The sequence below is a fragment of the Rhinoraja longicauda genome, chromosome 29 (genome assembly GCF_053455715.1).
Source record: "Rhinoraja longicauda isolate Sanriku21f chromosome 29, sRhiLon1.1, whole genome shotgun sequence".
NCBI lineage: Eukaryota > Metazoa > Chordata > Chondrichthyes > Rajiformes > Arhynchobatidae > Rhinoraja > Rhinoraja longicauda.
The window spans coordinates 28,545,843-28,825,531 of NC_135981.1; the positions used below are offsets into that span (position 1 = coordinate 28,545,843).

A 279,689-nucleotide genomic window follows, 5' to 3' on the forward strand; every position below is an offset into this window, starting at 1 on the left:
GATAGATCAGCCATGATTGAATGGCAGAGTAGACGTTGGGCCGAATGGCCTAATTCTACTCCTATCTCTTATGATCATAAGAACCTACAAACCTGCTTGTCTTTGGGATGTGGGAGGAAACCGGAGCACCTAGAGGAAACCCATGCAGTGGAAGTGTGAATTTGCAAACTCCACACAGACAGCAGTCGAGGGCAGGATCAAACCTGGGTCCCTGGTGCAGTGAGGTGATGGCTCTACCGACTGGGCTACTGTCCCATAAGTCATAGAGGCATACAATAAAGGAAATAGGCTCTTCTGACCAACTTGTTCCTGCTGGCCAAAATGCCCCATCAACACTAGTCCTATTTGCCAGCATTTACTCCATATCCCTCTCAACCGTTCTCATCCACGTGCTGGTCCAGATATCTTTGAAATGTTGTTATTATGCCCGCCCCAACTACCTCCTCTGGCAGATCATTCCATATACCCACCACCCTCTATGTGAATAGGTTTAAAGTGAGAGGGGAAAGATTAAATGGGAACCTGGGGGGTCACTTTACACAGTGGGTCATGGTATATGGAATGAGCTGCCAGAGGAAGTAGTTGAGGAAGGTACAAAAGCAACATTTGGACAGATACATGGATAGGAAAAGTTTAGGGGGATATGGGCCAAAATTTGTCAAATGGGACAAGCTTTGATGGGGCATCTTGATCAACATGGAAGATATGGGCCGATGAGCCTGTGTCCCCACTGTGTGACTGCATCCCCTTTTCCTTCACCTCTGAAATAGGCAGCCCACTTTGTTTGCCTTTCTTGATCAGCCTGTTTAACATCTCATAGGAGACTCTGCAAGGTTACTCCATCCCCATTCTACCGAGGGTGAATGGAGTTAAATATCAGAATATGGTTCCAACATGTGGACAGGGAAATCGAGATATTTAACCAACTATGGCTTGGAAGCCACAGTGATCGAATGTGGGCTTTTCCTATCATTTAAGACTAAGGTCTTGGGTAGTTAGCATGGAACCTCCATCCACCTAACTCCACCCACAAGCCAACCCTCATCAAAAATCCATTTTGGTTTTGAAATTTTCAATTAAACAGCTAAGACACAAGTAACTCCACCACTCATGGATTGGAGACCTGCAGTCTTACCATCCCTAGGTAGGAATAGCAGACTGCAGTAAACAGCCATTGGAAGGAGCAAGCTGAAAGAATAGGTCCTTCCTTAATGGTTCAATGATTTATCATCTTTGTGAAGAATCATCTGTGGCCATTCAATGGTCCATCTCTAATGTTAAGGCAATGAACCTTTTTTTTGATCTCCTCACCAGAAGAAATAATTGCGATCAACCTTAAATATTAGTTTAACTATTTTCAACACCTCAATATCTCCATTCATTTCTCAGGAATACAGTTTAGTCCATGAGGTGTTAAATCGTCATTTTAATGCTTTCAGAACCATTTTCTTTCTGGTGAATCTTTTCTGCCACGTGTTGAAGGCCAATATATCTCTCCAATGAGCAGTCCCAATGGGGCTTAACTGCACGGTTGTACAGCTGTACTATCATTTCCATTATGTTTGTATTCTGGTCTCTTGAGATAAAATGGGAATATTCCATTAGCCTTTCCAATTAATTAATAATGCTCTCCACGAGCTTTATATAATTTCAATATCTGGATCTCTGAGTGTAATGATGTCTGGACAAACCAGATTACCACAGACATCACTAAATAAAGTCATAACAAAAGCCCTTCTTTTAAATGGGTGGACAAACCAACAGTTATCAGAGTCATGTAGCAGAGGTCACTACGCCCATCGAATCAACATCACTCGTGTACAACAATCCTCCAATTATTAACAAAAACAATTCTGATCACAATCTCATCAATATTGTACCATTCAGCGGCGATATTTGTAGCAGCCGATTAATCTACCAAACTGTCCTTCTATGGGATGTGGGAGGATGTGGAGAACTTGGTGGATCTACGGTAGAGTTGTTGCCTTGCAGCGCTAGAGACCCAGGATTGATTCTGACTATGGGTGCTGTCTGTACGGAGTTTGTACGTTCTCCCCGTAGCCATGTGGGTTTTCTCAAGCTGCTCTGGATCCCTCCCACACTCCAAAGATGTACAGCTTTGTAGATTCATTGGCTTCAGTAAGTTGCAAAATTGTGCCTCGTGCCATGGGTCAATATAAGGGTGACCGCTGGTCGGCGCAGACTTGGTGGGCCAAAGCAACTATTTCCACACTGCAGGTCTAAAGTCTAAAGAAAGCAGAGCTGAGGAAACTAACGAGGTCAAGAATCAAGACGTTCAATTGTCATATGTACCCACAATGGAACAATTAAATTCATCCTTGCAGCAGCTCAGTAGGCCCATAAATGCAATATACACAGATAAATATAATAATCAAACGATTCAATAAATTAATCATTCAATATATTAATAATTCAATATATTCATAATATATTAATAATTCAATATATTAATGATATATTAATAGCGCAAAAAACTGTTCCCGAGTGCAACCAAATACACAGTCCATAGAATTTCATAGTTGCTGAGGTGAGGGTTGTATTGTGTTCAAGAGCCTGATGGAAACTGGGAAGAAGCTGTTTTTGAACCTGGAGGTCACGGTTTTCAGACTCCGGTACCTTCTTCCCCATGGAAATCAGAGCATGGCCAGAACGGTGTGGGTTTCTGATGATATTGGTTGACTTTTTGATGCCTCCTATCGATCCCTTCGAATGTGGGGAGGTCAGTCCGTGTGATGGACCGGGGCAGTGTCCACTCTCCATTCCTTCATTCTGGGGGTTTGAGTTGCCGAAGCAGACCGTATTGCAACCAACCACTCTGCTCTCTACAATACACTGCGAGACGTCCAATAGACTATTCATCCATGTACCAAATGTCCTCCATCTCCTCAGGAAGTAGATGCATTGATGAACTTTCTCATCTGTGATTGCACTCAGATCTTCAAAGATGTGCACGCCCAGGAACTTGAAGTTGTTGACTCTCTCCATCGCCATCCTGTCTATGAAGATGGTTCATTGATCATCGACTTTCCCCTCTGGAAGTCAACAATCAGCTCCCTGGTCTTGCTGGTGCAGAGAGCAAGATTATTGTTCTGGCACCATTCAGTCACATTTTCAATCACCTTCCTATACTCTGACTCATCATTACCCATTATTCGTCCAACATGGGTGGTATTATCAGTGAATTTAAAACTAACATTGGAGCGGTGTCTGGCGAAGCAATCATGGCTTTAGAGAGAGTAGAGCAGGGAACTGAGCACAGGGCCTTGATGTGCTCTTATATTGATGAACATACAAACTGCACACAGATGAGACCCAAAGTTAGGATTGAACCCGGGACTCTGGCACTGTGAGGTAGCAGTCCTTCTAGTTGTGCCATTCCTATCTATAAATAATTATACGGATTAAAGCAAGAAGGGACTCGACCCAAAATGTCATCTACTCCTTTTCTCCAGAGATGCTGCCTGCCCGCTGAGTTACTCCACTATTTTGTGTCTATCTTTGGTGTAACCAGCGCCTGTAGTTCCTTACTACACATTTAAGCTTAACCTTGTTTCGTTTGTCAGCACCATATTATAATGTTTTAAAGTTTAGTTTAGAGATACAGCGCGGAAACACGCCCGTGTCCGCACCGACCATCGATCCCCGCACATTAACACTACCCTGCACACACGAGGAACAATTTTTACCTTTATTCCCAGCCAATTAACCTACAACCCTGTACGTCTTTGGAGCGTGGGAGGAAACTGAAGATCTCAGAGAAAATCCACGTAGGTCACGGGGAGAACGTACAAACTCCGTGCAGACAGCACCTGTAGTCGGGATTGAATCCGGGTCTCTGGTACTGTGAGGCAGCAACTCTGCCGCTGTGCCACCATGCTGCTCTGGTACTCAGCAGTCACAGATTTGGAAGTTAAGGAACACAAGATCTTTCTGTTCACCCACAGTTTTCCAGGCATTTAGAGAATATTCTGATCAATCTTTCTTTGGGATTTTGTATCTCCCACCTAGTGTGTGTCGCACTATTCCTTATCGTCGGCAGCCCGTGACATTGTAAGTCAATCGGCTCCAGATGATACACCTGGCAAAGGAATAATGAAACAAAATACGATGTATTGCAGCACTCTCAATAATCCCATTACAGAAACCAACTGTCCCTTGATCACTGATTCGTGGGTCAGTGAGACTGCTTCATTCATTTGACTTGGAATTCTTCCATCCCAATGTACAATGGCTCATTAGCAAACTCTTTCCCCCCCTCCCACCTACAAAGGCCATGCATCAGTAGAGTTGCTGCAGCACAGAGCTCACAGCACCAGAAACCCTGGTTTGATCCACACTGCGAGTGCTTGTCTGTTTGGAGTCTATACGTTCTCCTTGTACGTGAACTGCGTGGGTTTTCTCTGTAAATTTTAGTTTCCCCCCACACATCAAAGACATGCAGGTTTGTGGGTTAATTGGCTTAGAGTAAATGTAAAATTGTCCGTTTTGTAAGATAGTGTTTATGTGCGGGGATTGCTGGTTGGTGCGGTCTCAGAGGGCCGAAGGGCCTGTTTCCGTGCTGTATCTCCAAACCAAACTAAACTAAACTGAACTAAACATCGCCCAAATCAATGAACCACAGGCTTCCTTGACTTTTAAAACAAAACTAGACGACCCATGGACCTGTTGGGTCCCCATTGTGGGGCTGGGGGCAGGTGAGGGGGGAGTGGAAAGGGGAGAGGGAGCCATTTACCCCGGCCCCGGGCGGCCATCGCAGTGGCCAGCAGCAGCAGAGCGGCCGCAAGGCGCTGCCCCATGTTCGTCCTCCTGGCGGCCATCTTCTTTGACCTTCTCTCTGCCGCCGCGCTGCACCATGGGAGGAAGGTCAGGCGTGGGGCCTCCCGACGCCGCTGCACAGGCAAGCCGCTTATTTTATGGGGGATGTGTCTGAAATAGAGCCAAAGCGGTACACGAGTGCTAAAATTTGAATGAAACGTGATACTGCACAACGCAGGCGAATGGTGAGTAAGGTGGGCCTAAAATTGTTGCGCTGTCGTGTGCCGTTTTGGCTGTATTTCGGGACCATACACACATACATGCAAGATGAGACTTGTAGTTCTATACGGATATTTACGCCTCAGCTGGTAAACTCCTCGATGTTGAGGTTATTGGTTGTGAACCATTTGTTGCCAATTAAAACTAACAGAAGATCAATGTTTGGAATATTAAACTGATGGATGCTAATGTACCTCTTGCATATAATGAGTCTCTGCTGGTTCTATTTTAGTCTGTAAATTTATCAGTTTATCAGAGCTGAGTCTTTAATATCTCATAATATTACGAGTTATGTTTTAGTTGGCTCAGAGTCAACAATTTCTTTAGGCGGTATTTTTTAAGCCACATGTTCACAGGAAGGTTGAGCTGATGGTGCCAAGGCTGTCAGAGATTTCACACCGGCAATAAATATCATCGCAAATGGCCCGTGAGAAGAAGGCAAACATTTCCTGGAGTCTTAAGGGGAAAAGTAGACAATAGACAATAGGTGCAGGAGGAGGCCATTCGGCCCTTCGAGCCAGCACCGCCATTCATTGTGATCATGGCTGATCATTCTCAATCAGTACCCCGTTCCTGCCTTCTCCCCATACCCCCTGACTCCGCTATCCTTAAGAGCTCTATCTAGCTCTCTCTTGAAAGCATCCAGAGAATTGGCCTCCACTGCCTTCTAAGGCAGAGAGTTCCACAGATTTACAACTCTCTGAGTTAAAGTGCAAATGTGCAAAATGCCTTGCCGTGGAACGAGCAATAAATAAGTTGCCTGCATTTAAAATATTTGTGCGCCTTTTAAGATGCTGCAAGTTTTGAAAAGGAATTCAATTAATAAGGTCGTTTAAGTTCATTAAAGGTTTGTGAAAGGTTGTGACGGGGAAGCAAATTCAATATCCGCAGTCAATTTTAGAGACACAGCACAGAGACGTGCCCTTCGGCCCACCGAGTCCACGTCCACCAGCGATCCCCACATATTAACACTATCCTACACATACTCGGGACAATTTACAATGATACAAAGCCAATTAGCTGACAACCCTGTATGTCTTTGGAGTGTGGGAAGAAACTGGAGCACCCGGAGAAAAACCATGCAGGTCACGGGGGAGAGCGTACAAACTCCGTATAGACAGCACCCGTAGTCAGGATTGAACCCATGTCTCTGGCGTTGTGAGGCAGCAACTCTACCGCTGCTCCTCCGTGCCTTCCTAAATTCATAGCAGATTCAAAATTCTATCGCCAAACCAGCCGTACACCACCATGGACATTGCCCCCCTCCCCGACCTCCCATTATCCATGAGGGGATTCAGGATCAGTTTTCCCTATAATGGGTCTACTATAATTTCCCTATAATTTGGATTCCAGATTCCAAATCTGGAATCCCACCTCCCCATTCATTCCAGACAACCACAGATGCTGCATGTTTTGGAGCAGATGTTCTGGGAGGGGTTCCAGCATATAGAGCAAACACAGATAAATGTAATCAAGATATGGAGCCTGGTTATAGACTAAGATCCTGGCCTATTTCAATGGTTCAGGCTGCAATGTTGAATATTCAGATCCTGGCGCACGGTGGCGCAGCGGTAGAGTTGCTGCCTTAGAGCAACAGGTTCGATCCTGACTACGGGTGCTGTCAGTACATTCCCATGTTCTTCCCATGACCTGAGTGGGTTTCCTCTGGGTGCTCCAGTTTCCTCTCACACCCCAAAGATGTACAGGTTTGTAGTCTAATGGGTTTGGTATAATTGTAACTTATCTCTAGTGCGTGTAGAATAGTGTTAATGTGCGGGGATCGCTGCTCGGCATGGACTCCGTGGGCTGAAGGGCCTGTTTCCACGCTGCATCTCTAAGGACCAAGTAAATTGCCACACTCTGAGATATGGGTAAAGGGTATTTTTTCAACGGGGTGAGACAGGATTAGCAAAGACACGCACCTTCTCCGACACAAGCAATAAGCACAGATCTGTGTAATCTCTATTTGCCCTTCCAAATAAGGTGAACTTTAATTTTCTGTGAGCACAGCAGTTGACAACAGTCTGAGAGAGCCCCAGTTTCCTGTCTCATCCCATAAATAGCACAGTGTTGGAGCATCGACCTGAATTTTAATCTCCAGGCCCTGCGGTGGTTTCAACCCTAGACCTTTCAAGTTGTAGAGAAATACAATGCAGGAACAGGTCCTCTAGCCCACCGAGTCCCCAGCAGCCACCAACCTCTCGCTCCAATGGTTCAATGGTTCTTTATTGTCATGTGTGCACTGCACAGTGACATTCTGTTTGCTTAGCTCACATATACTCAGTCACCATATTTTGGTGCCATTTACAGAAAGGAAAAGTGCAAGGTCCGAAGTCTGGTGCATGAGTTGGATGTACAGGTTAGCCCCAGCCACTGCTCCGAGCTGCATGTACTGGAGGGCCCTGATACAGGGTAGCCCCAGCCACTCCTCCATGGCCTCTGACCGGCTCGGCCCGCAAACCGACGCCCAACCACCTTTGTGAGCCTCCTGCAGCTGACTTTGAAGGCGCTGGAGGCAATGTTGCAGAGCCGGAGACCCGGGTTCGATCCCAACCACGGACGCTGTCTGTACGGAGTTTGCATGTTCTCCCCGTAACCGCGTGGGGTTTCTCCAAGATCTTTAGTTTCCTCCCACACTCCAAAACCGTACAGGTTTGTAGGTTAATTGGGTTGGTGTGTGTGCAAATCATCCCTAGTTGATATTAATGTGCGGGGATCACTGGTCGGTGTGGACCCGGTGGGCCGAAGGGCCTGGTTCCGCACTGTATCTCTAATCTAAACTCAACTAAATGCTGACAAAGTCTTGACCCGCTGAGTGCTTTCAGGGTTCATCCAGACTCAGAGAGTCTTACAGCAAGAAAACAAAGCTCTTTAGACCATCTCGGGCCGGCTATGCAGGATGATGCTGGGCGATGGCTGGCATGGACCTGGTGGGCCGAAGGGTCGGTTTTCATGCTGTATCTTTAAGGGCTAAGTAAATCGCCACACTCTCCGAGATATGCCTTAGCTGATCCCATGTGTTTTGGCCCATATCCCTCTAGATCTTGTGTAGAAATAATCTACAGACGCTGGTTTATAGCAACGATAGACACAGAGTGCTGGAGTAACAGCGGGTCAGGCAGCATCTCTGGAGGACAAGGATGGGTGACATTTCGGATCGGGACCTTCTTTCACCTAGCTATGTTGTCCAGAGATGCTGCCTGTCCCGCTGGGCTACTCCAGCATGTTGTGTGTCTCTCCCCACTGATCCCACACACACACACACACACCACACACACACACACACGCCCCACACACACACACACACCCCACACACACACACACCCACACACACACACCCCACACACACACACACCACACACACACACACCACACACACACACACCACACACACACACACACGCCCCACACACACACACACACACCACACACACACACACACACACACACACACCCCACACACACACACCCACACCCCACACACACCCACACACACACCCACCCCACACACACACACCCCACACACACACACACCCCACACACACACCCCACACACACACACCCACACCCCACACACACACACACCCCACACACACACACACACCCCACACACACACACACCACACACACACACACACCCCACACACACACACCCACACCCACACACACACACACACACCCCACACACACACACACACCCCACACACACACACCCCACACACACACACACCACACACACACCCACACACACACACACACCCCACACACACACACACCCCACACACACACACACCACACACACACACACACCCCACACACACACCACACACCACACACACACACCCCACACACACACACACACACACACCCCACACACACACACCCCACACACACACCCCAGCGGCGCCTCTGCCGAGAAACCGAGGTCGTGGAAAGAAAGGATCCGCGGCCGGGCATTTGTTTCCCATTTAAGGGAAGACACAAGGAATAGCGGCGATGCTGGGACACATCGCGGGATGGCGCTGGGCGCTGAGCGCCGGCTCTATCCCTCCCTCCCTCCATCTATCCCTCCCTCCCACCCTCTCTCCCTCCCTCTCTCCATCTATCCCTCCCTCCCTCCCTCTCTCCATCTATCCCTCCCTCCCTCCCTCCCACCAAGGCTGAGACACAAACCATTAGGCGAGAGCGAGGAGAGCGAGGAGGATTGAGGGGAGACCGGCTGCCTGGGGATACAGATGGCTGGCTGAGGCTGCAGGACACGGAGACTACCCGGGGTAGAGAGATCCCTGCCCGGGGTAGAGAGACCCCTGCCCGGGACACAGAGGCCGCTGCCCGGGGTAGAGAGACCCCTGCCCGGGACACAGAGGCCGCTGCCCGGGCGATGTCCCTGTGATGATGTCGCTCCTGGCGGCGCTGGCACTGTGTGTGCTGAGCCTGTGGGGCTGCGGGACACGGACAGCGCTGGGCAAAGCGCTCGGCGTTCACGGTGAGTGTCCACATACAATGAGAGATGGCATGGAATGTACCGCAGCGCCCCGGCCCGGCCCCGCACCACACTGCCCCGGCCCCGCACTGTCCGCACCTCCCTCCCCGGCCCCGCACCACACTGCCCCGGCCCCGCACTGTCCGCACCTCCCCGCACTGCACTCCCCGGCCCCGCACTGTCCGCACCTCCCTCCCCGGCCCCGCACTGTCCGCACCTCCTTCCCCGTCCCCGCACCTCCCCGGCCCCGGCCCCGCACTGTCCGCACCTCCCTCCCCGGCCCCGCACTGTCCGCACCTCCCCGCATCACACTGCACTCCCCGGCCCCGGCACCACACTGCGGACTTGCCCGCCCTGCCTGCCTGTCTCGCTGGGCGGCCGCTCTCTCTCCCCGCGCTGCCCGAGCCGAGGGCCAGAAGAAGCGACGCAATGTGCGGGGTATTGAACGCTCAATGCGGCTCCCCCCCTCCCCTCCCCTCCCCTCCCCTCCCCTCCCCTCCCCTCCCCCCCTCCCCCTCCCCTCTCCCCCCCTCCCCTCCCCTCCCCTCCTCCCCTCCCCTCCTCCCCTCCCCTCCCCTCCTCCCCTCCTCCCCTCCCCTCCTCCCCTCCCCTCCCCCCCTCCCCTCCCCCCCTCCCCTCCCCTCCTCCCCTCCCCTCCTCCCCTCCCCTCCCCTCCCCCCCTCCCCTCCTCCCCTCCCCTCCCCCCTCCCCTCCCCTCCCCTCCTCCCCTCCCCTCCCCTCCCCTCCCCTCCCCTCCCCTCCCCTCCCCTCCCCTCCCCTCCCCTCCCCTCCCCTCCCCCCCTCCCCTCCCCTCCCCTCCTCCGGCTGGAGAGGTGAACAATGACCGCAGGACAGGGACTGAGCACATCGGGTGGGGGAGAGGAGAGGGGAGAGGGGGAGGGGGGGGGGGGGAGAGAGAGGGAGAGGGGGGGGAGAGGGAGAGGGGGGGAGAGAGAGGGAGAGAGGGAGAGGGGGGGGGGAGAGGGAGAGGGGGGGAGAGGGAGGGGGGGGGGGAGAGGGAGAGGGGGGGGGGGAGAGGGAGAGGGGGAGGAGAGGGAGAGGGGGAGGAGAGGGAGAGGGGGAGGAGAGGGAGAGGGGGGGGGGAGAGGGAGAGAGGGGGGGAGAGGGAGAGGAGGCTTGTGATTTTGTTTTGGTTTTGAAGCTGTGTGTGTCTGGGGCAGGGCTGGAGGTGACGCTTTGGCGGTGTTTCACCAGCTGGGATGGGCAGGAATGTGTAAATCTCACCCAGAACCCCAACCCCCTTATTGGTATTGTCATCAGGGTGTGTCAGCAGGGTCTCTCTGCATCTGTGTGGTGGCTTCTGTGTTGGTGTGTGTGTCTCCGACGTAGCCAACTCCACATCTGAGCATTGGATCGAATTTTGTAAACAGCAACAGCTCTTCGTTGTACATTCTGGGGCTAGGAGTGTAGAGGTGGGCCGAACTGCAATGGGGACTCAGGGTAGCAAGTAGTCTCCTGCCTTCTCCCCATAACCCCCCACATCTGTACTAATCAGAACCTGTCCATTGAATACTGTAAACTAAGTTTCAGCATGATCATGGACACATCTGAAGAAGGGTCTCGACCTGAAACGTCACCCATTCCTTCTCTCCAGAGATGCTGCCTGTTCCGCTGAGTTACTCCAGCACTTTGGGTCTATCTTCGGTTTAAACGCGCATCTGCAGTTCCTTCCTTAGCATGGTCATGTCTGATTTGATGGTCAATGGTCATTTCATGGTCATGTCTGATTTGATGGTCAATGGTCATTTCATGGTCATGTCTGATTTGATGGTCAATGGTCATTTCAATCGTGATCTGATATCTTGCATTAAATTGACTTTGTGGCTCAGACTGCTGAACTGTGTTAGATACAACCCAAATAGTCAGTGGTCATCCCAGTCTTTAAAGAAATCATTTTGCGTACCTTCCAGATGGTGAAAAATAACTGGTCTCTAATCCATTCTGAATTGATTCCAAATATCTTGAGCTATGCCAAGATTAAAAATGGTGCCAGTGGCAGTCATGGTTTTACTTTGCTGATAAAATGCTATAATTAGTTCAGGAGCTGTGTTTGTGTTCATAAGTGATAGGAGCAGAATCAAGATCAAGTCTACTCCGCCATTCAATCATGGCTAATCTATCTTCCCCTCCTAACCCCATTCTCCTGCCTTCTCCCCATAACCCCTGACACCCGCACTAATGAAGAATCTGTCAATATATAGTAAACTAAGTTTCCGCATGATCATGTTGAGAAGGGGACAGTCAATTACAAATGATACTGTTTGATCAGCCATGATCTATTGACTAGCAGGACATGTTTGATGGGCAGAGTGGCCACCCCTCTGCTTCCATGCCGTAAGTTTGATTAAAAATCATTTTCCCCAAATCTTAATTTTTGTGAGCTGCCTTCCTCCACTGTGTTAGAAGGGTCCTGACCAGAAACCTTACTTGTCCATGTCCTTGAGATGCTGCCTGACCCACTGTGTTACACCAGTACTTTGTGTTCTACGAAAGGAACTATCTACAGTTCCTCCCTTCCCTCTGTCCCTCCCTTCCCCTCCTCCTTCCCAGATCTCCCTCTATCTTCCTGTCTCCACCTATATCTTTCCTTTGTCCCGCCCCCCTGACATCAGTCTGAAGAAGGGTCTCGACCCGAAACGTCACCCATTCCTTCTCTCCCGAGATGCAGCCTGACCTGCTGAGTCACTCCAGCATTTTGTGAATAAATCGATTTGTACCAGCATCTGCAGTTATTTTCTTATCTACAGTTCCAAAACTCTGTCTGTAGCCCTCCACTTCCTCTCTTTCCCTCCCAGGTTCCAAAACTCCTGTGTTCACCAATAACATGACAGTTGGTTCCTTGGCCCTAGGTCCTCTTAAATTAATATATTGTTGGAAATACAAGCAATAGGGTTTTGCAGTCCCTCCCTTTCCATCAAATCACCGTGATCTGATTTTGTGCATCAAATTTATTTTGTGACTCAAACCGCTGAACTGTCTTGTCTAGAAATGGGGTAGGATGGTCTGAGACACAAAATTGCTCAAGATTCCAGCATCTGCAGTTCCTTGTGTTTACAATTTGTAACGGACCGCAGGTAGACCCAAATGCAGCACACGGAACCAAGGAAGTAGTTTTAGAATGAGCTTTATTTCTACCTGCTCATGGTCGGGGACAGAAGACTGAGGTGTTCACCAGGGTTACGACGAGGCATGAAGGTCGGGAGCAGGCAGCGTCGGCAACGGGAAATCAGTCCGCGAGAGAATGCTGGAGAGTCTTACATGAGGGCTAAGAACAATCTGTCAAAGAGTGTGTGTGCAGGAAGGGTTTATATGCTGGCTTGATTGGTGATCTGGAGCAGGTGAGTGAACAGGACAGACTGTGACACAAGTATTTCCCTCCCCCATTAAGGAGAGGCAAACTGTTTGTGTTATTCCAGGTTGGGTCTTTGAGGAAGTAAATAGCAGGACAGACAAAGGAGAGTCAGTCATAAGGTCACCAGTGATTGGAGCAGAATTAGGCCATTCGGCTCTTCAAGTCTACTTTGCCATTCAATCATGGATGATCTATCTCTCCCTCCTAACCCCATTAGACTCATAGTGTCACATAGTGATACAGTGTGGAAACAGACCCTTCGGCCTAACTCGCCCACACAGGTCAACAATGTCTTAGGTGCACTAGTCCCACCTGCCTGCGCTTGATCCATATCCCTCCAAACCTGTCCTATCCATGTACCTGTCTAACTGTTTCTTAAAAGATGGGATAGTCACTGCCTCAACTACCCCCTCTGGCAGCTTGTTCCATACACCCACCACCCTTTGTGTGAAAAAGTTACCCCTTGGATTCCTATAAAACCTTTTACCCTTCATCTTGAACCTCTGGTCCTCGATTCCCCTACTCTGGGCAAAATACTCTGTGCATCTTCCCGATCTATTCCTCTCATGATTTTGTACACCTCTATAAGATCTCCCCTCATCTGCCTGCGCTCCATGAAATAGAGACCCAGCCTATTCAACCTCTCCCTATAGCTCACGCCCTCTAGTCCTGGCAACATCCTTGTAAATCTTTTCTGAATCCTTTCAAGCTTTCCTGTCACTCTACACTTCCATCCCCCACAAGGATGGTCTCGAAGTCCTCCGTTTCTTCCTCGACCATAGAACCAGCCAATCCCCATCGACAAACACTCTCCTCCGCCTAGCAGAGCTGGTTCTTACCCTCAACAACTTCTCCTTTGACTCCTCCCACTTCCTCCAAACCAGAGGCGTAGCTATGGGCACTCGCATGGGCCCTAGCTACGCCTGCCTCTTTGTCGGGTACGTCGAACAATCCCTGTTCCAGACGTACACTGGCCCCATCCCCGAATTCTACCTCCGCTACATCGACGACTGCATTGGTGCTACCTCTTGCACCCATGCAGAACTCACTGACTTCATACACTTCACCTCCAATTTCCATCCTGCCCTTAAATATACCTGGACTATCTCTGACATCTCCCTCCCGTTTCTGGACCTCACCATCTCCATCACAGGAGAAAAACTAGTGACGGACATTTTCTACAAGCCCACCGACTCGCACAGCTATCTGGACTACACTTCTTCCCACCCGGTCCCCTGCAAAAAGTATATCCCCTACTCCCAATTCCTCCGTCTACGCCGCATCTGCGCCCGGGATGAGGTGTTTCAGACTAGGGCTTCCGAGATGTCCTCGTTTTTCAGAAAACGGGGCTTCCCCTCCTCCATTATAGATGAGGCTCTCACTAGGGTCTCTTCTACATCCCGCAGCTCCGCTCTTGCTCCCCCTCCCCCCACTCGCAACAAGGACAGGATCCCCCTCGTTCTCACCTTCCACCCCACCAGCCAGCGGATCCAACATATCATCCACCAACATTTCCGTCACCTACAACAGGACCCCACCACTGGCCATATCTTCCCATCCCCTCCCCTCTCTGCGTTCCGCAGAGACCGTTCCCTCCGCAACTCCCTGGTCCACTCGTCCCTTCCTACCCAAACCACCCTAACCCCGGGCACTTTCCCTTGCAACCGCATGAGATGCAACACCTGTCCCTTTACCTCCCCCCTCAACTCCATCAAAGGACCCAAACAGTCTTTCCAGGTGAGACAGAGGTTCACCTGCACCTCCTCCAACCTCATCTATTGCATCCGCTGCTCTAGATGTCAACTTATTTATATCGGCGAAACCAAGCACAGGCTCGGCGATCGCTTCGCTGAACACCTGCGCTCGGTCCGCATTAACGCAACTGATCTCCCGGTGGCCCAGCACTTTAACTCCCCCTCCCATTCCCAGTCTGACCTCTCTGTCATGGGCCTCCTCCAGTGCCATAGTGAGGCCCGCCGGAAATTGGAGGAGCAGCACCTCATATTTCGCCTGGGCAGTTTGCGGCCCGGTGGTATGAACGTCGACTTCTCCAACTTCAGATAGCTCCTCTGTCCCTCCCTTCCCTTCCCCTCCTCCTTCCCAGATCTCCCTCTATCTTCCTGTCTCCACCTATATCCTTCCTTTGTCCCACCCCCGACATCAGTCTGAAGAAGGGTCTCGACCCGAAACGTCACCCATTCCTTCTCTCCCGAGATGCTGCTTGACCTGCTGAGTTACTCCAGCATTTTGTGAATAAATCTATTGACAATATCTTTCCTGGTGCCCAGGAACTGAACACAATATTCTAAATGCAGTCTCACCAATGTCTTATACAACTGCAACATGACCTCCCAACTTCTATACTCAATACTCTGACTGATGAAGGCCAAAGTGCCATTTGTCCTCCTGGTTGTTTACTTTATCTCTTGACTAACTGTCTTGTTTCTGGTACAAGGACAGGAGGTCCTCTCTGCTGAGGATGGAGTACTTTCTTTTCCTTCCCGCAGCAGAGACCATCCCCGTCTCTGCAGTCAATTTCTGGGCGACTGGATTCCCACTGGGCAACTCACCCTCTGCTGTATTCGCTCGGGAAGCGAACTGTATTTGTGCTGCTAACTTCAGATTGAAAGTGGCGGCAAGATAATATTGTGTGTTGTGTTCCTTTCACACAAGGGTAAATGGAAAAGCACAATGAGTATTTGAAGGCTTGGTTGTGCAGCAGTTGATTGGCTTCTGCCAGCATCTTTTCATTGCACCCGTTTCCACTTTCTGCTTTTGCTGGCAGCCAGTGACTGGGGCTTCCTGCACCACTGAGTCTCGTTGGAATGCTTTCATCTTTAAGCTGGTGTATTGTTGGGGGTCACACGTTATTTGTTTTTATAGCTTTGGGGGTCAGAGCAGCCTGTATTGTGCATTCCCCCCCAACAGCCATTAACAGCACAGTGGAATAATGATTTTGGTGGCAGATTGCTAATCAAGAGGACTTTAGAATTCAGATCAAGGCAGTTTGAGAACGACACAAAAAACTGGAGTAGCTCAGCGGGTCAGGCAGCGTCTCTGGAGAAAAGGAATATGGAGATTTTGGGTTGAGACCCTTCTTCAGACTATTCCTTTTCTCCAGAGATGCTGCTTGACCCGCTGAGTTACTCCAACATTATGTGTCTATTTTCAGTGTAAACCAGCATCTGCAGTTCCTTCCTACACAGTCTAAGAGTGAGTCTCATCAAAAAATTAAATTGGTATTATGAAATTGTTGGAAGAGGGTGAAAACATCCAGCTCCTTCATTAATCTCTTATCGAGGGGGTGGGGAAGTGAGTCTGGGCTGTGAGCTACATCAGGGCATGCCACCTTGGATGACCCTGAAACAGCTGTATCAACAGCTACACCATGGTGATATAGTGCAGACATGCATGCCCGCTTCAGAAACAGCAACCACAGCCTGGGATTCAGCATAAAGTATGCAGCTCTATGCAGGAATGCATCGAGGTGCAATCCTGAGCAGAAATAACCCCCGTGAACCCTCATTGTACCGAGCCTCCGTTATGCATCAGCTATTTGGAAGCTGAATCTGCAGCTTTTTAAAAATCGAACAGCTGAGTTCCAAAGGAAAAGCTTTTACTTTTAATCTCACATCCAGGATATTTATTTGGAGAAAAGTCCAGTCTGCTACTAAATAGGAAATTAGTTTTAGTTTAGAGATGCAGTGCAGAAACAGGCCCTTCAGCCCACCGAGTCTGCACCGACCAGCGATCCCCGCACGCAACACTAGAGCCAATTTTACATTTATACCAAGCCAATTAACCAACAAAACTGTACGTCTTTGGAGTGTGAGAGGAAACCGGTGATCTTGGCGAAAACCCATGCAGGTCACGGGGAGAAGGTACAAACTCCGTACAGACAGTACCCGGAGTCAGGATGGAACCCGGGTCTCTGGTGCTGTGAGGCAACGACTCTAACCACAGTGCATATCTAATATCTAACTTCCAGGGTTTTCATATGGAGAAAAGTCCAGTCAGCTAATAAGAGGAAATCTCAACATAAACAAAATCAAATTATTATATTGTAAAGTCATGTGGCACAGAAGCAGGCCCTTCAGCCCACCATGTCGGCACAGACCCTCAAGTACCTATCCATACTAAACCCACTTGCTGGCACTTGGTCTGTATCTCCTGTACTTTGGCAATCCGTCCTCGTTCAGATACTCTCAAATGCCAAATATGCACTTTTGCAGTAAAAGGTAAACTGACTTCCATTAGTCTTCAAAGCCCTTACCAAAATGAGAACTAGCTGGTGTGATTCTTATTATTTCCAGTCAGGGTCTGTTTAAAAAGGAGTTCACAGTTCAGCTAAAGTGCAGCAGGTAGAATCCCATGGATTATGCAAATAAAACCATCTGATATGCACGATTTACATTCAGCTGTGATACCAAGTGTGAACATTGGGCCACAAAGCCGCAGGACGTTTATCCTTGGATAAAGAAGCAGTTTGGTACTTTTGAAATGTAGTTTTTTAGTTTTAGCAATATGGCATGGGAACAGGCCCTTTGGCCCACCGAGTCCACGCTGACCATCGATCACCTGTTCACACTAGTTTTATATCATCCCACTTTCTCATCCAATCCCGACACATGAGGGGCAATTTTATTTTGAGGCCAATTTACCTAGAAGCCCGCACGTCTTTGAGATATGGGAGGAAACCCATGTGGTCACAGGGAGAACGTGCAAACTCTGCACAGACAGCACCTGAGATCAGGATGGAACTCTGGTGTTGCGAGGCAGCATCTCTGGCAGCTTGGTTGGAGGAGTCAACCTCATTTCTATTGATCTCACCATTTCAGTTTTATTGGAACCAGAAGACGATTGTTGAACCTATTTAATGAGAATCCAGCCAACCCCACCTTGTATTTGGAGCTGACACATGGGAACCATCGCTGGTACACAACTACTGACTCTGCCATTTTCCCCACTATTCAACAAGAACCGCAATGAAAACAATTTAATTGAACAGGGAACGTAACTGAAGCAAGGATTGCATTTTTAAAAAATTGGTCCATGTCCATCAAGTATTGATTGAAAGTTCCAGCAAGGAAACATGCCCTTCAGCCCACCGAGTCCACGCTGGCCATTGATCATCTGTTCACAATCGTTCTATGCTATTCCACTTTCACATCGACTTCCTACGCATTAGGAACAATTTACAGAGGGCAATTATCCCACAAACCTGCATGTCTTTGAGATGTGGGAGGAGACCGGAGCACCTGGAGGAAATCCATGTGGTCCCAGGGAGAACGTGCAAACTCCACACAAACAATACCCGAGATTGGGATTGAACCCGGGCCTCTGGTGCTATGAGTCAGCAACTCTACCAGGTGCACCAGTGTGCTGCCTATAGTTCTGGATGAATGCTGGATACTCTCCCATTCCTTCCGTTCTCGTGTTTCCCAGCTTTTCCTTCAATGCATCAAACCTATTTGCTTTAATTACAGTGTGGGGGGTTTGTTCCACAGAACCACAATATGGTTGAAGACATTTCTCTCAAGCTCCTACTAGACCCAATGGCTGACCACCTAACGTTTATGTCCTCCAGTAAGTTAGTTTAGTTTATTGTCACGTGTACTGAGGTACAGTGAAAAGCTTTATTATTGTGTGTTAACCAGTCAGCGGAAAGATTATACATGATTACAATTGATTCATCCACAGTGTACAGTGTAAAGGGAATAACGTATTGTGCAAGGTAAAGTCTGATCAATGATAGTCCGAGGGTCTCCAATGAGGTAGATGGTTGCTCAGGACTGTGCTCTAGTTGTTGATAGGATGGTTCAGTTTCCTGATGACAGCTGAGAAGACACTGTCCTTGAATCCTGAGATGTGCGTTTTCACACTTCTGTAGCTCCTGCCTGATGGGAGAGGGGAGGAGTGGCCAGGGTGAGTGAGACTGGTCATTGATTATGCCGGTGGCCTTGCCAAGGCAGCATGAAGTGTAGATGGAGTCAATGGAAGGGAGGTTGATTTGAGTGATGGTTTGCACTTCTGCACGTGGGACTACTATCTCCATGATCTAATTAAACCTTTCACGATCTTAAATATTTCTATCAAGTTCAACTCTGCCTGAAATTTGTTCCCTTGGTGGAGAATAATTCTGATCTCTGCAGAAGTTCCCAACAGCTGCATACTCTTGGCTTTGATAACTTGCTTGTGAATCTCCTTTGCACTTTTTCTCATGCCTCTGGTTCCTTTTCCCAAGATGAAGACTAGTTCTGTGGAAGGGTAGTCCAAGTGTTGTGGCGGCACAATTCATTGTCAACACTGTCTTTAGATTTAAACTGCATGCCTTTAGAAACGGGTAGCATTGCTTTCATGGCCTCCAGTTTACTCCCAAACCCTTTGCTCCTCGGTCTTCCGAACAATGGTTCAATGGATATTTATTGTCACATATGCAATTAAACATTACATAGAAAATAGGTGCAAGAGTTGGCCATTTGGCCCCTCGAGCCAGCACCGCCATTCAATATGATCATGGCTGATCATCTAAAATCAGTACCCCATTCCTGCTTTGTCCCCATATCCCTTGATCCGTTTAGCCCTAAGAGCTAAATCTAACTCTCCTGAAAACATCCAGTGAAATTAATTACACAGTGAGATTAAATTTGCATATAATGATACCAGGTGTGGCCTGTCATTCAGTTCAAAGTCCTGATTCCCGTGATTTTGTTCTCCCGGAGTGGCTCCCATCCCATCCATCGCCCGTGACCGGCTCGGTCCGTGAATCGGTGTCCCTCTCTTCTCCTCGTCGGCCATCTTGTATCCCGGGGCAACCCTCTTGCAGCCGACTTTAAAGGCGCTGGAGGCATTCCTCGGGTTCACCCTCCTCACAAGACTACATCATTCTCGTTATTGAAGTATTCAGTTGGTTCTTTTGTTCTTCTAACTTAAATACTCCCTTTCGCACAACCGTCTCGCACAGACCAATGTTGAGCATCGTTATTTTTGTCATTGTCTTTTCATTTGGTGCCTACTTACTTTTGGGGTCGGCTGCTTATTGAGAGCTTGTACTTTGATTCCAGCCTCTAAATTATGCAACTTGCAAACAACCATGATCCCAACACTTCTTCTACCTCCTTCCACTTTTTGCCAGTCTTTGTAGCTGCTTGCAATCCTCTTGGGTATGGAGGTTTTTATCTTGTCTAAATTTGATGTGTTTATCAATTATCTTTCCCCTTGCTCGTTAAATGCTGTACATGTTCTGCCATTTATTTTACGTAATATTATTTCCTTGGTAAGAAAATGTGCAAGGAAGCTATTTAATATTTCTGCAATTTTGCAGACTCCGTCTGTGAGTTTATCTAATGATTGTTTCTATCTAGATTTTGCGGCTTTTATTTGTGTTTTTAAACTCCTCTATTTAATCTATGATCTAATCTATAATCTATATTTCACAGATTTTTAGTTTACTTTTTTTCCTATCCATTCTGAATTATGGTTTGGCACCCACTCTCTTGGTGTCTCGGCTCTGGGTATATACATTTTGTAGGTTCATGAAGCAAGGAAACGGGGCCTTTGACCCACCAAGCATGCAACAATGCACCTATTTGTAATAATCCTATACTAATTTCATTTTATTCTCCTTGCATTTGTCCCAATATCTGCCTCAGATTATAACACTGACCTATAGACTAGTGGTCGATTAAGGGTGGCACGGTGGCGCAGCGGTAGAGTTGCTGCCTTGCAGCCCCAGAGACCCGGGTTCAATCCTAATTATGGGTGCATGACTGTATGGAGTTTGTACGTTCTCCCCGTGACCCGCATGGGTTTTCTGTGAGATCTTTGGTTTCCTCCCACATGCCAAGGACATACAGGTTTATAGGTTTTTAGCCAGCGGATCCAACATATCATCCACCAACATTTCCGTCACCTACAACGGGACCCCACCACTGGCCATATCTTCCCATCCCCTCCCCTTTCTGCGTTCCGCAGAGACCGTTCCCTCCGTAACTCCCTGGTCCACTCGTCCCTTCCTACCCAAACCACCCCAACCCCGGGCACTTTCCCTTGCAACCGCACGAGATGCAACACCTGTCCCTTTACCTCCCCCCTCAACTCCATCCAAGGACCCAAACAGTCTTTCCAGGTGAGACAAAGGTTCACCTGCACCTCCTCCAACCTCATCTATTGCATCCGCTGCTCTAGATGTCAACTTATTTACATCGGCGAAACCAAGCGCAGGCTCGGCGATCGCTTCGCTGAACACCTGCGCTCGGTCCGCATTAACCAAACTGATCTCCCGGTGGCCGAGCACTTCAACCCCCCCTCCCATTCCCAGTCTGACCTTTCTGTCATGGGCCGCCTCCAGTGCCATAGTGAGGCCCACCGGAAATTGGAGGAACAGCACCTCATATTTCGCCTGGGCAGTTTGCAGCCCAGTGGTATGAACGTCGACTTCTCCAACTTTAGATAGTTTCCCTGTCCCTCTCTTCCCCTCCTCCTTCCCAGATCTCCCTCTATCTTCCTGTCTCCACCTATATCCTTCCTTTGTCCTGCCCCCCTGACATCAGTCTGAGGAAAGGTCTCGACCCGAAACGTCACCCATTCCTTCTCTCCTGAGATGCTGCCTGACCTGCTGAGTTACTCCAGCATTTTGTGAATAAACAGGTTTATAGGTTAATTGGCTTGGTATAAATGTATAAATGTTTTTTAAAAATGTCCCTAGTGTGTGTGGGATAGTGTTAATGACTGGTCAGTGGGATTTAGTGGGCTCTAAACTAAACTAAGCTACCAATCTATAGTTTCATTTTTAATCCTTCAATCTTTCTTCATCCGTGGTAATTTATTATTGACTTGTTCTTGACCATTTCATAAAATATGCAATCATCCTGCAATCTAATGACCAGTTTCTCTTTTTTTAAAGGAGTATTCCTTATTGGTAGTTCCTTATCTAGTTCACCTTTCTTGCTTCCAATCTCATCCTCATTTTTGTTTACCAGTTAGTTACTTTGTGGACACCCTCCTTCCACTTCCAATGTGTTTCTGCCTTTGTATCTGTTTACTGCGAACAAGTGATAATGTGAGCCATAACAATATGACAGAGTTCTAGGAGACGTAAAAAACTGCAGATGTTGGTTTACAAAAAAGGACACAGAGTGTTAGAGTAACTCAACGGGTCAGGCAGCATCTCTGGAGAACGTAGATCGGTGATATTTTGGGTCAGGACCCCCTTGTCTGATTCAGATGGGTTAAATAGCATCTCCAGAGACTGGGGTACATGAACCATAATGTAGGCAGAAACCTCTCTAGTCAAGAGTGTTTAAATGTCATATGTCATAACAATACAGAACAATGACATTCTTACTGACAGCAGCACAACAGAATATGTAAACATAGTACTCTGTAAAAAATATAAAAAACAAAAACGTGGACATACACGTAAACTGATGTACACACTCATGAACACGCACACATTCACATGCGCACACACACACACACAAATACACGTACACAACCACAGACACACACACACACATATATATATATATATATATATATATATATATATATATATATATATATAAACATAGCACAAAAAGTAAGGAAATTTGTGTTTGGTAGATTATTTCTTTGTTGTAACAATGCTTCTTGGCAATAAATCTTATACCGTTGGAAAGCCTGTTTATTTCCCTTTTAAATGGTGCCACATTTGTAAGGAACATGCATTTGTGGGATGAGCAGCAGAGCTGAGTATATGGGTTGCGCCCATGAAAAATTTGCCAAATCTTCTCTGCCAATGCCAAACAGCTTATTCTGCTGTTGCTATTGACTCTTGTTTTGAGCTTCTGGTACCCCCAGGTGCTGACAATCAGGTGCCTGATTGGCAGCATCTGTGAGCATGGGCCCTGTTACAGTGGTCAGTAGGTGTCTGCTCCAAGAATCGGCATGCTACGTTTGACTGATCTGGATGGGGCCCGTGCGATAGGGCAACTTCAAGCTGGTGTTCCGCAAAACCAAGTTGCGGCATTATTTGGAGTGAGTGAAGGCCAAGTTCCATTTTACGGGGGATGTCAGAGACAGGCCGCGAAGTGGGCGTCCCAAGAAGACGACACCCGAAGAAGACCGTTTCCTCACCCTGTCAGCACTTAGGAACCGTAGGCTGTCTTCTACAGATTTGCAGTCAAGGTTTGCAGGACGATATGGCCGACGGCTCTCTGCCCAGACAATTCAGAACAGACTGCACGCAGCCGATCTCCGGTTTCATAGGGCTGCCAGGAGGCCTGCCATGACTGCCCTTCACCGTCAGGCCCGTTTGCGCTGGTGTCGGCAACACGTGCACTGGAACCTGAACATGTGGAGGAACGTTATGTTCAGCGATGAGTCCAGATTCTGCCTACGGCAGTTGGATCATAGGGTCAAAGTGTGGAGAAGACGCGGAGAACGCTATGCTGATTGCTGCACCGATAGAGTAACATCTTTTGGTGGAGGCAGTGTGATGGTGTGGGGCGGCATCTCCCTCACTGGAAAAACGAGGCTTGTCATCATTGGAGGCAATCTCAATGCAGAGAGATATCGAGATGAGATTCTGCAACCAGTGGCAATCCCATATCTCCACAGTCTGGGACCAAACTCTATCCTCCAAGATGACAATGCTCGCCCCCACAGAGCAGGGTTTCTCAGAGACTACCTCCAGAATTTGGGAGTGGAGAGGATGGAATGGCCTGCCAGCAGTCCTGACCTCAACCCCATTGAACACTTGTGGGATCAGCTTGGGCGTGCTGTTCGTGCCAGAGTGACCAACACAACCACGTTGGCTGACTTGCGACAAATGCTGGTTGAAGAATGGGATACCATCCCACAACAGTGTGTGACCAGGCTGGTGACCAGCATGAGGAGGAGGTGCCAGGCTGTTGTGGCTGTGTATGGTTCTTCCACACGCTACTGAGGCTCCTGTTTATTAAATGAATAAATTGTTAAATTGCCAATATGTCTTGTTTCTTCAGACTTCAATCATCCAATCCACCAAACAACACCGAACAAGAGTCAATGGCAGAATAAGCTGTTTGGCATTGGCAGAGAAGATTTGGCAGATTTTTCATGGGCGCAACCCACATACTCAGCTCTGCTGCTCATCCCACAAATGCATGTTTCTTACAAATGTGGCACCATTTAAAAGAGAAATAAACAGGCTTTCCAACGGTATAAGATTTATTGCCAAGAAGCATTGTTACAACAAAGAAATAATCTACCAAACACAAATTTCCTTACTTTTGTGCTATGTTTATAAACTAGACCAAGTGGACCCGTTGGGCCCATTCCCCGTAGAAGGGGGACAGGGAAGGGGAGAGGGTATCACTGACCTTGGCCCCATGGCGATTCCCTCACCCACTCCATGCCCCCTCCTCCCACTGACCCACTCCATCCCCCCCTCCTCCTCACCCACCCCCCTCCCCTGATGTTCTCGTCATCCCCTCACCCACTCCTTCCCCCCCTTCCCCACATCATCCCCTCCCCCCCACTCACTCATTCCATCCCCCCTCCCCCCACTCCACCTCCGCCCACTCCATCCCTCCTCCCCCACTCCATCCTCACCCACTCCACCCCCCCTCCATCCCCCCTACACCATGCCCCCTCCCACCCCCTCCAGTCAATCCTCCCCCTCCCTCACCCACTCTCCCCCCACTGAACCACTCCATTCCCCTCCCTCCCCATCCCCCTCACCCACACCACCCTCCTCCTCCCCCCCATCATCCCCCCTCACCCATTCTATCCCCCCCTCACCCAATCCACCCCCACACCTACCATCCTCCCTCCTCACCCAATCCATCCTCCTCACCCACCCCTCACCCTCTCCAGCCTCCCCCTCCTCATCCTCCCTCCCTCCCTCCCTCCCTCCTTCCCCCTGCTTCATCCTCCCTCCCCCATCCTCCCTCCCTCCCCCCTCCCTCCCCCATTCCCCACTGCCATTCCCCACCGCCCCCCATCCCCCCCCCCCTTCCTCCTTCCCCCCCCATCCTCCACCTCCCTCCCAATTTAAATAAAACTTGGTATATACAGTCACCAGGACAGTGGTGATTAAGGTGGTGCTAAAATTGTGGCGCTATCGTTTACCGTTTTGGCTGTAGGTCCACATGTCCACAACCAAATCTCAAAATCTCAAAAGTACATATATATATAATTAGGAGACCAAAATTGTACACAATACTCCAAATGTAGTCTCACCAGGGCCCTGTACAGCTGCAGAAGAACCTCTTTACTCGTATACTCAACTCCTCTCGCTATGAAGGCCAACATGCCATTAGCTTTCTTCACTGCCTGCTGTACCTGCACGCCAACTTTCAGTGACTGGTGTACAAGGACACCCAGGTCTCGTTGCACTTCCCCTTTACCTAATCTGACACCAGTGAGATAATAATCTGCCTCCTTGTTTTTACCGCCAAAGTGGATAACCTCACATTTATCTACATTATACTGAATCTGCCATGCATCTGCTCACTCACACAACCTGTCCAAGTTACCCTGCAATCTCCTAACATCCTCTTTGCAGTTCACACTGCCACCCTGCTTTGTGTCTTCTGCAAACTTTCTAGTGTAACTTCTAATTCCATCATCCAAATCATTGATACATATTGTAAACAGTTGCGGCCCCAGCACCGAGCCTTGCAGCACTCCACTCGCCACTGCCTGCAATTCTGAAAAGGACCCATTTATTCCTACTCTTTGCTTCCTGTCTGCCAACCAATCCTCTATCTATGTCAACACCCTACCCCCATTACCATGTGCTCTAATTTTGCTCACCAATCTCCTGTGTGGGACCTTATCAAAGGCTTTCTGAAAGTTTATCATATCATATCATATATATACAGCCGGAAACAGGCCTTTTCGGCCCTCCAAGTCCGTGCCGCCCAGTGATCCCCGTACATTAACACTATCCTACACCCACTAGGGACAATTTTTACATTTACCCAGCCAATTAACCTACATACCTGTACGTCTTTGGAGTGTGGGAGGAAACCGAAGATCTCGGAGAAAACCCACGCAGGTCACGGGGAGAACGTACAAACTCCTTACAGTGCAGCACCCGTAGTCAGGATCGAACCTGAGTCTCCGACGCTGCATTCGCTGTAAAGCAGCAACTCTACCGCTGCGCTACCGTGCCGCCCTACACTACATACACTAGATACACTACATCCACTGGCTCTCCTTCATCCATTTTACTTGTCACATCCTCAAAAAATTCCAGATGATTAGTCAAGCATGATTTCCCTTTCATAAATCCATGCTGACTTGGACCAATCCTTTTACTGCTATCCAAATGCGCTGTCATTACCTCTTTAATAATTGACTCCAGCATCTTCCCCACCACCGATGTCAGGCTAACTGGTCTGTAATTCCCCGTTTTCTCTCTCGCTCCTTTCTTGAAAAGTGGGATAACATTAGCTATCCTCCAATCCACAGGAACTGATCCTGAATCTATTGAACATTGGAAAATGATCACCAATGCGTCCACGATTTCTAGATCCACCTCCCTGAGTACCCTGGGATGCAGACCATCAGGCCCTGGGGATTTATCAGTCTTCAGTCCCACCAGTCTACCAAAATACTATTTCTCGCCTAATGCAAATTTCTTTCAGTTCCTCTGTCTCCCTAGATCCTCTGTCCACTAGTACATCTGGGAGATTGTTTGTGTGAAGACAGATCCGAAGTACCTGTTGGTGCGAATGACATAACTTCGATGATATATTAGTGTCATGTTGAAGGGGTTGTGAATCCTGAAACAAGTCCCATTTGTCCAACAGGGCATGTAAGAGATCTCTAGTGGCTTTGTTTCTGACCAATATCTTTTCCTCATCCTGCCAGAACAGGAACACTTGCCTCATTGTTTGTGGGACCTTGTTGTTAGCACGTTGGTCGGTGCCTTTCAGTACATGATACAGGGATCATTTTACAAAAATATGTGATTTGCTTTGAAGTGTGTTTGAATGTGCTTCAGTTGTGGAGGGTGTCAGGGGTGATGGGGAGTCGGCAGCAGAATGGGGTCAGGAGGGAAAGGTAGATCAGCCGTGATTAAATGGTGGAGTAGACTTGTTGGGCCGAATGGCCTCATTCTGCTCCTATCACTTATGAATTCACTACAAAATGCAAGATGTTTCTTTTGATGCACATGTAGTTTTGTGGCTGACCACTGGAGAACACTTGTTTTGATTCCTCTGTTTATCGATTGTAACTTTCATTGATGAGATGATATATTGAGCTCGGGAAAAGGGATTAATTGTGTAAATGATCCTCAAAAAATAAATCCTTGTTGTTCAGGATGAATGATGGGAAGCATTTAAAAGCCATTTGTAGGTATATGGATAGGAAAGGTTTAGTGGGACATGCAGGCATGTGAGACTAGTATAGATGGGGCATCTTGGCAGGTTGGGCCGAAGGGCCTGCTTCTGTGCTGTGTGTCTCCATAACATATGATGAGCGTTTGACAGCACTGGGCCTGTACTTGCTGGAGTTTAGAAGGATGAGGGGGGACCTCAATGAAACGTACAGAATAGTGAAAGGTCTGGATAGAGTGTGTGGAGAGGATGTTTCCACTGGTGGGAAAGTCTAGGACCAGAGGGCACAGCCTCACAATATAAGGACATATCTTTAAAAAGGAGATGAGGAGGAATTTCTTTAGTTAGCGGGTGGTGGATCTGTGGAATTAATTGCCACAGATGGATGAGGAGGCTAATTCATTGGGTATTTTTAAGGCAGAGTTTGAGAGATTCTTGATTAGTACGGGTGTCAGGGGTTAGGGTGAGAGTGCAGGAGAATGGGGTTGAGAGGGAAAGATAGACCAGCCATGATGGTATGGTGGAGTAAACTAATTGATGAATGGCATAATTCTGCTCCTATGACTTAGGACGCTCCAACATTTAAAATGAACAATAGTTGGTGTTATCAGAATTAAAAAAGTGAGTAAATCTCAGCAGATTCAGCGGCATCAGTTGAGAGAGAGGTTGGACTATAACTTTGCAGTGGTGATCTCTGTCAGAAGTAGTATCCCAGCCTTTCTCCACATCGTGCTTGACTTGGCAAAGTTTCCAACATGTCCTGTTGCATGTTATTTTTCATTTGCATCATCTGCAGTTCTCGTGCTTTTTGGTGGAATGGTTCTGGAAATACTCAAACAGTGAAAGGCTTGGATAGAGTGGATGTGAAGAGGATGTTTCCATGAGTGCGAGAGTCCAGGACTACAGGTCATAGCGTCAGAATTAAAGGACGTTCCTTCAGGAAGGAGATGAGGAGGAATTTCTTTAGTCAGAGGGTGGTGAATCTGGATTTTTTTGCCCCAAAAGGCTGTGGAGGCCAAGACAATAGATATTCTTACAGCAGAGGTTGATAGGTTCTTGATTAGTACGGGTGCCAAGGGTTATGGGGAGAAGGCAGGAGAATGGGGTTAGGAGGAGAGACAGATCAGCCATGATTAGAAACATAGAAAATAGGTGCAGGAATAGGCCATTCGGCCCTTCGAGCCAGCACTGCCATTCAATATGATCATGGGTGATCATCCAAAATCAGTAGCCGATTCCTGCTTTTCCCCCATATCCCTTGATTCCGTTAGCCCTAAGAGCTAAATCTAACTCTCTCTTGAAAACATCCAATGAATTGGTCTCCACTGCCTTCTGTGGCAGAGAATTCCACAGATTCACAACTCTGGGTGAAAAAGTTTTTCCTCATCTCAGTCCTAAATGGCCTACCCCTTATTCTTAAACTTTGACCCTTGGTAACTCAAATTTCACTGGTACTTATGACAATAAACTGACCTTAAAACCTTGGTTCTGGACTCCCCCAACATCGGGAACAATTTTCCTGCATCTAGCCTGTCCAATCCTCTTTGTATATGTTTCTATAAGATCCCCTCTCATCCTTCTAAATTCCAGTGAAAACAAGCCCAGTCGACCCATTCTTTCATCATACGTCAGTCCTGCCTAGGAGTGCCAACTATCTCACTCCCAAATACGGGACAAGGTGACATCACCGCCCCATGCCCCACGTGACCTCACCCAGCCAGCGGCCACCTGCTCCCGTTCCATCAATGGCGGCCGCCGGGCCGTGTGGCAGGTTGCTACACAATCTCCATTAGGCGGCGCCCGGGCCTCCGTACGTAGACTGTCTGGAGCTAAAATGTCGGAAACGTAGAGTGTCAGGACCTAAACTGTCGGGGCCTACAGTGTCGGGGCCTACAGCGTCCGGGCCTACAGCGCCCCCTTGGCCTAATACGGGACAAGGGTGGTCCCGTACAGGACAAACCAATTCAGCCCAAAATACAGGATGTCCGGCTAATACGGGACAGTTGGCAACCCTGGTCCCGCCATCCTGGGAATTAACCTGGTGAATCTAGGCTGCACTCCCCCTACACTTGAATGGCGGAGTAGACTTGATGGGCCAAATGGCCTAATTCTGCTCCTATCACGTGACCTTATGACCTTATAACTCAGCGGGTCAGGCAGCAACTCTGGAGAAAAGGAGTTGGTGACGTTTCGGGTCGAGACCGTTCTCATTAATGTGTGTCTCATGAAGTGTGTGGTTTGTGTGTAATGTGAAGGCCTTGTTCTGTGAAGTCTTTGGCCATGCCCTTGGACACCCAATGTCTTCTGACAGCCTGGTCTCTGGGAGTACTTTCAAGATTCTCTCAATGTCCTGACTATCAGAGACATTGTGAAATGAATGACAGGCAGTTAATTATAGCATTAAAAGAAATACAAGGCAACTTCATGCACTAAAGCACTAGGTTTATTGAAAGAAAGAATATCAAGTGAAGTAAAGAAACACACCCTTTGCTTTCCTTTTCAATGTAGGTTATTCACCCCATGAGAATGAATGATGCAGCAGCCATGGCTGGTGTAAAGCTGAAGGTAGACACAAAGTGCAGGATTAAATCAGCGGGGCAGGCAGCATCTCTGGAGAAAAGGAATAGGTGACGTTTTGGGTCAAGACACACAGTTCATATAGTGAGTTGGCTTAGCTCAGGAAAACCCAGAATTAGTTTAGAGATACAGCGTGGAAACAGGCCCTTTCGGCCCGCCGTGTCCGTGCCGACCAGCGATCCCCATACATTAATACTATTCCACATCCACTAGGGTCAATCTTTTCATTTACCAAGCCAATTAACCTACATACCTGTACGTCTTTGGAGTGTGGGAGGAAACCGAAGATCTCGGAGAAAACCCACGCAGGTCACGGGGAGAACGTACAAACTCCATACAGACAGCACCCGTAGTCAGGATTGAACCCGGGTCTCCGGCGCTGCATTCGTTGTAAGGCAGCAACTCTACCGCTGCACCACCGTGCCGCCCAATTTTCCCTGGACATGATAGTGAATCTCTTGGTGGAGTAAGCGTTCCCATGCAGCAGTGCCTGACCACTTGCACGCAGCATTGTGATGCAATGTGTAGGCGCAGAACGTCTACACTGACTGATGGGCACGTGGTGCAGCGGGAGAGTTGCTGCCTTACTGCACCAGACACCCGGGTTCGATCCTGACCAAGGGTGCTTGTGTGTACGGAGTTTGCACGTTCTCCCTGTGACCGCGTGGGTTTTCTCCGGGTGCTCCGGTTTCCTTCCACAGTCCAAAGACGTACAGGTTTGCAGGTTAATTGGCTTTGGTAAAGATTGTAAATTGTCCCGAGTGTGTGTAGGATAGTGCTAGTGTATGGGGTTCATTGGTGGGCAAGGACTCAGTGGGCCGAAGGGCCTGTTTCCTGTTTCTAGCAGATTTCTTTTACTAGGCCAAAAACTTGTAAATAAGCCAATCGATTGGTTTTAGCAGTATAAGGTTCAAATACTTACAGGCATTACAAACTGTATTTTTCTCCTTGATTTAGAAAGGTTAAATGTCTTTCAGCATTCCTTTATTCTGCATGTTGGTGTAAGATATCTTGTTCAATGAATGGACACTGTAGTTGTGTACATTGACCAGAGACCCAGTATGATGATCAACAAAATCGCTTTCCTGCATGTAAACTGCATATTGCCTTTCATCACCTTGAGCTCATTTTGGGTGCAGCAGGTCAATTAGTCCAGTTGAGATTGATTCAGAGGAACCTGCTGATCTCATGCCATTTGTATTTTGTACATTGTCCCTCCACTATCTCATCCAGAGTTTGGTGTGGTTGTTCATTGCTCCTTATGTGGAGAAATGGAATGCAATCCATAAGTTCATCGGTTCTAGGAGCAGATGGTTCTATTGCGGCACGGTAGCGCAGCGGTAGAGTTGCTGCTTTACAGCGAATGCAGCGCCGGAGACTCAGGTTCGATCCTGACTACGGGTGCTGCACTGTAAGGAGTTTGTACGTTCTCCCCGTGACCTGCGTGGGTTTTCTCCGAGATCTTCGGTTTCCTCCCACACTCCAAAGACGTACAGGTATGTAGGTTAATTGGCTGGGTAAATGTAAATATTGTCCCTAGTGGGTGTAGGATAGTGTTAATGTACGGGGATCGCTGGGCGGCACGGACTTGGAGGGCCGAAAAGGCCTGTTTCCGGCTGTATATATATGATGATGATGATGATGATGATGAATTAGGCCATTTGGCCCATCAAGTCTCTTCCACCATTCAATCGTGGCTAATCTATCTTTCCCTCTCAACCCCATTCTCCTGCCTTCTCCCCATTACCCCGGACCACCCATACTAATCAAGCGCCTATCAATCTCCACCTTAAAAACATCCGTTGACGGCTTCCACAGCCTCTGTGGCAAAGAATTCCACAGATTCACCACCCTCTGACTGAAGAAATTCCTCCCCATTTTTCTAAACGTACGTCCTTTAGTTCTGAGGTCTGAAGAAGGGTCTCGACCTGAAATGCCACCCATTCCTTCTCTCCCGAGATGCAGCCTGACACGCTGAGTTACTCCAGCATTTTGTGTCCACCTTGCATATCCTGTGTATCTTTTCACAAACTAACTAGTTCATTCGGTTATTTTCATGGTCTTGCTCATTTGTTGCGAATTAAATGTAAATGTAAATTCCTTTACTTTTTCCCCAGGTAAGTGCCTCTTGAAGCAATCACACCCTCACATTAATTACTTTGAATTCTATCTAAACCATTGCCTTAATGTCCCTTTTCATATGTGTTTGGTGTTACAAGTATGTTTGATATCTCTTGTTTTGGGGGGAGCTTCACTAGCTTCATATCCAAACCATTGATGATCAGAGATAGCTCCAGACCAGAATGTTTGCCAATCACTTACACTTATGCACTTTGAACTAATCAGGGATTATGCTTATGTGCAATAATACTTTGCTGATCTATATGCAAAAATAATTTTATTGTACCGCTTGTATTTGTGATAATAATCATTGAACCAATGCTAGGGGGTGGTGCAGCGGTAGAGTTGCTGCCTCACAGCGTCAGAGACCCGGGTTCCATCTTGACTACGGGTGCTGTCTGTACGGAGTCTGTACTTTCTCCCTGCACCATGTGGGTTTTCCCAGGTGCTCCAGTTTCTTCCCACATTCCAAAGATGTATGGGTTTGTCAGTTAATTGGCCAGTAACAATTGTAAATAGTCCCTGGTGTATGTCGTATAGTGCCAGTGTATGGTGATGCCGATCACTGCAGACTTGGTGGGCTGAAGGGCCTGGTTCTGCACTGCATCTCTAAATTAAACAACGAATAACAATTTCCTTTTAATTTCAATTCTGAATGCAATTTTTCACTTTCATAATTCTATACCCCTTTATACTACTTTATTTGTAGCAGTTTATTGAAAGTCCATGTACAGCACATCTGCACAAAGTGCTGGAGTAACTCAGCGGATCAGGCAACGTCTGTGGAGAACATGGACAGGTGATGTTTCGAGTCGGGACTGTTCTTCAGGCTGATTGTAGTGTGGGGGAGAAAGCTGGAAAAGAGGTGGGGGCAGGACGGTGCCGGGCTCGTTAACGGTGGTACAGGTGAGGTGGGGGCGGGCTCGTTATAGGTGGTACAGGTGAGGTGGGGGCAGGACAATGCCAGGCTCGTTATAGGTAGTACAGGTGAGGTGGGGGCGGGACGAAGACAGGGTCGTTATAGGTGGTACAAGTGAGGAGGGGGCGGGCTCGTTATAGGTGGTGCAGGTGAGGTGGGGGCAGGACGGTGCCAGGCTCGTTAACGGTGGTACAAGTGAGGAGGGGGCGGGCTCGTTAACAGTGGTACAGGTGAGGTGGGGGCGGGCTCATTATAGGTAATACAGGTGAGGTGGGGGCAGGACGGTGCCAGGCTCGTTATAGGTGGTACAGGTGAGGTGGGGGCGGGATGTTGCCAGGCTCATTATAGGTGGTACAGGTGAGGTGGTGGCGGGACGGTGCCAGGCTCGTTATAGGTGATACAGGTGAGGTGGGGGCAGGACGGTGCCAGGCTTGTTATAGGTGGTACAGGTGAGGTGGGGGCGGGCTTGTTAACGGTGGTACAGGTAAGGTGGGGGCATGACGATGCCAGGCTCGTTATTGGTGGTACAGGTGAGGTAGGGGCAGGACGGTGCCAGGCTCATTATCGCTGGTACATACAGGTGAGGTGGGTGTAATCAGCTGATGGGTGGAGTAAGTGACAGTGGAGGTTCCTTTCTATCTGCGACACCAATCAGGCGACCGTTTCACCGGACACTTGTGCCAAGGCCTGCTGGGTCTCCCGGTTACTCACCATTTTAACTCCCCTTCACATTCCCTTACTGACCTTTCTGTCCTGGGCCTCCTCCATTGCCAAAGTGAGGTCACATGCAAACTCCAAGAACACCATCTCGTATTCTGCATGGGTAGTTTACCATGGTATGAACATTGAACTTTCCAATTTTAAGCACCTTCTCCCTTCCCTATGCCCCGCCCTTCTTCATTTCCCCCTAAATCCCTCTGACTTTGCGTTTCACTCATCTTCTCTCCTGTCCCTATCTGACAACTATTTGTAGTCTGTGTGGGAAAGAACTGCAGATGATGGTTTAAATTGAAGGTAGACACAAAATGCTGGAGTAACTCAGCGGGTCAGCCAGCATCTCTGGAGAGAAGGAATGGGTGACGTTTCGGGTCGAGACCCTTCTTCAGACTGATGTCTGGGGAGGGGGTGGGACCTTCTCTGACCCGCTGAATTACTCCGACATTTTGTGTCTTCCACCCATTTCTGGTCTATTCAGCTCCAACCATTTACTCCCCCAATGTGCCAATCAACACCCCCCCCCCCACCCTGCGTCGTCCCAACATTTGCCGGTCTTTGTCCTGCCCCTCAATTAACCCACAAACCCGCACGTCTTTGAGATGTGGGAGGAAACAGGAGCACCCAGAGGAAACCCACGCGGTCACAGTGAGAGCCTGCAGACTACACACACCGACAGCACCCGAGGTCAGGATCGAACCTGGGTCCCAGGTGCTGTGAGGCAGTGGCTGTGGCAGTGTGGCCACTGTGCCATGAGTCACAGAGTAATGCAGCCTCACTTTGCAGACCTCCCAACCCTTCCGAATTTGGCGAAATGTTTCCGCATTCTTATTTCATTTCCGCCATTCTGATTTTGCCTCACATTTTTCTGCAAAACACATACCTCGCCGCACGGCTCGCCCCGCCCCTTGCCTCACCCCCGCCCCGCCGCTGGCCCGGCCTCGCCTTGTCGCTGGCCCGGCCTCACCTCACTTCTCGCCGCTGGCCTAGCCTCGCTGCAGAGCATGAGGCCCGTTGATGTTGAGAGGGGATTGGGGGGGCGGGAGGTTGAGGTGCAGGGGAGGGGGGGCAGTGGAGTGGATGGAGGGAGTTGGGGTCGGGGGGGTGGTGGAAAGGAGGAGGAAAGTGGGGGTGGGAGGGGAGTGGAGGAGGAGGGGTGGGGGAGTGGATTTGGGGGGAAAGGGGAAGAGGCGTGTAGGGGAGCGGTGGGGGGAGTAGGGGGGGTGGGGGGTGCGGAGACGGTGGGTGGGGGGGAGTAGGGGTGGGGGGGACATGGACCATTGTGATTTGCTGTTGAAGACCACTGGAGCAAGTATGTCTTCAATTAAATTAGGTATGTGCAGTTTTTTAAATGAAACTCTTTCTTCATAACTTAGTCATACATTTTATGACCATTGTTCTTTTATTCAACACCAAGAGAATTGGGATGTGTACGGAAAAAGCAAAATAGAAAAAACAAAACAAAACAATTTTTTCTTTGTGTTGTAAAAAGTATTTCTGTTGAATAACCTTTCTATAAATACCAGAATATACTCATGATAGGCCTGACGTTGTACATGTAGTCCAAGAACTACAGACTGTTGGAAATAATAGTAATTTTTCACCCGTGAATGTAGCACAATGCGTATGTGCATTTGGCATGCATACTTTTTTTTGCTGAAAAGTTGCATTACGTGCCATATTATTAATTTAATGTGAAATTCTGAATTTTGGACATCAAAATTCTGAATTTGTAAAATCAAATGTTGGGAGGTCTGACTTTGGCGATGGAGGAGGCCCAGGGCCTTCTGCCTGCAGATGTTTGGGATGCACGGACCATACTGGATCCACACAGGCAGCACCCGAGGTCTGGGTGGTTCCCAGGCCTCCTGCACAGAAAGGCATTTGAAATTTAATCGACTGACCCTTTGAAGTCCACTTTCTTTCATGCGATTTGGGGGAGAGGAGAACGTTTGGAAATGGAAGCACGACAACAAAAAAACCAAATGCCCCCACTTCTGAGCATCCGTGTTTTTCTGTGTGTGCTTCCATGTCTCTCGTGGTTTGAGCTGTGGGTCATTAATAACTGCTGGGCGATCACCATGACCTGGTGCCCGAGGCAATGGCAGTGCATTGTGTTATTGTTTATTGGATTGTTGCATGGTTTATTCTGTCTTCTAGGCTTATTAGTATTTAATAAATTTGGTTCAATGTTCATGATCCAATCTAATGAATAAACTTGCTGGACCTTTTAATTTAAGAGAAATTATTTTTCTTTGATGGATGGGACAGTTAAAGTCTATTATTGCCTTGTGGGATCTGCTGGAATTGCAATGCCTTGTTGCAACCTCATGCATGCCACATGCATGTTTGAGAGAACACATTGACTTCCATGTGTATCTGAATTGCAACCTCCTTCACCTTGATCTGAGCCTTCTCACTGTGCCCGTGTTATGGTTAGGGTTGCCAACTGTCCCGTATTAGCCGGGACATCCCGAATTTTGGGCTAAATTAGTTTGTCCCGTACGAGACCGCCCTTGTCCCGTACGGGACCGCCCTTGTCCCGTATTAGTAGGGTTACCAACTTCCTCACTCCCAAATACGGGACAAGGTGACGTGATCACCCCTCGCCCCAGCCAGCGGCCACGTGCTCCCGCTCCACCAATAGCAGCTGCCCGGGAGGTCGCCATTGGTGGAGCGGGAGCACGTGACCGCAGTAAACATAGAATTTGAGGATTTGAGTTTAGGAGCAGGGAGGTTCTGCTGCAGTTGTACAGGGCCTTGGTGAGACCGCACCTGGAGTATTGTGTGCAGTTTTGGTCTCCTAACCTGAGGAAAGACGTTCTTGCCTTAGAGGGAGTACAGAGAAGGTTCACCAGATTGATCCTTGGGATGGCGGGACTTTCATATGAGGAAAGACTGGATAGACTGGGCTTGTACTCGCTGGAATTTAGAAGACTGAGGGGGGATCTTATAGAAACATATAAAATTCTTAAGGGGTTGGAGAGACTAGATGCGGGAAGATTGTTCCCGATTTTGGGGGAGTCCAGAACCAGGGGTCACAGCTTAAGGATAAGGGGGAAGTCTTTTAGGACCGAGATGAGAAAATATTTCTTCACACAGAGAGTGGTGAGTCTGTGGAATTCTCTGCCACAGAAGGTAGTTGAGACCAGTTCATTGGCTATATTTAAAAGGGAGTTAGATGTGGCCCTTTTTGCTAAAGGGATCAGGGGGTATGGAGAGAAGGCAGGTACAGGCTACTGAGCTGGATGATCAGCCATGATCATATTGAATGGCGGTGCAGGCTCCAAGGACCGAATGGCCTACTCCTGCACCTATTTTCTATGATTCTAGAAACATAGAAACTCAGCGGGTCAGGCAGCATCTCTGGAGAAAAAAGAATTGGGGACCTTTCAGGTCGACTGTGAGTCAGGGAAGAGGGAAATAAGAGGTGTGAAAAGGTTCAGAACAAATCAGAGCTGGTACCGATGATCAAGGAAAAGTGGAGCCCACAATGGTCCATTGCTGGATGTGGAAGAGGCGATAAGGAAGGGATACTAACAGTCAATGAGTTGGGCTTATTGTCATTTGTACTGAGGTTCAGTGAAAAGCTTTTGTTGCGTGTTAACCAGTCTGCAGAAAGACAATACATGATTAGAATCGAGCCCTGTACAGTGCATAGGTACATCATAAGGGAATAACGTTTAGTGCAAGGTAAAGGCAGTAAAATCCGATCAAAGATCGCCCGAGGGTCTCCAATGAGGTAGATTGTAGTTCAGGAGACTGCTCTCTGGTTGTTGGCAGGATGATTCAGTTGTCTGATAACAGCTGGGAAGAAACTGTCGCTGAATCTGGAGGTGTGCATTTTCACACTTCAGTGAAAGTGAACAGTGACACTAGCAGGATGACTAGGGTGGGGGAGGGAGGGGGAGAGAGGGAATGCAAGGGGTACTTAAAGTTACATAGTCATATCCATACAACAAGGAAATAGGTCCATCAGCCCAACTTGTCCATGCTGCCCCAGATGCTCCATCTTGTGTCTACCTGTTCCATCTAAGCATTGCCAGTATTTGATTCATATCCCTCTGAACCTTTTTAATCCACATACCTGTCCAAGTGTCTTTTAAATATGTTACCACCAGATTAAGAGGTCTGAAGAAGGGTCCTGACCCAAAACGTCACCTATCCCTGTTCTCCAGAGACGCTGCCTGATCTGCTGAGTTACTCCAGCACTTTGTGTCTTGGCTTCTTAAAGCAATACCACTTGCACAAACGTTTAGATGGCTGCAGGAACAGAGGGGCGGCCCGGTGGCACAGTGGTAGAGTTGCGGCCTCACAGAGACCAGACTAGAGGTGCTGTCTGTATGGAGTCTGTACGTTCTCTCCATGGCCTGCGTGGGTTTCCCCCGGGTACTCCGGTTTCATCCCACACTCCAAAGGCGTACAGTTTTGTAGCTTAATTGGCTTCTGGAAATTGTAAATTGTCCCTAGTGCGTAGGAACGTGCTGGTGTACGGGGTGATCGATGGTTGGAGTGGACTCGGTGGGCTGTGGGCTGGTGGGCCTGTTTCCACACTGCATCTCTAAAGTCCAAAGTCTAAAGACTGAAGAGGATGATTCAGATTTGGTGAGCAGGTAAATGAACCAGTGGCGTTGAAGGGCCAGATGGGAACGTCTGGTTTGTTTAGGGGGAATGCTGGTTCATTGGTAAATGGGCATTGGTATCCAATAGCAACAGTAGAGCAGCTATTTCTTGGCCTTAAACATTTTCCTCGCGACCCCTTCCTCTTCTTTCCCAATCACACGTGATGCAAGTTTCAAAAGAACGAGTGTAGCAGTTGCCACGGAAGGCAGAGACGTGAAAGCCTCACAAGTGTGTTGTAGTGTGTTAGGCTTAAAGCACCCGCCCCAGAGACCTCCTCACTGGCTGACAGTCATAGAGTGATACCGTGTGGAAACAACTAGCCCACACCAGCTAACATCTCCCAGCTATACTAGTCCCACCTGCCCACGTTTGGTCCATATCCCTCCACACATAGAAACATCGAAAATAGGTGTAGGAGTAGGCCATTCGGTCTTTCCAGCCAGCACTGCCATTCAATATGATCATGGCTGTTCATCCAGAATCAGTACCCCGTTCCTGCTTTCTCCCCATATCCCTTGATTCCGTTAGTCCTAAGAGCTATATCCAACTATCTGTCTAACTGTTTCATAAACGTTGCGATAGTCCCAGCCTCAACTACCTCCTCTGGCAGCTTGTTCCATACACCCACCACTCTTTGTGTGAAAAAGTTACCCCTCAGATTGCTATGAAATCTTTTCCTCTTCACCTTAAACCTATGTCCTCTGGTCCTCGATTGACCCCTCAGATTGCTATGAAATCTTTTCCCCTTCACCTTAAACCTATGTCCTCTGGTCCTCGATTGACCCAGTCTGGGCAAGAAACTCTGTGCATCAGTGCATCTTCTGTTCTACTATTACTGAAAGGAAATGCCACCGGAGTTAAATATGATTTACTTTGACTTTCATGGGCCAGTGCACCACTGTGGCTCAACATGCATGCAATGTAAATACCACAATAATCAAACGATTAAGCTGCCTTCCCCTGCCTTCAAGTGCTGCCACCAGCTGTGCACTGAATATTCAAATAGTCTGTCACAAACAATAGAGGCCCTTTGTGGAGGTATTGTACATTCGGTCGACTGAAACACAAACGGAGGCTTAAAGTTTGTACAGGGACCAAGCAGTGGCACGGTGGCGCAGCGGTAGAGTTGCTGCCTCACAGCGCCAGAGACCCGGGTTGGATCCTGACTACGGGTGCTGTCTGTACGGAGTTTGTACGTTCTCCCTATGACCGCGTGGGTTTTCTCCCGGTGCTCCAGTTTCTTCCCACACCCCAAAGATGTACAGGTTTGTAGGTTAATTGGCATTGGTAAAATTGTAAATTGACCCTAGTGTGTGTAGGATCGTGTTAGTGTACGGGGATCGCTGGTCGGCGCGGACACGGTGGGCCGAAGGGCCTGTTTCCTCACTGTATCTCTAAACTAAACTAAAGCTAGAAAGACTTCAAACAAGGCAGTAGTATCATTGTTAAAAAACACAAAGTGTTGAGTAGCTCAGCAGGACAGGCAGCATCTCTGGAGGACATGGATGGGTGATATTGTGGATTGGAACCCATCTTCGGTGACCTGAAACGTCGCCTGTCCATGTCTTCCAGAGATCTTGCCTGACACGCTGGGTTACTCCAGCACTTTGTGTGTTTTTTTGTAAACCAGCATCTGCGGTTCCTTGTGTCCGGGGCATCAGTGTGGGTCTGCTCGAGTGCTATTTAGTGCAGAGAAGGTGCATTCCGTGAAGAGCACACATTTTCATTCCCTGTTATAGACAATAGACAATAGGTGCAGGAGTAGGCCATTCAGCCCTTCGAGCCAGCACCGCCATTCAATGCGATCATGGCTGATCACTCTCAATCAGTACCCCGTTCCTGCTTTCTCCCCATACCCCCTCACTCCGCTATCCTTAAGAGCTCTATCCAGCTCTCTCTTGAAAGCATCCAATGAACTGGCCTCCACTGCCTTCTGAGGCAGAGAATTCCACACCTTCACCACTCTCTGACTGAAAAAGTTCTTCCTCATCTCGTTCTAAATGGCCTACCCCTTATTCTTAAACTGTGGCCCCTTGTTCTGGACTCCCCCAACATTGGGAACATGTTTCCTGCCTCTAATGTGTCCAATCCCCTAATTATCTTATATGTTTCAATAAGATCCCCCCTCATCCTTCTATATTCCAGTGTATACAAGCCTAATTGCTCCAGCCTTTCAACATACGACAGTCCCGCCATTCCGGGAATTAACCTATAAGGTCGAGGGCCGCAGATAGTGAGGCAGTTTAACGGGGCTAGTGGTCTAGGTTTGATTCTGACCCTGGGTGCTATCTGACAGAGTTTATGGCCTCCCTGGGTCTTAGACATCGGCTTAATTAGCCACTGTAAATCACCCCGTGATTGGCTGGTGCCAGAATGCAGAAGGTGTTAATGGCCATACGTGAGAGAGCAGGTGGTGCAGCAGTAGAGTTGCAGCCTTACAGCGCCAGAGACCCGGGTTCAATCCTGACTACGGGTGCTGTCTGTACGGAGTTTGCACGTTCTCTGTGACCCGCGTGGGTTTTCTCCGGGTGCTCCGGTTTCCTTCCACACTCCAAAGACATGCAGGTTTGTAAGTTAATTGGCTTTGGTAAAAAACAAATTGTAAATTGCCCCAGGTGTGTCGGATAGTGCTAGTGTACAGAGTGGTCGTTGGTCGGCCCAAACTCGGTGGACTGAAGGGCCTCTTTCCGCGCTGTATCTCTAAACTCTAAAGTAAAGTCCAAAGCGGGGGAATTTGAATTTAGAGATATAGATTGCTCCAAGAGCTCTGATGTGAACACTCTTTCCTTGAGTGGAACTAACATATGATGAAAGAATGGATCGTCTGGGCTTATATTCACTGGAATTTAGAAGGATGAGAGGGGATCTTATAATACAAAACATAAAATTCTTACGGGATTGGACAGGCTAGATGCAGGAAAAATGTTCCTGATGTTCCTGAGGCAGTGGTGCTGGCTCGAAGGGCCAAATGGCCTCCTCCTACACCTATTTTCTATGTTTCTATGATGTTGGGGTGGTCCAGAACCAGGGGTCACAGCTTAAGAATAAGAGGTAGGCCATTTAGGACTGAGATGAGAAAAAACCTTTTAACCCAGAGAGTTGTGAATCTGTGGAATTTTCGATGATCAGCCATGATCATATTGAATGGTGGTGCTGGCTGGAAGGGCCGAATGGCCTACTCCTGGACCTATTTACTATGTTTCTATGTTCTCCCTGTGATCGTGGAGCAGAAATGACTTGTTGCCTCAGCGCAAAAGACCCAGGTTCAATCCTGACTGCGAGTACTGTCTGTGCGGAGGTTGCACGTTCTCCCCGTGACCAAGTGGGCTCTCACAGGTCCTCTGGTTCCCACCCACATCTCAAAAGCGTGCGATGTTGCAGGTTAATAAAACGGTAAATTTCCCCCAGTGTTTAACTAGTGGATGAGAAAGTAGGATAACAGATGGTCGGTATAGTCTCAGTGGGCCGAAGGGCATGTTTCCATGTTGTATCTTTCAAATCAATTCAATTTGCACTCAAGGGACCAGGTGTAACATTAATCTAGTGGCTTGCCTGCATGAAGGCACCTTTGACTGCAGTAATCCTTCAGAAACGATGTCCTGTTTAATGTATCGAATTAAACAGTATCCTGTTTAATGCATCGAAACATTTGCAGTTCTTGCCTTTGAGTTAGTTGTCTTGGAGGCCAGATGAATGGTTTTCTGGTGTAATAACTGCTGTAGATGTACGAAGACGATCAATCTGAGCCCTGTTTCCTTGGGCTGCAGGGAGATATGTTGGAGCATTAGAGTTGTTTACTCCACTGGGACCCCTCCACCAGCTTTGCAGCTGGACTATGAACAAACAACACTTTAGTATAGAGATACAGTGCGGAAACAGGCCCTTCGGCCCACCGAGACTGCACTGACCAGCGATCGCCTCGTACACTAGCACTATCCCACACGCCAGGGACAATTTACAATTTACAGAAGCCACTGAACCTACAAACCTGCACGTCTTTAGAGTGTGGGAGTAAACCGAAGCACCCGGAGAAAACCTATGTGGGCACAAGGAGGACATGCAGACTCAATGCAGACAGTATCAACGTTTGAGAGGTGGGTAAAAGCTGATCATCTTCCGTATCTACATATGAAAATTTACCCCCACACGAAGCACAAAGGGATTGATCTTTGTCAATGGCAAACACCAATAGTAAGTCCCATACTGAATGGATTACTGTAGACACAAACAGACTGCTCCCCTTCACCATCAGCGAATGCCAGAGGGAGCTAATTGCATTCACAGAACCCAGAATACGCCCGTCGGCCCAGGGTGTCTGTGCCCAACATGATTACAAATTAAACTAAAGCCTCAGCCGGGACATGATCCATTGCTGTTGATACTCTGTGTATTGTCACACTGACCTGGAAGCCTCTTAACCTCCACTGTTGTATCGGCTTCCACCGCCACGCCAAGTGACCACCACACCCTGTTTTAAAATAACATCTTGCCCTGCACTTTTCCTTTTAAACTTTCGCTCTTTCATCTTAAATACAAATAGTATTTGTCATTTCCATCCTGGGAGAAAGATTCTTTGACTGCCCACATTACCTCATAGTTTCATCTCATGTCCCCGCTCAGTCTCTGCCGCAGAGAGAACAATTCCAGTTTGTCCTTCTGGCCAATAGAAACATAGAAACATAAAAAATAGGTGCAGGAGTAGGCCATTCGGCCCTTCGAGCCTGCACCGCCATTCAATATGATCATGGCTGATCATCCAGCTCAGTAACCTGTACCTGCCTTCTCTCCATACCCCCTGATCCCTTTATCCACAAGGGCCACATCTAACTCCCTCTTAAATATAGCCAATGAACTGGCCTCAACTACCTTCTGTGGCAGAGAATTCCACAGACTCACCACTCTCTGTGTGAAGAAATGTTTTCTCATCTCGGTCCTAAAAGACTTCCCCCTTATCCTTACCCTCAAATCTAGGCAGCATTTTGGTTTAAAGCGACAAAAGAAACCACTGAAGGAACTTGGAGGATCAGACAGCATCTCTGGAGAAAAAGAAAAGCGGATGTTTTGGGTTGGAACCCTTCTGCAAACTGAGAGCAGGGACACAATTTACAATTTACAATGCACAGTCACACAGCAGTAGAATTGTTGCCTCACAGTGCCAGCAATCTGGGTTCAACCCTGATTATGGGTGCTGCTTGCACGGAGCTTGTACATTCTGCACGTGACCATGTGGGTTTCTCAGTGTGCACAGGTCTCCTCCAACATTATGGAGATGTGCAGGTTTGTGGTTTAATTGGCTTCTGTAAATTGTCTCTAATATGTAGGTTATAATAGTGTTCAGGTGATCATTGGTCGGCATGGACTTGGTGGGCTGAAGGGCCTGTTTCCACTGTCTGTCTCTAAACTAAAGTCAATGTGGATCCCACACATCCAGGACATTCAGCCCATTGTGAGGAGGCACCTTGTCCAATATAATGCCAATGTTTATATAACACTAGACCAAGTGGACCCGTTGGGCCCAAACCTCTCCTGCATTGGTGCGGCACCCTCTCCTCCTCTCCCCCCCTCTTCCCCCCTCTCCCACCTCTACCCCCCTCCCCCCACTCCATCCCCCTCAACTCCCCCTTATCCATCCATCCTCCCTCCCTCCCTCCCCCTCCTTTCCTCCGCCCCCAGTCTGAAGAAGGGTCTCGACCCGAAACGTCACCTATTCCTTTTCTCCTGAGATGCTGCCTGACCCGCTGAGTTACTCCAGCATTTTGTGTCTATCTTCGGTGTAAACTAGTTCAGAGATACAGCATGGAAACAAGCCCTTCAGCCCACAAGAGACCGCTCCGACCAGCGATCCCTGTATACTAGCACTATCCTACACACTAGGGACAATTTACAATTTTTTTACCGAAGCCAATAAACCTACAAACCTGCACATCATTGGTGTGTGGAACGAAACCGAAGCACCCGGAGAACACCCATGTGGTCACAGCGAGAGCATACAAACTCCATACAGACAGCACCCGTAGTCAGGCTCGATCCCGGGCCTCTGGCGCTGTGAGGCAGCAACACTACCGCCAAGCCCCCTCATCTTGAATAGCTTAAGCCAGCGCATCTGGAAATGGGTCCCATCGGCCCACATATACGCAACAACACATTCTTGGAGTGTGTACAAGGTTCACTGATGCAGGCAGCTGGACAATAATTGATGTTTCAGCTCCCGATCCTTCTTCAACCTGATACGTCAACTATTCCTCTTCTCCAGACATGCTGCCTGTCCCGCTGCGTTACTCTAGCCTCGTGTGTCTATCTTCGTTGTAAAGCAGCATCTGCAGTTCCTTCCTACACTTGCTGGATAATAATTGATTATGGACCTCTCCCTGATACCGCACCAGCTTCTCTATACTAAGCTCATTGAGTATTAATTGATATCAGCTTTGATATTGTGACTGCTCTTCCCCACAGTATGTGTCTCTGTGCACCGTGCGAAGCCTGCGTGTGATGTTCTTGGAGGTGAGGTGGCAGGATCCCAGCCCAGTAGTTCGCTGCAAAGGAAGAGTGAGGCAGGCTGGGAGAGGGCGGGCTGGGAGAGGGCGGGCTGGCAGTGAGGCAGGCTTGGAGAGTGCGGGCTGGGAGAGAGGCAGGCTGGGAGAGTGCGAGCTGGGAGAGTGCGGGCTGGCAGTGAGGCAGGCTTGGAGAGTGCGGGCTGGGAGAGAGCGGTCTGGCAGAGAGGCAGGCTGGGAGAGTGTGAGCTGGGAGAGCGCGGGCTGGCAGTGAGGCAGGCTGGGAGAGTGCGGGCTGGGAGAGAGCGGTCTGGCAGAGAGGCAGGCTGGGAGAGTGCGGGCTGGGAGAGAGCGGTCTGGCAGAGAGGCAGGCTGGGAGACGACCAGGCTGGGAGAGGGCAGGCTGGGAGAGTGCGGGCTTGCATGCGTGCAATCTTCATGTGTTCAAATAACCACATTTTCTTTATCTCAATGACTCTTTTTTTTTTAATGAGACACAGCGTATGCTGGTGATGGCCAGGGAACCCATGTTTTTCATTATTCTAGCCTTATTAGAAAGAACGCTGGATTCTGCAGCTGTGTGAGGAGGAGGAATGGGGACTGACGTGAAGGACTGGAATATATTATTCAGTCTCTTCCTCTGGTACACTGTCAACCTTAGCAACAGACTTGCTTCCACTCTGCTGCAGACGTTACAGAGCATTAATTACATTAATACCTCAAAATTCAGACTTTGTTTGTCCCTTCATTTTATTTGAAGTAATTTAGTTTAGTTTAGTATGTGTAGGAAGGAACTTCAGATGCTGGTTTATACCGAAGATGGACACAAAATGCTGGAGTAACCCTACAGGACAGGCAGCATCTCTGGAGAGAAGGAATGTGTGATGTTTCAGGTCGAAACCTCACTATTGATACTGCCTGTCCAGTTGAGGTACCCCAGCATTGTGTGTCCATCTTTAGTTTATTTTAGAGGCACAGCATGGAATGGAACAGGCCCTTCAGCCCACCGAGTCCGTGCCGACCAACAATCCCCCTGCACACTAGTGCAATCCTACACACACTAGGAACAATTTACAATTTTAGCAAAGCCAATTAACTTACAAACCTGTACGTGTTTGGACTGTGGGAGGAAACTGAAACACCCAGAGAAACCCCACACAGGTCACGGGGAGAAAGTACAAACTCCATACAAACAGCACCTGTAGTCAGGATCGAACCTGGGTCTCGGGCGCTGGGGGATATATAGGGGGGTCGCTGGTCGGCTCGGACTCGGTGGGCTGAAGGGCCTGTTTCCACGCTGTATCTCTAAAATTAGAACTCAAACTTGAAATTATTGTTTTATTCTCTATTCTATTAACTGATACTAATCTTGCCTGTAGGTAAAAAATTAACAGGTATTGTATGTCATGAATTATTGTATGTTAGGTAAAGGTGACTTGAAATTTGTCTTTGGACTAATGCTAAATGTCCTGGAGCAGTAGTAACATGATATGCTTTGCATCTGAAAGTGGCTTCGGAAAGGAATTCCAGAGGCAGAATGCAATGTATGTACAGTACCATAGATGTGGTTACTAACCTGGGTCTATTTCTAGGCAAGGGTGGTTAAAGGATCTCTTCCTGTCATGATTGAAGGGTGAAGTACACTTGATGGGCCGAATGGCCTAATTCGTCTCCTATAACTTATGACCTTATGAAGACCGTTCCTGCACTAAATTTTCCCTGTAATCAACTCTTCATATTTTTGTCAAGTCTCCCACCATTCTGCTAATCATTTACACGCTCAAGGCAATTTAGAGGCCAGTTAACCGACCAACCTGAAGGTCTTTGAAGTGCAGGGGGACATTTGAGGAGACGGGGCACCTGGAAGAAACCCATGCGGTCACGGACAATGTGCATACATTCAGTGTACTGTCAGTAGCAGAGGTGGGGATTGAACCTGGGGCACTGGAGCTGTGAGACTGCAGCTCTACCAGCTGTACCACTGCTCATGGAGGTGCTTATCACCTGAATTCAGCATTCCAAACTCCCAATCCATTCACCCTTTTCTCCCCCTCAGTGTGCTTAAAATTTAAACTGTTTTAAAACCAATAGTGGGGGAAATCGTCCCATATTTTAATGCTGTGAATTTTCTCTTTAGTTGCCTGTAAGAGTCGTGAGGAGATTAATCTTTCTTTCGTGGAGGAGTAACTCAGCGGGTCAGGCAGCATCTCGGGAGAGAAGGAATGGGCGACGTTTCGGGTCGAGACCCTTCTTCAGACTCAAGAAGGGTCTCGACCCGAAACGTCGCCCATTCCATCTCTCCTGAGATGCTGCCTGACCCGCTGAGTTACTCCAGCATTTTGTGAATAAATACCTTCGATTTGTACCAGCATCTGCAGTTATTTTCTTATACTTTCTTTCGTGGAGAGTCAGTTATGCTGTTGTGTGGTGTCACTGTGAGTGGAACATTCTCAACTAGGGCGGCACGGTGGCGCAGCGGTAGAGTTGCTGCCTCACAGCGCCAGAGACCAAGGTTCCATCCTGACTACGGGTGCTGTTTGTACGGAGTTTGCATGTTTTCCATGTGACTGCGTGGGGTTTCACCGAGTGCTGCGCTTTCCTCCCACACTCCAAAAGTGTACAAGTTTGTAGGTTGATTGGCTTCTGTAAGTTGTTGCTAGTATGCAGCATAGAACGAGTGTACTGATGGTCGGTGCGGACTCGATAGGCTGAAGGCCGTGTTTTCATGCTGTATCTCTAAACAAAACTAAAATTTGGAACTAATCTATTGATCAGACTACAACTTTCAGGGATCTTGTTGATAGCAGTATGATTCTTAATGGTAAAAAATCATTTTTCAGTCTACTTCTGTCTGGATAGAGTAATCCAATCATATTATATCATCTCTCCTGAGATGCTGCCTGACCCGCTGAGTTATCCAGCATTTTGTGTCTGCCTTCGATTTAAACCAGCATCTGCAGTTTTTTTCCTAGTCTTTCCGCTGACTGGATAGAATGCAACAAAAAGCTTTTCACTGCACCTCTGTAAAGTTAACTGTTTCCAACGTAATTAATCTCGGCAGCTGTTCTGCCTGACCGCAGTGGTCTGCAGCGTGTAGTGTGTGTTGCAAAGCCACTGGTATATGTGGCTGTCTCGCACAGTCTATCCTGTTTTGAAAGCTTCTGTTGTATAGTCGGGAAGAGCACACGGTTTGCTTTCTGCCGTTTTCGTGAGGGAGAGGGGATATAAAGCGAGCCATTGACCAGTAACCATTCCTAGAGCTGCTGCTGCACAGAATGCAACTCCATTGGGGAAACTCAGTGGATGGCCCAAAGCAAAAGTAGAATCATGTGAGTCCTTCTGCGAGTTAATTAATGATCTCCTTGCCTTTACAATGCCAAAAGAGATTGTGCAGACTGGGCCTAAGCACCGCGACAACTCAGTGGAGTGAAAGCTTCCTTGTTTTGGTGCTTTCATCAAAGGCAGATGAAGTCATCTAAATTTCAATTTATTGTTTGAGATTGCTCATCTTTAACCATGCTATCTATGGGCCCCTCATTTTCCAACAGACTGTTAGTAATCGCCTAGTATACAAACAAAAAAACTGCAGATGCTAGTTTATACCAAAGATGAACACAACATGCTGGAGTAACTCAGCGGGCCAGGCAGCATCTCTGGAGAAAAGGATGGGACTGAAGAATATTCCCGAAACATCACCCATCCTTTTTCTCCAGAGATGCTGCCCAATCTGCTGAGTTAATCTAGCATCTTGTGTCCATCTTCACTAATCACCTGTAAGTTTGAGGTTGGCTCTGCATTTTCCTCAACTCCTTTATGTGTAAAGTCCCACTCCATTTCTTTCTCGTCCTATATCTCCTCCTCTCCTTGAGCTGAATGTTCACCAGACCCAGGGACTGGTGCCACAATCCTGCTACCACCACTATCCACCTCACCTCTGTTCCTGGCCTTGCGGTTGCGATTGTTTTTGCTTTCCTCTGGCAATGAACCCTTTTCTTTCAAAACTGCTGTTGTTTTTCTCCACAGGAAAACCTCACTGTTGATCTGCAGAACAGGCAGCATCTCTGGAGAGAAGGAATGGGTGGTGCTTCGGGTCGAGACCCTTCGTCTCAACCTGAAATGTCACCCATTCCTTCTCTCCAGAGGTGCTGCAGTCCCGCTGAGCTACTCCAGCATTTTGTGTCTACCTTCGATTTAAACCAGCATCTGCAGTTCCTACCTACATGCAATGTTGATCGTTTTTGCCTTTGCAAGCTATCCATTGATATGCAGCCTTTCTTTTCAAGTCCTTTCTTCCTTTCTTTCTTTTCTTGAATGCCCTTTCATTTGCCAATTTCTTGCATCTCCAGTCCAGAACGTTGGCATCTGGGTGTCCTTTGTTGCAGCATTGTGAAAGACACCAGTACCAAGCAACATCTCATGAGCTTGGTGGACTATCTCCATCCAGGCTCTGTGGATAACTGAACCATCTGCTTTTGCTTGGGTCTACCTCTACCTATCAAGTTGTAGTAAGTCACAAACTATAGCTTTTTCATTTTGAACGTTGCTGTTCTGAACATATTTCTGGTCGGGTCTATTTAGACTTTAGAGATACAGGGTGGAAACAGGCCCTTCGGCCCACCTAGCCCATACCAACCAGTAATCCCACTACACATTAGCACCCTACGACACACTAGGGACAGTTTATTTACAATTTTACCAAAGCCAACTAAACTACAAACCTGTACGCCGTTGGAGCTTGGGAGGAAACCGAAGCATCCGGAGAAACCCATACAGTCACGGGGAGAATGTACAAACTCCGTACAGACAGCGCCCGTAGTCAGGACCCGGGTCTCTGGCGCTGTAAAGGCAGCAACTCTGCCGCTGTGCCACCATGCCGCACAAAGTTTTCTTTAATACGAGAAGCCTTGTCTTAATGGAATTAGGGTTTCTACGTCTCACTTCACCCAATTGGCCATTTATACTTGGGTTGTTGGGAGTAATCAGTAATACCAGCATAATCAAGGATAAGTCTCACCCCCGGTCTCTCTAATGCCTCCCCTCTCCCATCAGGCAAGAGGTACAGAATTGTGAAAACGCACACCTTCAGACTCAGGGACAGGTGTTATCAGGCAACTGGACCATCCCACCAACAACTCGAGAGCAGTCCTGAACTACTATCTACCTCATTGGTCACCCTCCGACTATGTTTAATCGGATTTTACTGGACTTTATCTTGCACGAGACGTTATTCCCCTTATTGTATCTTCATTGTGACTGGCTCAATTGTAATCATGTGTTGTCTTTCTGCTGACTGGTTAGCATGCAACAAAAGGTTTTCACTGTACCTCGGTACATGTGGCAATAAACTAAACTAAACTAATCTAATGGGCAGTGTGTAACTACCCTACTGTTCTTGCTAAACGCAAATGCAAGTTTGTTGGTAAATAGTGTGGGAGGTGAGATAAGTCCTTGGCACTCTTCCGCTGAATAATCTCAGAGAGTGCAGTACATCGTTTACCTGCAGAGCTCCAAGGCTTTTACAAATAAGCCGGCGAGGCAGATGCAGACGCCAGAATGTACCGCTGAGCCCACTGGAGATGTCGTGGGCCCAGTCAGCGAAACGTTGATGAAAGTAGGAGCCCACTTGATAACCCCCAATGACGTGTCTGCCCAGCCTTTCCCAACATCGGAGGAGCGTAGGTGAGTGCTTAAGCCTCCCATCACCATCGGGAGCAAGTTAAGAGGTGGCACGTTCGATTTTAACATCACGTCTAGTCTATTTGAAAACACAGCCTTCAGGAAAGTAATGCAGGAATGTCACTGGGAACACTCAAATTTGTGGAGCTTTGTTTGAAGCTAAGCTCAATCCCCCCCTCATTGTCCTGCTTTTGAGGCGTGTACGTGTTATTTTTCAATACTTTTTTACGGTTACAAGAAATGTGTGGATTTCCTGGGAGTCTGCACATTCTCACGATCTACATAAGACAATAATACATTTATTTATATAGCGCTTTTCATATACTCAAAGACGCTTTACAGAGATTTTGAGAACATAGGGGAAATGAATAAATAGATAAATAAGTAAATAAATAAATGAACAGAGAAGGGAGACAGAAGGTGAGATGACCTTCAGTGGTTGAAGGCAGTACTGAACAGGTGAGACTTCAGCGATGTTTTGAATGTGGTGAGTGTGGGGGAGTCTCTAACGGTTTGGGGTAGTGAGTTCCATAGGGTGGGAGCAGCGATGGAGAAAGCCCTGTCCCCCCAGGATCTGAGTTTAGTCCGGATGTGGGGGGATAGGAGATTGGCAGCGGCAGAGCGGAGGGTGCAGGTGGGAGTGTGCCTGTGGAGGAGGTCGGTCAGGTAGGATGGGGCCAGGTTATGGAGGGCTTTGTAGGTTATGAGGAGGATTTTGTACTGGATTCTCTGGGGGATGGGGAGCCAGTGGAGTTTATAAAGGACGGTTTATAAATGATTATTTCCCCTTCACTCCATGGTCTTGCCCTGTGGTGAAGCCAGGGTTACAGGGTCAAGCTACACTACTGACTTGCACCATTATTCCAGCTGATGTCCAGTCCCCACTGAGTGAGCCATTGTTGCAGGTGCTATTTGGGGAATTAAGTCCAGTCCCCGACTGCCTCTATGTGATGGTAGCCTGTGATGGAGCATTGTAAAGTATGTGTGACTGGGCCTAGACGATTTACAATCTATATCAGTAACTTAAACGAAGAGGCACGATACAATATTAGTTTAGTTTACGGTACGATACGATACGATATGATACCACAGAACCTTATTTATCCCTGGAGGTAAATTGGTCTGCCAACAGTCATAAAACACAACAAGGTACAGGAAACATGATGAGTGGAAGGTGCAGGATTAGGGATGTGCAAATATTGGGGAGAGGAGGGGGGGAGGGGGAAGGGGAGCCAGTCTACCCCACGACAGAAGGGGGAGGAGTTGTGCAGTTTGATAGCCACAGGGAAGAAGGATCTCCTGTGGCGTTCTGTGCTGCATCTTGGTGGAACCAGTCTGTTGCTGAAGGTGCTCCTCAGGTTGACCAGTGTGTCATGGAGGGGGTGAGTTGTATTGTCCAGGATGCTTGGACTCCACCACAACTGTCCCCACCACAATTTAGTTTTTTTTTAGTTTAGTGTATTGTCACGCGTAACCGAGGTACAGTGAAAAGCTTTTGTTGCGTGCTAACCAGTCAGCGGAAAGACAATACATGATTACGATTGAGCCATTTACAGTGTACAGATACATGATAAGGGAATAACGTTCAGTGCAAGGTAAAGCCAGTAAAGTCCGATCAAAGGAAGCCGAGGGTCACCAATGAGGTAGATAGTAGTTCAGGAGTTATTCCAGTATTTTGTGTCTCCAGAGATGCTGTCTGTCCCGCTGAGTTACTCCAGCATTTTGAAAAAATGTAATGTAACCAACTTTAATATAACCAAATTATTCGTCTGGTTTGGCTCAGATTCCGTACAAGCCACATCTTCCAGTTGCACAGATTGTGGGGTGTGAGGGCCAGACACAGTGGTGAGGTGGCCTTTGGAGACAGTGAGCCACAGCATCCTGGAGCCCTGGTGAAAGAGATTAGGTTTATTACTCTCATGTGCACCGAGGCACAGTGCAAAGCTTTAGTCTCTCTGCTTTACAATCAAATCAGACAATACTAAGTCAAACACAAGCACATCCCCAACCCTTTACACTCGTCACTCTAATTTCATCTTCCATGTATCTTGGCAGATCAATTTCCCTCCTGGGATAACTAACGTTCTATCGTATCGTATCACATCGTATCGGAATCTGGTTTCCTCCCACACTGAGGGAGTGGAACACTGGGGTTGAGTTGAACTCTCAATCCAGTGTTTGCTCTGTGACCTTTTCAACCCTTCACTGATGCTCTCAGCCATTTCCAATTCACAGCAAGACATCACCCATTGGCACAATTTCCATTGAACCAGATTATTACTTTGTTTACTAAGTGGTATTTTAAAATGGATCTGGGTCTTAATTGTTGTTTCCGTCACAAATCAGCTAAATGATGGTGTACGTGGACTGAATGAGGCGTTGGGAACACAGCAAGGAGTTTGGAAAATCAATGGGATTTCATGCTGAGCTGTGTAATAATGATTCAGCGTATTACAAGCAGGTCTGTGGGTCCCATTATCAGCGCTCCCGATTGCAGTTTGTTACAATATTGATGCTTTCTGTCAGGTGATTTGTACAGTCAGCATAAAAACTCCAGTTAAACGTGACATTGCAGAGAGAGAGAGAAGGACAAATGATGAGAGGGGGAGAAAGTGAGAGAGAGAGAGAGAGAGAGAGAGAGAGAGAGAGAGAGAGAGAAAGGGAAATCGAGAGAGAGAAAGCGAGAGGGAGAGAGAGAGAGCGAGGGCAGGGGGCGAGGGAGAGAGAGAGAATGGTGGGGGGAGAGAGGGGAGAGAGAAAGCGTGAGAGAGAAAGCGAGAGAGAGAGAGAGAGGGGGAGAGAGAGAAAGCGAGAGAGAGACAGGGACAGAGAGAGAGAGGAGAGGGGAGAGTGAGAGAGCGAAAGCATGAGAGAGAGAGAAAGCGAGAGAGAGAGAAAGCGCGGGAGAGAGAGAGAGAGAGAGAAAGAGAGAGAGAAAGAGAGAGAGAGAGAGAGAGAGAGAGAGGGAGAGAGGGAGAAAGAGAAAGTGAGAGTGTAACAGTCCTGGAAGATATTTTTCATGCTGTTGGAATGAAGGCAGGACAGTTGCTCGCATGTAAACACAAGTAGCCTCAAAGTTCTACCCTGGATGCAGCTTTTGGTAAATGTGATCATAGTGATCTACTCCTCCCTCCAGCTCCCCATTGTGTATTTGGATCCATAACAACCATGCCTAACGAAATTGGTCAGCTTCAGTTAATGGCTTCATTTGGCTAAGTCTCTGACCAACCCGATCACCCATCAATGAAGTCTTTCCTTTTTTCCATTTTATTTTCTGTTTTGCACCTGAGATGGGGAATTGTAATGTCCAGGTTCAGGAACAGCTGAGGGTGGGGGATGGGGATTGGTTTTGTCTTTTTGCACGTGTGTGTGTGTGTGTGTGTGTGTAGGGCCTATGTGTGTGTGCATAGGGCCTGTTGGTGTGTGTGTAGGGCCTATGTGTGTGTGTGCATAGGGCCTGTGGGTGTGTGTGTAGGGCCTATGTGTGTGTGTGCATAGGGCCTATGTGTGTGTGCATAGGGCCTATGTGCGTGTGTAGGGCCTGTGCGTGTGTGTCGGGTAGGGTTGCCAACTGTCACGTATTAGCCGGGACATCCCATATATTGAGCTAAATTGGTTTGTCCCGTATGGGACAACCCTTGTCCCATATTAGGCCTGGGGGTCGCTGTAGGCCCGGACACTGTAGGCCCGGACACTGTTGGCCCGGGGGCCGCTTAGGCCCGGACACTGTAGGCCCGGATACTGTTGGCCCAGGGGCCGCTGTAGATCTGGACAGCGTAGGCCCGGGGGCCCGGACACCGCCTAATGGAGGTTGTGTAGCAACCAGCCTCCCGGCCCGGGCGGCTGCCATTAGTGGAGCAGGAGCACGTGGCCGCTGGCTGGGGAAGGGCACGTGGGGTGCGGGCGGTGATGTCACCCTTTGTCCCATATTTGGGAGCAAGGAAGTTGGCAACCCTCGTGTAGGGCCTGGGCCTTTGTGTGTGTGCATGTGCATGTGTGGGTGTGCGCGCGTGTAGGGCCTTTGTGTGCCTGTGCATGCGTGTGTGTGTGTGTGTATAGGGCCTTTGTGTGCGCGTGCATGTGTATAGGGCCTTTGTGTGTGTGTATTGGGTCTTTGTATGTGTGTAAAGGGCCTTTATGTGTGTGTGTGTGTATAGGGCCTTTGTGTGTGTGCGTGTGTGTGTGTGTGCATGTGTGTGTGTGTGTGTGTGTGTGTGTATAGGGCCTTTGTGTGTGTGTGTATTGGGCCTTTGTGTGTGTGTGCTTGTGTGTGTGTGTATAGGGCCTTTGTGTGTGTACGTGTATGTGTACTGCAAGTAAGATTTCATTGTTCTGTCTGGGACAATAAAGCACTCTTGACTCCTTGCCCTACAGTCCTACAGCATGGAAACAAGCCCATTGGCCCAACCTGTCCATTCCGACCAAGATGCCCATTCTACGCTAGTCCCAACTGCCTGCGATTCTAGAGCTGTACAGCAGACCTACTGTGGAGGGTACATGTCATGGGTTGGAGTGTGCTGCAGCATGCCCACCATTGTCAGGGCCCTGTATTCTCCCTGTGAGTGAGATGCCCAACAGCAGGGGTTTGGGTGCTGTTTGGCAGGGACTTAAACCCATTCCACCCCAGATGTTTAACAGCTAGTCGGAGAGAGAAGGCTTCGTTTCATCCTGGCTCGATTCAGACCCGAGTCCCAGAGGTTTGTTAATGTGCTGCACATCGCAGACCCCGTATGACCTGAAGATTTGTATTTTCCACTTCCTCTGTAACTGCCTTCCAGTCTAGTGATCGGCAGAATCAGCAGTTGGAAAACATTTCTTTGGCAGATTGACGCATTCATCTGGAAAGATTGGCCACTGGCAACGTAGGTCTTATATACTAAGTGGCGTCGGCTCGGTGTCTGCTAAGGACATTTCATCCTTCTTTGTAAAGCCTTCAGTCACAAACCTGACACGTGTTATATCACTTTTGTACCAAATATTCCAGCTGTTGTTCGTGCATTTCATTTTATAAACTACACCTACATCCCTCTGAAAGAGACTGCTCCTTTTTTATTTAAACAGCCTACAATCATCAGTAGCTCAATAATTTGCACGGTGGCGCAGCGGTAGAGTTGCTGCCTTACAGCATTACAGACCCGGGTTCAATCCTGACTTCGGGTACTGTCTGTACGGAGTTTGTACGTTTTCCCTGTGACCTGCGTGCCTTTTCTCCGGGATCTCCGGTTTCTTCCCACACTCCAAATATGCACAGGTTTGTAGCTAATTGGCTTGGTGTGATTGTAAAACCTGTCCCTAGTGTGTGTAGGGTAGTGTAAGTGTGCAGGTATCGCTGGTCGGTGCAGACTCGGTGGGCCGAAGGGCCTGTTTCCAAGCTGTATCTCTAAACTAAACTAAGCTCAACTAAGATAAGTAACTCAGCGGGACAGGCAACATCTCTGGAGAGAAGGAATGGGTGATGTTTCGGGTTGAGACTCTTCATCTGACTCAAGTCTAAAGAAGGGTCTTGACCCAAAACGTCACCCATTCCTTCTTTCCAGAGATGCTGCCTGTCCCGCTGAGTTACTCCAGCATTCTGTGTCCATCTTCAGTGTAAACCAGCATCTGCAGTTCCTTCCTAAATTTAACTAAACTAAACTTGTTATTTAACGAAAAAACAACCCGCTGGAGGAACTCGTCGGATTAGGCAGCATTTGTGAAGGGAAATGAACGGATGATGTTTTAGGTCAGGACCCTTTCTTCTGAAGAAGGGTACCAAACCAATGAGTTGATTTTCCTCCACAGATGCTGCCTGATCCAAAGTTCCTCCAGCAGTTTGTTTTTTGCTCAAGAATGCAGCATATGCAGTCTCTTGTGCCTGCACCTTGCTGTTTAGGTAAGGTAGGGGAGTGACTGATGTGTTGAATGATGCAAAAGGTCGACACGAAAAGCTGGAGTAACTCAGCGGGACAGGCAGCATCTCTGGACAGAAGGAATGGGTGACATTTTGGGTCAAGACCTTTCTTTAGACTTGAGTCAGAAGAAGAGTCTCAACCCGAAACATCACCCATTCCTTCTCTCCAGAGATGTTGCTTGTCCCGCTGAGTTACTTATCTTAGTTGAGCTTAGTTTAGTTTAGAGATACAGCTTGGAAACAGGCCCTTCGGCCCACCGAGTCTGCACCGACCAGCGATACCCGCACACTTGCACTTATCTCCCCCCAGGCCTTCCATTGCTGGCATCTTGGTTGAATGCATCCACAGTATGTGCTCCATTAATATCATCCTCTGGGTTTAGAAGGTCTGAAAGTCGCAGTGACGGCTGCATAACTAATTGCAAACTTGGAGAGATTTGGTGAGGGGGGGCACGCCAAGAGTGAAGGGGGGCCCAGCAAGGGAGTGCCTGGCGAGAGGGGGGCGGCGAGGGGAGGGGGCAACGAGGGGGGCCCGGCGAGGTGGGGGGGGGCTGCCAAGAACAAAGGAGAGGGGACAGGACCCAGCAGGGGAAGGGAAGGTGGTGCGGGGGGGGCTGGTGCAGGGGGGGGGGTGGTGGTGCAGGGGGGGGGGGATGGTGCGGGGGGAGGGGTGGTAGGGGGGGGTGGGTTGCTAGGCAAGTGTGGGAAAGGCATTCGCTGTAGAACAAACAACTGGCTAAATGTTGCTGGCCAATGTGAATGTGACCAGTTGCCAAAGCAGGAAAGTGGGTTGTAATTCACTGTTTATTTATCCCATGTGATATGTTAAACTCACTCAATGGTTTTCCCATACCATGGCTTTAGTTTTTATTTAGTTTTAGAGATATAGCGCGGAAACAGACCCTTCGGCCCACCAAGTCCGCACCGAACAGCGATCCCCGCACATTAATACTATCCTACACTGGGCACAATGTTTACATTTATACCAAGCCAATTAACCTACAAACCAGTACGTATTTGGGGTGTGGGAGGAAACCAAAGTTCCCGGAGACAACCCACGCCGGTCACGGGGAGAACGTACAAACTCCGCATAGACAAGCTCGCGTAGCCGGGATCGAACCCGGGTTTCTGGCGCTGTAAGTGCTATATGCAGCAACTCTACCGCTGCGCCACCACATTCTTCCTCTGCATTCTTCCCCCAAGACGGCAGATCTAACTGCCTCTCGGAGGTCGGGACCAAAAGCCAGCAGTTACTTCAGCAGTCAGTGCAACTAATCATAACTGCTCCACTAAAGGGTGGAACTTTGAACTGAAAGGTGATCTCATTGCCACTGCCCCTCAGCCGGCTGCTCTTCATGTGGGCTCCCTCTGTGGAAATGGTGAAGGTGTTGAGCTCTGTGCTAAATGTCTCAAGTTGCAATCTGAGTCTTCTTAGGCCCCCTCGGTCATGGCTGACCATGGGTGATGCATCCTAGTTGGCTGCTTGCTCCTCGCCTCGGCTAGAGCAGCGTCGCTTGTGGCTGAAGAGACCAATGCGGGAGTGACAGTCTCTGTGGTAATGGTCACATTTGTGTGTGGTCTCTGGTCTGTTGAAGTTGCTGCGCTCCTTTCTGTGTGCCCGCTTGTCTGCCGCTGCATTCATCAGTGTCTCTTCCCTCATTTTGAGATGTTAGTTCAGGGTAGCTCTCCACCTTGTACGGTCAGCTGCAAGGTTCTCCCAGGACTCCACATCGATGTCGAGCACCTTCAAATCTCTCTTGCAGACATCCTTGTAACGTAGCTGGGGGCGGCCGATGGTTCTCCTCCCAGATGTCAGCTCTCCATAGATGATGTCTTCTGGTATACGGCCATCCTCCATGCGGTGGACATGGCCCAGCCACCGCAGCCTGAGCTGCCTGAGTAGAGTGTACATACTCGGAAGGCCAGCACGAGACAGAATCTCAGCATTGGACACTCTGTCTTGCCAGGATATACCCAGGATACGGTGGATGGAAGGTGTGATCAGCAGCCACTGCTGAACTTGCTGCACAGCAAGCATCTCTGATATTTTAAAGACAGAGGTAGATAGATTCTTGATTAGTACGGGTGTCAGGGATTATGAGAAGGCGGGAGAATGGGGTTGAGCGGGAAAGATAGATCAGCCATGATTGAATGGTAGAGTGGACTGGATGGGCCAAATGGCTTAATAATTTATGAACATGAATTTATGAACGTTTGTGTAGGAAGGAACTGCAGATGCTAGTTTAAACCGAAGATGGGACACAAAAAGCTGGAGTAACTCAGTGGGACAGGCAGCATCTCTGGAGAGAAGGAATAGGTTACGTTTCAGGTCGAGACCCTTCTATGAACTTAAGATCTCAAAGTGAACAGGGCAGGAACTTCAAACAAACGTTCCTCAACTGTCAAAGTTAATTATTTAGCATGATGCTGCAGGTCAGGGTGGACTGAGCCTTGCCCATCATGAGCCCATCACCATCAAACGCATCTACATTGAAGGTCTGCCTCAATTAGGGTTGCTAACTGTCCCGTATTAACCGGGACATTCCGTATTTTGGGCTAAATCGGTTTGTCCCGCACGGGACCGCCCTTATCCCGTATTAGGCCCATAGTAGGCACAGACACTGTAGGCCCGGAAGCTGAAGGGCCGGACAGTGTAGGCCCGGATTGCCAACTTCCTCACTCCTAAATAAGGGACAAAGGGTGACATCACGGCCCCGCGCCCCACGTGACCTCACCCAGCCTGCGGCCACGTGCTCTTGCTCCACCAATGGCGACCCAGGCCGCTGGCTGGGTGAGGTCACGTGGGGCGCGGGCAGTGACATCACCTTGTCCCGTATTTGGGAGTGAGGAAGTTGGCAACCCTAGCCTCAATGGTTCTCGTGTATCACATGGACCGAGGTACAGTGAAATTCTTCTCTTGCTTAGATTTAAATAAATTATTAGTATACACATGGACAATCATGGATCACGTACAAAATTGTATAGAAATAGTGCACTGAGACCACAGACAGAGTCGCCAGGTTTTGCCGTAATTTTCAAAGTCCAGGCTGTTTTAAGTGCAGGCCCTACACACCAACAAAGCCCCTACACACCCTCAGTCCATGGACTGCAGCCAGCCAAGTTCACACTCTGCCTGGTCACCACCACACTGAGCGTGTTTGTAAGGGACCCTCGCCTAGCTAGCAGTCTACAACGCCTGTGTCAACAGCACACTGCTGTACGGCAGTGAGACATGAACTACATATGCCAGACTGGAGAGAAGACTCAACACCTTCCACCTTGATCACATCAGTCTGAAGAAGGGTCTCGACCCGAAACGTCACCCATTCCCTCTCTCCAAGATGCTGCCCGACCTGCTGAGTTACTCCAGCATTTTGTGACACCTTCGATTTGTACCAGCATCTGCAGTTATTTTCCCACTCTGGAAAGGTGGATGGAGCCCACAATGGCTGTGGAAGAGGTGCTGGCTGATCTGCTGAGTTATTCCAGCGCATGCACGCACGCACACCCCCCCACCCCCCCCCCCCCCCCCCCCCCCCGCCCGGCCACCACGCTCAAAACACAAGGGCAGGCAAGTTACCAACTCCCAGCTAAGCTGAACCACTGCATGGAAATGCTCATTGTCTAGTCTAAGAGCCCAAATGTTTCATCTTAACAAAAGTGAGAGGAAGCGTGCTGTAATTGGGCCATTTTAAGAGATTTGTGCAATTGAAAGCAAATTTAAAAGCAAGTGGGTGAACTGTGAAACGGCTTTATTGTCAAATAGGCGTTTTCGTTGTAATGAATCACACAGCGGCCAATGCATCATTGACTTGCTGTGAAGGGCTGAGCGAAAGGGATATGTGTTCTATAAAGCTCAATGCAACAGTTCAAACCGTCAGAGTAATACAATCAGCCTGAGCTTTGTGGCAAAGTGAAACGCTGTGAAACAGTTTCCTTTCCCTTTGTGATGAAGACTGGAGGGAGTGCCAGCAGCGAGCAGTGTCACAGAGAGAGGATGTGCGTTTATGGGCACGCTCACGTCTGTCACTCTCCCTCTCCCCCTCCCTCTCTGTCTCTGTGTGCCTCTCACTCTGCCTCTGTGTGTGTCTCTCTCCCTCTGTGTGCCTCTGTGTCTCTCTCTCTCTGGCTCTGTCTCTCCCTCTCTCTCTGCCAGTCTCTCCCTCTGTCTCTCTGCCTGTGTCTCTCCCTCTGTCTCTCTGCCTGTCTCTCTCCCTCTGTCTCTGCCAGTCTCTCTCCCTCTGTCTCTCTGCCTGTCTCTCTCCCTCTGTGTGTGTCTCTCTCCCTCTGTGTGCCTCTGTGTCTCTCTCTCTCTGGCTCTGTCTCTCCCTCTCTCTCTGCCAGTCTCTCCCTCTGTCTCTCTGCCAGTCTCTCTCCCTCTGTCTCTCTGCCTGTCTCTCTCCCTCTGTGTGCCTCTCTGTCTCTGTCTCTCAACGTTGAGTCCTATTTAATTTACAGATGTCTTTACTGGGTTGTGAGGGGAATAGACACCGATGAGCTCTCTGTGATTTCTTGCCTCACTGATAGTATTTGTTTTGGTGGTGGAGGGGATAATGTTTCAGCTCGCCACCCTGTTTAATGTGGTGATCCGGTAACAATGCTTTGATTGGGGCATTGCATGAACTGAGCAGTTCATTCCATAAATCGCAATACAGGAAACTAGATGAAGTATGAGTTTCTCGCGTGGTAGAAAGTGGTTTGAAAGCTGGAAATTTATTTGGATTCATCAGAAGGGAAAAAAGCACCTCGGGCCAAACCACATTTTTCTTTTCTTTGTTTGCCCCAGGCAGCTTTGCATCTGGCTTTGGAGAGGTGCTGCTGTGTGAATTGATTTCCTTTCTCGGGGAACCTTTGTGGGATTGTGTGGCACAGTGTCCTTGGCCTGTGAATAGATGTGTGTGGGTTGCACATTAAGAGACCAGCCAAGTGCTGTTTGTGTAGTGGATTATATTTACATAGATTAGAAGCCCTGGTACTGATCGTTCAGGGAGTCAAGATGTGCAGGAAAATAACTGCAGTTGCTGGTTTAAATCGAAAGTAGACACAAAATGCTGGAGTAACTCAGCGGGTCAGGCAGCATCTCAGGAGAGAAGGAATGGGTGACGTTTCGGGTCGAGACCCTTCTTCAGACTTGAGGGAGTCAATGTTGTTTTTGGTCGATTAGTTTTAGTTTAGAGATACAGCGTGGAAACAGGCCCTTTCGGCCCACCGGGTCCGCGCCGACCAGCGATCCCCGCACACTAACACAATCCAATACCCATGAGGGACAATTTTTACATTTACCAACCTACAAACCTGGACGTCTTTGGAGTGTGGGAAGAAACCGAAGATCTCAGAGAAAACCCACGCAGGTCACGGGGAGAACGTACAAAGTCCGTACAGACAGCACCCGTAGTCGGGATGGAACCCGGGTCTCCGGCGCTGCATTCGCTGTAAGGCAGCAACTCTACCGCTGTGTCACCGTGCCACCAAATAGTTGAACTTGCTTTTGGTGAGGGTCCTCGTTTCAAATGCTTCTCACTCTCCCATAGTTCAGTTAAGGCATTAACTTTTATTTTAAGACAAATAGATTTCCAACAGATTTTGACCTCATGTGTCATGCATTAATAGACAATAGACAATAGACAATAGGTGCAGGAGTAGGCCATTCAGCCCTTCGAGCCAGCACCGCCATTCAATGCGATCATGGCTGATCACTCTCAATCAGTACCCCGTTCCTGCCTTCTCCCCATACCCCCTCACTCCGCTATCCTTAAGAGCTCTATCCAGCTCTCTCTTGAAAGCATCCAACGAACTGGCCTCCACTGCCTTCTGAGGCAGAGAATTCCACACCTTCACCACCCTCTGACTGAAAAAGTTCTTCCTCATCTCCGTTCTAAATGGCCTACCCCTTATTCTCAAACTGTGGCCCCTTGTTCTGGACTCCCCCAACATTGGGAACATGTTATCTGCCTCTAATGTGTCCAATCCCCTAATTATCTTATATGTTTCAATAAGATCACCCCTCATCCTTCTAAATTCCAGTGTATACAAGCCCAATCGCTCCAGCCTTTCAACATACGACAGTCCCGCCATTCCGGGAATTAACCTAGTGAACCTACGCTGCACGCCCTCCATAGCAAGAATATCCTTCCTCAAATTTGGAGACCAAAACTGCACACAGTACTCCAGGTGCGGTCTCACCAGGGCCCGGTACAACTGTAGAAGGACCTCTTTGCTCCTATACTCAACTCCTCTTGTTACGAAGGCCAACATTCCATTGGCTTTCTTCACTGCCTGCTGAACCTGCATGCTTCCTTTCATTGACTGATGCACTAGGACACCCAGATCTCGTTGAACTCCCCCTCCTCCTAACTTGACACCATTCAGATAATAATCTGCCTTTCTATTCTTACTTCCAAAGTGAATAACCTCACACTTACCTACATTAAACTGCATCTGCCATGTATCCGCCCACTCACACAACCTGTCCAAGTCACCCTGCAGCGTTATTGCATCTTCCTCACAATTCACACTACCCCCCAACTTAGTATCATCTGCAAATTTGCTAATGGTACTTTTAATCCCTTCGTCTAAGTCATTAATGTATATCGTAAATAGCTGGGGTCCCAGCACCGAACCTTGCGGTACCCCACTGGTCACTGCCTGCCATTCCGAAAGGGACCCATTTATCCCCACTCTTTGCTTTCTGTCTGTCAACCAATTTTCTATCCATGTCAGTACCCTACCCCCAATACCATGTGCCCTAATTTTGCCCACTAATCTCCTATGTGGGACCTTGTCGAAGGCTTTCTGAAAGTCGAGGTACACCACATCCACTGACTCTCCCTTGTCAATTTTCCTAGTTACATCCTCAAAAAATTCCAGTAGATTTGTCAAGCATGATTTCCCCTTCGTAAATCCATGCTGACTCGGAATGATCCCGTTACTGCTATCCAAATGCTCAGCAATTTCGTCTTTTATAATTGACTCCAGCATCTTCCCCACCACTGATGTCAGACTAACTGGTCTATAATTACCCGTTTTCTCTCTCCCTCCTTTCTTAAAAAGTGGGATAACATTTGCTATCCTCCAATCCACAGGAACTGATCCTGAATCTATAGAACATTGAAAAATGATCTCCAATGCTTCCACTATTTCTAGAGCCACCTCCTTAAGTACTCTGGGATGCAGACCATCAGGCCCTGGGGATTTATCAGCCTTCAGTCCCATCAGTCTACCCAAAACCATTTCCTGCCTAATGTGGATTTCCTTCAGTTCCTCCATCACCCTAGGTTCTCCGGCCCCTAGAACATTTGGGAGATTGTGTGTATCTTCCTCAGTGAAGACAGATCCAAAGTAACGGTTTAACTCGTCTGCCATTTCTTTGTTCCCCATAATAAATTCCCCTGCTTCTGTCTTCAAGGGACCCACATTTGCCTTGACTATTTTTTTCCTCTTCACGTACCTAAAAAAAACTTTTGCTATCCTCCTTTATATTATTGGCTAGTTTACCCTCGTACCTCATCTTTTCTCCCCGTATTGCCTTTTTAGTTAACTTTTGTTGCTCTTTAAAAGAGTCCCAATCCTCTGTCTTCCCACTCTTCTTTGCTATGTTATACTTCCTCTCCTTAATTTTTATGCTGTCCCTGACTTCCCTCGTCAGCCACAGGTGTCTCTTACTCCCCTTAGAGTCTTTCCACCTCTTTGGAATAAATTGATCCTGCAACCTCTGCATTATTCCCAGGAATACCTGCCATTGCTGTTCTACCGTCTTCCCTGCTAGGGCCTCCTTCCAATCAATTTTGGCCAGCTCCTGCCTCATGCCTCTGTAATCCCCTTTGCTATACTGTAATACCGACACTTCCGATTTTCCCTTCTGCCTTTCCATTTGCAGAGTAAAACTTATCATGTTGTGATCACTGCCTCCTAATGGCTCTTTTACCTCTAGTCCCCTTATCAGATCAGGATCATTACACAACACTAAATCCAGAATTGCCTTCTCCCTGGTAGGCTCTATGCCCAGCTATGCAACCTCCTGTTGGGTTATAACTGACCAAACTGAGTATATGCTTCAGACGAGTCCGGTCTTGACCCGAAACGTCACCCATGCCTTCTCTCCAGAGGTGCTGCCTGTTCTGCTGAGATACTCCAGCTTTTTGTGTCTATCTTTGGTTTAAACCAGCATCTGCAGTTCCTTCCTACACATATGCTTCTATCAAGTGTATGGAATATAGAACAGTGCAGCACAAGGCTCACAATGTCAGTGCCGAATCTGATGCCAAGATAAACTAATCCCGGCCCCCACATCCCTCCTTGCCCTGCAAGTCCTTGTTCCTATCTAAAAGCCTCTTAAAGGCAACCTGCTCCAGTTTAAAATAAACCTACCTGACTGTGCAGTCGGTATGGACTCCAAACAGCCAGATTTCAATGGTACTTGAGATAGATACAAAATGCTGGAGTAACTCAGCGACACAGACAGCATCTCTGGATAGAAGGAATCCTTCTCTCCACAGATGCTGCCTGGCCCGCTAAGTTACTCCAGCATTTATTGTCTATCTTCTGTGTAAACCAGCATCTGCAGTTCCTACCTGCACACTCTAATTGTGCTTTGCTGGTGACTTGACTGCAAACTGTGGATGGTTCAGACCAAGGTCCAACTTCAGTTCTCTACATTTGCCTTCAAACTGTCACCCCCCCCCCCCCCTCCTCACAGTAGATGGGCTCTGTCACCCCCCCCCCCCCTCCTCACAGTTATGGGCTCTGTCACCCCCTCCTCCACCCCGCCCCCTCCTCACAGTAGATGGGCTCTGTCACCCCCCCCCCCTCCTCACAGTAGATGGGGTCTCTGTCACCCCCCCCCTCCTCACAGTTATGGGCTCTGTCACCCCCTCCTCCACCCCGCCCCCTCCTCACAGTAGATGGGGTCTCTGTCACCCCACCCCCCCCTTCTTACAGTAGATGGGGGTCTTTGCACGGCCCCACCCTGTTTCCACTCGCTGTGATTGTCAACTTGTTTCAAATACAAAACCCTTCCTCGCCGACTTCAACAGTTTCCCCACCTCCTCTTCTCCCCACATCATGGCACCCGACCTCATCTGAAACTCCCAAGTCAGTCTGATCTTTCCCCATCCCCCCCCCCCCCCCCCCCCCCCCCCCCGGCACTGAGGGATGCCTTTGTGAGGGAGCACTGCCGATTGAGTGCAGGTAAATCATTCCTTAGAAAAGCCAGCACTGCAGTGATCCCACAAACTCGACCACAACATCAGGCTTCTTACAACTTTTATTTTCATGGGGATGTTTACTAAAGGGGACGGATATGTCAGCAGATGCAGCAAGTCTGACCTCGGGGAAAAGTTCACTCCCAATCTTTACACTCCCAATCCCTGAGAGAGGAACCCTGTGATAATCTGATCCTCAGGCAATCAAAGCTTCAATTATGTGTTAGTTGTACAATATGAACTACTTTCCCCTGATGTGGCATGTACACAAGTCTGGACCAGTGTAAGGGGCTGCTTTGTGTAGGAAGGAACTGCAGATGCTGGCTTAAACCGAAGATAGACACAAAATGCTGGAGTAACTCAGCGGGACAGGCAGCGTCTCTGGAGAGAAGGAATGGGTGACGTTTCGGGTCGAGACCTTTCTTCAGTCTGAAGAAACATCACCCATTCCTGCTCTCCAGAGATGCTGCTTTCCTGCTGAGTTAGTCCAGCATTTTGTGTCTATCTAAGGAACTACATTGTGTTGGTGAGAGTGTGACTGCTGAGAATGCAAGGTCCCTTGTTTAACGAAGACATGAGCTGTAGTTACGCCAGCAGTTTTAACACTTGGGTTAATGCTTGAGTTTCCCATACCTGGCCGATGGCTGAGATTCACCTAGTGCCACTGCTCCCTCTGTGAGGAACCATACCACGTATTATACGCCCTCCCCGGCCATCCGCTGACCGAGCCGACCGGCACTTACCCGGGCTCCGGTTCCCCGCGGGCCTCCCCCAGCGACCGTGCTGACCCGCGCCGCTCCACCGCCCAGCAGCAGGTCACAGCCGTCGCTGTACCCGGCCCCCGGGACCAACAACAGGCTGCAGCTCCGCCCGGCCCACACACACCGCGCTGGGCCCACAGCCCCCACCAGGCAGAGCCCCTCAGCACTGCTGGGTCCTACTGCCCACCCTCTACTACAGGTAACTGCAGCAGGGGTTCCACTGGCTCTCCCCCTTCCCCCTCCAGCCAGGCGACCCCCAGTACTCCCCACATCGGTTCTCATGCCCCCCTCTGCCCTGCTAACCCACCACCCCCCCACCATACATCCCCTCCACCTGCCCCCCTGCCTCCATCCGACCCCAACCCCCACCATTGCCGGGTGTTCACCATCCCCCCTGACCTCCCTCTTTCAGACACCGAACGGTCGGTCCTCAGCAGAGGCCTTACCTTTGTTCCCCTCCGCCCCCACATCAACGAGTTCCGCGTCCGCCATGACGTGGAGCTCTTCTTCCGCCGCCTCTGCCTCCGAGCTTTTTTCCACGGTTAGGAGTCCGGACCCCCCACTGATGACCCCTTCTCCCGTCTCCAACGGATCCCCTCCACTTTTACCCCCCCGTTTGGCCAACTACCCTCACTAGAACTTTTTATCTCAAACTACCGGCGTGACATCAACCGCCTCAAATTTTCCACTCCCCTGACTAACTCCAACCTCTCCCCTCCTGAACGTGCAGCCCTCCATTCACTCCACAACAACCCGGACTTAATCATCAAACCCGCTGACAAGGGAGGGGTTGTGGTAGTCTGGCGTGTTGACCTCTACCGGACCGAGGCCAGACAACAACTATCAGACACCTCTTCCTACCTATCCCTGTACCATGACCCCACCGATAAACACCAGACCTTTATCAGCAGCACCATCACTGACCTCATCATCTCCGGCGATCTACCCCCCAGTGCCTCCAATCTCATAGTTCCCCAGCCCCGCACGGCCTGATTCTACCTCCTACCCAAAATCCACAAACACAACTGCCCCGGCAGACCCATTGTCTCTGCCTGCTCATGCCCCACTGAACTTATCTCTACCTACCTCGACTCCATCCTAGCCCCCCTGGTTAAATCCCTCCCCACCTACGTCCAAGACACCTCACACGCTCTCTATCTCCTGGATAACTTCCGGTTCCCAGGCCCCCACTCCCTCATCTTTACCATGGATGTCTAGTCACTCTACACTTCCATCCCCCACAAGGATGGTCTCGAAGCCCTCCGTTTCTTCCTCGACCGTAGAACCAGCCAATCCCCATCGACCAACACTCTCCTCCGCCTAGCAGAGCTGGTTCTTACCCTCAACAACTTCTCCTTTGACTCCTCCCACTTCCTCCAAACCAGAGGCGTAGCTATGGGCACTCGCATGGGCCCTAGCTATGCCTGCCTCTTTGTCGGGTACGCCGAACAATCCTTGTTCCAGACGTACACTGGCCCCATCCCCGAACTCTACCTCCGCTACATCGACGACTGCATTGGTGCTACCTCTTGCACCCATGCAGAACTCACTGACTTCATACACTTCACCTCCAATTTCCATCCTGCCCTTAAATATACCTGGACTATCTCTGACATCTCCCTCCCGTTTCTGGACCTCACCATCTCCATCACAGGAGACAGACTAGTGACGGACATTTACTACAAACCCACTGACTCGCACAGCTATCTGGACTACACTTCTTCCCACCCTGTCTCCTGCAAAAAGTCTATCCCCTACTCGCAATTCCTCCGTCTACGCCGCATCTGCGCCCGGGATGAGATGTTTCACACTAGGGCTTCCGAGATGTCCTCGTTCTTCAGAAAACGGGGCTTCCCCTCCTCCATTATAGATGAGGCTCTCACTAGGGTCTCTTCTACATCCCGCAGTTCCGCTCTTGCTCCCCCTCCCCCCACTCGCAACAAGGACAGGATCCCCCTCGTTCTCACCTTCCACCCCACCAGCCAGCGGATCCAACATATCATCCACCAACATTTCCGTCACCTACAACGGGACCCCACCACTGGCCATATCTTCCCATCCCCTCCCCTCTCTGCGTTCCGCAGAGACCGTTCCCTCCGTAACTCCCTGGTCCACTCGTCCCTTCCTACCCAAACTACCCCATCCCCGGGCACTTTCCCCTGCAACCGCATGAGATGCAACACCTGTCCCTTTACCTCCCCCCTCAACTCCATCAAAGGACCCAAACAGTCTTTCCAGGTGAGACAGAGGTTCACCTGCACCTCCTCCAACCTCATCTATTGCATCCGCTGCTCTAGATGTCAACTTATTTATATCGGCGAAACCAAGCGCAGGCTCGGCGATCGCTTCGCTGAACACCTGCGCTCGGTCCGCATTAACAAAACTGATCTCCTGGTGGCCCAGCACTTTAACTCCCCCTCCCATTCCCAGTCTGACCTCTCTGTCATGGGCCTCCTCCAGTGCCATAGTGAGGCCCGCCGGAAATTGGAGGAGCAGCACCTCATATTTCGCCTGGGCAGTTTGCAGCCCAGTGGTATGAACGTCGACTTCTCCAACTTTAGATAGTCCCTCTGTCCCTCCCTTCCCCTCCTCCTTCCCAGATCTCCCTCTATCTTCCTGTCTCCACCTATATCCTTCCTTTGTCCCGCCCCCCTGACATCAGTCTGAAGAAGGGTCTCGACCCGAAACGTCACCCATTCCTTCTCTCCCGAGATGCAGCCTGACCTGCTGAGTTACTCCAGCATTTTGTGAATAAATCGATTTGTACCAGCATCTGCAGTTATTTTCTTATACCACGTATTATCATCATCATATGCTTTACACGTGACAATTAACTACATTCATCTCAAGGTCCCAAGTTAGTGATGTTCCTGATTGAAACTGGAATGACCGGGCAGAAGCACCTTGCTGTATGTAGCTCTGTCATTTTAGTTTTAGTTTTACAGATACAGCACGGAATCAGGCCCCTTCGGCCCACTTAGTTTGCATTGACCAGCGATCCCCGCACAATAATACTACCCCACACACACTAGGGACAATTTTACATTTATACCAAGCCATTTAACCTACAAACCTGTACATCTTTGGAGTGTGAGCGTAAACTGAAGATCTCGGAGAAAACCCACCCAGGTCACGGGGAGAACGTACAAACTCCACACAGACAGCACCCGTAGTCAGGATCGAACCTGGATCTCTGGTGCTGTAAGGCAGTAACTCTACTGCTGCACCACCTGAATGCATTATTTTCAAAAGAGTTTAAAATACAAAATCAACTCTTCACTTCAAGAGACAGCGAGAGATCGCTCCTGAACGAGTTCTCTGCACGGTTCAAAGGAAGAACACTGGTGTGGCTTCTCAGGCCCCCGTACCCCCCCGATAGCATCATAACCTCAGTCGCCAAGGCTGACGTCAGAGGATCCTTCAGGTGGTGAACCCTTGGAAAGTGTCTGGACCTTGGTACACCTGGTCGTGTTGGTACACCTGGCCGTGTTGGTACACCTGGTCGTGTTGGTACACCTGGTCGTGTTGGTACACCTGGTCGTGTTGGTACACCTGGCCGTGTTGGTACACCTGGTCGTGTTGGTACACCTGGCCGTGTTGGTAGACCTGGCCTGTTGGTACACCTGGCCTGTTGGTACACCTGGCCGTGTTGGTACACCTGGCCGTGTTGGTACACCTGGCCGTGTTGGTAGACCTGGCCTGTTGGTACACCTTGCCTGTTGGTACACCTTGCCTGTTGGTACACCTGGCCGTGTTGGTACACCTGGCCTGTTGGTACACCTGGCCGTGTTGGTACACCTTGCCTGTTGGTACACCTGGCCGTGTTGGTACACCTGGCCGTGTTGGTACACCTGGCCTGTTGGTACACCTGGCCTGTTGGTACACCTGGCCTGTTGGTACACCTGGCCGTGTTGTCAAAACCTGTGTGGACCAAGTGGCTGGAGTTTTTGCGGACATGTTCAACCTCTCATTACAGAGGTCTGAGGTTCCCGCCTGCTCTATAATGGGCCCAGGAAGAGTAAGGTGGCGTGCCTCAATGAATATCGACCAGTGGCACTAATGTCCGTGGTGATGAAGTGCTTTGGGAGGTTGGCGATGGTGCATATCAACTCCTGCCTCAACAAGATCCTCAACCCACTACAGTTTGCCTACCGCCACAACACGTCAACGGAGGATCGATCTCCACCCTGCACTGGGCCATTAGGACAATTAAAACACTGGCGTCAGGCTGTTGTTCACAGACTACAGCTTAGCGTTCAACACCATCATCCCCTTCAAACTGGTTGTCATGCTCAGGGAACTGGGTCTCTGTGCATTCATCTGCAACTGGATCCTCGACTTCTTTATGAACAAAACACCATTGGTACGAATTGACAACTAAGCCTCCTAGTCGATAACCATCAACTAACCATGTCATTTCAAGGCTATGTGAAGGGACATGTCGAGGCTGTGTGCTCAGTCCCCTGCTCTACTCACTCTATCCATGACTGTGAAACCAGACACAGTTCCTAATCCATCTGTAAATTTGCCAATAATACCGCCATTGTTGGGCAAATTACGGGTAATGACGAGTCAGAATCTTGGAAGGAGTTCAGTCATCTGACTGGTGCCAAAACGCCCACTTTGCTCTCAACGCAAGTAAAACCAAGGATCTGATTGTTGGCTTTGGAAGGGGAAGGCAGAGGATCCACAACCCTGTCTTCATCAACAGGTCGGTGGTGGAGAGAGACAACAACTTCAAGTTCCTGGGTGTGCATATCTCTGAAGATCTGTCATGGTCCCAGCACAATGATGAATCCTGAAGAAAGCCCATCCACGCCTCGACTTCCATCGAAGATCGAGGATACTTGGCAGGGAAAAAAACTGCAGATGCTGGTTTAAATCGAAATGCTGGAGTAACTCAGTGGGCCAGGCAGCATGACACAAAATGCTGGAGTAACTCAGCGGGAGTATTTTGGGCTAAATTGGTTTATCCCGTACGGGACCGTCCTTGTCCCGTATTAGTAGGGTTGCCAACTATCTCACTCCCAAATAAGGACAAGGTGACGTCACCGCCCCGCGCCCCATGTGACCTCACCCAGCCAGCGGCCACATGCTCCCACTCCACCAATGGTGGCCGCCCGGGCCGGGAGGCGGGTTGCTACGCAACCTCCGTTAGGCGGCGCCCGGGCCTCCAGACCTGCACAGCCTGGACCTACACTGTCTGGGCCTGCACTGTCCGGGCCTGCACTGTCCGGGCCTGCACTGTCCGGACCTGCACTGTCCGGACCGGCACTGTCCGGACCTGCACTGTCCAGGCCTACAGCGTCCAGGCCTACACTGTCCAGGCCTACAGCGTCCGTGCCTAAAAACGCCCCCCCCCCCGGGCCTAATATGGGATAAGGATGGTACCGTACGGGACAAACCAATTTAGCCCAAAATACGGGATGTCCCGGCTAATACGGGACAGTTGGCAACACTACCATTGGGATCTGTAAATAGATGGATGGTAGATTATTGGAGTTTTGCTGTGAAGGAGAGTGGCTATCCTGAGGAAAGAATGCAGGCGGTGGAATGCTGAGCCCACCATTGTGGTACTGTCTGAGAGCACTGAGGCAGGCTGGAGAGCAGTCACTGGAAGTGCAATGGTTTAGTTTAGTTTAGAGATACAGCATGGAAACAGGCCCTTCGGCCCACTGAGCCCATGCTGACCAGCGATCCCCACACACTAGCACTGTCCAACACACTAGGAACAGTTTACAATTTTACCAAAGCCAATTAGCCTACAAACCTATACATCCTTGGAGTGTGGGAGGAAACCGGAGCACCCGGAGAAAACCCACGCAGGTAACGGGGAGAACGTACTAACTCCGTACAGACTGAACCCGTAGTCATGATCACCCTGTGTTTAATGGAAAAGAGAAAATCTCCACACTGACGCTGTCATCAATATGGGCGGCACGGTGGCGCAGCAGTTGAGCTGCTGCTTTACAGTGCCAGAGACCTGGGTTTGATCCTCTACGGGTGCTGTCTGTTTGTACATTCTCCCTGTGACCTGCGTGGGCTTTCTCCAGCTGCTCTGGCTGTACGTTCCCCCTGGCTGTGAACTGCGTGGGTTTCTCCAGCTGCTCTGGCTTCCTCTCAGTGCTTTGGTCAATTTTTTTTCTCTAGTTTCAGTTTTGTTTAATGTCAGGGGTAGCAAGAGTTGCCAACTGTTCCGTATTAGCCAGGCATCCCGAATTTTGGGCTAAATTGGTTTTACCCATATGGGACCGCCCTTGTCCCGTATTAGGCCCAGGGGGGCGCTGTAGTCCTGGACACTGTACGCCTGGAAGTCCGGGGACCGCTGTAGGCCCCGACGCTGTAGGCCCCGACAGTTTAGGTCCCGACATTCTAGGGTTTCTGACATTTTAGCTCCGGACAGTCTAGGTCCGGAGGCCCGGGCGTCGCCTAACGGAGGTTGCGTAGCAACCCACCTCACGGCCCGGGTGGCAGCCATTGGTGGAGCGGGAGCACGTGGCTGCTGGCTGGGTGAGGTCAGGTGGGGTGCGAGGTGGTGATGTCACCTTTTGTCCCTTATTTGGGAGTGAGAAAGTTGGCAACCCTACTAGTGTGTAGGATAGTGTGTGGGGTGATCGCTGTTCAGCGCGGACTCGGTGGGCTGAAGGGCCTGTTTCCAGGCTGTATCTCTAAAGGCTAAATACATGGCAGCCCATCTCCATGTGATGTGTGCCAAGAACCTTTCCCTCCACTGGGATAATCCATTTATCCTCTCTCGGGAGAGTGGATTGTACAAATTTCATTTTCAGTTCTGTGTCAAAATTGGGTGTACAGCTGCTGTGTAAATAATACTGGTTCAGATGTTTGATCTCAGCAAATTGATTTGAAGCACCTTCTGATCCTTGCTGCCCCAGCTTTGCTACAGATGATATCAAACTCCGTGCAATCATACGGAGCCAAAACTGGCCAGATGTTGGAAAGCAAAGATCGACAGATGTGTAGGAAAAAACTGCAGATGCTGGTATAAATCGAAGGTAGACACAAAATACTGGAGTAACTCAGCGGGTCAGGCAGCATCTCTGGAGAGAAGGAATGGGTGACGTTTTGGGTCGAGACCCTTCCTCAGATTGATGTCAGGGGTCCCCTCAGATGCTGCCTGACCCGCCGAGTTACTCCAGCATTTAGTGTCCGCCAAAGATCGACAGATCCTGGAAATCCTAAATAAATGCCAGATATTGCTGGTCACGGGTGTGAATCAGTAGAAGTTCTTGCTCCCATGTATGCCGTGAGACCTGTGTAGTGTGCCCACCATTGACTGCTTTTCTTTCATGGGTTACTTAGATTGATCAATACAGCAATTCACATTGCACCCTGCCTTGGTCCTTGCCTCTTGTCAATAGTCAGTTGGATACCAGGACTTTATCCAAGGAGCTATGATGCTGGCCATAATAGTTTAGAGATACAGTGTGGAAACAGGCCCTTCGGCCCACCGAATCCGTGCCCATCGACGATCCCCACACACTAACACCATCCTACACATACTATTGGACAATTTTACATTTATACCAAGCCAATTAGCCGACAAACCTGTACATCTTTAGAGTGTGGGAGGAAACCGGAGATCTCACAGAAAACCCACGCAGGTCACGGGGAGAACGTAAAAAACAAGCGTCCGTAGTCAGGGCCGGAGCCGGGTCTCTGGCGCTGTAAGCGCTGTAAGGCAGCAACTCTACCGCTGCGCCACCTGTTGTAATGCAAAGATCTACAGTTGCTGGAAATCTTAAATGAATAGCTGAATTTGCTGGTCACGAGTCAATCGGTAGCCGGCCTTCTCCCCACAGAAGGTGTGTGATCGTTGACTGTGGCCACTATTGACTGACTTTATTTCATGGTTTACTAACATGGCACTGTGGAGCAATTTACAGTGGAGCACGCTGAATTGGTCTTGCATCTTGTCAATCGTGTGGTGTGCGGTTGCTGCCCTCCGAGAACGAAGACAGACCATTGGGACTACATTGAACTGTGTGACTTTGTCAGCGTCCTACACTCTTCTCATACCTTCGCCCAGCTAACAATGAACTATTCTACATTTTCCTTGATCTCCATTCCCTTTGCCCTGTTTTCACACCTTCAGACTTCCTTATTGATGTATCTCCCTCCCCCCTGACGTCAGTTGGCAGAAGGGTCTCGACCCGAAACGTCACCCATTCCTTCTCTCTACAGTTGCTGCCTGTCCCGCTGAGTTACTCCAACGTTTTGAGTCAATCTTCGGTTTAAACCAGCATCTGCATTTCCTTCCTACACTTTTCATACCTTGTATGGTGTGCAAAACAAAGAATTTCCCTGTGCTATGTCACATGTGATAATACAGAATCATTCATCGTTCATTCAGTTGGTCACCAGGACTTTATCCATGGAGCTATGATGGTGGCCACATAATCTGACTGTAACAGGCATCAGTGCCCAGCGTGATCTTGGCCTCATTGAGTGCCCAGTTCCTAGCATCATCAGTCTGAAGAAGGGTCTCGACCCGAAAAGTCACCCATTCCTTCTCTCCTGAGATGCTGCCTGACCTGCTGAGTTACTCCAGCATTTTGTGAATAAATTGATTTGTACCAGCATCTGCAGTTATTTTCTTATCCTAGCAAGCATGACTGGGCTGTAAACTTCCTCTTCCCTACAGACCCAGTCGTCTTAAACTCCCCCTCACCCCTCCCCACTCTTGCTGGTCAAGAGGTCCTAGCAAATTGGAAGGACAGAAATTCTTCTCAAGCTTCTAACCTGCACGGTGAAATCTCTGCAGTCAAAGATAGACAAAAACAACTGGAGTAACTCAGCGGGTAGGGCAGCATCTCTGGAGAAAAGAAATGGGTGATGTTTTGGGTGGAGACCCTTCTCCAGATACTGACACTGGCTCATTGTCACCTTCCCCTCAGCTAACAATGAACCATTCTACATTTCCTTGACCACCATCCCCTTTGATCTGTCATTTTCACACCTTAACCTTCCATATGTCTCATTCTCCTGACTCTCAGTCTGACGAAGGGTCTCGACCCGAAACGTCACCCATTCCTTGTATCCAGAGGTGCTGCCTGTCGGTCGCACTGAGTCACTCCAGCTTCTTGTATCTATCGACGTTGTCAACGTTGCTGACCCGGTGGCTTCACCACAACATCCTGGCATCCATGCTGTGAGTTGGGCGTCAGCCAGACCATCTGCTCCTTCAGCCCTTTCCTTCAACACATCAAAGTGCTCGCTTTTCCCTTGTTCTTCCAATCTACGGACCGCGTAAAGCCGAACCTCAGTAATAATCAATCGTAGTTCTCTCCACTTTACTCATTGTCAGCTCCGCTCCTGACTTCTGGCCTTGGCTTCCATCTCCTGGTCTTACTTTTTAAAAATATACTTGCTAACCGAAGAACTTAGTTCTCCTCCTTCGGGCCAACCACTGGGAAACATGTGGAGATTATCTGTGCAATTAGGGGAATTCCTTTAAAGGCTCGGAGCAGTAAGATTTGGCACATTTCTTTACTTAATGCTCAGAGCGTGTCTCCAATTCTAGTGCACAAGTGAAGTTGATAAATATCTATCCAGTCCAAGTGGTATTCCGAGCCAATTCGAAAATTCCAGTCTCCCACAATGATTCGCACTGATTAGAAGCCCTGATCCAAGCACAACATAGCATTGGAATCAGCATATGGATGACGTTTCAGGTCAAGACCCTTCTTCAGAAGAATCACCCATTCATTCTCTCCAGAGTTGCTGCCTGTCCCGCTGAGTCTCTCCAGCTTTTTGTGTCTATCTTCGGTTTAATCCAACATCTGCAGTTCCTACTCATGATGAGCTTTTGATGGCACTGGGCCTGTACTCGCTGGAGTTTAAAAGGATGAGGGGGGACCTCATTGAAACTTATCGAATAGTGTAAAGCCTGGATAGAGTGGATGTGGAGAGGATGTTTCCACTAGTGGGAGAGTCTAGGACCAGAGTCATAGCCTCAGAATTAAAGGATGTTCCTTTAGGAAGGAGATGAGGAGGAATTTTGTTTAGTCAGAGGGTGGTGAATCTGTGGAATCCTTTACCACAGAAGGCTGTGGAGGCCAAGACAACGGATATTGTTTAAGGCAGGGATGGATCGTATGGGGAAAAGGCAGGAGTATGGGCTGAGGAGGGAGAGATAGAACAGCCATGATTGAATGGCAGAGTAGACTTGATGAGCCAAATGGCCTAATTCTATTCCTATTCCTTATGACACGACAAATTAAAGATGCTCAAAACCAGAGCATAAAATACAAAGTGCTGGAGTAACTCAGCAGGTTTGGCAAAATCTCTGAAGAACATGGGAGGTGATGTTTCGGGTCTCAACAAGGGTCTGGACTATCCATGCACAAAATGGGGAGAAGGCAGGAGAATGGGGTTAGGATGGAGAGATAGGTCAGCCATGATTGAATGGCGGAGTAGACTTGATGGGCCGAATGGCCTAATTCTACTCCTATAAGCCTGAACATAATGGAAATATCCCTAATTTCTTAACTTCACGTGGCTGACTCAATAACTCACCCAAAGCACTGTTTATTATCTGGGCCATAAATGTCAAGAACTGTTTCATTTGGTGAAGAAGTTCTTATTAGTTCTATTGAGGTGGATAGGCCAGCTTAAATGACAAGGACAGTTCCATAGACCAAGCTTATGGGTAATATTAATGGTCAACTGGGTTATTTGATTTTAAATGAATATCTACTCTTCCAAATCCTTTCAAGTTGACCATAATGCAACACCTATCCCTCCCCCACCCAAGTCACACCAGCTTCTCCATCTCACCCAACAGCCTGTTTCATTTATCATCGTTACTTGTTTGCATATCTTCCATTCATTGTTCTTTATCTCTCTACATCATCGTCTATAACTCTCGTTCCCCTTTTTCCCTAACGAGTCTGAAGAAGGGTCTTGACCTGAAACGTCACCCATTCCTTCTCTCCAGAGATGCTGCCTGTCCCGCTGAGTTACTCCAGCATTTTGTGTCCATCTTCGGTTTAAACCAGCATCTGCAGATCCTTCCTACCACACCACATTATAAATGCCTTTAACTTAATAACCTGGGATGGCCAAGTCATTGAAAATAAATAACAATTGGTAATTTATGTGATTCTAAAATAATTGAGATGATTGTGGTTTATATCATAATGGCTCACCAATATTTCCCCCTGGTGTATAAGGAATGTGCGTTGCTATTGTTGGGGGGGAGGGGGGAGGATATGAAGCAGGAGGGTGGGCAGGAGGGTGGGCAGGAGGGTGGGCAGGAGGGTGAGCAGTGGAACAGGGGGGGAACGGATAGACACTCAGGGGGGGAACGGGAGTCATTCAGTGGGTCAGGCAGCATCTCTGGAATAAAAGTCCAGGTGACATTTCGGGTCTGGATCCTTCATCAACCCGGTCTTTATCTCCAGAGATGCTGCGTGACCCACTCCGACACTTTTTGACTATCTTTGGTATAGACCAGCATCTGCAATTCCTGGTTTCTACAGAAGGGAAAGGGAGCCTGGCATAGGGAGATGAAGAGATTGGAGCACAAAATAGAAGTGGTGTTTAGTTTAGTTTAGAAATACAGCACAGAAACCGGGCCCTTCAGCCCACTGAGTCGGCGCTGACCAGCGATCCCCGCACTCTTATACTATCCTACACCAACAAGGGACTATTTACAATTATACCAAGCCCATTAGCCTACACACCTGGCCATCTTTGGAGTGTGGGAAGGAAACCAGAGATCCCAGAGAAAACCCACGCTGTAACAGGGAGAACGTACAAACTGTACAGACAGCACCCGTAGTCAGGATTGAACCTGGGTCTCTGGCAGTGCAAGGCAGCAACTCTACCGCTGCGCCACCGTGCCATCCTGCTGGGTAAGATGCTGCCCCAATTTAGCTCTGGAAATCCCATGATAAATCAAACATAAAACCTGTTGGAGATCGAGTCCTCACTCTGAAATTTCTTGTGATTCAGGCACAATCTTAAGGACGTGTTCTGATTTTGCATTGTGACCGTCAGTGATTTTCAGGAGTGTCTCGAGATATGTGATGAAACAAACTGCTGGAGGAACTCAGCAGCCCAGACAGCACATGTGGAGGAAAGTGGACAGTTAACGTTTCGGGTCAGGACCCTCACCTTGACCTGAGATGTTGGCTGTCCATTCCTCTCCACTGAGTTCATCCAGCACTTCGTGCTTTGCTCCAGATTCCAGTATCTACAATCTGTGACCGGAAGGCTTGGGATAGCATGCACCAAATGGGCTGAGTGGCCTCCTGTGACATTGGGAAATATTCATGGGAAGCACGGGGCTGAAATCCCTTTGGCTCTTTTGTTTCTTTGCCGGAAAACACCTTGCTTAATGAGCAGTGGAATTCTGGAACTGATCCCAGCCGGGGGCCAGGAGAACATCGTGAGGCTGAGGTTGCTAGGGGTTTCAGCTGGGGGGTGCTGTGAAGGGATGGTGACTCAACAGCCTCCAGGCCATCTATTCAGCTTCACAACCACTTTGAAGGTCACGTTTGCACTGTTTGTCAAAGCTGCATTGAGAGCGAGACTTTCATTTGCAAGGCTCTCCGTGTCAAGTTATCCCTGTGTAAAACTGGACTAAAGATAGACACAAAATGCTGGAGTAACTCAGTGGGACAGGCAGCATCTCTGGACAGAAGGAATGGGTGATGTTGCGGGTCGAGACCCTTCTTCAGACTGAGAGTCAGGGGAGAGGGAGGGAGACATATAGGTTAAGGTGTGAAAATGACAGATCAAAGGGGATGTTGATCAAGGAAATGTCGTATGGTTCTTGTTGGCTGAGGAGAAGGTGACAACGAGGCATGCAATCAGTAACATTTAATGAGGAGGACTGTAAACTAATCGCAAAACTAGGATGGGGGAGGGACGGAGAGAGAGGGAAAGCAAGGGTTACTTGAAGTTAGAAAAATGGATATTCATCCCGCTGGGTTGTAAGCTGCTCAGCTGAACTGAATTGAATACGTTATTGTGAGATGTGACAAGTCCGTCAGATTCTTTGCTTGCACACCTTGCCAGTTGCCCCTTTATTCTTCCCCCCTCCCCCCTCCGTCACGGTGCCCCCCCCCCATACCGGGTGGCCAGTGTCCATTGTTCTTCCCCCCCTCCCTCTTGGCGGTCCCTCCACGCTGGGTCCCCATTGTTCACGGTCCCCCCACGCTGTGTCCCCATTGTTCACGGTCCCCCTATGCTGGGTCCCCATTGTTCACGGTCCCCCCACGCTGGGTCCCCATTGTTCACGGTCCCCCCACGCTGGGTCCCCATTGTTCACGGTTCCCCCACGCTGGGTCCCCATTATTCACGGTCCCCCCACGCTGGGTCCCCATTATTCACGGCGGTACCCCCTCACCGGATCCCCATTGTTCACAGCGGCCCCTCCATGCCGGGTCCCCATTATTCACGGTGGTCCCCCCCACACCGGGTCCCCTTTGTTCATGGCCCCTCCACGCTGGGTCCCCATTATTCACAGCGGCCCCCCCACACCGGGTCCCCTTTGTTCCTTCCCTCGGCAGTGACGTCCTCACTTCCACGTGTCTGTCCTCGTCTGTCGGTCGGCGCCATCATTGACCGTCGCAAACCGAAAATATCGTAAGTTGAAATGCATTGAACACACATGATCACGTGGCTGGAAGCGCGCGGCAGCTCGATATGGCTCACTGCCGTTTGTACCATTGCAATGTTGAAATATCGCAAGTCGAAGCATCGTAAGGCGATATTTCGACTGTTTCTATGTTTCTGCAGGATTAGAGCCAGGAGCTACTGGCAAGAGGTTGTCAGGCCCCAGCTGTTACGGGGAGAAGGCAGGAGAATGGGGTTGAGAGGGAAAGATAGATCAGCCATGATTGAATGGCGGAGTAGACTTGATGGGCCGAATGGCCTACTTCTGCTCCTATGTCTTATGAACTTATGACTGATGGTAAGGGCAAAAGTGCAACGTGTGTGGCTAAAGTGACAGAGCAAGCTGGAGACGAGGAACTGCAGATGCTGGTTTATAAAAAGATACAACATGCTGGAATAACAGCGGGTCAGGCAGTATCTGTGGTGGCAATGGACAGGTGATGTTTCAGCTTGGGACCCGACCCGAAACATCTGATGTCCATATTCTGCAGGGATGCTGCCTGACCCCCTGAGTTGCTCCAACAATTCATGTCTTTGATAGAATAAGCTTGCTGGTACAGATTTAACTCTTCATCTTCCTAGTTCCAACAGAGAGCAGACGTTTAATAAGCTGGACGAGAAAGTGAAAAGGTAATGAATCAAGTAGATGCCATGGTTACTGTACAGATCCAAAACCATGAGTGGGTTTGAGGAAGATTTATTTAGTTTTGTGATTACTGAATTTTTAATACCCACCTTTCCACCAATGCCCAGTTGATGTCTTGATATTGAATGAATGAATGAAGAAGTTTATTGGCCAAGTATGTGCACATACAAGGAATGTGCCTTGGTGCTCCGCTCACAAATGACAACACAAATATACAGTTAACAATTAAGAATAAAGCATAAACACATCAAAACAATAAGGATACAACATTACGGTCTAAACATGTGGGTGAAAATAAACCAGAGCAAAAAAGAGACTACAGACTTTAGTTATTGAGTAGAACTATCACTCGTGAAAAAAAGCTGTTTTTATGTCTGGCTGTGGCTGCTTCGACAGCCCGGAGTGACCTTCCAGAGGGAAGTGCTTTAAAGGGTGTGTGGCCAGGGTGAGAGGGGTCAGAGATGATCTTGCCCGCTCGCTTCCTGGCCCTTGCGGTGTACAGTTCATCAATGGGGGGAAGGTTGCAGCCAACAACCTTCTCAGCTGATCGAACGATCCGTTGCAGCCTCTGGATGTCGTGCTTGGTGGCTGAGCCAAACCAGACCATGATGGAGAAGGTGAGGACGGACTCAATGATAGCAGTATAGAATTGGACCATCATTGCCTGTGGCAGATTGTGTTTCCTCAGTTGCCGCAGGAAGTACATCCTCTGTTGGGCCTTTTTGACTGTGGAGTCGATGGTGGCCTCTCATTTAAGGTCCTTGGAGATGATGGTTCCAAATAACTTAAATGACTCCACAGATGTGACTGTGGTGTTGTTGATGGTGAGTGGGGGGAGGGGAGGGGATCTCTTCGAAAGTCTACAATTAGTTCCACTGTCTTGAGAGCATTGAGCTCCAGGTTGTTGCGATGGCACCAGGACGCCAGCTGTGTCACTTCCCGTCTGTAGGCAGATTCCTCCCCATCCTGGATCAGCCCAATTCTGCATATTTTTCATTTGTTTAGTTTAAAGATACAGCACAGAAACAGGCCATTTGGCACACAGAATCCGCGCTGACCAGCGATCCCCGAACACTAACACTATGCTACACACACTAGGGGCAATTTACAATTTTATCAAGCCAATTGGCCTACAAACCCGTACATTTTTGGAGTGTGGGAAGAAACCGTGAGGAACCCGGAGCACCCAGAGAAAACCCACGCAGGTCACAGGAGAAAGTACAAACTCCATACAGACAGCACCCGTAGTCAGGATGGACGCTGTGTGGCAGCAACTCTACCGCTGTACAGTGTAACAATAAAATGTTGGCTTTGTTCACATTGTTTTGATCTACATTTGTCAGAAATCCTCAGCCTATTGAGAGCAGTTGTTGGCAAACCAGCTGGAGGGGCTTCAGTCATGTGTGCGAGTCAGATGATGGGAAAGGGCACTCTCTGACCAAAGGTTTGCAGCGCGTGAGCTGATCATCTCCCCTCTGTCTGGGCCGTTCCTGGATGGTAATTCCTGTAGTAGAACTGCACCTTAGCCCTGGGGCTCAGTACGGGACAGTGATTGATGGTGACTCGGTTACTGAGTTCCCTGAAGGGGCATTCTATCGCAGTCTAGGATTGATATAGATCGACACTTGCCCTGACCAATTTGCAGATCAAGTGGTGATTCAAATGAAATCTAATCAGTAATAATTGATAAGTACATCTCTTGATGCTCCTGAACACATCAGCAGTGATGTAACCTGGGGTCATTGGGTGTTTCGGGTCTTTCAACATCAGACCCCCTCGCCCGGGCGACCCAGCCATGGGTGATCAGACCTCGTCTTGTGTTCAGGTGGCATTCGCTCCTCCCCTTGGACCTCCTCTCCTGATCCAGAGCCATCGCGAGGCTTTCTCTGCTGCCTCTGTGGTGTTCTTGATGACTCCACCTCTCCATTCCAGTGATGCCCAGTGCACTCAAGGCCTTGTAGAGCGATTGCCCTGCCAAATCTCTACAGCCAACCTCGATGGGCATGCACCTTGCCTTCCAGCCCTGCTTACAGCAGTCTTTGCCCAGCTCTCCAAGTACGTCTTCTTTCTCTTGTGGGCCTTCTCCAGGTGGTCCTCCCACAGCACTGTCAGTTCCAACAAGACAATGTTTTTGGTCGCCTCTGAGACAAAATAACAACAACAAAAATCTTTGGCAATATTGGCTTCCTGCTAGTTTTGGAGTTGGATTAGCAAAATTAAACATTTTTTCAGCAACATTTTTAATATTTAATTACTTTAGAATTTAGTGGCCAATACAGGATAAGATTTTGAACCTGAAACAGATTATTTTATACTAATTACCAGTCCTAAATAAGAACATTCGTGCCTGTTTTTATGAATGTGCTTAGATGTTGCCAATCTTTAGTTTCAAATCCTATCTTTGTCCTGAATTGGCCTTAACAGGCTGACCGTTAATTGATTAATTGAAAGATACAGCATGGAAACAGGCCTCTTGGTCCCCACCCTTCCCCCCCCCACCCCAAACTCCGTGCCAACCATTGACCACCCGCTCACACTCGTTCTATGTTCGCCTATTTTCTCATCCAGCCCCTTTGCACACAAGGGGCAATTTGCAGAGACCAGTTAACCGACAAACCCACACTTTTTTGGGATGTGGGAGGAAACCGGAGCATCCGGAGAAAACCAATACAGTCACAGAGAGACTGTGCGATCTGCACCCAAGGTCAGGACTGATCCTGGGCCTCTGGTGCGTGAGGCAGTGGCTCTACCAGTTGCACCACCGTGCCATCCTTGCCTTGATAAGGTGCTTCAACCTTTAGTCAAATGTATTTATTCAGAAGCTACCATTCTTTGTTTTCACAACCTCTCTTTGTACTGGAATTGGCCGTAACAGAGCAACCATTAAAGTAAGATTCCAAGAGGGGCGTTGTGTACAAGGCACTCCAGCACAGTCTAACATGGAGAAAGACTTCTCTCTGGGCAGGAGTACAAGGATGTAACCTGCCATGTAGTTGGGGGAGTAGGATTTTCTCCTCTGTGTACTTTGTATTCTAGGCGAGAGTGTGTAACCGTGTTGAAACACACCATCTCATGGTGTGATATGGTCAAGGAGAGGTTTGCTAATCAGGATAATTGGTCTCCATCACTCAGCCAACAACAAATCCAGATGAAACATGAGGAAAACTCCATTAGGGAAAATGTTGAGAGCAAAGGTCTAAGGTCTTGAACCTTTCCAAACGCGTTAAATCGGCCCTGGTTTGCTCATAAATTGTACGCCAGATCATTATATTCTGATTGCTTTAAGATGTATTGGAATTAATCAGTACTTGGTGCTTTTACCATCTCCCATGGGAGCTTCCTCCATAGATTGGCTACTCGTTCTCCAAAATATCGCTCATGTAGATTTACTCACCACAACGCAGGCCCTGCACTCTGCTTTCCTTGTTGTGCTCCAGTAATAAGTGCAAGATATTAGTCAGGAGTTGTTGAATGTAGATAGACACAAAGTGCTTGAGTAACTCAGCAGGTCAGGCAGCATCTCTGGAGAAAAAGGATGGGAGACTTTTTGTGTCGGGACCCTTCTTCAGACTGCTGCAGAGGGTCTCGAGCAGTGAGAGAGGGTCTCGTAGAAATCCTGTTGGAGAGAGGAGGAGAACATCTTCAAAGTGGGCGTACCTTGAGGAGAATTTGCAGTGGAGCAGATAAAATGTGTAGGAAGGAACCGCAGATGCAGTTTGGGACAGCTGTGTGTACGTGAAAGAAACTTCAGTCTTTTAAAACTGAAATAGAATCAGAGCCAACATCTTCCCATAAGGATGACGGGCAAACTTTTAGGGAGCACTGAACTTTTGAAGGATATGAAAGATTTTTTTTTTTTTTACAAAGCACATGATAGATAAAGGGAAGATAGATGATGGCGTAACTCACATTGGAGAGAGTAACTGGAGACAGGCAGCATGTCTGGAGAGAAGGAATGGGTGACGTTTCGGGTCGAGACCCGCTAAGTTTCTCCAGCATTTTGTGTCTACCTTTGATTTAAACCAGCATCCGCAGTTCTTTCCTGCACTGATAGATCGAGCCCAGCTCTCCCTCCTCCCAACCTCACTGCATCCATTTAAGCAACAGGGAGGGGAAAATTCTGAATTCCCTCGTGAAAATAGATTGGTGCTGCCCTTAATGCAGGGATTGAGACCATTAAACAGTATAACATCATAGAGAAAGAGTTAGCTTAATAAAGATAGCACACAGTGCCATCTACTTGGGCTGCTTTCTTCAGCAAACTTTGGAATGGTCGGGATCATGTGCATAAAACACTTAAATGTGCCTTTCCCTTGGTTACTTTCCCAGTTCTAGATCCTGTTGTGACATTAGACAATCTACTTCACTGTCCACCAGCCCACCAATCTTGACATCTGAAACTTACTAATCATGCCACTGATATTCTCATGCAAATCATTGATTGCTTGTGATAAACAACATCGCACCTAGTGCCAATCCCACACACACCACTGCTCACAGGTCTCTAGTCTGAAAGGTAATCCTTCACTACCACCCTCTGCCTACCACCATCAAGCTAATTTTATATCTAATTGATACCCAAGTGGTCTGACCTTTTGGACCAGAATGCAGGACCTAGTCAAAGACCAAGGTCAGAAGTGATAGGAGCAGAATTAGGCCATTCGGCCCATCAAGTCTACTCCACCATTCAATCATGGCTGATCTATCTCTCCATCCTAACCCCATTCGCCTGCCTTCTCCCCATAACCTCTGACACACGTACTAATCAAGAATCTATGCCTTAAAAATATCCACTGACTTGGCCTCCTCAGTCGTCTGTGGAAATGAATTCCACAGATTCACCACCCTCTGACAAATAAAATTCCTCCTCATCTCCTTTTTAAAGGTCCTTTTATTCTGATGCTATGGTCTAGTCCGAGACTTTCCAACCAGTGGAAACATCCTCTCCACATCCACTCTATCCAGGCCTTTCACTATTCAGTAAGTTTCAATGAGGTCCCCCCTCATCTTTCTCAACTCCAGTGAGTACAGGCCCAGTGCCGACAAACGATCATCATATGTTAAGTTAACCCAATCATCCCTGGGATCATTCTCGTAAACCTCCTCTGGGCCCTCTCCAATGCCAGCACATCCTCAGATATGGGGCCCAAAACGGCTCACAATATACCTCTCTATATCACCATTTATATCGCTCATTTCCCTTTCCTCTGACTCTCAATTTGAAGAAGGGTCTCGACCTATTCTCTTTTTCCAGAGATGCTGCTTGGCCCGCTGTTACTCCAGCTTTTTGTATCTATCTTCGGTGTAAACCAGCATCTGCAGTTCCTTTTTACACATTCCTCCAAATGTGGTCTGACCAGTGCCATATAAAGCCTCTGCATGACAAAGCAACGTAATCAATAGTCGTTTATTTGTTACATACACATAAATGTGTAGTAAAATGAAATCAATAGATCATCCCAACAGCACCAATGTGAGGTGGCCTCACCTCTGTCACGTGGCGTACTGGAAATAAGCTGCAATTCTTCTGATTAAAAGCTGTGTACCTGATTTTCTTTCTCCGACTCTGGGCACCAAGCCAATCTCAGTACCACAGGTGTTGTCCAGGCTTTGGAGGGGGGAAGCTAAGTGCAGAAAGGGCATCGTCCGCTGCCCCAGGACTTCATTTCCAGGTGGCACAACAGGAGGAGCTGGGAAACTGTAGGTCAATTATCAGCAGCTTTGGACCAGGGATAAAGCCAGCCACTGTGAGCCATCCTGAGAGATAAAGCCAGCCACTGAGTGCCATCCTGAGGGTTACCTATCAACCTACATGAGTAGAACAATCCTCCTTTCCTTGAGCACAAATATATAGAGCTGCTTCTTCATATGGACTGTAATGGGAAACAGCTGTGCTTTGATTTGTAACACAATATACTTAACAGTCACATTGACCCAGCTGCTTATCTGTAGCAGTTCTCTGATTAACACAGAGCTAAAGTCTCAATCTTGCACCGACCGGGTCAAAAAAAGACAAGGTTGTTTTCTTAGGTGGGTTATGAAAATGAAACAACAGTGAATAGGGTCCCAACTTCATGCATTAATTGCAACAAAACTGTATATTGGTACAATGAGCATATTTGGCCCATCAAATCTGCACTACCATTGTCTCTGTAACCAATTCCACGGCCTTGTGTGTCTTTAGACTTTAGAGATGTATAGTGTGGAAACAGGCCCTGTGGCCAAACAGGTCCGCGCCGATCAGCGTACACTCGTACTATCCTACACATTAGGGACAATTGGTACCATTTTTACCAAAGTCAATTAACCTACAAACCTGTGCGTCTTTGGAGTGTGGGATGAAACTGGAGAACCCGGGGAAAACCCACGCAGTAACAGAGGGAACATACAAACTCTGTACAGACAGCACTCATAGTCAGGATGGAACACGGGTCTCTGGCGCTGTACGGCAGCAACTCTACTGCTGTGTTCACATACATTTTAAACAACCATCTCACTCCTTTTAAAAAGTGCTTAAGGAACATTGTAGACACAAGGAATTGCAGATGCTGGAATTTTGAGTGGAATATAAAGTGCTGGAGTAACTGGGTGAGTCATACAGCATCTCTGGAGTTCATGGATAGGCAATGATTCAGGTCAGGGCCTTGCATCAGACTGGTGCTTGCTTCTATTGTTTTGATTTATGGACATTGCTTCTACTCTATTTGTTATGAAGCAGCATTCTACTTTCCTATCTTCCCCACAAAGACTCTTCAAAGGTCTATAAATTATGTCTGATAGATCTGAAATGTTGTGGCCTCCTTTGCAAACGTGCATCAGTGGAAGCAATCCGTCACCAGTTACCTTATTACAATTCTGCACAATCCGCTCCGAAACGTTACCTCTTCCCCTGTTGCTGGCTCATGTACAATGGGAAAGTTCACCTCTGAAAACATTAAACAACCCTAAGGGGAAAAAGATAGAGCACATTACACTTTAATATATATTAGGAAAGGAAATACTTGAGGAGATAGAGAGAAGGAATAACTAATGATGTGCCGATATTCAAAGAAGGGCTGAGAAAAGCATGGATCTAGGGCAGCACAGTGGTAGAGTTGCTGCCTTACAAAGACCTGGGTTCGATCTTGGGTGCTGTCTGTACGGAGTTTGTACTGAGTGGGTTTTCTCCGGGAGTTCCGGTTTCCTCCCACACTCCCAAAGATGTACAGGTTTGTAAATTGTCCCTAGTGTGTGTAGGATAGAATTAATGATCATTGGTCAGTGTGGATGAAGGGCCTGTTTCCACACTGTATCTTAAACTAAACTAAACTATTGGCCAGTGATGAGAAAGTTATTAAATGGTATTTGAGAGACAGGATTTAGTTGCATTTGGAAAAACAAGGACTGATTAGAGATGCCACTATATCTCCAAACTAAATTAAACCAAACAAATTCATTTGATCTTGGGATTGGGTAGCATTTAGTTTAGAACCACACGATTCAAAATGCACTTTGGGCAAAGTTATACAGCAGTGACCATTTCCAGATCCCTTGACATTTGACCAAACTATTTCAGGCAAGTTTAACATGATTATCAAATGCAGACTGGTGTGTTCTCCATCAGTGTGTCTTGTGAAGCTTTGCTGGGGAAACTAGTCCAGAGTGTTGTCATCGTTCACTCCCAGAGTGTAATGTTTTCACAGGGCATGGGTGTTTGAGGACTCCATCATTGTCCATCAGATATCCTGGAGTTCCCAAGTTTACTACCGAGCATTTGGGCATTGGAATTGTGTAGAGCCACTGGAGTTATGAAGACTGATGGAGACAGTGCTGGGCCCATATTGGACATCGTGTTTGCTACATTTATAACACTTATGTACTTTATTGGTCGTAAAGCACTAAAGTATCAGCTTGCTCTTTAATGAGATAATGAGACCATGGATTAAATCCCAGCCAAGTCTCCTGAATCATCTCCAACTGAAGGATAACATTATTATTCTGAACGGTGGTTCCCAATATTCTGTAATGCCTGGCACAAGAAAACATAGGTGCTGGAATATCAAACAAAACCCAAGGAGCTGGAGTAACTCAGCGGGTCAGGCAGCATCTGTGGCGGGGATGGACACACGATGTTTTGGGTCGGGTTGTCTGAACAAGGATCCCAATCCAAAACGTCGTCTGTCCATCCCCTCCACAGATGCTGCCCGACCCACTGTCCATCCATCCTCTCCACAGATGCTACCTGACCCACTGCCCATCTATCCTCTCCACAGATGCTGCCTGACCCACTGTCCATCCCCTCCACAGATGCTGCCCGACCCACTGTCCATCCCCTCCACAGATGCTGCCTGATCCAGTCCATCCCCTCCACAGATGCTACCTGACCCTCTGTCCATCCCCTCCACAGATGCTGCCCAACCCACTGTCCATCCTCTCCACAGATGCTGCCTGACCCACTGTCCATCCATCCTCTCCACAGATGCTGCCCGACCCACTGACCATCCCTTCCACAGATGCTGCCTGACCCACTGTCCATCCATCCTCTCCACAGATGCTGCCTGACCCACTGCCCATCCATCCTCTCCACAGATGCTGCCTGACCCACTGCCCATCTATCCTCTCCACAGATGCTGCCCGACCCACTTTGCTACACCGGGACTTTTAGTTTTTGTTTACTGCGAGCCCCATTCATCCACACTGGCAAAGTATTGCATGACTTCGACCCTCATAATGCCTGATGAAAGCCACTGGCTTGCCTGTAAGCAGCTGGGTAGTCCTGCACGTCGCTAGTAGTGGTAGCATTCCTGAAGTTTAGTTTAGTTTACTTGGTTTAGTTTGGTTGAGATATACAGCATGGAAACAGGCCCTTTGGCCCAATGAGTCCATGCTGACCATCTAACACCCATATACTGGTTTAATCTTACATACATAGGGACAATTTTACAGAAGCCACTTAACCTACAAATTTGCACGTCTTTGGGATATGGAAGGAAACCAGAGCACCTGGAGAAAACCCACGCAGATCCCAGGGAGAACGTACAAACTCCGTTCAGACAGCCCCTGTAGTCAGGATGGAACCCGGGTCTCTGATGCTGTGAGGCAGCAACTCTACCGCTGCGCCACCGTGCCGCCCCACAGTTGTTGTGATTACTGATTTTTATTTTCCCTTTGTCGGGTGAACTCTCCACCCACACGATATGATTGAAGCCTCGTGGAACCTGTGTGGTCTTTAGCCAGCCCCCTCCCCTGCAGGGGCCGATGGGTGACAGACACTCCCAGATCCTGAGCCACTGCTTTAGAATAGCTCAAATGAATGGGAAGAATGTGAAGCATCCTTGGCTTTGCAGCCACACTGGATGTGCTATTGAATAGAGAATTTTAGATACGTCAGGTTTTGTTTGCGGCCGGCAACTTTACCAAAGTTGGAGGCTCCACCTGACTTTCATTTACAGCCTTTGGTTGTTTCTTTAGAAAATATGTTATTAGTTAACGCAGCGGTTTGTGCCTCGTGTCCTGGCCGCCTGGAGACACTCTTATCTGCAGCTCACCACACCCTGCTTGTATCCCCTCACCAGACCCTGCTTGCATCCCCCTCACCAGACCTGCTTGTATCCCCCTCACCAGACCTGCTTGCACCCCCTCACCAGACCCTGCTTGTATCCCCCTCACCAGACCCTGCTTGTATCCCCCTCACCAGACCCTGCTTGTATCCCCCTCACCACACCCTGCTTGTATCCCCTCACCACACCCTGCTTGCACCCCCTCACCAGACCCTGCTTGTATCCCCCTCACCACACCCTGCTTGCACCCCCTCACCAGACCCTGCTTGCATCCCCTCACCAGACCCTGCTTGTATCCCCCTCACCAGACCCTGCTTGTACCCCCTCACCAGACCCTGCTAGTCTCACTGTCATCCTGCTGAGTTTCACTGTTCGTATCCACTCGTTATCATCCTCCCCACAGCCAACAATGGACCATTGTGAGCTCCACCATTACTTGATTATCATCGCTGCCTTTAATTTGTTCATTTGTATATCTTTCATCCATTTGTTCAATGCACCTTTTTATATCTCTAGTTTCCCTCTCCCCTGACTCTCAGTCTGAAGAAGGGTCTCGACCCGAAACGTCACCTATTCATTTTCTCCAGAGATGCTGCCTGACCCGCTGAGTTAATCCAGCTTTTTGTGTCCAGTTTCAGTGTAAACCAGCATCTGCAGTTCCTGGTAAGGCCACATTCAGAGGATCGTGTTCAGATCTGGGCACCATGTTACAGGAAAGATGTTGGCAAGCTGGAAAGGGTGCAGAAAAGATTTACAAGGATGTTGGCAGGGCTCAAGGGCATGAGCTGTAGGGAGAGGTTGAGCAGGCTAGGTCTCTATTCCTTGGAGCGCAGGGAGATGATGGGTGATCTTATAGAGGAGTATAAAATCATGAGAGGAACAGATGAAGTAAATGCACATAGTCTCCTGTCCAGAGAAGGGGAATCAAGAACCAGAGGACATAGTTTTAAGGGAGTGGGGGGGGGGGTTAGATTTAATAAGAACCTGAGGGGCAACTTTTTTACACTATGGGTGGTGGGTGTATGGAACAAGCTGCCAGAGGAGGTAGTTGAGGCAGGAACTATTGCAACGTTTAAGAAACATTTAGACAGGTGCATGGATAGGACAGGCTTAGATGGATATGGGCAGGTGGGACTAGTGTAGTTGGGACATGTTGGTTAGCATGGGCAAGTTGGGCTGAAGGGCCTGTTTCCACGCTGTATCACTCTATGGGCATTGCACTGGAGGGGGGAGGCAAGAACTGCCTAGTGCGTCGGTGATCTGATGGTGAAACCCAGCTTCTCCATATTACATTGAGTATTGCAGCTAGTTTGACTATGCGGCCCAACCCATCCACACCACTGCATGTGCTTCAGTCAAGTCTCCTCCCAAGGTAGACACAAAATGCTGGAGTAACTCAGCGGGACAGGCAGCACCTCTGGAGAGAAGGAATGTGTGACATTTTGGGTCGAGACCCTTCTTCAGATCTACACGTCCCCTCCCACCTCCTCTCAGCTCAATCCTTCAGCGACCTTTGTCCTCTCCTCCCTTATGTATTTCTCCAGTCTTCTCTTCAATACATCCATGCTTTTTGCCTTGACTGCAAGCTGCAGCAGCTCTGGAGGGATTGAGGGGCGGGGATAACATCTTTGTCTGAGGTAGAGTGGGAGGAAGTGTAGTCTAGATAACTGTGGGAGTTGGGTTTGTGGTGGACAGTCAGTCTGTCCCCTGTGATGGAGTCAGAGGGATTAAGGGGAGAGAGGTGGAGGAAGGAACTGCAGACGCTGCTTGAAACCGAAGATAGACACAAAATGCTGGAGTAACTCAGCGGGGTAAACAGCATCTCTGGAGAGAAGGAATGGGTGACGTTTCATGTCGAGACCCTTCTTCAGAAGAAAGGGAGAGAGGTGTCAGAAATAGTTCCGGTGAAAGTGAGGGCAGGGTGGAAGTTGGTGGTTAATGAAGCCGATGCCATGTGCACGGGGGCAGGGGGCAGCAGCCCCGAGACAGTCGTCAATGTAGTGGAGGCATAGATGGGGGGTGATGCCAGTGTACGCTTGGAACAAGAGGGCTTGACGTCACCATGAAGAAGGCAGGTATAGCTGGGCCCCATGCAAGTGCCCATGACCACACGCCTTCAATGTGGACAACGTGAGAGGAGTAGGACAAGTTCCGTCAGGCTGGGGAGATTGTTAGCAGAGGGAAACTGATTGGGTCTCTGTCCGAGGAAGAACTGGAGGGCCCTGAGACCTTCCTGTTGGGGGGTGGAGGTGTAGAGGGACTGGACCTCCATGGTGGAGGTGAGACAATGGGGGCCGAGGAATTGAAAGTTATTGAAGAGTGGGAGGGCGTGTGAGGTGTCCCGGATGTAGGTTGGAAGGGACTGCACAAGGGAGGATAGGATAGAGTCAAGCGGAGTGGAGATGAGTTGAGTGGGGCAGGAGCAGGCAGAGATGATGGCAAGGCAGCCCTGCTTGTGGACTTTGGGAAGGAGATAAAGGCTGTGGAACGATAAAGTTGGAGGCTGTGGTGATCTGATCGTCAGAGGTGATGGGGTGGGTAACAGTGTGGGAGATGATGGCCTGGTGCTTGTCCATGGGGTCATGGTCAAGGGGTAGGTGCGAGGAAGTATCTGAGAGCTGGTGCCCGGTACAGCATGGTCGTGATCCGGCCTCATCCCATGTTGCAGCATGTGAAAGGAAATGAGGTTCATCACTATCGTCTGGGGCCAATACTGAGGTGACCAGGTTTCATAAGTAATAGGAGCAGAATGATGCCATTCGGCCCATCAAGTCTACTCCGCCATTCAATCATGGTTGATCTACAGTATCTCTCCCTCCTAACCCCATTCTCCTGCCTTCTCCCCATAACCAGAGATAAGCGCGGGAAAATATTTGCAACGTTGCTGGGTCATTTGAGACTGCTGCGCTTGGTGTCAGCAGTGGGAACCTGTGACTCTCCAAACCTTCTGTTTTTTCTCTGTACAGTAAGCTACTTAATTATATCAGAAGTTTCAGAGAAATCTTGTCAGAGCACGACATTCTATTATTGGAACTGACATTTTTGCCTGAGATTCAGATATTTTTATTTTGCGTTTGTAACTCTTAGTCTTTTCCAGGAATGCAATTTCAGTTGGTGACACAAGGAACTGCAGGTGTTGGTTCACAATAGAAAGACACAAAGTACTGGAGTAACTCAGCAGTCAGACAGCATTTCTGGAACATTTGTTCCGGAGCATTTCTCTCAGTCTGAATGAAGGGTCTCGACCCGAAACGCCACCCATCCCTTCCATCCGGAGATGCTGCCTGCCTTGCTGACTTACTCCAACATTTTGTGTCTACCTGTATCTTCAGCATTTGTGGAGAACGAGGAGAGGTGACGTCTTGTGTTGGAGCTCTTATTTTAGACTGATATTAGTTACTTATTTGATGCTCTTTCCAGATTAAAGTATGTAACACATCACCTTCCTAATCAATAAGCCACCGAGAATGAAGGGGGACCCATCGAAAGTGGGTAGGGGAAGGGGGGAGGGAGGAGGGGGAGAGGGGGGAAGGGGGGAGACATGCGGCAGCAGACAGTAGATAGGACTGTTCAATAGACAATAGGTGCAGGAGGAGGCGATTCGGCCCTTCGAGCCAGCACCACCATTCAATGTGATCATGGCTGATCATTCTCAATCAGTACCCCGTTCCTGCCTTCTCCCCATACCCCCTGACTCCGCTATCCTTAAGAGCTCTATCCAGCTCTCTCTTGAATGCATTCAGAGAATTGGCTTCCACTGCCTTCTGAGGCAGTGAATTCCACAGATTTACAACTCTGACTGAAAAAGTTTTTCCTCATCTCTGTTCTAAATGGCCTACCCCTTATTCTTAAACTGTGGCCCCTGGTTCTGGACTCCCCCAACATTGGGAACATGTTTCCTGCCTCTAACGTGTCCAACCCCTTAATAATCTTATACGTTTCGATAAGATCCCCTCTCATCCTTCTAAATTCCAGTGTATACAAGCCTAGCCGCTCCAGTCTTTCAACATACGACAGTCCCGCCGTTCCGGGAATTAACCTAGTAAACCTACGCTGCACGCCCTCAATAGTTCGGTGAACTTTTGTAACGTTGTTGGTGCCAAAATGTGGCAACACATGTGTACTGCCTTGGTGAGGTCTGCTGTATGATCATCTTACCATGTTGGAAGCAAAACAGCATTTCACTGCTCCTAGGTACACGTGACACTAAAGTATCATTGAATCATTGAAATAGATCTATTGTAGGTTCCATTGGATCTGATTTCAAACAAAAACGTGCTTCTTATAACCGGTTGCAACTGCACAATAACTATGCAAACTGTGATGCGTTGCTTCTGATAAGATTTTGCAGGGAAGTGGAGGATTAGGTTTCCGATGGGATTTCTTACATCAGTAAATGCCATAAATTCCATTCACTAAAACTGGGAATTCCAGGAAAGAGAAAGTATGGGGGTGGATGGATGGGGGGAGGGGGTGAAGGGAGGAGAGGCGAAGGAGAGTATTAAGTTGAAGCCCTTTGTTTGTTGTCCTTTAGACAAGTCTACTTGATGGAATTATCTTTTACTTCCTGATGGCAAGCTGAAAGTTCAGACTGTCACAGGGGGCTGTGGGTGGAACAGTGTTTATCCCCACCAAACTGAACACTCCCCTTTCAAGAATCGGAGCCGTGCTTATTGTCAGCGGATTGTCGCCATGGCAACCACAGATCGGTTTTCACCTTGCGCTGTTCCCAAAGTCGGCCATGTTGCAGCTGAAACAAATTACTCACATTTCCAACAGCGTTAATTCCAGCTGGTGATTTTTTTCTCTAATCTCCAAAACACGGTGGTACAGCGGTAGAATTGCTGCCTCACAGCGCCAGAGACCCGGGTTCCATCCCGACTACGGGCGCTGTCTGTACGGAGTTTGTACGTTCTCCCCGTGACCTGCGTGGACTTTCTCCAGGTGCTACGGTTTCCTCCCACATCCCAAAGACATGCAGATTTGTAGGTTAAGTAGCTTCTGTAAAATTGTCCCTCTGAATGTAAGATTGAACCAATATATGGGTGTTAGTTGGTCAGCATGGACTCAGTGGGCCGAAGGGCCTGTTTCCATGCTGTATATCTCAACCAAATTAAACCAAATAAACTAAACTAAACTTCAGGAATGCTACCACTACTAGCGAGGCGCAGGACTACCCAGCAGCTTACAAGCAAGCCAGTGGCTTTCATCAGGCATTATGAGGGTCGAAGGCATGCAATACTTTGCCAGTGTGGATGAATGGGGCACGCAGTAAACAAAAACTAAAAGTACCGGGGCAGCAAAGTGGGTCGGGTAACATCTGTGGAGAGGATAGATGGACAGTGGGTCAGGCAGCATCTGTTAATTCCAGCTGGTGATTTTTTTCTCTAATCTCCAAAACACGGTGGTGCAGCGGTAGAATTGCTGCCTCACAGCGCCAGAGACCCGGGTTCCATCCCAACTACGGGCGCTGTCTGTACGGAGTTTGTACGTTCTCCCCGTGACCTGCGTGGACTTTCTATGAGATCTTCGGTTTCCTCCCACACTCCAAAGACGTGCAGGTTTGTAGGTTAATTGGGCTTTGTATAAATGTAAAATTGTCCCCAGTGTGTGAAAGATGGCGTTAATGTGCAAGGATCGCTGGTCGGTGCCAACTCAGTGGCATGAAGTGCCTGTTCTGTGCTGTATCGCTAAACTAAAATTATCCGAACCAATGGGCCACCTTCTGATTGTTCCGCAGTTTATTTCTGCCAAATGATACGGAGCTGGGAAGAGATGAGGGACAGGCTTTGTATTGGGGTTTGTGGACAGCTCATCCCACACCCTAACTATCCATTCCCATCATTGCAGAGGGCAAATGAGTGGCATGGTGGCACAGCGGTAGAGTTGCTGCCTCCCAGCACCAGAGACTCGGGTTCGATCCTGACTGCGGGTGCTGTCTGTACCTTCTCCCTGTGACCTACATGGGCTTTTTCCGTCAACTTCGGTTTACCCCCACACTCCAAAGACGCACAGGTTTGTAGATCAATTGTGATAGACACAAAATGCTGGAGTAACTCAGCAGGACAGGCAGCATCTCTGGAGAGAAGGAATGGGTGAGGTTTCGGGTCCAGACTTCAAACTAAACAGTGTGATTACAGTGTGTGGCAGCTACCAAATGGCGGCAGGTTCGTTGCACCAGCACCTCTCAAACCTGTGACCTTTCCTCATCAGTAGGGTTGCAACTGTCCCGTATTAGCCGGGACATCCCGTACTTTGGGCTAAATTGGTTTGTCCCGTACGGGACCGCCCTTGTCCCGTATTAGGCCCAGTGGGGGGGGGGGGGGGGGGGGGGGGGGGGGGGGGGGGGCGCTGGAGGCCTGGACTGTTTAGGCCCGGACCCTGATTCTGATTGAGAATGATCAGCCATGATCACATTAAATGGCGGTGCTGGCTCGAAGGGCTGAATGGCCTCCTCCTGCACCTCCTGTAAGTACGGGCACTGTAGGCCCGGACGCTGTAGGCCCGGACGCTGTAGGTCCGGACACTGTAGGTCCTGACAGTGTAGGTCCGGACGCTGGAGGCCCGGACGCTGTAGGTCTGGACGCTGTAGGCCCGGACGCTGTAGGCCCGGACGCTGTAGGCCCGGACGCTGTAGGCCCGAACGCTGTAGGTCCGGACGCTTTAGGCCCGGACAGTGTAGGCCTGGAGGCCCAGGCGCCGCATAACTGAGGTTGCGTAGCAACCCGCCTCCCGGCTCAGGCAGCCGCCATTGCTGGAGCAGGAGCATATGGCCGCAGGCTGGGTGAGGTCACTTGGGGCGCGGGGCGGTGACGTCACCTTGTCCCTTATTTGGGAGTGAGATAGTTGGCACCCCTTCTCATCACCAGGACAGAAGCAGCAGGTGCTTAGAAACACCACCACCTGTACTTCACATCATGTGGCATCCTGCGCAGCAATGTTTCATCGTTCCACTGTCGCCATTTGCTTCAAATCCAGGAGCTCCCTGCCCATCGTCACCTCCTGAACCCCTTCACAAGGACTGTGGCCATTCAGGCAGGTGCCTCGTGCTAACTTCTCCAGGAAAAGGGGGGAGGGGAATAACATGCAATAAATACATCACATTCACAAGTTATAGTAGTTGAATTGGGCCATTCGGCCCACCAAGTCTACTCCGCCATTCAATCATGGCTGATCTCTGCCTCCTAATCCCATTTTCCTGCCTCCTCCCCTTAACCCTTGACACCCATTCTAATCAACAATTTGTCTATCTCTGCCATAGAAATATCCACTGACGGCCTCCACAGCCCACTATGGCAATGATTCAGATTAGTCAGATTAACTACCCTCTGACTAAAGACGTTCCTCCTCACCTCCTTTCTAAAAGAGCGCCCTTTAAGTCTGAGGCTCTGACCTCTGGTCCAAGACTCCCCCACCACCAATACTGACCTGTGACCCCAAAGTGTGAACTAGACCAAGTGGACTCGTTGGGCCCAAACCACTCCTGCATTGGTGCAGCACCCTCTCCTCACCCCTCCCCCTCCCCAACCCTCGCCCCCCTTCCCACCTTTCCCCCCTCTCCACCCCTCCCTCCCCCTCCTTCCCTCCCTCCCCCTCTCCCCACTCCCTCCCTCCCCCTCCCCTTCTCCCTCCCTCCCCTCCCTTCCTCCCCCCTCCCCCCTCTCCACCCCTCCCTCCCCCTCCTTCCCTCCCTCCCCCTCTCCCCACTGCCCCCCCTCCTCCTCCCCCCTAGAGTTGCCTCTCCTACATTAATGCAGCACCCTCTCCTCCCCCACTGCCATTGTTGTTTATGATAAGACTCAGGGTTTCGAGTGTTAAAGATATGGCATAGAAACAGGTTCCTCGACCCACCGAGTCCACGCCGACCATCGATCACCAGTCACACTAGTTCTATGTTATCCCACTTTCTCAACTCCCTACACACGAGGGGCAATTTACAGAGGCTAATTAACCCTTGAACCTGGACATCTTTGGGGTGTGGGAGGAAACCAGAGCACTCAGAGGAGACCCACGCAGTCAGAGGGAGAACGTGCAAACTCCACACAGATAGTATCCGAGGTCAGGACTGGACCCGGGTCACTGGCGTTGTGAGGCGTTTAGACATGGACACAAGCACTACCCGAGACACACTAAGGGCAATTTACAATCTTACTGAAGTCAATTAACCTACAAAGCAGTACGTCTTTGGAGTGTGGGAGGAAACCAGAGATCCCAGAGAAAACCCACGCAGGTCACAGGGTACAAGCTCCGTACAGGCAGGACCCGTGGTCAGGATGGAACCCGGGTCTCCGGCGCTGTGAGGCAACAACTCTACCGCTGCGCCACCGTGCCGCCCTCTGTGCTCTGCCCCTCTGCCTGAGCCATCTCTTCAGCCTGACCTTAGTTAATGCAGCGAGGCGAGGCGGAGAGGGATTACTGCCCTTTTGTCAAGCCAGTAAATGCTGTGCTTTAAAGTGTGAATGTGTTGACCGTGGCAGGAGATTATCATTTCTTAAAATATTCGGTTCAGGTAACAGGTTTCAGAACAAACTTTTGTTTTACAGGGAAGGCTACAATAGTCGAGAGAATTTACATTTAGGTGTGGAAAAGGCACTTGAAGGATTTAAAAGCAACAGGCCTCTGGTCTGCCTGCCAACTGGGAGAAAACTTTGATCAAACACTCTGTGTGTCATAGGGCCCTTTCATTTTGTCCCCACCTCTTGTACAGGATCCAAAGTGAATTAACTGGTTTCAAAGCATCAAAAAAACAGATGTATTATTCTCCAGGTTTCTCACAGCCGTTTACCGTGGGCGTCAGTGTCTTCCATAGCAGTGAGCTGTGAGGGAGTTGTAGTCGGCAGTTGTATATGTGCTGATCAATATTCCCAGCAGCTGCTCAATCACAGTGTTTGCAACAGTCACCCACCCGACCCACAGTGTCTGCCTGGTGTTCAGGGGCCACCTCCACTGTCTCTCTGCGCAGGCACAGCTGCAATACAAATGCCACACTTTGAAAGAAGTGACACTATTTTGTCATGTTTAGAAAATTTAACGATCTGAAAGTTATCAGCCTCCCTCTGCACTTGCGTGGCCTCCCCCCCACCCCCTCCCCCCCACCCCCTCCCCCGCCCTCTGCTCCTTCCCCCCACCCCCTCCCCCGCCCTCTGCTCCTCCCCCCCACCCCCTCCCCCGCCCTCTGCTCCTCCCCCTCCCCCACCGAACTCTCTCCCCTCCTACTCTCCACTCTTCCTCTCCACCATCTGCTCTTCCACCTCCCCCCATCCTCTGCTCCATCCCCCCCCACCCTCCCAGGCTGCTGTTTTCCTAATTCCAGCACTGGGCGACTCTCTATCAAGTGCAGACTGGGATTAAATGCCGGATAGATAACCTTCCCACGCCGTGGGGCGGTGCAGCGGTAGAGTTGCTGCCTCACAGCGTCAGAGACCCAGGTTCCATCCTGACTACGGGTGCTGTCTGTACGGAGTTTGTACTTTCGCCCCGTGACCTGCTTGGGTTTCTCCGGGGGCTCCGGTTTCCCCCCAGACACCAAAGACGTACAGGTTTTCAGGTTAATTGGCTTTGGTGAAATTGTAAATTGTCCCTAGTGTGTGTAGGATAGAGTTAGTGTGCAGGGATCGCTGGTCGGCACGGACTTGGTGGGCCGAAGGGCATGTTTCCGTGTTGTATCTAAACTCTAAAGTCTAACGTACCCTATATACCTTATATATATATATAAGACAAATAACGTCCAAACTATCCTATATACATATAAAATTATAAAAGGACTGGACAAGCTAGATGCAGGAAAAATGTTCCCAATGTTGGGCGAGTCCAGAACCAGGGGCCACAGTCTTAGAATAAAGGGAAGGCCATTTAAAACTGAGGTGAGAAGGAACTTTTTCACCCAGAGAGTGATTGAATTTGTGAATTCTCTGCCACAGAGGGCAGTGGAGGCCAAATCACTGGGATGGATTTAAGAGAGAGTTAGATAGAGCTCTAGGGGTGAGTGGAATCAAGGGATATGGGGAGAAGGCAGGCACGGGTTATTGATTGTGGACGATCAGCCATGATCACAATGAATTGCGGTGTTGGCTCGAATGGCCTCCTCCTGCACCTATTTTCTATGTATAACAGGTATAACAGAGCTTTATTTGTCGTTCGGTACCGAAGTACCGAACGAAACTACATAGCAGTCATAGAAAAAAAAAAGAACACAAGACACATGACCCCAACACAAACGTCCATCACAGTGACTCCAAACACCCCCTCACTGTGATGGAGGCAACAAAACTTCCACTCTCTTCCCCACGCCCACGGACAGACAGCTCGTCCCCGACCGACCCGCACAGTCCCCGTAGTCGGGATTGAACCCGGGTCTCCGGCGCTGCATTCGCTGTAAGGCAGCAACTCTACCGCTGCACCACCGTGACCACCCTCATAGTGCAATGGTGCGTTATTGATCACATATGCAACTACGCAGTGAAATTCACTTTGCTTTTTTTACACATGCTGGCGCCGCCATTTTCAGCCCCGTTATTCAAAGTCCAAAGTCCGGTCGGCCCATGCGCACGATGTACTGGAGCAGTTCCCGTGAACCAGCGTCCCTCTCCTCCCCTTGCCCGGCCATCATTGTGTCCAGGGGCACCTCCTGCAGCCCACCTTGAAGGTGCTGGAGGCATTGCCATGGTTCACCCTCCCACTCCTAGCGCCCAACGTCTCCAGCTCCCTCTTGGTTACGCTGACCGACGAGCCTTTGGGCGGACCAAGATCTGGCACGGAAACAGGCCCTTCGGCCCACCGAGCCTGCACCGACCAACAATCCCTGTCGACTAGATCCATCCCACACACTGGGGACAGTATGCAATCTTTACCGAAGCCAATTAACCTGCAAACCTGCACATCATTGGAGTGTGGGAGGAACCCGGAGAAAACCCACGTGGTCACGGGGAGAACGTACAAACTCTGTACTGACAGCAACTGTAGTCAATATGGAACCCAGGCCTCTGGCGCTGTAAGGCAGCAACTCTACCACTGCGACTTTCCACCAATTTTAAACATTTAGTATTCAGGCGTGTAACTGGAGAGAATATACCAAAGTTTGTTTTTTGCTCTGGATTCCAGTCTGCAGTTTCTTGTGTCTCTAAAGTTAATCTCAATGTAACTGAGAGAGGCAGAGAAATATTATTCAGGTTGTTAATAGAGATTTCTTGACGTCTCACTTAAGCAACGTGATGGATTGAATGCAAGCGGGGGAGAGCGTGGAGCATGGTTTCTTCTCTAATTGAACAAATGATGAAAATGTTTGTGGTGTTGGGGAGGAGCAATGTTTCACAGTGTGTGAACTGATTTGGGATTGGCCTGATGTGAAATAAAACTGGCTCAGAATCAACTCCCTTCAACATTTATCCTGAAAAGCTGTTGGAAACTGTGCTCATAGGAGCGGGCAACAAACAGGAAGGGTTTTGACCTATTGTTGGCTTTCCCACTCCTTCACTTTTCTTTCATTTGCTGTCTCATTACTCACTCTCATTATCCACCATCCTCTCCCTCCCACCCCTCCTCTCAGTCTCTCTCCATCCCCCGCTCTCTCCTCCCTCCCTCTGGCCCCATCTCCCTCATTCTGACCATCCCCCACTTTTCTCTACCTCTGACCCTTACCCTCTCTCTCTCTCTCTCTCTCTCTCTCTCTCTCTCTCTCTCTCTCTCTCTCTCTCTCTCTCTCTCTCTCTCTCTCTCTCTCTCTCTCTCTCTCTCTCTCACCCCCCCCCCCCCCTTTCTCTCTCTCCCCCTTTCTCTCCCCCCCCCTCTCTCTCCCTCTCTTTCCTCCCCCCCCCCTCCCCCTCTGACTCTCTCTCGCCTCTCTCTCTGTTTCTCCACTGTCTCTCCCTCTTTCACTTACTCTCACCTCCTCCCCCTCTCTCCCCCCCCCCCCCCCCGGCCCCCTGCCCATGTGATGCTGGGTGAGGTTCCCCTGAGGGTGACCCGGGCAGGGGCAGTTCTGTGTCCACCATCTGCCACCAGTTTCCAGCAGCAGAAACCACTCACTGAAACAGAGTGCCTTGTAGGCCTTGCTAATGTTGGCTGATAATCACACTGTGCGTTTAGATCAGTTCAGACGTTATTTCTTTTGGGTGTTGGGAACATTTGGGTCCATTATCTTCATTAACCTTGGCAAGGCCACAGATGGTTTCCAACATGGGGCTGGAGGGTTGGTGGGATTTAGGGGTTTACCTTGAAACGACCTGTAACAGCAGATCTTTTTTAGTCTAAGCAAGTAGCTGTAAATGGAAAGGTTCAGGGTTGTGTGGCACGGTGGCACAGCGGTAGAGGTGCTGTCTTACTGCGCCAGAGACCCGGGTTCCATCCTGACTACCGGTGCTGTCTGTACAGAGTTTGTACGTTCTCCCTGTGACCTTGTGGGTTTTTCCCGTGTGCTCTTGTTTTCTCCCACACTCCAAAGACGTACAGGTTTGTAGGTCAATTGGCTTGATATAATTGTAAAAACTATCAGAGTGCGTGTAGAATAGTGTTAGTGGTCGGGGATCGCTGGTCGGCGCGGAACCGGTGGGCCGAAGGGCCTGTTTCTGCGCTGTATCTCTAAACTAAACTAAACTAAAGTGAGAAGCTGTACTGATTATTATAATACTAAATCCTGGCGATATGAATGCCCCTCAGCGCTCTAAGACCTCTCGCTGTGTTTTGGTCAAATATAATGTATTGTGGAGGGGGAGCTCTGTCCATGTCAGGTGAGATATTATTAAATATTGGCAGCCAAACAAAGACCACAAAGTGCTTTTCTGTAAATAGACAGCGTGATAAGTGGAAACGTCTGGGCTTCCACTAAGCATTCCTTCAGGAGTGGCCTCAGGTGTTTGTGATTTTTTGTTTAGTATAGTTTAGAGATGCACTGCGGCAACAGGCTCCTCGGCCTACCAAGTCCACGCTGACCAACGATCCCCACACAAACGTAACACTGTCCTTCACACACTAAGGACAATTTATAAATTTACCGCAGCAAATTAACCTACAAACTCGTACGTCATTGGAGATCCCGGAGAAAACCCACAGGGGTGAACGTACAAACTCCACACAGACAGCACCCGTAGTCAGGATCTAGTCATTCCTCCAATGCCAAGATCCTTTTTCATTTTTGAACTTAAACTTGTCTTACAAATAGCTTAACTGTAGTGGAGCAGTGGTAGAGACCAAGGTTCCACCCTGACTACGGAAACAGGCCCTTCGGCCCACCGAGTCCGCACTGACCAGTGATCCCCACACATTAACACTATCCTACATACACTAGGGACAATTTTACACCTACACTAAGCCAATTAACCTACATACCTGTAGTGTGTGAGGAAACTGAAGATCTCGGAGTGTGGAAGGAAACCGAAGATCTCGGAGAAAACCCATGCGGGCATGGGGAGAAGGTACAAACTCCGTACAGACAGCACCTGTAGTCAGGATGGAACCCGGGTCTCTGGCGCTGTAAGGCAGCAACTCTACCACTGCGCCACCGTGCCACTCTTGTATCACTTTGTTTAAAATGGTACAGTACTTTATTTCTCACATGTACTGGTGTACAGTGAAATTCATTATTGTACACAGTTCAGCACAAGTATCTCTGTACATAAACACTTAGACACATCATAGATAAGCATCTCGGATACAGTACAAACGTATAGCAGTAGTGCACTGAGACAGTGTACAGAGTAGTGCACTGAGACAGTGTACACAGTAGTGCACTGAGACAGTGTACACGGTAGTGCACTGAGACAGTGTACACGGTAGTGCACTGAGACAGTGTACACAGTAGTGCACTGAGACAGTGTACACAGTAGTGCACTGAGACAGTGTACACAGTAGTGCACTGAGACAGTGTACACCGTAGTGCACTGAGACAGTGTACACAGTAGTGCACTGAGACAGTGTACACAGTAGTGCACTGAGACAGTGTACACAGTAGTGCACTGAGACAGTGTACACAGTAGTGCACTGAGACAGTGTACACAGTAGTGCACTGAGACAGTGTACACAGTAGTGCACTGAGACAGTGTACACAGTAGTGCACTGAGACAGTGTACACAGTAGTGCACTGAGACAGTGTACACAGTAGTGCACTGAGACAGTGTACAGAGTAGTGCACTGAGACAGTGTACACAGTAGTGCACTGAGACAGTGTACACAGTAGTACACAGAGACAGTGTACAGAGTCGCCAGTTTGGCGCCATTTCCAAGTGCCAGTTGTAAGTGCAGGGATCTTGACCTAACCAACAAGGCCCATTGTCATGGCGACGTTGCAGGGTCGGCCTGGCCAGGCATAGCCATGATGTCCTCCACTGCTGCTCCACTGCTGTAGGCAGCGTGCGCTCAGCCTCTTGGAGCGGCGCCCGGTCCAGCCAAAAAATTCAATTGAGTGGCACGCAAGAGAAATGTATTGACTGTGATTGACCCGTACTGACGGGCTCTTGTGACAACCTGAACACGTATGTGTGAGATGCCAATCCCATTGACAGCCCCAACGTGAAGTTGATGACCGTGTGAAGTAGCCTGATGCCATTCCCTGCACAGCCTGAGCAATGGGGCAGCACGGTGTCACAGCGGGAGAGACCCAGCTCCATCCTGCCCCCGGGCGCTGACTGTGTGGAGTTCGCACATTCTCCCTGTGATCATGTGGGTTTCCTCTTGGTGCTCCGGTTCCCCCCCACATCCCAAAGACGTGCGGGTTTGTAGGCTAATTGTAGATTACATTTGTAAATTGTCCCGAGTGTGTAGGGAGTGGATGAGAAAGTAGGAAAACATAAAATTAATGTAAAGGGTGATTGATGGTCGGCGTGAACTTATTGGGCCTCAGGGCCTGTTTCTATGCTGTGTCCTGTGGGCGGCACGGTGGCGCAACGGTAGAGTTGCGGCCTTACAGCACCAGAGACCCGGGTTCAGTCCTGACTACGGGTGCTGTCTGTACGGAGTTGTATGTTCTCTCCGCCTCCCACACCAAAGACGTGCAGGTTTGTAAGGCTATTTGGCTTTGGTAAAATTTGTAAATAGTCCCTAGTGTGCAGGATAGTGTTAGTGTTCGGGGATTGCTGGTCGGCATGGACTCGGTGGACTGAAGAGCCTGCTTCTGCGCTGTATCTTTAAACTAATCTAAGCTAAACCAAACCAAAAAAACAATCAACAATATGTCAAAATGGTTGTGGCCAGCCAGCCAGCTGAAAACAAGCAAAGGGAGCAGGTGGTCTCCCTGTGGTATTTCTCAAACCTGGCAGAGAACAACTTCAACAACAAGCCGGCAGTCTTCCTGTGCTCATCTGGGCAGGGGGCGATATTCCAGCTGCCGTCAGATGCTCTAATTGTGACCAACTTCAAGAAAGCAGACGTAACCGATCGGTAACTACAGTTGCGGGAGAAGCAGGAGGACTGAGGAAACATTTTAAGGATGCGCTCAAAGTCTCAGCAACCCCACTGCTCCGGAGAAGATCCAGCCTTTGGCCACTGTATGGTCATAGCGTGATACAGTGTGGAAACAGGCCCTTCAACCCAACTTGCCCACACCGGCCAACATGTCCCAGCTACACTAGTCCCACCTGCCTACGCTTGACCCATATCCCTCCAAACCTGTCCTATCCATGTATCCATGAAGACTGTTTCTTAAACGTCGTGATAGTCCCTGCCACAACTACCTCCTCTGGCAGCTCGTTCCATACACACACTACTCTTTGTGGGAAAAAGTCACCCCTCAGGTTCCTATAAAACCTTTTCCCCTTCACTTTAAACCTGTGTGGAGCGTGGAGGGAAAATATTTGGGACGGGTTTTGGGAACAGATGCCAAATTTCTAATCATGGAAAAAAATTACAAGCATCTTAACATTGCAAGTGGAGCCGAAATGGCCCATGGCACTGCTGTGATCTTTTAATAGGCTACCCACAATTTTCTGGATTAGATCTTTGCCTTTTAATCTTTGTTTCGGACTGGTGCAGACCTTTTTATGCTTTCACCATGAGGTAACTTTTTATTGAATTGCATTTTCATTGCAAAATCCATTTCTAATCCAGCTTTCCTACCCATCCCTGGGCCAATGTTTCATCCATACACCTGACCACGGGTGCTGTCAGTATGGAGATTGTCCGTTCCCCCCATGACTGCGTGGGTTTCCTCCTGGTGCTCTGGTTTCCTCCCACTCTCCAAAGACGTGCAGGTTTGTAGATTAATTGGCTTCAATAAAAATTGTAAAATTGTCCCTCGTGTGTAGGCTAGGGCTAGTGTACGGGGGGTTATCGCGGTCGGTGCAGATTCAATGGGCCGAAGGGCCTGTTTCCGCGCTGTAACAAAAACTAATCCAGTCCCTGCTCTTGCCCCTTCTTGACAATTCCCAGCTTCTGTTACAAACAAGTGTGAAGGGTCTCGACACAAAATGTCACCCAATCCTTATCTCCAGAGATGCTGCCTGTCCCGCTGAGTTACAACAGCATCCTGTGTCTATCTCCCATCCTCTGCTGCCGAACCTGCTGTGTTCCCGATGTTGGGGAAGTCCAGAACAAGGGGTCACAGTTTAAGGATAAGGGGGAAGTCCTTTAGGATCGAGATGAGAAAGTTTTTTTTCACACAGAGAGTGGTGAATTTGTGGAATTCTCTGCCACAGAAGGTAGTTGAGGCCAGTTCATTGGCTATATTTAAGAGGGAGTTAGATGTGGCCCTTGTGGCTAAAGGGATCAGGGGGTATGGAGAGAAGGCAGGTACGGGATACTGAGTTGTATGATCAGCCATGATCATATTGAATGGCGGTGCAGGCTCGAAGGGCCGAATGGCCTACTCCTGCACCTATTTTCTATGTTTCTATGAGTAGCTCCAGCATTTTCTGTTCTTTATCTCCACCTTTGTATTGGTGCTATTTATTTTTCTGACTATACCTGGATTAATTCTGGATTTTACAACATTGGGGGGTTGATTATAAATGTACCATTTAGAACCTGGCCTCATATTGTCTTTATTTAGCAATGAAATATTTCTGTGCTATTCCAGATTTTGCTTTCTTTTCAAAACAGTTGCCTCTTATACTCTAGACTCTAGTGGCACAGTGCAGAAACAGGTCCTTCGGCCGACCAAGTCCATGCCGACCAGAGATCGGCCTGGTACACTAGCACTGTCCTGCACTTTCTGGACAACTTACAGAAGCCAATTAACCTCTAGACCTGTACGTGTTTGGAGTGTGGGAGGATACCAGAGCACCTAGAAAAACTTAATCCCAGATCAAATGTATGTTGAAGGGTCTTGAATGTGTTGTCATTTGTGATTGTAATGTTATGGTGGATATATGTATCCTCGCTTCTTGTCTCACATTTTTTGTCTTTGTTGATGTTGCAAGTGGAGCTGCTGAGATACAAGAAAACTTTTAGACTTGATCTGACAATAAAGTATTATCGTATCGTATCGTAAAACCCACATGGTCACAGGGAGAACGTTACAAACTCTGTACAGACAGCACCCTTAGTCAGGATTGAACCCGGGTCTCTGGCGCTGTCAATTTGAGGTAATAGCGCAGGAATTATTTTCGTTCCTAATCCTCGTTAGTTTTGTGAAGCAACTTTAGTAAGGTCTGTGGTCAATACATGTTTTCTTCTAACATTTCCTGTGTTGACATCCACTTTATCTCTCCCTGTCCATATCATATTTTGCTTGCACAGTTTACAAGTTGTTTTCATTTTCTGAAATGAATCGTACAAGTGATTTGCATGCAGATGGTGGCATCACTAATGAATGCCCATATTAGGACAGGCCGCATGGCTGCCTTCATTAATTCTCTGTTTCTTTTTACATCCCCTGAGATGAAATAGCATTTTTATGGGGCTTTGGTGAGCCATCTGGAAACCATGCAATGCTTCGTATTCTCCACAAACACTTGTTATGAATCCAGGATTAATTAACTGCCAATTGCTGTTAAATTCCATGCAATGAGGTGTCAGGAACAATTGGACCCGAGTTCATATCTGAACACAAAAAGAAAGAACTTGCATTAATTTTATAACTTTTCGCAACCTCTGTGCGTTCCAAAGTGTTTAATAGCCAATGAAATGTATTTGAAGTGTTGCCACCCCTGTTTAGTTTAGTTTAGTTTAGTTTAGAGATACAACGCAGACACAGGCCCTTCGGCCCACCGAGTCAACGCCAACCTGCGATCCCTGCAGACTAACACAATTTATCATTTTACCTCGACAATTAACCTCCTTTGCACGTCTTTGGAGGGTGGGAGGAAACCGGAGCACCCGGAGAAAACCCACGTGGTCACGGGGAGAACGTACAAAAGGTTGTTCTCAAACGTGACTACTGTAATAGTGGCATTTACCCTTTCCCCGGCTACTGTATGGTGAATGTTTCTGCACCTGTGGCAGGCAGCCCATGTGTAGAGTATTTGTTGGAGCATGCTGGTTTTTTTGATTTATTATTGGAGTTGTTTTATTACTGTCATGCATACCAAAATATAGGTTCACCACAGATTTCCCGGCAGCCTTGGTTCCAGAGCCTTTCTGGATTACCAGTTGTTTAGGTTCATTTCATGAGTACTGAGGTACAGTGAAAAGCTCTGTTCTACATGCTATCCAAACAGATCAGATACACCATACATAAATACAATCAGGTCAAACTCATGTACAATAGGCAGAGCAAAGGGGAAGATACAGAGTGCAGATATAGTTCTCAGCATTGCAGTGCATCAGTTGCGTAGATAAATCTCATGGATCTGGGCAGCTCCAGTACTTCCAGCATGGAAGTGGACCAGACTTTGGACTTTTCTTTGTAGACGGTGCCAAAATATGGTGACTGCATTAGTGGGATGTGCAAAAACAATGTCCCTCTGCTGTGCATGTGTGACAATGAAGAACCATTGAACCATTGTATTCCTGTTAATCGTGGGGCATGATTTGTCAAACAGTTGCCCACATCAGCGGTGACCACCTGAGTTGTGTAAGGCATTAGGCACCTGTCCTATGGAAGGGTCTCGACCTGAAACGTCACCCATTCCTTCTCTCCTAAGATGCTGCCTGACCCGCTGAGTTATTCCAGCATTTTGTGAACCTTCGATTTGTACCAGCATCTGCAGTTATTTTCCTACATGTTTTGTGGAAGGCATCCATAAAGTGCAAGAGCTTTTTAGCTTAATTTAGTTTAGTTTAGAGATACAGTGTGGAAACAGGCCCTTCGGCCCACCGGGTCCGCCCCGCTCAGCGATCCCCGCACACTAACACGATCCTATACCCACTAGGGACAATTTTTACATTTACCAAGCCAATTAACCTACAAACCTGTACGTCTTTGGAGTGTGGGAGGAAACCGAAGATCTCGGAGAAAACCCACGCAGGTCACGGGGAGAACGTACAAACTCCGTACAGACAGCACCCGTGGTCTAAATCGAACCCGGGTCTCCGGCGCTGCATTCGCTGTAAGGCAGCAACTCTACCGCTGCGCCACCGTGCCGCCCTAAAGAGGTCATTTGAGGGGGCACCTGGATTTGAACCAGGGACCTCTTGATCTGCAGTCAAATGCTCTACCACTGACCTGCACCCCCATACTTTTTTATGCCAATATTTTACCGTGGTTTAGAAAGTTTCACCTCATCAACGATATCTTTCTTTCATTTGTTCTGTATCTCTTGACTTCACCGTCTATATCTCTCGTTTCCCTTTCTCCTGACTCTCAGTCTGAAGAAGGGTCTCGACCCAAAATGTCACCTGTACCTTTTAAGTGTTTAGTTTTTAGTCTTAGAGATACAGTGTGAAAACAGGCCCTTCAGCCCACCGAGTCTGTACCAATCAGCGATCCCCGCACATTAACACTGTCCTACACACACTAGGGACAATTTAAATTTAAACCAAACTTTTCTCCAGAGATGCTGTTTGACCTGCAGAGTTACTCCAGCTTTTTGTGTCTATCTTCACCTAACATAACTGGTTTAACAAGATTCACAATGTGATCGCTACCAGCCGTCTTGTGAGTATCTAGTGCTTGTTCCCTTGGTGATAATTAGTAGCTGGTTGGCGTAATGTAGAACAGCAAGTCAATGTCTGAAAGTGAGGACTACATTTAGTGTCACTTAAAAAGAGATGGCTGCAGCGGGCTTTGCCTGTTACTTTCCTCCCTTCAGTGAAGAAGAATTCTCTTTGTATAAATATATTTGGGGTTTTAAATTGAGTTTAAGGCGGCACAGTGGTGTAGTGGTAGAGTTGCTGCCTCACAGCGCTAGAGACCCAGGTTTGATTCTCACCTCCGTTGCTGTCTGTATGGAGTTTGTACGTTCTCCCTGTGACCGCGTGGGCTTTCTCCGGGTGCTCCGGTCTCCTCCCACACTCCAACAATGTGCAGGTTTGTAGGTTAATTGGCTTCAGTAAAATTAGTAAATTGTCCTGAGTGTGTCGGACAGCACTAGAGTACGGGGATCGCTGGTCGGTGCGGACTCGATGGGCCGAAGGGCCTGTTTCCGTGTCGTATCCCTAAAGGGTAAAGTCTAAATATTTCCTTTTAAGTATGACCAAGAAGCAAATGATACATAATAAAACACACAATGCTGAAGTAACTCAAAGAGGATCAGGCAGCACCTGATGGGTGATGTTTCAGGTCGGGACCCTTCCTCAGACCCGAGACGCCACCTATCTACAGATACTGCCAGAACCGCTGAGTTCCTCCGGCGCTTTGTGTTTTACCAGTGTCTGCAGTTCCTTGTGCGTCGAGTGATTGAGGATGTAGCCGGTGCTACAGTATTTTGGGCTGTTAGTTTTGTCTCGTGTGTCTGTGAAGATATTGGGCAAAGTTTCGACTTGTTAAAAGTGATTTATGGGAATGCAAACTTGTAGTGTTGCGAAGAGTTTAACGTTGTGTTTCCACACCTGTATGAGGTCACTACTGTACACATCAATTAATGTGAGGTGTTTTCTTTAACCAAAACCAAATTTATTCAATTATTTACAGTACTAATATTTACAAAACAAAGAATAACATTGCCCCCACCACCATAATACAAAAGTGACCAAATATTCTTATTACTAAATGGGAGTGGCATGGTGGCACAGTGGTAGAGTTGCTGCCTCACAGCGCCAGAGACCCGTGTTGATCCCGACTACAGGTGCTGTCTGTACGGAGTTTGAACGCTCTCCCCGTGACTTGCATGGGTTTTCTTCAAGATCTTTGGTTTCCTCCCACATTCCAAAGGCGTACAGGGTTTGTTGGTTAATTGGCTTGGCATGAATGTAACATTGTCCCCAGAGTGTGTAGGATAGTGTTAATGTGCGGGGATCGCTGGTCGGTGCGGACCCAGTGGGCCGAATGGCCTATTTCCGTGCTGCATCTCTAAACTAAACTAAACTAAACTAAATTTCAAATAACGATGTGACAATCCTGGTCCGGGATACAGTGAACACCCCCAGCGGTCCCAGAACCCCTCCATGGTGCCTGTGGACACAGCGTGTGAATCCTCACGGCACTCCCGGGCACGGACATAACTCCGGAACAGGAGCGGGCAGTCGGCTCAGGCAGAGCCCACGTCTGCCTGGCAACATGCCATGCCAATGGCCAGCTTGGCCAGGCCCAGGAGCAACCCAACATGCTATGCCAATGGGCAGCTTGGCCAGGCCCAGGAGCAACCCAACATGCCATGCCACTGGGCAGCTTGGCCAGGCCCAGGAGCAACCCAACATGCCATGCCAATGGTCAGCTTGGCCAGGCCCAGGAACAACCCAACCAGGACATCCCCTGCTCAAGGAAAAAAACTGCAGATGCCGGTTTAAACCGAAGGTAGACACAAGATGCAAGAGTAACTCAGCGGGTCAGGCAGCATCTGTGGAGAGAAGGAATGGGTGCCTTTTTGGGCCGAGACCCTTCAGAGGAGGGTCCCCTGACATCAGTCTGGAGAGGAGTCTCGACCCGAAACGTCACCCATTCCTTCTCTCCCGACATGCTGCCTGACCCGCTGAGTTACTCCAGCGTTTTGTGTCCACCTTCCTCTGCTGTACCCCTCCCTTACACACAGGGTGACCAAAGACGAGGTTGGTGGGACTAAAGTGGAGCCAGAAAGCAAGGTGTTTTGGGGTCGTCCACGCCCAGATGTTTACAGCTGTTTGCCAAGTACAGTTTTCTGTAGGCAAATTATAAATGAACGCACTTTCCTTCACAGAGTCATCATCCCCAGGGTGTATTTTTCTTTGAGATGATGAGCTGCTGATTTCATCACTGGGGGGTAGTTAGGCCTGTGTTGCAGAGCCCAGTGCTGTGTGTGGGGGGGGGGGGGTTAGAGAAACAGGGCCTTTCAGCCCACGGTCTGTGCCGACCAGCGATCCCTGCACATTAATACTATCCTATACCCATCAGGGACAATGTTTTTTTAATTTACCAAGCCAATTAACCTGCAAACCTGGAGTGTGGGAGGAAACCGAAGATCTCAGAGAAAACCCACGCAGGTCACGGGGAGAACGTACAAACTCTGTACAGACAGCACCCGTAGTTGGGATGGAACCCAGGACTCCGGCGCTGCATTCGCTGTCAGGGAGGAACTCTACCGCTGAATGGTTTATTCAGCATGTGTAGATTAAGTGACAAGATCAGCAGATTAATGCGTGTTTCCCTCAGCTGTGACTGCAGCTCCCTCTTGTTGGGCCCTTACTTCTTCCCAGTCTGTCGTTGTGATATTCCCTGTACTCTGTGGCTTTCAACAAAAACTACCGGTTTGGGAAGGTGTAGATATGGTGGACAGTCAGAACCCTTTGGTAGGAAGGAACTGCAGATGCCGGTTCACACCGAAAATAGACACAAAATGCTGGAGTAACTCAACGTGACAGGCAGCATCTCTGGAGGGAAGGAATGAGTGACTGTTCAGGTCGAGACCCTTCTTCAGACTGAAGAAGGGTCTCGACCTGAAACATCACCATTCCTTCTCTCCTGAGATGCTGCCTGTCCCAGTCAGAACTCTGCTCCACCCACTCTCCTCCACACTGGGTGCTCTGTGTTGCCAGTGTGTTCATGCAACATGTCTAATGCTACCCTGAAGGCTGCTCCTTCGCTTTGTGTGGACATTGGCCAGAGATTCCCTGCAGTAAGTGTGGTGGTGCATTTCTTCACGGAGGCTTTGAGTATATCCGTAAATCTTTCACTGCCTGCCTGGCCGTTTCTGCCAGTAGCAGAGACTGGAACAGAGTTAATGCTTTGAGAGTCTGATGGCCGACATCCAAATGACGCAGTCAATAGAAATGACTGAGTGGGGCTGGTGAGACACTGACATTCTTCTTATTACTAGGAAAATAACTGCAGATGCTGGTACAAATCGAAGGTATCACAAAATGCTGGAATAACTCAGCGGGTCAGGCAGCATCTCAGGAGAGAAGGAATGGGTGACGTTTCAGGTCGAGACCCTTCTTCAGACTTATGTCAGGGGAGAGGGCGGGACAAAGATAGGATGTGGTGGGAGACAGTGGGAGATCTGGGAAGGGGGAGGGGATATAGAGGGACACAGGAACCATCTGACGTTGGAGAGGTCAATGTTCATACCGCTGGGGTGTAAACTGCCCAAGCGAAATATGAGGTGCTGTTCCTCCAATTTGCGCTGGGCCTCACTATGACAATGGAGGAGGCCCATGGCAGAAAGGTCAGACTGGGAGTGGGAGGGGGAATTGAAGTGCTGAGCCACCAGGAGATCAGGTGGACTGAGCGGAGGTGTTCAGCGAAACGATCGTCGAGCCTGCGTTTGGTTTCGCCGATGTAGAGAAGTTGACATCTGTAACAGCGGATACAATAGATGAGGTTGGAGGAGGTGCAGGTGAACCTCTGCCTCACCTGGAAAGACTGTTTGGGTCCTTGGATGGAGTTGAGGGGGGAGGTAAAGGGACAGGTGTTGCATCTCCTGCGGTTGCTGGGGAAAGTACCTGGGGAGGGGGTGGTTTGGGTAGGAAGGGACGAGTGGACCAGGGAGTTACAGAGGGAACGGTCTCTGCGGAAAGCAGAAAGGGGAGGGGATGGGAAGATGTGGCCAGTGGTGGGGTCCCGTTGTAGGTGACGGAAATGTTGGCGGATGATTTGTTGGATACGCTGGCTGATGGGGTGGAAGGTGAGGACAAGGAGAGGTCAGGGAGGACAGAAACCTTCCGTGGAGCAGAAGGACAAAAGCTCGCTTGATCTTGATTTTCAGTATGAATACGGACCATGAAAGCGGGGCCTCATGATCCTTCTGACCTTTTGGGTTTTAAGCAGGAGGTGTCAGGAACGTTACCACAGGGATAACTGGCTTGTGGCAGCCAAGCCTTCATAGCAAGGTCACTTTTTCATCCTTCGATGTTGGCTCTTCCTATCATTGTGAAGCAGAAAAGAAAAGTGGAATTCTCTGCCACAGAGGGCAGTGGAAGCCAAATCACTGGATGGATTTAAGAGAGAGTTAGATAGAGCTCCAGGGGCTAGCGGAATCAAGGGATATGGGGAGAAGGCAGGCATAGGGTATTAATTGGGGACGATCAACTATGATCACAATGAATGGCGGTGCTGGCTCAAAGGGCCGAATGGCCTCCTCCTGCACCTATTTTCTATGTTTCTATGACAAGGGGGACTCTATCCTTGTAACGAATGGGGAGAGGGGGAGCAAGAGCAGAGCTGTGGGATATAGAGGAGGCCGGCCCTAGTGAGAGCCTCATTATTCTTCTTATTACTGCTCTGTTCTCCCATCTGCAACATGGGAACTTTGGTGATGTAATGGTACAGGTAGACTTTCGAGACACAGCGCAGAAACAGGCTGTCAGTAGACCGAGTCCGTGCCAACCAGTGACCTACATACACCAGCACTATCCTAGTCACTAGCCACAATTTTGCTGAAGCTAATTAACCTACAAACCTGCAAGTCTTTGGAGTGTGGGAGGGAAACCGGACCACCCGAAGAAAACCCACGTGGTCACAGGGAGAATGTACAAACTCCGTACAGACAGCACCCATAGTCTGGATCAAACCTGGGTCTCTGGCGCTGTGAAGCAGCAACTCTATCGCTGCACCACCGTGCTGCCCGCTATAAGCTGTAGACAATTATTGAGATGCATGATTCGTATTAGTCGAGATGTTTAGGACATTGCTGTAAGTCAGTGTCTCATCAATTCAAGTTGAAGCCTGGGCTGGCTGCCTTATAGTTGAAACAGCAACTGTGGATGTCTCGATTGTAATCATGTATTGTCTTTCTGCTGATTGGTTAGCACCTCAGTGCTCGTGATATTAAACTAAACTAAACTGAAACCAATCTTGTTCTGTTAGTCGACAGCTGGTAAGCTGGTATGTTGTACAATTGGGCACTTCATCTTGAAGTGTATGGGCACATGGTGGAGTGTGGGCACATGGTGGAGTGTGGGCACATGGTGGAGTGTGGGCACATGGTGGAGTGTGGGCACATGGTGGAGTGTGGGCACATGGTGGAGTGTGGGCACATGGTGGAGTGTGGGCACATGGTGGAGTGTGGGCACATGGTGGAGTGTGGGCACATGGTGGAGTGTGGGCACATGGTGGAGTGTGGGCACATGGTGGAGTGTGGGCACATGGTGGAGTGTGGGCACATGGTGGAGTGTGGGCACATGGTGGAGTGTGGGCACATGGTGGAGTGTGGGCACATGGTGGAGTGTGGGCACATGGTGGAGTGTGGGCCATGTGTGCCTCTGGGCCTGGTCAAGCTGGCCATTCTTGTGTCATGGCGCCAGGCTGACCAAGGCTCTGGCTGAGCCGACTGACTGCCTGCCTGCCTGCCCCCTTCCCCAGGTTACACCCGTGCCTGTGTGGCCCCTGTGTGGCCCCTGTGTGGCCCCTGTGTGGCCCCTGTGTGGCCCCTGTGTGGCCCCTGTGAGGCCCCTGTGTGGCCCCTGTGTGGCCCCTGTGTGGCCCCTGTGTGGCCCCTGTGTGGCCCCTGACAAACAACACCTGGTGTCTACAGGCAGCATTTTGGTTTTTTTTAATCAAAAATATTTTATTCAAATATTAAAATAATATGTACAATACAATAAAACCAAAACAGAACCCACCACCAGAATACTATACAAACAATTGAAACTATTATACAATTATATTACAATCCCCATCCAGGATACATCCAATCCCCTGCGGTGCCCAGCGGTCCCGGAAATCCCCCAGGGTGCCCGTGGACAGCGCGCGGTCCCTCTCCAACACCACCCGGGCACGGACGCATCTACAGGCACCATGGAGGGTTCCGAGACCACTGGGCACCGCAGGGTTAACTGTGTCCTGGATCAGGATTGTAACATCATCATTTGATGTTTAATGGGAAGAATACTTGGAGATTTTATACCGTGATGGTAGATGTTTTTTTCTGGTTTGTTGTGTAAATCTTATGGTAAACGATTGAATCATTTCAATTTTGTAATAAAAAGAGTTTAGAGATACAGCGTGGAAACAGGCCCTTTCGGCCCACCGGGTCCGCGCCGACCAGCGATCCCCGCACATTAACACTATCCTACACACACTAGGGACAATTTTTACATTTACCCAGCCAATTAACCTACATACCTGTACGTCTTTGGAGTGTGGGAGGAAACCGAAGATCTCGGAGAAAACCCACGCAGGTCACGGGGAGAACGTACAAACTCCGTACAGACGGCGCCTGTAGTCGGGATCGAACCCGGGTGTCCGGCGCGCGGGCGTGGACTGGGCTGGAGACTAGTCTGGGCCAAAGTAGCACTAATGGGCCACTTCTCCCTCTCCTTTCAGAGGTGTCGATAAAAGTGCAAGTTTTCGACAACGGTGACCTGTCTCCTCTGGCGGAGGCCGCGGTGGACCTCTACACAAACCAGTCGTGGTTAGCTGCAGGGACGACGGACAAGGATGGCGTGGCGCTGATCACCGTACAGTACCGGCTGGGAACATGGCTCGTGGTCGGCGCTGCAAAGCACGGCTTTGTTACCAACTCTGCCCCCTGGCACGCCAAAAAAACACCACGTAAGTGAGAAGCTGACAGCAGCAACTCTGCGATGTTTTTAGGTGATATATTATTAAGTGCTGCTAATTGCTGGGAAAGTCATTTGAAGATGGGTCGGCAGTGTTTAACGTCTCTCTGCCTCAACATGCAGAGGCAGAAACAAATCCCCAAAATGAACGTTCTCTCTGCCAGCACAGGCCAGCAGCAAAATCAAGGAGTGGTCTCCCCCCGGTCACTCCCTCTTCCCCCCTCTTCCCCCCTCTCCCATCAGGCAAAACGTACAGAAGTGTGAAAACGCACTCGTCCAGATTCAGGGACAGTTGCTTCCCATCTGCTATCAGACAACTGAACCATCCTACCACAACCAAAGAGCGGTCCTGAGCTACTATCTACCTCATTAGAGACCCTCGGACTATTTTTAATCGGACTTTATTGGAATTTATTTTGCACTAAACGTTATTCCCTTTATCCTGTATCTGTTCAAAGTGGACAGCTCAATTGTAATCATGTAGCTAGCATGCAACAAAGTTTTACACTGTACCTCAGTACACGTGACAATAAACTAAAATCAAACTAGAAAAACTCTCATAGAGAATCCATAAGGTAAGAGACTTTGGGATAGGCACATGGATATGCAGGCATTGGAGGGATGTGGATTATGTGCAGACAGATTGGAGTTGGTCTTGGGATTGTGTTTAGCACAGACTTGGTGGGCTGAAGGGCCTGTTCCACAACCAGGCAATTAGAGTTTCCATCAGGGAAGATTGTCTGAGATGCAGTAAGGCTCGGGTTGCCAACTGTCCCGTATTAGCCGGGACATCCCGTATTTTGGGCTAAATTAGTTTGTCCCGTACGGGACTGCCCTTGTCCTGTATTAGTAGGGTTGCCAACTTCCTCACTCCAAAATAAGGGACAAAGGGTGACGTCACCGCCCCGCGCCCCACGTGACCTCAGCCAGCCAGCGGCCACGTGCTCCAGCTCCACCAATGGCGGCCGCCCAGGCGGCTGGCTGGGTGAGGTCACGTGGGGCGCAGGGCGGTGACGTCACCTTGTCCCGTATTTGGGAGTGAGGAAGTTGGCAACCCTAAGTAAAGCTGATTGCTGCATTAGCCTGTTTGGGGAAGGGCTCACACAGGGTATATGCAGGGATCGACACAGCATCGGACATAGAACGTGGATAGTGTAGCACAGGAACAGGCCCTTCGGTCCACACTGTTTGAGCTGACCATGATGCTAAAACCAAATGTGTAGGAAGGAACTGCAGATGCTAGCTTACACTGCAGATAGACACAAAATGCTGGAATAACTCTGCGGGTCGGGCAGCATCTCTGGGTGGAAGCAATGGGTGACGTTTCAGGTCTGAAGAAGGATCTCGACCCGAAACGTCACCCGTTCCTTCTCTCCAGAGATGCTGCCTGTCCTGCTGAGTTACTCCAGTATTTTGTGTCTATTATGATGCCAAGGCCAACTCTTGACTCTCTGCACATAATTCATATCCATTCCCTGCATGTTAATATAGTCCAATAGTCTTTTAAATGCCACTATCGTAGCTGCCTCCATCACCACCCCAGTCGCCTGTTCCAGGCATTCACCACCCTCTGTGTAAAAAAAACTTGTCCCTCACATCTTCAAACTTTGCCCCTCCCACATTAAAGCTATGGCCTCCAGTCTGTTAATTCCATACTGGGAAACAGGTTTTGAATGTCTAACCTATCTATACCTCTCATCTATATACTAAGACTCTTGTTTGTTTCTTCCTGATCTCCAGCCAAAACGGTACCCGACAGTGCGACAATTGTAGGCCCACCTTACTCACAGTTGCTAATGGAAGAAGTTTCATTGAAATCGGTGCTATATTTTTTATAAAGTTATTCACATTTTAAAGTTTAAATCTATCTCCTCTGAAGGGAGGGAGGGGGGATGAAGGGAGTGGAGGAGGGAGGGGGAGGAGGGAGGATAAGGTGGATGGAGTGGGGGGAAGGGGGGAGGGAGGGGGAGGAGGGAGGGGAGGGGGGGGAGGAGAGGATGCTGCACCAATGCAGGAGAGGTTTGGGCCCAACGGGTCCACTTGGTCCAGTAACTCTATATAGTTGTATGTGTCTGCCAGCAACCTCCAGCTGTGCAGTTGTCAGCATCAGGGTAGAGGGGCTGGCTTCATTCCCACCTCAGACAGTGTCGACACTCAACTCCCGTGTTCTTTCCTTGTCTGCATGTGTACTCCTTTGTTTTTGTATCAAAAATAATCTATTCAATACCAAATAATACAAAACCAAACTGTGGTGACCCACACACCTACCACCGTAATACAAAATCATCAAATTATCGAAGACACAAAATGTTCAAATAACTATAATACAATCCTTCTAGAGGGGACAGTGCACTCCACCCCCGCGGTGCCCAGCAGTCCCGGCAATCCCCCAGGGTGCCCGTGAACAGCGCGTAGTCCCTCTCCAACACCACCCGGGCGCGGACGTAACCCCGGAAAAGGGGCAGGCAGCCGGCTCGGGCAGAGCCCTCTTCCGCCTGGCGCCGTGACTCGCGGATGGCCAGCTTGGCCAGGCCCAGGAGCAACCCAACCAGGACATCCTCGGCCCCCTCCTCCACCCTCTCCCTTACGCACAGGGTGTCCAGAGATGACGATGGTGGGTGTGAAGTGCAGCCAGAAGGCAAGGAGTAGCCCCTTTAGATATTGGAACAGGGGCTGCATCCTCACACGCTCCATGTACACGTGGTACACAGACTCTTCCAGCCCGCAACAGTGGCAGGCGGCTGGCGGTTCTGTGAACCGCGCGAGAAACAGGCTGCAGGGAACTCCTCGGTGCAGTAACCCCACGCCAGGCCCCCGATGGAGAGGGGCAGAATCCCTGCGTAGAGGGACCCCCACCGGGGGCCACACTGTGCTGGGCGCTGGTCCGTGTGTATCGGCCACATTGTGTCGGACGCTGGTCCGTGTGTATACCTTTGGCTGCTCCAGTTCTGCCCTGCCCACATCTCTCTACTGCATAGCTGTGGATTTGTGCCCCATTGCCATGCCTAGAGCCAGGAGAGGTCAGAAGGAATAGGAGTAGAATTAGGCCATTTGGCCCATCAAGTCTACTCCGCCTTTCAATCATGGCTGATCCATCTCTCCCTCCTAACCCCATTCTCCTGCCTTCACCCTATAACCTCTGACACCCGTGCTAATCGAGAGGGATCATTGAGTCACCAAATAGGGGAGTCCTTGTTGCCCAGGAGAAGGCCATCTGGCCCATCTATGCCAACTTCACAAAGGGCTTTCCCATCAATACTACTCCCCTGCTTTGGTGGGTACCTGTGGTGGGTACCTGTGGTGGGTACCTGTGGTGGGTACCTGTGGTGGGTACCTGTGGTGGGTACCTGTGGTGGGTACCTGTGCAGATTGTTATCATTCACGTACATCCAGTTTTTTTCTCAAGTCCTGATTGGTTCTATTTTTACCACCTTCATAAACTACGGATTCCAGTTTCTAATTTCCTTCTGATTCAAGAAATAACATTTGCTTTACTCAACCCCTCGTGTTCTTTGATTAAAATGTTGAATACCTCATCCTTAAGCTATTGACTGAAGGGAAGAGCTTCACTTATTGAAACCACTGGTGATCTTGATGCCTGTGTTAAACCCCTCACCAACCTCCTTCATCACCAGCTTCTCCAGTCTGATCGGACCATTAATGATCGAAGAAGAGCCTTCCTGCAAGCCCAGTCTGCTTTATGGGAATAGATTTAGCAAGAGGGTAAGGCAAGGAAATAGAAGTCTTCAAAATCCTCCTCCCAGGGATGCCTGTGAATAACTTTTAAGTGACTCGAAGATCCTGTCTTCAGTTTCTGAGGTAGAAGAACAACAACAAAGTTATTCCACTCCTGATTCCATTTTAGCGATGAGTGTGAATTGCTTCTTGCTAAGGACTTTTTGTAACAGTTTGCTTGGGTAATAATTTTTGAGGATTGGGGCTTTGGGACATGTCTAATGAGGCACAAAAGCAATGAGTTAAATCTTTTCATTATTTATTATTTCCAATTTGAATTGGGAAATTATTCAATTTAATGTCGATGCCATCTCTCAAGGCAGCCACTTAATTCCCATTCCTCTGGTTTCCATGTAATCCATTATCTGACTTTTTTTTGTTGTGGGTCATGACTTCATCCGTGCTCCCAAGAACACAATAATACATAAAATATTGGAGGTTTTGTAACTGGTTATTCCCTTATCCTGTATCTGTAAATGGCTCGATTGTTTCTGCTGGCTGGTTAGCACGCAACAAAAGCTTTTCACTGTACCTCAGTACACGTGATAATAAACTGAAACTGAATAAATATAACTGAATAAATAAATATAGACCCAACATACCTCTGTATTTGTGTAGGAAAGAACTGCAGATGCTGGTTTAAATCGAAGGCAGACACAAAATGCTGGAGTAACTCAGGACAGGCAGCATTGTAGCGACCATAGGGATTGGTCCTGAGAGTCGAACCCTCGGATTGGCCAGCAAGGTCAGGTGGTGGTTTTGGCGCCCAAAACCAGTCAGTGGGAAGAGAACTTCGAAGCGAACAGTTTGAGTTAATGGTTGTCTGTAATCTCGTTTGTTATACTTTGTAACTGAATATTGCTGCCGCAATAAACTTCTTTAACAAAGAACAAGCCTCCAGACTCGCCATATTGGTGACCCCGACATGATCTAGCCGATCATCTACCATGGAGGGACAAGACGCCCCTTCTTCGGTTCTAACGCCCGGCGTACCGCAGCTAAACGCGGTCAGCGTTCATCTTCCTCCGTTTTGGGCACATCAACCCCACCTTTGGTTTGCCCATGCTGAAGCGCAGTTCCACCTGAGAAACATCTCGGTGGACGAGACAAAGTATTATTACCTGGTCAGCGCCCTACCGCCGGAGACGTCCGCGCAGGTGATGCAGTTCATCACTTCCCCTCCGGCAGAGGGCAAGTACGAGGCGCTGAAGGTACTCATGCTTCGAACCTTCGGATTCAGTAGGCATGATCGAGCTGAGAGGCTTATGCACCTACCGGATCTCGGAGATCAGCTGCCGTCCGCCCTCATGGCCGAAATGTTGGCGCTGGCAGGTGAGCACAAGGATTGCCTCATGTTCGAGCAGGCATTCCGAGAGCAACTTCCAGAAGATGTTAGGCTTATGCTCACGGATTGTTCTTTTAAGGACCCCGTGGCATACGCGGAGAAAGCTGATGCGCTCATGGCGGCGAAATCGAAAAAATACAGTTCGATCAACAGGGTCTCGGCACCATCAGGCAGCCCGCAGCGGCACCAAGATGGCGCCGTGACTCCCGCCATTTCTCCGAAACCCCTCCAAAAAGATCCGCACAAGCGTGGCTGGTTTTATTATCATCTGCGATGGGGTGGAGAAGCCCATAACTGCCGCTCACCTTGCACTTTCTCGGGAAATGTCTCGGCCGATCGTACATAGAGGCAGTTGCGATTGGCCAGAACCGACGCCTCTACGTCAGAGATCGATTCACGGACACAGAGTTCTTGGTCGACACGGGAGCCATAGTCAGCATCATACCGCCGACCGACCTCGAAACCCGATCGGGTAAGAGAGGGCCTACCCTCATCGCGGTTAACGGTAGCACCGTCCGCACGTATGGTACGCGGCCAATGTCTCTGTCCTTAGGCACCCGCACGTACGAATGGTCGTTTATTGTCGCGGAAGTCGGTCAGGCAATCCTAGGCGCAGATTTCCTCTGGGCCTTTTCGCTAGTACCCGATGTCCGAGGTAAAGACCTTCGACCCTCCGCTAGCAGCGATGAGCCCGCTGCTCCACCGCCTGCCACCCCGCCCAGCCCGATTATCCAGGCCGTCGTCGCGGCCTCCGACCCGTATGCTGCGGTCCTGGCTGCTACCCCATACCACACATCCAGGACTTCTCGTCTAGGCTGGAAGGTGCAATGGTATTCTCCAAATTTGATTTGGTGCGGGGCTACCACCAGATTCCTGTGCATCCGGAGGACATACCAAAGACTGCCACGATCACTCCGTTCGGGTTGTTCGAATGGTTGCGTATGTCTTTCGGTTTGAAAAACGCGGCACAGGCTTTCCAGCGGCTTATGGACCATGTTGGTCGGGATTTGTCTTTTGTTTTCATTTATTTGGATGATATCCTGGTCGCCAGTCGCTCGGAGCAGGAACACCTGGTCCATTTGTGGACCGTGTTCAAGCGACTTCAAGACCACGGGTTCATCATCCACCCCTCCTAGTGTCAATTTGTCCTCCTCTCTATTGAATTCTTAGGACACCGGATCACCTCAGCCGACGCCACTCCTTTGCCCGAGAAGGTGGAGGCTGTCCGTGCCTTCCCGCGGCCCACCACGGTAAAGGGGTTGCAGGAGTTCGTGGGTATGGTGAATTTCTATCTCAGGTTCGTGCCGGCAGCGGCACAGATCATGCGTCTGCTCTTCCAGTGTCTCGCAGGCAAACCTGTCGAGTTGGAGTGGTCCGCGGCCGCTGAGACGGCCTTTGAGGCAGCTAAAGTGGCTCTGGCAGACGCCACCATGCTCGTCCACTCGAGTGCCTCAGCCCCCACGGCCCTGACGGTCGATGCGTCCGACGTGGCGGTTGGAGGGGTTTTGGAACAGCAGGTAGATGGCAGTTGGCAGCCCTTGGCGTTTTTCAGCCGACAGCTTAATCCGGCTGAGCTGAAATATAGCGCCTTTGACCGAGAGCTTCTGGCTCTATATTTAGCCGTCCGCCACTTTAGGTATTTTCTAGAAGGCCGCCCATTTGTGGCCTTTACTGACCACAAGCCATTGACATTTGCTTTTTCGAAAGTTTCCGACCCATGGTCAGCCCGCCAGCAGCGGCACCTGACTGCCATCTCAGAGTTTACCACCGATGTCCGTCACGTCGCGGGTAAGCTGAATGCCATTGCTGATGCCCTGTCCCGGCCAGCCATTTCCCCAATTTCAGCGGTGGAATGCGAGGTGGATTTCCAGGAGCTTGCGGAGGCACAGCGCCTGGCAGACACTGCCTCAGCATACCAGTCCACCACTTCGGGGTTGAAGTTGGCCCAAGTGGCTTGCGGGCCTGCGGGTACAAAAGTCTGGTGTGATGTTTCCCTTCCCTGCCCTAGGCCGGTGGTGCCGGCCGCCCTTCAGCGCCGGGTGTTTGATGCCATTCATGGGCTGCCGCACCCGTCCATTCGCTCCACCTCTGCCTTAGTAGCCGCTCGGTTTGTGTGGCATGGACTGCGGAAGCAAGTAGCCAATTGGGCCCGGTCCTGTGTTCCCTGCCAGACCGCTAAAGTTCACCGGCATGTCCAACCTCTGGTGGAGGAGTTTGCGGTCCCTGCGGTCCGTTTTTTCCATATTCACGTTGACTTAGTTGGGCCTTTACCTTCCTCTAGGGGCTACACTCACCTACTCACGGTGGTTGACCGATTTACCCATTGGCCGGAGGCCTTCCCGTTGTCCGACACCTCCGCCGCCTCTTGTGCCCGGGTCCTGGCCCTCCATTGGGTGGCCCGTTTCGGTGTTCCGTCCGTCATTACCACCGACCGGGGGTCCCAGTTCACCTCTACCCTTTGGGTTATGCTAGCAGAGCTGTACAGTTCCAGGTTGCAGCAGACCACGGTGTACCACCCACAGGCTAATGGGCTCGTGGAACGGTTTCACAGGCAGCTTAAGGCAGCCCTCGGTGCGTGGCTGGACGGCCCTGATTGGGTAGACCAGCTCCCCATGGTACTTTTGGGCATCCGTACTGCTCCTAAGCAGGATCTCGGAACTTCGTCCGCGGAACTGGTATATGGCTCGCCACTCAGAGTGCCCGGGGATTTCCTTCCAGAGTCCTCTGGTCAGCAGCCCTCAGTTCCGTCGGTTTTAGCATCACTCCGGGCGCGAGTGGGTTCCCTGGCTCCAGTTCCTACTTCACGTCACGGGTGTTCCATGGTGCATGAACCGCCTGCCTTGAAGGACTGTGAATTTGTGTTTCTGCGTAGAGATGCCCATCGTTCCCCGTTGCAGAGGGTCTATGAAGTACCGTTCCACATGTTGCGTAAAGGGACGGTCACCTTCACCTTGGATGTTGGGGGCAGGAGTGAGCTCGTCTCTGTGTCCAGGCTCAAACCTGCACACTTGGATCAGGACCGCCCTGTCCTGGTCGGTCAGCCGCCTCGGCGGGGCCGTCCTCCTGCAGTTCCACCTGACCCGGGACCCCCTGCTCCTGTGGTGCCTGCAGCCCCTCTCATTACTCGTTCTGGTCGCGAAATCCGGCTCCCTGCTAGATTCCGTATCTCAGGTTCTGGGGGGGGGGTCATGTAGCGACCATAGGGATTGGTCCTGAGAGTCGAACCCTCGGATTGGCCAGCAAGGTCAGGTGGTGGTTCCCTGAGTTTGTCTAAGGCGCCCACCAGTCAGTGGGAAGAGAACTTCGAAGCGAACAGTTTAAGTTAATGGTTGTCTGTAATCTCGTTTGTTATACTTTGTAACTGAATATTGCTGCCGCAATAAACTTCTTTAACAAAGAACAAGCCTCCAGACTCGCCATAGCATCTCTGGAGAGAAGGAATGGGTGATATTTCAGACTGAAGAAGGGTCTCAACCTGAAATGTCACCCATTCCTTCTCTCTAGAGGTGCACACCTCTGTATTTGCAGGAAGGAACTGCAGATGCTGTTTTTTACACCATAGATAGACACAAAATGTTGGGTTGAGGAAGGGCCTCGACCCGAAACGTCATCTATTCCTTTTCTGCAGAGAAGCTACTTGACTGACTGAGTTACTCCAGCTTTGCTGTGTATACCTCTGTATTTTCTTAAGTAATGCATTAATTCCAGATTTTCACATTGAAGTCTGAAGGGAACTTGAATATATTAGATTTCCAGCTATGATTTGTAGCCAGATGAATTTTTCTTTTCAGTGAAATTGCAAGTTCTTGTGTTCTGTGCAAATGGATAAGGTCCTCTGGGACTTTGTGTGAGAGAGCACTTATTCTGTTTTCAAGCCTCAATGGTTGTTGGTGTTTGGCAGAGATCCTGACTTGGCATTCACACTCTATAATTCCATGTTATTTTGAGCAGTTCCCTGAGTTTGTCTAAGGAATACCAAGTGGTGTGGTGAAAGGAACTGCAGATGCTGCTTTATACCGAAGTTAGGCACAAAGTGCTGGAGTAACTCAGCGGGACAGGCAGCATCTCTGCTGAAAAAGGATGGGTGACGTTTGGGTCGGATACAGGCCAGATAACATCAGTTGCCAAAATCAAATATACTTCATATTTTAAATCAAACCAAATTCAGAAGTTTATTGTGAAGATTTTTTTCAAGCAGGCGGCAGAGAGGCTGAGCAGGTAGTGCTGTTGCCCCACAGAGCCCGAGACCTGGGTTGGATCCTAACTGTGGCTGCTGTCTGTGTGGAGTTTCCACGTTCTCCTTGTGACCACATGGATTTACTCCAGGTGCTCGAGTGTCCTCCCATAACCCAAAGACCTGTGGATGTGTAGGTTAATTGGCCTCTGTAGATTGCCCCGAGAGTGGAGGGAGTAAATGTGAAAATGGGATAACATAGAACTATACTATTGAGATGCATCACATCACAGTTTGGGAACAGCTCCATCCTAGACCGCACGTGGACGTGGACGTGTGTAGTGCAGTGTAGTGGACGCAGCCCAGACCATCATGCAAACCAACCTCCCTTCCATTGACTCCATCTACTCCTCATGCTGCCTCAGCAAGGCCAGCAGCATAATCAAGGACCAGTCACTCCCTCTTCTCCCCTCTCCCACACGCACACGCACACCTCCAGATTTAGGGACAGTTTCTTCCCAGCTGTTATCAGGCAACTGAACCATCCTACTGCAACTAGAGAGTGGTACTGACCTACCATCCACCTCATTGGAGACCCTCAGTCTATCTTTAATTGGATTTTACTGGACTTTATCTTGCACTAAATTTTATTTCCTTAATCCTGTATCTGTACACTGTGAATAGCTTGATTGTAATCATGTGTTGGCTTTTCACTGACTGGATAGGAGGCAGTAAAATAGGTTTCCACTGTACACGTGACAATAAACAAAACTCGTGCGGCACGATGGTGCAGTGGTAGAGTTGCTGCCTTACAGGGAGTGCAGCGCCGGAGACTCAGGTTCGATCCTGACTAAGGAGTTTGTACGTTCTCCCCGTGACCTGCATGGGTTTTCTCCGAGATCTTCGGTTTCCTCCCACACTCCAAAGACGTACAGGTGTGTAGGTTAATTGACTGGGTAAATGTAAAAATTGTCAGTAGTGCGTGTAGGATAGTGTTAATGTGCAGGGATCGCTGGGCGGCGCGGACCCGGTGGGCCGAAGGGGCTGTTTCCGCGCTGTATCTCTAAATCTAAATCTAAATCTAAACTACACTAAAACTGGATATGCCCATGTGGTTGGCTCTGAACTGCCACCTCAGACAGGTGGCACTGCCAGCAACATCCACAGAAGTAAACAAAATGAAGGGACTGAGTGTGAGACTGAGACTGACCTGTAACTACATTTTCTGACAGTATAAAAGAAGTTTGGAAAGCAAGTTGTGAAGAGGACTCGGAGATTATAAATATTGGCAGCTTAAGTGACTGGGCAGATGGAAAGATGGAATAAAATGTGGAAAAATTTGAGGGCATTCACTTAAGGAAAATTTAAGGAAAATGTCATCTTGGTGCTGCAGTGTAGGTTGTGGGTGTCCTTGTCCATTTACAGTGTAGGTTGTCCATTTACAGTGTAGGTTGTGGGTGTCCTTGTCCATTTACAGTGTAGGTTGTCCATTTACAGTGTAGGTTGTCCATTTACAGTGTAGGTTGTGGGTGTCCTTGTCCATTTACAGTGTAGGTTGTCCATTTACAGTGTAGGTTGTCCATTTACAGTGTAGGTTGTCCATTTACAGTGTAGGTTGTGGGTGTCCTTGTCCATTTACAGTGTAGGTTGTCCATTTACAGTGTAGGTTGTCCATTTACAGTGTAGGTTGTAGCATGGAAACAGGCCCCTCAGCCCAATTCGTCCAACATTCCCCATCGAAGCTAGTCCCATTTACCAGTGGTTCATTACTTGTAAAAATGACCACAAAATACTTATGTAATCCCTTGAGCATACATACCTGGCACAGCAGGTTACCTTGCAGTTTCAGCAAGATAGTGGGAAGGCAGGGTGCAATACTGGGTGACACGGTGGTGCAGCGGTAGAGTTGCTGCCTTACAACGCCAGAGACCCTTCTTCCATCCTGACTACGGGCGCTGTCTGTACGGAGTTTGCATGCTCCCCCTGTGACCCAGTTGTTTTTCTCTGGATGCTCCGGTTTCCTCCCACATTCCAAAGACGTGCATGTTTGTAGGTTAATTGCCCTCTGTATATTGTTCCTAATGTGTAGAATATGGGATGGGATGATCGCCGGTCAGTGCGGACTCAGTGAGACCAAGGGCCTGTTTCCACACTGTATCTCTAAACTAAACTAAAGTAGGAAAACTTTAGGGTGGCGCCGTCAGCGATGGCAGCCTTGCCAATGGTCTGTCTGTCTTTTTGTCTTTTTTTGTTATTTTTAGTGTGTTTTTAAAATATGTGTAAATGTTCTCTGGTTTGTTTTATGTGGGGGTGGGGTCGGAGGAAATGTTTTCAATCTCCTACCTTGCCGGAGTTGCGATTGTTTTCCGGATGGTATCTCCGGTCGCTCTGTGGCCTAACATCGTGGAGCTGGTGGCCTTGCTCGGGACTGACTTTGAGCCCCACCGCAGTCTCGGGTAGAGACCAGTGTCGGGAAGCCCCAAAGCCGCACGAGGCTCGACTAGCCCCGACCTGAGGTCTGATTGCCCAGCGGGGAGGAGCTGAGATCCCCCGATGTAGGAGTTTGATCGCCCCGACACGGAGGGCCCGACCGCCGGTTACGGGGCCAAGATCGCCCCGTCAACGGAAGGCTCGAGGCCCCCGACCGCAGGAGAACAAAGAAGGGAAGAGAGTGAACTTTTATTTTCGCCTTCCATCACAGTGAGGAATGTGGAGGAATCACTGTGGTGGATGTTCATGTTAAAATGTATTTTGTGCGTTCTGTTGCTTTTTATTGGTATGACTGTATGGCAAATGACATTCCTCGTATGTTGCAAAACATACTTGGCTAATAAAGTATGATTATGATTATGATGATGAAAACCACGTGTCAGCTATTGAGAGTGCAGTGAGTGCTGAAGTACTGTACATAGCGCTGGATCTAAGTCAGGATCTACTAGCTCCCAATGTTGGGCGAGTCCAGAACCAGGGGCCACAGTCTTAGAATAAAGGGGAGGCCATTTAAAACTGAGGTGAGAAGGAACCTTTTCATCCAGAAAGTTGTGAATTTGTGGAATTCTCTGCCACAGAGGGCAGTGGAGGCCAAATCACTGGATGAATTTAAGAGAGAGTTAGATAGAGCGCTAGAGACTAGCGGAACCAAGAGATATGGAGAGAAGGCAGGCACAGGTTACTGATTGTGGACGATCAGCCATGATCACAATGAATGGCGGTGCTGGCGCGAAGGGCCAAATGGCCTCCTCCTGCACCTATTTTCTATGTTTCTATGAGTCCCTTCAGGGAAGATCACAAGAGAGAGGAGCAGAATTAGACCATTCGACCCATCGAGTGTGTTCTGCCATTCGATCATGGCTGATCTATTTTCTCAACACTCTCAACCCCATTCTACTCGTGACCTTTGATGCCCTTACTAATCAAGGACTTGTCAATCTCCACTTTAAACATATCCACTGATTTGGCCTCCACAGCCGTCTGTGGCAATGAATTCCACAGATTCACCACCCTCTGACGAAAGAAATTCCTCCTCATCTCCAACTCACAATCCATCAGTCGGTCGACCCCTGGGGAGAGGATGCTCTGCCCTGGTGAGGGAAGCTAGAATGAGAGGCAAGGTTGAGAACAAGGAATCCCCAGTGAAGGCAGAGATGAGGAGGAGCTTCCTCTTGAATGGTCATGCATCATGGGGATTTCCAGCAGCAGAGAGGTTTAGTTTAGTTTAGAGATACAGCACGGAAACAGGCCCTCTGGCCCACCGAGTCCACGTTGACCAGAAATCACCCTGTACACTAGCACTATCCTACACACACTAGGAACAATTTACAGTCTTTACCAAAGCCAATTAATCTACAAACCTGTACATCTTTGGTGTGTGGGAGAAAACCGGAGCACCTGGAGAAAACCCACGTGGTCACGGGGAGAAGGTACAAACTCCATGCAGACAGCACCCGAGGTCAGGATGGAACCTGGGTCTCTGGTGCGGTGAGGCAGCAACTCATTAAGGGGTGAGATGGTTCTGCTCCTGCTTCTGAGAATACTCTTGTGAGGTGGAGTTAATGATTATCAACCATGAAGTGTACTGATGAATGGCTAGTTGTTAAACGTACATTGCCAGCCCCCATGCCTGTTATTTCTGTCCTTCAGGGCTCGGTCTAATTTCCTGCCTTGCCACAAATAGCTCAGTAGTAGAGGATGTGTTACAGAGCTGCCATTTTTGAATGATTCTCTGTTGAAGATGAAGCTATAAATCATCTAGATTAGAACTACAGTATTTCTGCATGTCCGTCCGAGCAGATAGTGTGAAATTGTTATAGCAGGAGCTTGTAATTACTCAGCTTTGTTCTCTTTCTGCTTTTAGTTCAGTTTAGTTTAGAGATACAGGCCCTTCGGCCCATTGAATCCGTGCCGACCAGCGATCCCCATGCACGAGCACTATCCTACACATGAGGGACAATCCACAACCTTTACCGAAGCCATACGTAAACTGGAGCACCCGGGGAAACCCAAGCGGTCATGGGGAGAACGTACAAACTCCGTACAGACCGCACTCGTAGTCAGAATCCAACCTGGGTTTCTGCCGCTGTAAAGCAGCAACTCTACCGCTGCGCCACCGTGCCGCCCCGGTTTAAATGTAAATGAGAAGAATTAGATTTAAAGAAGACTTTATGCCGATGAATTTCTTAGATGTTGGTGAGCAGTTGTTTATTTGGAATCAGCTATTTGTGCGCGTTGTGTGTGTTTGCACAACCATCTACTGTATACAGTCAGATAGCTGTGGTCCACTGAGAGAGAAATGAAGTGCTTATTTCAAAATGATGTGAAGAGGGCAGATTGCTATTCAGCCTGGACTCGGTCCACCTGCAGATGCCACAGATTAATTGGGATCGGCCACCTTTGTAGTGGAATAACGCTTCAAGACAGACGGTGGCTTTATTTAGGGCCTCAGTTTGGTCCACTAAGTTTAGTTTAGACATACAGTGCAGAAGCAGTCCCTTCGGCCCACCGAGTTCATGCCGACCAAATACATTAGCACGATCCTGCACACCAGGGAGGACTTTTACTCTCTTTGTTTAATGAAGCCTACAAACCTGTACATTTTTGGAGTGTGGGATGAAACCGGAGCACCCGGAGAAAGCCCATGTGGTCATGGGGAGAATGTACAAATTCCGTACAGTCATCACCCGTAGTCAGGATGGATCCTGGGTCTCTAGTGCTGGAAAATATTCCTTTATTTGTCCCACACCGGGGAAATTTGCAGTGTTACAGCAGCAAAGTGGATAGCAAATGAGATCATTCATTATAAATAAAAGTAAAGACAAGGATAAATTGTCATCAGTTTACTGTGTATTCCTTAACTGTTACTGTTGACTCGTCTGCTGGGAGCAGTGCTGGTTGTGCAGTCTCACAGCAGCAGGAAGGAAGGACCTCCTATATCTCTCCTTCACGCACTTGGGGTGAAGGAGTCTGTCACTGAAGGAGCTACTCAGTGCAGTGACAGTGTCCTGCATGGGGTGGGAGTCGTTGTCCAGCAGCGATGTTAACTTTGCCATCATCCTCCTCTCCCACCACCTGCACTGAGTCGAGGGGGCAACCCAGGACAGAGCTGGCCTTCCTGACCAGCTTGTCGAGTCGCTTCCCTTCTGCCGCTGAGATGCTGCTGCTCCAGCAGACAAACTCCATAGAAAATGACCGATGCCACCACCGTGTTGTAGAAGGTCCTTAGGAGTGCCCCCTGCACTCGAAAGGACCTGAGTCTCCTCAGCAGATAAAGTCTGCTCTGGCCCTTTCTGTATAGCGCATCGGTGTTTTCAGTCCAGTCCAGTTTATTGTTGAGGTAAACACCCAGGTACTTATAAGAGTCCACCCTCTCGATGTCCATTCCTGGATGTTCACCGGTGCCAAGGGGGCCTGGCTGCGCCTGCGGAAATCTACCACCATCTCCCTGGTTTTCCCCGCGTTGATCCGGAGGCAGTTCCACTGGCACCAGTCCACAAACTCCTTGATCAGTTCTTTGTACGCCCTGTCCTCGTCGCCCGTGATGAGGCTGACGATGGCAGAGTCACCAGAGGCGAATGGAAGGCAACAACTCTACCGCTGCACCACCATGCACCACCATGCACCACCATGCACCACCATGCACCACCATGCACCACCATGCCGCCCCGTTGGTCTGGTCTGGGCTGACCATTACCACCACCAGATGCCTGAACATTCTACCTCTCGTGGGATTCCACCAGTATTGCTCTGATCTGCATCCTGAGCTGTGGAGACAATAGACAATAGACAAGTGGTGCAGGAGGAGGCCATTCAGCCCTTCGAGCCAGCACCGCCATTCAATGTGATCATGGCTGATCATTCTCAATCAGTACCCCGTTCCTACCTTGTCCCCATACCCCCTGACTCCGCTATCCTTAAGAGCTCTATCTAGCTCTCTCTTGAACGCATTCAGAGAATTGGCCTCCACTGCCTTCTGAGGCAGAGAATTCCACAGATTTACAACTCTCTGACTGAAAAAGTTTTTCCTCATCTCCGTTCTAAATGGCCTACCCCTTATTCTTAAACTGTGGCCCCTTGTTCTGGACTCCCCCAACATTGGGAACATGTTTCCTGCCTCTAACGTGTCCAACCCCTTAATAATCTTATATTATAAGATCCCCTCTCATCCTTCTAAATTCCAGTGTATACAAGCCTAGTCGCTCCAGTCTTCCAACATATGACAGTCCCGCCATTCCGGGAATTAACCTAGTAAACCTACACTGCACGCCCTCAATAGCAAGAATATCCTTCCTCAAATTTGGAGACCAAATCTGCACACAGTACTCCAGGTGCGGTCTCACTAGGGCCCTGTACAACTGCAGAAGGACCTCTTTGCTCCTATATTCAACTCCTCTTGTTATGAAGGCCAACATTCCATTGGCTTTCTTCACTGCCTGCTGTACCTGCATGCTTCCTTTCAGTGACTGATGCACTGGGACACCCAGATCTCGTTGTATGTCCCCCCTTCCTAACTTGACACCATTCAGATAATAATCTGCCTTCTTATTCTTACCACCAAAGTGGATAACCTCACAAATATCCACATTAAACTGCATCTGCCATGCATCCGCCCACTCACACAACCTGTCCAAGTCACCCTCCAACTCTTTGCATCTTCCTCACAGTTCACACTGCCACCCAGCTTTGTATCATTTGCAAATTTGCTAATGTTACTTTTAATCCCTTCATCCAAGTCATTAATGTATATTGTAAATAGCTGTGGTCCCAGCACCGAGCCTTGCGGTACCCCACTAGTCACTGCCTGCCATTCTGAAAGGGACCCATTTATCCCTACCCTTTGCTTTCTGTCTGCCAACCAATTTTCCATCCATGTCAGTACCCTACCTGCAATACCATGTGCTCTAATTTTGTCACTAATCTCCTATGTGGGACCTTGTCGAAGGCTTTCTGAAAGTCGAGGTACGCTACATCCACCGGCTCTCCCCTGTCCATTTTCCTAATTATATCCTCAAAAATTCCAGACGATTAGTCAAGCATGATTTCCCCTTCGTAAATCCATGCTGACTCGGAACGATCGGAAAGAGGCTTTGGCTCAGCTGAGAAATCCTCTGTCCCGGCGGTGGGGGGGTCATGCCCAGAGGCAGCTTCCAAGCAGATGGCCAGGGCGGTCGATCCACAATTGTGGTGGCTCAAAAAATGTCATCTTTCCAGCATCCATCTACCTGTCGACATGGGAAGCCCGCTTGGATGTGCCCTGAACAAAAAGGTGGTCATATTTCCACGTTTCATTTGCCTCCTTGCTCCTACCTTTGCTGATCCGTGGAGATTTGAGAGCGTCTCTTTCACTGACAAGCAATGTTACCAGTTTAAACTGGCTTCATGGTGTTCTCAGTAGATTACTTGGAAAATGCTAGTTTTGTCATTTAGTTTAGAGGGACAGTGCGGAAATAGGCCCTTCAGCCCACCAAGTCCGCGCTGACCGTACACTAAGACTATTCTATGCACTAGGGACAATTTACAATTTTACTGAAGCCAATTAACCTACAAAGTTGAATGTCTCAGAGCATAAACAGTACCTCCTGTGAATTAATCACAGGGGAACGAGTGGCATTGTGCGCTGTGACATGGGGTGTATCTTTCATCCTTGTGCTCATAGCTTAAGGTGAAGGGGAAAAGATATTGGAATCTGAGGGGTAACTTTTTCACACAAAGGGTGGCGGGTGAATGGAACAAGCTGCCAGAGGAGGTTGTTGAGGCTGGGACTATCCTAACGTTTAAGAAACAGTTAAACAGGTACATGGATAGGACAGGTTTGGCGGGATATGGGCTAAACGCGGACTAGTGTAGTTGGGACATGTTGGCTGGTGTGGGCAAGTTGGGCCGAAGGGCCGGTTTCCACACTGTATCACTCTATGACACTATGACTCCATGCCGCTATGCTGCTGGCTTTCTGTGGGGAGTCCGTATCGCGAGACTGTTTGTGTAGCCCATGATGTTCAGCTTGTCAGAGATGGGTGTTGTGAAGCACGATTGGTCAGCCACAGGCTCAATTACCGAGGCATGGAGATCAGGCTGAAGTTGTTAAGCATTGATCAAACTCCAGCTGGGGTATTGCACTCATAGGGTGGTATTTTGGGAAGCTTTGGAGCATCAAGCCACTGAAATTAAAGTTTGGACAGTTGTATTTTGAGGATCAGCATGCATCTGTGGAGAAAAGGAATAGGTGACGTCTCAGTCTGAAGAAGGGTCTCAACCCGAAACGTCACCCATTCCTTCTCTCCAGAGATGCTGTCTGACCCGCTGAGTTACTCCAGCTTTTTGCGCCCATCTTTGGTGTAAACCAGCATCTGCAGTTTGTTCCTATGCAGTTGTATTTTGAATAAACTTGGTTTGCATTCTCTTGAGTCCAAGTGATTGAGACAGTAATGTGATTTGAAAAGTTACGCATGGAAGAGTCTCAATAGTTCAATAGTTCAATAGTTCAATGGTTCAATCCTGCTTATTGATCACATATGCAACTGCACAGTGACATTGATTTTTCTCTCCTCTCCTCTCCTCTCCTCTCCTCTCCTCTCCTCTCCTCTCCTCTCCTCCCCTCCCCTCCCCTCCCCTCCCCTCCCCTCGCCTCTCCTCTCCTCTCCTCTCCTCTCCTCGATCCTTTTGCTTCATCTGTCTTAAATTGGTGACTCCTTTTTTGTTGCCACAGTGACCCCCACTTCCTGTTTCTCCCACAATAGGAAATACCATTTACACTTCTAACCTGTCAGGCCCATCAGGATCTCGTGTGTTTAGGTCACATCCTCTCTCAATGTCCTGATCTCTTAATTGATATCGACCGACTACTAGATATGTGTAGGAAGGAACTGCAGATTCTGGTTTACACTGACGATAGACACAAAATGCTGGAGTAACTCTGCGAGACTGGCAGTTTCTCTGGATGGGAATAGGTGACGTTTGATGTTGAGACCCTGAAGTGAAGAAGGGTCTCAACCCGAAACGTCATCCATTCCTTCTATCCAGAGATGCTGCCGGTCTCGCTGAGTTACTCCAGCATTTTGTGTCTGTCATCTAGATATGAGGATTATTGGGTGTACAGCTGCAGAGGACGTGTAGGATACTATCCTACACTCTTAGACTTGTATGGTTGTGACTATTGTATTGAAGGATTGTCACTGAACTCTGTGCAAAAAAAATAAAATTCATTGTGCTTAGGAATACATGACCATAATGTATCATTGAGATCCGAGACTGGTAAATGAAGGATAAAAGGCTGACAAGTCAATAGACAATAGACAATAGGTGCAGGAGGAGGCCATTCGGCCCTTCGAGCCAGCACCGCCATTCAATGTGATCATGGCTGATCATTCTCAATCAGTACCCCGTTCCTGCCTTCTCCCCATACCCCCTGACTCCGCTATCCTTAAGAGCTCTATCTAGCTCTCTCTTGAATGCATTCAGAGAATTGGCCTCCACTGCCTTCTGAGGCAGAATTCCACAGATTCACAACTCTCTGACTGAAAAAGTTTTTCCTCATCTCAGTTCTAAATGGCCTACCCCTTATTCTTAAACTGTGACCCCTTGCAACCTAGGCCCAGTGTGGGCTACAGGTCAGGTGGAATGAATATAGAGCTGGTGATGATCAGAAACACCATCAACACTGCTGCGTGTTACACCTGGATGTTGAGAGTGCAGTTTTTCTGCCACTAACTAAATGTACAACGCTTCTCAAAAGCTGATCAAGTATTGGCATCACCTACCAAGGCAGGGATATTGACCTGAGGAATGTTGAGATAGTCTTGGAGCGAGTGGAATCAAGGGATATGGGGAGAAGTTGGGCACAGGGTACTGATTGTGGATGATCAGCCATGATCACAATGAATGGCGGTGCTGGCTCGAAGGGCCGAATGGCCTCCTCCTGCACCTATTTTCTATGTTTCTACGATATGGAGGAAAAAATGGGGCTCCAACTTCAAATTTGCATGATTAACTGCCCGTGAAATGCTAACTTCACAAAGTTTGATATGCATGTGGCAGAGTACCATGTGTGGCAGCCAGAGAGCCACCACTCAGTGCTGCATGAAATACAGTCTGAAACAAACCACTGGTGGGGGGCTGGGGTTGACGTTGATCAAGAACATGCTGGCGCAGCGGGTAGAGCTGCTGCCTCACAGCGCCAGAGACCCGGGTTTGATCCTGACAACGGGTGCTGCCTGTACGGAGTTTGTACATTCTCCCCGTGACCTGCGCGGGTTTTCGCCGGGTGCTCCGGTTTCCTCCCACACTAACACTATCCGACACACTAGAGACAATTTTACAACTTTACCAAAGTCAATCAACCTACAAACGTGTATTCCTTTGGAGTGTGGGGGGAAACCGGAGCTCCTGGTGGGAAAACCCACGCAGTCACATGGGGAACGCACAAACTCCGTACCCACAGCACCCAGGATTGAACCCAGGTCTATGGTGCTGTAAGGCTGCAGCTCTACCGCTGTGCCACTGTGCTGCCCACACCGTAGAGCATAGTCAGGCCAGCAAAGAAACAGGCCCTTCGGCCCACATTGTCTGTGCTGAACATAATGCCAAGGCCAACTCTTATGTGCCTGCACATGATCCATATCCTCCATTCCCTGTATATCCATGTGCCTATCCGAGGTCTCAAATGCCACTGTTGTATCTACCTGTTACTTTGGTCACCTTGCAATCCCATGTCCACACTCGGTCATTTTGGCCTCAGATATTTTCGACCCCAGTACCGTTACCATGTGTCTCCCCTCCCCTCCCCCCAATCATTGCACAATGCATGAATGCCTGCAGTTCTGTGCACAAACTGAGAACTCCCACCACTGCGTCCGTGTGACCTCCGGGTCAGGCATTAGTGCGTCTGTGGCACCTTTAACCATTTGCTTGTGGCTGATTCTTAGCCAGAACAGTCGGATCACTTAGTGCGGTGAGTGCGCGATGGCCTGGGTGGCTCATTAACCTCATCAAGTGGCCCACAGATGCTGAGATATTCACAGTCCCCAGTCTCTGTGGAGCAATGATTTACAGAGGTGCTTGTGTGCCTAACTTAAAGCCCATGTTCGTGTCAGTCGCTGACCGTAACTAATGTGCTGGGATTGATGTTTTAAACTTCTTGGAAAACGTGAAGGCAGTGAAGTTTATCAGAAATGCACATCCTTCTTGAGTCTGAAGAAGGGTCTCCACCCAAAACATCACCTATTCCTTTTCTCCAGAGATGCTGTCTGACCCGCTGAGTTACTCCAGCTTTTTGTGTTTATCTTCAGTTTAAACCGACAACAGCAGTTCCTTGCTCCCCATTCCTTCTGAAAGACTTTGCTTGAAGAGTGGTGGAAGAGCTGTTTGGTCGGAGTTTGCACGTTCTCCCTGTGACCACATGGGTTTCCCCGGGCACTCTGGTTTCCTCCCACATCCCAAAGACGAGTGGGATTGTGGGATAATTGGTCTCTGTAAATTGCCCGTGGTGTGTAGGGAGAGAACGGGGAAGTGTGACATCGTAGACCTGTGTGAATGGGTGACCAATGGTTGGCATGGACTTGGTGGGCAGAACGACCTATTCCTAATCTGCTTCTCGAAACTAAACTAAAACAGCTGTTCAAATCCAGTTGAAAAGACCACCATTTTGGCTCATCTAGCCTCTCCACCTCTGAACCTCTGCTCTGTTGAAGAATAAAACTCATGGATTGTGATAAGTTGGTTGTGACGCTGAACATTTCACTGGGCATTCATCTTGTGACGAATCCCGGGATGGAAGATTCAACATTTGTCTCACCTTGCCAGAGGTGTCTCCGTTTGTACAGTGAGCACCAAACATCATTTACAACATAGTGCCTGACCACCACTTCCATGCAAGTCTTGCGGGATTACAGACACAGGAATTGTATGTGCTGCTTTACGACAAATAGACCCACTGGAGTAACTCAGCAGGTCACGCAGCATCTGTGAAGAAGCGTCCCGACCTGAGATGTGTAGGAAGGAACTGCAGATGCTGGTTTAAATCGAAGATAGACACGAAAAGCTGAAGAAACTCAGTGGAACAGGCAGCATCTCTGGAGAGAAGGAATGGGTGGTATTTCGGGTCGTGACCCTTCTTCCTAGATTCTTCTAGAGACGCTGCCTGACCTGTTGAGTTACTCCACCACTTTATTTCTTTTCATCTGGGAACGGTGTTCCAAAGACCAGATAGGCCAAACATTTGTCGTCCTGTCACCACTGGACAGTGGGTCTGCTTTCTATTCACTGTCGTCCATCGTTCTTCTGGATTAGGCTCTTCCTGCCATTTTTTCCCTGCCATTTTAGAGATGCTGACAAATGTTTGTTGTCTGCTTTCAGCCTGAAGTCCAGAGGGGTTCCTGCCTTCTTGTGCAGATATTTGACTTTGCATGTTCACAGATGCCTGACTTAAAGCCAACATAACAAAATACATGTTCCACCCTGGTCATTCCATCTTCTCCCAACTCCTGTCGGGAGGAAGATACAGAAGTGTACCACCAGCCTCAGAGTCAGCTTCAGCAGAGCTGGTCCTTACTCTCAACAACTTCTCCTTCTATTCCTCCCACTTCCTCCAAATCCAAGGCAAAACCTTGCCCTTCCATATCTCTAGTCTCCCTGTCCCTGACTCTCAGTCTGAAGACGGGTCTCGACCCGAAACCTCACCCATTCCTTCTCTCCAGAGATGCTGCCTGACCTGCTGCGTTACTCTAGCATTTTGTGTCTACCTTTGAGGAAATGTAATGACCGTTGCTCATTGACTGTTACGGCTCTGATGACTTTATGGCACTGGTTTGAAGCAGAATAGGGGAATGTTCCCATTGTCCCGGTTAATGGTTTCATAAATTCATAAGTGATAGGAGCAAAATGAGGCTATTTGGCCCATCGTTTACACCATTCAATCATGGCAGATCTGTCTTTCCCTCTTAACCCCATTCTCCTGCCTTCTCCCCATAACCCCTGACACTCGTACCAATCAAGAAACTGTCAATCTCCACCTTATAAATATCCATTGACTTGGCCTCCACAGCTGGCTGTGGCAATGAATTCCACAGATTCACCACCCTCTGACTAAAGAAGTTCCTCTTCAACTCCTTTCTAAAGGTATGTCCTTATATTCTGAGGTTATGACCTCTGGTCCTAGACTCTCCCACTAGTGGGAACATCCTGTCCACGTCCACTCCATCCAAGCCTTTCACTGTTCAGTAAGTTTCAATGAGGTCCCCCCCTCATCCTTCCAACCAGGTGATAACCAGGTGATTTTATTCAAGATCAATGAAGTAGATGAACAGGTTATTATTTCTGTGCTGTTTGGAGGATTTGCCATGCTCACATGTTTGCCATGCTCACATGTTTGCCATGCTCACATGTTTGCCATGCTCACATGTTTGCCATGCTCACATGTTTGCCATGTTTGCACTGTAATAACTGCTATGTAATAACTTTAAAATCTTTCATTTAAAACACAGCTTAAGGTTGTGTGAGCACTGAGGAAAATGTTAAGTTTAGTTTAGTTTAGAGATACATCGTGGAAACAGGCCCGTCAGACCACCGAGTCCACACCGACCAGCGATCCCCGCACACGCATACTATCCTACACACACTCGGGATAGTTTACATTTATATCAATCCAATTAATCTACAAACCTGTACATCTTTGGAGTGTGGGAGGGAACCAGAGATCCCGGAGAAAACCCACGTGGTCACAGGGAGAACGTATAAACTCCGTACAGACATAGCAACCCACAATCGGTATCGAACCCGGGTCTCCGGCGCTGTAAACGCTGTAAGGCAGCAACTCTAGGTCTTCGAAGATAGACACAAAAAGCTGGAGTAACTCAGCGGGACAGGCAGCCTCTCTGGAGAGAAGGAATGGATGACGTTTCAGGTCGAGACCCTTCCGCAGACTATCTCTTCCTCCAGCGCAGGTTCCAGTCTGGCTCATTGAACAATTGGAAATGAGATCATGAACCCATGGTCAGAATAAGGATAATGCATGCAGCATATCTGGTCAACAGGCTGTGACTTCTGTTGAAGAATAAAACTCCTGAATGGCAATAGGTTAGCTGTGACACTGAGCGTTTCTGCTGGGTGTTTGCCTTGTGATTAGTCCTGTGATTCAGCACTGCACGTAGAAAGTCAGGCTGCTCTTTGTTATTGTTTCTGCTGCCTTTTGAGTTTGCCCATGGGGCCCACGAAGCTGTGCCCTGCTTATGCAATCACCGTGCTTATGTTCATCCAGGGTTTCTTAATGAAACCTTCATGTTGCGGGAGCAGGGAGCCTGCTGCCCTGTGATTGAGGCACTTCTCACAAGATAGTAGAATCAGCCATGCTTTACCTTCCACAGGTGTGGAATACAACTCGAGCGCATTAACTCCACCTTATCCCAGCCTCACTCATCCCAAGCAGTTCCACTCAGTCTGAAGAAGGGTCCTGACCCAAAACGCCACCTATCCATGTTCTCCAGAGATGCTCAGTTCAGTTTAGTGTATTGCCACGTGCATCAAGGTACAGTGAAAAGCTTTTGTTGCTAGCTATCCAGTCAGCTGAAAGACATCAAGCCATTTACAGTGTATACATACATGATAAGAGAATAACGTTTAGGGCAAGGTAAAGCCAGCAAAGTCCAATCACAGATAGTCCGAGGGTCACCAATCAGGTAGATAGTAGTTCGGGACTGCTCTCTGGTGAGGTGCAGGAACAGGGAGATCGGGGATCTGAATGTGTGGCTCAGGGGCTGGTGCAGGGAGCAGGGATTTAGATTTCTACACCACTGGAATCTCCTCTGGGGTAGGGGGTGACCTGCACAAAAAGGACGGGTTACACCTTAACTGGAGGGGGACGAACATTCTGGCAGGCAGCTTTGCTCGTGCTACACGGGAGGGTTTAAACGAAATAGCAGGGCAGGGGTTGACAAATTGGGAGTATAAAGATGGAGTTAAAGGGGAAGAGAGTACAGGAAAAGTTATGAAAGACACCCGAATTAATGGGAAGGAAAGTTCAAGATGGGATAAGAGAGTAAGGTCAGGTGAAATAGGAACCGGTGTGAGAGGGGAAGTGAATACCGAATTAAAAGTGTTATATATTAACGCGCGGTTTAAGAAATAAAGTGGATGAGCTTGAGGCTCAGTTAGAAATTGGTATGTTGTTGTGGGTATTACAGAGACATGGCTGCAAGAGGATCAGATTTGGGAACTGTATATTCAGGGGTATATGTCGTATTGAAAAGACAGACAGGTAGGCAGAGGGGGTGGGGTCGCTCTGTTGGTAAGAAATGAAATTCAGTCCCTTGCGAGGGGTGACATAGAATCAGAAGATGTAGAGTCATTGTGGATAGAATTGAGAAATTGTAAGGGTAAAAAGACCCTAATGGGAGTTATCTACAGGCCCCCAAACAGTAGCCTGGAGATAGGGTGCGAGTTGCATCAGGTGTTAAAATTAGCATGTTGCAAAGGTAATGCTATGGTGGTTATGGGAGATTTCAACATGCAGGTAGACTGGGAAAATCAGGTTGGTACTGGACCCCAGGAAAGGGAGTTTGTGGAGTGCCTCCGAGATGGATTCTTAGAGCAGTTTGTACTGGAGTCTACAAGGGAGAAGGCAATTCTGGGTTTAGTGTTGTGTAATGAACCGGATTTGATAAGGGAACTCAAGGTAAAGGAACTATTAGGAGGTAGTGACCATAATATGATGTTTTAATCTGCAATTTGAAAGGGAGAAGGTAAAAGTGGAATTGTAGTTGAACAAAGGGGACTGTGGAGGCATGAGGGAGGAGCTGGCCAAAGTTGACTGGAAATGGACCCCAGCAGGGAAGACAGTGGAACAGCAATGGCAGGTATATGGGGGAATAATACAGAAGGTGCAGGATCATTTCATTCTAAAGAGGGAGAAAGATTCTAAGGGGAGTAAGAGGTGACCGTGGCTGACAAGGGAAGTCAAGGACAGCATAAAAATAAAAGAGAAGATGTATAGCATAGCACCGATGAGCAGGACGCCAGAGGATTGGGAAACTTTTAAAGATCAAAAGAAGGTAACTAAAAAGGCAATATGGGGAGAAATTAAGTACGAAGGTAAGCTAGCCAAGAATATAAAGGAGGATAATAAAAGCTTCTTTCGGTATGTGAAGAGGAGAAAATCAGTTAAGATAAATGTGGGTCTCTTGAAGACAGAAATGGCAGACGAGTTGAACAGGTACTTTGGATCTGTCTTCACAAAGGAAGACACAAACAATCTCCCAGATGTACTAGGAGGTAGAGGACCGAGGGTGAAGGAGGAACTGAAGGAAATCCACATTAGGCAGGAAATAGTGTTGGGTAGACTGATGGGACTGAAGGCTGATAATTCCCCAGGGCCTGATGGTCTGCATCTCAGGGTACTTAAGGAGGTGGCTCTAGAAATCGTGGACGCATTGGTGATCATTTTCCAATGTTCTATAGATCAGTTCCTGTGGATTGGAGGGTAGCTAATGTTATCCCACTTTTTAAGAAAGGAGGGAGAGAGAAAGCAGGGATTTATAGACAAGTTAGCCTGACATCAATGGTGGGGATGATGCTGGACTCGACTATTAAAGATGTAATAGTGTCGCATTTGGATAGCAGTAACAGGATCGTTCTGAATCAGCATGAATTTACGAAGGGGAAATCATGCTTAACTGATCTTCTGGGATTTTTTGAGGATGATACAAGTAAAATGGACAAGGGAGAGCCAGTGGATGTAGTGTACCTGGATTTTCAGAGAGCCTTTGATAAGGTCCCACATAGGAGATTAGTGGGCAAGATTAGAGCACATGGTATTGGGGGTAGGGTATTGACATAGATAGAAAATTGGTTGTCAGACAGGAAACAAAGAGTAGGGATTAACAGGTCCCTTTCAGAATGGTAGGCAGTAACTAGTGGGGTACCGCAAGGCTCGGTGCTGGGACCGCAGCTATTTACAATATACATTAATGATTTAGATGAAGGGATTAAAAGTAACATTAGCAAATTTGCAAATGACACAAAGCTGGGTGGCAGTGTGAACTGTGAGGAGGATGCTATGAGGTTGCAGGGTGATTTGGACAGGTTGGGTGAGTGGGCGGATGCATGGCAGATGCAGTTTAATGTGGATAAATGTGAGGTTATCCACTTTGGTGGGAAGAACAGGAAGGCAGGTTAATATCTGAATGGTGTCAGGTTAGGAAAAGGGGAGGTACAACGAGATCGGGGTGTCCTTGTTCATCAGTCACTGAAAGTAAGCATGCAGGTACAGCAGACAGTGAAGAAAGCTCATGGCATGTTGGCCTTCATAACAAGAGGAGTTGAGTATAGGAGCAAATAGGTCCTTCTGCAGTTGTACAGGGCCCTGGTGATCGTATTGTGTGGAGTTTTGGCCTCCTAAAATTGAGGAAGGACATTCTTGCTATTGAGGGAGTGCAGCATAGGTTCACGATGTTAATTCCCGGAATGGCGGGACTGTCTCATTTGAAAGACTGGAGCGACTGGGCTTGTATACTCTGGGGTTTGGAAGGATGAGAGGGGATCTTAGAGAAACATATAAAATGATTAAGGGATTGGACACGCTAGATGCAGGAAACATGTTCCCCAATGTTGGGGGAGTCCAGAACCAGGGGCCACAGTTTAAGAATAAGGGGTAGGCCAATTAGAACTGAGATGAGGAAAAACTAGAGTTGTGAATTTGTGGGATTTTCTGCCTCAGAAGGCAGTGGAGGTCGATTCACTGGATGCATTCAAAAGAGAGTTAGATACAGCTGTTAGGGCTAGCGGAATCAAGGGATATGGGGAGAAGGCAGGAACGGGGTACTGATTATGGATGGTCAGCCATGATCACATTGAATGGCGGTGTTGGCTCGAAGGGCCGAATGGCCTACTCCTGCTCCTATTGTCTATGTATCTATGTATCCAGTTGTTAGAGTTATTTGGTGGGGCAGGCAGCATCTCTAGATAAAAGGAATAGGTTACGTTTTGGATTGAGACCCTTCTTCAGACCTGTTTCGACCCGAAACGTTACCTATTCCTTTTCTCCAGAGATGCGACCTGTCCCACTGAGTTACTCCAACATTTTGTGTCTATCTTCAGTGTAAACCAGCATCAGCAGTTCCATCCTATACATCATAGTAACGTTGACAGAACACAAGGCCCTGGGTGGCTGCTCATTCTTTGGTGATCTCGGCTGGGATTGGAGATGTGAGCAAGGCAATTGGCCTGGATGCATCTGGGCTAAAGGAAAAGGTGAGGCAGATTTCCAACATTTGAAGACACAAATGGAGTAACTGCAGCTCAGGCAGCATCTCTGGAAGTCATGGATAGGTGGTGTTTCACAGAGTGCTGGACTAACAGCAGCTCAGGCAGCATCTCTGGAGGACATGGATAGGTGGTGTTTCACAAAGTGCTGGACTAACAGCAGCTCAGGCAGCATCTCTGGAGGACATGGATAGGTGGTGTTTCAGTTCATTGTTCCTCACGTGAAACATCACCTATCCATGTTCTCCAGAGATGCTGCATGACCCAGTTACTCCAGTCTGAAAAAGGGTCTCGACCCGAAACGTCACCCATTCCTTCTCTCCAGAGCTGCTGCCTGTCTTGCTGAGTTACTCCAGCATTTTGTGTCTACCTTCGATTTAAACCAGCATCTGCACATCTTTCCTACACATTCCAGCACTTTGTGTCTTTTTAAACAGGACCCTTCTTTAGACTGTGTAGAAAGCTGGAATAGAGGGGGGGGGGGGGGGGGGGGGGGAGGGTGAAAAAGTCTGGCAAGTGATAGGTGGATACAGGTGAGGGGGGTTGATCAGTAGATGGTTGGATAAAGGCCAGAGATGAAAGGAAGACAAAAGGCTGTGAGATAAGGAGAGAGGAGATGAGAAATGAGGCCAGTGAGAGGGATGTGGTGGGGGGGGAGGGGGAGGGCTGTGGGGGGAGTGGGTGGACATCCCAGTGGGGTAAGGGAAGAGAGTGGGAGACAGTGATGGGGGGGATGTTAGACAGTGTCCCGATGGTGAGGTTATGCATTAGATCGAGCGGTGCCTTGTGGATGTCCTCTGCCAGGTTCTGATTATTAAGGTACAAGGTCCCTCTGCTGCTGACAAACAGTTTGTTTGCCCTGGAGATCTGTCTGTGCTGCAGTGATGTACTTAGACAGGTTTTGCGTTAGCAGTGTAAGCCCGAGTGATTCATCAGCTCAGACTGTCCACCTGCATTAAAGCAGAATCACGACAACAGGGTCACTTGAACCTTCATTCAAGGTGCGCAGGTCATTGGAGCTGGATGCTTTCAGGAAGAGCTGTACTTTCCTTCCAACTATATGCGTAAAATCATGACGGGAATAGACAGGGTGAATGCACTGAGTTCTTTACCCAGGGTAGGGGCATCAAAAACTAGGGGATATAGGTTTAGGGTGAGAGGGGAAAGATTTAAATAGGACCATTTACATGGAACGAGCTGCCAGAGGAGGTAGTTGAAGCAGTTCTAACAGCATTTAAAAGACATTTGGACAGGTACATGGCTAGGACAAGTTTAGAGGGATACGGGCCAAATGCAGGCGGGTTGGACAAGTTCAGATGGGGCATGTTGGTCGGCATGGACATGTTGGGCTGTAGGGCCTGTTTCTGTGCTGTTTGACTCTCTGACTAGCTGTAAAATTGTGAAGGGCTAGCCATGAGCATGAGGGAGGCACACGAGAACAAAGACAACAATTCTGGTCATTTACTGAGATAAATCTGCTTTTCATTTCAGCCTAATTAAATTGAAAATAGCCATCTATTGCAGCTGGTAGCCAGGCAGATTCATCATCTGCTGACAGTGGCCACACTTCCCTCCAAAGCACATTCATTTCACTTATAGTTTAGTCCAGTTTAGTTTAGTTTAGAAATACTGTGCGGAAACAGGCCTTTCTGCCACCAAGTCCACACCGACCAACGATCCCCGAGCACTAGTTCTATCCGACACACTAGGGACAATTTACCAAAGCCAATTTACCTACAAAACTGTATGTCTTTGGAGTGTGGGAAGAAACCGAAGATCTCAGAGAAAACCCACGCAGGTCACGGGGAGAACGGACAAACTCCGTACAGACAGCACCCGTAGTCGGGATGGAACCCGGGTCTCCGGCGCTGCATTCGCTGTAAGACAGCAACTCTACCGCTGTGTCACAGTGCCGCTCTTTATACATCTGTATAATACCATCATCACCAAGGCAGAGAAGACCACAGACCAGGTACTGGTCAGAGCCATTAGTATTGATCGGTGGTGGATGGTCATCCTGGACATTACATTAGTTTATGGTCATACACACTAGGATGCAATGAGATTCATTCTTCGCATGAAGTTTGCAGAGTAAACAGCATACGAACAGTCGTACTGAATACAACAATAAACACAACAAAGAGTGCAAAACCAGAAAGGCGCAAATATGATCGTGCAATCTCAAGTCGAAGGTATTACAAAATGCTGGAGTAACTCAGCAGGTCAGGCAGCATCTCTGGAGAGAAGGAATGTGTGACCCTTCTTCAGACTGAAGGGTCTCGACCCGAAACGTCACACATTCCTTCTCTCCAGAGATGCTGCCTGACCTGCTGAGTTACTCCAGCATTTTGTGATGCCTTCGATTTGTACCAGCATCTGCAGTTATTTTCCTACACTCCTGTGCAATCTCAAATAGTGCAAAAAGAAATCTAAAGTACAATAAGTTAAACACCATTATTTCTGTTTGTTTTTATGAGTAGACATGTCTATGTGTGTGTGAGTGTGCGTGAATATATATAGAAATACATAGAAAATAGGTGCAGGAGAAGGCCATTCAATATGATCATGGCTGATCATCCAGAATCGGTACCCCGTTCTTGCTTTCTCCCCATATCCCTTGATTCCGTTAGACCTAAGAGCTACATCCAACTCTCTCTTGAATACATCCAGTGAATTGGCCTCCACTGCCTTCTGTGGCAGAGAATTCCACAGATTCACAACTCTCTGGGTGAAAACATTTTTCCTCATCTCATCTCGGCACGGTAGCGCAGCGGTAGAGTTGCTGCTTTACAGCGAATGCAGCGCCGGAGACTCAGGTTCGATCCTGACTACGGGTGCTGCACTGTAAGGAGTTTGTACGTTCTCCCCGTGACCTGCGTGGGTTTTCTCCGAGATCTTCGGTTTCCTCCCACACTCCAAAGACGTACAGGTATGTAGGTTAATTGGCTGGGTTAATGTAAAAATTGTCCCTACTGGGTGTAGGATAGTGTTAATGTACGGGGATCGCTGGGCGGCACGGACTTGGAGGGCCGAAAAGGCCTGTTTCCGGCTGTATATATATGATATGATATGATAAATGGCCAACCCCTTATTCTTAAACTGTGACCCCTGGTTCTGGACTCCCCCAAGATCAGGAAAAAATTTCCTCCACCTAGCCTGTCCAATCCCTTAAGAATTTTATATGTTTCTATAAGATCCCCTCTCATCCTTCTAAATTCCAGTGAATACAAGCCCAGTCGACCCATCCTTTATATATGTGTGTGTTTGCGTGTGCGTATATGTGTGTGTGTATATGTGTGTGTGTATTATATATATATATATATATATATATGTATATGTATGTATGTGTGTTTGTGTATATGTATATATATATGCTCAGAGATGCTGCCTGTCTTGCTGAGTTACTCCAGCATATTATATATATATATACATACATCAACATGAAAACAAACAATAATAGTGTTTAACTTGTGCTTTAGTTTTCTTACGTATATATATACACACACAGAACTTTTTAATTCATTTATCATATTGTTTACAGTGTAATATGTTTACATATCCTGTGGTGCTGCTGCAAGTAAGAATGTCATTGTTCTGCCTGGGACATATGACAATAAAACACTCTTGAGTAAGAGTGGGGGCAGCACTTCTAAGAAGGGGGTGTGAGAGGAGATTGGTTGAGGGGTCTGATAACAGTGGGGCAGAAGCTGTTCTTAAGTCTGCATGCAGGGCCTTTCAAGCCTCAGGCTGTTCCCACAAGGCAGCAGAGGGAAAGGCATGGTGGCAGGCATCTTTGACAATACGTCCAGCCTTCCTCGTGCAGCGTCCTGTGAAGATCGTGGACAGCAGGGCCAGTTGGTGCTGACTGTAATCACAGTTACATACAGTATGGGTGGAGCTGGCAAAAGCGGGGTGCTACGCATCTGAGAGCCAGGCCGACTTCCCGCTGACGTGCGTTGCCTGGCTGCAGATTGATAATTTGCGGCTTTTGTTCCAACAGTGTGACATGCAAAGTGAGGCGGGGAATGAAGCTCCTGTCATGAATATAGCGCTGACTGCAGATCCGAGCAGCGTGATTGATGCTTGTGTTGACCGTTTTACAATAACCATCTGAGTGAATCTGTCAAGATCTGACAATTAATGTTATCTCGTGGCAGAAGCATAATTTCCCTGGGAATCTCGAGCCTAGCTGGTGAATGGGCTGTGTTGCAGCATTCACCAAACAGTTAATTTTGCAACTGCTACGATTGCATTGAATGTTTTATGGATTTGTAGATGAAATATCTGTGAATGGCCCTTCACACTGTATGAAGAATCTTGATTTCTTGATAACCCTCCGGTGGTGATGTAACAATGTCTTTACTCTTACAATTGCCCCCTTAAGCATTGCCTATCCCTGCACTAAATACTGGAAACATAGACTAAACTGTTCACAAAATGAAATATTACAAATCGGAACCCATTTCACAATTTCACTTCATTGCTCCAGTGAATTAATCAACGTTGCTTTAAATCATTGTTCTTTATTGCAGAGTTAAACGGGGAAAGTCTGCATTCACAGCACAATTCCATTTTTCATTCCTTTTGAATGCTTTTTTTCCAGAAATGTATTTATATATTAAATCTCTTCTGCACTTTGATTCATCTGCTGGCAGGGTGGCTCTTGTCCAAACTGCTCTGTGTAAAAGGTTTTTCATTTCCCTTTGTTCTGTTGGAGACTGCATTTGATCCAGTTGACTGACGAACCATTTTAAACATTTTATCACACAGTTGCTGAAGATATCAGAACTCCTTGGTTAAGTTTTTAGTTTACTTTGGAGATACAGCGCGGAAACTGGCCCTTCGGCCCACCGAGTCCATGTCGACAAGCGATCCCCGCACACAAGCACTGCCTCACACACGAGGAACAATTTACAATTATACCAAGCCAATTAACATACATACCTGTATGTCTTTGGAGTGTGGGAGGAAACCTAAGATGTCAGAACAAACTCACGCGGTCCCGGGGAGAAGGTACAAACTCCGTACAGGCAGCACCCGTAGTCAGGATGGAACTAGGGTCTCTGGCGCTGTGAGGCAGCAACTCTACCGCTGCGCCACCGTGACCGCCCTTAAGTGGGGTAATTAAATTAATCAATTTTCTTAACCTAGTTCAGACTTTAGATGGCTCAGTAGCTTTGTGATAGTGTGAAGTTTAACACGTGGCAGAGTTGCTACCTTACAGCGCCAGTGACCCGGGTTCGATCCTGACCACGGGTGCTGTCTATACGGAGTTTGTACCTTCTCCCCGTGACCACATGGGTTTGGTAAAAATTGTAAATTGTCCCGAGTGTGTGTGGGATAGTGTTAGTGTAAAGGGATCGCTGGTCGGTGTGTGTGGGATAGTGTTAGTGTAAAGGGATCGCTGGTCGGTCCGGACTCGATGGGCCAAAGGCAGTTTCCTCCGCGCTGTATCTCTAATTTAAACTAAACTAAACTCTGATCATGGATACCCAGTGTGAATGCAGATGTCCGAGCAGCTGGAGCTACAGTTGGCCTCTTTTACGGTGGGTTAGGGAATAATCTCATCCTAACTCCTGTCAGCTGATGGCCATTGTGTGATCTTGTGTGGTCTGATGGTGAAATAGCTTGTCGTCATTGACTGCCTACTTTCCCACATCAGGCATGTTGAATTCGACTGAAGTCCTTGAAGACTTACAGCGCCAGAGACTCGGGCTTGATCCCGATAACGGGTGCTGTCTGTACGGAGTTCGTACGTTCTCCCCGTGACCTGCGTGGATTTTCTCCGGGATCTCCGGTTTCCTCCCATATTCCAAGACGTACAGATTTGTAGGCTAATTGGCTTGGTATAATTGTAAATTGTCTGTAGTTTGTGTAGGATGGTGTTATTGTGCTAATGTACGGGGATCGCTGGTCAGCGTGGGCCATCGGCCCTGTTTCCGCGCTGTATCTCAAAACTAAACTAAACTAAAAGGTTTCGGTTTATTATTGTACAGTAAAAAGCATTGTTCTGTATGTTATCCAAACAGATCAAATATACATAGGTAGAATGCGTACAAACTCAAGTGCAGTAGGTAGAGCAAAGGGGTAGATACAGATTGCAGAATGTAGTTCTCAGCATTGTAAATAGACACAAAAAGCTGGAGTAACTCAGTGGGACAGGCAGCATCTCTGGAGAGAAGGAATGGGTGACGTTTCGGGTCGAGACTCTTCTTAATCTCCTCTCAGCATTGTAAACTAAAGTTGCCGTCCATGGAACAATAACAAGCAGGGTAGTGGTGAGGTGGTGGGTGGTGGGTGGTGGGTGCAGAATCCTGCGCGTGTGGCGTTGAGCCTCTTGTTGCGGGCGGCTGCAGCTCTCGCTGCCTGTGCAGTGCTGCGGGGGTGTGCGGGTGCAGGTGGTGGGTGCAGTGCTGCGGGGGGCTGCGGGTGCAGGTGGTGGGTGCAGTGCTGCGGGGGGGTGCGGGTGCAGGTGGTGGGTACAGTGGTGCGGGGGTGTGCGGGTGCAGTGGTGCGGGGGTGTGCAGGTGGTGGGTGCGGGGGTGTGCAGGTGGTGGGTGGTGTGCGGGTGCAGTGGTGCGGGGGTGTGCGGGTGCAGTGGTGCGGGGGTGTGCGGGTGCAGTGGTGCGGGGGGGTGCGGGTGCAGTGGTGCGGGGGTGTGCGGGTGCAGTGGTGCGGGGGTGTGCGGGTGCAGTGGTGCGGGGGTGTGCGGGTGCAGTGCGGCGGGGGGGTGCGGGTGCAGTGGTGCGGGGGTGTGCGGGTGCAGTGCGGCGGGGGGGTGCGGGTGCAGTGGTGGGTGGTGTGCGGGTGCAGTGCGGCGGGGGTGTGCGGGTGCAGTGGTGCGGGGGGGTGCGGGTGCAGGTGGTCGGGCTGTGGGTGCCAGCCCAGCCTTCAGCTCAGCAACTCAACATGGTAGGAATTATAGAGAGCTCTCCCAGCCAGGCGACTTCACCACTCCTGTGCACAATGCAGGCGTGCTGTTAATTCCCATCTGCCGCGTCCTGTTGCTGCTATTTCACGTATCTGCATTAGTGCCATCGCCCGCATGCCTTTGCTTTATCACCAGTGCTATTTTGCATCACGGACCAGCCATTCCAATGCTCAGTTGGTGCTGTGTGTTTGACAGCTGGGCTAGGCCAGATCCTCAGTCTTCCCTGCGTTATGTTCAACTTCTACTATGTAGATTGTAGATATAGATAGTACTATGGTATCAATGCAGGAAACCTTTCAGGAATTTATGTGTTGGAAAGAACGGCAGGTGTTGGTTTACACCGAAGAAGGAATAGGTGACATTTCTGGTCGAGACCCTTCTTCAGACATCTATGAACAGGGCTGGCAGTAAAGAATGCTCATTGAAATAAACAGGAGACAGTTGAAATGCCAAACTCCATGAATCTACGTAACACACGAGATTAATAAAGGGAGGTGGTGTTAGTGGGTGTTAGCAAGCTAACAAGTTTACAACACTGAATTCCAACCACCATCAATGCATAGGGTTGTTGTCAAATTAAAAACAATAGTGAGTTTGTTGATAAAATGGAACATTGAATAGAACAGAGTAATCATATGAGGAAAGGACACAAAGTGCTGGGGTAACCCAGCGGGTCAGGCAGCATCTCTGAGGGCATGGATAGGTGACATTTCAGGTTGGGACCCTTCTTCAGACTCTCAGGACTGGTTATGTGACCGTTAGGGGGAGAGATTGTTGGCATGTTCACGTTGACCCAGATAGTTACTTTCCCTGTTGCTGTGTTACGTTTGCTTAATAACAGCCTTCACTGGGCAAGTGCAGACAGACTTTAGACTTTAGAGATACAGCGCGGAAACAGGCCCTTCAGCCCACTGAGTCCACACCGCCCACCAATCACCCCACACACTAGCACCATCCCACACACTGACCAGTTACCATTTTTTACTGAAGCCAATTAACGTACAAACCTGTACGTCTTTGGAGTGTGGGAGGAACAGGAGCAAACCCACGCGGTCACGGAAACCGTACAAACCTCGTACAGAACAGGATAAAACCTGGGTCTCCGGCGTTATAAGGCAGCAACTCTATCACTATGCCACTGTGCTGAGAACCTTAAAAATACACAGCAGGGCAGGCAGCAGCTGTGAAAGGCGAAACACAATTACTGATTCAGGTGACAGAGTCCTCAGTGCTGGGGACGAGGCATGGGCTTTGACAAAGTGTCCTTGGCATTCAGACACAAGGAACTGAAGATGCTGGAATCTTGCGTATAAAATACAAAGCACTTGAAATGTCGCATCTCAATGTTTTCCAGAGATGCTGCCTAGGGGTGCCAACTTTCTAACTCCCAAATACGGGACAAGGTGACGTCACTGCCCACGCCCCACGTGACCTCACCCAGCCAGCGGCCACGTGCTCCCGCTCTACCAATGGCGGCCGCCCGAGCCGGGAGGCGGGTTGCTAAGTAACCTCCGTTAGGCGAACACACTCGGCCCCGCTCCCCAAATACACTCTGTTAGCCTACACTGTCCCGGCCGACAGCGGCCCCCGGGCCTAATACGGGACAAGGGCGGTCCCGTACGGGATAAACCAATTTAGCCCAAAATACAGGATGTCCCGGATAATACGGGAGGGTTGGCAACCCTGCCTTCTGCATTCTCTGCCAAGTCATTGATATAAACCTCAAACAGCAAAGGGCCCAGCACTGACCCCTGAGGCACACCATTAGTCACAGACCTCTGTCTTTAGACTGGTGGAGTAGAGGGAAGCTCGCTGGTAGAAGGAGGTGGGGGGGCAGCTGGTAAGGACGTTACTACCAGTAAGATGGTGTGCTACTCAAAGTATTAAATGCAAAGTCATGTCAGAAGAGCAGAATGAGGCCATTCGGCCCATCGTCTACTCCGCCATTCAATCATGGCTGATCTATCTTTACCTCTCAACCCCATTCACCTGCCGTTTTCCCGTAATCTTTAACATCCTTACTAATCAAGAACTTCTCAATCTCCACTTTAAAAAGACACAAAGGGTCTCCACAGCCACCTGTGGAAAAGAATCCCACAGATTTGCCACCCTCTGTCCAAAGAAAAGGGCCTGTCCCACGTAGGTGATTTTAAGGCGATTGCCAGTGACTAGGCTGTTGCTGAGCGTTTGCCAGGGTGCCGTGGGCATGACCGTGAGGAGTCTTCAATGAATCGTAGCGGATCTCGGCGCGTCACGGAAAAAAATTCTAGAAGAAATTTCTCTGCGACAGCTGGCTTGTGGGCAGGTATCGTTGCTTATTGCGGGCGCTGTCTGTCGCACGCTGTCCCCAGGTTTGCTAGGTTGTCGCAGATGCATTTAGAAGCACGTAATATATTAAGAAAAGGCATTTGAAGATACCAGAAGATGGTTTTGTTTAACCAATTTATTTACCGTCAGGATATTTGACAGGGAGATTGGAGGCGGCAGTTTGACGGTCAGGTAAGCGTGGGAATTTCGCGATGTTTCTGAAGACGGTGTAATCTCTTAGCCAGGTGCTCGTTTCATAAAAAAAGTGACTTGTATCAGCCTGACTCGGCATTGTCATGGTCATTGTCGTGGTCATTGTTGTGGTCATTGTCGTAGGGTCAAAGAAAATGTTGGCGATCTGCTACGACTTTGACAGTCGCCGGCAGTCGCCTTAAAAATCGCGTAACTGGGACAGGCCCTTAACTCCCCCTCATCCCCCTCCCTTTCTAAAGGTACGTCCTTTTATTCTAAGGCTGTGCCCACACACTCAGCGCTTCAGAAAATATATGTAGGAAGAGTTGAAAAAGCAAAGACACAAAGTGCTGGAGTAACTCAGTGGGTCAGGCAGCATCACTGGAGAACATTGTATTTTATACACCAGATTCTTTGAAGAAGGGTCTCGACCTGAAACATCACCCATTCCTTCTCTCCGGAAATGCTGCCTGTCCCACTGTTACTCCAGCATTTTGTGTCTACCTTCGATTTAAACCAGCATCTGCAGTTCCTTCCTACACATATAACTTGGGATGTTAGGCTACAGTTGTACCAAGATATTGGTGAGGCTACATTTGGAGTATTGTGTTCAGGTTTGGTCACCCTGCTACAGGGAAGATGTTATTAAGCTGGAATGAGTGCAGAGAAGATTTACGAGGATGTTGACAGGCTAGGATTTTATTCCGTGGAGAGCACGAGGTGAAGGGATAATCTTTTAGAGGCATATAAGATTATGAGGAGAATACATAGGGTAGATGCAGTCTCTTATCCAGAGCAGGGGAATCAAGAACGTGAGAACATAGGTTTAAGGTGAGAGAGGTAAGATGTAATAAGAACAGTAGGGGCAACTTTGTCACATAGAGGGTAGTGGGTATATATGGAACATGCTGCTAGAGGAGGCAGTTGAGGCTGGTACGATAACAGCATTTATAAGACACTTGGACAGGTACATGGATAGGAAAGGTTTAGAGGGATATTGGCCAAATGTGGGCAGGTGGGACTAGTGTAGATGGCACACCTTGGTCGGTGTGGGTAGGTTGGGCAGGTTGGGCAGGTTGGGCCGAAGGACCTGTTTCCATGCTGTATGACTATGTGTCCTGACCGAGAAGGTCAGGTGCCAATTTCTCTCCACAGACAGTGCCTGGTGCAATGAATTCCTCCAGAAGTTATTGTTTTTATTAAACTCAAATATTCCAGCAGGTTAGGCAGAGGTTCACTTGCACCTCCTCCAACCTCATCTACTGTATCCGTTGTTCAAGATGTGGATTCGTATATATTGGCGAGACCAAAAGTAGACTGGGCGATCATTTTGCTGAACACCTTCACCTGACCTACCTGAGCTCCCGGTTGCCAAACACTTTAATTCTCCTTCCTGTTCCCACACTGACCTTTCTGTCCTGGGCCTCCTCCATTGTCAGAGTGAGGCTAAACGCAAATTGGAGGAATAGCAACTCATATTTCGCTTTATTCTCCCAAGATGCTGCCTGACCCGCTGAGTTACTCCAGCAATTTGTGACTACCTTCGATTTAAACCAGCATCTGCAGATTTTTATACTTTCATATTTCGCCTGGGCAGCTTGCAACCCAGTGGTATGAATATTGATTTCTCGAACATCAAGTAACCCCTGCACTCCCTCTCTCTCCATCCCTCCCCCACCCAAGTCACACCAGGTTCCTGTTCTCACCTAACAATAGCCTGTTTCCTTTATCATTGGTACTTTTTTGCATATCTTTTCATTCATTTGTTTATATCTCTCATTTCCACTTCCCCTGATTAGTCTGAAGAAGGGTCTCAACCCGAAAGGTCACCTTCTCTCCAGAGATGCTGCCTGTCCTGCTGAATTACTCCAGCGTTTTGTGTCTACCTGCATCTGTAGTCTGTTGTGTCTCCATTATCTTGAAGCTCTTCATTCATGACTGAACAGCATCCCTCTCCCCATCAGAACTGCCCCCTCCATCGACTCCTTTAAGTCCAGGCTCAAAACCTATTTCTACTCCCTAGTGTTTGAGGCTCATTGAGGAGGCGCTGTGAACTGTTTGCGTGCTACTGTATGTTTCATTTTTTTTTCCATTGGAACCTAATCAGATGTACAGCACTTTGGTCAACGTGGGTTGTTTTTAAATGTGCTATACAAATAAAATTGACTTGACTTGACTTGACTTAACTAGAACATAATGTAAATACTAAATGATGGTAATAAAATATATTTGACTGGCAATAGAAATAGGGCCCAGAATTGAGATTGACATATCACGTACGATCTAGACAGACCAGCTGGTGGAGCAGCTGCCTCACAGCGCCAGAAACCCAGGTTCAATCCTGACCACAGATGTTGTCTATGTGGAGTTTGCACGTTCTCCCTGTGACTACGTGGGTTTCCTCCAGGTGCTCCACTCTCCTCCCACATCCCAAAGACGTGTGGGTTTATCGGTTAATTGGCCTCTGTAAATTGCCCCCAGTGTGTCATGGAACTAGTGTGAACGGCGATCGTTGGTCGGTGTGATCTTGGTCAGGCAAAGGGCCTGTTTCATTTCTGTATTTTTTAATCAATTCAATCAGAAAAGCAAGCCTTTAAGCAGCTGCAGTATAACACCTAACCTTTCGAGGCGAGTGTTCAATTATACCTTTTCATTATTTTGACCTGTTCATGTCAATTCAATGATATAATTGCAGGGACCATTAATTCTCTGGCTGGCACTGACCTATGTTTTCAGCATTATAAAGCACGTTGAGTAATCATATCATATATCTACAGCCGGAAACAGGCCTTTTCGGCCCTCCAAGTCCGTGCCGCCCAGTGATCCCCGTACATTAACACTATCCTACACCCACTAGGGACAATTTTTACATTTACCCAGCCAATTAACCTACATACCTGTACGTCTTTGGAGTGTGGGAGGAAACCGAAGATCTCGGAGAAAACCCACGCAGGTCACGGGGAGAACGTACAAACTCCTTACAGTGCAGCACCCGTAGTCAGGATCGAACCTGCGTCTCCGGCGCTGCATTCGCTGTAAAGCAGCAACTCTACCGCTGCGCTACCGTGCCGTGCTACCGTTTTCTTGTCCAAAATGAATGACCTCACACTTGCCAATACAGGAATCCATTTGACCTATTTCTGTCCATTTGCTTAAAGTAGTTCATTCATTATTTCCTGATGCTTCCAGCGACACTACCTTGAATATCACATATTTTGTATCAGCAGAAAACATGATTCTGTGAAAAGCTTTTACACAGAGGATCTCGGAGAAAACCCACGCGGTCACGTGGAGAATGTATAGACTCTGTACAGACAGCATCCGTAGTCAGGATCGAACTCAGGTCTCTGGCACCGAAAGCGCTGTAAGGCACCAAATCTACTGGCTCTGGTTGTTGTCTCAACACTAGGCCACGAAGTTCTCGATCTCCTTCCTATACTTGTCTCATTGCTGTTTGATATCTGGCCCACAATGGTGGTTTTGTTTGCGAATTAGAAAATTGAATTAGTTTTGTACATGGCTGCACAGTTGTGTGTGTTCAAGGAGTAAAGAAGGCAGCTGGGAACACATCCTTGCCGAGCACCAGTGTTGAGGACAGGATAGAAGGAACGGGTGATGTTTCAGGTCTGAAGAAGGGTCTCGACCCAAAACGTCACCCATTCCTTCTGTCCTGCTGAGTTACTCCAGCATTTTGTGTCTATCATCATTGCACAGGTGTCAATAGAAGTGATTGTTTGTCATTTTCAGTGGCCTCCTGCAGTTAAAGCAGCATTTGTATTCTTAAGAGTCCATGGTGTGTGATTACTATGGGGGAGGTTATCTGGAAATTATTTCTCGAACACTATTTTCCCAAGACAGCATTTTCTCTGCTTTCAATTTCCAAAGTAACATCTTAAGTGGTTCTCTAATTCCCGATCAAAATCACATTACAACCAAGTTGATCCACCAACCACAAATACTGTTCCAATTCAGTCATTCAATGGTGCTTTATTGTCACAGCTAGTTAGGTACAGTGAAAAGCTTTGTTTAGCATACAACCCGGTAAATCACACAGCCGACCTCACCGAGACAGTACACAACGGGTCGCCAAGTTTCTGGCGCCGACAAAGTTATAAAAAGTTAATCACCCAGTTTATATTTGTTCACAGCGGTGAACCAAGGCAACAGGTGGCCTCTGCCAGGTCCACCCTTTCAACTTGGCGCCCCCCCCCCCCACCGTCTCCCCTCAACCTCACTTACGGTTGCCAACTTCCTCACGCCCATATACGGGACAAGGTGACGTCACTGGCCCGCGCCCCACGTGACCTCACCCAGCCAGCGGCCAGGTGCTCTTGCACCACCAATGGTGGCTGCCCAGGCCGGGAGGTGGGTTGCCAAGCAACCTCCGTTAGGCGGCGCCCGGTCCTCCGGGCCTGCACTGTCCAGAAGTAGACACGAAATGCTGGAGTAACTCAGCGGGTCAGGCAGCATCTCGGGAGAGAAGGAATGGGTGACGTTTCAGGTGGAGACCCTTGCTCAGTTTGAAGAAGGGTCTCGACCCGAATCGTCACCCATCGTCTGCTGGACCTCCATAAGGCGGGCGGTGAGGACTTCGCCATGGATAACGAGGGCGACAAAAGCAGCCACAAACTGAAGGAGAAGGCGAAGGAGAGGAAGGGGTGAGGATTTGGCTCCGAGGAAGGTGCTCGATCCAGGCTGTGAGAAGCCCACGACTCCGTGGAGCAAGACGGTAACGAGCCGGGCCCTCAACGCTGGGTGGAGGGGTGGACCCTGATTGTGACCATGAGGTCCATGAGGAGGACACCGAGGAGGAAGGACCTTTTGACCCACTGGGTCGGCGCCGACCAGCGATCCCCGCACACTAACACTATCCTGCACACACTATGGACAATTTTTTTACATTTACCAAGCCAATTAACCTACAAACCTGTACATCTTTGGAGTGTGGGAGGAAACCAAAGATCTCGGGGAAAACTCACGCAGGTCACGGGGAGAACGTACAAACTCTGTACAGACAGCACCCGTGGTTAGGATCGAACCCGGGTCTCCGGCGCTGCATTCGCTGTAAGGCAGCAACGCTACCACTGCGCCACCGTGCCGCCCTATTTGTCCCATACGGGACCGCCCTTGTCCCGTTTCAGGCCTGGTGAGGGGACGCTGTAGGCCCGGACGCTGCAGGTCCAGACAGTGTAGGTCCAGACAGTGTAGGTCCGGACAGTGTAGGTCCAGACAGTGTAGGACCAGACAGTGTAGATCCAGACAGTGTAGATCCAGACAGTGTAGGACCAGACAGTGTAGATCCAGACAGTGTAGGACCAGACAGTGTAGATCCAGACAGTGTAGGACCAGACAGTGTAGGTCCAGACAGTGTAGGTCCGGACAGTGTAGGTCCAGACAGTGTAGGTCTGGATAATGTAGGCCCGGGGGCCTCTGTCGATCTGGACAGTGTAGGCCCGGAGGCCCGGGCACCGCCTAACGGAGGTTGCGTAGCAACCCGCCTCCCCGCCCGGGCGGCCACCATTGGTGGAGCGAGAGCACGTGGCAGCTGGCTGGGTGAGGTCACGTGGGGCGCGGGGCGGTGACGTTACCTTGTCCCTTATTTGGGAGTGAGATAGTTGGCACCCTAGGTCTTGAACACATCGCCATGGATGTTGCTGAAGAGACTAACTCCTTCCTACATGTGGGTTTCTGTTTCAGATTCAGGTTAAGCAGCTTTGGTTGTTTTCTTCCCCTTCAGGCACAGAGTAATCTGTGTCAACACCATCTCCTGTGATGTTTGTGATACTTTGTTTTTGCCAAGTCGAAGCCACCTAAGTCTCAAATATCTTCCAATTGGTCACAAAAGTAAAATATTTACAGCACAGGCCGGAAGGTGGGGTGTCTGTTTTGAGTCCAGTTTCAGACAGACTTGACACTGATGGATATTTTGATTCAGGACTTTTCCAAGTTAGACAATGCATCTCCCATCTCAGGAAGAACGTTAAACAAAAGGAGAGGAAGTTTGCACAGCTGTTGACTTGTGATAATGCTTGTTGCCTGGTTCCTCTGAAGTGACTATAAAAATAAAACGGGACTTGCTGTCAGGATGTGTAAAGAATGATTGAATTAGATAAACAGCATGAAATGGGCCACTTTGCCATTTTGCTCCGTCATAGAGCAAGGGCTTTTCACCACACAAAACAAAGTCATTCACCTACCCTGTCAGTGTGTTTCTTTTACAAAGCTATTCAAAGTCTTGTATTGTATTCGGCGGCACAATACTAGGGCGGCACGGTGGCGCAGCGGTAGAGTTGCTGCCTCACAGCGCCAGAGACCCGGGTTCGATCCTGACTACAGGTGCTGTCTGTTTGAACTTTGTACGTTCTCCCCGCGACCTGCGTGGGTTTTATCCAGGTGCTCTGGTTTCCTCCCACACTCCAAAGGCGCACAATGTAGGTTAATTGGCTTGGCAAAATTATAAATTGTTCCTCGTGTGTAGGATAGTGTCGGTGTGCAGGGATCACTGGTTGCTGTGGACTTGGTGGGCCGAAGGGCCTATTTCCATGCTGAATCTCTAAAGTAAACTAAACTAAAACATCAGGGAAAGAAAACAAGATGCCTCCATAAGCCTCCAAGGTGGGACAAACATCAGTCACTCTAATGGCTATCTCATGTGCTTTGGTTATTTATTTGCCCATTCTCCTGTCTTTTTCCCCCTGCACCATTTTCGTTTTATCTGTTAGAAACAAGTCCTCCTCTCTTTAAAGCTGCATTTTACATTGCTGCTCTCTAGAGAGTTCTGGGTAGCAAGTGTGTTCAAGGTGAAGGGATTGTCCTTATAACAGTGGTGCAGCTGGTAGAGCTGATGCCTCACTGCACCAGAGACCCACGTTCGATCCTGTCCTCGGGTGCTGTCTGTGTGGAGTTTGCACGTCCTCTCTGTGACCTCGTGGGTTTATCCGGCTGCTCAGGTTTTCCCCCTGCAAGCCAAAGACACGTGGGTTTGTAGGTTAATTGGCCGCTGTAAATTGTCCCTCGTGTGGAGAGAGTGCATGAGTAAAAGAGATTACATAGAACTAGAGTGAATGGGAGGCAAGAACTGGGTGGGCTGAAGGGCCTGTTGCCATGCTGTATCTCTCATCTCTAAACTGAACAGATATGTCGAGTGGAAAATTATCATCAAAAACATGACAAACAAGACTCCGTACGAAATGTGCTGTAGATTTCTAGTCAGCATTAGAAGCTTCAAATATGATGAAACACGAGGAAAGAGGATGTATTTTAACCTTTAAAAAGCAGACAAGCAAGACTGGGTTTTTGTATGTCAACATCTTGTTGTTTGAGATTGCTTGCCAACTCTGATCAAAGATGACTTAAACACTCCTGACAGCGTGAGCATTAAATCAAACTCCACCTGTGCGTGTGTGGCGCCGGCTGAAGTTAGGGATGGAAAATGAACTAAAAAGTAAAGGAAATTCCAAGGACTAACCCAAAAGTGCTCATTATACAAGGTTACTGCTTCAAAATAACATTCGACCTTCCTGTAAATCGGAGAGGCAGTGTGCGTTTACATTAACATTGTCCAAGATAGATATCAACAGGAAGAATGTGATTGTTCCTTTATCTTCAATATATTTCAGGTGGATCGGACAGGTTTAGAGGGATATGGGCCAAACGCGGGCATGTGGGACTAGTGGAGCTGGGATATGTTGGCTGGTGTGGGCAAGTGGGGCTGAAGGGCCTGTTTCCATGCTGTTTAATTCTATGACTCTATGTGTAGGAAGGAACTACAGATGCTGGTGTTAAACTGAAGATAGACCCAAAATGCTGGAGTAACTCGGGCTGCATCTCTGGAGAGAAGGAATGGGTGATGTTTCAGGTGGGGACTGAAGAAGGGTCTCGACCTGAAATGTCACCCATTCCTTCTCTCCAGGGATGCTGCCTGTCCCGCTGAGTTACTCCAGCTCTATAGGTCTATCTTCCATGACTCTCTGACTCCAAGCAATAATGACTCAAGTTAATTAAAGTAAATCTGTTATTGTAATCTGAAAGCCAAGTGATTTTGGCCATAATTAACGTATCCCTGACTCAATACCACTAAGTATTAAGAGTTATCAGCTACATTCAAATCTGGTCCTTTTGGGACCCAATGACTTTGGAGTGCAGCGAGAAAATAAATTTGAATATATACATTTTTGCCTTATTTCTTGACCTTAAGAGCATTCAAACATAATTTCAGAGCGGATTATGTTAGTTGCTATTATAATGCAGGAAATTGGGCAACTGATTTTTTAAAGAGCAAAATGATAATAACCAAATAAATAATTTGCTTTAATTATGTTTAAGTATAGGTTTATTATTGTGACAATAATAACCAAAGTACAGTGCAAACCTATGTTTTGCATTCTACCCAATCTGATCAGATAACATTGTGCATAATACAATCAGGTCAGACTCAAGAACAATAGGTAGAGCAAAGGGGAAGGAAGATGCAGAGTGCAGAATCTAGTTCTCAGCATTGTAGCGCACTGGTTCCATAGACACTGTCCAATGTCCACAATGAGGCAGAGGTGAATTGGACAGTAAATGATGTGAAGTGCTGGAATAGCTCAGCAGGTCAGGCATGTTGTGTAAACTGCACGTTTAATTATCAAATGAGGAAATCCTTAGAATCCATTCTGATAATGTCATAGAGTCATACATCGTGGAAACAGGCCCTTCGACCCAACTTGCACGTGCTGACCAACATGCTCTCTCTGCGCTAGTCCCACCTGCCTGCATTTGGCCCATAAACCTTGCCTATCCATGTATCTGTCCAAATGTCTTTTAAATGTTGGAATAGTATCTGCCTCGACTACCTCCTCTGGCAGCTTGTTCCATGCACCCACCACCCTCTGTGTGAAAATGTTGCCCCTCAGATTCCTATTAAATCTTTGTCCCCTCACCCTAAACCTATGTCCCCTGGTTCTGGATTCCCCTACCCTGGGTAAAAGACTGTGCATTCACCCTATCTATTCCTCTATTGATCTTATACACCTCTATAAAATTACCCCACATCCTCCGAATGTGGCTTCACCAGACCTGCAGCTTGGCAGCTTCCAACCCAGTGGTTCTCTAACATCGTAACCCTTGCTTTCACTCCCCCATTCCGGTTCTCCGGCTAGTTCCACTATCCTGATTAAATATTACTGATTGTATGCCACGTTTTCACCTTCCCCTCAGTCAACCAATCAACCATTCTACATCTCCTTATCACCATCCACATTGATCTATCCTTTTCACACCTTACCCTTCTATCTCTAGACTCCCTCTCCCCTGACTCAATGTCTGAAGAAGGGTGTCGATCCAAAACGCCACCCATTCTTTCTCTCTGTTACTTCAGCATTTCGTGTCTATCTTCGGTGTAAACTGGAATCTGCAGTTCCTTCCTACGTATTTCACCTGCAGGACTTAATGCTTTGATGCAGTTCTGCATTGGCAGGGAATGCAGTACAAGCCTTACTTATGCAGTGAACTCACGGTCTGGTGGCACCTGACAAATGCAGCAGTCGTCTACACTTGAGGGAAGGCAGTTGGAAGAATGAGGGGGGACATCCTTGAAACTTGCCAAACATTGAAAGGCTTGGATAGAGTGGATGTGGCGAGGATGTTTGCACTAGTGGGAGAGTCTGGGACCAGAGGTCATAGCCTTAGAATTAAATGAAGTTCCTTTAGGCCAGAGATGTCAGAGGGTGGTGAATCACTGGAGTTTAGAAGGATGAGAGGGGGTCTTATAGAAACATATAAAATTATCAAAGAACTGGACAAGCTAGATGCAGGAAAAATGTTCCCAATGTTGGGCGAGTTCAGAACCAGGGGCTACAGTCTTAGAATAAAGGGGAAGCCATTTAAAACTGAAAAACTTTTTCACCCAGAGAGTTGTGAATTTGTGGAATTCTCTGCCACAGAGGGCAGTGGAAGCCAAATCATGGGATGGATTTAAGAGAGAGTTAGATAGAGCTCTAGGGGCTAGTGGAATCGAGGGATATGGGGAGAAGGCAGGCACGGGTTATTGATTGGGGACGATCAGCCATGATCACAATGAATGTCGGTGCAGCCTCGAAGGGCCAAATGGCCTCCTCCTGCACCTATTTTCTATGTTTCTATGTTTCTTTGTCACAGAAAGCTGTGGAGACCGTCAATGGATATCATTAAGGCAGAGACGGATAGATTCATGATTAGTACGGATGTCAGGGGTCATAAGGTCATGTGATAGGTGCAGAATTAGGCCATTCGGCCCATCAAGTCTACTCCGCCATTCAATCATGGCTGATCTATCTCTCCCTCCTAACCCCATTCTCCCGCCTTCTCCACATAACCCATGACACCCGTGCTAATCAAGAATCTATCTATCTCTGCCATAAAAATATCCACTGACTTGGCCTCCACAGCCTTCTGTGGCAATGAATTCCACCATAGGGAGAAGGCAGGAGAATGGGGTAAGGAGGAAGAGATAGATCAGTTATGATTGAATGGCATAGACTTGATGGGCCGAATGGCCTATTTCTGCTCCTATCACTTATGACCTTATAACCTAAACCTTCAACTTTTTTCCATTCTGTTGAAGCATTTAGGAGATTCTAATTCAGAAGTTCAACTGTGGGAAACTCGAGTGCAGAGAATAAAGTGTCAGTGAGCTTGACTTGGCATTCTTCTGATGTGAAGTCATTGTTTAATTTCTGGAGCAGCTGAACAAGACTATGCTGCGCACAAAAACATCAGGGGAATTTTTCAGATCTGTTATGGGATCAAAAGAAAAGTATTCTTGGTGAGGCCATCGTACTTCAAGTAAAAGTCTTGCAAATGTTTCCACAAGCGGGCACAATTTGTTGACCCAGTGTGTAATGCCACGCAGCATTTAGCATCTAGGTTTTATATCAGAAGGAGCACACAGTATTCTGTTACTTTGTTCCCGTGAAGGGTCAGGGACAAATGGTGCAGTTGGCAAATTTGTTTGTGCTGATGACATATTTTCGGCCACTAATTAAAGATGAGTGGTCAGAGCCCAAAATGCTGAACAAAGGACCAAACTGTCGGGAAGACAGGGGATTAATGGAAGAAAGGATACCATCTGGTGGATTGTAATGCCTAGAGGTTGTAGCAGGAAGTAGTTCACATTTACGGAGTCTTAATCAGTCTGGTCACCCCATTACAGGAAGGATGTGGAGGCTTTGGTAAGGGTGGAGAGGAGGCGTAGCAAAATGATGCCTGGATTAGGGGCAATTAGCCACACACAGAAGTTGGGCGGACGTGGATTATTTTCTCGTCTAATCTGAGGTTGAGGGCAGGCCTGATAGAAGTGTTTACAATTATGAGAGGCATCACTAGGGTAGACTGGCACAACCCAGGGAGTTGTGAATTTGTGGAATTCTCTGCCATGGAAGGCAGTGGAGGCCAATTCACTGGATGAATTTAAAAGAGAGTTAGATAGAGCTCCTGGGGCTAGTGGAATCAAGGGGTATGGGGAGAAGGCAGGCACAGGTTACTGATTGTGGATGATCAGCCATGATCACATTGAAAGGCGGTGCTGGCCTGAAGGGCCAAATGGCCTCCTCCTGCACCTATTGTCTATGTTTTTATGCTTCTAACTCTTTTCCCTGGTTGGGAATATCAAAGACGAGGGGAAATAGCTTTAAGGTGAGATGGACAAAGTTTTTAAGGACAGAAAAACTGCAGATGCTGGTTTAAATCGAAACTAGAAGAAATGTCTCGACCCGAAACATCACCCATTCCTTCTCTCCTGAGATGCTGCCTGACCCGCTGAGTTACTCCAGCATTTTGTTTCCACTAAAGTTTTAAAGGAGATGTTTGGGGCGTTTTTTTACACAGACGGTGGTGAATGCCAGGGAGGTGCTGGAGGCAGATGCGATCGTGGCATTTAAGAGTGTTTTAGATAGGCTCAGGGCATATGCAGGGAGTGGAGGGATATGGATCATGTGCAGGCAGGTAAGTGTTGGTCTTGGCGTCGTGGTCAGTGCAGGCATTGTGGGCTGAAAGGCCTGTACATGTGCTGTACTGTGCTGGTCTCCTGTTCTAAAGGCAGGCCTTCAGTGTGTTTGTTCTTTTAAACAGAGGATGGTTGTGGTGAATAAGGTGGACAATAGAGCATTTGGGGTTTAATGGAGGAACAGTAAAGTTGTGCTGCTGAGTGGGGAGTACAAAGCTGAAAGGGACCAGGCCAAGAGGACAGCAGGGTAAACTCAGTCAAACCAGCAGCTGTTATGTGAACAAGAGGAGAGTCTGAGGGGGGATGGTGTAGGAACAGTGAACTACAGAACTATAGAAACACAGAAACATAGAAAGTAGGCGCAGGAGTAGGCCACACAGCCGTTCAAGCCAGCACCGCCATTCAATATGATCATGGCTGATCATCCAAAATCAGTGCCCTGTTCCTGCTTTTTATCCATTTCCCTTGATTCCTTTAGCACTAAGAGCTAGATCTAATTCTCTTGAAAACATCCAGTGAATTGGCCTCCACTGCCTTCTGTGGCAGAGAATTCCGCAGATTCATAATTCTCTGGGTTAAAAAGTTTTTCCTCATCTCAGTCCTAAATGGCCAACCCGTTATTCTTAAACTGTGGCCCCTGGATCTGGACTTACCCAACATTGGGAACATTTTTCCTGCATCTAGCCTGTCCAATCCATTAAGAATTTTACATGTTTCCATAATATCCCCTCTCATCCTTCTAAATTCCAGTGAATATAAGCCCAGTCGACCCATTCTTTCATCATATGTCAATCCCACCATCCCGGATAACAGCTGGGAGAAACTGTCCCTGAATCTGGAGGTGTGCGTTTTCACACTTCTGTACCTCTTGCCAGAGAGGAGAGGGGAGAAGAGGGAGTGGCCTCAATAAACTCAACTCAAACTCAATTTAATAGGGATCCGAGGAGCATCGTTTTCACAGTGGGTGGTGGGTGTATGGAATGAGCTGCCAGAGGAGGTAGTTGAGGCAAGTACTATGATGACATTTAAAAGACATTTGGACAGGTACATGGATAGGAAGGGTTTAGAGGCATAGATGCCAAATGCAGGCAGGCTGGATTAAAGTAGATGGGGCATCATCTTAGTCAGTGACTGAGAAGAATAGTGTGGAAGTGATAAATGCTGTAAGCATTTGGGAGTGAAGAGAGTTAAGCACAACACTGGAATTGGAGAGAGAAAGATGAGGTAAACTTTGGCATGGACTAGTAGGGCTGGGTGGCCTATTTGGGTGCTGTACACGTTATTGTCAGTATTTGTACTGCAGGGAGGAGAGAGTAGACACCCAGATGCTGAACTCACTGGATCTTCAAATGCAACTGCAAGGTTCATCACTTTAGCTTACTTTAGTTGAGAGATACAACGTGGAGACAAGCCCTTCAACCCACCCAGTCCAAGCCAACCAGTTATCACCTGTACCCTAGCACTATCCTACACACTAGGGACAATGTACAGAAACAAATTAATCTACAAACCTGTATGTCTTTGGAGTGTGGGAGGAAACCAGAGCACCCAGAGAAAACCAACGTGGTCATAGGGAGAGTGTACAAACTCCTTAGAGCCAGTACCCGTAGTCAGGATTGAAACCGGGTCTCTGGTGCTGGAAGGCAGCAACTCTACCGCTGCACCCCCTGAATTAGGCTGACCTTGTATCGGGGATGTGTGTTTTTGTGGGACACTGTGACCTCCCATGGTTGGCAGGGTCTTAGCTGGTCAAGGCACACAGTGTTCATCAGATGTTGGGAATTGCATTGAGAACACATTAGGGATCATCACTTCAGTGCTAGTGTGCAGGGATCGCTGGTCGGTCGGTGTGAACTCGGTGGGCTGAAGGGCCTGTTTCCACACTGTATCCCGAAACTAAACTAAACTAGTCTAGTTTGTAACTAGAATAATAGGCCATCTGTAGTGATCAGAGAATAGCCTCATTATTTTTCCCCTGATTTCAGTTTGTTTGACCTTGAAAATAATTCATTATGGAGTGTGCTAACAAGCTGAATGTACCTGATATCGCAGTTGATTAAATGTTATTTACAATGAGAGTGGCTGATAGATACTATACAAACACTATTCAGATAATATCGCAACGTTTATGAAACATTTAGACAGGTACATGGATAGGACAGCTTTAGAGGGATAGGGGCTAAGTGTGGGCAAGTACTAGTGTAGATGGGGTTGGTCATTATGGGCAAGTTGGGCCGAAGGGCCTGTTTCCATGCTGTTAGACTCTATGACTATGAATCAAAGCCAGTTGAATAGATTTAACAAAGATGCATCTTTTCATCATCCCATAATCTGCAGCCTTGCTGTTGTTTTAATAAAATGTGGGGTTTTTTTCGGTCTGCTCACTGACTAAAAACAAAATCGGGTCGTAACATTAACAGGTGTTGAGTAGCTTGCTTTGAGTAGCCTGAAGGTATTTACATATGTGCAGTAGATTGAGAACTCCTCCCCGCTGATTGAGTGATTAATCTTCCTGCCCAGCCACTCCACAGGCTGCCAAGTACACATCCTCTTGATTTTAGATAGGGAGGAAAAAAAATGCAGGAAGACCGTTAATAAATCCATCATCCAGAGAGCCTCATCTTTCACCACAACATGATAGGTTTTGCTGCTCTCCCTACCCTGCATTGGAATTTGGCAAGGTGAATAATGTACTCTGGTTCAAGAAAATACCATGTTCCTACCAACATCTGGGGCAGGGGTAGAGTTGCTGCCTTACAGTGCCAGAGACTCAGGTTCGTTCCTGACTACGGGTGCTGTCTGTACGGAGTTTGTACGTTCTCCCTGTGATCATGTGGGTTTTCTCTGGGTGTTCTGGTCTCCTCCCACATCCCAAAGATGTACAGGTTTGTTCGTTGTGTAGGAAGGAACTGCAGGTGCTGGTTTAAACCGAAGATAGACACAAAATGCTGGAGTAACTCAGCGGGACAGGCAGCATCTCTGGAGAAAACGTTTTGGGTCGAGACCCTTCTGCAGACTGCGAGTCGGGGGAAAAGCAAACGAGAGATATAAATGGGGATGTAGAGAGCTATAAAAAAATGAATGAATGTTTGCCAGGTGCGAACGAGAAGCTGGTGAGACTTGGTTGGGGGAGGGATGGAGAGAAAGGGAAGGCATGGGTCACTTGAAGTTAGGGAAATCAATATCCATACTGCTGGGCTGTGAGATGCCCAAACGAAATTTGAGATGCTGTTCCTCCAATTTGTGTTTAGCCTCCCTCTGACAATGGAGGAGGCCTAGGGCAGAAAGGTCAGTGTGGGAAAGGGAAGGAGAATTAAAGTGTCCAGCAACCGGGAGATCAGGTAGGGCTCCGTTGTTCAAGATATGGACTCTTAAGCATTGGTGAGACCAAACGGGAGACTGGCCGATCATTTTGCTAAACACCTTCTGATCTCCCGGTTGCCAAACTCTGTTGTCAACCAGTGTCTTTGGACAACGAAAACCAACAAAGGCTTTTCTCTTGAGCTCCCTTTCTCAGCTGAGCCCAGTGATCCTTTCCTGGTCAGGAGTACCTGAGCTGCTGGGGTGTGGGGCGTGGTGGTACAGCGGTAGAGTTGCTGCCTTGCAGTGCCAGGGCACCCGGGTTTGATCCTGATTGCCGGTGCTGTTCGTATGGAATTTCTGCATTCTCCCTGTGACTGGTGGGTTTTCTCCGGGTGCTCCAGTTTGCTCCTACACTCCAAAGACGTACAGGTGTGTAGGTTAAATGGCTTCGGTAAAAATGGTATATTGACCCTAGTGGGTAAGATGGTGCTAGTGCATAGGGTGATCGCTGGGCAGCGCAGACTCGGTGGGCCAAAGGGGTCTGTTTCCATGCTGTTTCTATAAGGTAAAATAAAGTAAACTTAAGCAGCTCAGACAAATGTCTCTGACAATGTAGGTTTGTGGTGCAAGGAATGTCGTGAAGGGCGGAGGGAGGAGGGGGGAGGGGTGTAAATAAGCTGAGGAACTGGAAGCAAAGCATCGAATTTCTTTACAGATGGCAGAGTAACAATGGAGAGAAAGATTAACCATAACATGAAAGCCTAAAATTAAGGCATATACAATTATTAAAATAAAAGGTGGCAGACCTGGTAGAGCCACTGCTTCACAGCTCCAGTAATCCAGGTTCAATCCTGACCACCGGCATTCATAAATTCTTCGAGCAGAATGAGGCCATTCGGCCCATCGTCTACTCTGCCATTCAATCATGTCTGATCTATCTTTCCCTCTCAACCCCATTCTCCTGCCTTTTCCCTATAACCCATACTAATCAAGAATCTGCCAATCTCTACCTTAAAAATATCCATTGGCGGCCTCCATAGCCATCTGAGGCAATGAATTCCACAGATTCACCAGCCCCCAAAGGCGTTGTCTGTGTGGACTTTGCATGTTCTCCGATGACCAACTGGGTTTTCTCCAGTTGCTAGGGTTTCCTTTACATTCTAAAGCTGTGCCTGTTAGTAGGCTAATTGACTGCTAGAAGGTGCTTCCAATGTGCAGGTAAGTGCAGAGAAGTGCAGAGCCTACGGGAGAGATGAGGAGTATGTCGGGGAGAATGAGGTAGGATCAGTATAACTAGGTGCTTGATGGCCAGCATGGGTAGTGGGCTGAAGGGCCTATTTCATGTTCTATGAGCTATCAAAGTGTCATTCAAAGGAGCAAACTGTATTGGGCTGATATGTGATCTTTGACCGATGCCACAAAGTGATATTTACCTGTTCATTTGTCTGTCTTTCTCAGTGTGAAAGTTGCCTACAGCACACAATGCACATCAAAAGTTGTGATGTGCCACATAGCACTTTTAAACATGCAAATGATATAAAACATTTGTTTCAAAAGGTAAACGTTATGTTTGGTTTCACGCCACTGAGTTTGTGGTAAGTAATGAGAAGCTATCTACATTATGTTGAGCTGCCTAGATGGCGTCCAATCCAGGCGAATATTTACCTGCTAACCACAGAAGCAGATTTACAGTCACACATTACAATCACTCAACACTCTTAAATCTCTATTCCTACAGCAACATTTCTTACTTTACCCTGGGTCTAGCCTTGATCGGACTTTGCTGGCTTTACTTTGCACTAAACGTTATTCGCTTATCATGTATCTGTTATTGCATCATATGGGAGGCGCATTCCCAATCTGGTTGTACCCCTGTACAACGACAATAAAGATATATTGTATTGTATTGTATTGTATTGTATTGTACACTGTAAACAGCTCGATTGTAATCGTGTATTGATTTTCCGTTGACAGGATCGCACGCAGCAAACGCTGTTCACTGAACCTCGGTACATGTGACAATAAACTAAACTGAACTAATTAAGGACAGATAATATTCCTGGTTTATCCCACAAGTCAAGTACTTGTATACAAAGTGCAGATGCTGATTATCTCTAGGGATGCTGCCTGACCCGCTGAGTTACTCCAGCACTTTGTGTCTACTTGTGTACAATGTCTGCTGATTTAATAAAGCAAGTTCTAAATGGAGTGGGCAACCTGAATCTACAATCTGTATTTTCTCCCCTCAGTGTTTACATCGGTGAGCCTCTATCTCCTACCAGAGCGACCAGCTACCTTAATGCTGTACGACGATGTGGTGCAAATCCTACTGGGGTCACCAGGTAAGTGAGGATTATTCAACTGAACCTTCTGCGCTCATTTGTGGGGAAGTGGTCTTCTTCAATGTGAATCTTTATTCAGCTGGTAGGGGTGGCATTGTTTATTCAATTCAAGTTTGTATTCCTATGGGCCACAGTTTAAGAATAAGGGGTAGGCCATTCGGAACGGAGATGAGAAAATACTTTTTCACTCAGAGAGTTGTGAATCAGTGGAATTCTCTGCCTCAGAAGGCAGTGGAGGCCAATTGTCTGGATGCTTTCAAGAGAGAGTTAGATAGAGCTCTTAATGATAGCGGAGTCAAGGGATATGGGAGAAGGCAGGAACGGGGTACTGATTGTGGATGATCAGCCATGATCACATTGAATGGCGGTGCTGGCTTGAAGGGCCGAATGGCCTCCTCCTGCACCTATTGTCTATTGTCTATGGATTTACCAACTTACTGCAGATGCTATTCAAGTGCAGCTTTGTGTTTGAAATTTGTAGAACTGATCAAAAACACTAGTCAACGGGATAAAATGAAAGAAAGGGTATCAAAAATAACAGTTGTGCAATTATTTATTGAGATAATATTCCTTGTTTTCTCAATTCTGACAATGTAATGGAAATCATTGAATGTAATGATTGTAATCATGTGAAGGAAGGAGCTGCAGATGCTGGTTTACACCAAACATAGACACAAAATGCTGGAGTAACTCAGCGGGACAGACAGCATCCCTGGAGAGAAGGAATGGGTGACGTTTCGGGTCAAGACCCTTCTTCAGACTTCAAACATCACCCATTCATTGCATCCAGAGATGCTGCCTGTCCTGCTGAATTACTCCAGCGTTTTGTGTCTATCTTTATCAAGTATAATGTTTAGCTCCTTGACCCTGTTCTGTCATTCAGGCAGTGAGTGATGTGTGACCTGCAATATTTTGCTGCCGATCCCTCCAATGCCTACGTCGAACTTGAATTTTCAAAGCTCTTTGTAAACATATAAGCAAATCTAAAGCAGTTTGGTTAGGACTGTGGACATAAACGTATCTGTAGTTGAACTTTGTGATCAGAAACGTTTTCCAGACCTTAAAGGTGAATTAATCTGGAGATGTGTGGTGGGCTAATGCATGTGTGTGATTTGGGCTCCTCTGCATAGCATTGTTCAATTATAACCAGGCCCTTATCCTGCAACATTCATCGGCTGCCACCAATGTGTACAGCGGCCATTTCCCCATGAGCCTGTAGAGGTCATGAGCTGTACAGGTGTAGGGATGATTAAACGTTCAGGTGAGTGTGAAGGGTTATGATGGTAACCGGGACCTTTGTGGTCAGGTCATGGCATTGATGTTGTGTTATAGGTGGCATAGTGGCACAGCGGTAGAGTTGCTGCCTCGCAGTGCCAGAGAACAGGGTTCGATGCTCACCTCAGGTGCAGTCTATGTGGAGTTGCACGTTCTCCCTGTGACTTTGTGAGTTTCCTCTGAGTGCTCCAGTTTCCTCCCACATCCCAAACATGTGCAGGTTTGTAGGTTAATCAGCCTCTGTAAATTGTCCCTGGTGTGCAGGGAGTGGAGGCGAAAGTGGGATAACATGGGAGTTGTGTGAACGGGTGATCGATGGTCGGCCTGGACTCAGTGGGCCGAATGGCCTGTTTCCATACTGCTTATTTCAATCAATCAATAAGACTTGCGGCTCATAGGGTCACGACTTCAGTTTGAAGTCTGTTGGAATCTTGCAGCAGAATGTGGGGGCACAGACCAGCGGATAAAGTTGTGGAAATCCAGCTTAGTTTAGTTTACTTTAGTGTAGAGATACAGCGGGGAGACAAGCCCTTCGGCCCACCGAGTCCATGCCGACCAGCGATCCCCGCACACTAACACAATCCTACACGCACTAGGGACAATTTACAATTTTACCAAGCCAATCAGCCTACAATCGTGCAAGTCTTTGGAGTGTGGGACGAATGCGGATCACCTGGAGAAAACACACACAGGTCACAGGGAGAAGGTACAAACTCCATGACAAAACCTATAGTCAGGATCAAACCCACGTCTCTGGCGCGGTGAGGCAGCAACTCTACTGCTGCGCCATCGTGCCGCCATGCAGCTCCTATCCATCGAGCGGTCAAAGCCTCCCTGTGTACAACCGGCTGCTCAGGAGGCTTCCACCGGCAAAGTAATTTAGTGCAAACTCTGTCCAAACATGCAGAAGCGGTTTGTGGTTTGTGAATGTAAACACGTCAAACACGTAGAGAATTAGAAAGAGGTTTTGTAACCTATGCTGAATGTGCTCAGGTTTTTAATTAAAATCTTTTGTGCAGACAAGGACAAGGAAGGTTTCGGTAGACTCCAGAGCCTAGCGCCAATTGTTTTTGTAAGTCCTACCAGTTTGTGGAAATCCTACCACAAGTTTTGTTTGTGGAAGTCCTACCAGTTTCACTCGTGGATGTCTGTTGTGGTGCTAAGCCTAACCACCAGGCATGCTTCCTATATTCTTCAGAGTTTCCTTAACATCTTAAAAGTTTGAACAAATCACCCCACAATCTCCACTGTAATGAATGCACTGGTAGTTTGGATAATTAAAACTATTCGTTGCGGTTTTACTTGAGGGGAGGCTCGCTCTCAGAATAGGCTCTCTCGGGAACAGCTTCTTTACCTCTGTTATCAAACTTCTCAACGGTCTTTCCATAACTCGGGTACTGTCCGATTCACCTCCACCCCATTGTCAACATCATTTATGGAACTGATGTGCTACATGCTGAGAACGATGTTCTGCATCTTCCCCTTTGCTCTACCTGTTGTACTTAACATTGGGTTGATTGCATTTATCTGTAGTATTATCTGATTTGTGTAGGTAGGAACTGCAGGTGATGGTTTAAACCGGACAGACACAAAAAGCTGGAGTAACTCAGCGGGTCAGGCAGCATCTTTGGAGAAAAGATGACGTTTCGGGTCAAGACCCTTCTTTGGACTGAGAGTCAGGGGAGAGGGAAACGAGAGATATAGAAGGTACATAGGACAAATGAATGAAAGATGTGCAAAAAGCAACGATGATCAAGGAAAGGTGGAGCCCACAATGGTCCATTGTTGGCTGTGGGGTAGGTGATAATGAGTTATACAGGAAGTGGAACTCAAGAGGATGACAGTGAACCCAGTACAACGACTAGGGTGGGGGAGGGATGGAGAGAGAGGAGATGCAATGATTACATGATACATTATCTGATTTGAATAAAGGTTTTCACTGTATACATGGCAAAATCTAAACCTAAACTGAATGCATCATCAATGTATTGAGCACCAGAGGTGTGTGCCATATGCCTCAGGGAGGGGCAGTTTGGTCATCTAGTCCATTCCATCATCACTTACAGCCTTATTTGAACTGTTCTTTGTGGATGTTATGCATCTGAGGCAAGCTTTGTCAAATGCCCCACATAACACTATATCCACATAGATCTGATCAGTGTAGATCCTGTCCTGATTACCACAGGATTCTGTTGTCCAGAACTATTCATAATCCAAACAGTCCACAAATCCGCAATACTGCTGCCTGGCAATATATTTAATTAAAATATTGGCTAAAGTGGGCAATGGTTAATTTTAGTTTGGTTTAGTTTAGAGATACAGCATGGAATAAAAGGCCCTTCAGCCCACCGAGTCCACGCTGACCAATTGTCTACAATAGTTCCATTGTACGCACCAGGGACAATTTACAAAAGCCAATTGACCTAAAAACCTGCGTGTATTTTAATTTAGGAAGAAATTGGGGCACCCGGAGAAAACCCACACGGTCACAGGGAGAAGGTGCAAACTCCGTGCAGATAGCACCCGTAGTCAGGATTGAACCCGGGTCTCTGGCACTGGAAGGCAACAACTCTACCGCTGCGCCACCGTGCCACCCCTCAAAGCAGTTAAAACAGTGCATTTAAATCAACCAGAAACATGGGTTACGCTTTGGTAGATAAGAGAGGTTTGATATCATGTTCGGCACAGGCATTGAGATATTGCCGGAAACTAAATCCCCACACAGCAGAAGATGCCTGCAGCTGCCGGCAACTCCGTCCCACTGCTCTCCCAAACGCTCGTTGGTGTGTGTGGGCTGTGCTTACACCAGGCGTTTGTTACCTGGGGAGGACCAGCATGTGGTGATTTATGGTGCACTGGTAACCTGAGTACTCCAAGAGTCAAGAGTGTTTATTGTCGTGTGTCCCAGATACAACAATGACATTCTTACTTGCTGCAGTACAACACAATATGTAAACAAAGTACACTGTGAACAATATAATAAACGTGAGAAAAAACCATTAACAGTAGTGCAATAATAACAATAATAATAGTAATAATAATAACAATAATAATAATGATAATAATAATAGTCTATTGTAGTTCAGAGCTTATTTGAGGTTGTAGTGTTTAATAGCCTGATGGCTGTAGGGAAGAAGCGGTTCCTGAACCTGGACGTTACAGTTTTCAGGCTCCTGTACCTTCTTCCCGATGGCAGGGGTGAGATGAGTGTGTGGCCAGGGTGGTGTGGGTCTCTGATGATGCTGGCTGCCATTTTGTGGCATCGACTCCGGTAAATCCCTTCGGTGGTGGGGAGGTCAGAGCCGGTGATGGACTGGGCAGTGTTCACAACTTTTTGCAGTCTTTTCCACTCCTGAACGTTCAAGTTGCTGAACCAGGCCATGATGCAACTAGTCAATATGCTCTCTACTGTACACCTGTATTCCTGGATAGTCGGGCCAAAGATAATATTTTGGGATTCTAGTTAGAACTTTGATTTTGCACTTCCACCTCTTGCCTACATACACAAGGAACATTATCCTGTGGCTGGAGAGATGGGAAAATAGCAATCTGAAGATGGTCTGGTCCAGATACATGCTAAAGAAGGAAATCGGGAGGACGGAAAAGGGACAAGAGATAACTCAGGCGGCACGGTGGCGCTGCGGTAGAGTTGCTGCCTTACAGTGAGTTAGATCCTGACTACGGGTGCTGTCTGCACAGAGTTTGTACGTTCTCCCTGTGACCTGCGTGGGTTTTCCCTGGGTGCTCCGGTTTCCTCCCACACTCCAAAGAAGTATAAGTTTGCAGGCTAATTTTAGTTTAGTTTAGTTTAGAGATACGGTCTGGAAACACGCCCTTCGGCCCACCGAGGCAACGACAACCACCTATCCCAGCACGTTAACACATAACATTTATAGCAAGCCAATTAATCTACAAACCTGTACGTCTTTGGAGTGTGGGAGGAAACCAAAGATCTCGGAGAAAGCCCGTCATGGGGAGAACGTACAAACTCTGTACAGACAGCACCCGTAGTCAGCTTTGAACCTGGGTGTCTGGTGCTGTAAGCGCTGTAAAGCAGCAACTCTACCACTGTGCCATGTTAGCTTGGTGAAATTGTAAATTGTTCCAAGTGTGTGTTGGTGCGGACTCGGTGGGCCACAGGGCCTGTTTCCGCACTGTATCTCTAAACTAAACTCTGGCAGATAAGGAAAATACAAAAAGATTTTATCGTATGAAGGGAAAAAGGATAACTAAGACCCTAGTGCCCCTCAGAGACAAAGTGGTCATGTATGTGTGGAGCCGCAGGAGGTGGGCAATGTCCTCAGAAAATATTTATCCTCCATTTTTAGAGTTGAGCAGAGAAAGCCATAAAGACTTGGGGCAGTTAATGGAAATATCTTGAGAACAGTCCGTATTACAGTTGAGGAGGTGCTGCATGACCTCACACATATGGAGGTAGATAGAACTCTCGGGCATACTCAGATATATCTAAGGGCACTGTGGGAATCGAGAGAAGTAGTGGCAGAAGCCCTAGATTAGAAATATGAATCATTGTTCCCACAAGTGAAGGTGTCAGAAGACTGGAGGGTGACTCATGTTTTAGAGTGGCTGCAACGAAAAATCACTAGACCAGTGAGCCTGAAATCTGCGGTAGGAACATTGCTGGAGGATTCTGAGGAATAAGACATACATACATTTTTTAGTTTTAATTTTTAGTTATAAAGACACAGTGCAGAAACTGGCCCTTTGGCCCACCGAGTCCATGCCAACCAGCGGTCCCCGCATGCTAACGCTATCCTATACACACTAGGGACAATTTACAATTTTACCGAAACCAATTAACCTACAAACCTGTACATTAACACTGTATTTGGAGTGTTACAATAGACAATAGGTGCAGGAGTAGGCCATTCGGCCCTTCGAGCCAGCACCGCGTGCAGCATAGGTTTACTAGGTTAATTCCCGGAATGGCGGGACTGTCGTATGTTGAAAGACTGGAGCGACTAGGCTTGTATACACTGGAATTTAGAAGGATGAGAGGTGATCTTATCGAAACGTATAAGATTATTAAGGGGTTGGACACTTTAGAGGCAGGAAACATGTTCCCAATGTTGGGGGAGTCCAGAACAAGGGGCCACAGTTTAAGAATAAGGGGTAGGCCATTTAGAACTGAGATGAGGAAAAACTTTTTCAGTCAGAGAGTTGTGAATCTGTGGAATTCTCTGCCTCAGATGGCAGTGGAGGCCATTTCTCTGAATGCATTCAAGAGAGAGCTAGATAGAGCTCTTAAGGATAGCGGAGTCAGGGGGTATGGGGAGAAGGCAGGAACGGGGTACTGATTGAGAATGATCAGCCATGATCACATTGAATGGCGGTACTGGCTCGAATGTCCTACTCCTGCACCTATTGTCTATTGTTTAACGCCATTCAATGTGATCATGGCTGATCATTCACAATCAGAACCCCGATCCTGCCTTCTCCCCATACCCCCTGACTCCGCTATCTTTAAAAGCTCTATCTCGCTCTCTCTTGAAAGCATCCAGAGAATGTTGGAGGAAACCGGAGCACCTGGAGAAAGCCCACACAAATCACCGGGAAAACGTACAAACTCTGTACAGTCAGCATTCGTGGTCAGGATCAAACCTGGGTCTCTGGCGCTGTAAGGCAGCAATTCAACTGTTATGCCACCGTGACACTGTGTGACAGGATAATTGCTAGAAGATTCTGAGGGGTAACATACTGTATAACGACTTCTGGAAAGACTGGTTGATTAAGGATTGTCAGCATTGCTTTGTGTGTGGGAGATCGTGTGTAATGATTTTGTTTTTTATAAGTAACCAAGAAAGTTGATGAGGGCAAAGCTGTAGATGAGATCTATATGGACCTGCAAAGCTTTTGCTAGGCTGGCTCTGGAAGATAAGATCACATGGGTTCCAGAGAGAGCTAGCTAATTAGATGTAGAATTGTCTTCATAAGAGGAAGCAGAGGGTGGTGGTGGAACATTGTTTTTTGGACTGGAGGCCAGTGGTTAATGGTGTGCCTCAGGGATCGGAGTTGGGTCCATTGTTGATTGTGGTTTATATCAACCATTTGGATAGGAATATACAACGCATGATTGGTAAGTTTGCAGACGACACCAAAGAGCGCAGTGGAGCAGAGGCATCCAGTGCATGTACAAGGGAATGGAGGGACACTGGGGGAGCGCAGTGGAGCAGAGGCATCCAGTGCATCCAGTGCATGTACAAGAGAATGGAGGGACACTGGGGAAGCGCAGTGGAGCAGAGGCATCCAGTGCATGTACAAGAGAATGCAAGTACTTAGTTCCTTGAAAGTGGCGTCGCATGTAGATAGGATATTGAAAAAGGCTTTTGGTAGATTGACCTTCATGAGGCAGGTTATTGAACGTACACATTAAGATGTTATGTTACAATTGTACAGGATATTAGTGAGGCCCCATTTCGAGTATTGTTTTAAGTTTTGGTCACCCTGCTATAGGCAAGGTGCCATTAAGCAGGAAAGAGTGCAGAAAAGCTTTACAAATATGTTGCCAGGACCCAAGGGCCTGAGCTATTGGGAGAGGTTGGGCCATCTTTAATCCTCAGGGTAGGGCAATCAGGAACTAGAGGGTATAAGTTTACGGTGAGAGGAGAAAGATGTAAGAGGAACCTTTTCATCCAGAGGGTGGTGGGTATATGGAACGAGCTGCCAGAGGATGCAGTCAAGGCAGAAACTATAACAACATTTAAGACATTTGCACAGGTACATGGACAGGAGAGGTATAGAGGGATGTGGGTCAGGTGCAGGCAGATGGGAGGCTTGCGTGTGGCATTGTGGACTGTGTGGATGAGTTGGGCTGTACTGTATGACTCTGTGATGATCACTCTATAACTCCATATTTAAATCATGACTTATTTCTGACTGGGTCAAAGTGTGGCGTTGTAGTCCCAGCATTAATAACATTGGTGAATGTTTGCTTGGATAATCCTGCTTCTCCAAGTCATCCCAAGAATAGGTTCTCACATTTTCACCCCTGCATCCCCTTTGATGACATCACTCCTGAAACACTCCAGCATTTACTTCGAGAGGACTAGTGTACAAAAGAGATGTAATGTTAAGTCTTTATAAGGCGCTGGTCAGACCGCATTTGGAGTATTGTGAGCAGTTTTAGGCACCAAATCTGAGGAAAGATGTGCTGGCGCTGGAGCGGGTGCAGAGGAGGTTTACAAGTATGGTCCCAGGGGTGACTAAGTTAACATATCTTGAGCGTTTGTCGGCACTGGGCCTGTACTCGCTGGAGGTTTGAAGGCTGAGGGGGGGATCTCATTGAAACTTACTGAATAGTGAAAGACCTGGAAAGAGTGGATGTGGAGAGGGTGTTTCCAATAGTGGGAGAGTCTAGGACCAGAGGCCATAGCCTCAGAATAAAAGACCGTATCTTTAAAAAGGAGATGAGGAGGAATTTCTTTAGTCAGAGGGTGGTGAACCTGTAGAATTTATTGCCACAGGAGGATGTGGAGGCCATCAATGGATATCTTTAAGGCAGACATTGACAGATTCCTGATTAGTACGGGTGTTAGGGGTTACGGGGAGAAGTCAGGAGAATGGGGTTGAAAGATACATCAGCCATGAATGAATGGCAGAGTGGATGGGCCGAATGGCCTAATTCTGTTCCTATAACCTATGAACCTATGAACAAATTGGGGGCTAATTGGGGCCTGACTGAGGCATTGAATCCTCTTCAATTCATCATAAACATCTCATCCGCATAGACCGCCTCTGATCCTGTACGCAATGGTCATTCACCTAGTGACTAGTGTAGATGGGGCATGTTGGTCGGCATGGAGAAGTTGGGCCGATGGGCCTGTTTCCGCGCTTCATACCTCTATGACCTCTTCCATAACAGTGTATGGAAAAGATGTTCCTTTGGCCAGGATAGAGAGCTAACTCATAGTATCCGAAGATAGACACAAAAAGCTGGAGTAACTCAGCGGGACAGGCAGCATCTATGGAGAGAGGAATGGGTGACGTTTCAGATCAAGACCCTTCCCCTTGCTTTCCCTCTCTCTCCATTCCTCGCCATCCTAGTTCACCGACCAGTCTAACTATCCTGATTAAATGTTATCAGACCTGCTGATTTACTCCAGCATTTTGTGATACCTTCGATTTGTACCAGCATCTGCAGTTATTTTTCTACACTACCTGACTAACAAAGATCTATTCTTTATTTTGCCTGATTTTCCATCCCCTTTGATGTCTCATTTTTACACCTTACCCTTTCTTATCTTTGTGTCTCCCTCTTCGCTGACACTCGGTCTGAAGAAGGGTCTCGACCCAAAGCATCACCCATTCCTTCCACCCATACGTAGGTTCACCAGATTGATCCCTGGGATGGCGGGACTCATTGTACCCCTGTGCCCAATCTCGTTATACCCCTGTACAATGACAATAAAGATATATTGTATTGTATTGTACATATGAGGAAAGATTGAAAAGACTAGGCTTGTATTCACTGGAGTTTAGAAGGATGAGAGGGGATCTTATAGAGACATATAAAATTGTAAAAGGACTGGACAAGCTAGATGCAGGAAAAATGTTCCCAATGTTGGGGGAGTCCAGAACCAGGGGCCACAGTCTTAGAATAAAGGGGAGGCCATTTAAAATTGAGGTGAGAAAAAACTTTTTCACCCAGAGAGTTGTGAATTTGTGGAATTCTCTGCCACAGAGGGCAGCGGAGGCCAAATCACCGGATGGATTTAAGAGAGAGTTAGATAGAGCTCTAGGGGCTAGTGGAATCAAGGGATATGGGGAGAAGGCAAGCATGGGTTATTGATTGGGGACGATCAGCCATGATCACATTGAATGGTGGTGCTGGCTTGAAGGGCCGAATGGCCTCCTCCTGCACCTATTTTCTATGTATCTATGTTTCCATCCACTGATGTTGCCTGAGTGAGTCTCTCCAGCATTTAATGCCTATTTTTATGAAACAACAATGTAGTTCCATTGACAGAAGTTACAATTGGGAGAAACGAGGGTGTCCTTGAAGGGTAGAAAATAGTTAAACTTTTTGTAGTTGATTGCCATTTCCGGGAATTGTCCTCCTCCTTGCTATTTCCAGGTACTTAATGACTTCCCCCTTCTACCCGGAGAAGAAGTGGCGGGGAAGCAAGACTTTGTGCTTTATCTGTTAATGGGTCTCCATGCCCGACATTGTTCAACAGAGCTTTAATTGCTATTTTCACAACTCTGTCTAGACGAAATGAAGGACTAAGTGTCTTTATCGCAACTCCTTGTCAGCATAATTTCCCTTGAGTTACATCAAGGAGTTGTATCTCGTGGTATAAAGTCAACATCGGATATGAAGCATAAAATGAGAAGAGAAAGTGGCAAAGATTTTAACAGACGTTCAGCACCATGTAATTTGCTGTTTTTTTTTCTTAAACTGAACATCATATCATTTAGGAATCCAGCTGTGATTGTACTGCTAGATTCCTGATGATTGAGATTGCAAAAAAGACTTAATCAGACTGAGAGTTGGGAGGGGGAGATGTGAACATATAAAAACATAGATCAAAGGGGTCGATGCTCAACAAAAATGTAGAGTGGCTCGCTGTTAGCTGAGGGGGAGCTGGCAACAAGGAATACAATCAGCGAGAGGATGCTGCACAGTTAATGAGGATGAATTAATGAGGATCTTATTTGTGTTTAGATATGCAGATGCCTTGAGTGTTATGAGAGCAACAACCTTTATTTATAGTGTAGGAAGGAACTGCAGATGCTGGCTTACACCAAAGATAGACACAGCGGGTCAGGCAGCATCTCTGGAGGGAAGGAATGGGTGACGTTTTGGGTCGAGACCCTTCTTCAGACTGAGAGTCAGGGGAGAGGGAGCCGCAGAGATATGGAAGAGTAAGGTGTGAAAACACAGATTAAAGAGGACGATGATCAAGGAAAATGTAGAATGGTTCATTGTTAGTTATGGGGAAGGTGACAAGAAGGCATACAATCAGTAGCAGCAAGAGAGAGTCTTGCAGAATCCTCATCGGAGAGAGGAGGTGAACTTCTTCAAAGTAGGCACATGCATCGGGATGCATCACAGCACGGTTTGGGAACAGCTCCATCCAAGGCCGCAAGAAATGGCAGAGAATTGTGGATGTAGCTCGGACCATCTCACAAGCTAACCTCCCTTTCATTGACTCGGCAAGGCCAGCAGCTTTATCAAGGGTGAGTCGCAAGCCGGCCATTCCCTCTTCTGCCGTCTCCCATCGGGCAAGAGGTACATAAGTGTGTAAACGCACACCTCCAGATTCAGAGACAGTTTCTTCCCAATGGCTAACAAGCAACTGAACCATCCTACCAACAACTAGAGAGCAGTCCTGAGCTACTATCTACCTCATTGGACTATCTTCATTGGAATTTATCTTGCACTAAACGTTATTCATGTTTTTCCCTTTATCATGTATCTGTACACTGCGGACAGCTCGATTGTAATCATGTGTTGTCTTTCCGTTGACTGGTTAGCACGCAACAAAAGCTTTTCACTGTACCTCGGTACACGTGACAATAAATAAACTAAAACAAAACTGAGGCATTTCCTAACCTTGATCCAGCAACAGCATGGCGGAGTAACAACCCATGGGATTTGGTTGATTAGTTTGTGGTGTCTTTGCAGAGCCTTACCCAATTTTTTTTTGTGTAGGAAAATAACTGCAGATGCTGGTACAAATCGAAGGTATCACAAAATGCTGGAGTAACTCAGCAGGTCAGGCAGCATCTAGGAGAGAGGGATTGGGTGATGTTTCGGGTCGAGACCCTTCTTCAGACTGTCTGAAGAAGGGTCTCGACCCGAAACGTCACCCATTCCCTCTCTCCTAGATGCAGCCTGACCTGCTGAGTTACTCCGGCATTTTGTGATACCTTCAATTTTTATTTTATTTTTTCTTCCATGAAGCCCTGGAAATAATTTTCCCAATAATTTCCCCTCTGGAATCCAGAAGGAGGGGGATATTTCTCAGAAGTGGTGATAATCTGGTATCAATGTAAAAATTGTTCCTAGTGGGTATAGGATAGTGTTAGTGTGCGGGCCAAAAGGGCCTGTTTCCGTGCTGTATCTCTGAACTAAACTGATTTTTTTAAAAGAGTGTGGGAGTTTCCTCCCACACTCCAAAGAAGTACAGGTTTGTAGGTTAATTGGCTTTGGTAACATTGTCCTTAGTGTGTACGATTGTGCTAGTGTACGCGGTGATCGCTGGGCAGCACAGACTCAGTGGGTGGAAAAGCCTGTTTCCGAGCTGTATCTCTAAAGTCTAAATTCTAAAAGTCTGAAATATGTAAAACTATGGGAGCCATAAATAGGGTAGACAGTCAGAACCTTATTCCCAGGATGGAAAACCAATGTACTAGAGGGCAAGTTTTAAAGGCGATGCGCAGGGCAACTGTTTTACACAGAGGGTGGTGAGTATCTGGAATTCATTGCCAAGGATGGTGCTGGAGGCAGGTGCAATAGTGGCATTTAAGAGGCTTTTGGATAGGCACACGGATATGAGGGAATGGAGAGGTATGGATCATGTGCAGGTAGATAAGAGGTGGGTAGGATCTCGACCCGATACATCACCTATTCCTTTCCTCCAGCGATGCTGTCTGACCCGCTGAGTTACTCCAGCTTTTTGTGTCTATCTTACATACGAGATGGTCGTGGTGTCATATTCGGCACTGATGTGGGCCGAAGGGCCTGTTCTTGTGCTGTACTCTTTTATGTTCTATGCAAACAAGGCTTTTAACTGTACATCAGTACACATGACAATAATAAATCTAAACCTAAAAAGGATAGAGCATTAGTCACGGCAGATATGTTGATTGCTATTAATTAGCTTCTGGGAAGGTGATGATTTGTAAACAATCATCTTAGAAAAGGAAAGGGGACAAGGAAAGGGACAAGAAATAGAAGTTCTGTTATGAATGGGGCACGTTTGAAAACAAAGTGGAACGCAGGAAGAAACATTAACGTTCAAAATTGGGCTTGTTATTGCTCAATATTTTAGATGTGTCGTTGAAATTGTATAGTAAGTAATTGGTGAATTATGCTTTGAGCTCACAAATGCAGGCCACACACATTTAATCATTATGTACAGTTGTAACAGCTTTAGACAAGGAGACATGTCATTTACCATATGTGGGGCTGTTGGGAAATGGTACTCATTGGTTTTATTGTCAAACTTTTATTTAGTTTTGTTTATATTTTCAGGTAATAGGCAAGAAAATTAGAAAATCTATTGGTTTAGCTAATGGTACAGTTGACTGTGTATATAGATTTCCCTAAATATGTGGTTTTATTTAGATGCAGCACTACTACCTTGCAGCTTACCCAGGTTGAACACAGAACATAGTGCGGATAGACACAAAATGTTGGAGTAACTCAGCAGGACAGGCAGCATCACTGGAGAGAAGGAATGGGTGCTGTTTCGAGTCGAGACCCTTCTTTAGACTTGACCCGAAATGTCACCCATTCCTTCTCTCTGGAGATGCTGCCTGTCCCGCTGGGTTACTCCTGATTTTGTGTCTATCTTCAGTTTAAACCAGCATCTACAGTTCCTTCCTACACAGAACAGTGCAGCACAGGAACAGACCGTAAGTAAAGGGCCGGTACCACTTAGGCAATTTTTTAGGCGACTGCCGGTGACTGTCATAGTCGGTGCATGTCGCCGAAAAAACGGCGACTGGACCCCCCTACGACAATGTCCATGACAAACAACAACAACCTACCACCTAGTCGACGGCAAGCTCCGGCTAGCTACCGACAACCTGCGACCCAATCGTCGCGAGTAGGACGTCCACCTACGACCGCACCTACGGCAACCTACGACCACACAGGTGGCAACCTACGACAACCGAAGTCAAGCTACGTCCACCCGCGACAAGCTACGACAAGCTACGACCCTGTCGGCGACAACTGAAGACAATTCACGTCATTTTGGCCTCCGGTTTTGACGCCGGTACCTGTTGCCGGTTGACGTGGGTATTCGCCAATGGAATTCACCGAAGTCAGCACCGGCGACAACCTACGTCACCTGGAGACAACCTACGACAGCACCTACGTCAGGAGACGTCAGGAGACGTCAAGCTACGATCATTGGCGTCAAACCCACTGTCGCCAAAAAATTCTCAACATTCTGAAAATCCAGCGGCGACCAGAAAGACGCTGCGACTCTTTGGGCAACTGAGGAGACTACTCATGACCATACAGGCGACACCCCGGTAACTGTGTGGCGACAGCCTGGTCTCCTGTAGTCGCCTAAATAATTGCCTAAGTGGGACAGAGATTTATGGCCCACAATGATGCCAGGTTAAACTGATGTCATCTCCCTGTACCTGACCCATATCCCTCTGTTCCCTACACTTCCATGTGCCGATGCACAAACCGCATGGACGCCACTATCGTGTCTGCCTCCACCACGTTCCCCGTCAATGTGTTCCAGGCCCCCACCACTCTCACACAACCTTGCTCCGTACATCTCCATTAAACTCCCCCCCTCTCACTTTGTAGCTACGGCTTCTTGTGTTGGACACGTCCACCCTGGGAGAAAGGTCCTGTCCTCCGGTGTTGTCTGTGAAGTCCCACGTTTACCGTCTGATTGCGTGCGTTTCCTCCAGATACTCTGGATTCCTTCCACATCCCTAACACGTGAAGGTTGGAAGGTTAATTGACCACTATACATTCCCCCTGAAGTGTAGATCGTGGTAGAATTGGGGAGGAGTTGATGGGAATGTGGGGGAAAATAAAACAGGTTATGGTCAGGATAGTGTATAAATGGGTGGTTGAACATTGTGTGTGGATGGGCCTGTTATCACCTAGGTAATAATGTTGATCCAAAAATGACACAAAGTAATTCAGCAGGTCAGGCAGCATCTCTGCAGAACAGAGATGGGTGATGTTTCAAGTCAGGATCATTCTTCAGACAGATTGAGAGGGGGAGAAAAGAAAATTGGAAGAAAGTAGAGGCTGGGCAAAGCCTGGCAAATAATCGGCAGATACTGGTGGGGGTTTCAGGCAGATACTGGTGGGGGGTTCACAGGCAGATACTGGTGGGGGTTTCAGGCAGATACTGGTGGGGGTTTCACAGGCAGATACTGGTGGGGGGTTCCGGCAGATACTGGTGGGGGTTTCACAGGCAGATACTGGTGGGGGTTTCAGGCAGATACTGGTGGGGGTTTCACAGGCAGATACTGGTGGGGGTTTCCGGCAGATACTGGTGGGGGTTTCACAGGCAGATACTGGTGGGGGGTTCCGGCAGATACTGGTGAGGGTTTCACAGGCAGATACTGGTGGGGGTTGGAGAAAGGCCAGAGATGCAAAGACAGGTGTAACATAAAATGATTGAAGAGTTGCAAAATGTGAAACATAGAAACATAGAAAATAGGTGCAGGGGTAGGCCATTCGGCCCTTCGAGCCTGCAACGCAATTCAATATGATCACGGCTGATCATCCAGCTCAGTAACCTGTACCTGCCTTCTCTCCATACCCCCAGATCCCTTTATCCATAAGAGCCACATCTAACTCCCTCTTAAATATAGCCAATGAACTGGCCTCAACTACCTTCTGTGGCAGAGAATTCCACAGACTCACCACTCTGTGTGAAGAAATGTTTTCTCATCTCGGTCCTAAAAGACCCCCCTTATCCTTATGCTGTGACCCCTGGTTCTGAACTTCCCCAACATCGGGAACAATCTTCCCGCATCTAGCCTCTCCAACCCCTTAAGAATTTTATATGTTTCAATAAGATCCCCCCTCAGTCTTCTAAATTCCAGCGAGTATAAGCCTAGTCTATCCAGTCTTTCTTCATATGAAAGTCCTGCCATCCCAGGGATCAATCTGGTGAACCTTCTCTGTACTCCCTCTAAGGCTAGAATGTCTTTCCTCAGATTAGGAGACCAAAACTGTACACAATACTCCAGGTACGGTCTCACCAATGCCCTGTACAACTGCAGCAGAACCTCCCTGCTCCTATACTCAAATCCTCTTGCTATGAATGCTAACATACCATTCGCTTTCTTCACTACCTGGTGGGGGTTTCAGGCTGAAGCCAGAAGAAGAATTGTAGGTGTAAGGGGAGGAGGGGAGAAATAGGTGAGAGTCCATGTGGGGCATAGGGGAGGGGGAGTGGGGGGGGGGATACAAAGTTCATACCACTGGGTTGTCAGCTACCCGGGTGGAATATGAGTTGCTGTTTCTCTAGTTTGTGTGGCCTCACTCTGACAGTGGAGGAGGCCCAGGACAGAGAGGTCAGGGTGGGAATGGGAAGGGGGGTTAAAATGGCAGCAACCGGGAGATCCCGTAGGCCATGGGGGTCCGATCGCAAGTGTCTGGCGAAATGGCTTCCAAGTCTGCACTTGGTCTCATTGATGTACAGAAGGCCATATTGGAAACGTCAGGTGTAGTGGGTGAGATTGGAGGAGGTGCACATGAACCTCTGTCTCACCCGGAAGGACCCCTGGGGACCCTGGATGGTGGTACAACCCAAATATGAACATTAAATCCTGCAATTTTAAATAACTACAGACTCACCCTCTTGCTCTCCCTTCTTCCCCACCGGGCCTTTCTACCCACACACCCCCCCACCCCAACCTGCATTCTTTGCTTCCTCTGTCCCCTGCACTCCACCCGTACTTGTACCTATTTCTCCCCTCCCCTTCCAACTATGTTCCTTCCTCCAGCTTCATGACTCACATCCTTTAGTCTCACATTTTCTGTCTTTTCATCTCTGGCCTTTGTCCAACCATCTACATCTACCTATCAAAACCTGTTACCGCAAGTCTCCACCTGTTACTGGCCAGGCTTTGTCCTTTTGTCCTGGCCCTCCTCTCTTCCGGCATTGGCATTATTATATCATAAGAAGGTTTCCGACCCCAAACACCTCCTAGCCATATTCTCCAGAGATGCTGCCTGACCCGCTGAGTTTGTAGGGCCAAAGTGTTCTTGTACACATGCCACCATCTTAGGTGCAGAGGGTCCCGGGCCACCATGGTGCGGGGAACCTGCCCAGGAGATCTGGTGGGCTGATGAAGGAAGACCTGGCGGGACATGACTCGTAGGGGTAAGCCGCCGATCCCCCAGACCTGGCTGACTGCCGCGAAGAAAGACCTGGCGGGCCACCACCTAGAGTCATAGAGTCATAGAGTGATACAGTGTGGCAACAGGCCCCTCGGCCCAACTCGCCCACACTGGCCAACAATGTCCCAGCTACACTAGAGTCATAGAGTCATAGAGTGATACAGTGTGGAAACAGGTCCCTCGGCCCAACTCGCCCACGCCGGCCAACAATGTCCCAGCTATACTAGTCCCACCTGCCTGCGCTTGGTCCATATCCCTCCAAAACTGTCCTATCCATGTACCTGTAACTGTTTCATAAACGATGGGATAGTCCCAGCCCCATCTGGCAGCTTGTTCCATACACCCACCACCCTCTGTGTGAAAAAGTTACCCCTCAGATTCCTATCAAATCTTTTCCCCTTCACCTTGAACCGGTTTCCTCTGGTCATCGATTCCCCTACTCTGGGTAAAAGACTCGATCTACCCGATCTATTCCTCTCATGATTTTGTACACCTCCAAAAGATCTCTCCTCATCCATCTACGCTCCATGGAACAGAGACCCAGCCTACTCAACCTCTCCCTGTAGCTCACACCCTCTAGTCCTGGAAACATCCTCGTAAAGGTAGCGCAGCGGTAGAGTTGCTGCTTTACAGCGAATGCAGCGCCGGTGACTCAGGTTCGATCCTGACTACGGGTGCTGTACTGTAAGGAGTTTGTACGTTCTCCCCGTGACCTGCGTGGGTTTTCTCCGAGATCTTCGGTTTCCTCCCACACTCCAAAGACGTACAGGTATGTAGGTTAATTGACTGGGTAAATGTAAAAATTGTCCCTAGTGGGTGTAGGATAGTGTTAGTGTGCGGGGATCGCTGGGCGGTGCGGACTTGGTGGGCCGAAAAGGCCTGTTTCCGCGCTGTATCTGAAATATGAAAAATATGAAAAGCTTTTCAGAGCCCTTTGAAGCTTGACAATATCTTTCCTACAACACGGTGCCCATGGTGCAGGGGGAAAGCTCAGTGACCACCGAGCCCGGCCCCGAAGACCGGAGAACTGACGAGAAGGGAGCCGCTGGATGTGACAGATGTGAGGAGTGAGCCGGGGGGAGAGGGAGCGGGGTGTTGCCTACAGCACCCTCAAGATCTGTTGCAGGAGGCACCCCTGGGTGACAGAGGGGGTCAGGCGAGGAGAGGGACATGGGTTGGCGGGCCGAGTGGTTGAGGGGTGATGGAGGAGGCCGTGCAGCAGCCTGGGGCTTGCCTGGATCGGGAGCCACTCCAGTACATCGAGTGCGTGGACCGGACTTTGGACGTTTGGTGGATGGCGCCAGAGTATGGCGACTCACGCACTGCAAAGCGAATCTCGCTGTGCAGAGCCCACGTGACGATGGGCACCGTCGGTGCATGGAATCAGTAGGCCCGTATTATGAGAGGATCTGGTTACAGACAAACAGCAACACTGCATCACCCTCTCTGATTTATTTTCTGTACATTGAAGCTTAAGGCCATCTCTGATCTGTCACTGAGCAGACGTGTCCGCACTGCTTCTACCTTCTGTGGCGTGGACTTCCACACCACCGCACCACGAATCATTACATGATTAGTACGGGTATCAGAGGTTGTGGGGAGAAGGCAGGAGAATGTAGTTAGGAGGGAGAGGCAGATCATCCATGATTGAACAGCGGAGTAGACTTGATAGGCCGAATGGCCTAATTCTGCTCCTGTTACTTGTGACCTTACGATTGATGTCCTCTGAGGTGACATTTCTGTCTGACAGATGATCCACAAAATGTCACTAAACGTTAATTGTAACGCACAGAGCACAGGCTGATAACTGCAGCACCAGCTCTCTTGGAAACTCATCAATTATATTGGTGTCAATTCAGATGACAGTTTGCGTAGGAAGGACCTGCAGATGTTGGTTTACACCAAAGATAGACACAAAACGCTGGAGTAACTCAGCGGGACAGACAGCATCTCTGGATGGAAGGAATGTGTGATGTTTCGGGTCTAGACTCTTCTTCGGTCTGAAGATGGGTCTCGTCCCGGAGCGTCACACATTGCTTCCATCCAGAGATGCTGCCAGTCCAGATTACAGTTTAGTTTATTGTCATGTGTACCGAGATACATTGCATGCTATCCAATCAGCGGAATGACAATACATAATTATAATTGAGCTATTTACAGTTTACAGATACATGATAAGGGACTAACGTTTCGTGTAAGGTAAAGCCAGCAACGTCCGATCAAAGATAGTCCAACATCGACAGCGTTTATGCTCTCCGATTGACCCCACGCTGTTTATGTCTGAAAAAGCATAAGTAGCTGTCATGTTAAAGGGTGAAATTAGTTTTTCTTTGATAGCTGATGTCTAAAGAACTTGGTGATATTTTGTGGATCGTCTTGTCACACAGAAATGATGCAAAGGAGAAGCTTGACCATAGTTATGCCGGGGCGGCACGGTGGTGCAGCGGTAGAGTTGCTGCCTCACAGCACCAGAGACCCGGGTTCCATCCTGACTACAGGCACTGTCCGTACAGAGTGTACGTTCTCCCCGTGACCTGCGTGGGTTTTCTCCGGGATCTCCCACACTCCATAGACGTACAGGTTTGTCAGTTAATTGGCTTGGTATGAATGTAAGTTCTCCCTAGTGTGTGTAGGATAGTGTTAATGTGCAGGGATCACTGGTCGGTACGGGCTCGATGGGCCAAAGGGCCTGCTTCCTCGCTGTATCTCTAAACTAAACTAAAGTTATCCTTTTTATATTGTCCGTCGATTTACATCACAGTCAAATCTTTGATTATCTTGGTCCAACACCCTGGGAATTCTGGGGTGGAGCATCAGTGGGAGTTTCAGTGAACCTGAAATCTGTTGTCTTTCCACTAGATGAATGTTGAAGAATATAACCAGATTGTGGGCATTGCAGTTAAAATGACAGTCCGGTATAGATTGACAATTCAGTTAAATGCAGTGCTAAATTCAAGAAACCTTGTCGCTTTGTGAATAGACCAGAGGGATGCCTTTCATGGCAAATGGAAATGAGCAGCAGAATTTATGGAGGGAGAGGTTTGACCTTGAGCATAATCAAGTTCATGTTCCTGTCTGAAAGTGATCCTTTCATGTGTACCGTTGAACAAAAACGTGTTCGGTTTAGTTTGGTTTAGTTTAGTTTAGACTCTAAACTTTAAGAGATACATCACGGAAACAGGCCTTTCAGCCCACCGAGTCAGCACCAGCCAGCGATCCGCATACACCAGCACTACCCTACATACTAGTGTACACCAGCACTACCCTACATACTAGTGTACACCAGCACTACCCTACATACTAGTGTACACCAGCACTACCCTACATACTAGTGTACACCAGCACTACCCTACATACTAGTGTACACCAGCACTACCCTACATACTAGTGTACACCAGCACTACCCTACATACTAGCGACAGTTTACAACCTTTTACCAAAGCCAATTAACCTACAAACCTGTACGTTCTTGGAGCATGGGAGGAAACCAAACCACCTGGAGAAAACCTACGCGGTCACGGGGAGAACGTACAAACTCCGTACAGACAGCACCCGTAGTCAGGATCGAACCCGGGTCACTGGCGCTGTGAGGCAGCAACTCTACCCCTGCACAACTGCGCTGACAAGTTGGAAGTTATTTTCTGGTACATTTGTTTCAGGGACCCAGGACAGAATGATGAAATGCTTTGTAGTCTGTTTAGGTATGCAGCACACAGCCTTGGGAGTCATGTTGCAGCCACTGTATTTCCCATCCCTGAGCTGTGCTCTATGCAATACTGACAACGCTGCTGAGGCTGCAGTGGTATGGAATGTGCCGGCTAAGGTTTCTCTCCTTGGTCCCACTGCTTTGCTTACATTTCGAGTTGCTCTGTTATGCAGTGTCAGCATTGGAGCAAGGGCATTAAAAACCACCCCTCTCTAACTACAGAGCCCCAACATTTCCCTGGCTCTGTGTTGGAATGCAACGGCAAATGCTGATTTGCACTGAAGATCGACAGAAAAATGCTGGAGTAACTCAGCATCTCTGGAGAAAAAAGATGGTTGATGTTTTGGGTCAGAACCCTTCCTCAGACCGAACGTAGAGGGGGGGGGGGGGGGAGAAGTAGGGGAAAAGGAGGTAAGAAAATGGCTTTTCTCCAGAGATGCTGCCTGACCCCCTGTGTTACTCCAGCACTATGTGCCAATCTTTGGGCTTCTGTCCATGCTGTGATGATCCAATTCAGGAGCGTCAAAGGCTGTTGACAGGGGTGGCACTAGGGCTGCCAACTGTCCCGTATTAGCCGGGACATCCCGTATTTTGGGCTAAGATGGGTTGTCCCGTACGGGACCGCTCTTGTCCTGTATTAGACCCGGACAGCGCTGTAGGCCTGGACACTGTAGGCCCAGACGCTGTAGGCCCCGACGCTGTAGGCCCGGACGCTGTAGGCCCGGACAGTGTAGGTCTGGACACTATAGGCCCGGACAGTGTAGGCCTGGACGCTGTAGGCCTGGATGCTGTAGGCCCCAACGCTGTAGGCCCCGACGCTGTAGGCCCCGACGCTGTAGCTCCGGATGCTGTAGGCCCGGACGCTGTAGGCCCGGACGCTGTAGGCCCGGACGCTGTAGGCCCCGACGCTGTAGGCCCGGACTCTGTAGGCCCGGGCACTGTAGACCCAGATGCTGTAGGCCCAGACGCTGTAGGCCCAGACGCTGTAGGCCCGGACAGTGTAGGCCCGGAGGCCTGGGCGCTGCGTAACGGAGGTTGCGTAACAACCCGCCTGCCGGCCCGGGCGGCCACCATTGGTGGAGTGGGAGCACGTGGCCGCTGGCTGGGTGAGGTCACGTGGGGCGCGGGGCGGTGACGTCACCTTGTCCCTTATTTGGGAGTGAGATAGTTGGCACCCTCGGTGGCACGGTGGTGCAGGGGTAGAGTTGCAGCCTGACAGGATGCTTCTTCAAACTAATTGTAAAGGGGGGGGGGAGAAAGGTAGATGTGAGGTGGAGCGGCACAAAGCGGGGCAAGTGATGGGTGGACACAGGGGAGGGTACGTTTAATTGGCAGATAGGTGGACAAGGTCGGAGAAGAAAAGGAAACAAAAGGCTAATAAGAGGGGACTAGAAGAGACAAATAGGAGACGAGGAGACTATTTGTTTGTGTTGCCCAGGCTAGTGATCCTCAGTCAATATGACAGTGGAGTTGACACAGAAGCACCAGCCACCCGTCTGCCAGCAATAGACAGACTAACGGGAGCTTATTTCTGAAGCATTGTCTTTAAGCACAGATGGTGAACAGTTGCGCACAAAGACAACAGGCAGCACCCAAACCCGTGATAATCAGGGAAAGGCAGCATCTCTGGAGAAAAAAAATAGGTGACGTTTCGGATCGGAAAACTTCTTCAGACATGGCCGAAACGTCACCCATTCCTTCTCTCCAGAGATGCTGCCTGTCCCGCTGAGTTACTCCAGCTTTTTGAGTCTATCTTCGGTTTAAACCAGCATCTGCAGTTCCTTCCTACACCTATTTAGTGTAGTCTAGTTTAGAGATACAGTGCAGAACAACAGGCCTTTCGGCCCACTGAGTCTATGCCGACCAGCGATCCCTGCACACTAACACTATCCTTCACACCCTCAGGACAATTTACAATTTTACTAAACCAATTAACTTACAAACCTGTACGTCTTTGGAGGGTGGGAGGAAACCGGAGAACCTGGAGAAAACCCACACAGGTCACGGGGAGAACGTACAAACTCCGTACAGACAGCACCCGTAGTCAGGTTCAAACCAGGGTCTCTGGCGCTGTAAGGCAGCAACTCTACCGCTGCACCGCTGGAATGAAGAGGCATGGCATTGAACAGTCTGAACCCTCATTCTCTTTTATCTCAAAAAATTTTCATAACATGTACAGATATCCAAGTATGATTGGAATTCATGGACCATCAATCCCATACACTCTCTTTTCTTGCATTGACAACACCCATGAATCTAAAGAAAGGTCTCGATCCGAAACATCACCCATTCCTTCTCTTCAGAAATGTTGCCTGTCCCACTGAGTTACTCCAGCATTTTGTGTCTATACTCATGCTTCCTCCTTTCACAGTGCACCTGTGAGGTGTTTAAAAGGTTGTTACACAGGTGTTACACAGTTGAAGAGGCTGTTACACAGGCCATGGTGTGTTGTGGGGAAACAGGACTGAGGTCCTTCCCCACTCGGGTTGCCAACTGTCCCGTATTGGCCGGGCCTAACGGAGGTTGCGTAGCACTCAGCCCCGCTCCCCGAACACACTCCGTTAGTCTACAAGGCCTGTGGGCTGCTGTCGGCCGGGACAGTGTAGGCTAACGGAGTGTGTTCGGGGAGCAGGGCCGAGTGTGTTCGCCTGACGGAGGTTGCATAGCAACTCGCCTCCCAGCCCAGTCGGCCGCCATTGGTGGAGCGGGAGCACGTGGCCGCTGGCTGGGTGAGGTCACGTGGGGCGCGGGGCGGTGACATCAACATGTCCCGTTTTTGGGAGTGCGATAGTTGGCAACCCTATTCCCCACTCAGCCTTTGTGATGAGCCTCAATGTATCCCGTAGCATGTACTCGGGCCTCTGGAACCCACAAGTCAACAGCGTTCGTTAGCGCACATCTCCCTACGCTGGGAAGGCCGCCCACTAACACGTCTATCCAAAGTGTGTCTTTCAGAGTTGATTACTGTCCAGCAGCACTTGTTGCTGGACCTGGGCCAGGGAGTCCTCTGTTGAAGAGCGCAGAAACAGGCCCTTTGGCCCACCGAGTCCGCGCTGACCAACAATCCCCACACACGAGCACAATCCTGCACACTAGGGACTATTTACCATTTTAACCAAGCCAATTAACCTAGCAAGTTTGCTGATGATACAAAAGTGAGTGGTTTTGCAGATAGTGAAGATGGTTGTGAAAGATTGCAGCAGGATCTGGATCGATGGGCCAGGTGGGCGGAGGAATGGTTCGTGGAATTTAATACAGACGTGCAAGGTGTTGCATTTTGGGACGTCGAACAAGGGCAGGACCTACACAGTAAATGGTAGGCCTCTGGGTAGTGTTGTAGAGCAGAGGGATCTAGGAGTACAGGTGCATGGTTCCTTGAAGGACGAGTCACAGGTAGATAAGGTGGTCAAAAAGGCTTTTGGCACTTTGGCCTTCATCGGTCAGAGTATTGAGAAGTTGGGAGGTCATTTGCAGTTGTATAAGATGTTGGTGGGAACGCATATTTAGAATATTGTGTTCAGTTCTGGGCACCATGTGATAGGAAAGATATTGTCAAGTTTGAAATGGTTCAGAAAAGATTTATAAGGATGTTGCCAGAACTAGAGGGTGTGAGCTGTAGGGAGAGGTTGAGTAGGCTGGGTCTCTGTTCCATGGAGTGCAGGAGGATGAGGGGTGATCTTATAGAGGTGTATAAAATCATGAGAGGTATATATCGGATAGATGCACAGAGTCTTTTGTTCACAGTAGGGGAATCGAGGTCCAGAGGACATAGGTTTAAGGTGAAGGGGAAAAGATTTAATTGGAGTCCGAGGGGTAACTTTTTCACACAGAGGGTGGTGGGTGTACGGAACAAGCTGCCAGAGGAGGTAGTTGAGGATGGGACTATCCCATCGTTTAAGAAACAGTTAGACAGGTACATGGATAGGACAGGTTTGGAGGGATATGGACCAAGCAAGCAAGTGGGACTAGTGCAGCTGGGGCATTGTTGGCCGGTGTGGGCAAGTTGGGCCGAAGGGCCTATTTCCACACTGTATCACTCTATGATTCAATGACTAAACCTGTACGTCTTTGGCGTGTGGGAGGAAACTAGAGCACCTGGGGACAACCTATGCAGGTCACAGGGAGAAGGTACACACTCTGTAGAGGGAGTATATGTAGTGCTGGTGTACTGGGGCTGTACACGGAGCCGGTGGCAATCACTCATGGAGGTGGCCATCGGGATGATGGCATTGTTGGCAATGTTTTACGCCATGTTCTCTGGAGACCTGTTAATCGCGATCTGGGATGGCACGGTGGCGCAGCGGTAGAGTTGCTGCCTTACAGCACCAGAGACCCGGGTTCCATCCTGACTACGGGTGCTGACTGTACAGAGTTTGTACGTCTCCCCGTGACTGCGTGGGTTTTCTCCGGGTGCTCCGGTTTCCTCCCACACTCTAAAGACATACAGGTTTGTAGGTTAATTGGCTTGGTATAATTGTAAATTGTCCCTAGTGTACAAGATAGTGTTGGCACGGACTCTGTTGGCTGCAGGGCCTGTTTCTGCGCTATATCTCTAAACTCTACAACCTAGCAAAGGAGGAGTTGAAGTTTAGTTTAGTTTAGTTTAGTTTAGTTTAGAGATACAGCGCAAAAACAGGCCCACGAAGTCCGCACTAACCAGCGATCCCCGCACATTAACACTATCCGACACACACTAGGGACAGTTTACATTTATACCAAGCTAATTAACCTACAAACCTGTATGTCTTTGGAGTGTGGAAGGAAACCGAAGATCTCGGAGAAAATCCACGCAGGTCACGGGGAGAACGTACAAACTCCGTACAGACAGCGCCCATGGTCAGATTCCAACCCGGATCCCTGGTGCTGTAAGGCAGCTGCCAAAGACCATGGCCTTACTCATAACGACCCCTCACCCCCTGCCCATAAGGCAAGTTCAAATGAATCTCAGATGCTAATCAATCTGCAGAGAACCATGGGTGCATTAAGAGTACGGTGAAGTACTACCTTCACCATTGTTGCTTTTGGAGATTTCTCAGACTCTCACTGTGCTGATTTGGCATTGCTCCTTAATCCTTGCTGGCCCTAGATCCACAAACTCCCCATTGTAAATCACGGTGTGAGTACCTTCACCTGAACACCTGCAGCAACTTGTAGTTGCAGAGCTCCATCACTGTCCTAAGGACAAGTGAGTTGATAAATACGAGGCCTTGCCACATTCTGCAATTGAATTTAAAAGAAATAAAATATTTTTCCCTGAGAGAAATTGCTTTGTGCTTCTATCAGTACGTTTCTCGGCAGCTCGACTGTGTCCGGATCAGTTGCTGGTGGATGCAGGATGCGTGTCCATCTCTCTCCCCCATCACTGGCACAGCGTATGGGTGATTGCTGGTCGACGCGGACTCGGTGTAACATTCCACGCCACATCTCTAAACTCAACTAATCACCCATGTCGAAGGTAGACACAAAATGCTGGAGGTCAGGCAGCATCTCAGGAGAGAAGGCATGGGTGACGTTTCGGGTCGAGACCCTTCTTCAGACTCATGCACTGTGATATCATTCTCAACTCGAAATGTCATTTATTCCTTCTTTCCTGAGATGCTGCCAGACCCGCTGAGTTACTCCAGCATTTTGTGTCTACCTTCAATTTAAACCAGCATCTGCAGTTTTTTTTCCCTGGTGCCAATGGACAGCTGGGTCTGGGAATGGGAGATGCCACCATTGAGAGTTGAAATGTTCTTCGATGTGCAATTTATAAACTACTGTAGATTCTGGTTCCACCTCTACATTGTTTAGCAAGATCCAAATGGTGTATAGTTAGCCCATTGAGTGTCCGGAATTGCCAAGTTGGGCTTTGCCAGATAGCGACATTGTTCTCATTCATGAACTGGTTTTGTGGTACACAGATGGTCTCGGCCAGATACTCAAGGATGTGGGGAAAATAATCATAGACATAAAACAGCACAGCACAAGAACAGGCCCTTCAGCCCACAATATCTTTGCTGAACATGATTTCGACCAACTCTTAATTGCCTGCATATAATCCAAATCCTTCCATACACTGTGTATCATAGGCCAATCCAAAGGTTTCTTCAAGGGTGCCGGGTTAAGGAGTGAAGCCAGGAGAATGGGGTTGAGAGGGAAGGATAGGTCAGCCATGATTGAATGGTGGAGTAGAATTGATGGGCCGAATGGTCTAATTCTGCTCCAAGAACATATGGGTTTATCAAAAGGAATAAATGCCACTATTGTATCTGTCTCTACCACCACCCCCAGCAGTACATTCCAGGCACCCACCACACCCTGTGTAACAAAAACGCCCTGCACGTCTCCTTTCAACTTTGCCAGACTGGCCTTACAGCCATACCCTCTGGTATTCGATATTTCCATCCTCGGAGAAAAGGTTCTGACTGTCTACCTAATGCCTTTCATAATTTTACATATCACTATCAAGTCCTGCATCCCAGAGAGAAGAATCCATGTTTATTCTATCAATCCATGCAGCTAATACTTTTTGATGAACGGTCTCGGCTTGAAACGTCACCCATTCCTTCTCTCCAGAGATGCTGCCTGTCCCGCTGAGCTACTCCAGCATTTTGTGTCTATCACTTGGTGAACCTCCTCTGCACCCTTTCCAAAGCCTCCACATCCTTCCTGTAATGGGGTGACCAGACCTGCATGCAATAATCCACATGCAGCATTACTAAATTGTGTGTCCTTCACCAATAACTTCTGTTCACATGAACGCTAGGTTTTTTCAATCTACCATGCCGTTCGACAATCATCTCATCCTGCCAAAGACAGACACAAAGTGCTGGAGTAACTCAGCGGGTCAGGCAGCATCTCTGGAGAACATGGATAGGTGACATTTCACAGTGTGCTGGAGTAATTCAGCAGGTCAGGCAGCATCTCTGGAGAGGAGGATGGGACCCGAAACGTCCCCCATCCTTTTTCTCCAGAGATGCTGCCTGACCCGCTGAGTTACTCCAGCACTTTGTGTCTGTGTTGGCATAACCAGCATCTGCAGTTCTGTTTCCACGTCTATCCTGTCACCTTGTTGTGTTGCCAGTGCACCACAGAGAGAACGTGCAAACTCCACCCAGACAGCACCCAAAGTCAGGATTGAACCCGAGTCTTCGGCACTGTGAGGCAGCAGCTCTCCCAGGCCGCGCCACTGTGCCAGCCTCAAATATGACGAAGATGACTACGTATATTTTATTAGTCAAGGCATAGAACATTAAAGCATAAATGTCACACTAGAGCCACACAAGACTGATCGGACCGTAGCGAGGATGATTCCAGGAAATGCTGGAAACACTCAGCATGTCAAGCAGCATCTGAAGTGGAGGCCAAATCAATGGACATTATTAAGGCCGAGATTGATAGACTCTTGATAGTAAAGGGTGTCAGGGGAGAATGGGGAGAAGGCAGGAGAATGGTGTTGAGAGGGCAAGATAGATCAGCCATGATTGAATTGCGGAGTAGACTTGATAGGCCGAATGGCCTAGTTTTGCTCATATTACTTATGAACATTAACTTATGAGAAGAAACATAGTTAATGTTTTAGGGCTGAAGATTCTTCACCTTGTTGTGATGAAGACTTTTAACGAGGAACGGTTGACACCGTTGCTAGTTACCTTCTGACCTAACCAGATTTCTGAGTGCGGTTGTAGTGTCTACAGTGTGTAATAGGAAGGATGAGATCACGATAGGGAAGAGAGAAATGAATTGGAGGGTGTTCGGGCTGCGGAACTTGAGGTCACGTGGAAGGAACAGTTAGGATGAGATTTTGTAAACTCGTAAATCTGAGGGGAGATTAATTCAAGGTGGACAAAATTCATCATATGAATTTGACAGGTTCACAAGTATCTATGAAGAGAACTATTTCAGTTAATGGAGAGATCAATGAGTAGGATCCAAGCTTATGTTGTTAACCTTAATGGGTAGATTTATGGACAGATATGCAGGGAGAGGTGGGGTGGACAAGAAAAGAAGACAAATGAGATGGATGAAAGAAAGGATAGAGCCAGATATTCTCATCACTTAAGATGTGCTGTCGCCTGCCTCAAGGGCTGAGCTTGGTTGTTGTAAATATTTAATGGGTTGATATGAACACATTGGGTGGAACTGCCGACGAAGAAGTAGATTACCAGAGGTCCTCGTTTGGTGAAAGTACTTTCTGATTTAATCTGTAACTGGCCCGGTTCGACTGCTAATTGCCTTGTGTTTCAAAGTGTAGCAACAAGGAACTGCAGATGCTGGGTTGGGAGGGGGGGAGCCCTGCTGAAGAAGGGTCCCGACTGTCATCTATCCATAGACAGACACAAAATGCTGGAGTAACTCTGCGGGCCAGGCAGCATCTGTGGAGAGAAGGAATGGGTGACCTCTTCAGTCTGAAGAAGGGTCTTGACCCGAAATGTCACCCATTCCTTCTATCCAGAGATGCTGCCTGACCCGCTGAGTTACTCCAGCATTTTGTGTCTATCTTGGGTTTAAACCAGCATCTGCAGTTCCTTCCTACATGTCATCTATCTATGTTCTCCAGAGATTGTAAACCCACTGATTTACTCCAGCACTTTGTGTTCATTTGTGTTAAGGCAAACATCAGATATGATTAGGAAGTTGTGACTGGGGATGAGAATAAGGGTAGTGCATCTCAATGGTGAGGGCAAGGAGGCAGAGAATTGGGGCAAGGAGGTCGGGCGGTCATTGAAGATGATCACAGACCAACGACATGATCATCCTGGGAATGGTCATGTGTTTTTCTGAGATCATGTGGATTCGTTTCCACTGCAACAGTGCAAAACAAACATGGAATTAAACAATTATCATTTGATGCACATTCATTCGATGCTGGAATCTCTCCTGACAGAGATCGATCTGCAGGTACTATCGCACAAAAGGTGGAGGGTGTATGGAACGAGCTGCCGGAGGAGGTAGTTGAAGCGAGTACCATCACAACATTTAGGAAATATTTGGACAGGTGCATGGATAGGACAGGTTTAGAGGGATATGAGCCAAACACAGGCAGGTGGGACTAGTGCAGACGGGACATGTTGGTCGGTGTCGGCAAGTTGGGCCGAAGGGCCTGTTTCCACATGAGTTCGAGCTATAGAGGGATACTTGATCCAAGAACCTCGCCAGATTTCTACTGTGACCCGAAATAATCCAGAAATGATTATTATCATGTTTCGAAACCTATATTTAGAGTAGACATCATTAATTACTGACATGCAGACATGAAATAATAGTCTTCCCGTGAGGAAGACTAGAGAGAAGGGGAGAGCCCACGAGGGCAGCAGTGGGCGGCAATGGGAAGGAAGCTTCTAGAGAGGGGAGGGGAGAGCACGAGGGCAGCAGTGGGCGGCAATGGGAAGGAAGCTTCTAGAGAGGGGAGGGGAGAGCACGAGGGCAGCAGTGGGCGGCAATGGGAAGGACGCCTGCTGGGATGGGGAGGATGGAGAACAGCTGAGGGAACAGCCTATTCTGGCCAAGGTTCTTGTGGATAAAGATCTCTAGTTTGAGCTGGTATTTCTAATAAAGCTGATCAATGGCAAGAAGCAACACCAGGGGGAGTGAAAATGCAACGCAGTGGTAGGCAGGAGATGATAGAAGAGAAAATGGCATTTAATTGCCATCTTTGGCAACAACTGGGTTTATGAAGCGATTCATATAATTAATGAAGGTATCACAAGGTATCACAAAATGCTGGAGTAACTCAGCAGGTCAGGCAGCATCTAGGAGGGAGGGAATGGGTGACGTTTCGGGTTGAGACCCTTCTTGAGACTGAAGAAGAGTCTCGACCCGAAACGTCACCCGTTCCCCTCTCTCCTAAACGCTGCCTGACCTGCTGAGTTACTCCAGCATTTTTTGAGACCTTCGATTTGTACCAGCATCTGCAGTTATTGTCCTACATATAATTAATGAAGGTACAAGAGGCACCGCAGATGCTGGAATCATCCTGCATCTAGCCCATTTTGTATTCAATTGGTTTAGTTTAGTTTAGTTTAGAGATACAGCGCGGAAACAGGCCCTTCAGCCCACCGAGTCCACAACAAACCAGCGATCCCTGCACAATAACACTATCCTACATACACTCGGGACAATTTTAACAATTTTATGCAGAGCCAATTAACCTACAACCCTGTATGTCTTTGGAATGTGGGAGGAAACCGGAGCACCTGGAGAAAACCCACGCAGGTCACGGGGAGAACGTACCAACTCCATATAGACAGCACCCATAGTCGGGATCGAACGCAGGTCTCTGGCGCTGTGAGGCAGCAACTCTACCGCTGCGTCACGGTGCCGAAGTGATCTAACTTTCCTGCCTAGCCTACCATGTGGGACTTGCTAAAGTCAATGTGGACAACGTTCATTACTCTTCCCTCGTCCATCCTCTTGTGACCTTCTCAAATACAAACTCAGTCAAATCTGTGAGGCATTGTATCTCATGTGCAAAATCCCATGGTCACAAATGTCCCAATGATTCCATGACCTTACTTCTTCCCTTGGGCCCAGTACAACATCTGACCTACACTCCAATTCTACCTTTTGGGTTCATAAGTTCTAGGAGCAGAATTAGGCCATTAAGCCCATTAAGTCTACTCCATCATTCAATCATGGCTGATCTATCTTTCCCTCTCAATCCCATTCCCCTGCTTCCTCCCCATAACTCCTGACACCCGTACTAATCCAGAATCTGTCAATCTCTGCTTAAAAAATGTCCATTGACTTGGCCTCTACAGATGTCAGTGGCAATGAATTCCACAGATTCACCACCCTCTGACTAAAGGAATTATCTCCTTTCTAAAGGTACTGTACGTCCTTTTGTTCTGAGGCTATGGCCTCTGGTCCTAGACTCTCCCACTTGTGGAAACATCCTCTCCACATCCACTCTATCCAGTCCTTTCACTAATCGGTAAGTTTCAATAAGGTCTCCCCTCATCCTTCTAAAACTCCAGCGAGTACAGGCCCAGTGCCTTCAAACGCTCGGTGTGGGAGAAAATTAGAACACACTGCGGGGATCAAGGCAGTGACTGGGAGAACATGCAAACTCAACACTGAGAGCACCCACGGTGGGGTGGGACCCAGGTCCCGGAATCTGTGAGGCCGCAGCACTAATTTCCTCTTTGCTACCTTTCACATCACTGTAGAATAACTTCCAAGGCATATTTAATTTGGTACCATGGCAGCGCGTGCAGACGCAGCGGCCCCACACTCTCCCGATTTTTCGAGTGTTTTTAATGTTTTATCAAGTTCGTCATGTTTGTCACTTCAACAACTCTGGACAGTCAGCAGTAGACAGTATAGTCGTGAGTTCTTGCTGGACAAGAAAACAACATCATCAACACTGGACGCTATGCTTGCAGAGGAACTTAGCGGCCTCAGAATACTCTGCCTGACCTCGACCTTGGCCTCGAGTGCTGCCCCCCGGCTGGAAAGGAGACACCGCAGGCGGTGTGAGAGGAAGCAGAAGAGGGGTAAGCGCGGAGGCATCCGGGCTAGGCTAGCGGCTAGCCCACACAGACCGGCTATTCCGAGCATGCTAATGGCTAATGTACGCTCACTGGACAATAAAATGGACACTATAAGACTTCTCCGGTCGACCCAGCGTGAGGTGAGGGAATGCTGTGTTTACGTTTTTACGGAAACATGGCTTAATGACAACATCCCGGACTCCGCTGTTCAGCTCGACCGGCTAACATGCTACCGATCGGACAGAGCTACGGTTAGCGGGGGGAAGACTCGCGGCGGCGGTGTGATTGTTTACATCAGTGATGCTTGGTGTCGGGACGCTGTGTTGGTCTACAAACACTGTTCACCGCTGGCGGAGTTTATGGTTGTGAAGTGCCGACCTTTCTACCTCCCGAGGGAGCTAACAGCTATCCTGTTAGTCGCTGTTTACATCCCTCCCAGTTCCAACAACAAGGACAGAGAGGAGGCACTCTGCGAACTGTACCGGGCCATCTCTGAGCAGCAGACAGCACACCCAGATGGCTTTCTCATCGTAGCTGGGGACTTCAACCATGCTAACCTAAAAACTGTCATGCCCAAAGTATACCAGCATGTTGATTTCCCAACACGAGAAAACAACACCTTGGACCTTGTCTACACGACCATCAAAGGAGCATACAAGGCTTCCCCCCTCCCCCACATCGGCCTCTCTGATCACCTCACCGTTCTGCTGAAACCGGCATACAGACCCCGGGTGAAAGTCACCAAACCGGTTTCAAAAGAGGTACGTGTGTGGTCAGAGGACAGCACAGCTGCACTCCAAAACTGCTTTGAGACTACAGACTGAGACATGTTCAAGCAGGCAGCAACAAACAACAACACAACCAACATTCAGGAATACACAGAGACAGTTACAGGCTACATCACCAAATGCATTGACGATGTGACCCACACCAGAGCCATCACCATCCCGGCTAACCAGAAGCCATGGCTGACAGGGGAGGTCCATGGGCTGCTGAGGGTCCGCAACGCTGCCTTCAGAGAGGGCAATCCAGCCGGTCTCAGAGCAGCCAGGGCCAACCTTTCCAGTGGCATCAGGAAAGCCAAACAACACTACACCCGGCGCATCACAGCCCACTTCAGTGACAGCAGAGACACACGGAGCCTGTGGAAGGGTATTAGGACTATCACGGACTACAAACCCTTACCACAGACCTGTGACAGTGACACCTCTCTCTTGAACGACCTCAACGGCTTCTTCGCACGCTTTGAAGCTCAGAGCAACACACCTGCGCAGAAAACAACTCCTCCCCCCAACGACCAGGCTATTTGTCTGTCTCCAGGCAGTGTGAGGAGCACACTGTTAAGGATTAACACCCGGAAAGCTTCTGGACCTGACAACATTCCTGGTCGTGTGCTAAAAGACTGCGCAGCTGAGCTCACAGATGTCCTCACAGACATCTTCAACATCTCCCTGAGCCAGGCTGTTGTTCCCTTGTGCTTCAAAGAAACCACCATCATACCTGTGCCCAAGAAGTCTTCTCCATCCTGCTTCAACGACTACCGCCCTGTAGCGCTGACTTCAACCATCATGAAGTGCTTCGAGAGGCTGGTCATGAAGCAGATCAGATCCAACCTCCCCCCCTCCCTGGACCCGTTTCAGTTTGCATATCGAGCTAAGCGGTCCACTGAGGATGCCATCTCCTCTGCTCTACACCCAGCCCTCACCCACTTGGACACTAAAAACTCATATGTTAGGATGCTGTTCATAGACTTTAGCTCAGCATTTAACACCATCATCCCCCAGCAGCTGGTTTGTAAACTAACAAATCTGGGCCTCAGCCCCCTTCTCTGCAACTGGCTGCTGGACTTCCTCACTGCCAGACCCCAGTCCGTACGGGTCGGCAGCAACACATCGGACACCATCACGCTGAGTACGGGTGCCCCACAAGGATGTGTGCTAAGCCCCCTGCTCTTCACCTTGCTGACCCACGACTGCACACCCACCTACAGCTCCAACCACTTCGTCAAGTTTGCGGATGACACAACAGTGGTGGGTCTCATCAGCAACAACGACGAGACCCACTACAGGAAGGAGGTGGACCAGCTGGCCGCGTGGTGCACAGACAACAATCTCTTCCTGAATGTGGAGAAAACAAAGGAGATTGTTGTCGACTTCAGGAGAACGCACACCCAACACCCCCACCCACTGACCATCAATGGTGCTGCTGTGGAGCAGGTGAGCAGCACCAAATTTCTGGGGGTGAACATCACCGAGGATCTCTCCTGGAGCAACAACATCATGTCCATCGCCAAGAAAGCCCAGCAGCGCCTCTACTTCCTCCGCAAACTGAAGAGAGCGGGAGCCCCCACACCCATCATGTACACTTTTTACCGAGGTGCCATCGAGAGCATCCTCAGCAGCTGCATCACTGTGTGGTTCGGAAGCTGCACAGCCTCCAGCCGTAAGACCCTGCAGCGCATAGTGAACACTGCTGAGAGGATCACTGGCGCCTCACTCCCAACACTCCTGGTCCTTTACACCACCCGCCTCACCCGCAAAGCATTGAGCATTGTGGGTGACCCCTCCCACCCCTCCAACAGCCTCTTCACCCTCCTGCCTTCAGGGAGAAGGTTTCGCAGCCTGAGGTCAAGCACCACCCGACTAAAGAACAGTTTTTTCCACCAGGCTGTCAGGATGCTGAACTCTCTCCCCTCCCTTCCTCCTCTCTCCCCTGCCCCTATGGGACCTGGACTTTAACACCCCACACACACGCACATCCAGCACCAGACACTTTTTTAAAAAAAATTTGAAGTGACTATATTTTATATTTTATGTTTTATGTTGATTGTTGTTTGCTGTGCCTTTTGTTTTATGCACTTTGTTCCTCGGGATTGTGGGAAACGGTATTTCGATTTTCTGTCTGTGTGAACTGGCTGAGGATTGACAATAAAATTGACTTTGACTTTGACTTTGACTTTGACTATCCCCAATGCATTCTCACCATTCCAGATGCACTTGGATCCTGCCTCTCAGGATCCCCTCCAGTTATATTACTGCCACTGACATGAGACTCATCAGCTGTAGTTCCTTGGTTTGTCCTTGTAGCCCTGCTTATATAAAGGCATGACATTAGCCAGCCTCTAGTCTTCTGACATCTCACCCACAGCTAACGAAGATACAGATATCCCTTCCACGCCCCATGTCTCTGTGACTGCAATAATATCTTATTCTCAGGGCACAGATTAGGTGTACAGTTAGGATTATGTACAGTCAAATGTAGAAAATGTCATTGTGTAGGCAGGGAAGACATGGGCGCACATGGGAGGAGTTGCATTGGGCAAAGCTACAGATTCATGTGAGTGGGGGTAACAATAAGAAACTCTCCCTGTGGGTTTCTTAATAGCTTTAATGTTATGACCTTCAACATGGTACAGGTCCACCAACGATTTTCCGACAACTGATGGTCCTTTAACCTGGACTAAATCACCAGAGCGTCTTGAAATCCCCCCACCCCTCCCCCTCCCCCTGGAGGTTCCCCTGAAAATGTGCTGCCTGGGCCAGGTGAGGTTTCCGATCACGACCTCATCGGGACTTCCATGGCCGATCGGTGGGTCAGATTTGCCCCCTGCGACCAGGGCTCTGGAACTCTGGCCCGGCCAGAACCGGCAGATCCGTTCCCATGGCCGACGTCCCTGGCCGACTCTGTGGGCCAGTGCGGAACGTTCCGGCACCGTTGGACGTTTCTCGGAGGCTGTGACCTCTGTTGGTCGGGCAACACGGATAATCCAGAAAGGCTCTGGAATCAAGGGTGGCCTGTAGTAACACTTTGTGCATGTGAGGAGCCCCACTAATCAAGCACAAAAGAAGATACTTGAGCTAACAAAATATTTCCAAAGATGGAAAGGAGGAGGTGCAGTAGAGGTTGTACACAGAGATGGATGGGGTTCTGTTTAAGATGCCTGTTGTACGCAGAGATAGTTGGGGTTCTGTTTAAGGTGCCTGTTGTAAGCAGAGATAGTTGGGGTTCTGTTTAAGGTGCCTGTTGTACGCAGAGATAGTTGGGGTTCTGTTTAAGGTGCCTGTTGTAAGCAGAGATAGTTGGGGTTCTGTTTAAGATGCCTGTTGTACGCAGAGATGGTTGGGGTTCTGTTTAAGATGACTGTTGTACACAGAGATAGTTGGGGTTCTGTTTAAGGTGCCTGTTGTAAGCAGCGATAGTTGGGGTTCCGTTTAAGATGCCTGTGCACAATCAACCTGCACTGTTTGTAAGATCCGTAACGAGAGAATGGTACACAGTTAGCAGGCACTGCACTGGATGTGAATAATCAGCAAAAAGGGCTGTGGGCTGAGATGAGCTGTTTAATAATTCAGTGTATCAGTCAAAAACATCTCAATAAAGAACTTTGGTTTCAGCATTTTAAATCAGAGAGTGCTCAGCTGAGGGGAAAGTGAGACGTTTAAAGTGAAATCAAGCAATGTTTAGTAGAATGCACTTGTAGAGAGAAGAAATTGACAAAACATACACATCTAACAGGTAGGAACCAACTGCAGATGCTGGTTTACACTGAAGATAGACATGAAAAGCTGGAGTAACTCAGCGGGACAGGTAGTGTCTCTGGAGAGAAGGAACGGGTGATGTTTTGGGTCGAGACCCTTCTTCAGACTGAGAGTCAGTGGAAAGGGAAACGAGAGACATAGGCGGCGATTTAGAGAGATATAGAACAAAGAAATGAAAGATATGCAAAGAAGTAATGATGATCAAGGAAGCAGTCCATTGTTGGCTGGTGTCTGTCACCCTGTTTTCATGCTGCCCCCCACAGCTCAATGGACTGCTCCCTTTATTATTGTTGCTTTGTTGCATATATTTTATTTCTTTGTTCCATATCTCTCTGTATCACCGTCTATATCTCATGTTTTCATCTCCCTTACCTCTCAGTCTGAAGAAGGGTCTCGACCCAAAATGTCACCCATTCCTTCTCTCCAGAGATGCTGCCTGTCCTGCTGAGATACTCCAGCATCTTCTGTCCACATCTGATGGGACTGAGTTTCTGCTCACTTTTGTTTTTTACTTCACCACATTCAGATGAAGCAGGAAATGCCACAACCCAAGATCAGCAAATGTTAGATGACAACCTGTTAGATATATAGAGCTATCATCATCGGCTACCACTCAAAGTCAAGTATGATAGTCCTCCTGGTAGGTCCTTTCTGTGGTCCATGAGATGACTGCAAATGTTGGTTTAAACCGAAGATAGACACAAAATGGTGGAGTAACTAAGCGGGACAGGCAGCATCCCTGGAGAGAAGGAATGGGTGACGTTTCGGGTCGAGACCCTTCTTCAATAGAAGGATAAGAAGGCTGATTCTGGAGCCACACACCTTCTCCAGGTGGGCGCCCATGTGTCACATCATCTAACGTGGGGGGACTGGTGCATGCACGGACAGCCACTGCATGGTCCTTGATAGAGACAGACCTGGGTCCAACGGCATGGACTCCACCACGGCAACGGCATGGACTCCACCACGGCAACGGCATGGACCACCACCATGGCAACGGCATGGACCACCACCATGGCAACGGCATGGACACCACGGCAACGGCATGGACTCCACCACGGCAACGGCTTGGACCACCACCACGGCAACGGCATGGACCACCATGGCAACGGCATGGAACACCACGGCAACGGCATGGACTCCACCACGGCAATGGCATGGACTCCACCACGGCAACAGCATGGACCACCACGGCAACGGCATGGACTCCACCACAGCTGGGAGCCTCTGCTTGCTGCCTCCTGCCACCTTCTTGCTGTTTGTGGTGCTCCACCTGCCTATCAGCCATCACACTCCACCTGGTCCACCGTTGAGGTCTTCACCTTGGCCGCCCACCCTGTCGACCAGCCCACCGTGTGAGCCTGCCAGGAGAGTAGCGGTTTGTTAAGTTCTCAGGATCGCAGGAACATGCAAGCTTCAACTCCACAACAAGGTGATGACCTTCAGAGAGGTATCGTGCTGCACAACACAGAAACAGGCCCATCAGCCCAACTCATCCATGCCAATTAACCATCTAACCCAACTAGCCACACTTGTCTGTTCCTGGCCCATCTCCCTCCAAACCTTCTTAAACCCACTATTGAAGAACGGTCTCGACCTGAAACGTCACCCATTCCTTCTCTCCAGGGATGCTACCTGTCCCACTGAGTTACTCCACCATTTTGTGTCTATCCTCAGTTTAAACCAGCATCTGCAGTTCCTTCCTGCACTTTTTATCCCTCTACCTGTCCAAGCATCTTTAAACGTCCTAGTCTTCTCCGCCTCTACCACTTCCTCTGGCAGCTTGTTCCACATAAGCACCATCTCTTTGGTGCGATGAGTAGACCTGCCTATTGGTGTTTATTCTACTATCCTTTAAGTTGCTTCAAGACTCTTTGATTTAGTCGGGCTGTGAGCAGATAACTGGCCTTAACCCAAGGTTGAAATTGGTCAATCTTGCTGACTGCGGTTGTTGACAAAGCTCTTTAAATGACTCTTCATTGACCTTCAATGATGCGTGAGCATTAGTGATTACATTTTAAGAGATATAGCATGGAAACAGGCTCATCGGCCCGCTGGGTCCACGCCAATCAGCGATCCCCTGTACAGTAGTTTTATCCAACACACTTGAGACAATTTTCAGAAGCCAATGAACTTACAAACCCTCACGTCTTTAGAATGTGAGAGAAAACCTGAGCATCCGGAGAAAACCCACATGGTCACGGGGAGAACGTGCAAACTCCGTACAGACAGCACCCGTAGTGAGGATTGAACCTGGGTCGCTGGCTCTGTAAGGCAGCAAATCTACTGCAGCACCACTTTGCTGCCCTAAAATGACATTTTATTTGTTTATTATTGGTTTAAAGAATGAGAGCAATGTGCATAGATTGTGCTTGATCTTTAATAGAGAAGGGTTTAGTAAAGGGTTTAATAGAGAAGGGTTTAGTAGAGGGTTTAATAGAGAAGGGTTTAGTAGAGGGTTTATTAGAGAAGGGTTGGCTTTTTAATGTTTGGCACATTTCAGCACAAGTGGAAATACTTGATGCGATACACAGAGAGAATTGATGTGGAGGGCAGTCACGCCTTGGGCCACACCTGGAATTGTCCACCTACCACACTTGGCACATTGAAGTGGGGGGGGGGGGGGGGGTGACTGTCAAAATGAGTTGAATGACATGCTTTATGGAGATGAGATCTCCCCTTTGAGTATCGTACAGCCATGAGAATTCCATCACTGATTGATGAGTTTAATAGGACCTATCACCATTGATATGAGTTGTGTGTAACATTGTCCACCTGGCCACTCCCTCCTTCTCTCTCTCCCACATGGCAAGAGGTGAAGAAGGTATAAAACCTCGAGATTCATGGTTGTCCCTTAAGAATTTTCTTAAAATCTGGACACATAAAGTAGTCAAAGAGTCAGACAGCGTGGAAACAGGCCCTTCGGCCCATCTTCCCCTCCCTGACCAACATGTCCCATCTACAATCATCCCACTTGCCTGCCCTTAGTCCATATCCTCTAAAACTATCCTATCCATGTACCTATCTAAATGTTTCTTAAACATTGTGATAGTACCTGCCTCAATTACCTCCTCTGGCAGCTCGTTCCATACACCCACCACACTTTGTGTGAAAATGTTACCCCTCATGTTCCTATTAAATCTTTCCCTCCCTCAACTTAAACCTATGTTCTCTACGATTCCCCTACTATGGCCAGGAAACTCTGTGCGTCTACCCGATCTACTCCTCTCATAATTTTGCGCACCTCAATAAGATCACCCTTATCCTCCTGCACTCTAAGGAATAGAGTCCTAGCCTGCTCAACCCATCCCAATAGCTCAGGCCTTCGAGTCCTAGCAACAAGCTCATAAATCTTCTCTGCACCCTTTCCAGTTTGACAACACCTTTCCTAAAACATGGTGCCCAGAACTGAACGCAATACCCTAAATGCGGCCTCAACAACGTCTTATACAACTGCAACATGACCTCCCGACTTCTATACTCAGTACTCTGACTGATGAAGTCCAATGTGCCAAAAGCTTTTTTGACCACCTTAAGTACCTGTGGTGCCACTTTCTACATACTATGTGATGTTGTTAATTTGCTTCTAGCTGAATTACTTTAAAGAAATTTCACTACTGTTTAGAATAGAGTAGAAATAGAATTTCTTCAGAAAGACTCAATGCCTAGCTTTTGTGGATGATGGGAGAAAGCACAAGGAACTAATCATGGGCCCTCCTGAGAATTTCAGAACCATCTAATAGCTTGTAAAACCTAATTGAACACCTGGCACAGAGATACTCTAAATCATTGAAAGAAATGTTACAAAATGGCTAGAAAATAAATGAGTTAAAATTCCACCAACTGTTTTTTTATGTGCAATAATTAGTACATATTTAAGGTGAATATGCAATGTTTAATAAGTAGGGCAGCAAAGTGGTCATTAGCTGGAATTATAAGTCAGATACAATCTGTTTGAAGTTTGCACAATCTCCCTCTAAAGGTATGAGTGCCCTCCGGCTTCTTGGGTTTCTTTGAGTTTCTTTCCACATCTCAAAGATGTGCAGGTTAGTCAGTTCATTGTCCATTCTATGTTGACAAGAAAGTGGACTGAATAAAATGTGGTTTGTGTATAATATGGTTTCTTGATGATTGGCTTGGACTTGGTGGGTCAATGGTCTGTCTCTGTGCTCTGACTGGAATAATGCATGATTAACATGCTCGTCTTTGTGCCCATATGATTTTGCAAAGTGAAAGTATGATGTCCCTTTTTAAATCAAGCTAACTCACTGGGCTTGGAAGCTGTATGTAACAGGGATTTTTCAAAGAAATTCCATTCACATTAAATTTTACAATTGGGACAGGTTTTTGAAAGTAGATTTTGGCCACTTGTATTTGGACATTTGTTGACACTCACCAGATTGTTCTCTGTTGAAGTGGATTCCAACTTTGTTCATAGATTATAGCTGTCTAATATTAAATTGCTTGGGTTCAAAGGGTGGCACGGTGGAGCAGTGGTAGAGTTGCTGCCTTACAGTGCTTACAGCACCAGAGACCCGGGTTCAATCCCAACTACAGGTGCTGTCTGTACGTAGTTTGTACGTTCTCATCGTGACCATGTGGGTTTTCTCCGAGATCTTCGGTTTCCTCCCACACTCCAAAGAAGTACAAATTTGCAGGTTAATTGGCTTGGTATAATTGTAACTTGTCCCAAGTGTGCATTGGATAGTGTTAGTGTGCGGGGATCGCTGGTCGGTGCGGACTCGGTGGGCTGAAGGGCCTGCTTCCTCACTGTATCTCTAAACTAAACTAAACTCAAACTAAAAGTTTGAAAGTCAGCAGAAATGGATTAAAATCTCATTGTTATTTGGGTTAAATAATCACATTTGTTTATCATTTTCCATTAAATATCCACTTATGATCTGTAATGGACAATACACAGAAGCACTCCTGTTGGTGATCTGCCACAGGGATGGGTGGTGGGTCCACAGTTGTTCCTTCTTTATTGTAATGATGTGGACATGATGTCGGAGGCGTGGTTAATAACATTTGGTATGGTGGATGGGTGAAGAGGGTTGTCGAAGATTACAATTGTTCACAATTGCACATTTGATAGGAGTCGAATCGGGCCATTCGGCCCATCGAGTCTACTCCGCCATCCAATCATGACTGATCTCTGCCTCCTAATCCCATTTTCCCACCTTCTTCCCGTAACCCTTGACACCCGTTCTAATCAAGAATTTGTCTATCTTGATCTGGATTGGATTGGGATTGGATCGGGATTGGATCTTGAACAAGTGGGCCAATGGGACAAGGAGTGGCAGAGTTTAACTTGGACAAACGCGAGGCATGGCATTTAGCGAGGACAAACCAAGGCAGGACTTGCACAGTAAATGGTTTAAGGTCGTTAGGAATAGGAGTGGAATTGGGCCATTCAGCCCATCATGCCTATTCCGCCATTCAATCTTGGCAGATCTATATCTCATTTTCCTGCCTTCTCCCCATAACCTCTGACACCTGTACTAATCCTGGGGAGTGTTGCAGAACACAGACCTAGGGATGCAGGGATTATGGTTCCGTCAAAGTTGCAACAGGTAAATGTGGAGGTGAAGAAGACATTTGGCATGCTTACGTTCATCGGTCAGGATAGTGAATACAGGAGTTGGGATGTCATGTTACCACTGTACATAGGGTTTCCAGCTGTCCCGTATTAGCCGGGACATCCCGTATTTTGGGCTAAATTGGTTTGTCCTGTACGGGACCGCCCTTGTCCCGTATTGGGCCCGTGGGGGCGCTGTGGGCCCGGACAGTGGTAGGAAAGAAAACTGCAGATGCTGGTTAAAATCTGTGCCTACCTTCCAGACAGTGTAGGTGCGGTGTGGACAGTGTAGGCCCAGAGGCCCTGACGCCACCTAACGGAGGTTGCGTAGCAACCCGCCTCCCGGGTAGACAAGTGGGATAATATAGCATGAATGGGTGATCGATAGTCAGTATGGACTCGAAGGTATCACAAAATGCTGGAGTAACTCAGCGGGTCAGGCAGCATCTCTGGAGAGAAGGAATGGGTGACGTTCATTTGTCACCCATTCAAACGTCACCCATTCCTTCTCTCCAGAGATGCTGCCTGGCCCACTGAGTTACTCCAGCTTTTTGTGTCTACCTTCGATTTAAACCAGCATCTGCAGTTTTTTTTCCTACACAACCCGCCTCCCGGCCCGGGCGGCCGCCATCGGTGGAGCGGGAGCATGTGGCCGCTGGCTGGGTGAGGTCACGTGGGGCGCGAGTGTCACCTTGTCCCGTATTTGGGAGTGCTATGGTTGGCACCCCTAACTGTACAGGACATTGGTAAAGCCACATTTGGAGTGCTGTGCACAGTTCTGGGTGCCCTGGTACATGAGGGATGTCATTAACTGGGATGTGCAACAAAGATTACACGGTCTGGAAGGTTTGTCATAAGGAGAGAGTGGAACAGCAGGGTCTTTTTTTCCCCCTGAAGTGGTTAAGTGATCTTTATAGAGGTTTAGAAAAGCATGAGGGGTACAGTTACGGTGAATAGCCACAGTCTACATCCCAGATCAGGGGAGTGTCAAACTAGGGGGGAATAGTTTTTGGGTGAAAGCTTTGAAATGGATATGAGGGGCAACTTTTTCATGCAGAGGGTGGGCTATGTGTGGAACTAGCTGTTAGACAAAATAGTTAAGGCAGGTAAAATACCATTTAACAGACATTTGGACAGGTACTTGGGTATAGGGCGGCACGGTAGCGCAGCGGTAGAGTTGCTGCTTTACAGCGAATGCAGCGCCGGAGACACAGGTTCGATCCTGGCTACGGGTGCTGCACTGTAAGGAGTTTGTACGTTCTCCCCGTGACCTGCGTGGGTTTTCTCCGAGATCTTCGGTTTCCTCCCACACTCCAAAGACGTACAGGTATGTAGGTTAATTGGCTGGGTAAATGTAAAAATTGTCCCTAGTGGGTGTAGGATAGTGTTAATGTACGGGGATCACTGGGCGGCACGGACTTGGAGGGCTGAAAAAGGCCTGTTTCCGGCTGTAGATATATGATATGATATGATATGAGATAGCAGTCTGAAGAAGGGTCTCGACCCGAAATGTCACCCATTCTTCTCTCCGGAGATGCTGCCTGTCACGCTGAGTTACTCCAGCTTTTTGTGTCTATCTCGGTTTAAAGCAGCATCTGCAGTTCCTTCCTACACGTGGATAGGAAACGTTTGGAGGAATTTGGGCCAAGCCCAGGCAGTGGGACTAGCTCGGTCAGGAAACCTGCCGGCATGGACAAGCTGGGCTAAAGGGCCAGACTGTGCAGTATGACCGACTCTATGACTCTAAGGGCCAGACTATGCAGTATGACCGACTCTATGACTCTAAGGGCCATGGGGCCAGTGGTGGTTGGGCCTGCAGGTAATTATTGTCTATTCACTTCTCATTTAGGTGCCAAGAATCAACCGTGGGTCCAGTTCCGAAGGAAGAACGTTGGGCTTCCAGAAAACGCTTCGTACAGTGATCTGTCTGCCTTCCTCACCACAGCCAACGATGAAGTGGGAGTTGAACAGTTCCCCTATCTGCTGGGCTACGAAGCCAATAAAACAGGTGAGAAACGATACCTTTGTGGTGATTTAAAAACATTGCTGGGAGTTCAGGAGCTGATAAATTAAAAGCACTCTGATGTACTTGTTGACAATTGGATGCAGCAGAAAGCAACAAGTCGCTGATGTGACAATTGCAACTTTGATCGCCACGCTGTTATTTCTAGTGTTGTGCTGCATATTGCCTTTTCAGGTTTCATTTATTTGTTTGTTTCCTTCCCAAAGGCATACACAAAGACAGGAAAGATTGGCTAAATAAACACCAATGTACTGGGGAAAGACACAAAGTGGGTCAGGCAGCATCTCTGGAGAATGTGGAGAGCTAATGTTGTGGGTCGGGGGTGCTGGTGGTGGGGAGAAGGCTGGGAGCAGGACGAAGCATGGCCAGGGATAGGTGGATAAAGGTGAGGAAGGGGGTTTGATAGCAGACCCGTCAGTCCAACACTTTTTTTGTAAACCAGCATCTGCAGTTCCTTGTGCTTGCAAATATATTGGGGACTAGGCCAAGTGGACCCGTTGGGCCAAAATCACTCCTGCATTGGTGCAACACCCTCTCCTCCCCCACTTCCCCCTCACCTCTCCCCCCCCGCTCCCCTCTCCCCCCCTCTCTCCCTCCTCCCCTCACCCCCTTCTCCCTTCCCCATACCCCCTTCCCCCTACTTCCCTCCCTCCCTCCCTCCTCCACCCCTCCCTCCCTATCCCTCGCCCCCTTTCCCCCCCTCTTCCCACTCCCCCCTCCCTTCCCCACCTCTCTCCTTCCCCTCCTCCCTCTCCCTCCATCTCCCTCCCTCCCCCTCCCTCCCCTCCCTCCCTCCCCCTCTCCCCCTCTCCCCCCTCCCTCCCCTCCCTTCCCACCTCCCTCCCTCCCCTCCCTTCCCACTTATCTCCCTCCCCTCCCTGCCTCCCTCCCCACATCCCTCCCTCGCTCCCCCCTCACCTCGCCCCCTCTCCCCCTCCATTCTCCATCTCAATCTCCCTCTCCTTCCTCCCTCCCCTCTCGCCCCCTCCCTGGGCCACTGCCCCCCCCTCACACTCCTCCCTCCCTCCCTCCCCCTTCTCCTTCCCTCTCCCTCTCCCCCTCCCCCTAGGGTTGCCTCTCCTGCATTGGTGCAGCACCCTCTCCTCCCCCACTTCCCCCTCCCCCTCCCTTCCTCCTTCCCTCCCCCTCCCCCCTTCCGTCGCCCCCCTCCCCCTACTTCCCCCTCCCTCCCCCCCCTTCCCTTCTCCACCCCTAGCACCCGGAGAAAACCCACGTGGTCACAGGGAGAACGTATAAACTCCGTACAGACAGCACCCGTAGTCGGGATTGAAGCCGGGTCCCTATCACACGCAGGACAGCTTGGACACCTCCAGAAACTAGGGTTCACTGAGAGTGTCCTGGTCTTTATTGTCATGTGATTCACTTTGTGTTATTATGTTGGAGCACAAGAGTTGATCAAAATTGCAGAAATAGTCATGTATTATCAGCAACACCCACCTATCTGCCAGTCTCTCAAAATGCAAATTGCGTTTACCTCTGAAGAGATTTGATGTGATGGAGTGTATAAATAGAAACACTGTGGATGGGACTGGCATCTCTTGCCTTAATTCATTCTCCCGATGGGGATCTCACTGAAAAATTCATTGTTGTTTTGGTAGTACTCAGCAGATAGTTCTATAAGAAAATAACTGCAGATGCTGGTACAAATTGAAGGTATTTATTCACAAAATGCTGGAGTAACTCAGCAGGTCAGGCAGCATCTCAGGAGAGAATGAATGGGAGAATGACCCGAAACGTCACCCATTCCTTCTCTCCTGAGATGCTGCCTGACCTGCTGAGTTACTCCAGCATTTTGTGAATAAATGCAGCAGATAGTTCCGATCCATGCACTCCTGCATTAAATGTCTCATGACGACCAACTTTGCTGTCTTTTTATGATGCTTTTGTCACTAACCTGCACTAAGGAGTTGAATGAAACCTCCACTAGGAGTCATTCACAGGCTGCTACCTTATCTATTGTGTTGTGGGAGGAAAGCAGAAACGTGTGCAGTCACGGGCAGGATGTGCCAGCTCAGTGCGGGCATATCCCAGGAGGTGTGGGGTGCAGGGTGCACTGGCACTACCACTGCGGTGCAGGGAGTTGAAGGATTATATCTGGGATGCTGGAGCCATTGGCAATGCTGGCATTTATAGCCCATTTCTAATTGTCCACACACTGAGGAGACATTTGGGCATCAGCCAATTAGGTTGGACTGGTTCTTCTTCTTGCCCAGTTTCTTCTTCTTATTGAGTCCACGTCACAAGATTAGAAATTGTCCAGCCAGAGCTGAACACACTTCTCAGCATCTGCAAACAATGGCGTCTTGGGCTTCTTGTGCGTAGTGGTGGAAAGATTGGTGGAAACAGGGCCGCCACGTCAACGCTCTTTCCTTGACCCCACTGGCCCAGCTGAGCAAAGAGAAACTTCCCTTCTGGAAGAATATAGAGTCCAATTGTTTTTGTTGGTAAACATGTGGTTTCATGCTTTACATGACGTGTTCCTCGCTGAGTGACGGCCCTCCTCTCTCTCTCCGACTGGGAGACAACAGAGGAATGTGAAAACTCAAGACATCCAGACTCAGTAACAGCTTTGTCCATACTGCTTTCAAACTCCTGAACCACTTGCCTGTCACAGTGTATTGCCAGAGTTGCTGCCACGTACTCTGACTTTACTCCACCTCATTTGGTTTTCTGCCATTGTGCTTTAATATTCTTTTGCAGCACTAGGATTGTCCACTTGCACCATGTTTCTGTTTTCACTAGTTGTTGATTTTAGAGTCATAGAGTGATCAAGCGTGAAAACAGGCCCTTCAGCCCAACATGCCCACACTGACCAACATGCCCCAACTACACTAGTCCCACCTGCCCACACTGACCAATGTGCCCCATCTACACTAGTCCCACCTGCCCACACTGACCAATGTGCCCCATCTACACTAGTCCCACCTGCCCACACTGACCAACGTGCCCCATCTATAGTCCCTCCTGCCCACACTGACCAACGTGCCCCATCTACACTAGTCCCTCCTGCCCACACTGACCAACGTGCCCCATCTATAGTCCCTCCTGCCCACACTGACCAACGTGCCCCATCTACACTAGTCCCACCTGCCCACACTGACCAACGTGCCCCATCTACACTAGTCCCACCTGCCCACACTGACCAACGTGCCCCATCTACACTAGTCCCACCTGCCCACACTGACCAACGTGCCCCATCTACACTAGTCCCACCTGCCCACACTGACCAACGTGCCCCATCTACACTAGTCCCACCTGCCCACACTGACCAACGTGCCCCATCTATAGTCCCTCCTGCCCACACTGACCAACGTGCCCCATCTACACTAGTCCCACCTGCCCACACTGACCAATGTGCCCCATCTATAGTCCCTCCTGCCCACACTGACCAACGTGCCCCATCTACACTAGTCCCACCTGCCCACACTGACCAACGTGCCCCATCTACACTAGTCCCACCTGCCTGCATTTGGCCCATATCCCTCTAAACCCGTCCCATCCATGTACCTGTCTAAATGTTTCTTAAACGTTACGATAGTAACCTAAATCAATTTCCTGCTTTGGCAGCTCGTTCCGTACAACCACCACATTTGTGTAAAAAAGGGTTCCTATTAAATCTTTCCCCACTGACCTTAAACCTATGTCCTCTGGTTCTTGATTCCTCTATTCTGGGCAAATGATTCTGTACATTTACCCAATCTATTCCTCTCATAATTTTGTACTGTGTAAGAGTCAAGAGAGAGAGTCAAGAGTGGTTTATTGTCATGTGTCCCAGATCAAACAATGAAATTCTTACTTGCAGCAGCACAACAGAATATGGAAACATAGTGCACTGTAAACAATGTAATAAATGAGAGAGAAAAATAAAGTTCAGTGTGTGTATAAATACATGTACACACAAATACACATATATATGGATCATATACACGTGCACCATTTTCTGTTTTAACTTTTTTTTCTCTCATTTATTTTATATATATATAAATACACACACACGCACACATACGTACACACGAGAAACAGACAACAGTAGTGCAATAATAACAATAATAGTCTATTGTAGTTCAGAGCTTATTTGAGGCTGTAGTGTTTAAATAGCCTGATGGAAGAAGCTGTTCTGAACCTGGACGTTACAGTTTTCAGGCTCCTGTACCTTCTTCCCGATGGCAGGGATGAGATGAGTGTGTGGCCAGGGTGGTGTGGGTCTCTGATGATGCTGGTGATGGACTGGGCAGTGTTCACAACCTTTTGCAGTCTTTTCCACTCCTGAACGTTCAAGTTGCTGAACCAGGCCGTGATGCAACCAGTCAATATGCTCTCTACTGCACACCTGTAGAAGTTCAAGAGAATCCTCTCTGACATACCGAATCTCTGTAATCTGGAAGTAGAGGCGTTGATGTGCTTTATTTATAATTGCATCAGTGTGCTGGGCCCAGGAAAGATCTTCGGAAATATGCACGCCCAGGAATCTGAAGGTTTTTACTCTCTCCACCATCGTCCCGTTGATATAAACAGGATTGTGGGTCCTCGTCCAAAGTCCACAATCAGTTCATTGGTTTTACTGACATTGAGAGCCAGCTTGTTGTGCCGGCACCATTTGGTCAATCGGTCGATCTCACTTCTACACTCTGACTCATCACCATCTGTAATTCGTCCAACAACGGTGATGTCGTCGGCAAACTTGAAGATGGAGTTGGCACTGTGTACGGCTACACAGTCATGAGTGTAGAGTGAGGAGAGCATGGGGCTGAGCACACAGCCTTGCTGTGCTCCTGTACACACTGTTAATGAGGAAGAAGTATTTCTGCCAATTCAAACAGACTGGTCTGTGGAAGAGGAAGTCGAGGATCCAGTTGCAGAGGGATGCGCAGAGACCCAGTTCCGTGAGCTTGGTAACCAGCTTGGAGGGGATTATGGGTGGCAGTGGGAGCTCCGAGGAGGATGCTATGAAGCTGCAGGGTGACTTGGATAGGTTGGGTGAGTGGGCAGAAGCATGGCAGATACAGTATAATGTGGATAAATGTGAGGTTATCCGCTTTGGTTGCAAGAACAGGAAGGCAGATTATTATCTGAATGGTGTCAGATTAGAAGTGGAGGTGCAGCAAGACCTGGGTGTGCTTGTACATCAGTCACTGAAAGTAAGCATGCAGGTACAACAGTCAGTGAAGAAAGCTCATGGCATGTTGGCCTTCATTGCGAGAGGAACTGAGTTCAGGAGCAAGGAGGTCCTACTGCAGTTGTACAGGGCCCTGGTGAGACCGCACCTGGAGTATTGTGCACAATTTTGGTCTCCTAATTCGTGGAAGGACATTATTGCTATTGAGGGAGTGCAGCGTAGGTTCACCAGGTTAAATCCCAGGATGGGACTAACATATGATGAAAGAATCGGTCAACTGGGCTTGTATTCACTGGAATTGAGAAGGATGAGAGGGGATCTTATAGAAACGTTAAAAATTCTTCGAGGATTGGACAGGGTAGGTGCAGGAACAATGTTCCCGATGTTGCGGGAATCTAGAACCAGGGTTCACAGTTTAAGATTAAGAGGTAGGTCATTTAGGACCAAGATGTGGAAAAACCTTTTCCCCAGAGAGTTGTGAATCTGTGGAATTCTCTGCCACAGAAGGCAGTGGAGGCCAATTCACTGGATGTTTTCAAAAGAGAGTTAGATTTAGCCCTTAGGGCTAACAGAATCAAGGGATATGGGGAAAAAGCCAGAATGGGGTACAGATTTTGGATGATCAGCCATGATCATATTGAATGGCGGTGCTGGCTCGAAGGGCCACATGGCCTACTCCTGCACCTATTTTCTATGTTTCTATCTATGTTTCCATGGTATTGAACGCTGAGCTGTAGTCTATAAACAACAGACTGGTGTATGTGTTTTTATTATCCAAGTGGTCCAGTGCAGAGTGGAGAGCCAGTGAGATCGCATCCTCCATTGTTGGATGCTTTCAAGAGAGAGCTGGATAGAGCTCTTAAGGATAGCGGAGTGAGGGGGTATGGGGAGAAGGCAGGAACGGGGTACTGATTGAGAGTGATCAGCCATGATCGCATTGAATGGCGGTGCTGGCGGTGTAGGCTGAATGGCCTACTCCTGCACCTATTGTCTATTGTCTATTGTCTATTGACCTGTTGTGACAGTAGGCAAACTGTAGTGGCTCGAGGTTCTTGTTGAGGTAGGAGTTGACATCCACCATAACCAACCTTTCAAAGCACTTCATCACCACAGACGTTGGTGCCACTGGTCGACAGTGGTTGAGGCATATCACCTTACTCTTCTTGGGCACCAGTATTATTGATGCCCCCTTAAAGCAGGTGGGAACCTCAGACCTCAGTAATGAGAGGTTGAAGATGCCCACAAAATCTCCAGCCAGTTGGTCTGCACGGGTTTTGAGAACTCGACCGGGTATACCGTCAGGGCCAGGCACTTTCAGAGGGTTCACCCCCCATGAAGGATCTTCTGACGTCGGCCTCTGTGACTGTAATACCATCGGGGGTTATGGGGGCTCGGCAAGGCACATCAGTATTCTCTCTATCGAAGCGTGCTTAGAACGCTTGTAGCTTGTCAGGGAGTGATGCTACACCATTGCTTGAGCTGCCTCCTGGTTTTGCCTTGTTGGAGGTGATGGCATTCAAGCCCTGCCACAGTTGCCCAACATCCGCCCCATCCTCCAGCTTTGAGCGGAAGTCCAGTTTGGCCTTTTTGATGGCCTTGTCAAGGTCATAAACCTCTGCATCGTCAGACCTGAATGCTCCGGGATCTGGTCCTCAGAAGAATGCGGATCTCCTGGTTCATCCAAGGCTTCTGGTTGTTGTTTGTAGGAACACACTCCTCCACACATTTCCTTGTGAAGTCTGTAACAACTGTGGTGTATTTATTCAGCTCCATTGCCGGATCCTAGAACATTGCCCAGGCTCCTGACTCCTAGCAGACCCGCAGTTGGTCCTCAGCCTCACCGCTCATCCTCCTGCGCCCAAGGATTAAAGCCCTAGCCTCTCCCTATAGCTCAGGCCTTCGAGCCCCGGCAACATCCTTGTATTCCAGATCCATATTTTATTGTATTTATCATTTCAGTCTGTACATTGTTTATTCTGTGAGATTCATGTAGAGTTGCCAACTGTCCCGTATTAGCCGGGACATCCCTTATATTGGGCAAAATTGGTTTGTCCCGTACAGGACCGCCCTTGTCCTGTATTAGGCCCGGGAGTCGCTGTAGGCCCGGACACTGTAGGCCCGGACACTGTAGGCCCGGACACTGTAGGCCCGGACACTGTAGGCCCGGACACTGTAGGCCCGGGGGTCGCTGTAGGCCCGGGGGTCGCTGTAGGCCCGGACACTGTAGGCCCGGACACTGTAGACCCGGTGACCCGGGCGCCGCCTAACAGAGGTTGTGTAGCAACCCGCATCCCAGCACGGGCGCCCACCATTGGTGGAGCGGGAGCACATGGCCGCTGGCTGTGTGAGGTCACGTGGGGCGCGAGGCGGTGACGCCACCTTTTGTCCCTTATTTGGGAGTGAGAGGTTGGCAACCCTTGATTCATGTGAACAGGGACTTTCATTACAGCCTGCTGTATATGACAATAAACTAATCTGTAATCTGTACTGTTACTGCTTCTGTTACATGAGCACCATTTTTCTACCTTAATTTAGGCCCATTATATTATCTGCTGTATGGTGTTTACTTTTTAAGCACATTTTCACTGGGCATTCCCTTGTCAATTTGAACCTGTTCCATCTAGTTATTCTATTTAAAAAAGAAATATAAGTGTTGATGATCTCTGATAATTATCCGAGTTTAGTTTAATTTATACAGTGTGGAAACAGGCCCTTCAGCCCACCGAGTCCGCACCAAGCACATTAGTTCTATCCGACAACCTAGGGACAATTTACACAACCTATTAACTGACAAACATGCACATATTTGGAGTGTGGACGGAGCCCAGAGCACCCAGAGAAAACCCACGCGGTCACAGGGAGAAGGTAGCAACTCCGTACAGACAGCACCCATGGTGAGGATGGAACCCGGGTCTCTGGAGCTGTGAGGCAGCAACTCTACCCTGGCACCACTCTGCCGCATTTCTTGCTTCCAGTTCCTGCAATCAGTCTGAAGAAGGGAACCCGATCCAAAATGTCCCACACCTGTTGGTGTTTCGCCAATATCCCTCCAAACCTATCCGATCCATGCACCTGTCTAAATGTTTATTAAACATTGCCATAGCACCTGCTCCAACGACCACCTCTGGCAGCTCATTCTGTACGCCCACCAGCCTCTGTATGGAAAATAATGTAGGCAGCCATCAAATTCATCCCAGCCGATTTATCGACTAGAGATTCATTGCTAACATGGATGGAGCCTCTGACCAAACATATTTAATTGAAGATGAATAGAACACAGTGGCTAATTCAACAATGTATCAAAGGTCACGCCACATGGATCACACGATTCATTCATGTAAGGGGGCTCCTCAACTTACAATGGGGTTACGTTTGGATAAACCCATCGCAAACCGAAAATATCGTCCGTGGAAATGCATTTAGTGCCGCTGACCACATGGCCTGAAGCGAGGGTTGCTGCCGTTGCCCAGCGTTTGCACCGTTGTAGAGTCGATACATGGTACCTGGTTTAGTCGGGGAGCACCTGCACATGTACACCTAAAGCATATATCACACACTGTGCCATTGCTTGCATTGTCCACTGGTCTTTTACTGTTATTTGGAGAAACAAGGAACTGATAGACACAAAAATCTGGAGTATCTCAGCGGATCAGGCAGCATCTCTGGAAGAAAGGAATGGGTGACGTTTCCCTTGCACCCCCTCTCTCTCCATCCCTCCCCATCCTCGTTGCCCCACTAGTTTCACTGTCGTCCTGTTGAGTTCCACTGTCTGTACAACTCGTTATCACCTACCCCACAGCCCCCAGTAGACCATGGGGGGCTTCAGCTGCCCATGAACAGCGTGACTTTTTTGCATATATTTCATTAATTTGTTCTATATCTCTCTACATCACCATCTATATCTCTCATTTCCCTTTCCCCTGACCCTCAGTCTGAAGAAGGGTCTCAACCCGAAATGTCACCGTTCCTTTCATCCAGAGGTGCTGACTTACCTGCTGAGTTACTCCAGCTTTTTGTGTCTATCTTCGGTTTAAACCAGCATCAGAAGTTCCTTCCTACAGGAGGAACTGTAGATGTTGGAATCGTGAGCAAAAAACGGTGCTGGAGTAACTCAGCAGGTCAGTCAACATTCCTGGAGAGCATGGATAAGTTTGAGGAAAGGTCCCAACATGAAACACTATCCATGTCCTCCAGAGATGCTGTTTGGCCTAGCCCGCTGAGTTACTCCAGCACTTTGTGTTTTATTTCAGAGTTACCTGTTGTGTGAGGGTGTTGATGGTGTTTCTCTCTTTGATTTAATCCAGTGAATCGCTCCAGGTTTGAACTGACTCCTGTGGCTGCCATCAGCATTCACCTGTTCACCAGCAATGGGACGCGTGTCAAAGTCTCGGGCCCCATTGACGTGTCTGTTCCTTTGCCCACTGACGGCATTATGACGACTATGAGAAACATCCCAGTCTGGAGGTTTGAGAGGAAGATTGGTGAGTAACCTTTGGGGAGAAGGACAGTTTGAATCAGTTTGCACTGAACCTAGAAAACGATGCAGTGGAAAATTTACAAAAATGACCAGAGGATGTGGGAAAATCTCATCAGGGCACAGGGTGAGAAAGAAACAGGTGGCACAGCGGTAGAGTTGCAGCCTTACAGCGCCAGAGACCCGGATACCATCCTGACTACGGATGCTGTCTGTGTGGAGTTTGCACGTTCTCCCTGTGACCGTGTGCATTGTCTCCGGGTGCTCCAGTTTCCTCTCACACTCCAAAGACTCACTGGTTTGTAGGTTAAACTGACTGGTTGGCTTGGTAAAATTGTAAATTGGCCCTAGTGTGTGTAGGATAGTGTTAATGTGCTGGGATCGCTGGTCGGTGTCGACTCGTTGGGCTGAAGGGCCTGTTTCCGCGCTGTATCTCTCAAGTAAACTGAACTAGTGTTTCAGATTGATGATGTTGCATATTTAATAAGATAATATTTTTCATCCCTTTTTGGAAAACAGTGTTGCTGGCAATGCCACTGCCATGTACAGCTACACTGGTACTGCCTGTGTTCCCCGAGACACCCTCGCTCACCCTCACCTACACTGCCCATCTCTCGCCAACACACTCCATCTGTCTCTCACTGGCAATCCCTCACTGACACAAACCTCGCACTGACAAACCCCATCACTTACTCTCTTTCCAACACACTCCCTCTTTCTCTCACTAACACACTCCATCTCTCATTCAGACTGACACAATCAATCTCTCTCTCAAACTGACACCATCCGTCTTTCCCTGTCTCACTGACACACTCCTCTCTTTCATTGACACACTCCTCTCTTTCATTCACAAACGCTCCATCACTCTCTCTCTGACACTTCTCTCTTGCACTCCTCTCTCCTCAATACCATCCCCTAATTCTCATTTACTGGTGCCCTCCCCTAATTCCCCATTTACTGGTGCCCTCCCCTAATTCCCCATTTACTGGTGCCCTCCCCTAATTCCCTATTTACTGGTGCTCTCCCCTAATATCCCATTTACTGGTGCTCTCCCCTAATTCCCTATTTACTGGTGCTCTCCCCTAATATCCCATTTACTGGTGCCCTCCCCTGACGACAAACCATCTCTCTTTCACTGACAGACTACATGTCTCTGTCACTCAGTTATTTTGCACAAAAGAGTGCAAATGGCAGGTTAGCAGTCTTTGAGTGCAGGTCAGGCAAAGCACAAACCTTCAAGCTCATCAGAGGAAGGAAGATTAGGAGTGAGTGTGGGGATTGGCTGAACAATTAGATTTGAAGATTGGTAAATTGGACCATTAGTCAATTTAGCAACTAATATAAGCAAGGCTTGCTCAAGGGGTGCAGCCCTGTCGAGGGGAAGTGTCCTGTGAGTAAAGTGCGAGTCTTCGGATGCGAGTCTTGGGCGTGGAGGCTGAGGGAGGACTCGACACTGAACGCTGGCGAGGGTGAGACACAAGATGGAAATGTCAAGCAAGTTGATTCAATGTGATGCTTGCAGGATGTGGGAGGTCAGGGACACTGCTGGTGCCTTTGGCTGCTACAAGTGTGAGAAGTGTATCCAGGTACAGCTCCTGAAGGACCATGTTGGGGAACTGGAGAAGCAAGTGGATGACCTCAGGATCATCCGAGAAACTGAGTCATTCCTGGACAAGTCCGACAGTGAGATTGTTGCACTGAAGGTACTGGAAGAGAGAAGGTGGGTGACGGTGAGAAAGGGAAGGAAACATGGAATGCAAAGGTCCCCGGGTGTTGTGCCTCTTGAGAACAGGTTTACGCCACTTGGAAGCTGTCGGGGAAGAAGACGTTGCCACACTGAGCGGCAGACTGGCCTGCGAAGCAAAAAGTCGTCATGGTAGTAGGAGACTCCATTGTGAGGGGTACGGACAGGGGTTTCTGAGGCAACAGGCGGGATTCGAGGATGGTGTGCTGCCTCCCTGGTGCCAGGATCCAGGATGTCACGGACAGAGTGCAGGAAATCCTCAAGGGCGAAGGTGAACAGCCGGAAGTGGTAGTGCATGTCGGCACAAACTACGTCAGAAAGAAGGGGATGAATATTCTGCAGCGTGACTTTAGAGAGCTCAGAAAAATGCTGAAAAGCAGGATCTCCAGGGTGGTTATCTCCGGTTTGCTTCCAGTTCCTCGTGGTGGTGAGAGCAGGAACAGGGAGATACAGGACCTGAATGTGTGGCTGAGGAGCTGGTGCAGGGGGCAGGGATTTAGATTCTTAGACCACTGGGATCTGTTTAGGGGTAAGGGGCAATTGTACAAAAGGGACGGGTTGCACCTTAACAGGCGGGGGACCAGCATTCTGGCAGGCAGGTTTGCCACTGCTACACGGGTAGTTTTAAACTAAATAAGAGGGGGGGGGGGGGTGTCAAATGGGATAGACAAGGATGGAGTTAAAGGGAAAGAGAGGCAAGGGCCTGTCCCAGTTACGCCATTTTTTTAGGCGACTGCCGGCGACTGTCAAAGTCGTAGCAGATCGCCAAAATGTTCTTTTACCCCACGACAATGACCACGACAATGACCATGACAATGACCATGACAATGACCACGACAATGACCACGACAATGACCACGACAATGACCACGACAATGCCGAGTCAGGTCAATACAAGTTACTTTTTTTCTGAAACTAGCACCTGGCTAAGAGATTACACCGTCTTCGGAAACATCGCGAAATTCCCACGCTTACCGATGCTTCTCCGGCTTCCTAATTTTCGCTGAAATCACTGACGTCTGTAATTACTTGAGAGTTTTGAAATATAACATCTTTCCCGGGTTACTTGAAAACCAAGCTTTAGATTAACCTGGCATAAACTGGATTGATTTCCAGTTTATTAATAGCAGTATTAAGAAATGTAATTTTAAAAGTGGTTAAATGGATTTTTGTGCAGAGTGTGGGCATTCTTTGAAAATGTACGGGAGATGCCTATCTGGTTTCTGGGTTGCATATCTGGGTTGGGAGCCTACTTTAAAAGTAATCGCTGATGGCCATAAACATCGTGAAATTTCCACGCTTATTTACCTGACCGTCAAACAGTTGCCTCCAATCTACCTGTCAAATGTCCTGACGGTAAATAAATGGGTTAAACACAAGTGTTTTATGGTATCTTCAAATGACTTTACTTAATTTAATATTACATGCTTCTAATTGCATCTGCGATAACCTAGCAAACCTGGGGACAGCGTGCGACAGTGCCCACAATAAGCTACGATACCTGGCAACAAGCCAGCTGTCGCCGAGAAATTTCTATCTGGAAAATTTCTCAGTGACGCGCTGAGATCCGCTACAATTCATTGAAGACTCCTCACGATCATGCCCGTGACACCCCGACAAACGATCGGCAACAGCCTAGTCGTTGACAGTCGCCTTAAAATCGCCTATTGGGACAGGCCCTTTAAGGGATAATTAATGGGAAAGAAAGTTCACAAAGGGATAGGAGAGTTTGGCCAAGTGCAATAGGGATTGATGTGAACCAGATTTGATAAGAGAACTCGAGGTAAAGGAACCGCTTGGAGGTAGTGATCATAATATGATTAGTTTTAAACTGCAATTTGAGAAGGAGAAGGTTAAATCGGAAGTGTCAGTGTTGCAGTTGAACAAAGGGGACTATGAAGGCATGAGAGAGGAGCTGGCCAAGGTCGACTGGAAAGGGATCCTAGCAGGAATGATGGTGGAACAGCAATGGCAGGAATTTCTGGGCCTAATCCGGAAGAAGCAGGATCATTTCATTCCAAAAAGAAAGAAAGATTCTAAGGGGAGTAGGAGGCAACCGTGGCTGACAAGGGAAGTTAGGGATGGAATAAAACTAAAAGAAAAGATGTATAACACAGCAAAGAGTAGCAGGAAGCCAGAGGATTCGGAAACTTTCATCGGACAACAGAAGGTAACAAAACGGGCAATACGGGCTGAAAGGATGAAGTACGAAGGGAAGCTGGCCAAGAATATAAAGAAAGACAGTAAAAGCTTCTTTAGATATGTAAGAGAAAAAGAGTAGCAAAGTCAAATGTGGGTCCCTTGATGGCAGACATGGGTGAAATTATTATGGGTAACAAGGAAATGGCAGAAGAGTTGAACAGGTACTTCGGATCTGTCTTCACTAAAGAAGACACAAACAATCTCCCAGATGTACTGGAGGACAGAGGATCTAGGAGGGTAGAGGAACTGAAAGAAATTTTCATTAGGTGAGAAATAGTATTGGGTAGACTAATGGGACTGATGGATGATAAATCCCCAGGGCCTGATGGTCTTCATCCCAGGGTCCTCAGGGAGGTGGCTCTAGAAATAGTGGAGGCATTGGTGATCATTTTCCAATGTTCAATAGATTCAGGATCAGTTCCTGTGGATTGGAGGATAGCTAATGTTATCCCACTTTTCAAGAAAGGAGCGAGAGAGAAAACAGGGAATTACAGACCAGTTAGCCTGACATCGGTGGTGGGGAAGATGCTGGAATCAATTATTAAAGAGGTAATAACGGTGCATTTGGATAGCAGTAAAAGGATAAGTCCAAGTCAGCATGGATTTATGAAAGGGAAATCATGCTTGATTAATCTTCTGGAATTTTTTGAGGATGTGACAAGTAAAATGGATGAAGGGGAGCCAGTGTATCTAGACTTTCAGAAAACATTTGATAAGGTCCCGCACGGAGATTGGTGATTAAAATTAGAGCATATGGTATTGGGTGTAGGATGTTGACATGGATAGAAAATTGGTTGGCAAACAGGAAGCAAAGAGTAGGAATAAACGCATTTTCAGAATGGCAGGCAGTGGCGAGTGGAGTGCCGCAAGGCTCGGTGTTGGGGCCGCAACTGTTTACCATATATATTAATAATTTGGAAGAGGGAATTAGAAGCAACACTAGCAAGTTTGCGGATGACACAAGGCTGGGTGGCAGTGTAAACTGTGAAGATGATGTTAGGTTGCAGGGTGACCTGGACAGGTTGAGTGAGTGGGCAGATGCGTGGCAGATGCAATATAATATAGATAAATGTGAGGTTATCCACTTTGGCGGCAGAAACAAGGAGGCAGATTATCATCTCAATGGAGTTAGGTTAGGTAAGGGGGAGGTGCAGCGAGACCTGGGTGTCCTTGTACACCAGTCACTGAATGTTGGCGTGCAGGTACAGCAGGCAGTGAAGAAAGCTAATGGCATGTTGGCCTTCATAACGAGAGGATTTCAGTATAGGAGTAAAGAGGTTCTTCTGCAGTTGTATAGGGCCTTGGTAAGACCACATCTGGAGTATTGTGTACAGTTTTGGTCTCCTAATTTGAGGAAGGAGTAATTGAGGCAGTGCAGCGTAGGTTCACGAGATTGATCGCTGGGATGGCGGGACTGTCATATGAGGAAAGATTGAAAAGACTAGGCTTGTATTCACTGGAGTTTAGAAGGATGAGAGGGGATCTTACAGAGACATATAAAATTATAAAAGGACTGGACAAACTAGATGCAGGAAAAATGTTCCCAATGTCAGGTCAGTCCAGAACCAGGGGCCACAGTCTTAGAATAAAGGGGAGGCCATTTAAAACTGAGGTGAGAAGCAACTTTTTCACCCAGAGAGTTGTGAATTTGTGGAATTCTCTGCCACAGAGGGCAGTGGAGGCCAAATCACTGGATGGATTTAAGAGAGAGTTAGATAGAGCTCTAGGGCCAAGTGGAATCAAAGGAAGGCAGGCACGGGTTATTGATTGTGAACGATCAGCCATGATCACAATGAATGGCGGTGCTGGCTCAAAGGGCCGAATGGCCTCCTCCTGCACCTATTCTCTATGTTTCTATACTCATTGACACACTCCACCTCTCTCTCTCTCTCTCTCGCATTAACACACCTCTCTCTCTCGAACTCACTCCCTTTGGTACATGAATAGAAACGGTTTAAAGGGATAATTTAACGAGAGTTGAGAACAATAAAGGGGTACTTGCATCTCTTGTGTATCAGCATTGGGCCACCACAATACACCTGAGTTCGGTGCTGGGACTGAATCGGGGGAACAATAGGTGTAAAAGTGATAGAGGGAAGTGCAGGGAAACAACAAACAAGTGGTCTACCCCACACCCTTCATTACACTCCTCTACAGAAGTTCATACACCATCACTTCCTCACCCCTGGCAGCTGCAAGAGAAATACTTCATCTTTTGCAGGAACACAAACAGAATGCACTGTTTAATAACTACATCAAAAAGAGTACAAACTTCTCCCATGAATCCAGCCACCAAATCGTATTCCTAGGGCAGATTTTTTCCTCTAGTTTATTTCACTCACGTTTGGGCGGCACGGTAGCGCAGCGGTAGAGTTGCTGCTTTACAGCGAATGCAGCGCCGGAGACTCGGGTTCGATCCTGACTACGGGTGCTGCACTGTAAGGAGTTTGTACGTTCTCCCCGTGACCTGCGTGGGTTTTCTCCGAGATCTTCGGTTTCCTCCCACACTCCAAAGACGTACAGGTATGTAGGTTAATTGGCTGGGTAAATGTTTAAAAAAAATTGTCCCTAGTGGGTGTAGGATAGTGTTAATGTATGGGGATCGCTGGGCGGCACGGACTTGGAGGGCCGAAAAGGCCTGTTTCCGGCTGTATATATATGATATGATATGATATGATAAACCATAATGTTGTATTGTTAATGTTTTAATGTTTTATGCTTTATTCTTAATTGTTTACTGTATGTTCATGTTGTTACTTGTGAGCGGAGCACCAAGGCACATTCCTTGTATATGAACATACTTGGCCAATAAACTTATTCATTCATTCATTCATCGATTCATTCATTCAGATTATCATCTCAATTGAAAACTGTCTCGTGCTGAAATAGTGCTTTTAATAAATAAAAGACACCTCTTGTTTAGGGATGCCCAACTTGTGTTTACATTTACACTTTCTAGGCACTTTATAGAAGCATTTCCAATCGATGTAAAGAGCTCATGGGACCAATGCTTGCTAAGTATAGGTTTTCAACAGCGACTGAGAGAAGCAAGGGGAAGATAGGTAGAAAGGCTGAAGGTGGAAATATCAGAGATTCAGGCCAGCCTGTTATAGTGGCCCAATGCTGATTAACAATACACAAGAGATGCAGTTATCCACAGACCAGTGCCACCATGCATTTGGTGTAGGAAGGAACCGCAGATGCTGGTTTATACCAAAGATGGGGGCAAATGCCCAAGTAACTCAGCAGGTCAGGCAGCATGAAATGTGAAGAGGGTCTCGACCCAAAACGTCACCTATTGCTTTTCTCCAGGGATGCTGCCTGACCCGGGGAGTTACTGTAGCATTTTGTGTCTATCTACTCTGCATTACGTCCTGTTGGTTCCATTATAATGAATGCAAGGGCTCTGTGCAAGTGCAAGTTCACACGCTCAAGTGCAAGCAAAAGGAGTGATCTACGCTGAGCAATGGAAATTGTTGTGGTAATTTTTTAATGGACCTTTTCCTATCAAACATCACAGCTTTCTTTTACAACCAGTTCATGTGCTTACAATAGAAGTTATGATTTTATATGATCGCATAACCAACAAAACCACTGGACAGGTATCTAGTGTCGTTTAGTTCAGTTTAGAGACACAATGCAGAAACAGTCCATCAGCTCACAGCCGACCAGCGATGGCTGTACATGAACACTACCCTACACACACTAGGGACAATTTACATCTGCACCAAGCCAATTAGCCTGCAAACCTGGAGTGTGGGAGGAAACCGGAGCACCCGGAGAAAACCCACGCAGGTCACAGGGAGAAGGTACAAAGACTGTACAGACAGCCCCCATCGATAGGATTGAATCTAGGTCTCTGGTGTTGTAAGGCAGCAACTCTACCGCTGCACCACTGTGCTTACAAGTAAGAATTCATTTTCTCTTAGACTGTTAGATTTCAAGTAATTAGATAAACCTAGGCTAAGGAAGCTGAAGTTCACTAATGGTCTTTAGGGAAGGAGTTTTGAGTTGTCATCTAGCCTGCTTTGTGTGTGAACTTTATACATACAGCAATGTTTTTGACTCTTAACTGGCCTAATGAAACAACGTTGTATGTCATGGGAATTAATGATTGGCAAAAATCTAGTGCCTACCTAATGCTGCCTACATCTTGCGAAGGGATAAAATGTTGGTGCTTTTACTTACTGATGCAACAGAATATGTGGACGCTGTGGAGAACCCCAACTTGTCCTTGACATTGTTCACCAATCAACGGGTTTGAACCCTGGGTGACCCCGGGTAAGTGGGGTGGAACCCAGAGCAGGATAACTACTCATTAAACAAAGTAGACTGCGTACTTGTTTCATAATGAATTTGGGTAGAGCCCGGATCTATGCCAGTAGAAATTCAAGAGCAGATCTTGGATGGTACATGGAGATAAATGTGTCTGGAGGTCCAAACATTAGCAGAACTTACAAAGGTCGGCACAATGGCACAACAATAGAGTTGCTGCCTTACAGGGTCAGGGGCCTGGCTTCCATCCTGACTACAGGTGCTGTCTGTACGGAGTTTGTACGTTCTACCTGTGATCATGTGGATGCTCCGGTATCCTCCCACACTCCAAAGACGTACATGTTTGTTGGTTAATTGGCTTTGATATAAATTATAAACTGTCCCTCGTGTGTTGTGTGTGGGGCGATCGCTGTTCGGTGTGGACTCGGTGGGATGAAGGGCCTTTCCACGAGGTATCTCTAAAGTCTAAGGTCTAAAGAAGGGCCCAATTCCCACTGTAAGCAACTCCGTACAGGTAGGCACAGTGAGTAGCAGATTGTGCCCCTTAATCTCTGGAAAGAGACCAGTTGTTGGGGTGAGAGGAGGGTGAGAGCCTTATTTATAAAGCATTTAATCTTGTTGCCGTGGTAATGGCTGCCTTGCGACAGGTGCACGTGAAGGAATGGACAACCAGGATCTGATGCTTGTTTGCACAAATAGCACGGGGAACTCGCCCATTGAAGGGAACTATTTTTAAAGGAACAGTTGCTGCGGGAGATATTTGAGTGATGTCACTGGCATTTCTGGAGTCACAAAGGAGTCGTCTTCTCCAGGGAAACCTTGACAGGTGCAATGCATCCACCATAGATAGAGTAAACACTGGCTAAATGCTGGCTGCAATGTCAGGGGCAGCTCGAGTGTGCCGAAAATTAAGTGGATCAAGTCAATTCAGCGGCAAGTAAGAATGTCATTGTTGTATCTGGACAATAAAACACTCGTGACTTGACACTTGTATCCTTTTAACAAGCCTGCTGTCATGGAGATTTTCTCCTGCGCCCCACCCCTCTTCCATGTGTGACTGTGTTTGAGCAGCACTCTGCAAGCTTGTAGCATCTGATGTAAGATATAGCAGCAGTGGGCAGTTGGGTAGGTCATTGACAGCAGATTCCATGCATGCCAAACTCCAGACACCGATCCATTTTCAAATGCAGAGCTTTGATACAACCATACCCTGGAGTATTGCTTTACCAGATTCCATACACAGACACAAAGTGCTGGAGTAACTTACTGGGTCAGGCAACATATGGCAGGCTGGGACTCTATTCCTTGGAGCGCAGGAAGATGAGGGGTGATCTTATAACGGTGTATAAAATCATGAGAGGAATAGATCGGGTAGATGCACAGTCTCTTGGTGAAGGGGAAAAGATTTAATAGGAATCCGAGGGGTAATGTTTTCACACAGAGGGTGGTGGGTGTATGGAACAAGCTGCCAGAGGAGGTAGTTGAAGCTGGGACTATCCCATCGTTTAAGAAACAGTTGAACAGGTACATGGATAGGACAGGTTTGGAGGGATATGGACCAAGTGCAGGCAGATGGGACTTGTGTAGCTGGGACATGTGGGCAGGTGTGGGCAAGTTGGGCTGAAGGGCTTGTTTCCACACTGTATCACTCTATGACTATTTGGAGAACATGGATAGATGAGTTTCTAATCAGGACCCTTTATTATAAACCAGCATCTGCAGTTCATTGCTTCTCTATAATGCTTAAGTATGGTACATTTGAAGACATGTGTGTTTAAAGATGTCACCATAGTTTAAGTAGTCTTAACAATCTTATTTTGGAGTGTATGAATCATCAAGCAGCATTGTTTGGGCTAACTCCAATGCTCACACCAGATGTCTGAGATATTCTGGTATTGTTAGATTTAAATGACTGCCAGGCAGACAGCCATAGAGTCATACAGCGTGGAAACAGGCCCTTCGGCCCAACTTTCCCATGCCGACCAACATGCCCCATCTACACTCGTCCCGCCTGCCCACACTTAGCCCATATCCCTCTACACATATCCTATCCATGTGCCTATCTAAATGTTTCTTAAACCTGGCGATGGTCCCTGCTTCATCTACCTCCTCTGGCAGCTTGTTCCACACACCCACCACCCTTTATATAAAAAAAGGTTGTCCCACAGGTTGCTATTAAATCTTTCTTCTCTCACCTTGAACATATGGCCCCTGGTTCTTGATCCCACTACTCTGGGTAAAAGACTGCAATTATTCTGATCTATTCCTCTCATGACCTCTATTATAAGATCGCCCCTCATCCTCCTGTGCATCAAGGGATAGGGTTCCAGCCTGCTCAACCTCTCCCTGTAGCTTAGTCTGGCTATATCCTGGTAAATCTTGTCTGAACCCTTTCAAGCTTGACAATGTTCTTTCCTATAAAATGGTACCCAGAACTGAACACAATACTCTAAATATGACCTCACCAACGGCTTCTACAAATGTAACATGACCTCCCAACTTCTATACTCAATACTCTGACTGATGAATGTGCCGAAAGCCTTCTTGACCAGCCTTATCCATCTGTGATGGCACTCTCAAACTTTCAAGGAACTATGCACCTGCACTCCTAGATCCCTCGACTCTACAACACTCCCCATAGCCCTACCATTCACTGTGCCACTGCCCCTTCCTGCCCCTGTTAGACTTCCCAAAATGCAACACCTCACATTTCTCTGTGCTAAATTCCATCCACGATTCCTCAGACCACTTGGCTAACCGATTAAGATCCTGCTGTAATCTTTGACAACCATCTTCACTATCTACAATGCCACCCACTTTAGTGTTGCATGGGGAGAGGAGCCATTACATGCGCTCCTGAACTAGCAGATTAAAAGGCTGAAGGGCATGCAAGTTTAGGCTGGGCCCAAATCCTAGACTGGCTAGTGTCCATTGTGATGTAGGTGTACCAGCAATACTGGGTTTCAGTCTTAAGAATTGGTAAGGTGGATGGACAGGTTTACCATAGAAATAAAGAACTGCAGATGCTGGTTAATACACAAAGGAACGCAAAATGCTGGAGGAACTCAGCAGATCAAGAGTCAAGTCAGGAGAGTTAAGAGTCAAGAGGGTTTTATTGTCAATATGGCTCAGATAGAACAATAAAATTCTTACTTGCAGCAGCACAACAGAAGATGTAAACAATATGATAAACAAGAAAAATAGTTGTTATCTCAGAAAAACATGGATAGGTGACGTTTCTGGTCGATGCTTTTCTTCCAGTCCACGGATGGGTACACCCATGTGGCCAATTTCTGAGTGGATGTAAAGCACTCTGCGTACAGGAGAGCTGGGGGCTTTGCTGCCTACTAGACCTCAAGGACCACCAGGGCAGTGTGTAGCCCACCATGTGTGTAGCCCACCAGTGTGTAGCCCACCACTTGGGGTGGGCCCACAAGTGCCCACCATGAATGGATGTCTCAGTGGAAAACGTTACAGTAAAGCACGTGGGCAGCACAATGGCCCTTCAGTCAGCCAATTACTCATCCACTTCAGGAGCGCATGAGATGACTTCATTCCACATACAACACTCCCCTGGCTGCCCAGCCTGGCAGTCATTACTATCCAACAATGCCACAATATCCCAGACGTCTGGTGTGAGCAGTGGAGTCAGCCCCAGCGGCAAGGCTTCTTGATGATAGATGCACCAAAATAAAACAGTTAAGAATACTTAAACTATGATAACATCTCTAAACACACATGTCTTACAGTGTACCTCACTTGCACATAACAGAGAAAGAAGGGACTGCAAATGCTGCTTTACAAAAAAGGTACAAAGTGCTGGAGTAACTCAGCGGGTCAGGCAGCATCTCTGGAGAACATGGATAGGTGACGTTTCACAGAGTGCTGGAGTAACTCAGCGGGTCAGGCAGCATCTCTGGAGGACATGGATAGGTGACGTTTCAGGTTGGGACCCTTCGTCAGATTCTTTGAGGTCGAAGTATCGCCTATCCATGTTCCCCAGAGATGCTGCCTGACCCACTGAGTTACTCCAGCACTCTGTGAAACGTCACCTATCCATGTTCTCCAGAGATGCTGCCTGACCCGCTGAGTTACTCCAGCACTTTGTGTCTATTATTTCAATGTAATACTTCAAAGCTCCAATGTTCAGAATAGTTTGGTATGGGAAATAAACAACACATGAATCCTTATAACATGGAGCCATGTTTGCAGCAAATGGTCGGTGAATCAGTCACCTTCTTAGTCGGCGAATGCTCTTGTCTCTGTCTGAATGTTTCACCTGATGTTTGTTCCTCGCAGTTGGGGAAAGGCACAAGAGCACACAAGGCCCTGCCAAGATGATGCAGGCAATATCTGTGTAGGAGCCTCTTCAAGGCCAGGTATCATTTACCTTCTCTAACAGGGTTAACTGGAATTAGATGTGTAGGAAGGAACTGCAGATGCTGCTTTAAACCAAAGATAGACACAAAATGCTGGAGTAACTCAGCGGGTCAGGCAGCATCTCTGGAGAAAAGGAATAGGTGACGTTTTGGGCCGAGACCCTTCTTCAGACTCAATTAGACTCAATGTTCTTGGTAAAGGATTCCCTGCTGAGATTTCATCTATTCAATCATTCGATCATTGGTGCATGTTAGTGTTGGATGTCGGCAGCAGGCTGTCCTGCAATGAGTGAGCTGCTATTAATCTCATCACAGTCAGAAAGGCACCTGGTATTCCATGTAGTCTGAGCTATCGGACATTGGGGAGTTGGGATGGAGTTCCTCCCTCCTGGAATGTTGTCCTCTACTCCACAGAAATGTCTGAGTGATGTCAACGTTTAATTATTGACCGTTTTGGAACATGGGACCAGTAGCAAACCACTTGGCCCATCCACCCCCTCCCCACACTCATGCAGATCATGCCTGGCTTAACTCATCAATTGATAGAGCTATAGAGTTATACTGAACGGAAACAGGCCCTTCGGCCCAACCTATCCATGCCGACCAATATGCCAATTCTACACTCAAGATAGACACAAAACGCCGGAGTAACTCAGCGGGACAGGCAGCATCTCTGTGTATGTAGTGTGTGGGACAGTGGTAGTGTAGTGTAGTGTGTGGGATCGTGGTAGTGTGGGGGGTGATCGTTGGCTAGTGGACCTGTTTCCGCGCTGTATCTCTAAAGTCTAAAAATTACAGGTATGGTCTGTGTGGTGGAACAAGCTACAATGACAATTATCTGAAGTTTTTTTGCAGTCTTGGGCAGAGCTGTTGCCAAACCAAGTTGTAGTGCATCCCAATAGGAGGCTGCCTCTATAGAAGTTAGCAAGTGGTTGTAGAACATGCTGAATTTCCTTGGTCTGAGGAAGTATTATATGTGTTAGTGTGCTTTCTCAGCCACAGCTTCAATGTGTTGGTCCAGCACAAAGTCCCTATTGAAGTATTGACAAAAGCACCGGGGCACGTTGGCAAAAGATGGCACAGCAGTAGAGCTGCTGACTTACAGCGCCAGTTACCCGGGTTCAATCCCAACTACGGGCGCTGTCTGTATGGAGTTTGTGGGTTCTCCCCGTGACCTGCGATAGTTTTCTCCAGGTGCTCTGGTTTCCTCCCACACTTCAAAGAATTCCAGGTTTGTAGGTTCATTGGCTTCGTTAGAGATTGTAAATTGTCCCTAGTGTGTGTGGGATAGTGCTGGTGTGTGGGGGCCACTGGTCGGCGCGGACACGGTGGGCCGAAGGGCCTGCTTCCAGCTGTATCTCTAACACTAAAGACTAAAACACAGAAATGAATCTTGTTGTTGTGGCCTATAAATATTCCTTGAGGAACATCATTTACAGAAAAGTTCATTTGCTTTTTATTATGTCGCTGTTTGTAAGATCCTGCTGTGCATTAATTGACAGATCATTTCCAACGTTCTATAACGACCTCTTCAAATTTCAATAATTAAGCTGTAAATTACTCAGAGACTCCGAGGCATAGCAGAAATATGCTTCTCCCTTTTCAGTAGCCCAACCACAGAGGCAAATAGGCTGTTTCTGAATCTATTGAAATGAGAATCTGTGGAATTCTCTGTAGAAACCAATTCTCTGGGTGCTTTCAAGAGAAAGTTAGATAGAGCCTACAGTGTCCAGGCCTACAGTGTCCAGGCCTACAGTGTCCGGGCCTACAGTGTCCGGGCCTACAGTGTCCGGGCCTACAGTGCCCGGGCCTACAGTGTCCGGGCCTGCAGCGCCGTCCGGGCCTAATACGGGACAAACCAATTTAGCCCAAAATATGGGATGTCCCAGCTAATACGGGACAGTTGGCAACCCTACAAATGGCCTACTCCTGCACCTATTGTCCATTGTCTATTATCTATTGTCTATTGGTATGCTTGGTTTAGTTTAGTTTAGAGTTTAGAGATACAGCATGGAAACAGGCCCTTCAGCCCAATGAGTCCACATCAACCAGCGATCATCCCACACACGAACGCTATCCTACACACACGAAGGACACTCCCAATGAATAACCAGTTGATAACCAATCAATGGCATTTTCAATGGAATATCTGCCCCAATGTATTTTGTAGAAGTGCCAGCTACCCACTCTGGGCAACAAAGTGCTTCCTGACACCACCTCCAATAGCTCAGCTTCATTGTACTGGATTCCTTCAACATCAGCTAGAAATGAATGTTCTTTTCCTTTACAATCTCTTTGATAGTAGCAAATACTTCAACACTCCAGCCATGTCCAAATTGAAGTTGATTTTGAGGGAAGCTGCAATTGTTTGGGTCACCATTGTACGAGTGTAGAAGTTGGGAGGCCATGTTGCAGCTATATAAGATGTTGGTGAGGTCACATTTAGAGTATTGTGCTCAGTTCTGGGCACCAGGAAAGACGTTGTCAAGCTGGAAAGGGTGCAGAGAAGATTTACGATGATGTTTCCAGGTCTCGAGGGCCTGGGCTATGGGGTGATGTTGGGCAGGCTACAACTACTCCTTGGAGGGCAGGAGGATGAGGGATGATTTAATAAAGGTGTATAAAATCATGAGAGGAATAGATTGGGTACACATCCCTTTCTGCTCATGGGGAGATTAACGTGAGTGTATCTTGTACAAATGCCTATGGATTGGAGGAGGTGGCACACACATACAGCCAATGTTCACAACAGCTTCGATCAGCTCTTCTCCACAGTTATTAGTTACTGGGTGGCATGGTGGTGCGGGGGTAGAGTTGCTGCCTTACAGCGCCAGAGACATGGGTTCAATCCTGACTACGGCCGCTGCCTGTACGAAGTCTGTACGTTCTCCCCGTGACCAGCGTGGGTTCTCTCCAGGTGCTCCTGTTTTCTTCCACACTCAGGTTTGTACGCTAATTGGCGTGGTAAAATCGTAAATTGTTCCTAGTGTGTGTAGGGTAGTGTAAGTGTGTGGGGATCGCTGGTCGGCACGGACTCGGTGGGCCGAAAGGCATGTTTCCACGTTGTATCTCTAAATTAACTAAACTAAACTAAACCACTGAAATTTAATCTGTATTACAGAGAACCACTATGTTTAGTGGACGATACATATCCCTTCAAAGTTTGTTTTTAGAATAAACTACACTTTCATGTACGTTAAGTCGATTAACGTAAAGATTGTATGGCTTTCCTGCAGTCTCATCAGTCAAGTAGCAAGATAGTCCAAACATTGAACAGTGCAGACTGCTACAGGTATCAACTCTGAGGAAGCAGAGTCAGGCCAGCTGCCAGGTCCCAGACCAGAGGCTGAGAATAAATCTTTCAGCCATCTGCAGTCAGTGGCAGTGCAATGAGTGGGTTACTCCAGGAAGGGTAATGTGTTGAGCAGGGTCCACTGCTGAACCCCCGGCCACACCAGCTCACTATAAGACAAATGAAGTGGAAGAGTCGAGGACCAGAGGTCACAGCCTCAGCATTAAGGGACATTCCTTCAGGAAGGAGATGAGGAGGAATCTCTTCAGTCAGAGGGTGGTGAATCTGTGAAATTCATTGTCACACAAGGCTGTGGATGCCGGGTCAATGGATATTTTTAAGGCAAAGATAGATAGATTGTTGATTAGCGCGGGTGTCAGGGGTTATGGGGAGAAGGCAGGAGAATGGGGTTAGGAGGGAGAGATAGATCAGCCATGATTGAAAGATGGAGCTGACTTGATGGGCCGAATGGCCTAATTCTATTCCTATCACTCATGAGCATGAGCTTCTGAGGTACTTTTGGTGTGCAGTCAGCATGCTGAGTTCAGGGTATGTAGCAGCCAGTTTGAGTATCACCAGCTCCAATAACCCAGCAATGAAGTAACGAGCAGGTAATCCACTGTGAAGTTAGTTGAAGGATGAATCTTGGAAAGTTTCGTGGCTTCTCTGATAGTGATGGAATAAAAACATCCATCGTGAAAAGCGGGGTTAGCCCAAGTTAATGGCTCATCCAGAACGTGGCACCTATTAACTAAGCAGCATTCTAAATTAAGTGCCAGCCTAAATTGTGTAATTAACCTTCTGACGTTTGGCTTAGTAATGTGAATTGTTTTCTTCAAGCTCAGCATGACACCTGAGTCAGAGGTGACACCTATCTCATCTTGAATTGACAAAACAATTCGATCTCCTTTTATTTTGTTCTAACTGGCTTCGTCAGGCATCAGAGCTGAATGCACCATATTTTACATGACTATCTTTTCATCTTATTGAGGTGTGCAAAATCTTGAGAGGAATAGAGCAGGTAAATGCACAGTTTCTTGCCCAGAGTTGGAAAATTGAGAACCAGGGGACATAGCTTTAAGGTGGGTGGGGAAAGATTTAATAGGAACCTGAGGGGTAACCTTATCACACAAAGGTTGGTGGATGTATGGAACAAGCTGCCGGTGGAGGTAGTCAATGCTGCTGTCAGACTGCACAACCAGCACTGCTCCCAGCAGACCAGTAAATAAAGACAATTACCGTCATTTTATTTTTTAATGAATGCTTATTTATTTTTGCTATCCACTTTGCTGCTGTAACCCAGCAAATTTCCCTGTTGTGGGACAAATAAAGGATTATGATTAATATTATTATTATTATTATTATTATGTACTATCACAACGTTTAAGAAACGTTTAAACAGGTACATGGATAGAACAGGTTTGGATGGATATGGACCAAACACAGGCAGGTGGGACAAGTGTAGAAGGACCTGTTTCCACGCTGCATGGCTCTGTCACAGTGACTCTGTCACTCTGTCACTCTGTGGCTCTGTCACAGTGACTCTGTGACTCTATAACTGTGGGTTAGCTGGTGTAACTTGTCATGTATTGCGTGGAGCAAGAACGACAACAGAGTAAGTATAAAACAGAAGTTTACCAATTAACATTGAAAATGGTTGCATCTTACACAAGATGGCTGCTTACACTGCAGTGTGTATCCCGTCAGGTGGGCGGGCACTGCGCCAGTCACACCGCACCATCCTCCGATTGCAAGGTGCTGCCGATCCACTGCGTACTCACATACTCGCGATGCTCCCGGCCTGTTGGTGTACAGGCGGGCATGCACGCAACATACAGGCAGACATGCACGCAACATACAGGCAGACATGCACACAACATACAGGCAGACATGCACACAACATACAGGCAGACATGCACGCAACATACAGGCAGACATGCACGCAACATACAGGCAGACATGCACACAACATACAGGCAGACATGCATGCAACATACAGGCAGACATGCACGCAGCATACAGGCAGACATGCGAGCAAGCACATACGGTACCGACACCATGCACGTAAAGTTCAGATGGGCACACATGCATGTAATGTACAGGCACATGTGCTTGTAATGTACAGGCACACATGCATTTAATGTAAGGCACAGTGCATGTAATGTACAGGCACACATGTATATAAGGCGCATGCACACATGCATGTAATGTACAGGCACATGTGTATGTAATGTACAGGCACACATGCATATAAGGTACTGGCACATATGCATGTAATGTATAGGCACATACGCATATAAGGTACAGGCACACATGCGTGTGAGGTACAGGTGTGTATGCGTGTAATGTACATCACACATGCGTGTGAGGTACAGGCGTGTATGTGTGTAATGTACAGGCGGGCATGTGCGTAAGGTGATCATTCCATACGGTTCATAACCGTTATAAATAAGAAATTACTTCTTACACATTCACGGTTCCTGATGTTGATCCTCAATAGATGGCTTTAATAGAGTGGAGAATGGTACACATTAACATAAATTATAGAATAGTCAGCGGCAGAAGCTCCTTGATCTGACAGTCCAGTGAGGTTGTTGGTCATTGCACAGTCGGCCTGCTACAACATGAAAGCGTGCGGCATAATTCTGAGAATTAACCCGTATCATTTCACCTGCTCTATGATATGTTTGATGTTTATCTTTGGTTAATAGCACGAGCAAATGGCAATGGTGCTGCTTGTTCCATGTGCAGCAGAGACTGGTCACACTCAAGCCCATATTTTTCCAAGGTTTGCTTTTGTTTTTCCATACGGAAGGGCATGGAGGCTTTGAGAAGGTGCAGGAGAGTTTTGCCAGGACGCTGCCGGCATTAGAATATATTGCTGAAAGGGAGAGGCTGGACAAACTTGGGTTCTCTGGAATGTCAGAGGTTGAGGGGAGACCTGATAGAAAGTTGTGAAGTTGTGAGAGGTGTGTATAGAGTGGACAGTCAGAAGCTTCACCCAAGATATAAATGCCAAGGACTATTATAAGGTGGTGCGGCGGTAGAGTTGCTGCCTTACAGCGCTTGTAGCGCCAGAGATCCAGGTTCGATCCCGACTACGGGTGCTGAATGTACGTGACCTTCATGGGTCTTTGGTTCCTCCCACACTCCAAAGATGTACAAGTTGTAGGTTAATTGGCTTGGTAAATGTAAGTGTGTGTGGGATAGTGTTAAAATGCAGGGATTGCTGGTTGGTGCGACCCAATAGACCGAAGGGCCTGTTATCTCTAAACTAAACTAAACGGCATGACATTAAGGTGAGAGGAGCAAAGTTTATAGACGTGCGGGCGTGTTTTTACACAGAATACTGAGTGCCTTGGTGTTGGGTGAGGCCTGGATATTGTGCAGCATATAACCTGTTCCTGCTGTGTGCACTGTTCTAGGCTCCAGGAACATGTATTTTTAAACAATAACTTCCTCATTTGGATGAAAAAGGAAGTGAGATAATTTTGAGATTTGGGAGATTTCTCTTTTTCTTTGATCCTTGTTCCTCCTGGAGTTCTCACCTGCAGGGCAGTAGTATAGCCCAAGCAAATGCCTCTTAGGCAGCTGGGTCAAGCATTCAGTCTCAATGTTGAGTCTCATTGTCTGTAACTCATTTTCACCTAGCCCCTAGCTAACAATGGCCCGTATCTACCATTGTCACTTTTTTGCAAATCTCTCATTCATTTGTTCAATTTTCTATCTATATCACTGTCTATATCTCTCGTTTCCCTTTCCCCTGACTCTCAGTCCGAAGAAGGGTCTCAACACAAAACCCAGTGCCCGACAGCTTAGACTACATGGATTACCAGTCATGATTCTTACCGTGATGAGATTAATAACAGCTCACCCATTGTCAAGACAGGCAGGCTGCTGGTGTACCCAGGTAACTAACACTAAAACACAGCAATGATTGAATAGATACAATCTCAGCAGGGAATCCTGCACCAAGAACATTGAGTCTAATGGAGCGTGAAGAAGGGTCTCGACCCAAAACGTCCCCTGTTCCTTTCCTCCAGAGATGCTGCCTGTCCCGCCGAGTTACTCCAGCGTTTTGTATCTCTCTTCAGTTTAAACCAGCATCTGCAGTTCTATCCTACACATTCGGTCTCGCATCTTGTTTTTGGAAGAAGACGTCTAGTATTGGGAAAGTTGATCCTTCCTCAGTATTTCACCCGAGCCTCCCATCGTGGATGGTGATTGCTTGCGAACAATTTGGCTGCTTTTATCACTTGCTCTGCATTGCATTATATAAATTATGCATAAAGCAACAAATATTGATTGCACATTTGTTTTTCCATCCTTTGTGAAACGTCCCAGCCTTTCAAGGTCAGCAGAATACTTTTGCAGAATACGTTTGCAGGCCCCACACTGGGGATGTGCAGAAGCAGCTCGAATGTAAATCCACCCATTTACTTTGTGCTACATTCAAAGGGTCTGCACAAGCACATTTGTGCAAAGCAACTTGCGGAACTGTCAGGCCAGTTGACCAAAGCCCTGGTGGAAGAGACGTAAGCGTTTGGAGGTGAGAGAGGTGGAGAGGCAGGGATTCAGGAATGTAATTCCTGAGATTAGAGTCTAGGAGTAGAAAGTATCAACCGCAGTTAACAGGCTCAACAAATGTGTTGGGATGGAACTGCAGATGCTTGTTTACAGTGAAAATAGACACAAAATGCTGGAGTAACTCGGCGGGACAGGCAGCATCTCTTGAGAGAAGGAATGGGTGACGGACACTTCAGTCTCGATCCGAAGTGTCCGTCACCCATTCCTTCTCTCCAGAGATGCTGCCTGTCCCGCTGAGTTACTCCAGCATTTTGTGTCTTTTTCCAAGCAAAATAAACGCTGGATGCATAAAAGGTGAGAATTAAAAGAGGGTAGAAATGTCACCATCGTAGAGCTGAAGCGGTGATAAAGAACGGACTGGTTGAGGTTGAGGACTTCAGTGATTGAAGATATGTGATTGTCACTCACACCTAGATCCAGTGAAATGCTTTGTTTTGCGTACAACCCGGTAAAGTCACACAGCAGACAGCACACAGCAGTACACGTCCACCCCTCACTCACAGGTCCCCCCTCACTCTAAGCAGCGTGGACCCCTCCCAGCACACAGCAGTACACGTGTCACCACGATCACAGTTACAAAGAGTTAATCGCACAGTCTTAGCTTCCCCAGGCAGCAGCGGCCCAGGCCTGCACACGGCCCCTTTGATCTCGGCGGCCCCTGTCGGGGTGCTGTCGGTGGTCCCTTACGCTCCCGGCAGTGTGAGTCCCCATCTGCTGCCAGAGACCCCCTGCTGGCTTTCTTGCAGTGACCCTCCTCGCTCAAAGGCCCCCTCACTCTTGGCGGCCGCGTCCCCCCTCACTCTCAACAGCACAGACCCCCCCTCACTCTCAACAGCACAGACCCCACCTCACTCACAGGTCCCCCCTCACTCTCGATGGTGCGAATCACCCTCTCACTCTCGATGGCGCAGGTCCCTTCTCATTCTAAACGGCGCGGACCCCCCCTCACTCTAAACGGCACGGGCCCCTCCTCGCTCTCTCCGGCCGTCCCGCTAGTTAGATCGGCTCGCTGGCACACCTCGGGAGCCTCCTGCCGCCGGGCGGCACACCTCGAATTTAACCCCATGTGTTCCCATGTATTTCCACACACAGGACTCTGCCACTGTCGACATTCCCTGTGACTGCACGGGCTTCCTCCGGGTGCTCCGGTTTCCTCACACATCCTAAAGACGTTGGCTAATTGACCTGTAAATTGACCCTAGTGTGTAGAAAGTGGATGCAAAAGTGGGATAATACAGTGGGATAATACAGCATGAATGGCTGATCGATAGTCGGCATGGACTCGAAGGTATCACAAAATGCTGGAGTAACTCAGCAGGTCAGGCAGCATCTCTGGAGAGAAGGAATTGGTGACGTTTCAGGTCGAGACCCTTCTTCAGACTGATGTGTCAGCATGGACTCAGTGGGCTGAAAAGCTCATTTCCAGCCATATCTCTAAACTAAACTAAACAAACTGGTAGGTAATTGCCCAGTGCAAATTGTCCCTTGTGTGTGGGTGAGTGGAGTTTGGGCAGAATGGGATTATTAATCCGTTGAGCTACTTTAGTTGAATGAGGTAGACGGAAGGACTGGGAGAAGCACCAAACATACCTCAAGAAGAAAACAGCTAACATGGTACCCGGGAGACAGGCACCAGAGATATCGGGCACTAGGAGGGTCAACTGGAGTAATGCCTCCAGCACTTATCAAGGTCAGTTGTAGAAGAAGCCCCCGGGATACAAAGATGGCTGGGCGAGGAGAGGAGAGGAGAGGAGGGGTATGTGCAGATGCTGGCTTAAACCGAACATGGACACAAAACGCTGGAGTAACTCAGTGGGTCAGGCAGCATCTCTGGAGAGAAGGAATGGGTGACGTTTCGGGTCGAGACCCTTCTTCAGACTGAAGTCGGGTCTCAACCCGAAACATCCAGTCTGAAGAAGCGTCTCCACCCAAAACGTCACCCACTCCTTCTCTCCAGAGATGCTGCCTGTCCCGCTGAGTTACTCCAGCGTTTTGTGTCTTTGTGAGGAGAGGGACGTTGGTTCGTGGGCCGATCTGGTCGAAGGCGACGGAGGGAAGGCCCTGCAGGAGCCTGCCTGGGGTTGACTGGGAGCAGGAGTTGCTCTAGTAGACCGAGCGCGCGGGCCGACCGGGCTTTGGCCAATGGTGCCAAAACATGGCAGAGCCTGCACCTGTGAATATGCAAACAGAATCTCACTGTGTAGTTGCACGTGACAACTAAAGCTCCATTGAAATAAATGGCCGCTTGATGTTCAGGAAGGACTCGGAGAATGGACAGGACTGTTTCCATGTCTTGTGACAATAACTGTGAAGATTCATGTTGACCCATTTGAATGGACTTACAGAAGCTTATGGGAGGCTCTGAATAACGAAGTTACAGCCTTTGGTAACATTTGTTAATGAGCATTGGATTCATCTCTGACATCCATGGCTATTTCTTCAAGCTATCAATGTCCCTAGTGCTATAATATCATTGAATCTTGGGTATTTGTGTCTTTGATTTCTATTTTTGTGACTTTAATGATACATACCAGTAAATGCATTTGAATACATTGTGCCAAAATCACAATAAAGCACTTCAGTTTGTGCAGCTTTGCTTGATAAGACGTTATTTTGGGAAGCATTCCTTTTGCAGGGCTGAATTATTGAAGCCGTGCCTCTGTCTTTCACTACTGTGGACAGCAGTCTTCCTCTTGCAGGATGGTTCCACAGGGACAGGCAATGAGGCAGAACAGGCTGCCAGTCCCTTCTGCAACTGATCCCATTCCAACCCCCAAATGTAGCTCGCTCAGATTGAAGGATCAGCCACTCATTCCATGGCAGCACGGTGGCACAGCAGTAGAGCTGCTGCCTTACAGTGCCAGAGACCCAGGTTTGATCCTGCCCTCGGGTGCTGTCTTTCCGGAGTTTGTATGTTCTCCCCGTGACCTGCGTGGGTTTTCGCCGGGTGCTCCAGTTTCTTCCCACACTCCAAAGACGTGCAGGTTTGTTGGTTAATTGTTGTCTGTAAAAATTGTAAATTGTTCCGATTGTGTAGGATAGCGCTAGTGTGATCGGTGGTCGGCGTGGACTTGGTCGAAGGGCCGAAGGGCCTGTCTCTACGATGTATCTCTCTAATCTTCAGTGTTTCGTGGGAGTCTGGGGGGGGCAGGGGGGGCAGAAATATTGGAGCGGTATCTTGGATAATCCTCAATGAAGACACACGGGAATTGTGATGCCATGAATACTTTTGCTAGTGTGTTTTATTCTGAGGTACAAAAGTGCCAGTTATTAAATAAGCCTAACTATAATCATTGGTTACACGATTTGCTCTGGGAATGGGAAATAAAATGTAATGGCGTGTGCAAGAATATGTGGCATGTGTCAAAATTGGGCAGCGTTTAAAATAATCGTTCTTTGTTATGACTGTGTTTCGAATCTTGGGATTCTCCCTTTTCAACGGGTATTTTTTGTGTAGTTTCACTGCTACCTTAAAACATTGGCATCCATGTCCAACCTGCTCCCCTGGGATACCCTGCTAGTACTGGCACAATCCTGACCTCGGGTGCTGTCTGTGTGGAGTTTGCACGTTCTCTCTGTGACCACGTGGGTTTCCACCCAACGTTCTGTAAACAGCCTCATTGGCCGGTGGAATGGGCCATGGTAAACGTTGGTAGTGTGTGGGAGTGATGGAATCTGGGCAGAGTTGACAACAATGCATGGAGAATTTTATTTTAAAGTGGACTAAACGTTGGATAAGTGTAAATAAGTGTTTAATGGTCGGTGGGACTTCGTGGGCTGAAGGATCTGTTTCTGTACAGAATCCTTATGTGAACCTCCTGTGGCTCTAGTTTGATTTAGAAAGATGAGGAGGAATATCTTTAGCCAGAGGGTGGTGAATCTGTGGAATTCATTGTCACAGACGGCTGTGGAGGCCAAGTCAAGGGATATTTGCAAGGCGGAGATTGATAGATTCTTGATTAGTACGGGTGCCAGGGGTTTTGTGAGAAGGCAAGAGAATGGGGTTGAGAGGGAAAGATAGACCAGCCAAAGGTCACATTTGTGTGTGGTCTCTGGTCTGTTCAAGTTGCCGCGCTCCTTTCTGAGTGCCCGCTTGTTCTTCAGTTTCTCTTCCCCCGTTTTGAGATGTTGGTTCAGGTTACCTCTCCACCTCGTACGGTCAGCTGCAAGGTTCTCCCAGGACTCCACATCGATGTCGAGCGCCTTCAAATCTCTCTTGCAGCCATCCTTGTAACGTAGCTGGGGGCGGCCGATGTCAGCCTCCCAGATGTCAGCTCTCCATAGAGGATGTCGTTTGGAATATGGCCACCTTATTGGTTGGGGACTGCCCAACTATAGGCGGGCGGCAGCTGTCCAGTGAGATCTGCAAACCCCTGCCACCATCGCCTGGCTTTACGTCAATCTAGCGGTGACTTATAACCGGTAACTGCTGCTCCCCGTGTTGTGTGGACGCCGCGGGTGAAGCTGGAGTGTCCTCTCCAGGTTGTGGGTGTAGGTTTGCAGTGATGTGTGGTCGGATGCAAGCCTGGGCGATGTCATATGAGGGACAGGGAACATGAAGGGATTAAAAGTACCATTAGCAAATTTGCAGATGATACAAAGCTGGGTGGCAGTGTGAACTGTGAGGAAGATGCTATGAGGTTGCAGGGTGACTTGGACAGGTTGTGTGAGTGGGCAGATGCATGGCAGATGCAGTTTAATGTGGATAAGTGTGAGGTTATCCACTTTGGTGGTAAGAATAGGAAGGCAGATTATTATCTGAATGGTGTCAAGTTAGGAAAAGGGGACGTACAACGAGATCTGGGTGTTCTAGTGCATCAGTCACTGAAAGGAAGCATGCAGGTACAGCAGGCAGTGAAGAAAGCCAATGGAATGTTGGCCTTCATAACAAGAGGAGTTGAGTATAGGAGCAAAGAGGTCCTTCTGCAGTTGTACAGGGCCCTAGTGAGACCACACCTGTAGTACTATGTGCAGTTTTGGTCTCCAAATTTGAGGAAGGACATTCTTGCTATTGAGGGCGTGCAGCGTAGGTTCACTAGGTTAATTCCCGGAATGGCGGGACTGTCGTATGTTGAAAGACTGGAGCGACTAGGCTTGTATACACTGGAATTTAAAAGGATGAGAGGGGATCTTATCGAAACGTATAAGATTATTAAGGGGTTGGACACGTTAGAGGCAGGAAACATGTTCCCAATGTTGGGGGAGTCCAGAACAAGGGGCCACAGTTTAAGAATAAGGGGTAGGCCGGAGATGAGGATAATATGTCATTGTGAACCGTGGAACTGATGAACTGAGTTTTAATGGGGGGGTTTTTGCACAAGTTACCTAAAGTTAGAGAATTCAATGTTGGTACCACAGGGCTGTAAGCTGCCCAAGTGAGGTGCTGGTCCTCTATTTTGTGTGTGGCCTCACTCTAGGCAACGGAGGAGGCCCAGGACAGGAAGGTTAGCTCTGCCTCTTACATGGGGCCTTGCATACCTATCGAATGCACCACTTATGGGCATAACCTCTGAGACTTCCTCAAGAAGACATTGTTTTTGATTAATCAACCCCTGTTGAGTGATTCAATTAGCTCAGGCTTCAATCGCTGTGTTAATTGCAGACTTCATTGACGATCCCACAACAGATCTATACAGTCCAATTCCTCCCCTCTCTTTCTACTTTCCTTTGCAATCAAAAAGGGAGTCTTCCTGGGTACAGCAGACTTTGGAAGATCATGGCTAAAGCACCACGTCTCAGTTATTCACTTCCTCTGAGTTGTACTTTGCAAACTGTCCATTCTGCATGTCCCAACTCCCTGAAAGAACCATCTACTGGAGCACCTGCACTGTCCATCCATGGTGCCCAGCAATGGTTGTTGTTGTTTCCACTTCCACACGGGTGGCACGCCTTACAGCGCCAGAGACCCGGGTTCCATCGTGACTCTGGGTGTTATCCATGCGGAGTTTATACGTTCTCCCTGTGACTGTGTGGGTTTTCCCCGGGTGCTCCAGTTTCCACCCACATTCCAAAGATGTACAGGTTTGTAGGTTAATTGGTTTTCGTAAAAAATGTAAATTGTCCCTCATGTGTGGGATAGTGCTAGTGTGTGGGGTGATGGCTGGTCGGCGTGGACCCAGCGGGTCGAAGGGCCTGTTTCCGCATTCTATCTCTAAACTAAACTAAGATAAATATCCATTTAAGAAATTATGATTGAATTTTCTTCAAGCAAATGCTTTCCAGATTAAAACCATTGCATTAAATCCACATCCTCGCCTTTCAACCCCGTTGCTTGTGGATAGTTTCCCCCATCTTTTCTATTAAACGGCACAAAGTTTTTAAAACCGACATTATATCATTCGATAGCATTTTGATAAAGGATATAATCCCAACTTCTCTAGGCTTTCCACCGAAGAGAAGCCTCACCTGAGTGCAGCAAATTATTGGAGACACAAGGAACTGCAGGTGCTGCTTTACAAAAAAAGACACAAAAGTGCTGGAATAACTCAGCCGTAACTCGAGAACATGGATAGGTGACATTTTGGGTTGGGAACCTTCTTCAGAACTCTTGCAAAACCTCCCCCTCATTGTTTTCCATTGATGCTGAGTTACTCCAGCACTTTGTGTCTTTACTGCTGAACATGTGTAAAACTGTGCTCATTCCTTGCATCTAACTTTTGTCCCTGAAGCCTGAGCTGAGTGTGGGTGGGAGTGTCTCTGATCTCCCACCTGTCTCACCCTTATTCTGCTGAGACTGTTTAGTTTAGTTTAGTGTAGTTTAGAGATACAGCACGGAAACAAATCCTTTGGCCCACCGAGTCCACACCGCCCAGCGATCCCTGCACATTAACACTATCCTACACATACAAGGGACAATTTACATTTACAACAGGCCAATTAGCCGACAAACCTGAACGTCTTTGGAGTGTGGGAAGAAACCGATGATCTTGGAGAACACCGACGGGGAGAACGTACAAACTCCGTACAGATAGCACCCATAGTCGGGATTGAACCCCGGTCTCGGGCGCTCTAAGCGCTGTATGGCAGCAACTCTACCGCTGCGCCACTGTGCTCCTGTTCTCACAAACCACTACTGCTTGTGGAAGGAAGTACCTGGGCCAACTTTAGCCCCAGGTGGTCCATCCTCCTGAGGGGACGTGGTTCCATAAGGCCCTGTGCTTGGGAAAGTCTCAGGTACAGGACCACACACTGTAACACCGCTGCAGGCCGATTCCATCAGCCACCCATCATGACTGGGATTGGATTCAACGACTGAGTCAGTGAAATGTAACTATTCCCCATTCACTGCATTTAGCTGAAGAAATCGTTATGTTTTTATCACAACCTTTGCTATTGACCTGGTTGCTGTAGTTTGTGGAGACAGCACCGATGAACTCTATTCTTTATTTGCTTCAAGTCTTGCCAGAAGTCCCATCTCCAACGCATTCACAGAGCCATGGAATCATACAGCAAGGAAACAGGCCCTTCGGCCCAACTCATCCATGACAGCCAAGATCCCCATTTAAGTTCACGTTTGTGTAGGAAGCAACTGGGGTGCTGGCTTAAATCTGAAGAAGGGTCTCGACCCGCAAAGTAACCTATCCCTTTTCTCCAGAGAGGCTGTCTGACCCGCTGAGTTACTCCAGCTTTTTGTGTCTATCTGAGGTCCCATTTGCCCGCGTTTGGTCCATATCCCTGTAAACCTTTCCAACCACAGTAGTGTCGACTACTCCCTGTTTTAAGCTGAGAAGAAAAACTCTGCTCATTACTTCCGACATATATATTGACTTAACATGTACACACGGATCAACCAAAGACAGTTCTAAATATATCCCTCTGTAAATATCTCCATATAAGTAGTGGAGAATGTCTTAACCACAAAGCAGTGAAGTAAGACTCTTTGGGGACATTAAAATAAAAACAGCAAATATTAGAAGTATTCAGCAGGTCAGGTCACTGTTTATGGGAAGAGAAAGTGCTAACGTTCCAGGTCTGATTGAAAACGCACACCTCCAGATTCAAGGACAGTTTCTTCCCAGTGGTTATCAGGCAACTGAATCATCCTACCACAACCAGAGAGCAGTGCTGAACTACCATCTACCTTATTGGTGACCCTTGGACTATCCTTGATCAGACTTTGCTGGCTTTACCTTGCACTAAACGTCATACCATTATCACTGTAAATGGCTTGATTGTAATCATGTGTTTCTCTCCGCATGCAACAAAAGCTTTTCACTGGTACCTCGGTACATGTGACAATAAACTAAACTGAACTGGGTCTTTGCCAACTCTGTTTCTCTTCCCATAAATGCAGCCTGACTTGCTGAATGTTTCCACCATTTTCTGTATTTTTAGACATCCAGCATTATTTTTTTGATGTTCACTTTGGGGACATCCTCTACACTGGTCCATGTTGAGGTAGGATCGAGGTTTCAATGACCCTGCCCCATGTTCTGGTTCGCCGACGCAAATAAGTTGACATCTAGAGCAGCGGATACAGTAGATGAGGTTGGAGGAGGTGCAGGTGAACCTTTGACTCACCTGGAAAGACCGTTTGAGTCCTTGGATGGAGTTGAGGGGGGAGGTAAAGGGACAGGTGTTGCATCTCCTGCGGTTGCAGGGGAAAGTGCCCGGGGAGGGGGTGGTTTGGGTAGGAAGGGACGAGTGGACCAGGGAGTTACGGAGGGAGCGGTCTCTGCGGAACACAGAAAGGGGAGAGGATGGGAAGATGTGGCCAGTGGTGGGGTCCCGTTGTAGGTGACGGAAATGTTGGCAGATGATTTGTTGGATATGCTGGCTGGTGGGGTGGAAGGTGAGAACGAGGGGGATTCTGTCCTTGTTACGAATGGGGGGAGGGGGAGCAAGAGCGGAGCTGCGGGATGTAGAAGAGACCCTAGTGATAGCCTCATCTATAATAGAAGAGGGGAAGCCCCGTTTCCTGAAGAATGAGGACATCTCTGATGCCCTAGTGTGAAGCACCTCATCCCGGGCACAGATGAGGCATAGACGGAGGAATTGGGAGTAGGGGATAGACTTTTTGCAGGAGACCGGGTGGGAAGAAGTGTAGTCCTTTTCCGGAGAAAAGGAATACATGTTGTTTCCCATTCCTGTCCCACTGAGTTACTCCAGCATTTTGTGTCCATCTTAGGGAAAATTTACAATTATACCAAGCCAATTAACCTATAAACCTGTACATCTTTGGAGCGTGGGAGGAAACCGGAGCACCCTGGAGAAAACCCACGCAGGTCACTGGGAGAACGTACAAACTCCACGCAGGCAGCACCCATAATCAGGATGGAACCCGGGTCTCTGGCGCTGTAAGGCAGCAACTCTACCGCTGCGCCACCGTGCCGAAATGTAAAGCTGTCTGGGTAAAGGGGAAAGGGACGTGAGGCTGAAATTCTGCTGGGGTAGAATGTGGTCTACATCCCTCTGAAATGCACACACGCAGCACTTTTGCACTGGTCCCTTTGACAAATAAAGATACGCAGGGGCTGCAAGAATCCAGTCAATCTGTCCACTGGTGAATCAGCTGGGGTGGGCATATGGTCTTTAAGAGAAAGCTTTGACCTGAGCTACCAGAGGGGCACCATATCCAGACACGTCCTGAGGAGAAATCTAATGAGACCCTAACGCACAAACGAGGCAGCAACATGATTTACTGTGCATTGTAAGGCGGCGAGGTTATCAGGAGGACGATGCCTCGGCTGCCAGCTGTGCACACAGCCAAGGTCATCTCAGCAGTGGGTGGAAGAAGATCCTAATTCATCTGTATTGTTTCAATATTTGTTGAATCATTTTTTCATTTGTGAGGTTTTATTGTAGAACGTTTTCAAACATTTCCCGAGGATACAGGAATGCCTAAAATTCACCGCTGTAGAATTTAATGAAAGGGTGACAAGAAAGATTTGTATTTACACGGGGTCTTCAACAACCTCGGGCATTCACTGCCTTGCAGCCACTGGAGTGTAATCAACATTATAACAGAAACGCCAGACAGTTTGTACAGAGGGAGGGTCTGTGAATCTCCCCGACCATTAGAATTTCTTTAATGTCAGCTAAAACGTTCGGCACGGTGGCGCAGCGGTAGAGTTGCTGCCTTACAGCACATGCAGCACCGGAGACCCAGGTTCCATCCCGACGATGGACGCTGTCTGTACGGAGTTTGTACATTCTTCCCGTGACCTGCGTGGGTTTTCTCCGAGATCTTCAGTTTCCTCCCACTCTCCAAAGACATACCAGTTTGTAGGTTAATTGGCTTGGTAAATGTAAACATTGTCCCTGGTGTGTATAGTATAGTGTTAATTAATATGCGAGGATCGCTGGTCGGCGCGGACCCAGTGGGCCGATGGACCTGTTTCCGCGCTGTATCTCAAAACTAAACTAAATTAAACTCAAGGATAAATATTTGCCAGAACACTTATTATTATTCATTTTAAGATTTAAAAAAATATTAAATTTTAATGATACGTTTAATTTATTATTATCACGTGAGATACAGTGAAACGATTTTGGTATGTGCTGGCCAGCCACAGGGAATACTAGACACGATTACACTCACGCCATCCACAATGTAGAGGTGAAGGATAAAGTACGTCATTAAGTGCAAAATAAAGTCAGATTAAAGATAGTTCAGAGGTCCCCAATGAAGTCGATGAGAGGTCAGGACCTCACTCTAGCTGGTGAGAGGTCGATTGAATTGCCCGATAATAGCTGTGAAGAAATTGTCCCTGAATGTGGAATGGGATCTTGTATAGATAGACACAAAACGCTGGAGCAAGCAGCACCTCTGGAGGGAAGGAATGGTTACATTTCGGGTCGAGTCCCTTCTTGAGACTTCAGTATTTTGTGTCTATCTTCGGTGTAAACCAGCGTGTGCAGTTGCTTCCTACATATGGGATCTTCCCTGTCCATCTGCAAGCATGGCCTTCGTGTAATGTATTATCCAAACGGCAGTGTCATAACTTCACATCACTCTGTCAGTCTTACGTTGGAGAGTTGGACATTGCTGGAAATGGCAGCACTCATGATGCAGGCACCAACATGTTATTTTCCATCCCTACTGCTCCATGGACTGAGAAGGCAGTGAGCATTGAGCTACGTGGTTGGATTGAGGTTACACTGTAGGCCAGAGAAGGTAAGGTGGTAGAAAGGTTTTATGTCGAGGTTTTTCCTATTACCATTTAGGGCGGCACGGTGGCGCAGCGGTAGAGTTGCTGCCTTACAGCGCCAGAGACCCGGGTTCCATCCTGGTTATGCGTGCTGCCTGTGTGGAGTTTGTACGTTCTCCCTGTGACTTTGTGGGTTTTCTCCGGGTGTGCTGGTTTCTACCCACACTCCAAAGAAGTGCAGTTTTGTGGGTTAATTGACTATGGTAAAATTGTAAACTGTCTCTATTGTGTAGGTAGTGCTAGTGTACGGGATCACTGGTCGGCGTGGACTCAGTGGGCCGAAGAGCTTGTTTCCGTGCTGTATCTCTAAAATCTAAAGTCATTATTGAGATTGGCTTTTAAAAAATGTCTACGTTCCCATCGGTGGTGGGGAAGATGCTAGAGTCAATTATTAAAGAGGTAATAACGGTGCATTTGGATAGCAGTAAAAGGATTGGTCCAAGTCAGCATGGATTTATGAAAGGGAAATCCTGCTTGACTAATCTTCTGGAATTTTTTGAGGATGTGACAAGTAAAGTGGATGTAGTGCATCTAGACTTTCAGAGAGCCTTTGATAAGGTCCCACACGGGAGGTTGGTGAGCAAAATTAGAGCACATGGTATTGGGGGTAGGGTGTTGACATGGATAGAGAATTGGTTGGCAGACAGGAAGCAAAGAGTAGGAGTAAACGGGTCGTTTTCAGAATGGCAGGCAGTGGCGAGTGGAGTGCCGCAAGGCTCGGTGTTGGGGCCGCAACTGTTTACCATATATATTAATGATTTGGATGAAGGAATTAGAAGTAACACTAGCAAGCTTGCAGATGACACAAAGCTGGGTTGCAGTGTGAACTGCGAAGAGGATGTTAGGAGGTTGCAGGGTGACCTGGATAGGTTGAGTGAGTGGGCAGATGCATGGCAGATGCAGTATAATGTAGATAAATGTGAGGTTATCCACTTTGGTGGCAAAAACAAGGAGGCAGATTATTATCTCAATGGTGTCAAGTTAGGAAAAGGGGACGTACAACGAGATCTGGGTGTCCTAGTGCATCACTCACTGAAAGGAAGCATGCAGGTACAGCAGGCAGTGAAGAAAGCCAATGGAGTGTTGGCCTTCATAACAAGAGGAGTTGAGTATAGGAGCAAAGAGGTCCTTCTGCAGTTGTACAGGGCCCTAGTGAGACCGCAACTGGAGTACTGTGTGCAGTTTTGGTCTCCAAATTTGAGGAAGGATATTCTTGCTATTGAGGGCGTGCAGCATTGGTTTACCAGGTTAATTCCCGGAATGGCGGGACTGTCATATGTTGAAAGACTGGAGCGACTAGGCTTGTATACACTGGAATTTAGAAGAATGAGAGGGGATCTTATCGAAACGTTTAAGATTATTAAGTGGTTGGACAAGTTAGAGGCAGGAAACATGTTCCCAATGTTGGGGGAGTCCAGAACAAGGGGCCACAGTTTAAGAATAAGGGGTGGGCCATTTAGAACGGAGATGAGGAAAATCTTTTTCAGTCAGAGAGTTGTGAATCTGTGAAATTCCCTGCCTCAGAAGGTAGTGGAGGCCAATTCTCTGAATGCATTCAAGAGAGAGCTAGATTGAGCTCTTAATGATAGCGGAGTCAGGGGGTATGGGGAGAAGGTAGGAACAGGGTACTGATTGAGAATGATCAGCCATGATCACATTGAATGGCGGTGCTGGCTCGAAGGGCCGAATGGCCTACTCCTGCACCTATTGTCTATTGTGTCAAGTTAGGTAAGGGGGAAGTGCAGCGAGACCTGGGTGTCCTTGTACACCAGTCACTGAAAGTTGGCGTGCAGGTACAGCAGGCAGTGAAGAAAGCTAATGGCATGTTGGCCTTCATCACGAGTGGATTTGAGTATAGGAGTAAAGAGGTTCTTCTGCAGTTGTATAGGGCCCTGGTAAGACCATATCTGGAGTATTGTGTACAGTTTTGGTCTAATTTGACGAAGAACATCCTTGTAATTGAGGTAGTTCAGCGTAGGTTCACGAGATTGATCCCTGGGATGGAGGGACTGTCATATGAGGAAAGATTGAAAAGACTAGGCTTGTATTCACTGGAGTTTAGAAGGATGAGAGGGGATCTTATAGAGACATATAAAATTATAAAAGGACTGGACAAGCTAGATGCAGGAAAAATGTTCCCAATGTTGGGGGAGTCCAGAACCAGGGGCCACAGTCTAAGAATAAAGAGGAGGCCATTTAAAACTGAGGTGAGAAAAAACTTTTTCACCAAGAGTGGTGCATTTGTGGAATTCTCTGCCACAGAGGGCAGTGGAGGCCAAATCACTGGATGAATTTAAGAGAGAGTTAGATAGAGCTCTGGGGGCTAGTGGAATCAAGGGATACGGGGAGAAGTTGGGCACAGATTACTGATTGTGGATGATCAGCCATGATCACAATAACATATAACATATAACATATAACAACTACAGCATGGAAACAGGCCTGTCCGGCCCTACCAGTCCACGCCGACCATTCTCCCTGACCTAGTCTCATCTACCTGCACAATGAATGGCGGTGCAGGCTCGAAGGGCCGAATGGCCTCCTTCTGCACCTATTTTCTATGTTTCAATGTTTCTAACTTCTCCAACTATCCTCCAAGGGTGTAGGATAGAACTAGTGTAAGGGTGATCGTAGGTCGGCAGGAGGGGTGGAAGGGCCTCTTTCCACACTGTATCTCTAAGCTAAACTAAAATTCTGCCCAGTGGTATATTCATGTTTGAGACCATGATTGCCAGCCATATTGCAGGCGTAGTATCATCTTAGTGGAATGTGAACAATGTCAATTAAGATAGACACAAAAAGATGGAGTAACTCAGCAGGTCAGACAGCGCCTCTGGAGAAAAGGATTTGGTAACATTTCTGGTCAAGACCCTTTGAGAATCTTACTACGCAGAGGCACAGTCATACTCTTCTGAGAATAATAATAATAACAATACATTTTATTTATATAGCGCTTTTCATATACTCAAAGACGCTTTACAGAGATTTTGAGAACATAGGGAAATTAATAAATAGATAAATAAGTAAATAAATAAATGAACAGAGAAAGGAGACAGAAGGTGAGGTGACCTTCAGTGGTTGATGGCAGTACTGAACAGGTGAGACTTCAGCGATGTTTTGAATGTGGTGAGTGTGGGGGAGTCTCTAACGGTTTGGGGTAGTGAGTTCCATAGGGTGGGAGCAGCGATGGAGAAAGCCCTGTCCCCCCAGGATCTGAGTTTGGTCCGGATGTGGGGGGATAGGAGATTGGCAGCGGCAGAGCGGAGGGTGCAGGTGGGAGTGTGCCTGTGGAGGAGGTCGGTCAGGTAGGATGGGGCCAGGTTATGGAGGGCTTTGTAGGTTATGAGGAGGATTTTGTACTGGATTCTCTGGGGGATGGGGAGCCAGTGGAGTTTGTAAAGGACGGGGGTGATACGGTCACGGATCGAGGTGTGTGTGAGTAGACGGGCAGCGGAGTTTTGAATGTATTGAAGTTTATTTTCTGAGAAGGGTCTCAATGTGAGACGTCACCTATTCCTTTTCTCCAGAGATGCTGTCTGACCCACAGAGTTACTCCAGCATGTTATGTCTATCTTGGGTCTAAACCAGCATCTGCAGTTCCTTCCTTCACAATGTCATAATTAAGTTGACATTTAACGATCAGTGGCAGGAGCCGTGGTTAGCTTTCCCTTCTTGCCTCCCCTCAATCTTACCTCAGGGATGCTCGATTCTGTTGTAGCAAACCCAGCAACTGCACTGTCTGAGTTGAGCCACCCACTGGATTTAGCCATGGTCGTCCTTCAATATGTATTAGTAAATCAAATGGTTATTGTGTCTGTGTTAAACCTTACACGGGCTGTCTGTTCACAGCTGGCTTGCTTTCCAGTCTTGCCAAATTTTTTGATTAATATGTTCACAAGCTCAGTTGCTCCCACTGAATCCAACAACTTGCAGTGTCATAGAGTGATACAGTGTGGAAACAGGCCCTTCGGCCCACCGACCAACATGTCCCATCTACACTAGTCCCACCTGCCTGCGTTTGTCCCACATCCCTCCAAACCGGTCCTATCCATGTACTTGTCTAATTGTTTCTTCAATAATGCGATATTCCCTGCCCCAACCACCTCCTCTGGCAGCTTGTCCGTATACCCACCACCCTTTGTGTGAAAATGTAACCCTCAGATTCCTATTAAATCATCCCTCCTTCACCTTAAACCTGTGTTCTCTAATGTCAGACGCTGGCTGATTTGGTGACATTGATGGGTCTGTGGGCGGATGTAGGTCAGACAAGGGGCACACAGCTTTCTTACCCTGAAGGGGATTGTCATCCATGTGGGCTATTACACCAGCCTGGTAGTTTCACAGTGTGTAGGAAGGAACTGCAGATGCTGGTTTACACCGAAGATAAACACAAAATGCTGGAGTAACTCAACGGGTCAGTCAGCATCTCTGGAGAGAAGGAGTAGGTGGTGTTACAGGTCGGAACCCTTCTTCAGACTCTGGACTAGCTGTACTCCGTCCCTGTTGCAACTGAGGGGAGGGGAGGGGGAGCAAGAGCAGAGCTAGGTGGTACAGAGACCAGTATGAGGGCCTCATCTGTGATAGTGGGGGGGAACCCATAATCGTATTTGTATAAACGTCCACAGTTACCTGGGCCACACTTCTTCCCACCATGCCTCTTGCAAATACTCTATCCCCTGCTCCCAATTCCTCCGTTTCTGCTGCATCTACAACCAAGATGAGGTGTTCCATTCTGAGATGTCCTCATTCTTTAGGGAATGGGGGTTCCCCCCTTCTCACACGTGTCTCCTCTGTATCCCGTAGTTCCACTCTAGCTCCCCCATATCCCTTGTAGTCCCCCCTAGTCCAGTCTGAAGAAGGGTTCCAATCCATAACGTCACCCATTCCTTCTCTCCAGAGATGCTGCCTGTCTCGCTGAGTTACTCCAGCACGTTGCGTCTATCTTCTGGTAGTTTCACGGTCACCTTTACAATACAGGTATTTTATTCTTGTTTCATTTAATTATTTGCACTTGAATTCTCAATGGAACAGTTGAGTAATTTTCATTAGTTCCAAGCTCCAGGTTCTACACTCTCCTCCAGTAAGTTAATCATCGTGTAACTATGCCAGTAAGCTGTGTGCAACAGTGGAAAACCCTTTCAGCTTGGAATTTCTGGTAATATTAAAAATTTACTCAAGATACGGCCATGAATGGCAAGAACTTTAGTCACTGGGAGAAATGATTGCAGTCCTTGTAATATTATTTATGTGTATCTCCAGAGATGTTGCCTGTCCTGCTGAGTTAAGGGCCTGTCCTACGTAGGTGATTTTAAGGCGACTGTCGGTGACTAGGCTGTCGCCGAGCGTTTGCCGGGGTGTGGCGGGCATGATCGTGAGGAATCTTCAATGAATCGTAGCGGATCTCGGCGCGTCGCGGAAAAATTTTCCAGATTAAAATTTCTCTGCGACAGCTGGCTTGTGGCCAGGTATCGTTGCTTATTGCGGGCGCTGTCTGTCGCACGCTGTCCTCAGGTTTGCTAGGTTGTCGCAGATGCATTTAGAAGCACGTAATATTAAATTAAGAAAAGGCATTTGAAGATACCAGAAGATAGTTTTGTTTAACCAATTTATTTACCGTCAGGACATTTGACAGGGAGATTGGAGGCGGCAGATTGACGGTCGGGTAAGCGTGGGAATTTCGTGATGTTTCCGAAGACGGTGTAATCTCTTAGCCAGGTGCTCGTTTCACAAAAAAAGTAACTTGTATCGACCTGACTCGGCATTGTCGTGGTCATTGTCGTGGTCATTGTCGTGGTCATTGTCGTGGTCACTGTCGTGGTCACTGTCGTGGTCACTGTCGTGGTCACTGTCGTGGTCATTGTCGTGGTCGTTGTCGTGGTCATTGTCGTGGTCATTGTCGTGGTCATTGTCGTGGTCATTGTCGTCGGGTAAAAGAAAAGTTTGCCGATCTGCTACGACTTTGACAGTCACCGGCAGTTGCCTTAAAAATGGCATAACTGGGACAGGCCCTTCACTCCAGCTTTTTGTGTCTATATGCATATATATAATATTTTGATATATATATATTCATATTTTGATATATGTATATATATTAATAGGTTGTTGCACTAAATCAAACTATACATAAATATATAAGAAAATGACTGCAGATGCTGGTACAAATCGATTTATTCACAAAATGCTGGAGTAACTCAGCAGGTCAGGCAGCATCTCGGGAGAGAAAGAATGGGTGACGTTTTGGGTCGAGACCCTTCTTCAGACTGATGTATATATATATACCGATCAGCCAAAACATTATGACCTGATGAGCCAAAACATTATGCCCACCTGCCCAATATGCTGTTGGTCCTCCGTGTGCAGCCCCATACGCAACAGGGTGCGATGCACTGTGTATTGTGAAACATTCCTCCCGTGACCACCATTAAAATTTTCTGTGACTTGTGCCACAGTCGACCTTCTGTCGGTTCGGACCAGACGGGATAGCCTTCGTTGCCCTCGCGCATCGATGAGCCTTGGGCGCCCAACACCCTGTCGCCTGTTTGTGGTTTGTCCCTCCTCGGACCACATATATATATGCGTAGGAAGGAACTGCAGATGCTGGTATAAACCAAAGATAGACACAAAAAGCAGGAGTAACATGCGTGACAGGCAGCATCTCAAGAGAGAAGGAATGGGTGACATTTCGGGTCGAAACAAAATAAATTAATAACTCCAATAAAACTAGAATAAAATGATCGAAGACCTTAGGAAACCAAAGACAGACCACTATTCATAGTTTAGTGTTGTCTAGAGTTGCCTGATGGCTGTTCAAAAGAAGCTGTTCTTGAACCTGATGGTCACGATTTTTGGACTCCTTCTCGATGGCAGGATGGAAATGAGAACATGGACTGGGTGGTGTGGATCTTTGATGATGCTGGCTGCCTTTGTGAGGCAGCACTTCTTATAGATCCCTTCTATGGAGGGGAGCTCAGTACCTGTGATGGGCTGGACAGTGCCCACCACTTTATGTAACCTCCTTTGTCCCTTGGCATTCAAGTTGCCAAACCGGACGGTGAAGCAACCAATCAATATAGTCTCCACCTACACTTGTAAACATTAAACAGTGTTAGACTGTAGGAGGGATGGAATCTGATTGAAATGGGCCAGAACAACAACCTTATCGAGAGTATTCGTCGACATTCTGAATCTCCTCAATCTTCTAAGGAAGTCGAGGCGTTGATGGCTCTCTTTGTGGTTGCATCAGTGTGCTGTGCCCAGGACGGATCATCAGAGATAGACACACCCAGGAACTTGACGTTGTTGACTCTCTCCACCCCTGACCTGTCGATGAAGACAGGTTTGTGGATCCTCAGCTTTTCCCTTCTGTATCAGCCTCGATGTTCTATGAGAGTGAAGCTGTTGTTCTGGCACCATTCATATCATCATATCATATATATACAGCCGGAAACATGCCTTTTCGGCCCTCCAAGTCCTTGCCGCCCAGCGATCCCCGTACATTAACACTATCCTACACCCACTAGGGACAATTTTTACATTTACCCAGCCAATTAACCTACATACCTGTACGTCTTTGGAGTGTGGGAGGAAACCGAAGATCTCGGAGAAAACCCACGCAGGTCACGGGGAGAACGTACAAACTCCTTACAGTGCAGCACCCGTAGTCTGCATTCGCTGTAAAGCAGCAACTCTACCGCTGAGCCATTCTCGCCCTCCTATACTCCAATTTATCACTACCTGTAATTCGCCCAACAACGGTGGTGGTGTCAGCGAATTTAACGATGGAGTTGGAACTGTGTCCAGCTACAGTCGTGTGTAAAGTGTGAGTAGAGCAGGGGGCCGAGCACACTGCCTCCAGGTGGTCCTGAGATGGTGATCGAGGAGGAAGTGTTGGTGTCAGTTCATACTGATTGTGGTCTGTTGATGAGCAAGTCAAGGGTCCAGTTGCAGAGAGATGTGCAGAGACCCAGTTCCGTGAGCTTGGTAACCAGTGTTGTTTGTTTGTTTGTCTGTCTGTCTGTCTGTCTGCTTTGTTTGTTTGTTTTGTAACCAGCTATGTTTTTTAAAATCAAAATATTTATTAAATTATTAAAAATAATATTTACAATACAATAAAACAAAACATAACCCACCACCATAATGCAAGACAAACCAATATACCAAATAAACTTCTATACAACTATGTTGCAATCCGTGTCACGGATGCATTCAATGCCCCGCGGTGCCCAGCGGTCCCGTGGACAGCCCGCGGTCCCTCTCCAACACCATCCGGGTGCGGACGTGACCCCGGAAAAGGTGCAGGCAGCCGGCTCGGGCAGAGCCCTCTTCCGCCTGGCGCCGTGACTCGCCGATGGCCAGCTTGGCCAGGCCCAGGAGCAACCCAACCAGGACATCCTCTGCCCTACCCTCTCCCCTACGCACAGGGTGTCCAAAGATGGTAACCAGCTTGGTGGGGATGGTGGCATTGAACGTTGAGCTGCAGCCCGACGTATGTGTTCTCCTTGTCCAAGTGATCCAGTGGAGAGCCAGTGGAATGGATGTCCGCATCCTCCGTTGACCTGTTGTGATGGTAGGCAAACTAGTGGGTCGACGTTCATGTTGAGGCAGGAGTTGATATGAGCCATAACCAACCTCTCAATGCACCTCACCACAATGGATGTTAGTGCCAGCGGTCGGTGGTCAATGAGGTATGTCACCTTACTCCTCGGGCGCTGGTATTATCAATGCCCTCTTAAAGCAGAGGGGAACTTTCTGATCAAAGCCCATTGACCAGAATTGTTCACTCTATTCCTCATATATAGCCTGACCCACTGGGTAAAGATGGCAATGACACTGTCAGGTTTTAATACATTTCCAGCACCTTTGTCATCTCTTTTCCTGGCATTAACACTGTTTTCAAATTTACTGCTAAATTCAGAGGGTTTGTTTTGAGATACATCATGGAAACAGGGCTCTTGGCCTACCCATTCCATGCCAACCACCGATCACCTGTTCTCACTAGTTCTACATTATCCCACCTTCTCATCCACTCCCTGCAATGGATGCGTACTGAAGTGGGGATACACTGAATATGCGGCCGACTGCGAGTGTGGACGATGGACCATCTCCTGAGCTGTGACATGTTGCATGACACACGCACTGTAAAGGATCTTGCCAACCACGTGGCACTAACATTTGCTCGCTATTGACAAACAGCTGTGTGATGACACAAATAAATAAATAATCCATTCCCTGCAGACTAGAGGCCAATTAACCTAGAAACCTGCACACCTTTGGGGTGTGAGAGGGAACCGGAGCACCTGGAGTAAACCCACGGGGTCACAGGGAGAGCGTACAAACTCCACACAGACAGCATCCCAGGTCAGGATTGAACCCAAGTGTCTGGCGCAGTGAGGCAGTGGCCTCTACCAGTGCACCACTGTGTTGCCTTGAATTAGAGTTGCAGTGCCTTATTGCTGCACAAACCCTGTCTCTATAACTCTGTTAAATACCGCACCACTGTTCACTGAAGGGAAATAATTGTTTCAGTCACTGTTTTATTAAATGTGTTCTCATGTGACAGCTGTTCCCACTACACTCTTTTATCCTTGCTCTGGAAAACATTCACACAAGAGAATAACTAAACATGTTTCTCTACGCCGCTGGTTTGCTGAGAAGTAATCTGCCTTCAATTGACATAAATCCTGCCTCCATTTCACATATCAGTTCCATCTTGGAGAGTCAGCTGGCAAATTCACTGGTGTGTTATCCGTATTTTAATTAGATTTCTGTTATCGTCCTGTTCATTCAGTTTATCATTGGGGCTGCAGGAGAGGAGCAGAGCCGTGAAGATGATGGGCTCAGAGACTGCTCGCAATGGACAGTCATTCTCCTTGTTCTTCCATAAATTACTGACAGCCATGATTGCAGTGAGTGCTTTCAGGACAGGTCACTGACCTGTATCTGACTCATGCAATACCATTTTAAATTTGGGATGGCACAGTGGTGCAGCGATAGAGTTGCTGCCTTACAGTGGTCAGGACCAGGTGCCTTACAGGTACCTTACAGGTGCCTGGTCCATGGGCTTACAGTGCCAGAGATCAGGTGCCTTACAGGTACCTTACAGGTGCCTGGTCCATGGGCTTACAGTGCCATAGGTCCTGACCTATGGAAAGCCAACTCATCCATGCCGACCAAGATGCCCTGTCTAAGTTGGTCCCATTTCCCAGCATTTGGCCCTAACCAATGCCTGGGGTGGCAGTGGAGGCAGATGCAATAGTGGCATTTAAGAGACTTTTGGTTAGGCACATGGATATGCAGGGAATGGAGGGACATGGATCATGTGCAGGCAGATAAAGGTTGGTTTTAGCATCAAGTTGGGCACTGACATTATGGGCCAAAGGGCCTGTTCCTGCGCTGTGCTTTGTTCTCTGCTGTTATAATACCTGCCTCAACATCAACATCTTGCAATGGCTCTGCCAGCTGTACCTCTTTCAGGGGACACATGTTTGTTCCTTTCCAATTCATCTTTAAGATTCATCCTTAATTAAAAGCAAATGCCTGGTGTGGCGAGTGCAGGTGAGGCAGGGTGTTACCTGTGTTGTTCACTGGTGAAGGAGGTCATGGAAGTTGAGTCATTGTGCTAGAGGTGCTCCTGCCTCGGCCAAGCTCAGGTAAAGTCCCAGGTCACTACCTCGGGTGACAATGAAGCATTGGCACATCTGGTCAGTCTGAACGGTGCACAGAGGCCACAGGGTTGCCATGACATTGATCATTCTTGCCTTTCATGTTAGACACCACGGGGATGATACATTGGTACGTGCTACTAATGAACAGTAGAGCACGGTGGCGCAGCGGTAGAGTTGCTGCCTTACAGTGCCAGAGATCCGGGTTCGATCCCGACTACGCGTGCTGTCTGTACGCAGTTTGTACGTTCTCCCTGTTACCTGCGTGGGTTTTCTCCGGGTGCTCCGGTTTCCTCCCGCACTCCAGAGACATACAGGTTTGTAGGTCAATTGGTTGTGGTAAAAATTGCAAATTGTCCTTAGTGTGCGGCGTGCAGAGATCGCTGGTCGGTGCGGACTCGGTGGGCTGAAGGACCTGCTTCTGCGCTGTATCTCTAAACTAAACTAAACTAAAGCAAACTAAACAGATGGAATGCAGCTGATAAATATTTTCCACTATGACACTGGCATTGGTTAACCAGAGAACCAGGGTTCTCGGACTTGTAATATTGTGTTTTCATGTTGGCTAACTAATTATTTGTCATTATTTTTTTAATGTAATTGCTGGCACAACCCTGCACTCTGCCCACTCAGCGATGGAAGCCAAATACATCATAAATACCTCACAATTTTGTAAACATTCAGATCAGTTTGGTTTCAATGCAAACTGCCCGTGACATTTCTGCTCGAGCCACAATCCCAATTTATAATGAATCCAATCAAGCATTTTGAAGCTTCCGATGAAATACGGCCATTTCCCTCCTCACGGCCCCTGGATGTGATTGAACATAAGTAGAAGAGCGGTGAAGGTTGAATGGGAATGGGGAGTGGGTTTGATTGATGATGGTAATTAAGTCAAGTCGTCTGAGGTTCCAAAGAGGAATTCATTCACACACGCACACAACAAGGGGCACCTTGACAATCTGTGCGCCCACAGCTGATATCTGGCTCTGAGCAGACTGGGTTATTGATAGGATGTTAAACGAACAATAGTGACTGGAACTGGCATTCAATTGGTGAAAATGATTGCTGTTGAGCAAGGATAGTTTAGGTTTTATGGGTAGGAAGGAACTGCAGATGCTGGTTTGCACTGAAGGTAGACACAAACTGCTGGAGTAACTCAGCGGGACAGGCAGCATCTCTGGAGAGATGGGTGACATTTCGGGTTATTTTTAGTTTAGAGATACAGCGCGCAAACAGGCCCTTCGGCCCACCGAGACCACACCAACCAGCAATCCCCGCACACCAGCACATCCTACACACACTAGGGACAATTTACAATTCACATAGATACAAAGATACATCGACAATAGGTGCAAGAGTAGGCCATTGGGCCCTTCAAGCCAACACTGCCATTCAATGTTATCATGGCTGATCATTCACAATCAGTACCCCGTTCCTGCCTTCTCCCCATATCCCTTGATTCCGCTAGCTCTATCTAACTCTCTTTTGAATGCACTGCCTTCTGAGGCAGAGAATTCCACAAATTCACAACTCTCTGTGTGAAAAAGTTTTTCCTCATCTCCATTCTAAATGACCTACCCCTTATTCTTAAACTGTGGCCCCTGGTTCTGCATTCCACTAAACATTGAGAACATGTTTCCTGCATCTAACCTGTCCAATCCCTTAATAATTTTATATGTTTCGAAAAGATCCCCTCTCATCCTTCTAAATTCCAGTGAATACAAGCCCAGTTGCTCCATTCTTTTATCATATGACAGTCCCGCCATCCCGGGAATGAACCTTGTGAACCGACGCTCCACTCCCTCAATAGCAAGAATGTCCTTCCTCAAATTTGGAGACCAAAACAGCACACAACGCTCCAGGTGTGGTCTCACTAGGGCCCTGTACAACTGCAGAAGGACCTTTTTGCTCCTATACTCAACTCCTCTCATTATGAAGGCCAACATGCCATTAGCTTTCTTCACTGCCTGCTTCACTGCCAAACAACAGATGGTGCCAGGACACCACCTGCCTTATACGAGCTGGAAAGCCCTAAACCACCTCTGCACTGGAGTGGGACGCTCGGACTCAACCTGAAGAAGTGGGGCTTCTCGGACCCTGACAAATGCAACTGTGGAGAGGTACAGACAATGGCCCACCTACTGACTTGCTGTGGAGAGGCATGCACTGCAGACCATCTCTGCAGAGGCACAGATGTGGCACTCGCTGTGGCAAAGCGATGGCACAACGTTGTCTGACACACGAGCGAAAACTGCCTGTTGTACCTGCATGCTTCCTTTCAGTGACTGATGCACTAGGACACCCAGGTATCATTGCACGTCCCCTTTTCCTAACCTGACACCATTCAGATAATAATCTGCCTTCCTCTCTTATCCCTTCTTGAACTTTGCGTCCCATTAATTCGGGTGTCTTTCGTAACTTCTCCTGAACTCTCTTCCCGGTTGAACCAAAGCCAATTCACCAACAAACCTGTACATCTTCGGAGTGTAGGAGGATATCGGAGCACCCAGACAAAACCCACATGATCACAGGGAGAATGTACAAACTCCGCACAGACAGCTCCCGTTGTCAGGACCGAACCCGGGTCTCTGGCACTGTGATCCAGCAATTCTACCGCTGCGCCACCGTGCCAATCCAGATGTTAAATCTGAGCTTGGAAAGGGGGCAAAGCCAATGTTCAGTTCTCAGTTTGAAGCTGAATATGGAAAAGGGGGATGGATATGTGGAGGGAATGTTTCCGGACAGAGTCAAATGGATTACTTAGTCATCGATGGTATTGATGTTCTAGAGTGGGACAGTTCAGGATCAGGACAATATGCACGTTCTCTTGGACTGAATTGTGCTGAATGAGGGGGTTGAGAGATTCTTAAATTAGATGGCAATTCATGGGTGAGAAATAAAGAGCTAAACAATAGCTTTGACTGCTCAGCCTAGTTGCTGCTGTGTCAGTGTTGAGCACTGGGGAGGTACGGGCCAGATTAGAGAGGTTGTGTGTTGTTTGAGTGTCAGCTGGGCCTGTCATTATCTCAGACAAACATCAACACTGTGTGAATCTCTCTGTTCGAGTGCTGTGCTCAGGAATGTGTGTCTGCTTTGCATATAACTGGATCCTGACCAGTTTGCAGCTATTGAAGATGGACACAAAATCCTGGAGTAACTCAACGGGACAGGCAGCATCTCTGGAGAAAAAAGATGGGTAACATTTCAGGTCGGGACCCTTCTTTAGACTGGCCAGTTTGAAGAAAGGTTCCAACCCGAAACATCCAGTCTGCAGAAAGAACCCGAACCGAAACGTCACCCATTCTTTTTCTCCAAAGATGCTGCCTGACCTGCTGAGTTACTCCAGCACTGTGTGTCTATCTTCAGTATAAACCTTGTCTGCAATTCCCATCTCCATACTTGATAGTTATTTGGTTCGTAAAGATGGCTGGCCCTGGTATACATTGATTCATTCCCCTCCCCTCCCCCCACACACACACAGCAACAATCGACAAGAAGCAAGCCAGACCTGCAGTGGGATGTGCCTGATGAATTTCTGTAGTGAATCAGCAAATGGTCAATAATGAATATTAGACCAGCAAAATCTATGGTTCAATCAAACATTGCTGTAAATGAACAGTGCTCTGTAAATTACCTTTCTGGTAATGGCCCTGATAGCAGCATCACTCTTATGGTTTCAAACAATCGCTGACCTGAAGAATGGTCCCAATACAAAATGTCACTTATCCATGTTCTCCAGAGATGTTGCCTGACCTGCTGAGTTATCCGGCACTCTGTGTAACATCACCCATCCACGTTCTCCAGAGATGCTGCCTGACCCGCTGAGTTACTCCAGCACTCTGTGAAACGTCACCTATCCATGTTCTCCAGAGATGCTGCCTGACCCGCTGAGTTACTCCAGCACTCTGTGAAACGTCACCTATCCATGTTCTCCACAGATGCTGCCTGACCCGCTGAGTTACTCCAGCACTTTATGTCGTATTTTGAAAATATCTGCAGTTCCTTGTGTCAAGAGTCAAGAGAGTCAAGAATGTTTATTGTCATATGTCCCAGACAGAACAATGAAATTTAACTTGCAGCAGCACAACAGGCAGTGGCTCAGCGGTAGAGTTGCTGCCTTACAGCTCCAGAGACACGGGTTCGATCCTGACTACTGGTGCTGTCTGTATGGAGTTTGTACATTCTCCCTGTAACCTGGTGGGTTTTCTCCGGGTGCTCCGGTTTCCTCCCACACTCCACAAAGACGTACAGGTTTGTAGGCTAATTGGCTTGGTAAAATTATAAATTGGCCCTATGGTGTGTCGGATAGTGTGAGTGTGTGGGGATCACTGGTCGGCACAGAATCGGTGGGCCAAAGGGCCTGTCTCTGCACTGTATCATTAAACTAAATTAAACGAAACAAAATATATAAACATAGTACTCTGTAAACAATATAATAAATGAAATAATGTTTATGAAAAAAATAAATAAAATATATATATACATGCACAAAATAGAATATATATATATTGTACATACATACATAGACACACACGCACATATACATGTGTGTGTATGCTTATATATACTGTATACTGTATATTTACTGTATATATATGTTCTCTATATCATATCATCATCATATCATATATATACAGCCGGAAACAGGCCTTTTCGGCCCACCAAGTCCGTGCCGCCCAACAATCCCCGTACATTAACACTATCCTACACCCACTAGGGACAATTTTTTACATTTACCCAGCCAATTAACCTACATACCTGTACGTCTTTACATACGTACACACACACACACACACACACACACACACACACATTCATTTAGTCATACATGCATTCACATTCACAGAGAACTCTACCCAAAATATGTAGGTAGGAACTGCAGATGCTGGTTTAAACCGAAGATAGACACAATATACTGGAGTATCTCAGCTGAAGAAAGACACACTCCAGCTTTTTGTGTCTTTCTACCCAAAATATCCGTTCTGTGAACTGTTGCTAGCAAAGCAGCAGAATGGGACCTCCATCTGCTCACTCGATCAGCGTTGTTCTCCTCAGCTCCTCCATTGCTGTACAGATTGTTAATTAACGTGCCACTTTAGTAAAGCCGTGAGTTCTGGTGCTGCCTTCTGAAGCTGCCAGAGTGCCGGGCGATACGGTTGAAGCAGAGTTCAAGGCCAGTCCGTTTCACACACAGCCTATTGTCAGGCGTCGCGGGGGCAAACCAACCGCATCCACCTTGTGTTGTCGCGTGGGATCCTGGTCTCTTCAGAGGATGGTGTGAGAGAGATATTAGAGTAATCCAGTTGTAATCCCTCTCACCCGACAGTGAGAGCAGTGCATGTGTTGAGATGAACTTACATATGTGCAAGAGTTCAGAGTTTAACCTTCAGAGATACAACATGGAAACAGGCCTTTTGGGCAACTGAGGCCACGCTGACCATCGATCACACATTCATACTAGTTCTATGTTTTCCCACTTTTGCATCCACTCCCTACACACTAGGTGTAGAAAGGAACTGCAGATGCTGGTTTAAACCGAAGATAGACACAAAAAGCTGGAGTAACTCAGCGGGACAGGCAGCATCTCTGGAGAGAAGGAATAGGTGACGTTTTGATTTCTTCAGATTAGGGCCAATTTACAGAGGCCAGTTAACCTACAAACCCGCAAGATGAAAGGAATGGATCTTTCTAAACATGTGAAAGGATTTGGCAGCAGGAGACGAGCGAGGGATTACACAGTGACCATATTGTGGGTTGATATGATGCACTACAATGGCAACTTATGGAGTCCACTGTTAGGTGAACAGTGATTAATTCCCATTATTATCTCAGATTATTTTAACCCAGGTAATCTTAATCTGGTCTGCATCCCAGGGTACTCAAGGAGGTGGCTCAAGAAATCATGGACGTATTGGTGATCATTTTCCAATTTTCAATAGATTCATGTTCAGTTCCTGTGGATTGGAGGATAGCTAATGTTATCCCACTTTTCAAGAAAGGAGCAAGAGAGAAAACGGGGAATTATAGACAAGTTAGCTTGACATCGGTGGTGGGGAAGATGCTGGAGTCAATTATTAAAGAGGTAATAACGGCGCAATTGGATAACGGTAAAAGGATTGGTGCAAGTCAGCATGGTTTTATGAAGGGGAAATCCTGCTTGACTAATGTTCTGGAATGTTTTAAGGATGTGACAAGTAAAGTGGATAATGGGGAGCCAGTGGATGTAGTGTACCTAGACTTTCAGAAAGCATTTGATAAGGTCCCACACGGGAGGTTGGTGAGCAAAATTAGAGCACATGGTATTGGGGGTAGGGTGTTGACATGGATAGAGAATTGGTTGGCAGACAGGAAGCAAAGAGTAGGAATAAACGGGTCCTTTTCAGAATGGCAGGCAGTGGCGAGTGGAGTGCTGCAAGGCTCGGTGTTGGGGCCGCAATTATGTACTGTTAATGATTTAGATGAAAGAATTAGAAGTAACACTAGCAAGTTTGCAGATGACACAGAGCTGGGTGGCAGTGTGAACTGTGAAGAGGATGTTAGGAGGTTGCAGGGTGACCTGGACAGGTTGAGTGAGTGGGCAGATGCATGGCAGATGCAGTATAATGTAAATAAATGTGAGGTTATCCACTTGGCGGCAAAAACAAGGAGGCAAATTATTATCTTAATAGTGTCAGGTTAGGTAAGGGGGAGGTGCAGCGAGACCTGGGTGTCCTTGTACGCCAGTCACTGAAAGTTGGCGTGCAGCTACAGCAGGCAGTGAAGAAAGCTAATGGCATGTTGGCCTTCATAACGAGAGGATTTCAGTATAGGAGTAAAGAGGTTCTTCCAGCATCTGCAGTTAAACCAGCATCTGCAGTTCTTTCCTACTCTTGAATAAAATAATTTTGTACGGATTTCTGTCAGAAAAATATGTTTTCTTTCTGGCGGAATCTCCAATCTCCCTCAAACTTGCCCCACATGCCAGAGACCCAAGTTTGATCCTGACATTGGGTGCTGTCTGTCTCACTGGTCCACCCCAGTCATCTTCTCTCCTCGCCACCACAATCTCACTTGCCATAACCCTTCCAGCATGACCATGTCTCATCCCCAACAATCATCTGCACTCACCTCACCATCTCATCCCATGCAATCTTCACTTCTCAATCACCCACCAGTTCAACCTGCTACATGTTCCCCCTCTGACCGGGTGCTCTGGTTTTCTCCCACATCCCAGAGACATGCAGGTTTGTGGGTTCATTGACCTCTATAAATTGCCCCTAGTGTGTAGGAAGTGGATGCGGAAATGTGATAACGTAAGGCATGGTTCACATGGGTGATGGTTAGGGTTGCCAACTTCCTCACTCCCAAATATGGGACAAGGTGACGTCACCTCCCCGCGTCCCCACGTGACCTCAACCAACCAGCGGCCACGTGCTCCCGCTCCACCAATGGCAGGCCGCATGCGCTGGTCTGGAAGCTTACCCCAGGGATCTCACTCCCCAACTTGGTCCGAGTTCAAGTGTGAGTGGGCAAATTGTGAAGGGCAAAGTGTTGTTATACGGGGATGTGCAACTGGTACTTGGTTAATCAAGTAAAATGCATGTGTTAATTGGTTAAAGTAAGTTACTTTCCTTTATTATTGGAAATAATGACAGGAAGGATTAGCTCCTTTCCAGTGAGCAATAAAGTAAAGTAAAAATAAAATAAAACAAGTTCTGCTTGTCTTTGTTTTATTTTACTTTCTACTTTATTACCAATAATAAAGCAAAGTAAAAAGTAACATAAAACAAGTTCTGTTTGTCACTAGGAAGGAGCTAACCCTTCGGATCATGACTGATCTTCCAATGACACTGTACAATTCACCAGTTATAGGCCTGTTCTGATGCCTCCAGTCAAATATAATCGTACAAACATTATTACACTTTGCATACAAAGCTGTGTAGATGTTGATTTTGCGCGATGATGTGAGCCAGTTTCATTCGAAAGATCTTGCGTTTGCTACCACCTACTTTATACAGTTGTACACGACTAAAAACCTACATTTTTCAAAGATTTTCTGGCTCCCTCCCCAACCCCACTGAAGTTTTCTGATGTGTTTATATCAATTTGATGTCTTTAAAAATAAATCGGGATTTATTAACAAGACGAGAGAAAGTAAATCATGCAATGTGATCTCTAACACGTTGGCAGAGCTCCTGGAACTTTGTAATAAGAAGCAGAATGTGACTTTTTAGTCCTGGTGACGAGGAAGCAGCGGTTCTTCATTGCAAAGAATTTATTTTAACTGGCGTGAAATAAAAACGAGGAAATATCATCTGAAAGGATTTTTTAGATGAGAATAGTGGACCCTTGGATTAGAGATGCAGGGGTCCTGGGAGGTGGTACTGTTGGTAGAGTAGAGGCAGTAGATCCTTCCCATTAATAAATAGGTTAATATTTATAATAACAGATTAATATTTATCATACCAAAAATAGAATATGGGAGCAGGAAGATTACCCAGGAACTGCACAAAGTGTACAAAGGGGTGGCACGGTGGCGCAGCGGTAGAGTTGCTGCCTTACAGCGCCAGAGACCCGGGTTCCACCCTGACTATGGGTGATTGTCTGTACGGAGTCTGAACCTCCCTGTGTCCACGTGGGTTTTCTCCGGGAGAATCGGTTTCCTCCCACATTCCACAAAGGTTTGTAGATTTTATTAAATTGTCAATTGTCCCTAGTTTGTAGGATAGTGCTGGTGTACGGGGTGATTGCTAGTCGGTGCAGACTCGGTGGCCAAAGGACCCGTTTCCACACTCTATCTCTGAACTAAACTAAAGTCTGACCTAGAGCACTGGGTGCCAACGTTCTCACTCCCAAATAAGGGACAAAAGGTGAAGTCCCACGTGACCTCACCCAGCCAGCGGCCACGTGCTCCCGCTCCACAAATGGCGGCCGCCTGGGCCGGGAGGCGGGTTGCCATGCAACCTCTGCTAGGCGAACACTCTTGGCCCCACTCCCTGAACACACTCTGTTAGCCTAGTGTCCGGGCCTACAGCGCCACCCAGGCCTAATACGGGACAAGGGCGGTCCCGTACGGGACAAACCAACTTAGCCCAAAATACGGGATGTCCCGGCTAATACGGGACAGTTGGCAACACTACTGAGCACATCTTAAGCCACCACACTGCAGGAAGTGTGTAAACTACACTTATTTCCCTCGCTCTGCACCCTGCTACATGCAAAGTGCATTTACAAACAACAACATCCACTTTGATTTGATGGCATTTGTCATGAATTGCACACATCTCCATTTTACAACAAAAACATTAGAGGTGCTATAGACTAGAGAAGAATTTAACAAGGGGTAAGGCCAAGGAAGTCTGGACAAAAAAACCCTTCTCTACAATGGGGGCTGATCTGGAAAATGATGAAAGAGGTTGATAAGGTAAACATAAAGATGTTTTTGCTTATCAGTAAGCCAGGTTCCTTAAATGTATAATGGTGGCAATTAATTTCAATAAGAAATTAAGCCATAACCTCTTCCCTCAGGGAATTCAGTTTAGTTTAGTTTAGAGATACAGCGCGGAAACAGGCCCATCGGCCCACCAAGTCCGCGCCGACCAGCGATCCCCGCACATTAACACTATCCTGCGCACCAGGGACAATTTACATTTATACCAAGCCAATTAACCTACAAACCTGTACGTCTTTGGAGAGTGGGAGGAAACCGAAGATCTCAGAGAAAACCTACGTGGTCACGGAGAGAAGATACAAACTCCGTATAGACAGCACCCGTAGTCAGGATAGAACCTGGGTCTCTGGCGCTGTAAGTGCTGTAAGGCAGCAATTCTACCGCTGCACCAACGTGCCGCCCTCTGCTGTTAGTCGTTGTTGCATTCTGAAGATAGGGTAGAGCAGGAGGAAAAATAAAATGAAGGATGTGTAGGACATGGTGAGATGAATTAAGGTGGGAGGCAGCTCATGGGGAGCATAAAGACCAGTATAGTTGTGTGGGGCAGAATGGCCTGTTTCTCCATTGAGATTCGTATGTTTGCTGTAAATTTAATATGGTGCTTCAACTTTTGTAGTGGTTTAGTTAGTGTCATGGAGACATAGTGTGTGGAAACAGGCCCTTTACCCCAACTTACCCACACCGACCAACATGTCCCAGCTACACTAGTCTCACCTGCCTGGTCCATATCCCTCCAAACCTGTCCTATCCATGTACCTGTTAACTGTTTCTTGTGATCAGTCACAAGACTGATGTGATCGTCCCAGCCTCAACTACCTCCTCTGGCAGCTTGTTCCACATACCCATCACCTTTTGTGTGAAAAAGTTACCCCTCCGATTCCTATTAAATCTTTTCCCCTTCACCTTGACCCTATGTCCTCTGGTCCTCGATTTCCCTACTTTGGGCAAAAGATTCTGTTCATTTATCCAATCAATTCCTCTCATGATTTTATACACCTCTATAAAATCATCCCTCATTCTCCTGTGCTCCAAGGAATAGAGACCCAATCTACTCAGCCTCTCCCTATAGCTCACACCCTCTAGTCCTGGCAACATCTTTGTAAATCTTTTCTGAACCCTTTCAAGCTTGACAATATCTTTCCTATAACATGGTGCCCGGAAATGAACACAATACTCCAAATGCGGTCTCACCAACGTCTTATACAACTGCAACATGACCTCCCAACTCCGATACTCTATACTCTGACTGAAGGCCAATGTGCCAAAAGCCTTTTTCACCACCTTATCTACCTGTGACTCCACCTTCAAAGAACCATGCACCTGCACTCCCAGATCCCTCTGCTCTACAACACTCCCCAGAGGCCTACCATTCACTGTGTAGGTCCTGCCCTTGTTAGATGTTAGACGTTAATCTATATATTTTCCTGGAACTCCTGCTACTCTTTCTAAACTAATGCCTTTAAGTTTTCAATAAAACTGAAAACATTTTACAGATAACACCTTTAATGTCCATGTCGTGATTGTCCATAACGCAAAGCTATGTCATCGGCACTTGCAGCAAGAAACACAAGTTGAAGAGAATTAATTTATGTGTTAATTTACTTACTTTTCCCCCCCCCCCACAAATTCTGTGAGAGAAAATTGTATTGTGTATCTCAAGTTTACAGGTAGTGGTTTGCCA

At 48.1% G+C, this 279,689-nt stretch overlaps 1 protein-coding gene and 1 non-coding gene across 2 annotated transcripts; one reads left to right on the forward strand and one right to left on the reverse strand.

The window, feature by feature from the left end:
* Positions 1 to 9,195: 9,195 nt before the first annotated feature.
* Positions 9,196 to 226,300, forward strand: LOC144607741 (protein FAM171A2-like). Its single transcript, XM_078424780.1, has 5 exons — positions 9,196 to 9,541; positions 116,726 to 116,953; positions 171,904 to 171,996; positions 216,501 to 216,659; positions 226,116 to 226,300. Exons 1-5 carry the CDS (start codon positions 9,448 to 9,450, stop codon positions 226,298 to 226,300), a joined length of 759 nt encoding a protein of 252 aa, XP_078280906.1. The 5' UTR covers positions 9,196 to 9,447.
* trnac-gca (transfer RNA cysteine (anticodon GCA)) lies at positions 109,494 to 109,565 on the reverse strand. The gene has a single exon. It is a non-coding gene; the product is annotated as a tRNA-Cys (tRNA).
* Positions 226,301 to 279,689: the final 53,389 nt, after the last annotated feature.

Excerpts from the sequence above, each read along its gene's own strand:
- LOC144607741 (XM_078424780.1), top strand. The coding sequence starts at position 9,448 with ATGATGTCGCTCCTGGCGGCGCTGGCACTGTGTGTGCTGAGCCTGTGG. Across the intron at positions 9,542-116,725 it reads CAAAGCGCTCGGCGTTCACG|AGGTGTCGATAAAAGTGCAA; the intron begins GTGAGTGTCCAC and ends CTCTCCTTTCAG. Across the intron at positions 216,660-226,115 it reads CTACGAAGCCAATAAAACAG|TGAATCGCTCCAGGTTTGAA; the intron begins GTGAGAAACGAT and ends GATTTAATCCAG.